Genomic DNA, 225,940 nt, shown 5'->3' on the forward strand with positions numbered 1-225,940 from the left:
AATGATATTCCACATTATTAAGCAGGCCACAGGTGCCCGACGAGCACCGTTTCGCAATAAATGCTTCTTCCAAAGGGGCCCCTTTTATTGCAAAACGGCACTTGTCGGGCACGGGGTGGGACAGCACCCCTTTTTGACCGCACCATCCGGCAGTAACTGCACACCCTCAGCAGGTAACATTTCAATATCTAAGCATTTAAAGTGACTGAGGGTTTTGTGTGTTCATGTTTGCTGCAAGGAGCTTTTACTTCAGGTGAATGTCTATTAGGCCACATATGGCAACTGGATTCTTATCAGTCTTTATACCCCCTTGGCTGTTAGTATAATTTGGTTTCACATATCCCACTAACAGGGAGATACCATTTTGGATGTATAGGGTTTTTGCTTCCATAGCTATTTGCCCATCATACTCATAGTATACTTATTACTCCATAGCCATTTGTTCGTCACATACATTTTTTGTGACACTCATTACCTTTCTCCCAATTTTTCTTCGCTTTGGTGCAGGCCTTGTTTTTTCCTTGCTGTCTCCCCCCTCGTTTTTTCTTGGAGGCAATTCCCCTGCCTTTTAATTACATGTTTTTATATTTGTAACAAATAAAAGATACAATTTTATTCATTTTTCTTGTTTTTGGTCACTTCTTGCTGCTATGGTCCATCACATATCAGCGTGTTATATGAATTCAGTGTATTGAAGTGCGTTTTGGCCTATTGTATTCAGGACTATGAGAATCATCTGAACCATGATAGCCTTTCAGTGCAATGGTGTGGGGCAGAGGCGTAGCAAGGGGTTCGGTTCAGGGGGGCGAAGCTTCTGAGTGAGCCCCTAACCAGGTAACCTTGATTACAACTCAGTGACGCACCCTAATAGCGGAGTACAACCTCAGTAGATGACCGCGCTATTACTGAAGATAATCTCCATATAATGACCAACATGGATATTACCGCCATATGGTCAGTGCTATAGAACATATAAGAGATCACAGCACAGTTACAGATGTCTTACTGCTGACGTTCTTTCTGATGGAATCATCACTTTTCCCGTCTTTTCCATCTGGCCCAGACCGACGCGACAGCTTCTTTCAGCCAGGACTTGTCTGCAGAGAATACAACAAAGACACATTTCATGCCTCATATTTTCAGCCATGCTGCCTGGGGACCTCAGTGATACAGCATGACATTGTCACTGAGCCTCGGGTAAGGGTACGGAAGAAACCGTGCTGAGTGCCAGAGGCCCGGCTGCAAGTCATTGCAGCTGAATTGAAGCAAATGCTCCAGTTAGAAGTCATCGAGGAATCCCAGAGTGAGTGGGCTAGCCCAATTGTGCTAATTCCAATGCCAGACGGGTCATTACGCTTTTGTAATGACTTCAGGAAATTGAATGAGGTATCAAAGTTTGACCTATCTAAGGCCCTGGGTGGACGAGCTAACAGACACTGGGAGAGGTCCAGTATTTCACCACGCTCGATCTCACCAAAGGTTACTGGCAGGTCCCGTTAATAGCATCGGCAAAAGAAAAGACCGCTTTCATAACGCCAGAGGGTCTCTATCAATATGTCGGCTTGCCTTTTGGGTTACATGGGGCTCGTATGGATGAGGAACTCAAAGGAAAGGAATGCTCGGGTCACCAGATAGTTCTTGTCCCTACAAAACTTCAGTTTTTCAGTTTTTTTAATGGTTTTGACATTAATGGTCTGTTTGCACGTTGTGCATCCTGTTCTACCACATTTAAAAAAACCTGTGCATGTAAGCCATGTTCTATTTTTAGTTTCTGATGTATAAAAACTAGGTGATACCATATTGCCAATGGTAGGTGCCCTTCTAGCAACTATATTACAACCAGACTGTAAAATTTTACCCAAAATATCATCCTCTCCAAGAATAGGTATTTAGTAATAATTTGTTTAATTTCACACAATTGAGGACTATACTGAAAGCACAAAAATGTTTTTTGTTTAAAAATAGTATTATTTCGTTTTCTACGAGAAAAATCAAGTAAATTAGTACAATTTTTCTTTAAAACTTATTATATGACCAGACCGGTTCAACGAGGCGGTGGTTATTGTTCTCCCAAAGCCAGGTAAAAACCACACTCAGGTGGAAGGATATAGACCTATCTCGTTATTAAATTCGGACTTTAAAATTTTTACAAAAATCCTGGCAGATAGACTACAGAAAATAATCCCAAATTTGATCTCGCCACAACAAACTGGATTTATCCACGGGAAATCCATCACATACAATATTAGGACAGCTTTGAGTGCCATATCTTATAGTAGAGTACACAAACGGATGAAAACTATCGTGGTTAGCCTTGACGCTGACAAGGCGTTCGATAGGGTAGCATGGGATTATCTATACGATCTGCTATCTTTCCGAGAGTTTGGTCCATGGTTTTGTGAAGCTGTCAAATCAATTTACAGACAGCCACTGTCCAGGATGTCCGTGAACAATGTTTTATCTAGACCCTTTGAGATTCAGCGGGGAACACGCCAGGGTTGCCCCTCTGTCCCCACTTTTATTTAACATAGCACTAGACCCCCTCTTAAGAACACTACAGAACGAGGCAGCTTTCGAAGGGGTGAGGGTGGGAGCTACATCCATAAAGATCTCAGCCTTTGCTGACGATGTTCTTTTATTTATTGCCAACCCAGAGAAAGCAATCCCGACTATTATGCAAATTCTAGAGAATTTCGGCAGATGTTCTGGATTTAGGGTCAACCATAGTAAATCTGAGGCCCTGGCGGTTTTTAGATCTGGGAGGCTGGGTGACCCCTCATTCCCGTTTCACTGGTGTCAGGATTCTATCAAATACTTGGGGATTCGGTTGCCTGCAGACCCATCTATTTTATATAGAGCTAATTACAAACCACTAATCTCCTCCATAGTTGACCTTCTCCATTCATGGAAACACTTCACATTGTCATTTTCTGGTAGATGCCATTTAATTAAAATGATAGTGTTTCCTAAATTGCTATACGCCTTTCAGACGTTGTCCCTTCTCCTGACTTGTTCGGATCTGGATTTATTGAACCTAAACTTTCGTAAATTCATTTGGGGGGTTGGAGGTAGATCACGCATTAGTCTTGCAAGACTACAGGCGACGAGATTGGAGGGTGGTGTTAATTTTCCTGATTTGGGAAGATATAACTTAGCGGCTAATCTCAGATATGCAATTGATTGGATTAGGGGTGTCTCACACTTTGCTAATGTTGAACTTGAGCAACAATTCTTCCCACATATCTTGTTACCGGCTCTGTTACACCTAAGTGGGGAGGATCTCCCAACGGGAATACATGAACACCCATCACTATGGCAGACGTTGCAGACTTGGAGACACTGCAGAAAGATTTGCAACTTAAAATATGGTCTGTCCCCCTTCCAGTCCTTTTTGGGAAATCCGGGGTTTTTGAGGGGTTCCGCACCATCTTTTTATAAGCTTTTGGCTTCCCAAGGTTGTGGGCAGGCAGTGGATCTCATGGATCTTAATTTCTCAATATTATCCTTTGAAATGGCGTCACAACGATTCCCACTATTTAGTAATAGACCATTCTTATTTCTCCAGGCGCGCAGCTTGGTACAGAAATGTCTGTCGGTGGGGGGTGGGGTGGAGGGGAGAATTAATCTAGATGGGTTTATTCGAAATGCAAAATCCAACCCGGCTTCTATAAGTAACATTTATTCATTATTACGTAGAAAGTGGGTGGGGGAAGGGAAAACTACGGGAGTGGCGAGGTGGCTGAAGGACATGCCATGCTTGGAGGTGAGGGACCTCTTTGAGGCTACTATGTCACAAAGAAAGATTTTGCCATATAGTAGCTACACAGACATGGCACTTTTAATACTACACAGAGCCTACATTACACACTGCTTGCAATCTAAGATGTCCCCCTCCACTGTCTATATGTGTTCTAAGTGCAAAGCTCGTAACACCGACCTATATCATCATTTATGGAGCTGCCCGCAAATTCTGGGACTATGGAACGAGGTACACAAAGAATTACAGGAAATTTGCAAAGTAAATTTCACGCTTACTCCACAATGGGCCATTTTTAATATCCTAGACGAGACGTCTCACAAATTGCCTAAACACATTAAGGCAACACTTATGATTTGGGCTTCGGCGACTAGGAAGAGCATTTTGCACCAGTGGTTAAGCCCTTTAATCCCTTCACTTCCTTTCATTCGCACTAAAATCCGGTTCATATTCAGAATGGAGTGGTTGGACGCACTGACTAATAGAGAGAAGCAGACGGGTAAATTCTTTTCCACATGGGCTACATTTATTCCATCGCTCCCTCTAGAGACTAGGGAGAAACTGAGAGCACATTTTGAAAATACCCAATGGTATTTACTACAGAGGATTGGTGGTAATTCACCAGTTTCATGAGATGCTTCATGGGTCATGCGTAAGCAGAGTATGGGGGTTACTATTTTGGATTGTGTAGGGGGGGGGGAGGGATTTGTGGTTACTTTATTAATTTACATTGTTATATTTTTGTATTATCATTGGATTGGTATAATTTGTACTGTCTTAGAAAATTTTAATAAACAGATTTTCAAAAAAAAAAAAAAAAAAAAAACTTATTATATGCTCTATTCAAAGTCCAATCCAGATAATTTTGTTTCTTTAATTTAGGAGAGCAGCAAGCAAATTCATCTTTTACATTTGTTGGCATCACTGCAATTGCGCTTGATGCGAACAAACTCGCCTGTGGGTATGGATCTATACTGTGTTCCAAATTATTATGCAAATGGTATTTTTCTCGGATTTTCCTAGATGGTCAGTGCAAATGAAAGTCAGTCTAATAAAATTCATCACCCGAGAGAGTATACATCGAATTTTATAGAAGTAACCTCTCAATGATAACAGTATAATCTCCAAAATGAATAAAAACTCAAAATGCACTGCTCCAAATTATTAGGCACAGTAGGATTTCTAAACATTTGATATGTTTTAAAGAACTGAAAATGCTCATTTGTGGAGTTTGCAGCATTAGGTCACATTCACTGAAGAAAAAAGCTATTTAACTCCAAAACATCCTAACAGGCCAACTTACATGTTAACATAGGACCCCTTCTTTGATTTCACCTTCACAATTCTTGCATCCATTGAACTTGTGAGTTATTGGAGAGTTTCTGCTTGTATTTCTTTGCATGAAGTCAGAATAGCCTCCCAGAGCTACTGTTTTTGATGTGAACTGCCTCCCACCCTCATAGATCTTTTGCTTGATGATACTCCAAAGGTTCTCTATAGGGTTGAGGTCAGGAGAAGATGGTGGCCACACCATGAGTTTCTCTCCTTTTATGCCCATAGCAGCAGCATGAGATGGTGCATTGTCATGCTTGAAGATGATTTTGCTCCTGAAGGCACGTTTCTGCTTTTTATACCATGGACGAAAGCTGTCAGTCAGAAACTCTATATACTTTGCAGAGGTCATTTTCACACCTTCAGGAACCTTAAAGGGCCCTACCGGCTGTTTCCCCATGATTCCGGCCCAAAACATGACGACTCCACCTCCTTGCTGACGCCGCAGCCTTGTTGGGACATGGTGGCCATCCACTACTCCATCCATCTGGACTATCCAGGGTTGCTTGACACTCATCAGTAAAAAAGACTCTTTGGAAATTATTCTTCATGTATATCTGGGCCCACTGCAACCATTTCTGCTTGTGAGCACTGTTTAGGGGTGGCCAAATAGTAGGTTTATGCACCAAAGCAAGCCTTTGAAGGATCCTACACCTTAAGGTTAGAGGCACTCCAGAGGCACCAGCAGCTTCAAATAACTCTTTGCTGCTTTGTGATTGTCTTTTGGCAGCTGCTCTCAATCTAATGAATTTGTCTGGCAGAAATCTTCCTCATTATGCCTTTATCTGCATTAACTCTGTTTGTGCTCTGTTTCAGTCACAAATCTCTTCACAGTATGATGATCACTCTTAAGTTTTCGTGAAATATCTAATGTTTTCATCCCTTGACCAAGGCAATGCTTTTCGGCAGCAGAGATCCTTTTTCTTTCCCATGTTACTTGAAAACTGTGGCCTGCTTAATAATGTGAAACATCATTTTTAAGTAGTTTTCCTTTAATTAGAATCACCTGGAAAACTAATTATCACATGTGTTTAAGATTGATTTCAGTGATCCATTGAGCCCTGAGACACAATACCATCCATGAGTTTATTTGAAAAACAAAACAATTAAATCTTTCGACACTTAAATCCAATTTGCACAATAATTTAGAACACGGTGTAACAGTGTGTCTTGGATGACTGCTGGACGCATGCAAAATAGTATTTCCAGCAAATGGTTTAGAAAAAGTTTTAGTTGAGATCAGTTCTCCAGATATACCCTGTAAACTAAGATCCAAAAAAGAAATACAAGTAGGATCATTAGCAAAAGTGAATTTTAGATTAAACTCATTAGTATTGCTGTAACGCACAAAGTCCGGTATGGTAGACACACTGCCATCCCAAATGATGAGTGTATCATCAATGTATCTACCATACCAGACGATCTGCGACATAAAAACATTTAAATCCGAGTACAAATAATTATATTCCCAAAATGACATTACACGATTTGCCAGAGATGACAAGAATTTGACACCCATGGCCACACCGGACCGCTGCGAAATATTTTTCTCAAAAGAAAAAAAAAAAATTAAGTCAATAAGAAAAATGTAAATAATACAAAACCCGGCACTCAACTTTGTAGTGTGAAGAAACGAAAGGTTTATTATCCCAAATCAGAAAACGTTTCAGTCCCAGTCGGATCTACAGCCTATAGAGGTGCTGTCATCGCGGCGTCCACCGCTGAATGACCTGCTATTCAGCGGTGGACGCCGCGATGACAGCACCTCTATAGGCTGTAGCTCCTCTTTCTGGGTATCCAATACTAGATTGGTAGCAACCTCCTGGCAGGCCATATAGCCACTTGAATCTATACATTGTCCCAGTAAACGTTACTGATGAAGGTCTGACTGTGGGACCGAAACGTTTTCGGATTTGGGATAATAAACCTTTCGTTTCTTCACACTACAAAGTTGAGTGCCGGGTTTTTTATTATTTGCGGATTACGGTTTGGGAACCTACCCGTGCACCTCATACGGTTGTGCACACGTGTATCTAACTAATAAGAAAAATGTGACCTGCAAAATATAATCCATCAAATCCTGAGAATAATCACTGAATTTCGTTAGATGAAATTTTAACGTCTTCATGGCCACAGAATGAGGAATACAAGTATATAACGAGACCACATCGCAACTGAGCCAAGAAAATTGGGGCAACCATTTTTGTTTGAAAGAGTCTCTAGTACATCTCTACAATCCTGTATATACCCAGGAATTCTGTGTACCAGAGATTTTAAGAGTGAATCGAGACACTCACACGTGCTCATTAATTGAACCAATACCTGACACAATTGGTCTCATTAGGGGAAAAACATCCTGCTTATGGATCTTGGGTAATCCATGCATGATGGGCAGGACAGGGTGCTTGACCTCCAAAAAAATCAGCTTGCTTTTCGGTTAATACAATTAACAAAAGACCATCTGTAATCATATTATTCATTTCTAGCTGAAAAACTCATGTAGGATTGACTGATAATTCCAAAATCTTGTTTTTGTAATCAACAGGATTCATGATTACAACTACCCCGCCTTTATCTGACATTTTGATAATTATATCAGACATATTTTTTTTATTTCTTGTAAGGCAGTAGGTTCTTTGCGTGAAAGATTAGATTTTGGGAGATAAGTCAAATCAGTGTCTTTCAAAATTTACAGATCTCTTACTATTATTTCCTAGAATTTGTCCATGCAATTGCATCTTGAATGTAAAGGGTACATGGAAGCGCGCAGAGAGCCCCCTCCCTGCGCAATGCTTCTCGATGCCGCTGTCACTACTGACAGCGGCATCAGAGGGGTTAAATGCCCACGATCGGTGCTAGCACCAATCGTGGGCATTGCTGCAGAGTGTCAGCTGTCACATACAGCTGACACGTGCACCTGATCGTGGCGGCACTCAACGTGAGGCCACAAGATTGGTGCGCCATACATATACTTCTCTGCGGGAGGTGCGTTCCCGCGATGAGCAGTATATGTACGGCGCATGTCGGGAAGGGGTTAAATGTTATTTATTTTTACATAACTCTCTGGGTTTAAGGGTATAAAAATTATAACTTTGGAAATTAATTTTTTTTTGCCAAATTTCCACAAAAAACACAAAAGTCATATTCAGTGGGATCCGTTGAAGAGTTTGTGAGTTATTACATCATAAAGAGACATTGGTCAGAATGGAAAAAATTGCCTTGTCAGGAAGGTGAAAATAGGCTTGGGGGGCGGGGTGTAAAGGTCTGACTCCTCAAGTCTTTCACAACAGAATTGTGGAGTTAAAGTTTAGAAATGTTTCAAAACTTAGGTGCAAATCAGAGTTGCAGAAAACTTTGCGACTTTTGGCATTTTCACACCAGTTTCTCCCAAATCCCAAAGATGGGTGTAGCTGGGGAAGGACACTACAGTTCAGATCTAATTCATGACGATCTGTGGCGTTCTATACGTCAGAAGTCTCACTTCAGACCCTGACTGAAGTAAAATTTCAGGCGTGGCACATTCCACTTATCAGATGCTTCACATTCATGAAGACGCATGAACCTCCCTATGAATGCTGGTCTTCATGAATGGGTCCTTAAGTGTGTAAATGAGAAGTTTCATTGTTTAGCTTTTCAAACCACACCGCAGTCATCTGTTGGATCAGTGAGTACCACTAAAGGGACAAAGGATTGAATACTGTTTAGATATATATATATATATACACACACACACACACACACCTCCAACTATGCAAACTGGAATGAACTGCTCAACAGAAAAGTGTGGTTAACACAAAAACTATGTATGAGACATTTTCCATCAGTTAACACGCAAAAAAGCAATGAACAGCAAGGTTAATGCAGTTGTCCACTACTTGGACAACTCCTTGTCATACCCCATGATTGGCCCCAATAAAATAAAACACCTATACCGTACTAGAGGTATCGGCACTAACGTTCCTTGGGCTTTCGAGCTGTTGTTGTGACACATGAACCAGGCATGCAATCAACGCTGGCATCACTGTCTCCACCTTCGTAAAAACTGAATATGAAGAAGTCAGATCAGCTGCAGCCGACCTACTCTTCATGTTCAATTCGACCTGTGGTACAGTTTTCAAATCCTGTACCTGTGCCAGCAGGTATGTGTAGATGAGACATCAGCGCCAACCACATCCTGATAGATCAGGGAGTGGCACTGGATAGCCCCCCCCACACACACTTTTTTTTGTTTATCTAATCATGTCAGTCTCGCCTCATTACATTACCACCTACAAAAATTAGGCCAAATGACGAGAATTGTAGCAAATATAATACCATAAAGGGCCATTAAGTTCCTCATGCTTTTAAACCTTGCGAAGTCCAGCATCTTTGGTTCAGGTCCACTTTGCTAATAATTATTTTAATGATTACACACATTAGTGAACATTATTAGTTAAGCAAAAAACAAGAAATAAATGAACATTACTTCGGCATAAGAACAATAAACTAGGTAAATGCTTTCCAGAAATGAAATTTTACTTTACCACCTTAGCTTATTTTCAATCAACCTTCGTCAGGAGCTGGTTACCCAACTGCATTATACCATTGTATGTATCAAGCAACTCTTTCTCTAGATTTTTAAGCTCTGTTAGACATTGAGGAACATTAACATTTATTTGGCTTCCTTCAAACATTTGTTTGGTCTGAATGGAATAGCACACAATTGATGTTCTAGAGAAGCAAAACATTTGTCTTAAGTGTGCAAATTCTGCTACTGCACTGATCAGAAACAGGCCTACTTTAGCTGAGCAAATTTTACATTTCAGACTGTTATAAACACAATGTTGCATTTCCTCACTTAAGTAATTATGTTCCTTGTCCACCCTTACAGCTGTAGTAGCTTGTAGGCATGCGATCACGTCCAACTGTTCATTGTATATAAATGCGCTACGTCCTTCAGCCAAGATGACATTACATTGTTTGCACATGAAAACGAAAGAAGTGTCAACCATATTCATTGACGGCCTCGCCCTGCCTAAAAGGTAAAAGAAAATGGTTAGAATAGCTTAAATTGCACTTTCCTACTATTCCCCTTCTCTAGGTAAAACCTATTTATAACCTACAAGTACAGAGCTTATTATGGTCTTAACCCCTTTCTACCATTGGACGTACTATTCCGTCCATGTGACCCGGGCCCTAATTCCCATGGACGGAATCCTGCAAAAAACGAGCCGCCATGCCGCGTCATCAGCGAAAAAATAAAAAAGTTATAGCCCTCAGAATAATATAATATATATAATAGTTTTTATTGTATAAAAGCGCCAAAACCTAAAAAAAAATTATATATATATATATATATATACACACACACACACATATATAAATGAGGTATCACTGTCATCGTACTGACCCGAAGACTAAAACTGCTTTATCAAATGCAGAACGGTATAAACGCCCCCCCAAAGAAATTCATGAATTGCTGGTTTTTGTTCATTCTGCCTCTCAAAAATCGGAATAAAAAAAAAAAAAATTAATGTGCCCGAAAATGGTACCAATAAAAAAGTCAACTCACCCCGCAAAAAACAAGACCTCACATGACTCTGTGGAACAAAATATAGAAAAATTATAGCTCTCAAGATGTGGTGATGCAAAAACTATTTTTTGCAATAAAAAGCATCTTTTAGCGTGTCACAGCTGCCAAACAAAAAACCCCACTATAAAGAGTAAATCAAACCCCTGTTTATCCCTCCCTTAGTAAGGGAAAAATAATAAAAATTAAAAAAAATTATTTATTTCCATTTTCCCGTTAGGGCTAAAGTTAGGATCAGAGTTGGGGATAAAGTTAGGGTTGGGGCTAAAGTTAGGGTTAGAATTGGGGTTAGGGTTTGGATGTTTACGGTTGGGATTAAGGGTGTGTTCGGGTTAGGGTTATGGTTGGGATTAGGGGTGTGTTGTGGTTAGGGTTGGGATTAGGGGTGTGTTGTGGTTAGGGTTGGGATTAGGGGTGTGTTGGAGTTAGAATTGGGGGGTTTCCACTGTTTAGGCATATCAGGGGCTCTCTAAACGCGACATGATGTCTGATTTCAATTCCAGCCAATTCTGCAATGAGAAAGTAAAATGGTGCTCCTTCCCTTCTGAGCTCTGCTGTGCGCCCAAAAAGTGGTTTACCCCCATATATGGGTGTCAGCGTACTCAGGACAAATTGGACAACAACTTTTGTTGTTCAATTTCTCCTGTTACCCTGGTGAAGATAAAAATTTGGGGGCTAAAAAAAAAAAATCATTTTTATGGGAAAAAAATGTTTTTTTATTTTCACGGCTCTGCGTTATAAACTTTAGTGAAACACTTTGGGGTTCAAAGTTCTCACAACACATCTAGATAAGGTCCTTGGGGGTCTAGATTCCAATATGGGGTCACTTGTGGGGGGTTTCTACTGTTTAGGCACATCAGGGGCTCAGCAAATGCAACGTGACGCCTGCAGACCATTCCATCAAAGTCTGCATTCCAAAACAGCGCTCCTTCCCTTCCGAGCTCTGCCATGCGCCCAAACGGTAGTTCCCCCACATATGGCATATCAGCGTACTCAGCACAAATTGCATGACAACTTTTGGGGTCCAGTTTCTCCAGATACCATTGGTAAAATTAAAAATTGTGGGCTAAAAGATAATTTTTGTGGAAAAAATAAGATTTTTTAATTTTCACGGCTCTATATTATAAACTTTAATGAAACAATTGGGGGTTCTAAGTGCACACCACACATCTAGATAAGTTCCTTCGGTGGTCGAGTTTCCAAAATGGGGTCACTTGTGGTTTTTTTTAACTGTTTAGGCACATCAGGGGCTCTCCAAATGCGACATGGCGTCTGATCTCAGTTCCAGCCAATTCTGCGTTGAAAAAGTCAAACGGTGCTTCTTCCCTTCTGAGTTCTGCCATGCGCCCAAACAGTGGTTTATCATCACTTATGGGGTATCAGCGTACTCAGGAGAAATTGCACAACAAGCTTTGGGGTCCAATTTCTCCTGTTACCCTTGGGAAAATAAGAAATTGGGGGCGAAAAGATCATTTTTGTGAAAAAAATATGATTTTTTATTTTTACGGCTCTGCATTATAAACTTCAGTGAAGCACTTGGGGGTTCAAAGTGCTCACCACACATCTAGATAAGTTCCTTAGGGGGTCTACTTTCCAAACTGATGTCACTTGTCAGGGGTTTCCACTGTTTAGGCACATCACGGGATCTGCAAACGTGACATGGCATCCTCTCAATTCCAGTCAATTTTGCACTGAAAAGTGAAACGTGGCTCTTTCCCTTCCGAGCTCTGCCATGCGCCCAAACAGTGGTTTACCCCCACATATGGGGTAACGGTGACTCAGGACAAATTGTACAACTTTTGGGGTCAAATTTCTCCTTTACCCTTGGTAAAATAATTAATTCAGATCCAATTTGTTTTTTTGGTGAAAAAAGTTAAATGTTCATTTTTTTTTTTTTTTTAAACATTCCAAAAATTCCTGTGAAGCACCTGAAGGGGTAATAAACTTCTTCAATGTGGTTTTTTGAGCACTGGGGGGGGGGGGTGTGTGTGTGTGCAGTTTTTAGAATGGTGTCACTTTCGGGTATTTTCTATCATATAGACCCCTCAAAGCGACTTCAAATGTGATGTGGTCCCTAAAATTAAATAAATAAAAAAAAATGGTGTTGTAAAAATGAGAAATCGCTGGTCAACTTTTAGGCCGGCGTCACACTCGGCGTAAGACAATACGGTCCGTATTTTACGGCCGTAATACGGAGAAATGTTCCCAAAATAGTGATCCGTAGGCAGGGTGTGTCAGCGTATTTTGCGCATGGCATCCTCCGTATGTAATCCGTATGGCATCCGTACTGCGATATTTTCTCGCAGGCTTGCAAAACCGACATCTAATGGATTTATGTGCTCAAATGTATAGTATACTTTTTCCCACGCTCCAGATCATATGAGGACATCCACCAGGGGGCGCATCACCGCGACTGAAGGAAATGTAGGTCAATGACCTATATTTCCTTCATTCGCCGGGGAATTACAAGCACGAGCACAGCTGCATTTGCAGGGCTCCTGCTTGTAAATTATTTTAACCCCTTCAGATGGATTACCTCGTGGGACGTGACGGGTCAGCAGAAGGTATGTATATTGTGGGTTTATTGTTTTGCCAAGCGAGGGTCTGCAAATGGATTGAGAGAGCAATAAAATATTAAAACCGCTGTGTTTATTTCATTAAAATACTTTTAAATCATGTGTGTGTTTTTTTTTAACCCTTTCAAACAATTGGATTAATAATGGATAGGTGTCATAATTGACGCCTCTCCATTATTAATCTGGCTTAATGTCACCTTACAATAGCAAGGTGGCATTAACCCTTCATTACCCCATATCCCACCGCTACACGGGAATGGGAAGAGAGTGGCCAAGTGCCAGAACAGGCGCATCTTCCAGATGTGCCTTTTCTGGGGTGGCTGGGGGCAGATGTTTTTAGCCACGGGGGGGCCAATAACCATGGACCCTCTCCTGGCTATTAATATCTGCCGTCAGTCACTGGCTTTACCACTCTGGCGGAGAAAATTGCGCGGGAGCCCACGCCAATTTTTTCCGCCATTTAACCCTTTATTTTAGCAGCTACAGCGCTGAAATTTTGCACACACACACTACTAACATTAGTAGTGTGGAATATGCAAAAAAATGGGGATATGAGATGGTTTACTGTATGTAAACCATGTCTCATATCCTGTCGGGTTTAGGCAGGAGAAATGAAAAGCCGGCAATTGAATTACCGACTTTTCACTAACACCGCTGCGTATTTCTCGCAAGTCACACTGCTGGTCCGTGTGGAATCCGTATTTTTCTCACCCCCATAGACTTTCATTGGCGTATTATTTGCGCAATACGCTGACAAACGCAGCATGCTGCGATTTTGTACGGCCGTAGAACGCCATATATTACGGATCCGTAATATACGGCTGATAGGACGAGACCCATTGAGAAGCATTGTGCCGTATGTTATGCGAGTTTTACGCACATAGTTTCTGCGCTCTTACGTCCGTAAAACTCGCATGTGTGACAGCGGCCTTAAAGGGAACCTGTCACCCCCAAAATCGAGGGTGAGATAAGCCTACCGGCATCAGGGGCTTAGCTACAGCATTCTGTAATGCTGTAGGTTATATTATACTCACCCAGGGACTCCTGCTGCTGGTCCAGTCTGATGGGAGTTGTGGTCCGGTCAGGGGCCTGCTATCTTCATCATATGACGTCCTCTTCTGGTCTTCACGCTGCGGCTCTGGCGCACTTTGTCTGCCCTGTTGAGGGCATAGCAAAGTACTGCAGTGCGCAGGAGTCGGGCCTCTCTGAACTTTCCCGACACCTGCACACTGCAGTACTTTGCTCTGCCCTCAACAGGGCAGACAAAGTACGCCTGCGCCGGAGCATGAAGACCAGAAGAGGACGTCATCGTAAGAAGACGGGAGGCCCCGGACCGGACCGCGATGCCCATTGGATCGGACCGCCTGCCCAGGTGAGTATAATCTAACCTCTTTATCTCATCTTTTAGGATACATCGGGGGCTTATCTACAGCATTACAGAATGCTGTAGATAAGCCCCTGATACCGGTGGGCTTATCTCACCCTCGATTTTGGGGTGACAGGTTCCCTTTAACCCTTATAACTTCCTAACAAAAAAATTTTGGTTCCAAACTTGTGCTGATGTAAAGTAGACAAGTGGGTAATGTAACTTATTAAGTATTTTGCGTGACATATCTCTGTGATTTAAGGGCATGAAAATTCAAAGTTGGAAAAATGCAACATTTTCAAAATTTACGCCAATTATCCGTTTTTTTCACAAATAAACGCAAGTAATATCAAAGAAATTTTACCACTATTAAGAAGTACAATATGTCACAAGAAAACAATGTCAGAATCACCGGGATCTATTGAAGCATTCCAGAGTTATAAACTCATATAAAGGGACAGTGGTCAGAATTGTAAAAATTGGCCCGGTCATTAACGTGCAAAGTTCCCTTGGGGGTAAAGGGGTTAATGACCAAACTTCTTGTTTTTTCATCATTGCATTCCAAAAGGCCTCATTTTTTTTTTGTCTACGTAGCTTTACGAAGCCTTGCTTTTTTGTAGGATTAGTTTAATTTTTTATCAGTGGCACTCATTTTGATGCAGATAAAGTTATAATAAATATTAAGAGATAGATTTTAGAGGGAAAAAAAATAGTCTGCATTTTTTTTCCCCGTCACATTTTGATTTTCTGCTGTTCACCAAGCTGCAAATACAGAAAGTGTTAAAGGGGTTATTCGGAGCTTTGTATTAAAAAAAAATAAAAAAAATAATAATATATGAAAGTGCCAAGCATTATCAGGCAGGTAGTTACTACCTACCTGCCTCTAGTGCCCGATGCCATTCTTCGCTGGCATAGGGAATTCAGACCGCTCCAGCTGGCGATTCAGCTGCTCCTGTTGATGTTACGTTTTCCACCCTGCTGTCAGCGAGGCATGACTGCCGACTGAAGGCCGCCTCCCAGTTAGGCCTCTTTCAGACGTGTGTCCAGGACGTGTAGTGACGGTTTTCACACGTACTGGAGACACTTGCACACGTAGACCCATTCAAGCGAATGGGTCTGTGCACGTCAGTGTCTTTCCACGGACCATGTGTCTGTGGGCAAAATACGTTGACATGTCCGTTTCTTACCAGCAACACTGGCTGTAAAACGTCCCGCACACGGATGACACATAGGGATGTCATCCGTCTGACACATACCGGCGCCTGAGAAGCAGAGAGACAGTTAGCGCTGTGCTGAAGACGCCTCTTATCATTCTCCCCTGCTCTGCTTGCGATCAGCATTCAGTCCCCTGAGGGTCTTGTGCGGTGTTTTGACATGTGACGCCGGCGCCAATCAGCGGTGGCGTCATTGTCCCTGACGATTTGAACAGGAAGAGGAAGTCCGAGATCAGCTGCAGCTCATACTTTCACTTTATGTTCAGTTTGTAAGAAGGCGAGGATGGTGATGCCAGCGCTGACTGGGCGCTGGCGTAACTACACCGCACAAGAGCAGCGGGGAGAGCAAGTGCTGACACCGCAGGAACGGCGCCGGCGTGGAAGGCGAGTATGCGCTTTATTCTTTTATCGAGCCCAAACATTTGGATCAAGAAGGGGTTGTCCAAGTAGTGTACAACCCCTTTAAGATTATGCTAAATCTAGTTTTTGTTTTTACAGTGATGAAGAAAGCAACACATGACGAGTTAATTTTTATATTTTGATACATCTGACTTTTCGGACACAGTAATTGCACATGTGAGATTTTTATAACTTTCTTTAATGAATGAAAAAAGGGGCGATTTATTTTTAAAATTATTTTCATTATTAAACTTCTTACTGTACCCATTAGGGGACCTGCACCTGATCTCGTGTTTTATACACCAATTTCCCAGTACTACTGCATATAGCAAATAACATGTCTTTCTGTGAAGGTTGGCCACAGACAGGTTTCCAAGAGAGCTCCTTAATGACAGGCATGGTGGTCTTAAACAGATCCCCAGCTGTCATAGCAACCCATTGACAGCCTTATGACAGCATAGAATGATGCACCCGTTAACCCCTTTACCACCTTAGATATATAGGTACGTCCACGGTGGTCTCTGTTTGCTGTGTGCTCCGGCAACTTTCCCCGCACATCTCAGCTGATTTGAACAACTAACAAGTGCTAACATCTGCGGTTGGCATAACCATCCACCAGTGGCTGTTATGTGTAGTACGCAGATGCGAGCTCTCGGTTCTCTATGTGAACGACGTGTCACATCAAAGCAGGAGGGCGAGATTAGGGGCAGAGAGGAGGGACGAGGACGCAGCGAGGACACCCATTGGAACGGACCACCCTCATTTACATGCATTTACGTGCGGGAGCATTTCAAGTGCTATTTTTTGGGGTATACAAGGGGAGTCAGGAGCTCTTAGACACATTTGTGGAATGCAGCACAGGAGCAGTCAAAGGTGGTGGCATTTGTTCATAGGCTCAAAATTAGTGACACGTTCCCTTTAAGTATTTAGTGAACATGGTTTAAAAAAAAAAAAAAAAACACAGTTGTGGAATTGCACTTTTTTTTTTGCAGTTTCACCAGACTTTAATCTTTTTCTGGTTTTCCAGTACACATGGAAAAACCAATGGTGGTGTTCAAAAGTACAACTCGTCCCACAAAAAAACAATCTCACGTGGCCATATTGACGTAAAGATAAAAAAGTTATGGCTCTGGGAAGGAGGGGAGCGAAAAACGAAAACACAAAAACCCAATGTCATGAAGGGGTTAAAGGGACGGTCAAGCACAGACTGACCGGCCAAGCTAAGTCCTGCTGCTCGGTGCATCATGGCAGGGCCAGCCACTTATATACTCCTGCCCATTGTCCCTCAGTCTCCTCCCCCTCTATTATGATGGACAGCTGAGGCGTCAGAGATAGATGGAAGGTGAGTATAACTGGTCGGCCCCGCCCTGATGCACCGAGCGCCTGCACTTGGGTTGAATGTCAGGGTCCCTCCAACAGTCGCAGGTGGAGCGACTACCTGCCATACACCTGCCCATACACCTGCTACAGACTTGGAGGGCACATGTCAGTAACGGGTTAAAAGTTCAAACTATCAAAAATGCTGGTCTTTCCATACTTTATACCATTTTATTATTAAAACAAACTTTTTAGACTTTTGAAATTGTCGGGTTTCCTTTGCAGCAAACAGGTCGGGCTCACAGGGGCTGTCCCCAGCTCCGCTCCTATACACAACCCCCCTCCGTGTGACCCTGCCAGCCACGCCTGACCTGCTGGGCCACGGGAGTCCCGGGAGCTCCGTCTTGCACGCTTCGGGGGGACGGTCCTCGGCGGCACCGCGCTCCGCCGCATCTTCTCGCCCTAGTCACAAAGAACGACACGTTCAGGAAGCTGCTCGGCTTCAGCACACTGTCACTGGCTTCCTACAGTCACACTACTAACGTCCACCGGCCACTCGCGCCCCGGTCATAGCTGCATGAAGGGCTATGAACCGTCTGCATTCGCCCGTCACATACGCACCGTTGTCTGTGTGCAGCGCTGCTACTACATGAGACGTTATCCGTTGCGTTCCATAGGCGGCAGTTGGCTAGAGGGGTGGAGCCTCTGATTATCCAATCAGTAGCGGATTATTTGGCAAATGGCTGCTCCACCAATGAGCACTGGGCTGGCGAGTGTGCGCGCAGGATGCACGTGACATTTCGAGGTACAGTCCATGTGTGCCGTGGTGTGTTGACCGGCCGTGAATGATGGGCTGGGTAGTGTGAGGACTCAGGAGTGACATGGGATGGCAGGGAAGCGTGGGCAGTGGTCTCTGTTGTATAGGACAAGCTGATGAAATTACGACGTTTAGAGGGACAGTCCACATAGTTGTTTGCTTTGTATGTGCCATTTCCTGTGTTATCAGCCATTTTGCACCAGGCAGTAAGTGGATGCAGCAACTGGGAGACATGCAGCCCCACTGTGACCAGAACACATAGCCCACCACATAGTTACCAAATAATACCTCATACAAGGGAGAAATACCTCCACACTGTGACCGGACCACATATTACCACCACATAGTGACCGAATAATACCACATACATGGAACAAATACCGCCACACTGTGACCAGACCACATATCACCACCACATAGTGAATGAATAATACCACATACATGGAACAAATACTGCCACACCATGGCCAGACCACATATTACCACCACATAGTGACTGAATGATACCACATACAAGGAACGAATTCCACCACACCATGACCTGACCACATATTACCACCACATCGTGACCGAATAATACCACATTCAAGGGAGAAATACCGCCATACTGTGACCAGATTACATATTACCACCACATAGTGACAATACTGATCATGAATAAAAATGACAATACTAATACCACCTATGGCATTATACAAGGGAGTGTATAGTATACAGTACAGTGTAAATGTACAGGTAATAGTGATCCCAGTGACATTATACACAGGAGCTCTGTATGTAGTGTACAGGTAAATACAGTGATCACCGGTGACATTATACACAGGAGCTTTGTATATAGTGCACAGGTAAGACAGTGATCACCAGTGACATTATACACAGGAGCGCTGTATATAGTGTACAGGTAATACAGTGATCACCAGTGACTTAACAGGAGCTTTATAGAGTGTATAGTGTACAGGTAATACAGTGATCACTGGTGACATACACAGGAGCTCTGTATTTAGTGTCAGTGTACAGGTAATACAGTGATCACCGATGACATTATACACAGGAGCTCTGTATATAGTGTCAGTGTACAGGTAATGCAGTGACCACCAGTGACACTATACACAGGAGCTCTGTATTTAGTGTCAGTGTACAGGTAATACAGTGATCACTGATGACATTATACACAGGAGCTCAGTATATAGTGTACAGGTAAGACAGTGATCATCAGTGACATACACAGGAGCTCTGCATATAGTGTCTGTGTACAGGTAATACAGTGATCACTGATGACATTATACACAGGAGCTCTGTATATAGTGTACAGGTAATAGTGATCACTGGTGACATTATACACAGGAGCTCTATATTGTATAGTATACAGGTAATACAGTGATCACTGGTGACATACACTGGAGCTCTCTATATAGTGTCAGTGTACAGCTAATACAGTGATCACCAGTGACAATATACCCAGGAGCTCTGTATATAGTGTATTGTGTACAGGTAATACAGTGATCACTGGTGACATTATACACAGGAGCTCTGTATATAGTGTCAGTGTATAGGTAATACAGGGATCACTGGTGACTAGTGTTGAGCGATACATTCCGATATTTGAAAGTATCGGTATCGGATTGGATCGGCCGATATCCAAAAAATATCGGATATCGCCGTACCGATACCCGATACCAATACAAGTCAATGGGACACAAATATCGAAAGTGATCCTGGATGGTTCCCAGGGTCTGAAGGAGAGGAAACTCTCCTTCAGGCCCTGGGATCCATATTCATGTAAAAAATAAAGAATAAAAAATATGGATATACTCACCCCTCCGACGGCCCCTGGACCTCACCGCTGCAAGTGTCTGCCTCCGTTCCTAAGAATGCAGAGTGAAGGACCTTCGATGACGTCGCGGCTTGTGATTGGTCGTGAGACCGCTCATGTGACCGCTCACGCGACCAATCACAAGCCGCGACCCCATCGCAGGTCCTACACTCACTGCATTCTTAGGAACGGAGGCTGCCGGTTGCACCGCTGAGGTCCAGGGTCCGTCCGAGGGGTGAGTATAACCATATTTTTAATTTTTATTCTTTATTTTTTACATGAATATGGATCCCAGGGCCTGAAGGAGAGTCTCCTCTCCTCCAGACCCTGGGAACCATACGCACCGCACACGCCTGGGAACTTATAGGAACTTCCGATTCCGATTTCCGATATCACAAAAATATCGGAACTCGGTATCGGAATTCCGATACTGCAAATATCGGCCGATACCCGATATTTGCAGTATCGGAATGCTAAACACTAGTGGTGACACAAAAAGAACCCCCCACAGGCCGCCCTGAAGAACGAGAATCTCAATAACTGAAAAATACAAATAAAGATTAAACAACGACAAGACGTATTTCATCAACCCCGGTATCATTTTAATCAGTATAACAGTGCCTACAGTTTACTTGGCAAAATCCTGGTGACAGGTTTGCTTTAAACCTAGTTTTACAAAAAAAGTTATACAGGGCTGATTAGGAAGGGAGTTTACTCGTAAATAAATGAATGTTGCTAGTTGGAGGGTATGGTGGACCTGACAGATTCCCTTTACTTAAAATTGTGCCCTATCCTGGCCCCTATGTCCTTTCAACCTCGCTGTGCCCCTTAAATCCCTTGGCCTTATGATAGGGGGCACAGCCAGGGCTAAGAGTCCTGGGGGCACGGCCAAGGTGCCTAGCTAGGGCCAGGGGGCCTAGTCAGGGCCAGTTCGCCCAGCCAGGCGGCCTAGCCATCGCCAAGGGAGCTAGGGGGCCCTTGCCCCTGGCTGTGACCCCTAGGTCTCTTGGCCTGGCCCCAGGATCATGCCGCATCCACAGTGACATTAGAAAGAGAGAGAAAAAAACATTCCTCTTACCTGCCGGCGCTCCCTGCGTCCTCTTCTTAGATCCGGCGAGGTCATGTTAAAATGGCCGCCAACCTAGTAGAAGCCGGCGGCTGACATGAATGCACCTGTCACTGTCATGCGCCGCCTGAAATGGGCACTCACAAGTTAGTCGTCTTCTTCTGCGAGGTCGCCGGCCTATTGCGACAGTGACGGCGGGGCAATACATTTCAACCGAATGTGTATCCTCGAAGGCACATTCAGCTGACACCAGCAGGTCCACTCTGCGTCCTGCTCAGGGAGGCGCCAATCCTGCACCTGGGTGTGTGGGACTGGGGTTTCCGGGAGGGCATGGTTGGGGCAGATATGTTGGCAGCTATATTCTTGTAATGTCCTCTAAAGGATTTTTTTGGGGGGAATCAAATCTGTTGTTATCTTGTACAGTATATTTTTGAGTACCTCCAGAAACTTGCCGTTTCTCATTTCTACAAGTCAAGTATATTAAAGGTATAGAGGTATATATACCAAAAGCGCTATCGCACCTTTGAAACCTGCAGCTGATAGTTGCACAGTACCACCGATCTGTGACAATATAAATAATGTAATTAAAAAAGACTAGAACTATCTGCGCTGGAATCAAAAAGTAAGGGAACCATGTGTAAGAAGCAAGCAATCAGATCAATTAAACTGCTGCGAGTAAGTATATAAAAACATGTATATAATAACCTGGTGATGAAAGCAGGAACCTGGAGCTACGACCGCTAGTGTAGTTGTCTTTATCCACTGTGTCCTTCTGTTAGTCAGTTCATTCATATAGTCCGGGATAAATGCAGTCCGGTACAGGCTTGGCAAAATCCTCAGAAGTACGAGCCTTTTTTAAGTATATTAAAGGGGCTGTCTCCACCTCAGTGGTTCCAGCCCTGGCAAACAGCTACTCTGTCAGATACATGAGACAACCAGGACACTGGTATGAACAGTGGGGAAATAAAGTATTTGATACACTGCCGATATTGCAAGTTTTCCCACCTACAAAGAATGGAGAGGTCTGTAATTTTTATAGTATGTACACTTCACCTGTGACAGACAGAATCTAAAAATAAAAAACAGAAAATCACATTGTATTATTTAGACATACCGTATATACTCGAGTATAAGCCGAGACCCCTAATTTTGCACAAAAAAAAACTTAATGACTCGAGTATAAGCCTATTGTGGAAAATGCAGCAGCTACCGATAAACGTCAAAAATAAAAATAGATACCAATAAAAGTAAAATTAATTGAAACATCAGTAGGTTAAGTGTTTTTGAATATCCATATTGAATCAGGAGCCCCATATAATGCTCCATACTGTTCATTATGGCCCCATATAATACTCCATATAATGCTCCATACAAAATACTCCCCATATAGTGCTCCATACAGTTTTGATGGGTGTCATAAGATGCTCCATAATAAAATATGCCCCATATAATGCTGCACAAATGCTGATTATGGCCCCATAAGATGCTCCATAGACACATTTGCCCCATATAATGCTGCACAAATTCTGATTATGGCCCCATAAGATGCTCCACAGAGATATTTGCCCCCATATAATGCTGCACAAATGCTGATTATGGCCCCATAAGATGCTCCATAGAGATATTTGCCCCATATAATGCTGCACATGGCCTCACAAGATGCTCCATAGAGATATTTGCCCAATATAATGCTGCACATGGCCCCATAAGATGCTCCATAGAATTATTTGCCTCATATAACGCTGCACATGGCCCCACAAGATGCTCCATAGAGATATTTGCCCCCATATAATGCTGCACATGGCCCCACAAGATGCTCCATAGAGATATTTGCCCCCATATAATGCTGCACATGGCCCCATAAGATGCTCCATAGAATTATTTGCCTCATATAACGCTGCACATGGCCCCACAAGATGCTCCATAGAGATATTTGCCCCCATATAATGCTGCACATGGCCCCTGTTGTGAACACTGTGTGAGTTCTCTGTTTTGTCTCCCTCTAGTGGCCTTTTTGTTTTACTGCGGCTCTTTGGCTGGAATCAGCTGTTTCGTCTCTTGCTATTCAGGTTTGCTATTTAGCTCACCTGGACCATTATTCCTTGCCTGCTGTCAATGTCTTCAGTGCTATTTTGGAGCTCTCCTGCAGTCCTTCGTTATCTGTCTCTTCAAGAGAAGCTAAGTTTTGCTTGGTTCATTTTTGACCATCAGTGGTCATATGTTTCTTGCTTTATTTTTGTTTCTTGTCCAGCTTGCTAATATGTGATTTCCTTGCTTGCTGGTAGCTCTAGGGGGCTGAGTTTCTCCCCTCACACCGTTAGTTGGTGTGGGGGTTCTTGTATTCTCAGCGTGGGTATTTTGCATAGGGTTTTTTACTGACCGCACAGTTCCCTATCTGTCTTCTGCTATCTAGTATTAGTGGGCCTCATTTGCTGAATCTGTTTTCATTCTACATTTGTGTTTTCCCCTTACCTCACCGTTATTTGTTGGGGGCTTTTCTATATCTTTGGGGTGATTTCTCTTGAGGCAAGTGAGGTCTTACTTTCCCTCCAGGAGTAGATAGTTTCTCAGGCTGCGTCGAGACGTCCAGGAATTTAGGTACGTTCACCGGCTACCTTTAGTGTGTTGGTTAGGATCAGGTTTGCGTTCAGTCCAGTTACCACCTCCCTAGAGCTCGTGTCTATGTTCATAAACTTAGCTAGTCCGTTTTGTGATCCTCAGCCACTAGGATCATAACAGTACAGCAGGCCCAAAAAGTGTTTAATACATCGCAGAAGTGGGATAAGAGAAGCCCTGAGTACAATTTTTTTTTCTCCTCTCTATCTTTGCTGCAGTCTGTCCAGCTTCTCTCATCCCCTTAATCTCTGGGTGGCTTTGAGTTCAGCTGCAGACATGGATATTCAGAGTCTGACTTCTAGTGTGGAACATTTTGCTGCAAGGGTGCAAAGCATTCAGGATTTTGTTGTTCATAGCCCTATGTCAGAGCCAAAAATACCTATTCCTGAGTTGTTTTCTGGAGATAGATCTAGGTTTCTGAATTTTAAGAATAATTATAAATTGTTTCTATCTTTGAGACCTCGTTCCTCTGGTGATTCCACTCAGCAAGTTAAAATTGTTATCTCCTTGTTACGTGGCGACCCTCAAGATTGGGCTTTCTCTCTGGTGCCAGGAGATCCTGCATTGCTGAATGTGGATGCGTTTTTCCTGGCGCTTGGACTGCTTTATGAGGAACCTAATCTTGAGAATCAGGCAGAAAAGGCCTTGCTGGCTCTTTCTCAGGGCCAGGATGAAGCTGAGGTGTATTGTCAAAAATTTCGGAAATGGTCGGTGCTTACTCAATGGAATGAGTGTGCTCTGGCTGCAAATTTCAGAGAAGGTCTTTCTGAAGCCATTAAGAATGTTATGGTGGGGTTCCCCATGCCTGCAAGTCTGAATGACTCAATGGCTTTGGCCATTCAGATTGATCGGCGTTTGCGGGAGTGCAAATCTGCGCACCATCTGGCGGTGTTTTCTGAACAGAGACCTGAGTCTATGCAATGTGACCGAGTTCTGACCAGAATTGAGCGGCAAAATCATAGACGTCAAAATGGGTTGTGCTTTTACTGTGGCGATTCAACTCATGTTATCTCAGCATGCTCTAAGCGCGTTAAAAAAATCGCTAAACCTGTCACCATTGGTACTATACAGCCTAAATTCATTTTGTCTGTTACTTTAATTTGTTCTTTGTCATCCTACTCGGTTATGGCTTTTGTGGATTCAGGTGCTGCCCTGAATCTGATGGATTTGTCGTTTGCCAGACGCTGTGGTTTTGTCCTGGAGCCTTTGGAATTCCCTATTCCACTGAGGGGAATTGATGCTACACCATTGGCTGAGAATAAGCCTCAATATTGGACTCAAGTGACCATGTGCATGACTCCTGTGCATCAGGAGGTGATTCGCTTTCTTGTGCTGCATAATTTGCATGATGTTGTCGTGTTGGGTCTGCCATGGCTGCAGGCCCATAATCCAGTTCTGGATTGGAAAGCTATGTCTGTGTCAAGTTGGGGTTGCCAGGGGATTCATGGCGATGCTCCTTTGGTATCAAATGCTTCTTCCACTCCTTCTGAGGTCCCTGAGTTTTTGTCGGACTACCAGGATGTATTTGATGAGCCCAGATCCGGTGCCCTGCCTCCTCACAGGGATTGTGATTGTGCTATAAATTTGATTCCTGGTAGTAAGTTCCCTAAGGGACGACTTTTTAATTTGTCTGTACCAGAACATGCCGCAATGCGGAGCTATATAAAGGAGTCTTTAGAGAAGGGACATATTCGCCCGTCCTCCTCCCCTCTTGGTGCAGGATTCTTTTTTGTGGCCAAGAAGGATGGTTCTCTGAGACCTTGTATAGATTATCGTCTTCTAAATAAAATCACGGTCAAATTTCAGTATCCTTTGCCATTGTTGTCTGATCTGTTTGCTCGGATTAAGGGGTCCAGTTGGTTCACCAAGATAGATCTTCGTGGTGCGTATAACCTTGTGCGCATTAAGCAGGGGGATGAATGGAAAACAGCATTTAATACGCCCGAAGGCCATTTTGAGTACTTGGTGATGCCTTTTGGACTCTCTAATGCTCCTTCTGTGTTCCAGTCCTTCATGCATGACACCTTCCGAGAATATCTGGATAAATTTATGATTGTGTATCTGGATGACATTTTGTTTTTTTCTGAGGACTGGGAGTCCCATGTGAAGCAGGTCAGGATGGTATTTCAGGTCCTGAGTGCTAATGCCTTATTTGTGAACGGCTCAAAATGTCTCTTCGGAGTACAGAAGGTTTCCTTTTTGGGTTTTATTTTTTCTCCTTCTACTATTGAGATGGACCCAGTCAAGGTCCAAGCTATTCATGACTGGACTCAGCCTACATCTGTTAAGAGTCTTCAGAAGTTCTTGGGTTTTGCTAATTTTTACCGTTTCTTCATTGCTAATTTTTCTGGCGTGGTTAAACCCTTGACGGATTTGACCAAGAAGGGTTCTGATGTGACTAATTGGTCTCCTGCGGCCGGGGAGGCCTTTCGGGAGCTGAAGCGCCGGTTTTCTTCGGCTCCAGTTTTGTGTCAGCCCGATGTCTCTCTTCCTTTTCAGGTCGAGGTTGATGCTTCTGAGATTGGAGCAGGGGATGTTTTGTCGCAGAGAAGCTCTGATTGCTCTGTGATGAAGCCTTGTGCTTTCTTTTCAAGAAAGTTTTCGCCTGCCGAGCGGAATTATGATGTTGGTAATCGGGAGTTGTTGGCTATGAAGTGGGCATTTGAGGAGTGGCGACATTGGCTCGAGGGAGCTAAGCATCGTGTAGTGGTCTTAACTGATCACAAAAATCTGATTTATCTCGAGTCTGCCAAGCGGCTGAACCCTAGACAGGCTCGTTGGTCGTTGTTTTTCTCCCGTTTCGATTTCGTGGTCTCGTACCTGCCTGGTTCGAAGAACGTGAAGGCTGATGCTCTTTCTAGGAGTTTTGTGCCTGACTCTCCGGGAGTTTCTGAGCCGGCTGGTATCCTCAGAGAGGGAGTGATTTTGTCTGCCATTTCCCCAGATTTGCGACGAGTGCTGCAGGAATTTCAGGCGGATAGACCTGACCGTTGCCCACCAGAGAGACTGTTTGTCCCAGATAGATGGACCAGCAGAGTTATTTCCGAGGTTCATTCTTCAGTGTTGGCAGGCCATCCTGGGATTTTTGGTACCAGAGATTTGGTGGCTAGGTCCTTCTGGTGGCCTTCCTTGTCGCGGGATGTGCGTTCCTTTGTGCAGTCCTGTGGGATTTGTGCTCGGGCTAAGCCTTGCTGTTCTCGTGCCAGCGGTTTGCTTTTGCCCTTGCCTGTCCCGAAGAGGCCTTGGACGCACATTTCCATGGATTTTATTTCGGATCTTCCAGTCTCTCAGAGAATGTCTGTCATCTGGGTGGTGTGTGATCGTTTTTCCAAGATGGTCCATTTGGTGCCCTTGCCTAAATTGCCTTCCTCCTCCGATTTGGTTCCTCTATTTTTTCAGAATGTAGTTCGCTTGCACGGCATCCCTGAAAATATTGTGTCTGACAGAGGTTCCCAGTTTGTGTCCAGATTTTGGCGGATCTTTTGTGCTAAGATGGGCATTGATTTGTCTTTTTCGTCGGCCTTCCATCCTCAGACGAATGGCCAAACCGAGCGAACTAATCAGACCTTGGAAACTTATTTAAGATGTTTTGTTTCTGCTGATAAGGATGATTGGGTGACTTTTTTGCCATTGGCCGAGTTTGCCCTTAATAATCGGGCTAGTTCTGCTACTTTGGTTTCGCCTTTTTTCTGCAATTCTGGTTTTCATCCTCATTTTTCCTCCGGTCAGGTTGAGCCTTCTGACTGTCCTGGGGTGGATTCTGTGGTGGATAGGTTGCAACAGATTTGGAACCATGTGGTGGACAATTTGAAGTTGTCACAGGAGAAGGCTCAGCGCTTTGCCAACCGCCGTCGCGGTGTGGGTCCCCGACTTCTTGTTGGGGATTTGGTATGGCTGTCTTCTCGGTATGTTCCTATGAAGGTTTCCTCTCCTAAATTCAAGCCTCACTTCATCGGTCCTTATAAGATTTTGGAAATCCTTAACCCGGTGTCATTTCGTTTGGACCTCCCAGCGTCATTTGCCATTCATAACGTGTTCCATAGGTCTTTGTTGCGGAGGTATGTGGTGCCTGTGGTTCCTTCTGTTGAACCCCCTGCTCCGGTGCTGGTTGAGGGCGAATTGGAGTACGTGGTGGAGAAGATCTTGGATTCTCGTATTTCTAGACGGAGGCTTCAGTATTTGGTTAAGTGGAAGGGCTATTGTTGTGGATTCTGTTTTTGGGCTCCCTCTGGTGGTTACAGCTGGTACTGGGTGACTTTGGTGGGTTGCGGTCTCTGGTTTCCACCTGTCCATCAGAGGCTGGGTGTTTCCTATTTAACCTGGCTTTCCTGTTATTCCCTTGCCGGCTATCAATGTATCAGTGTGTCTCTGTTACCTTTGCTACCTGCTCCTAGGCCTTCAAGACAAGCTAAGTCTGGATTTCCCTGTTTCATGTTTGCTTTCATGTTTTTAGTCCAGCTTGCAGATATGTAATTATCTGCTGCTGGTTGCTCTAGTGGGCTGAAATTACCACTCATGTACCATGAGTTGGCACATGAGTTCAAGTAATTTCAGGATGGTATTTTGAAGGGTTTTAAGCTGACCGCGCAGTTCACCTTTTGTATCCTCTGCTATCTAGCTTAAGCGGGCCTCATTTTGCAGAATCTGTTTTCATAACTACGTTTGTGCCTTCCTCTCATTTTACCGTCATTATATGTGGGGGGCTGCTATTTCTGTGGGAATATTTCTCTGGAGGCAAGATAGGTCTGTGATTCTTCTGATAGGGGTAGCTAGATCTCCGGCTGGCGCGAGACGTCTAGAGTCCCCCCAGGAACGTTCCCCGGCTGCTGTTAGTTGAGTGTTGAGGTTCAGGATCGCGGTCAGCTCAGGTTCCATCACCCTAGAGCTCGTCCTGTTTTTGCCCTTGTTATGTGTTTAATTCCCTGCCATTGGGAACATGACAGTATAGCCGGCCCACAAAGTGTTAATTGTTTGGGCTGAAGCAGGAGAAAAAGAAGTGTTGAAGGGAATTTTTTTTTTTTTTTTCCCTCAGAGTTTTGCTGCCTAGCCCTTAATTGCTGTCTAGCTGCTTCTTACCTCCTCTTAACCCTTGAATGGCTCTGACCTTAGCTGTTTAACATGGATGTCCAGAGTTTGGCTTCCAGCCTGAATAATCTTGCTGCAAAAGTTCAAAACATACAGGATTTTGTTGTTCACACTCCTATGTCTGAACCTAGAATTCCTATTCCAGAGTTTTTTTTCTTGAGATAGATCTACCTTCCTGAATTTCAGGAACAATTGCAAATTGTTTCTTTCTTTGAAATCTCGCTCCTCTGGAGACCCTGCTCAGCAGGTCAAGATTGTAATATCTTTCCTGCGGGGCGACCCTCAGAATTGGGCATTTGCATTGGCACCAGGGGATCCTGCATTGCTCAGTGTGGATGCGTTTTTTCTGGCACTGGGATTGCTCTATGAGGAACCTAACCTGGAGATTCAGGCTGAAAAGGCTTTATTAGCCCTCTCTCAGGGGCATGATGAAGCGGAAGTATATTGTCAAAAATTTTGGAAATGGTCGGTGCTTACTCAGTGGAATGAGTGCGCCCTGGCTGCAAACTTCAGAGATGGTCTTTCTGAGGCCATTAAGGATATTATGGTGGGGTTCCCTGCGCCTACAGGTCTGAATGAGTCTATGGCTATGGCCATTCAGATTGATCGGCGTTTACGGGAGCGCAAACCTGTGCACCAGTTGGCGGTGTCTTCTGAACAGGCACCTGAGACTATGCAATGTGATAGAATTCAGTCCAGAAGTGAACGGCAAAATTATAGGCGGAAAAATGGATTGTGTTTTTATTGTGGTGATTCAGCTCATGTTATATCAGCATGCTCTAAACACACAAAAAAGGTTGATAAATCTTTTGCCATTAGTACTCTGCAGTCTAAGTTCATTTTGTCTGTAACTCTGATTTGTTCACTGTCATCCATTTCCGTCGATGCCTATGTGGATTCGGGCGCTGCCCTGAGTCTTATGGATTGGTCATTTGCCAAACGCTGTGGTTTTAGTCTGGAGCCTCTGGAAGTTCCTATTCCTTTGAAGGGAATTGACTCTACACCATTGGCTATGAATAAACCGCAGTACTGGACACAAGTGACCATGCGCATGACTCCCGTTCATCAGGAGGTGATTCGCTTCCTTGTACTGTATAATTTACATGATGTACTAGTGCTTGGTCTGCCATGGTTACAAACTCATAATCCAGTCCTGGATTGGAAAACAATGTCTGTGTTAAGCTGGGGATGTCAGGGGGTTCATGATGATGCACCTTTGATTTCAATCGCTTCATCTACTCCTTCTGAGGTCCCTGCGTTTTTGTCTGACTATCGGGATGTTTTTGAGGAGCCTAAGCTCAATTCGCTCCCTCCTCATAGGGATTGTGACTGTGGTATAGAATTAATTCCTGGCAGTAAGTTCCCTAAGGGTCGTTTATTTAATCTGTCAGTGCCAGAGCATACTGCTATGCGGAATTATATTAAGGAGTCCTTGGAAAAGGGACATATTCGTCCATCTTCGTCCCCTCTGGGAGCAGGTTTTTTTTTCGTGGCAAAAAAAGATGGTTCCCTGAGGCCTTGTATAGATTATCGCCTTCTGAATAAGATTACAGTCAAATATCAGTATCCATTGCCATTATTGACTGATTTGTTTGCTCGCATTAAGGGGGCTAGGTGGTTCACTAAGATAGATCTTCGCGGTGCGTATAATCTTGTGCGGATAAAGCAGGGTCATGAGTGGAAAACCGCATTTAATACGCCTGAGGGCCATTTTGAGTATTTGGTAATGCCTTTTGGACTTTCTAATGCTCCTTCAGTCTTTCAGTCCTTTATGCACAATATTTTCCGTGAGTATCTGGATAAGTTTATGATTGTGTATTTGGATAATATTTTGGTGTTTTCTGATGACTGGGAGTCTCATGTTCTACAGGTCAGGAAGGTGTTTCAAGTCCTGCGGGCCAATTCTCTGTTTGTGAAGGGCTCAAAATGTCTCTTCGGAGTCCAGAAGATTTCTTTTTTGGGGTACATTTTTTCTCCTTCTACTATTGAGATGGATCCCGTCAAGGTTCAGGTGATTTGTGACTGGACACAACCTACATCTGTTAAGAGTCTTCAGAAGTTCTTGGGTTTTGCTAATTTTTATCGTCGGTTCATTACTAATTTTTCCAGTGTTGTTAAACCTTTGACTGATTTGACTAAAAAGTGCTGATGTTGCTAATTGGTCTCCTACGGCTGTGGAGGCCTTTCAGGAACTTAAGCGGCGGTTTTCTTCTGCTCCTGTGTTATGTCAACCAGATGTTTCACTTCCTTTTCAGGTTGAGGTTGATGCTTCCGAGATTGGAGCGGGGGCGGTTTTGTCACAGAGAAGTTCCGATGGCTCGGTGATGAAGCCATGTGCGTTCTTTTCTAGAAAATTCTCGCCCGCCGAGCGCAATTATGATGTGGGTAATCGGGAGCTTTTGGCCATGAAGTGGGCATTTGAGGAGTGGCGTCATTGGCTTGAGGGTGCTAGACATCGTGTGGTGGTCTTGACTGATCACAAAAATCTGATTTACCTTGAGTCTGCCAGGCGTCTGAAGCCTAGACAGGCTCGTTGGTCGCTGTTTTTTTCTCGTTTCAATTTTGTGGTTTCATACCTGCCAGGTTCAAAGAATGTGAAGGCAGATGCTCTTTCCAGGAGTTTTGTGCCTGACTCTCCTGGAGACTCTGGGCCTACTGGTATCCTTAGGGATGGGGTAATATTGTCCGCCGTCTCCCCAGACTTGCGACGTGCATTGCAGGAGTTTCAGGTGGATAAACCTGATCGTTGTCCACCAGAAAGACTGTTTGTTCCGGATGATTGGACCAGAAGAGTCATCTCCGAGGTCCATTCTTCTGTGTTGGCTGGTCATCCTGGAATATTTGGTACTAGAGACTTGGTGGCCAGGTCTTTTTGGTGGCCTTCCTTGTCAAGGGATGTGCGCACCTTTGTGCAGTCTTGTGAAGTGTGTGCTCGGGCTAAGCCTTGCTGTTCTCGGGCCAGTGGGTTGTTGTTATCCTTGCCTATCCCGAAGAGGCCTTGGACGCACATTTCCATGGATTTTATTTCAGATCTCCCTGTCTCACAGAAAATGTCCGTTATCTGGGTTGTGTGTGACCGCTTTTCTAAGATGGTTCATTTGGTACCCTTGCCTAAGTTGCCTTCCTCCTCTGAGTTGGTCCCTTTATTTTTTCAGAACAAGGTTCGTTTGCATGGGATTCCGGAGAATATCGTTTCTGACAGGGGATCCCAGTTTGTGTCTAGATTTTGGCGGACGTTTTGTGCTAAGATGGGCATTGATTTGTCTTTCTCGTCTGCATTCCATCCTCAGACGAATGGCCAGACGGAGCGAACTAATCAGACCTTGGAAACTTATTTAAGGTGTTTTGTTTCGGCTGATCAAGATGACTGGGTTGCCTTTTTGCCACTGGCCGAATTTGCTCTTAATAATCGGGCTAGTTCTGCTACTTTGGTTTCTCCTTTCTTTTGTAATTCGGGGTTTCATCCTCGTTTTTCCTCTGGTCAGGTGGAGCCTTCGGATTGTCCTGGAGTGGACGTGGTGGTGGACAGGCTACATCAGATTTGGAATCAGGTGGTGGACAATTTGAAGTTGTCTCAGGAGAAGACTCAGCAGTTTGCTAATCGCCGTCGCCGCGTGGGTCCCCGACTTCTTGTTGGGGACTTGGTGTGGTTGTCTTCTCGTTTTGTCCCTATGAAGGTGTCTTCTCCTAAGTTCAAGCCTCGGTTCATCGGTCCTTATAAGATCTTGGAGATTCTTAACCCTGTATCTTTTCGTTTTGGCTCTCCCAGCATCGTTTGCTATTCATAATGTGTTCCATCGGTCGTTATTGCGGAGGTATGAGGTGCCCGTTGTTCCTTCGGTTGAGCCTCCTGCTCCGGTGCTGGTGGAGGGAGAATTGGAGTATGTTGTTGAGAAGATCTTGGATTCTCGTGTTTCCAGACGTAAACTCCAGTATTTGGTTAAGTGGAAGGGTTATGGTCAGGAGGATAATTCCTGGGTGGTCGCCTCTGATGTTCATGCGACTGATTTGGTCCGCGCCTTCCATAGAGCTCATCCTGATCGCCCTGGGGGTTCTCGTGAGGGTTCGGTGACCCCTCCTCAAGGGGGGGTACTGTTGTGGATTCTGTTTTTGGGCTCCCTCTGGTGGTTACAGCTGGTACTGGGTGACTTTGGTGGGTTGCGGTCTCTGGTTTCCACCTGTCCATCAGAGGCTGGGTGTTTCCTATTTAACCTGGCTTTCCTGTCATTCCCTTGCCGGCTATCAATGTATCAGTGTGTCTCTGTTACCTTTGCTACCTGCTCCTAGGCCTTCAAGACAAGCTAAGTCTGGATTTCCCTGTTTCATGTTTGCTTTCATGTTTTTAGTCCAGCTTGCAGATATGTAATTCTCTGCTGCTGGTTGCTCTAGTGGGCTGAAATTACCACTCATGTACCATGAGTTGGCACATGAGTTCAAGTAATTTCAGGAGGGTATTTTGAAGGGTTTTAAGCTGACCGCGCAGTTCACCTTTTGTATCCTCTGCTATCTAGCTTAAGCGGGCCTCATTTTGCTGAATCTGTTTTCATAACTACATTTGTGCCTTCCTCTCATTTCACCGTCATTATATGTGGGGGGCTGCTATTTCTGTGGGAATATTTCTCTGGAGGCAAGATAGGTCTGTGATTCTTCTGATAGGGGTAGCTAGATCTCCGGCTGGCGCGAGACGTCTAGAGTCCCCCCAGGAACGTTCCCCGGCTGCTGTTAGTTGAGTGTTGAGGTTCAGGATCGCGGTCAGCTCAGGTTCCATCACCCTAGAGCTCGTCCTGTTTTTGCCCGTGTTATGTGTTTAATTCCCTGCCATTGGGAACATGACAGGCTATGGTCAGGAGGATAATTCCTGGGTTGTCGCCTCTGATGTTCATGCGGCCGATTTGGTTCGTGCCTTCCATTTGGCTCATCCTGATCGCCCTGGGGACTCTGGTGAGGGTTCGGTGACCCCTCCTCAAGGGGGGGTACTGTTGTGAACACTGTGTGAGTTCTCTCTTTTGTCTCCCTCTAGTGGCCTTTTTGTTTTACTGCGGCTCTTTGGCTGGAATCAGCTGTTTCGTCTCTTGCTATTCAGGTTTGCTATTTAGCTCACCTGGACCATTATTCCTTGCCTGCTGTCAATGTCTTCAGTGCTATTTTGGAGCTCTCCTGCAGTCCTTCGTTATCTGTCTCTTCAAGAGAAGCTAAGTTTTGCTTGGTTCATTTTTGACCATCAGTGGTCATATGTTTCTTGCTTTATTTGTGTTTCTTGTCCAGCTTGCTAATATGTGATTTCCTTGCTTGCTGGTAGCTCTAGGGGGCTGAGTTTCTCCCCTCACACCGTTAGTTGGTGTGGGGGTTCTTGTATTCTCAGCGTGGATATTTTGCATAGGGTTTTTTACTGACCGCACAGTTTCCTATCTGTCTTCTGCTATCTAGTATTAGTGGGCCTCATTTGCTGAATCTGTTTTCATTCTACGTTTGTGTTTTCCCCTTACCTCACCGTTATTATTTGTTGGGGGCTTTTCTATATCTTTGGGGTGATTTCTCTTGAGGCAAGTGAGGTCTTACTTTCCCTTCAGGAGTAGATAGTTTCTCAGGCTGCGTCGAGACGTCCAGGAATTTAGGTACGTTCACCGGCTACCTTTAGTGTGTTGGTTAGGATCAGGTTTGCGGTCAGTCCAGTTACCACCTCCCTAGAGCTCGTGTCTATGTTCATAAACTTAGCTAGTCCGTTTTGTGATCCTCAGCCACTAGGATCATAACAGGCCCCACAAGATGCTCCATAGAGATATTTGCCCCATATGCTGTTGCTGCGATAAAAAAAATAAAATCACATACTCACCTCTGGTCGTTCAGGCCCCCGGCACTTGCTATACTCACCTTTCCTGTTCCAACGTCGGCGCAGCTGTGTCTTCCGCGTTCTCTGCACTGACTGTTCAGGCAGAGGGCAGTACGCACACTAATCGCGTCATCGCGCCCTCTGACCTGAGCGTCACTGCAGAGGACGCGGAAGACACAGCGGCAATGGAACGTGGAACAGGTGAATGTAGCGCACTGCCCTGCCATACTCACCTGCTCCTGGTGCGGTCCCTGGACGTCCCTGGTTTTCCGAGTGCTGAAAGCTTCTTCCTGTATTGAGCGGTCACATGGTACCGCTCATTACATTAATGAATATGCGGCTCCACCCCTATGGGTGTGGAGTCGGGTCCATATGCATTATGAATTGTGGTATGTGTTAAAGGGGCACACCGGGACTCTTTCGCCCAGGGTCCATGAAAACCTGGAGCCGGCCCTGGGTTCAGGTATGGAGACTGGCTAGGCCACTCCAGGACCTTGAAATGCTTCTTACAGAGCCACTCCTTAGTTAAACTGACTGTGTGTTTCGGGTCATTGTCATGTTGGAAGACCCGGCCATGACCCATCTTTAATGCTCTCACTGAGGAAAGGAGGTTATTGGATAAAATCTCACGACGCATGACCCCATTCTTCCTCCCTTCAATACAGTGCAGTTACCCAGCCCTGTCCCCTTTGTAGAAAAGCACCCCCAAAGTATGATGTTTCCACCACCATGCTTCATAGTCAAGACTGTGTTCTTAGGGTTGTACTCATCCTTCTTCCTCCAAACACGGTGAGAGGAGTTGATATCAAAGAGGTCTATTTTTTTTCTCATGTGACCACATGACTTTCTCCAATGTCTCCTCTACATCATCCAGATGGTCATTGGTGAGCTTCAAACGGGCCTGGACATGCGTTGATGTGAGCAGGGGAATTTTGTGTTACCTACCGGATTCTAATCCATAACGGTGCAGTGTGTTACTAATGGTAATGTTTGAGACTGTGGTTCCATCTCTCTTCAGGTCATTGACCAGGTCCTCCTGTGTATTTCTGGGCTGATTCCTGACCTTTTTCAGAATCATCCTTACCCCACAAGGCGAGATCTCGCATGGTTCCCCAGACTGAGGAAAATTGACAGTCATCTTGTGTTTCTTCCGTTTCCTTCTAATAATTGTGCCAACAGTTGTTGCCTTCTCATCAGTCTGCTTGCTTATTGTCCAGTAGTCCTTCCCAGCCTTGTGCAGGTCTACAATTTTTTTCCTAGTGTCCTCAGACAGCTCTTTGGTCTTTACCATGGTGGAGAGGTTGGAGTGTGATTGATTGAGTGCGTGGTCAGTTGTCTTTTATACAGGTAACGAGTTCAAACAGGTGCAATTAATACATGTAATGAGGGCAGAGTAGGAGGAGGGCTTCTTAAAGAAACAACTAACAGGTCAGTGAGATACAGAATTCTTGCTGGTTGGTAGGTGATCAAATACTTCAATTGCATTTTATTGCATGAAATATGTAACAATCCTACAATGTGATTTTCTGGTTTTTAATTTTGTATTCTGTCTCTGAGTTGATGTGTACCTACGATAAAAATTATAGACCTCTTCATTCTTTGTAGGTGGGAAAACTTGCAAAATCGGCAGCGTATCACATACTTATTTTCCCCACTGTAGGTCATGAGACAACCACTTTTCAGATTTTTGCAAATTTTATGAGGCAGCGCCAATATTCTCATACTAAAAGTGACACCTCCTCAGAGTACAGCTCCCCGGTCCAAAAACTATTATGAGACCAGACCCTAACTGCAGACCCCAATAAAATTGTACTGAATTAGAAGCTAGCCCATGTGCACAGTGTTACTCAATGGTGACTGCTGGCAACATGTCCTGTTACATGTCCCTTTGAACTGGAGCACTATGCTGCAAGAGGGTAGCACTCCTGACTGGAGGACACAGACACCGAAAACTCCATGTAAAGAAATGGAACCCCGATAATGTACTGTACATGCACCCTACAAACAAATAAATTGAGGTTAACATATCTTTGAATAAAAATAGAACCAAGGTTGCCATTTTGATTTTTTTTATTTACTTCAACAAATTATAATCAAAAACAGACATATTTCTTTTTACCAAAAGTGCCCAAACTTTTACATGTCACTATATATGGCCTCCACACTGTCCACCTTAATGACCTACAATGGCATGTAAAAGTTTATTGCTGTTATTACATCCATCCCTCAGTATAATATTCCCCGCAGCAAGCCTCAAGTAGAATGTGCCCCATAGCCAACCCTTCTTGTTATGCCCCCATTCATTGGGAAACTAATATAAGAATCCAGGCTCCATGCACACTGTGGTCACTGTCTCTTCTATCCTGCTGCATTGGGTCCTAGACGGAGCGATGACGCTACTAAATTGTGACATTCTACATCTCCTGCGTTCTCCATCTCCAATAGGGTGCACGCCGGGCTGCATCGACATCAATTCTATTCATGTCTGATAGATGTGAATGCAATTGAGTGCAGAGAGGAGCAATCCGCGACGGGGTGAGCAGTGTCAGTGACTCGCTGACACTGCTCACCTCTGTTGGCCATCACTGTGCTGAATGACTGCGGCCAGAGGAAGGTGCTGGGCATCCGCAGGTATTCAGCAATGTCATTTTTTTCCCCCAAAGTACGCTCCGCTCAGGGAGGCTGAAGATGGTTCCTTAAACCAGTGCCTACCCTGCCTACCCCTCGTCACTGCCTTTCAGTTATATACCTCAACAATGAAATTGCAACACAAAGAAGGAAAATTGATGGAGTTCTGGATATCACAGGATGGATAGACGTTAATCATATGTAAATGATGAAAAATAGAAACAAAATTTTCGAAACATCTTGATTCATTCAGTATTAACATCACATGCAGAAACCACCACTCTTACAAATATTGGCTGCTATAAATTAGGTTAGTAATGGTTGTCAGAGGAATGTTCTGTCACGCTGAATGCACTTGGACACAAAAATCATCAAGATCCGCTGCTGGTAGCTCCTTGTACAATTGCCAACCAATGGCGCTCCAAATGTGCTTGATGGGAGACCAGTTTGGAGACCTTGCATGCCGTGGTAGCACATTTAGACAACGCAGGCTACTCACAGGAGCAGAAGCAACATGCGGCCTGGCATTGTCATCGTGTTTAAAAATGTTTTCTGGGACAATTTGGATAAATGGTTAAACCACTAGTTCCACAACTAAATCATTTAAACGTTGAGCTGTTCATGTATAGAATAAAAGTCTAGTGGAGTCAATTGTGACATACCCTTGTAAAGGACTCTTCATGGTATTGCTCACGTGGTACTCTGGCCAAACTCCAGCTGTCATTACATTCAAAACAAAAGCAAAGCTCATTGCTGAAAATGATAAACCTCCATTCCAAAATCCATTGCTTCATTTCAGCCTGTGGTCTCCATCTGGAGACCACATGGGCAACGCCATGAAGTGGCCTTCACGAGAGAGCATCTCATTAGTCCCACTGCTGGGATTATGGTGTGGGATGGCATAATGTGCAGTAACCAGACCCCTCTAGTCTTCATTCCAGATACTCTAACAGCTCAGCGTTACATTGTTTTGATTGTATAACCAGTGTTATGGACATTACTCTGAAGTGTTCCAGGTGCTGTTTTTCAACAGGACAACAGCAGACCACATGTTGCTTGTGCTGCTGTGACATGTGCATAGTGTAACAAAGGCGACAGGGGTGGTAGTCCTGACCGAGCTCGCCCACTAAACACAGTCTGCAGACACCCCAGCCCCTTGTACATGCAATACAAGGCTGACACAGCTTCTTCTCACAGGTTACCTTACTTTCCTTTGGGTCACAGCAATCTAGGCAGTAAACCTCCACGAACACAGCTATAGTTCAACAGGGAATAACTTTTTATTAAACGATGATGACGAAGAAAGAAAAAGACAAGTTCAACACTGACTTCCTGCTTTCTCTCTGACACGTGCTACAGCCGTACCCACAACGGCCGCAGTAGCCGAAGTTTGCAGCAGTTCACTCGCTGGGATCTGGATGCTTAAAACCCCTTCAGCGGGTGGTGCTTCCAAAGTCTTGGAGACCCATGTTGCAGTCCTTAAATCCTTGAGTCCTTTTTAGTCCTTTTGAGCCTTGGGCAATAGATCTCTCCCATCCGGGAGTCTGTCAGTGCCCCGTGTTTTCAGCACGTCTGCTCTGGACTAATGTACCTGAGCATCTGACTCAGACTGGTAACTGCTGGCCCAGCCCACATCTTTAACTATTTACTTTCCCTAATTCTACACAGACAGCAATTACACATGACAATACATTTAGGAACATTAGGACCAAGTAAGCACAGCACAATCAAGGCAGAAAACACTTATGTGACATTACAGTATAAAACACATATAACATACAGGTACATAACATGTACATAAGAGTTTACGGGGGGTCACGCGGAAAGAGGAGAGGGCGCAACGGAGCGGACCTGCCACCCCTTACAATAGCAATGAACAGGACTACCTGTACCGAATGCTGATGGTGTGCCATACTCAGTCACTCCTCCCACATTCAGTTCTTTGTGTAGTGAATCACTGTTCATATAGCTTTCTGCTCTGCAGTGTGCTGTGGGGATGCATGTGAAACTAGCATCACAAAAGGGGTGGTCCAGCACCTAAAGTGTATTTTCTAACGATCTATCATTACATCCTAACCACCTTTTTAATTTCCTTTATTACACAATTCCCTACACTTTTCCCATTCTAGCTTTTCCCTAAATGTGTTTCTTTATTTCCTGTGATGTTTTGTTTGAGAGGAATTTCAAACGTGACGTCACAGGAAGCTGGAGCTGCACTTACACTCTGCGTTTTTTTTATCGCCTATCCTGGAACAGGACATCACGGGCAGTGCTCTAGTTATTCACTAGTTTCTGACATTACCGTTCCCTCTGAACACGTCCTGGACCCTGGGTGATGGATGCTATGGGAGATGTGAGTGCAGCACCAGCATTCTACTTCTATCTCCACCGACGTCGTAGCTTCTAAATGAAAGAAAACCTCATCAGTGGGCAGAAAAAGAAACCGTGAGTGACACCAGTTCAGCCCCACAGCTTCTAGCACTGCCATCTATATGTACAAAGCTGGTAGAGACACACCCCAAAGATTTGCAATAGTAATTGCAGCGAAAGGTGGTCCTACAAAGTATTGACTCCTCTGGGCTGAATGCAAATGCACGTCAGAACATTCAGATTTATATTTTTAACCCCTTCATGACCCAGCCTATTTTGACCTTAATGACCTGCCCATTTTTTGCAATTCTGACCAGTGTCCCTTTATGAGGTAATAACTCAGGAACACTTCAACGGATCCTAGCGATTCTGAGATTTTTTTTCTGACATACTGGGCTTCATGTTAGTAGTAAATTTAGGTCGATAATTTTTGCGTATATTTGTGAAAAAATCGGAAATTTGGCGAAAATTTTGAAAATTTTGCAATTTTCAAATTTTGAATTTTTATTCTGTTAAACCAGAGAGTTATGTGACACAAAATAGTTAATAAATAACATTACCCACATAGCACAATTTTGGAAACAAAATTTTTTTTTGCTAGGAAGTTATAAGGGTTAAAATTTGACCAGCGATTTCTCATTTTTACAACAAAATGTACAAAACCATTTTTGTTAGGGACCATCTCACATTTGAAGTCAGTTTGAGGGGTCTATATGGCTGAAAATACCCAAAAGTGACACCATTCTAAAAACTGCGCCCCTCAAGGTGCTCAAAACCACATTCAAGAAGTTTATTAACCCTTCAGGTGCTTCACAGCAGCAACATGGAAGGAAAAAATGAACATTTAACTTTTTAGTCACAAAAATTATCTTTTAGGAACAATTTTTTCATTTTCCCAAGGGTAAAAGGAGAAACTGGACCCCGAAAGTTATTGTACAAATTGTCCTGAGTACGCCGATACCCCATATGTGGGGGGGAATGAAAAATTAGCTCCAATCGTTAACGGACACCATGTCGCGTTTGGAGAGACCCTGTGTACCTACACATTGGAGCTCCCCCACAAGTGACCCCATTTTGGAAACTAGACCCCACAAGGAACTTATCTAGATGCATAGTGAGCACTTTGAACCCCCAGGTGCTTTACAAATTGATCCGTAAAAATGAAAAAGTACTTTTTTTTTTCACAAAAAATTTATTTTAGCCTTAATTTTTTCATTTTTACATGGGCAACAGGATAGAATGGATCCTAAAATTTGTTGGGCAATTTCTCCTGAGTACACCGATACCTCATATGTGGTCAGAAACCACTGTTTGGGCGCATGGCAGGGCTCGGAAGGAAAGGAGCGCCATTTGACTTTTGAATGAAAAATTAGCTCCAATCGTTAGCGGACACCATGTCGTGTTTGGAGAGCGCCTCTGTGCCTAAACATTGGAGCTCCCGCACAAGTGACCCCATTTTGGAAACTAGACCCCCCAAGGAACTTATCTAGATGTGTGGTGAGCACTTTGAACCCCCAAGTGCTTCACAGAAGTTTACAACGCAGAGCCGTGAAAATAAAAAAATAACTTATTTTTGTGGGAAAAATTTTTTTTAGCCCCCATTTTTTTATTTTCCCAAGGGTAACAGGAGAAATTAGACCCCCAAAGTTGTTGTGCAATTTTTCCTGAGTACGCTTATGCCCCATATGTTTGGGTAAACCACTGTTTGTGCGCACGTCAGGGCTCGGAAGGGAGGGAGCACCATTTGACTTTTTGAACGCAAGTTGGCTGGAATCAATGGTGGCGCCATGACGCGTTTAGAGACCCCTGATGTGCCTAAACAGTGGAAAACTTTCAATTCTAACTCCAACACTAACCCCAACGCACCCCTACCCTAATCCCAACTCTAGCCATAACCCTAATCACAACCCTAACCCCAGCACACCCCTAACTACAACCCTAACGCCAACACACCCCTAACCCTAATCCCAACCCTAACCATAACCCTAACCACAAGCCTAACCCTAACCTCAACACACCCCTAACCCTAATCTTAACCTTATTTCCAACCCTAATCCTATTTCCAACCCTAACTCTAATTCCAACCCTATGGGGCTAGGTGCCCATGTTGCGGATTCGTGTGAGGAAAGGTCAGAGAGGCCCAGCACCTGCGCCCTGCAGTACTTTGCTCTGCCCTCAACAGGGCAGACAAAGTACGCCTACATCGGAGCCGCAGCGTGAAGATAAGAAGAGGACGTCATCCTATGAAGATAGGAGGCGCTGGACCGGACCGTGACGCCCATCGGACCAGACTCGCCCCTGGGTGAGTATAATATAACCTTTATTTCTCATCTTTCGGGATACATCGGGGGCTTATCTATTGCATTACAGAATGCTGTAGATAAACCCCTGATGCTGGTGGGCTTAGCTCATCTTCCATTTTGGGGGTGACAGGTTCCATTTAATATTTAAGTTTGTTTGGTGATCTGAAACATTTAAGTTTGACAAGCATGCAAAAGAATAAGAAATCAGGATGGGGGCAAACAGTTTTTCACACAACTGTAGATATTCTCTACAGACCATAATGCATTTTTGTTTTTCAGAATAATATTAAAGACCAGTAATGGAGCGAACATCGTAAGCACCACTCTACACAGACATGTGGCCTTTCAGAAGATGTGTGAATGCATTCTTTCAAAAGTAAGTGTGCATGGTCCAACAAGAGGGAATGATGAAATTAAAACCAGTAATCCAGCATTTTTTATTATACTGCTAAAATAAAGTTTTTTCAACCATATTACAATGTACAGTAAAAGTATTTTTTTGTCTTGAGCCTTTTTTGTTAATGTGTAAATACTTTTGCACCGTAAAAACATGTTTATGCAAAAGTCATTTTTTAGTTTCCGCATCCATTAAAGCCATAACTTTTTTGTAATGTATCAATATTATGGTTTGTTTTTAATAGGATTGGTTAGCGTTTTAATTGCTCGTTAGTGGTGTTTTTTTTTTAATACTTTGGGGCCATTTACAGTGTGCTAAAATGATTTTAGGAGTGCTTATCACTTCTGGGAAAAACATTCAAACTGGCAGGAGATAAACTTTAAAGAAACATTCCAGTTAAGCTTTTTACTAAATCTGTGAATGGTGTGTAGTGTGTGTGTTAATATACTCCCCTGTTGCCGCCTTCTCTGGGATCCAGCGCCGTTCTTCTCATTTTGACAGTGACTTCACCACAATTCAGACTATCTGGCATACTCTATTCTCTATGCGTGAGTTGGCAGTCTCTTTTTACAATGAAAGCCTCTGGATCCTCATCCATAGACTTGAATTGTAAAAGCCACTTCTGGGTCACACGGAGCCCAGTGTGGCCTGGAGAGTCTGCAGAGTCCTGATGTCTCAGAAGACGAGCAGAACGGCACTGGATCCCAGAGAAGGCGTCAGTAGGTGAGTATATTAATACACTCACATCACTTCTATACATAGATTTATTAAATAAAAAGCTTAATGGGAGAGCTTCTTTAAAAGACTTTTGTTATGCATATGACTTTTGACATGCATATGTTAGTAATGCAAATATCCTCCTTAGAGAGGAAGAGGACTTGAACTCTAGTGCCACCTGCTGGTGTCAGCAATCCTATAAGTCAATATCAACCCTTTAATGAGCCTTACTATATGACTTGGAATAAAAGCCAAACCAAACACTCCATTTGCAGACATATGTTGTACCCTCCTCAATGTAAAGCAGGAGGTCGGATTTGGCTAGGTGAGAGGCTTCTGCCATGGAATCTAAGCGGAACGTTTCTAATTTGGATAGTGCCAAGCTGTAAGGAAACTGAGGTCTAGTATGTCATATAATGATCTTTTGGGAATTTAAATATGCAAATATCCTCATTAAATATCAACCCATATCTGGTACTAGCGTTCCTGTCCTCTTCCTCTCTGAAGAGATTATTTGCATATTGAAATTCCCAAAGGTGTATTATATGGACTATAAGTCTTTTTACGCCGTCTTCGCACACTCTAGAAGGAGAAATATTCCCATGACAGTGGTCTGTCACCTAGTCAAATCAGACCTCCTGCGTTGCACTGATGAGGTGCAAAAACCCTGAAACATGTTTGCAAATGGAGTGTCTTGGTTGGCTTTTATCCAAAATCAGATGGTAAGGCTCATTAAAGGGTCAATATTTACTTTTAGGATTGGATTGCTAATTTCAATAGGTGGTACTAGATTTTTAGTCCTTTTCTCACCTGAAGAGGATATTTGCATATTTAAATTCCCAAAGGAATGTTGTATGGCCTATAAGTCTCCATACACTGGCTTGCCACTCTGTCCAAGAGATAACATCTTCCCTTAGACCCCAGGGAAATACTAAAGGTACCGTCACACTCAGCGACGCTTGAGCGATATAGACAACGAGCCGATCGCTGCAGCGTCCCTGTTTTGGTCGCTGTAGAGATGTCAAACACAGCAGCTCCAGAACGATGCAGGAGCGATCCTGTGACGTAACGGTGACTCACTTATCGTTCTCGCAGGTCGTTAACTCCATGTAAAACATTGCTGACATCGTTGCTTTTGATGTCAAACATGTCCATACACGCCGACCTGACGACCAAATAAAGTTCTGGACTTCTAGCTCCGACCAGCGATATCACAGCGGGATCCAGATCGCTGCTGCGTGTCAAACACAACGAGATCGCTATCCAGGACGCTGCAACGTCACGGATCGTTGTCGTTCTCGTTGCAAAGTTGCTGAGTGTGAAGGTACCTTAACTCTGCAAGGAGGAACTAATGTTACACATCACTTGACTGCTATATAGAGCTTTATGCTCAGATCTGCCAGGATTTATGGTGGACTTATCAATTCTCCTTTCTTGCCTTTTGGAGAGTTGCTAGTCCATAGAATAAAATTGAAAAACATATTCATCCATTATCCTCAAATATTTACCAAAGTTGAAGTACAAACATGGTGAATTTCTGAATTTATCACAGTAAGCAGTGAATTTAGAAATCACAAAGACCAAAACTTTCCTCCACTCAATAAACGATCCTATACTTTACTGATAACTAACAGTATTTTATATTTATTATTGTAATAGGATGTCCCTGTATAATATACAGTACCGGTTCTAAGTTTGGACACATCTGTTCATTCAATGATTTTCCTTGTTCTCATTGGAATGGGCACATTGTAGTTTCATATGGAAGGCAGCAAAACCTTTAATGAACACATATGGAAACAAGGAACAAAAAACTCTGCAACCAACCAGAACATGTGTTTAACCTTAGATTCCTGAAAGTAACCCTCTTTTACTCTGATGAACACTGTACAAACTCTTGGCATTCTTTCAAGTAGTCATCTGGAATAGTTTTACAACAGTATTAAAGGAGTTCCCAGAGGTGCTAAGCACTTGTTGGCTGTTTTGCTTTCACTCAGTTGTCCAACACATCCCAATGCATCTCAATTTGATTTAGGTCAGGTGATTGTGGAGGCCATGTCACGTGTTGCAGATTTCCATCCCTCCCTTTCTGGAGGTGCATTTTGGGTCATTGTCCTGCTGTAACACAAATTATAGTCTCTTTAACTGCAAACTAGATGGCATGGCAAGTAGTTGCAGAATGCTGTAGTAGCCATGCGGAGTAAGTATGCCTTCCACACCGCACTGTGGGCACCATACACGTAGAAACCATCCAATGACCTTTTCTTGTGGTTCTTATGAAAAATCTCAAATTTAGACTCCTCAGAGCACAGTCTGGTGTACAGTCCTTGTGTTGATTGGAGAAAACAAGTCTTTTCTGATGTACTGCTGCCTCAGTAGTGCCTTCTTTGCAGCAATTCAACCATAAAGACATGCTTATCACAGTCTCATCTGGAGAGATAATCTTGAGATATGTCTGCTACTTGATGTCTATACATCATTTGTTAGGGCTGTTATTTGAAATGCAGTCAGATTCTGGTTTCTTGGTTTTCCTTTTCTGGGGCGGGCCTCATGAGAGCTAGTTTCATCATAGTGATTGATGGTGTTCATGACTGCACCTGGACTTAAGGATACCTTCAAGATTCTAGCAAATTTAATGATTGGTTTAACCTTCATGTCTTACAGTAATGATGGAATGTCATTTTTCTTATTTGAGTATTTCTGCCATATTCTGGATTAGAATAGTTTTGGATGAGGACTCAGCACTGTATGGAACTGTGTACCAATACTGGCTCTGCAAAATGCACCCAAAGTTATCAAACATTTTCTGATCTTGTGATTCCACAAATGAACGATTTGGGAGCCATACCTACTTATTGGAAGCCAATACAGGTGACTCCATGATAAAGCTGCTAATGAGAGTGCAAAGGGGGTGAAAAGCTGTTAGGGTACTTTGTAGAATCTAAGGTTTTACACATATTCAGTTTGTTCATATGTTCTTCTTTACTCCTTCTTTGTACATTTATGGTCTCAGTGCCTTCAGTCTGAATCTGTAGTGTGCACATTTCAGTGATAAAGAGAAACCACTGCATGAACAGATGGATAGTTTTTGACTGGTACTGTATATAGCCTAGCAGGAGGAATATACAGCTGCTTCTTAAGCGTTTATCTACTTGAAGTCGAAATGTCTGCTAATAACGGCTTAAATTTACTAAAGGACATAGCTGTGATGCTGAGTCACTTCTCACAACCAAACCGTGAGACGGATAGTCAGAAGTCTGAGGTCAAAAGGCAGGAAGGTACGTCATGAACGGAAGGAAGAGAAAAAGGCATAGTCGGGTAATGTTCTAAGGTCAGAATACCAAGAGGATAGTGGATAAGAGCAGAAAGGGTTAAACAGACAGATGGTCACAACAAGATCCAATGTCAGGCAGCAAAAGAGCTACAAACAGAACGCAAAGCACAGACAGACAAACCACACAGTAGCTGAATGTACATGTGACAAGATCTTGGAGTAAAAGCCCAGTCAAATAGCCTGGCAATCACCTGGGATAATGAACACCTGGAGATAGCCAGCACTTCCCAGACTCAGACTGAATGGCCAGGCTGTCAATCAACACACTGAGGGGTGGAACCGTGACAATAGCTGCGTGTAAAGACATAAAGGCTATTCCCAAGATGTGAAGCTATTCCCTATCCAATAAGTTGGGGGATAACATATTGATGTTTGGGAGTCGGACGTCTTGATGCTTCATAACTGATACTATTAATACTATATTCTGCATGAAGACCACATCACCCTGTGTTTACACTGCATCCTCCCAGTCTTTTAATACACAGTGATAGCTTGCTGCTCAAAAGCAGAAAGTTCCACACAGATGTAAAAATATGGAGACAGAGGAGAGCTTCACCTTACTCTAGCCTCCTTCTCTTTAAAATGTATTAATAAGTTAGAGAAGAAAATATTTACATTTCCTGTTAATATACAGTGTGGAAAAAAAATTTAGTCAGCCACTAATTGTGCACGTTCTCCCACTTAAAAAGATGAGAGAGGCCTGTAATTGACATCATAGGTAGACCACAACTATGAAAGTCAAAATGAGAAAACAAATCCAGAAAATCAACTTGTCTGATTTGGCAAGATTTATTTTTCAAATTTTGCGGGAAATTAAGTATTTGGTCAATAACAAAAGTTAATCTCAATATTTTGTTATATATCCTTTGTTGGCAATGACAGAGGTCAAACGTTTTCTGTAGATCTTCACAAGGTGGGCACACACTGTTGGTGGTATGTTGGCCCATTCCTCCATGCAGATCTCCTCTAGAGCAGTGATGTTTTGGTCCTGTCGCTGGGCAACACAGACTTTCAACTCCCTCCAAAGGTTTTCTATGGGGTTGAGATCTGGAGACTGGCTAGGCAACTCCTCGACCTTCATATGCTTCTTATGAAGCCACTCCTTTGTTGTCCTGGTGGTGTGCTTGCGATCATTATCATGCTGAAAGACCTATCCACGTTTCATCTTCAATGCCCTTGCTGATCGAAGGAAATTTACACTCAAAATCTCACCATACATGGCCCCATTCATTCTTTCATGTACACGAATCAGTCGTCCTGGTCGCTTTTGCAGAGAAACAGCCACAAAGCATAATGTTGCCGCCCCCATGCTTCACAGTAGGTATGGTGTTCTTTGGGTGTAACTCAGCATTCTGTCTCCTACAAACACAACAAGTTTTGTTTCTACCAAACAGTTCTACTTTGGTTTCATCAGACCATATGACATTCCCCCAATACTCTTATAGATAATGCAAATGCTCACTAGCAGACTTCAAACGGGCCTGGACATGTACTGGCTTAAGCATGGGGACATGTCTGGCACTGCAGGATCTGAGTCCCTGGCGGCGTAGTGTGTTACTGATGGTAGCTTTTGTTACAGTGGTCACAGCTCTATGCAGGTCATTCATTAGGTTCTCCCATGAGGTTCTGCGATTTTGTTCTCACCGTTCTTGTGATCATTTTGACCCCTCGGGTGAGATCTTGCGTGGAGCCCCAGATCAAGGGAGATTATCAGTGGTCTTGTATGTTTTCCATTTTCTTATTATTGCTCCCAGAGTTGATTTCATCACACCAAGCTGCTTGCCTATTCCTGATTCGGTCTTCCCAGCCTGGTGCAGGGCTACAATTTTTGTTTCTGGTGTCCTTTGACAGCTCTTTGGTCTTCACCATAGTGAAGTTTGGAGTGACTGTTTTAGGTTGTGGACAGGTGTCTTTTATACTGATAACAATTCAAACAGGTTCCATTACTACAGGTAATGAGTGGAGGACAGAGGAGCCTCTTAAAGAAGAAGTTACAGGTCATACTTATTTTCCACCATAATTTGCAAAATAAATCTTGCCAAATCAGACAAGGTGATTTTCTGGATTTGTTTTCTCATTTTGACTCTCATAGTTGTGGTAAATTTGAATATACACACTTGTACTGTATATTTTAGTCAGTGTTTTGCATCCAAAAATCATGGCTAAAATCCTGAGTAGAATATATAAAGAAATATAATGTATAGTCAATTCCCTGGGCCATCCACCGTAGTGGCCAGCTCTTTCTTTTTTTGTATTTATGCCAAATCACATTGGAGCTGGAGTCTTATAACTCCCATGATGCTCCACAGAGAGGGGTGAAGTCATATGTCACTGTAACATAAGTCAGGGACTTAGGACATCACTGACCTCCAGTTTGCACAGTGACCAATCATTGACTACACTGAGATATAGCTACACAAACGTTTGGAGCCCACAAGCCACATAAGGATAATATATACATAGTAAATATGTTTATTATTATTTTATTTACTGTTTTAACAATGCCTTAAAGTGTAACACAATGTGTAAATCTCTCAGTCTAGATGGTTAAAACTGCAAACCTCTCTAAATCTGATGTTTCACCTTATAATCTATGTAAATGTTATTCTGTGCAATCAACCTCCATATTTTATTTCAGAGTTTTCTGCGTTACTGCAGATATCAGGCAGCAGAGGGAAATATAGGTTACTGGAATTAATCCCTTTAACGTTCTGTGCTAGTTTGAAGAGCTGCGATTATGGAAAAAATGATGCCTCAGTAGAAGGTTAAGGAAATGTCTCTTTCAAGGCTTAAGGACATACATAGCATTTGAATGTGTAAATTCCCCCAGCAGTAGATTAAACTATTTCCAGCTAAAGCTCCAAAGGGGAATGCAAGTGAATTAACCCATTTTCCTCCAGGCAGACTGATTTTTTTTTTTTTTTTTTTTTTAGCCGTGGTCCTCTTGTATATTCAATAAATTGAAGATAATCTCTCACCAGGTTTTTGCCACTTAATGTGCAAGCAGCATTATGTAGAGACAGCGACCCTGATTCTCGCAATGTGTCACTTACTGGGCTGCAGTGCAGTTTTGATAAAAATCACCGTTTTTTCAGCAGTAGAATTTCATCAGAGGACTAGTAAACCTACTTCCACTTAATTATGCGTCTTCATGAGCTCTGTATAACCCTGATTGGCAGCTTTTTGTATACATTATAAAGGGACAGAAAGCTACCAATCTGTGATGTAGATGGGGCTCTACAGAACTCTACATTCAGAGAACTGCTAGATCTACAGCAGAGTAAGCAGTGAGTTTTATAAAATGAAAGCAAGCAGGTCAGTAAGGGACACATTGCTGGAATCAGGATTTCTGTCCTTAAATTGTTCTCTGATAGTGTTTGTTCCTAGAGTATTTGCATAATCAGCTCTGATTCTCTCGCATGAGAGAATCAATGGCAATGTGACCCTGGCCTAAAACTAAAGCCTGTTTCTTAAAACCAAACCTCTCATGACACTTTGAAACATGGAGACTCCTTTTTTTGATAATCTGACAGGAATTCATGTTAAACAAGTTCACAATAGGTGGCCAATCTGCGCTGTTTTGTATATCATAGGAAGCCATTTTGGATCGTTAAAGCGTAGGTGTTGTTTTAGTTTTTATTTCATAAATCTTTAGTATGAGTGGAAATAAGCAAGTTTGTAATATATCTTATGAGAAAAATCTGCATTTTTTTTCTCTGCCAGGACTTATTCTTAAAGGGGTTGTCCACTACTTTCAATTAACCCCCCAATGTATCCCCCCGGGGCCCCTGATGAATTGTGCAAATACCTTTTGTTGCCGTTTTTGCCTGTGAGCGGCGCTGTAGCGGCGGCTGAGTCCGGGTCACGTGACCCCCAGGCTGCAGCCGCCGCTTATTTCCGCCGACGTCACGTCAATTTCCAGGCTCTGGAAATTGACGTGACGTCAGCAGCAGGTGTGTCCCAGCCGCACAGTCAGCAGTCACTCATCAAGAGTGACTGGGCTGTGGGCGGGGCTGGTGGCTGCCTGCGGGGCTGTGCTGGGGGCGGGCGGGGCTAGGCAGGGATGATGAAGGTGCGGGCGCTGGGGTCTGTATGTTCGTGCCGGCGCCGGTGCTCTGCGTGCCAGCGCCGGTATGTAGGTACGGCGCCGGGGCTCTGCGCCGGCATGTGGGGGTGGGGGCCGGCGCCGGTGCCCTGCGTGCCAGCGCCGGTATGTGGGTACAGCGCCGGGGCTCTGCGCCGGTATGTGGGGGCCGGGGCTCTGCTGCCGGTGCCGGTATGTGCTGGGTCTGCTGCGGGGGGTGGGGTGGTCTTTGGTGTGTGTGTGTGTGTGTGTGTGTGTCTCTCTGTGTGCAGGCATTGTCCGATGGGACTACAAGTCCCATCGGGCTCTGCCTGCTACAGTAACAGTCAGTGACACATTAGCCAATGATGGGACAGTAGTAGTCCCATCATCCGGCTAATGTGTTCAATGTAAAAAAAAAACAAAAAAAACACATATATACAGTACATACACACATACAGAACATGCGACAACATGCGCCATGCGACAACATGCGCCATGCGACAACATGCAGCATGCGACGACATGCAGCATGCTCCATGCGGCGACATGCTCCATGCGACGACATGCACCATGCGACGACATGCTCCATGCAACAACATGCAGCATGCGACGACATGCAGCATGCTCCATGCGACGACATGCTCCATGCGATGACATGCGCCATGCGACAACATGCGCCATGCGACGACATGCAGCATGCGCCGACATGCTGCATGCGACGACATGCTGCATGCGACGACATGCGCCATGCGACGACATGCTGCATACGACGACATGCGCCATGCGACGACATGCGCATACAGTACATACATACAGTACATACATACAGACATACAGTACATATAACATAGAGTACATACTCACCATCACTTGTCACTTTGATCCCCGAAGCCATTGTCATCTGTAAAAAATATTAAAATAATAAACAAACAATATACTCCCTGATCCGCAGAAATCCAATTAAAACGAGTGTCCCTCGACGATCTCCCGTGGAGAGCAGGAGCCTCTGCTGATGCAACCACTCTCCAGGGGCTCCAGGAACACAATGAGGGGAGGAAGGTATCCTTCCACAATGTATTCCCCACAATGTATTCCTACGCCCCTGTGAGAAAATAGTCCCTAGTCTCACTTTATGGCATGCTGTATGAGAAAGTTCCCACGCAGCTTTTTGCCATAAAGTGAGACCAGTGAACTTTAGTAACCTCAGTGATACACTGCAGGAGCCATTGCCTCCTGTCAGTGTCACTGAGGGTCCTATAGAGCGGTGACATCAACCCTAACCCTAAACGTGACTGACATACGTGGCACTGACATACGTGGCACTGACATACGTGGCACTGACATACGTGGCACGTGGCACTTACATACGTGGCACTGAAATACGTGGCACGTGGCACTTCCATACGTGGCACTTAAATCCGTGGCACTGAAATATGTGGCACGTGTGTCATGAATCCCAATGGCTAGGGATAGCACAGGACAAGCAAGATACAAATAAATAACGGACGAGCTCTAGGGTGATGGAACCTGGGCTGACCGCTGCCCTACGCCTGACAAACGCAACTAGAGATAGCCAGGGAGCGTGCCTACGTTGGTTCTAGACGCCACGCACCAGCCTAAGAGCTAACTAGTACTGCAGAGAAAATAAAGACCTCACTTGCCTCCAGAGGAATGAACCCCAAAAGGTATAGTTGCCCCCCACATGTATTGACGGTGAAATGAGAGGAAGGCACACACATAGAGATGATATATATAGGTTTAGCAAATTGAGGCCCGCTGTAAACTAGAAAGCAGAACGATACAAAAGGGGTCTGAGCGGTCAGCAAAAAACCCTAATCAAAAAACCATCCTGAGATTACAAGAACCCATGTGCCAACTCATGGCACATGGGGAGAACCTCAGTCCACTAGAGCTACCAGCTAGCATAGAGACATAATAAGCAAGCTGGACTAAAAAACCAAACAACTGAAAATCAGCACTTAGCTTATCCTGAAAGATCTGGGAGCAGGTATGCAGGAACTAAACAGAGCACATCTGAATACATTGATAGCCGGCAAGGGAATGACAGAAAGGCCAGGTAAAATAGGAAACACCCAGCCTCTGATGGACAGGTGGAAACCAAAGGCCGCAACCCACCAAAGTCACCCAGTACCAGCAGTAACCACCAGAGGGAGCCCACAAACAGAATCCACAACAGTACCCCCCCCCTTGAGGAGGGGTCACCGAACCCTCACGAGAACCCCCAGGGCGATCAGGGTGAGCTCTATGGAAGGCGCGGACCAAATCAGTCGCATGAACATCGGAGGCGACCACCCAAGAATTATCCTCCTGACCATAACCCTTCCACTTAACCAAATACTGGAGTTTGCGTCTGGAAACACGAGAATCCAAGATCTTCTCAACAACATACTCCAATTCTCCCTCCACCAGCACCGGAGCAGGAGGCTCAACCGAAGGAACAACGGGCACCTCATACCTCCGCAACAACGACCGATGGAACACATTATGAATAGCAAACGATGCTGGGAGATCCAAACGAAAAGATACAGGGTTAAGAATCTCCGAGATCCTATAAGGACCGATGAACCGAGGCTTGAACTTAGGAGAAGAGACCTTCATAGGGACAAAACGAGAAGACAACCACACCAAATCCCCAACAAGAAGTCGGGGACCCACGCGGCGACGGCGATTAGCAAACTGCTGAGTCTTCTCCTGAGATAACTTCAAATTGTCCACCACCTGATTCCAAATCTGATGTAGCCTGTCCACCACCACGTCCACTCCAGGACAATCCGAAGGCTCCACCTGACCAGAGGAAAAACGAGGATGAAACCCCGAATTACAAAAAAAAGGAGAGACCAACGTGGCAGAACTAGCCCGATTATTAAGAGCAAATTCGGCCAGTGGCAAAAAAGCAACCCAGTCATCTTGATCAGCAGAAACAAAACACCTCAAATAAGTTTCCAAGGTCTGATTAGTTCGCTCCGTCTGGCCATTCGTCTGAGGATGGAGTGCAGACGAGAAAGACAAATCAATGCCCATCTTGGCACAAAACGTCCGCCAAAATCTAGACACAAACTGGGATCCCCTGTCAGAAACGATATTCTCCGGAATCCCATGCAAAAGAACCACGTTCTGAAAAAATAAAGGGACCAACTCAGAGGAGGAAGGCAACTTAGGCAAGGGCACCAAATGAACCATCTTAGAAAAGCGGTCACACACAACCCAGATAACGGACATTTTCTGTGAAACCGGGAGATCAGAAATAAAATCCATGGAAATGTGCGTCCAAGGCCTCTTCGGGATGGGCAAGGATAACAACAACCCACTGGCCCGAGAACAGCAAGGCTTAGCTCGAGCACACACTTCACAAGACTGCACAAAGGTACGCACATCCCTAGACAAGGAAGGCCACCAAAAAGACCTGGCCACCAGGTCTCTAGTACCAAATATTCCAGGATGACCAGCCAACACAGAAGAATGGACCTCGGAGATGACTCTATTGGTCCAATCATCCGGAACAAACAGTCTTTCTGGTGGACAACGATCCGGTTTATCCACCTGAAACTCCTGCAATGCACGTCGCAAGTCTGGGGATACGGCGGACAATATTACCCCATCCCTAAGGATACCAGTAGGCCCAGAGTCTCCAGGAGAGTCAGGCACAAAACTCCTGGAAAGAGCATCTGCCTTCACATTCTTTGAACCTGGCAGGTATGAAACCACGAAATTGAAACGAGAAAAAAACAACGACCAACGAGCCTGTCTAGGATTCAAACGCCTGGCAGACTCAAGGTAAATGAGATTCTTGTGATCAGTCAAGACCACCACACGATGTTGAGCACCCTCAAGCCAATGACGCCACTCCTCAAATGCCCACTTCATGGCCAAAAGCTCCCGATTACCCACATCATAATTGCGCTCGGCGGGCGAGAATTTTCTAGAGAAGAATGCACATGGCTTCATCACCGAGCCATTAGAACTTCTCTGTGACAAAACCGCCCCCGCTCCAATCTCGGAAGCATCAACCTCAACCTGAAAAGGAAGTGAAACATCTGGTTGACACAACACAGGAGCAGAAGAAAACCGGCGCTTAAGTTCCTGAAAGGCCTCCACGGCAGCAGGAGACCAATTAGCAACATCAGCACCCTTTTTAGTCAAATCAGTCAAAGGTTTAACAATACTGGAAAAATTAGCAATGAACCGACGATAAAAATTAGCAAACCCCAAGAACTTCTGAAGGCTCTTAACAGATGTAGGTTGTGTCCAGTCACAAATCGCCTGAACCTTGACGGGATCCATCTCAATAGTAGAAGGAGAAAAAATGTACCCCAAAAAAGAAATCTTCTGGACTCCGAAGAGACACTTTGAGCCCTTCACAAACAGAGAATTGGCCCGCAGAACCTGAAACACCTTCCTGACCTGTAAAACATGAGACTCCCAGTCATCAGAAAACACCAAAATATCATCCAAATACACAATCATAAACTTATCCAGATATTCACGGAAAATATTGTGCATAAAGGACTGAAAGACTGACGGAGCATTGGAGAGCCCAAAAGGCATTACCAAATACTCAAAATGGCCCTCAGGCGTATTAAATGCGGTTTTCCACTCATCACCCTGTTTTATCCGCACCAGATTATACGCACCGCGAAGATCTATCTTAGTGAACCACCTAGCCCCCTTAATGCGAGCAAACAAATCAGTCAATAATGGCAATGGATACTGATATTTGACTGTAATCTTATTCAGAAGGCGATAATCTATACAAGGCCTCAGGGAACCATCTTTTTTTGCCACGAAAAAAAAACCTGCTCCCAGAGGGGACGAAGATGGACGAATATGTCCCTTTTCCAAGGACTCCTTAATATAATTCCGCATAGCAGTATGCTCTGGCAGTGACAGATTAAATAAACGACCCTTAGGGAACTTACTGCCAGGAATCAATTCTATAGCACAGTCACAATCTCTATGAGGAGGGAGCGAATTGAGCTTAGGCTCCTCAAAAACATCCCTATAGTCAGACAAAAACGCAGGGATCTCAGAAGGAGTAGATGAAGCGATTGAAATCGGAGGTGCATGATCATGAACCCCCTGACATCCCCAGCTTAACACAGACATTGTTTTCCAGTCCAGGACAGGATTATGAGTTTGTAACCATGGCAGACCAAGCACTACTACATCATGTAAATTATACAGTACAAGGAAGCGAATCACCTCCTGATGAACGGGAGTCATGCGCATGGTCACTTGTGTCCAATACTGCGGTTTATTCATAGCCAATGGTGTAGAGTCAATTCCCTTCAGAGGAATAGGAACTTCCAGAGGCTCCAGACTAAAACCGCAGCGTTTAGCAAATGACCAATCCATAAGACTCAGGGCAGCGCCCGAATCCACATAGGCATCGACGGAAATGTAAGACAGTGAAAAAATCAGAGTCACAGACAAAATGAACTTAGGCTGCAGAGTACCAATGGCAAAAGATTTATCAACCCTTTTTGTGCGTTTAGAGCATGCTGATATAACATGAGCTGAATCACCACAATAAAAACACAATCCATTTTTCCGCCTATAATTTTGCCGTTCACTTCTGGACTGAATTGTATCACATTGCATAGTCTCAGGTGCCTGTTCAGAAGACACCGCCAACTGGTGCACGGGTTTGCGCTCCCGTAAACGCCGATCAATCTGAATGGCCATAGCCATAGACTCATTCAGACCTGTAGGCGTAGGGAACCCCACCATAATATCCTTAATGGCCTCAGAAAGACCATTTCTGAAGTTTGCAGCCAGGGCGCACTCATTCCACTGAGTAAGCACCGACCATTTCCGAAATTTTTGACAATATATTTCCGCTTCATCATGCCCCTGAGAGAGGGCTAACAAAGCCTTTTCAGCCTGAATCTCCAGGTTAGGTTCCTCATAGAGCAATCCCAATGCCAGAAAAAACGCATCCACACTGAGCAATGCAGGATCCCCTGGTGCCAATGCAAATGCCCAATTCTGAGGGTCGCCCCGCAGGAAAGATATTACAATCCTGACCTGTTGAGCAGGGTCTCCAGAGGAGCGAGTTTTTAAAGAAAGAAACAATTTACAATTGTTCCTGAAATTCAGGAAGGTAGATCTATCTCCAGAAAAGAACTCTGGAATAGGAATTCTAGGTTCAGACATGGGAGTGTGAACAACAAAATCCTGTATATTTTGAACTTTTGCCGCGAGATTACTCAGGCTGGAAGCCAAACTCTGGACATCCATGTTAAACAGCTAAGATCAGAGCCATTCAAGGGTTAAGAGGAGGTAAGAAGCAGCTAGACAGCAATTAAGGGCTAGGCAGCAAAACTCTGAAGGGGAAAAAAAAAAAAAAAAAAAAATTTCCCTTAAACACTTCTTTTTCTCCTGCTTCAGCCCAAACAATTAACACTTTGTGGGCCGGCTATACTGTCATGAATCCCAATGGCTAGGGATAGCACAGGACAAGCAAGATTCAAATAAATAACGGACGAGCTCTAGGGTGATGGAACCTGGGCTGACCGCTGCCTTATGCCTGACAAACGCAACTAGAGATAGCCAGGGAGCGTGCCTACGTTGGTTCTAGACGCCACGCACCAGCCTAAGAGCTAACTAGTACTGCAGAGAAAATAAAGACCTCACTTGCCTCCAGAGGAATGAACCCCAAAAGGTATAGTTGCCCCCCACATGTATTGACGGTGAAATGAGAGGAAGGCACACACATAGAGATGATATATATAGGTTTAGCAAATTGAGGCCCGCTGTAAACTAGAAAGCAGAACGATACAAAAGGGGTCTGAGCGGTCAGCAAAAAACCCTAATCAAAAAACCATCCTGAGATTACAAGAACCCATGTGCCAACTCATGGCACATGGGGAGAACCTCAGTCCACTAGAGCTACCAGCTAGCATAGAGACATAATAAGCAAGCTGGACTAAAAAACCAAACAACTGAAAATCAGCACTTAGCTTATCCTGAAAGATCTGGGAGCAGGTATGCAGGAACTAAACAGAGCACAACTGAATACATTGATAGCCGGCAAGGGAATGACAGAAAGGCCAGGTAAAATAGGAAACACCCAGCCTCTGATGGACAGGTGGAAACCAAAGGCCGCAACCCACCAAAGTCACCCAGTACCAGCAGTAACCACCAGAGGGAGCCCACAAACAGAATCCACAACACACGTGGCACTTAAATACGTGGCACTTACATAGGTGGCACTTACATAGGTGGCACTTACATAGGTGGCACTTACATCCGTGGCACTGAAATCCGTGGCACTGAAATCCGTGGCACTGAAATACGTGGCACGTGGCACTTCCATACGTGGCACTTAAATCCGTGGCACTGAAATATGTGGCACGTGGCACTTAAATACGTGGCACTGAAATACGTGGCACTGAAATACGTGGCACTGAAATACGTGGCACTGAAATACGTGGCACTGAAATACGTGGCACTTAAATCCGTGGCACTGAAATATGTGGCACGTGGCACTGAAATACGTGGCACTTACATAGGTGGCACTTACATACGTGGCACTGAAATACGTGGCACTGAAATACGTGGCACTGAAATACGTGGCACTGAAATCCGTGGCACTGAAATACGTGTCGCGTGGCACTTAAATACGTGGCACTTAAATACGTGGCACTTAAATACGTGGCACTTACATACGTGGCACTTACATACGTGGCACTTACATACGTTGCACGTGGCACTTACATACGTGACACTTACATACGTGGCACTTACATACGTGGCACGTGGCACTTACATACGTGGCACTTACATACGTGGCACTTACATACGTGGCACTTACATACGTGGCACTTAAATACGTGGCACTTACATACGTGGCACTTACATACGTGGCACTTACATACGTTGCACGTGGCACTTACATACGTGACACTTACATACGTGGCACTTACATACGTGGCACGTGGCACTTACATACGTGGCACTTACATACGTGGCACTTATATACGTGGCACTGAAATATCGTGGCACTGTCATAAAATGTTCATTAAACGGTTAGGGGTGAGGTTAGGGGTAGGGTTAGGGTTTGGATCCCTTTATCACCCTGATGGGGGTGGGTGGTTTTTCAGTGTTTTTTCTGTTTTTTTTCTATAAAAACTCATGCATTTTTAACGCAAACAAACGCGCGCGTTCAAAAACGCATGCGTTGCCGAAAACGCGTCAAAACGCATGCGAAAAAACGCATGCGTTTTTAATGTTAAGTATAGGAAAAAAACGCATGCGTTTTTAATGTTAAGTATAGGAAAAAAACGCATGCGTTTTTTAGCGCTAAAACGCAGCGTCCAAAAACGCAAGTGTGAAACCAGCCTCAGTGCCGGAATTGGCGCATCTAAGGCTACGTTCACATTTGCGTTGTGCGCCGCAGCGTTGGAGACGCAACGCACAACGCAAACAAAAACGCAACAAACGCACGCTAAAACGCTGCGTTTTGCGACGCATGCGTCCTTTTTGGCCGAAAGTTGGACGCAAAAAAAATGCAACTTGCTGCGTCCTCTGCGCCCAACGCTTGCGGCCAAAAAAACCCATGTGTCGCAAAACGCAGCACAATGCATGTCCATGCGCCCCCATGTTAAATATAGGGGCGAATGACGCATGCGGCGACGCTGCGGCGCCGAACGCTAATGTGAACGTAGACTTACAGATGCGCCATTTCTGGGGTGGCTGCGGACTGGTATTTGTAGCCGGGGGGGGGGGGGGGGGGACCAATATCCATGGCCCCTCTCTAGGCTATTAATATCAGCCCGCAGCTGTCTGCGTAGCCTTTCTGGCTATAAAATATAGGGGGACCCCACGTCATTTTTTTGGGGGGGTCCCTCTATTTTAATAGCCAGTAAAGGCTACGCAGACAGCTGCGGGCTGATATTCATAGCAGGCTACAAATATTGGCCTCGGCCGTCGGCTTTCCCCCTCTGGCGCAGAAAATTGCGCGGGAGCCTACGTCGTTTTTTTTCAGTTTTTTATTAAATTAAACGCTCATTAAGCCCTGTTTCACACTTGCGTCGGCACGGGTCCATCGCTATGCATCGGGCCGACGTACCGACGCACGTTGTGAAATTTGTGCACGTCGTGGGCAGCGGATGCAGTTTTTCAACGCATCCGCTGCCCATTCTGAAGTCCGGGGAGGAGGGGGCGGAGTTTTGGCCGCGCATGCGCGGTAGAAAATGGCAGACGTGACGGATGTGCCAACGGTCCGCCAAAACACGACGCATCCGTTGCACGATGGACGCGACGTGTGGCCATCCGTCGCGATCCTTCACTAATACACGTCTATGGGTAAAAAACGCATCCTGCGAGCACATTTGCAGGATCCGTTTTTTTCCCAAAAAGATGGATTGCGAAAAACGCAAGTGTGAAAGTAGCCTTATAGAAACATCGGCCTTTCTATTATATATCTATGGATCTATCTATCTATAGATATATTTATCTATAGATATATCTATAGATACATAGATGTATCTATCCATATATTTGGCTGCTTTCACACATGAGGTTTTTGCCGTGAGGCACAATCCGGCGAGTTTTGAAAAAAACGGATCCATTTTTTTCCGACGGATCCGTCTTTTTCTCATAGAGTTTCATCCGTTTTTTGCCGGATCCGTCAAAAAAGCTGTTTCAGCCGGATGGAAAACACATACAGAGGAACGTTTTTTCTGTCTGGCGAAAAAACGCACAGCGACGGATCCGGCAAAAAAAGTATGAAACTGAGCTGTGAAATGATGAATCCGGCCTTGGAATCCGTTTTTTCATGCATGTTTCCATTCAAATCATGCACATTTTCCGTTTATTTACTTATTTCCAAAAACGGCATTAAAACTGTGCATAAACCGCACTAAAAAAAGCATCAAAACTGCACCAAAAACTGCATCAAAACTGCACCAAAAACTGCATCAAAACCTGGTGCAGTTTCGCAGTTTTGGTGCGGTTTTAATACAGTTTTTGGTGCGGTTTTGATGCAGTTCTTGGTGCGGTTTCGGTGCGGCTTTTTCCGCAGCATGTGCACAACAAGTCTGCGGCTCCCATAGACTTACATTGGTTGTGCACTACACTGCGGATTTGATGCAATTCAGTGCAGCAAAAAACGCTGCGGATCTGCAATCAGATCCACAACGTGTGCACACAGCCTTAGCATTTAGTGAACCTAGCAAAAAAGCCAAGCAAAAAACAAGCGTGGGATTGCACTTTTTTTGCCATTTCATTGCACTTTGAATTTTTTTCACATTTTCTGCTACACGACATGCTAAAACCAATGATGGCGTTCAAAAGTAGAACTTGTTCCGCAAAAGATAAGCCCTCACATGGCCATATTGACGGAAAAATTATGGCTCTGGAAAGAAGGGGAGCGATAAACGAAAACAAAAAAGCTCCAGGGGGTGAAGGGGTTTAGAAACATGGATATGGACATATCTGTGGAAATAGACACAGATAGATATATATCTGTATCTATCTATCTATCTATCTATCTATCTATCTATCTATCTATCTATCTATCTATCTATCTCATATCTCTATCTATCTATCTATCTATCTATCTATCTATCTATCTATCCCATATCTATCTATGTATCTATCTATCTATCTATCTATCTATCTATCTATCTATCTATCTATCTATCTATCTATCTATCTATCTCATATCTCTATCTATCTATCTATCCCATATCTATCTATGTATCTATCTATCTATCTATCTATCTATCTATCTATCTATCTATCTATCTGTGTGTAATGGAGTGTGGGTTGGACAGATGTAAAAGAGGAGGTTGGACAGAAATGACATCACAAATCTTTTTGAAGCTAGAGGAGGGAGAGGATGGAGGGGTTGGGGTGTGTTTTGGAGTGGGTGTGCTAGGTTCAGGCTTAGTAGCAGTGCAATGCATCATGGAACTTGTAGTATTAGAGCACAATGACTCAGGAGAAAGGAAGTTGTCGATTAACCCCATGAGAGCTGAAGCCAGCACTAAAATGTGCTGCTACAGCATGATAAAAGGTAATATTGCTAAAATAAACACAGTAGATGTTTTCAGTGGCCCATAATAGCAAGATTTATGAAAAAAAAAAAAAAAAGTTATAGTAGTGGACAACTTCTTTAAGTTTGCATTTTATGAACTTTCCACAGTACATAATTGTTCTAGTGACAGTGTGAGTATATCATGAGAGAGGCAACAAATATGTGAAATATGAAAGTATACCTGTATTCAAAGGACACTTGTGGGTGAACACGTTTTGTACAGAAGAATATATGGTTCTGCATGAAGGTACACAAAGAATAAAATAGTTTCTGACTTAACCAAAAGCTGTTTGTAATTTGTAGTTCATTGAAGAAGTGGATACATCATTATGTCAGAGATACAATTTTTGCCCTCTCATCTGGTCATGGGAAGTGTGGAGTGGCAGTGATCAGGACAAGTGGCCCTGCTAGTCAAGAAGCCTTACACCTCCTAAGCAAGTGGCAAGCATTGCCTCCTCCAAGACAACTAAAACTTGCATCCATTTTCTGTCCAAAGTCTGGAGAGCTATTGGACAGAGGACTGGTGGTTTGGTTTTCAGGTAAGCTTTCATCAAAATTACTGATACAAGTGTTCCTTTTTTACTATGTGGTGTATAGAATATAAGCCGGTGTTTCCGATTTTTCTCTTGTGGGAGTGTCTCTCCCAGAATATAAGCTGGATGTGAAGTCTGTTTTTTTCCAGGGTGCTGCTGTCTTCATTAGCTTACATATCAGTACAGCTTCTATCCTGCACTTATTTCCTCTTCAAGTCCTTTCTTCTAGTTTGTTTTCTCTGATTTGTGTGTGTGATTGAAACACTGCTATGTATATTGGTCTAGGGTTACATGATTACTTGGATGACTGAGTGACTGGGTCTAACTAGATGCAAACTAGATGCAGGAGAGCTCTGACTAATGTCACATCATCAGGTCTGATTCAACTATAGGGGAAATATGCTTTGTGAAAATAGATCATGTATGTAAGGGGTATATATACATAGTTTATGTTGTGATAAAGTCACTGGCAAGTTACTGAAGGGTAGGAATGTTTCACTAAGGGTGTTAGCTTCAGTGATAGGAACCTAGGAAAATCTCCAGCACTTAATGTGCTGAAAGGGGTTAATCAGCCATATTTAGTGCTAGGTTGATTAGTCAGCTGTAGAGTGTGAGGAATCCAGAGGATAAATAGGCAGCCTTCTAGAGCATTCAGAAGGGGTGGGCCTGGAGGTGCAAGCTCTGGAGCTGTGGTTTCATGGTATGGAAAACTGAACCTTTTGTTGTTTGTTCCTGAAGTGAGCGGTTTCCTGTAGCAACAAGGACTGTGACATACTTTTTGTTTTTGTGTTAGGCCAGGAAGACCGGGAGTATAAATGGATTAGTCAGGCAGCAGAGTTTAGAATAGATTGGGGGGGGGGGGGGGGTGCAAGAGTGTTAGAAGGGGGGCCACAAAGTAGGAGATTGCAGTGGTCAAGGTGGGAGATGATGAGTGGACTAGGGTTTTTACAGATTATTGGTTGAGGAATGCATCCCCATGCTATACAAGCGATCAGCCTGCAAAGAATGATAATCCCATAGTGGGACAAAGTAAAAAAAAGTTTTATAAAAATTTGTAAATATATAAAAAAATTAAAAAAAATAAAAATATATTGTAGCCATTGTGGAAAGTCGGCTCACTTAGATGCTTTGCAAGGTCGACACAGGAACACTTTTAGGTTCAAGTCTCTGGGTGGTTTATTACTTCATAAACCATAAAGCCCAAAATAGTAACAAAAACATCCTTTCTGGCACAAATGACAAAAAGTCCGTACAAAGTTCTTCCCAGTATGGCTCCCGTCTTCTGGGACAAACACGCACAGCTTCCTTTCTCCAAGACAACACTGGCTGGACATTTAACTCCCTCCAACCTCGCCCTTGAGGTGGATATATTGTGAGTAGGCATCCCGCCCATCTCTGACCTACTCACTATGAAAGCCAGACCCTGGTAATGACTGGTTTACTCTCCGCACATATCATGCTGGAGGAAAACTTATGGCTTTCACATCACGCAGGATAACAACCTTTGCGACACATATATTTTCCATCACACACGGTGCCAGTGACCCTGTCACACCATAAATATTTTTATTAAAAAAAAGTACACATATTTTGTATTGCCGAGTCCTCAATGACCCGACCTATGAAACTGTCCCACTAGTTAACACGTTTAGTGAACACCATAAAAAAATACATTGTTTCCTGCCTTGTTTATCAAACTGCTGAACAAAAAGGGGAATAAAATGTGACCAAAAAGACAAATATAAATAAAGATAGTACCACTGAAAATATCATCTTGTCTCACAAAAAAACAAGCCATCAAACAGCTCCATCAGTGGAAAAATAAAAAAGTTATAGCTCTCAGAATAAAGCAATGCAAAAATAATTATCAAAGCGCCAAAACATGAAAGAACAATATAACTGTGGTATCACTGTAATTGTACTGACCCGAAGAATAAAACTGCCTTATCAATTTTACCACACTCGGACCGACAACCCTGCCCCCTAACAAAATTACTGAATTGCTGTTTTTTGTTCATTTTGCCTGTCAAAAATCGGCATAGAAAAATTCTTACAAAAAATGTCATGTATCTGAAAATGCTACCAATAAAAACGTCAACTTGTCCCGCAAAAAATAAGCTCTCATATTACTCTGTCAGATGAAATCTGGAAAAATTATAACTCTCAAAATATGGTGATGCAAAAACTATTTTTTGCAATAAAATGCGTTTTTTAGTGTGTGACAGCAGCCAAATATAAAAACCCGCTATAAATCTGGTATCGCTGTAACCGCACCGACCTGAAGAATGAAGTCGCCTAATCACTTATACCGCACGAGGAACGGTGTAAAAAATAAATAAAACCAATTCTTCACCTGCTGTTTTGTTCATTCTGCCTCCCAGAGATTGCAGTAAGGCTTGGCACACATTTATCTCGTGCTCTGCTCTGAGCACTTACATCGGGGCTTCCGTGTAAATCTCAGAAATACGTGATTCAAACGGAACCTCTGGCGGAATATTCCCTATAATGGACGCCATATGACCTGACCTGTGATCCAGGGGTGTCCGTCTTTTTAGGATTGCATAAAAGTGAGGTCGACCACAGTTTTGTGCACTTTTGAAAAGGACAGCGCTGAACAGAGGCCAGACGGAGTCCAGAGTAACTCTGTTGCCTTATTATAGTGAATGGATCCCTCGGGGATTTCATCTGAATTACATCTCTCAGAGATTTAGATGTCCAAGAAGTATAATTTCTCCTTGCGGAGATTGACATGCTAAGCATGCCGAGATGAGTAGACTTAAAGCCGCAATGCTCCTCTGGGAAATATGTTAATTATGCAAATTGTCTCTTCAGAAAGGAAGAGAACTAGAACTCTAGTGCCACCTATTGGAAGGTAGCAATCCTACAAGTCAATGTCGACCCTTTAACGAGCCTTGTCACATTATTTAGAATGATAGCCAAACCAAAATCTCAATTTGCAGACACTGTGTTTTGGGGTACTGCCCCTCATCAGTGCAAAGTGGAAATCTGGTTTGGCTGTGTGAGAGGCGTCCGACCTATATTCAAGAAGTATAATTTCTCCTTGCGGAGACTGACATGCTAACCATGCCGAGATGAGGCTCGAGACAAGGCTCGTTAATTGTCGACATTGACTTGTAGGATTGCTACCTTCCAATAGGTGGCACTAGAGTTCTAGTCCTCTTCCTCTCTGAAGAGACAATTTGCATAATTAGAGATTTAGATTTCCCAGAGGCGCATTGTGGCTTTAAGTCTCCTCATCTCGGCATGCTTAGTATGTCAGTCTCTGCAAGGAGAAATTATACTTCTTGAATATAGGTCGGACGCCTCTCACACAGCCAAACCAGATTTCCACTTTTCACTGACGAGGGGCAGTACCCCAAAACACAATGTCTGCAAATTGAGATTCTGGTTTGGCTATTATCCTAAGTCATGTGGCAAGGCTCGTTAAAGGGTCGACATTGACTTGTAGGATTGCTACCTTTCAATAGGTGTTACTAGAGTTATAGTTCTCTTCCTCTCTGAAGAGAAAATTTGCATAATTAGAGATTTAGATGGAAACCCCAAAGTAAGTTATCAGTATAGAGCGACGAATAATTGTGATCCTAAATATTATGTAAAATGTTCCCAATAAAAGCTTCAATTCAATCCACAAAAAAAGCAAGTCCCCACTCAGGTCCATCATCAGTCAATAGATATATAGGGGGCTTCCACGTTACTGGTAGCACAAATGCTCTGGAAAAGCGAAATGGCTCCTTGCCCTTCAAAACAAATTCAGCATATTCTGCACTCCCAAATCCAAATGCCCCCTCCCATCTGAGCCCCAGTCTGCCTAAACATATGGCATCCACATGTTTGTCATTTCTGAAGCAATAAAAGCCCGCTTACTTACGGGTGCGTGTCTCCAGAAGCAGGAGCTGGGCATAACTTACTGGTCACTTCAACGATCGTGTTCAATTTTCACTCAGCAACATCCACTGCTGTCTGTTTCTGGAAAACACCCACGGAGTCAAAATTGTCACTACATCTGTAGATAAATTCCCAAAGGGTTATAATTTCCAATATGGGGTCACTTGAGGGGGGGGATTCTGCTCCTCTAGCAATTGGGGTCTCTATATATGGAGTCCGCAAACTATTCTGGGAAAATCTGTGCTCCAGGAGTCAAATAGTGCTACGTTCCTCCCGAGTCTCTCCGTATGGCTAAGTAGTACTGTACATCCACATATGGGGTATTGCCACGTTCAGTAGAAATTGTGGGACAAACTATAGTGCCATTTTTACCCACTTCTTGTGTGAAAATGTAAAATCTGCAGCTGTCACTGAACCCCTAATGAATTCATTGAGAGGTGTAGTTTGTAAAATGGGGTCACCTATGCGGGGTTCTGCTGTTTTGGCATCTTAGGGCCTCTCCCAGTGGGTCATGGCACCCACAAACCATAAGAGTAAAATGTGAACTATACTATGGCCCTTTTGGGAGGTTTCCATTGTTTAGGAACATCAGGGGCTCTCCAAACGAGACATGGTGTCTGCTAATGTTTCCAGGAAATTTTATATTCAAAAAGTCAAATGGTGCTCCTTCCGTCCAAGCCCTGCCATGTTCAAAAGCAGTAGTTTTTTCCAACATATGATGTATCGGTGTACTCAGGAGAAATTGCACTACAAATTGTATGGTGCAATTTCTCTTGTTACCCTTATGAAAATGCTACATTTGGGACTAAAAAAACATTTTTGTGGAGAAAATGATTTTTTTTATTTTCACAGCTCAACGTTAGAAACTTCACACAGTGGTTTTCCCCCACATATGGAGTATCGGCATGCTAAGTAGAAATTACACAACAAATTTTGGAAGCCATTTTTTCCTCTTACCTTTATTAAAATAAAAAAAATTGGATCTAAATAAATTTTTTGTGAAAAAAGTTAAATGTTCGTTTTTTTTCCCACATTCCAAAAATTCCTGCGAAGGGTTAATAATCTTCTGAATGTTGTTTTGAGCAGCTTGACGAGTGTAGTTTTTAGAATCGTGTCACTTTTGGGTATTTTCTATCATATAGACCCTTCAAAGTCACTTCAAATGAAAGGTGGTCTCTAGTGATGAGTGAGTTTACTCGTTGCTCGGGTTTTCCCAGGCACGCTCGGGAGGTCTCCAAGTATTTGTTAGTGCTCGGAGATTTAGTTTTTGTTGACGCAACTGCATGATTTACAGCTACTAGCCAGCCTGAGTACATGTGGGGGTTGCCTGTTTGCTAGGGAACTCCCACATGTAATCAAGCTGTCTAGTAGTCACAAATCATGTAGCTACGGCAAGGAAAACTAAAGCAGTCACAAATACTCGGAGACCACCTGAGCGTGCTCGGAAAAACCAGAGAAACAAGTACACTCGCTCATCACTAGTGGTCCCTAAAAAATAATGGTTTTGTAAATTTTGTTGGAAAAAAGAGAAATCGCTGGTCAACGTTTAACTCTTATAACTTCCTAACAAACAAAAAATATTTCAAAAATTGTACTTATGTAAATAAGACATGTGGGAAATGTTATTTATTAACCATTTTGTGTGGCACATCTCTCTGATTTAAGGGCACAAGAATTCAAAGTTTGAAATTTTCTAAATTTTAATTTTTTTTGCCAAATTTCAGTTCTTTATTCACAAATAAATGCAAGTTATATCAAAGAGATTTTACCCCTATCATGAAGGACAATATGTCCCGAAAAAACAATCTCAGATCCGTTGAAGCATTCAAGAGTTATGACTTCATAAACTTACAGTGGTCAAAATTGTAAAAATTGGCCTGGTCATTATTGTGCAAACCACCTTGGGGGGGTTATGGGGTTAAGTTTGGTTACCTCTCCAGATCCCAATATGATATGACCATTTCTATGTTTTAGTCATAGCATTTTTCATCCATGGTTCTACTTTTACTTGTATATACAGGGCAACACTGACATCTTCAGGTTTCTTTATGGTACTACACTGAGCATATTCATGGACTTGGAATAAGAAGGGTTATTATTATTTTTACTTGGACATTACAGACAGACGAGTTTTTCACAACTGAAATTTCTAATATGATGTTTGTTTTCAGTTAAAGTGTACAGACCCTGATTCATCATCAAAGCAATTACACCAAAATTCTGGCATAAATCGCTTTGAAAAGTCGTAACATTTTGGCGCAAAATGGAGTTGTATACACATTTTACAACTTTTGGAATTTTCACTTTGGTTTCCCCCAACTCTGCCAAAATGAGTGGAGCGAGGGTGTGAGTCAATATCTTGACTAACTCATAGCTACGTTGTATCACTCAGTATGAGCTGTGTTATTCATTATGCAAGAAAAACTTATTCCAGTGTCTGCCTGGAGCAGGATTTGTGGCTAAGTACACGCCACAAATCGTGCACCTTTTGACTTAAGCACGCCCCCTCAAGACCAACATGGACACAACACTGGTCCTGATGAAAAAAATTGTTATACAGAGTGATTCACTTTCCACTTTACCCGGAAAATTTGCAGTAACTTTTAAAACAGACGGTTCACCGTACAGAAATTTGGACTGTACATGCTTTGGCTCATGAGAAGTGAGAGATCAATGAGCTTCAGCGACAGCAACAAGAAGCATCCTCGTGCTGACTGGTCTCTCCATCTTGCAAGCTTGGATGCAAACTGTGGTCATTTTCAACACCTACCTTAAAACATAAACTTCTCATGAACCAAGGTATGTACAGTCCAAATTTCAGCACAATAGATGATGTTTTATACGTTACAGCAAATTTTCAGGGTAAAGTAGTGAGTGAATCACTCTATTCATGACTGCTGGATATGGAATAGACCCTCATTTATTAACACATGACCCAAACTACATAGCTCAATAAAATACACAACACATTATTTTGGTGTCAGAAACGCCACAACTGTAATTAAAAATTACATGAGTATAGTAAGAGTCAGCTGAAATTCTAGGCAAGTATATTCTGAGCTTCACAGACATTATGAGGTCACTGAGCTGCCTGCCGTAAAGCAATCAACGGGTAGCAATCCAGGGGCAGCATGCTCTGACTTGCCACAGTAGCAAAGTCAGTCCACTTCAAGTTCTCCAGTAACCCAACCAAAGATCCTCATTCCTGTGCTTAACAGCTAAGCCAACCCTGGATGACAGTACCATTATCACATCCTTCAGGCTGGCTACCAGAACTCAGTTTTTTTTTACCACTATGTGTAACAGCTTTAATTAGTTTAAAGTTAAGGTACCGTTACACTAAACGATTTACCAACGATCACGACCAGCGATACGACCTGGCCGTGATCGTTGGTAAGTCATTGTGTGGTCGCTGGGGAGCTGTCACACAGACAGCTCTCCAGCGACCTACGATGCCGAAGTCCCCGGGTAACCAAGGTAAACATCGTGTTACTAAGCGCAGGGCCGCTATGTTTACCCTGGTTACCATTGTAAATGTAAAAAAAAAAAAACACTACATACTCACCTTCTGATGTCTGTCACATCCCCCGCCGTCAGCTTCCCGCACTGACTGTGTCAGTGCCGGCCGTAAAGCACAGCACAGCGGTGACGTCACCGCTGTGCTATGCTTTTACTTTACGGCCGGCGCTCACAGTCAGTGCGGGAAGCAGACGGCGGGGGACGTGACAGACATCAGAAGGTGAGTATGTAGTGTTTTTGGTTTTTTTTTACATTTACAATGGTAACCAGGGTAAACATCGGGTTCCTAAGCGCGGCCCTGCGCTTAGTAACCCGATGTTTACCCTGGTTACAAGTGAACACATCGCTGGATCGGTGTCACACACACCGATCCAGCGATGACAGCGGGTGATCAGCGACGAAATAAAGTTCTGGACTTCTAGCTCCGACCAACGATATCACAGCAGGATCCAGATCGCTGCTGCGTGTCAAACACAACGAGATCGCTATCCAGGACGCTGCAACGTCACGGATCGCTGTCGTTCTCGTTGGAAAGTTGCTCAGTGTGACGGTACCTTTAGACCTCTATAACCTGCAGCAAACTTCCACCTGACTTCCCAACCACCACAGGAGAGGCAATTTGACACCTTAGATGGCTCGACCAACCAATCTTAATTTCCAATTATAATTACGTTATCTGTAGTACTAGATTAACTGCAATAAAACAGCCCCAGACCTGATTATTGCTAAAGTTTAAACTAAGTGACATAAATAATGAAATAATATAATCCTGGCCTTGCCCTGGCTGTTCATAAAGTATTGAGTCAGTATTTATAAAACTCAAGACTTCCAAAGCAGTGAGGTAATTGTAAACTGTAATCTATGTATAGGGATCCCAACTTACCTCTGACACATTAAGAATAACTCAATAGTGGAAAAAACGTAAAGTGTAACAACCTAAGACTATTGAAATAAAATGCTTGCCCAAACGTGTTTCTATATTGGAAAAACATTCTGAACCCTTTTTTATAATATGTAGCCAGACTCTTGATAACTAAGTTGTCTGAAACCACTACAATCCAGTAACCGCAGACCAAGCCTATCTACAGTAGTGCCATCTGGGTATTGCCGGTAGGAAAAAAGTGCGTTAATATAGCATTCAGCTTAACAAAACTGTAGACAGGTTGAAGAGAGACATCCTCTCTTTTTCACCAGTCCACATATCCCATAAACCACTAGCCGCAAAACCAAACCAACTATTGTGGCATCACCTGTTTAATGTAATCGGGAAAACTGTGTGATAAAAACAGATTTAAATAGCCAAAATTGATTGGGAGACACACCATAATAGTGAATGTAGGAGAACGAGTCTCCCCCTTGTACAGCTCCCCTAGACACGGTATGATGCTCTCTTATACCCTGTATAATGCCCCCTCTCTGTATAGTACCAACCACACAGTATACTGACCACTTAGTAGCCCCCAAACTATTTGATGGCTCCAACATTGTATGATTCCCCCTAGATAACCTCCATAATAGTAAAATGCACCAGATAGTCCTCAATATAGTATAATGCACCCTCTATACATAGGCATACTTTATGTAGTATAATGCTTTCCCTATAGGCATACTCTATGTCGTATAATGCGCTCCCCATAGGTAGACTGTATATAGAATAATGGTCCCCATAGGCAGACCCTATATTGTATAATGCAGTCTCCATAGGCAGACTCTATAGTAAAATTCACTCCAATAGGCAGACTCTATAGTATAATGCACTCCCCCATAGGCAGACATTGTAGTATAATGCATTCCTCATAGGCAGACTCAAGTGATTTTCACTAAATTAGAATATAATCAAAAATTTAATTTATTTCAGTTTTTCAATACAAAAAGTGAAACTGTTATATAGAGTCATTACAAACAGAGTGATCTATCTCAAGTGTTTATTTCTGTTAATGTTGATTATGGCTTACAGCCAATGAAAACACAAAAGTCATTATTTCATTGAATTAGAATAATTAACAAAAACACCTGCAAAGGCTTCCTAACCATTAATAAAAAGTCTGATTATCGAAGCATTATCCCTTACAATAATATATCAACATAAAAGATAGAAAATGGGTAGAAATAAAAACAGACCAAAAATAAAAATTCATTTCAGAAATAATTGAGCTTAATGATTGGAAATTAGGAAAAATCCCTAACTTTTTAGATTAAATGATGGCTCACTTACAACTTTTATTGTTACCTTTTTTATTTGGGGAGGTGGGGGTTAAATTAATTGTCACATGACAGTGTGTAGCCACCTTAATGCTAATACTATATATTCCCTGGGGTTTAATAAAAATGGAAGTCATTAAAATAACAACCACACTGTGAACACAGAGGGGTCCTACGAATAATAATAGATGATGGACTATATTCATTGTTTGCCGGAGTTGACAGGTTCCGGTTACGGTGCGGTTCACTGTTCTGTTAACTTCAATAGTCTGCCACGTATTGCTGGAATTTTGTACAATAAAAGTGAAATGTAGGTAATCTGCTCAGAATGCTGGATAGGTTGCAAACTATTGGACAAAACCATTTACAAAATGATTTGCTACACAAACTTTTTCTAAATATCTTACATGAACAACTAAGGGTCCTGAACAATGGTTTACCTCCATTCCCAAACATAAAGGAAAATAATCTCCAGTCAATCAGTTGTAATAACCAATTCACAATACAACATTATAGTAATACAACTATAAGTTATACTATGCCACATATAATATGACACAGTTAATATTATATATGCAGTGTATATATATATATATATATATATATATATATATATATATATATATAATATAAATAAATCGGTCTGATTGTCATCCGGAGAAGAGGAAAGATCTCTTTCTCACTTGTCATTATCTCAGTAAATTATAATAATTAACAAAAACACCTGCAAAGGCTTCCTAAGCGTTTAAAAAGGTCCCTTAGTCTGTTTCAGTAGGCTCCACAATCATGGGAAAGACTGCTGACTTGACATATGTCCAGAAGGCAGTCACTGTCGCACTCCATAAGAAGGGTAAGCCATAAAAGGTCATTGCTAAAGAAGCTGGCTGTTCAGAGTGCTGTAACCAAGCATATTAATGGAAAGTTGAGTGGAAGGAAAAAGTGTGGTCGTGAACTATCTCACGGCAGCTCAGTGATACACTGCGCGGAGCAATTACCTCCTGTCAGTGTATCGCCGGCTGTCTTTGAGAGCAGTCACATCACTGATGTGACTGCTTTCAAAGTGATCAGGATCGTCGTGGGACATTATGGATTATCTTCTCAGTAGACAGATGAGGAATATTGTTGTTTATTATTTTATTTTGCTGCAGGAGATGTTGGCGTCAGTGGATAAGGCGTTCGGTGAGTATGGTTTAATTAAGCTTATTTAAGGAGTTTGTGTCATTGTTTCAAATAAAGGACTTTATTCTGTGTGTGTTTTTATACACTATCACTATGGAGTTAGTAATGGGGGCCCACTTACCAGTGGGCTTGATCTCACCTGACAATACAAAGGTGACATCAACCCCACAAATATGAACCCCACTTGCCACTGCTACAGGGCAAGTGGGAAGAGCGAGGCTAAGTGCCAGATTTAGCGCATCTTATAGATGCTCCTTTTCTGGGGTGGCTGAGAGCTGATGTTTTTAGTCTGGGAGGGACCAATATCCGTGGCCCCTTCCTAGGCTATTAATATTAGCCCGCAGCTGTATTCCTAGCCTTTGCTGGTTAGATTTTATAGGGGGACCCTATGTCAATTTTTTTCTGGGGTCCCCCTTTAAGCTAGCCTGTAAAGTCTAAGCAAACAGCTGTGAGCTGATACTAATAGCCTGGGAACCTTTATGGCTATTGGTTCCTTTCCAGGATATTAACATCTGCCCTCAGCCATCGGCTTTCCCTCTGCTGGTTATTAAAATTACACGGTAGCCCACGCAATTTTGTTTTTCATTAAAATTAACAGTTGCCGTCTGGTTACAGCCTATGTACATTCATTCTGTTAAATCTCCTACATAGGCTGGTGACAATGTGTGTGTTTGTGTGTTTTGTGTCTACTCATCGGCTTAGAAATGAGGATGTGGGGCTGACACCTTTTCATTACTAAGCCTGGAGCTAGGTGTCAATGATAGCTGCTGATGCAGCGCCCCAGAGTCCTGGTCGTTGCAGTAATGTCGTTCTTCCACCAGGGGGAGTGATATTACGTCTGAAGGCAATAAAGGAGATCTCTTCACCAGGTATCACAAACCACACAACACACTTCACACTCCAGACCGCCAGGGGGAGCTACGCTTCTATCTATTAGGGCACTCCTTACAGTTAGGTAAAACTGGTGGTTTGGTTGGAAAGAGAGTCAGAAGTTGACTGGGCTTCACCCAGTCACAACCCGATGGATTTTGGCATAAGCTGGCTGGAGTGAGCTCCAGCCAGATCCAGACTACGGTCTGAGGAGGACGAGGGTCCACGGAGCTGCGCCTGCCCCACGTGCGGCAGCATCCTAAAAAAGAGACATTGAAGAGAAGTGTATTGCAGTGAGTGAGAAATGAAGTCATAGCAAAAGGAGAGGAAACCAGAAGGAGTTCTGCCCTGTGAAAGGCTGCCTCCTTCTGAGGCGCAGGAATCCCGGTGGCCAGAATACAGAGGGAGTAAGGATCTCTACGCTTTACTTCAGAGACTGGCAGGACAGTTAATTCCACGGTAGCTGCCTGACCTTATACCCAGGAGGCACGGTGGCAACTTGTGGGGGCCGAGGTGTCGTAGGGTCCCTTTAAAAAGCCTCAGGCCACCAGTCATACGGGTTTTGTCCTATCCTATCCATCAGGGGGACAGAGAGAAAGAGACTTAACATCTCCAATAGTTGTGAGGACTCTGGATTTGCCTTCAGACTGGCCGGACTCTGCCTGCCCTGTGGTCCGTACGCTGGACTGTGGACACTGAAGCCTCCAGTAAAGGTAAAGAGACTGCAACCTGGTGTCTTCGTTATTCCCTGCGCCTCACACCATTCACATCTACACTCTGGGAAGCCCTGGGGACACACTTCACCTGTGGGAAGGTATACCATCTAGCTGCCATTACATCACCCCAGCGGACCCCTAAGCAGCGTCGGTCACCCTGACCGAATACCACAGGTGGCATCACTAACATTATCCCTTTAAAGACCTTTCCCCCAATTATCAACGGACGTCCCTAGGGCCATGGACCGGGTCAGCCACCGTGACATCCCCGCCAAGAACCGAAGAACCCGGTAGCGAGTACCCCTTGCCCTAGGGGGCGCTCCATTCTTTTGGCGTCACGAACAGGATCTACTTAAGCATGAAAATCGGGTCATGTGTGCCTAAGAACTGTGCCAGAATTGTATTTGAACTGTTTTTGTTGAAAGACTGTGTATTGCCATTTACCGCCAAAATTCCCGCCAAAACTGCCACCATTATAGCGCCACGAGGAGCGCAGGAGAAGAAGGGCGTGCTAATATGGGAGGAGACTACTAAAGTGGCGCCAAGAGTGACGACCGCCCCCTCCGACTGTGGCTGCAAGATGACGATGTGCCCAGGACCCAAGGAGCTCCGCCCCCAGAAGATGGCGACCAGCGGGTACCTGAACGACGACAAAGTGACCCAGGACCATCTCAAGCGACCGGAGGCGAACCTGAATTTGCCGCTGCTGGAGGGTCCGGACTTCTTGGATCCGTAGGTGGAGGGGCTGAGCCCTCGACTCCCAGACGCAGAGCCGACAGCAGTGAAGAAATGGAAGTCGGAGCTGTGCAAGAAAATCGCACTGGAAGAATCGCAGTCCGGGCGGCAGGACACTCCAGCGTCCTTATCAGCGGAGCAGATCAACATCGGTGGAACCACATCAGACCCTAACGACTCCCCGCGCTACCGACGGGACATCACCTCTGCACCTAGCGACCGAGGGTATACCGGTGGATGTGAGCCCGGAGGGGGTGATCTTCTGCTGGGATGTCCCGAGGAATGGAGTGAGCAGGTCCTATATTGCAGTCCTCACCTGGGAAGAATATAAACAATGTCTTGTGTTGCAATGGAGGGAGAGGAATAAACAGAAAGCCCAATGTGACACACCGGTCACTAAAACCCAGCGAGGCGACAGTCTCCCAGTGATATATGGCATAGTGGTGACCTTTCATCTCCAAAGAGGGAGGGGTTTCATTCAGGAATCCGGGCTAGTGCGAAAGGTTCGGGTCGACAGAGATGAAGTGGAGTCTCACCTTGTAAAGGGACATCCGGGGCGAAGCTTACACCCCGGAGATCCAGTGACTTACACCCATCACTGGGGAGATAGAGGTTGGTACGCTGGAAATGTTAAGAGGTGCGCACCGTTTACAGCGCCACCTAGTGTCAAAGAAACGATCCCAGCCACTACAGCAGTTGAACCACCGACAACCCCTCAGACTAACACTACCACTGTTGGACTCGCTACTGTGACCAATGCTAAAGCTAACATTTGTACTCAGGCTACTCAAACTTTAATAGCAGCTAATGACTTGACGATACATGAACAACAAACCCATGACGTCTACTTGGGACCAGATGAAGATCTGGATACCCACCTTCCCAAGCCAGGAAGTGTGCGATATCGGCTGGTGCCTTGTAAAATACGGCTACCTCCGAAACCGCCTGAATAAACCTCGAAAATCTGACAAGACTGTAAATAGTTTAAAAACATTTCCTTTCTTTGCTGCTTAACCCCTTCATGACTCAGCCTATTTTGGCCTTAATGACCTTGCCGTTTTTTGCAATTCTGACCAGTGTCCCTTTATGAGGTAATAACTCAGGAACGCTTCAACGGATCCTAGCGATTCTAAGATTGTTTTTTCGTGACATATTGGGCTTCATGTTAGTGGTAAATTTAGGTCGATAATTTCTGAGTTTATTTGTGAAAAAAACGGAAATGTGGCAAAAATTTTGAAAATTTCGCAATTTTCACATTTTGAATTTTTATTCTGTTAAACCAGAGAGTTATGTGACACAAAATAGTTAATAAATAACATTTCCCACATGTCTACTTTACATCAGCACAATTTTGGAAACAAATTTTTTTTTTGCTAGGAAGTTATAAGGGTTAAAATTTGACCAGTGATTTCTCATTTTTACAACAAAATTTACAAAACCATTTTTTTTAGGGACCACCTCACATTTGAAGTCAGTTTGAGGGTTCTATATGGCTGAAAATACCCAAAAGTGACACCATTCTAAAAACTGCACCCCTCAAGGTGCTCAAAACCACATTCAAGAAGTTTATTAACCCTTCAGGTGTTTCACAGCAGCAGAAGCAACATGGAAGTAAAAAATGAACATTTAACTTTTTAGTCACAAAAATGATTTTTAGTGAAAATGTTTTTATTTTCCAAAGGGTAAAAGGAGAAACTGGACCACGAACGTTGTTGTCCAATTTGTCCTGAGTACGCTGATACCTCATATGTGGGGGTAAACCACTGTTTGGGCGCACGGCAGGGCTCGGAAGGGAAGGAGCGCCATTTGACTTTTTCAATGAAAAATTGGCTCCAATCTTTAGCGGACACCATGTCGCGTTTGGAGAGCCCCCGTGTGCCTAAACATTGGAGCTCCCCCACAAGTGACCCCATTTTGGAAACTAGACCCCCCAAGGAACTTATCTAGAAGCATAGTGAGCACTTTAAACCCTCAGGTGCTTCACAAATTGATCCGTAAAAATGAAAAAGTACTTTTTTTTCACACAAAATTTCTTTTAGCCTCAATTTTTTAATTTTCACATGGGCAACAGGATAAAATGGATCCTAAAATTTGTTGGGCAATTTCTCCTGAGTACGCCGATACCTCATATGTGGGGGTAAACCACTGTTTGGGTGCACGGCAAGGCTCGGAAGGGGAGGCGTGCCATTTGACTTTTTGAATGGAAAATTAGCTCCAATCGTTAGCGGACACCATGTCGCGTTTGGAGAGCCCCTGTGTGCCTAAACATTGGAGCTCCCCTACAAGTGACCCCATTTTGGAAACTAGACCCCCCAAGGAACTTATCTAGATGCATAGTGAGCACTTATAACCCCCAGGTGCTTCACAGAAGTTTATAACGCAGAGCCGTGAAAATAAAAAATAATTTTTCTTTCCTCAAAAATGAATTTAGCCCAGAATTTTTTATTTTCCCAAGGGTAATAGGAGAAATTGGACCCCAAATGTTGTTGTCCAGTTTGTCCTGAGTACGATGATACCCCATATTTGGGGGTAAACCACTGTTTGGGCGCACGGCAGGGCTCGGAAAGGAAGGCACGCCATTTGGCTTTTTGAATGGAAAATTAGCTCCAATTATTAGCGGACACCATGTCGCGTTTGGAGAGCACCTGTGTGCCTAAACATTGGAGCTCCCGCACAAGTGACCCCATTTTGGAAACTAGATCCCCAAGGAACTTATCTAGATGTGTGGTGAGCACTTTGAACCCCCAAGTGCTTCACAGAAGTTTATAACGCAGAGCCGTGAAAATAATAAATGTTTCCTTTCCTCAAAAATATTTTTTTAGCCCAGAATTTTTTAATTTTCCCAAGGGTAACAGGAGAAATTTGACCCCAAAAGTTGTTGTCCAGTTTCTCCTGAGTACGCTGATACCCCATATATGGGGGTAAACCACTGTTTGGGCACATGCCGGGGCTCGGAAGGGAAGTAGTGACGTTTTGGAATGCAGACTTTGATGGAATGGTCTGCGGGCATCATGTTACGTTTGCAGAGCCCCTGATGTGCCTAAACAGTAGAAACCCCCCACAAGTGACCCCATTTTGGAGACTAGACCCCAGAAGGAACTAATCTAGATGTGTGGTGAGCACGTTCAACCCCCAAGTGCTTCACAGAAGTTTACAACACAGAGCCGTGAAAATAAAAAATCATTTTTCTTTCCTCAAAAAAGATGTTTTAGCAAGCAATTTTTTATTTTCACAAGGGTAACAGGAGAAATTGGACCCCAATATTTGTTGCCCAGTTTGTTGTGAGTACGTTGATACCCCATATGTGGGGGTAAACCACTGTTTGGGCGCACGTCAGGGCTCGGAAGGGAAGTAGTGACATTTGAAATGCAGACTTTGATGGAATGGTCTGCGGGCGTCACGTTGCATTTTCAGAGCCCCTGATGTGCCTAAACAGTAGAAACACCCCACAAGTGACCCCATTTTGGAAACTAGACCCACAAGGAACTTATCTAGATGTGTGGTGAGCACTTTCAACCCCCAAGTGCTTCACAGAAGTTTATAACGCAGAGCCGTGAAAATAAAAAATAATTGTTCCTTCCTCAAAAATTATGTTTTAGCAAGTAATTTTTTATTTTTGCAAGGGTAACAGGAGAAATTGGACCCCCAACAGTTGTTGCCCAGTTTGTCCTGAGTACGCTGGTACCCCATATGTGGGGGTAAACCACTGTTTGGGCGCACGTCGGGGCTTGGAAGGGAGGGAGCATCATTTGACTTTTTGAACGCCAGATTGGCTGGAATCAATGGTGGCGCCATGTTGCGTTTGGAGACCCCTGATGTGCCTAAACCCCTCAATTCTAACTTCAACACTAACCCCAACACACCCCTAACCCTAATCCCAACTGTAGCCATAACCCTAATCACAACCCTAACCCTAACACACCCCTAACCACAACCCTAACCCCAACACACCCGTAACCCTAATCCCAACCCTAACCCTAATCCTAACCCTAATCCCAACCCTAACCCTAATCCCAACCCTAACCACAACTGTAACCCCAACACACCCCTAACCCTATCCGTAACCCTAACCACAAGCCTAATCTTAACCCCTAACCATAAGGCTATGTGCCCACGTTGCGGATTTGTGTGAGATTTTTCAGCACCATTTTTGAAAAATACGCAGGTAAAAGGCACTGCATTTTACCTGCGGATTTACAGCGGATTTCCAGTGTTTTTTGTGCGGATTTCATCTGTGGATTCCTATTGAGGAACAGGTGTAAAACACTGCGGAATCCGCACAAAGAATTGACATGCTGCGGAAAATACAACACAGCGTTTCCGCGCGGTATTTTCCGCACCATGGGTACAGCGAATTTGGTTTTCCATAGGTTTACATGGTACTGTAAACCTGATGGAACACTGCTATGAATTTGCAGCGGCCAATCCGCTGTGGATCCGCAGCCAAATCCACTGCAGATCCGCAGCCAAATCCGCTGCGGATCCGCAGCCAAATCCGCTGCGGATCCGCAGCCAAATCCGCTGCGGATCCGCAGTCAAATCCGCTGCAGATCCGCAGCCAAATCCGCACCATGTGCACATAGCCTAATTCTAACCCTAACCCTAGTTCTAACCCTAATTCTAGGCGAAACCCTAACCCTAAGGCCAGGTTCACACTGCGCTAGCAGCAGCCCGTTCAGCACATACGTTAACGGGCTGCTGCTAGCGCAAGTGGCGACGTTTGCATCGCGCTAGCGCAGATAGAGCATCTGCTAGCTCTATCTGCACTGGCAGTGATGGACCCGGAAACGCTGCAGTCCGCCTCTCCGGGTCCATCACTCAATGACGGCACATCCCTAGCGCACAGCCATTTTGGGCGTGCGCTTGTGATGCGTCCGACATTGCTGTCAATGGCGGCTGTAACGGACTACGTTATACCGCGTTTATGCCGCGGTGTAACGTAGTCCATCAAACGGACTGCTTAGGCGCAGTGTGAACTAACCCTAACCCAACCCTAACCCTAACCCTAACCCTAGTGGGGCAAAGAAAAAAAAAAAAAAAATTGTTATTTTATTTTTGTCCCTACCTATGGGAGTGATAAAGGGGGGGGGTTATTTATTTTTTTTTATTTTGATCGCTGTGATAGAACCTATTACAGCGATCAAAATGTATCTGTAACGAATCTGCCGGCCGGCAGATTCGGCGGGCGCACTGCGCATGCGCCTGCCATTTTGGAAGATGGCGGCGCCCATCGAACAGACGGACCGACACCGGGAGGGACACAGGTCGGTAAGTATGAAGGAGGGGGGGGTGATCGGAAAGCGGGGGGGAAGCGGACAGCGTGGGGAGCGCACAGGAGGACGGAGGGGAGCGGGGGGCGCTATATGACAGGACGGAGGATCGGAGGAGAGGAGATCGGTGGCGGTGGGGGGGGCTGATCACGATCTCCAGCCATGGCTGATGCTATTGCAGCATCAGCCATGGCTGGATTGTAATATTTCACCAATTTTCATTGGTGAAATATTACTATCGCTCTGATTGAAAGTGAAACGTCACTTTCAACAGCCAATCAGAGCGATCGTAGCCACGGGGGGCGAAGCCACCCCCCCTGGGCTAAAGTACCACTCCCCCTGTCCCTGCAGGCCGGGTGAAATTACAGTTAACCCTTTCACCCGGCCTGCAGGAGCGCGATCCGGCCATGACGCATATGCTGCGTCACAGGTCGGATTGGCACAGGTTTTCATGACGCATACGCTGCGTCAAAGGTCGGGAAGGGGTTAAACCCGTCCAGGGTTATGCCTTAAAGGGGTCCTCGGTTCCAGGAGGATTCCAAGTTGGCACCTGTTTTGCACAAGTTATTATTGCTTTAAAGAACTGTGGAATCATGGACTGTGCATGGTCACAAACTGCTTGTAAATAGTTTGCACCTTCTTAAAGGTGCTCTCTACTGGTTTTACAAAGGAGACTTTTACAGAGACTGCCTCCTTAACAGAAACTGCTGTTGATTGTGCTGTAAAAAATAACTGCTTTGCCCTACAGACCTGAAGAAAAACCCGTTGGTGTGACAGAATTCCGGGTCAGGATTACGCGTCTTGTAGCCCACCCAAGACCAACGTTCGGGGGTTCGTAACGGGTCCCTCATATCACGTCACGTCACCTTTAAGTAAACTTGAATGTTGCTGATGTGATTACTTTGCACTACCTCATTGAAAGACTTGAATGTTATTTCGCCCTTAAAGGGATGGTTTACCAAAGAGTTAATGTATTACATGGTTAATATTATGTAGCTGGAAAGTTAGTTGATAATGCACTGTTGAGTAAAATGAAGGAGAGCTTGTCATGGAACATCAGCTAGGCGGAGCTGGTACGTAGGAGAATAGCTGAATAGATGTGAGAGTCTGTAGCTCCTGGTAGCACGTTTGAAGTATTTTGAGAATAGAATGTTAAATGATGTACTTTGAATAAAATTGAGATTTTATGTGAGTAAATTAAAGGAAAATGCAGTGAGCCCGTGGGGGTTGATAGATAGTCCTGCATGTGTAGAAGAATAAAGAAAATGTTGATGCACTTTTGATAGTACACCCTTAAAGGGTAATTGCACTTAGTAGATAGTATACCTGTGCGGGCAATTGTGTTTCATAGCTAGTTAATAATTGTTATGTACTTAATTTAAAGGCGTACGCACAATGTAAATATGTGTTGTTTGTAACGTTTAAGTGTTCTCACCTCCCATAAAGGGAAGCACAGTTATATTAATTTGTTTTATAGCATTTCAAAAATTTTGCATGTTTTTGCTAATGTATTGTTGTTTTCTTTTCCCAGTCCGGGAGTACTGGATTTAACAGGGGGGGGGGGGGGAGTGCAGGGCCCCAGAGTCTTGGTTGTTGCAGTAATGTCGTTCTTCCACCAGGGGGAGTGATATTACGTCTGAAGGCAATAAAGGAGATCTCTTTACCAGGTATCACAAACCACACAACACACTTCACACTCCAGACCGCCAGGGGGAGTTACGCTTCTATCTATTAGGGCACTCCTCACAGTTAGGTAAAACTGGTGGTTTCATTAGAAAGAGAGTTTAGAAGTTGACTGGGCTTCACCCAGTCAGAACCCGATGGAGTTTGGCATAAGCTGGCTGGAGTGAGCTCCAGCCAGATCCAGACTACGGTGTGAGGAGGACGAGGGTCCACGGAGCTGCGCCTGCCCCATGTGCGGCAGCATCCTAAGAAAGAGATATTGAAGAGAAGTGTATTGCAGTGAGTGTCATAGCAAAAGGAGAGGAAACCAGAATGAGTTCTGCCCTGTGAAAGGCTGCCTCCTTCTGAGGCGCAGGAATCCCGGTGGCCAGAATACAGAGGGAGTAAGGATCTCTACGCTTTACTTCAGAGACTGGCAGGACAGTTAATTCCACGTTAGCTGCCCGACCTTATACCCAGGAGGCACGGTGGCAACTTGTGGGGGCCAGGGTGTCGTAGGTTCCCTGTAAAAAGCCTCAGGCCACCAGTCATACGGGTTTTGTCCTATCCTATCTATCAGGGGGACAGAGAGAAAGAGACTTAACCTCTCCAATAGTTGTGAGGACATTACCGAGAAGCTCAGCAGGGAGGTACTACAACACCCAGGCGCTAGAGGAAGGCTACTGATTTCCACCTGGATAAGGGGACTCTGGATTTGCCTTCAGACCGGCCGGACTTGCCCTGTGGTCCGTACCCTGGACTGTGGACACTGAAGCCTCCAGTAAAGGTAAAGAGACTGCAACCTGGTGTCTTCGTTATTCCCTGCGCCTGACACCATTCACATCTACACTCTGGGAAGCCCTGGGGATACACTTCACCTGTGGGAAGGTATACCATCTAGCTGCCATTACATCACCCCAGCGAACCCCTAAGCAGCGTCGGTCACCCAGACCGAATACCACAGGTGGCGTCACGAACATTATCCCTTTAAAGACCTTTCCCCCAATTATCAACGGACGTCCCTAGGGCCACGGACCGGGTCAGCCACCGTGACATCCCCGCCGAGAACCGAAGGACCCGGTACCGAGTACCCCTTGCCCTAGGGAGCGCTCCACTGACACCCAGCCCTAATCCGCCTACCCTGATGCCACACTGCATCAGCATGAAAAATGTGGCGTTGAACCAAGAAATTACATCACAGAACTTTTTTTAGGCAAAGTGCACACGTCAGGATTTTCTGCAGAATTTTCCTGAACAAAACCGGACTTTTTCTGCATTTTTGACGCGTTTTTTTTCCGGAGCTTCCCAATGCATTAAATAGCAGGAAAAACGTGAAAAATCTGCAAAATTAATGAACATGCTGCGTTTTTTACTGCTATGCGCTTTATGGGATGCTTATGTATTAGTTTTTTAAGCGTTTCTTCCTGCGGAAAACGGCCGGAAAAACGCGAAAAAAACGTGAAAAATCCTGAATGTGTGCACATAGCCTTAAAATATATTTAGCTCAGAAAAGCATTCATTGCTGTACAAAAACGTGGCAAAAACGCACTGTTATGGGAGGTAGATAATTAAGAAGCGCAATATCTAAGGTAAAACTTCCACACTACACTAGTATAGAAGTGAATGTCTGAGGTAAAACTTTCCTCTGTGTGTGATGTATATGACGCTACACTACATGAGGTAGAAAATGGAGAAACACACAATGTCTGAGGTAAAATTTCCACACTACACCAGTACAGAATTGAAATGTGGAGAAGCACACAATGTCTGAGGTAAAATTTTCCTCTACATGTGAGTTAGGTGACACTACAGTAGCACATGATGTGTGAAGTGAAATTGCCCAGTTCTGTGAGGTACTAAACCCTGTGTTATACTATCTGAGCCTGTACACATGCTTCTGCCATATCTTCTGGTAGTAGAAAAAGACAGTGAGACAGTTATATTTTTCCAGAACGCCTCCTGTTATGATCTGGTGACCTTGGAGCCGCATGAAACTTTCTCTGGAGTCGGTGGAACCTGTACTGACCGCAAATCCTGAACTAACACCGCAACTAGAAGTAGCCGTGGGGTGTGCCTAAAATACCCTAGACACCTCGACACAGCCGGAGGACTAAATACCCCTATAGATGGAAATAGGAATGCTACCTTGCTTCAGAGCAGATAGGCAAGGATAGGCAGCCCCCCACGAATAATGACTGTGAGTAGGAGAAGAATAGACACACGCAGGTAGAAAACAGGATTTAGCAAAAGAGGCCACTCTAGCTAAATAGGAAAGGATAGGACAGATTACTAGGCGGTCAGTATTAAAACCCTTCCAAAAATATCCACGGCAGATAATACAAAAAGTTCCACAATCTAACTAAAGACATGGAATGTATATCTGCCACTCCAGAGAATCCAACAAGACTGAGAAAATACTGACACAATCTAAGCTGGACAAGAAAACACAAAGAATAGCACTGAATTGTGCAGCACACAACATGTGTGCCACAGGAAAAAAAAAACCAGACACTTATTTTTGCAGATTTGGCAGAAAGGCAGGAGGAACCAGGCAGAGGTCCTACACCTCCCAACAACAATTGACAACTGGCAAGGACTAATGAATCCTGCACGCCTAAATACCCCAGTCAGAACTGCAATCAGCAGATACACCTGACCAGGACTGCAACTCAGGGGCAACTGCATTACCACCTACAACCACCGGAGGGAGCCCAAAAGCAGAATTCACAACAGCCTCCCTCCCAATAGTAATACACAACCAGTCACACAACTGCACTGTTTGTACAAGGGAAAACACCCAGCCAGATAAAATCAATATAAATCTAGATAATAAAAACTGTGGGATTTGAGGGTCACCCACTTTCTACAGTCATGCATCCCCTTTGCCTAGTACTACCAGGAGTTCATTATATTTGATAATTACTTATGTAAGCAATGCTAACACATTCTGATTATTTTCATATATTTTTTTAAATTTTCTAATTTTTGCAGGACAATAAAATGGTAAGAAAGTCTCTGAGTAATCAACTTACTGATTTCTTTGTTTCAGGCCCTCATAGCTTCACAGGAGAAGACTGCTGTGAATACCATGTTCATGGGGGCCCAGCGGTGGTCAGTGGTGTACTTCAGGCTTTAGGTATGTTTTACAAATGTTACCTTTAGTACAAAAATGGTGGAAGGCTGATTATACTAAGGCTCTAAGGCATTCTCATCAAACCTGGTATTAAGCACTAGGGCTCATATGCACAACCATGTTTTCAGTCCAAGTGTTATCCCTTAAAAAACGGACAGCACTCAGATCAATGTCATTCAATGAGGCAGCACTGGGTCCTGCATACAAATCCCACCAAGGACAACATCTACAAGGAGTGTGTATGTGCAGCGCCCCAGAGTCCTGGTCGTTGCAGTATTGTCGCTCTTCCACAAGGGGGAGTGATGGTACGTCTGATGGCACTAAAGGAGTTCACCTGACCAAGTATCACAGTCACACACTACACTTCACACTCCGGCCACCGGGGAAGCAAAAGGTTTTATGTATTAGGCCGCTCCTCACACTCTGGTAAAACTGGGAATCGGATAGGAAGTTAGAGAGAAGCTGACTGGGTTTTGCCCAGGTAACATCTAGTGAGAGAGAGAGTTGCTTGGGAAGACTCAGGGAGGTCCCTGTCGGGTGGGATCCTGACAGAGGCCTAGCACAAGACAGATTGTTACGGAGCCGTGCCTGCACCTCATTGCGGCGGTATCCTAATAAAGGACACGAAGCAAAGTATATTGTGGAGAAGTGAGAAATGAGATCACAGCACAAAGGAGATAGAACCAGGAGGAGTCGTGCCCCAAGATTGGCAACATCCTTCTGAGGCGCGTAGCCGGCGGCCGGAACGCCGAGGGAGTAATAGGCTCTACGCATTACTTTGAACTACGGCAGGGCAGTTAACTTTAGGTTGGCTGTCTCACCTTTACACCTAATGAAGACAACGGAGGCAATTGTGGGAGAGGGGCATCTCTAGGGTCCCTATAAAATAACTCCAGGCCTACCCCGTCATACGGGTTTGTCCTATCCATACCATCTGGGGGACAGAGAGAGAGAACAGAAACATACACGACAGTTGTGGGGACTATCCCGTGGTGCTCAGCAGGGAGGTACTACAACACACAGGCGCTTGTTGTGAATTCTGCTTTTGGGCTCCCTCCGGTGGTTGTAGGTGGTAATGCAGTTGCCCCTGAGTTGCAGTCCTGGTCAGGTGTATCTGCTGATTGCAGTTCTGACTGGGGTATTTAGGCGTGCAGGATTCATTAGTCCTTGCCAGTTGTCAATTGTTGTTGGGAGGTGTAGGACCTCTGCCTGGTTCCTCCTGCCTTTCTGCCAAATCAGCAAAGATAAGTGTCTGGTTTTTTTTTCCTGTGGCACACATGTTGTGTGCTTCACAATTCAGTGCTATTCTTTGTGTTTTCTTGTCCAGCTTAGATTGTGTTAGTATTTTCTCAGTCTTGTTGGATTCTCTGGAGTGGCAGATATACATTCCATGTCTTTAGTTAGATTGTGGAACTTTTTGTATTATCTGCTGTGGATATTTTTGGAAGGGTTTTAATACTGACCGCCTAGTAATCTGTCCTATCCTTTCCTATTTAGCTAGAGTGGCCTCTTTTGCTAAATCCTGTTTTCTACCTGCGTGTGTCTATTCTTCTCCTACTCACAGTCATTATTCGTGGGGGGCTGCCTATCCTTTGGGGGTCTGCTCTGAGGCAAGGTAGCATTCCTATTTCCATCTATAGGGGTATTTAGTCCTCCGGCTGTGTCGAGGTGTCTAGGGTTTTGTTAGGCACACCACACGGCTACTTCTAGTTGCGGTGTTAGTTCAGGATTTGCGGTCAGTACAGGTTCCACCGACTCCAGAGAAAGTTTCATGCGGCTCCAAGGTCACCAGATCATAACAGTACAACTGGCCATAATGAGTTAAATGCATCTCAGAAGAAGGGAAGAAAGGTGTTGAGTAATGTTGAGCGATACTTTCCGATATCGGAAAGTATCGGTATCGGAAAGTATCGGCCGATACCGTCAAAATATCGGATCTAATCCGATACCGATACCCGATCCCAATGCAAGTCAATGGGACGAAAATATCGGAATTAAAATAAACCCTTTATAAACTTGTAGGTTCATTCTACATGAAGGAAAACAACTAAGAATAATGTAGGATGTATTGGGGGACGTGGCGGAGACATTAAAGGCACAGAGGTGTAGCCCAATGTAATAGAATAGCAGGATTTTGTTTTTTTTATGACGTTCGGCGGTAGAAAGATTTTGACTATGTTAATTTTTTTTTTATTTTGTCAGATATTGATGTTTCACTACTTCCACGCCCTTCACCTTCTTTTTTACTTCTCCCACACTTTCTTCTTCATTATCCTCATCATCAGCTTCTTTGACATCAACTTCTTCACCTTATTCATCTTCTTCTTCATCTTCTACCTATTATTTTTTTGGTTACATTGTTCATATTCTTTTTATTTTACTATTATCTTCATCATATTCTACTTCTTCATCATATTCTTATTTGTGACAGGCATTCCCGTAGTTGTTATCTATAAAAGTTTGAAGATTACACCTTCCGTTCTGCCTGTCACAAAACAGTTACATTTGTCCGCGTTCAGTTTGGCCTGCAGCATCAGGCTTTATCCAGGGGCACCACGAGGAGGAACGGACTCACCCCCATACACTGCTTAGTCTTCTTCTGCTTATAATTTAGATCATATTTTTTGCTCTGATATTTAGTGTTATGCTTAATGTTCTTCTGCTCTTTGTTCTGCAGCCTCTTGTTCTTCTGCTTCTCGGTCTTCCAGGTCGTCGTCGTCTCCGGGGTCGTCGTCATCGGGGTGGTCTTCAGGGTCGTCGTCTCCGGGGTCGTCGTCATCGGGGTGGTCTTCAGGGTCATCGTCTCCAGGGTCGTCGTCATCACGGTGGTTGTCGTCTCTGGTGTCGTCGTCATCTTAGGGGTGGTCTTCCGGGTCATCGTGTTTAGTCTCTTGAACTTGGAAATGTAGCAGAAGGTACAAGAAGGCTGAGAAAATGCCGAGAACCAGCTGATGGAACTGGAACTCGGATGGCTACCCGAAGGTCCAAGAGCCAATGGAACTACCGAGGACCAGCTGACGTTACTGGAACCCGGTTACTAAGCAGGAGGTACCCGTGCCTGAAAGCACTACCAAGGACCACCTGACGTTGGTGGAACTCGGATACCCAGAGGGAGGCACCTAAGCCAAAGGCTCTGCCCGGAACCAGCTGACGGTACTGGAACCAGGATGGGGAGCAGAAGGTACAAGAGCAAAAGACAGTGCCGAGAACCAGCTGACGGTGCTGGAACCTGGATGGGTAGCCGAAGGTCCAAGAGCCAATGGAACTACCGAGGACCAGCTGACGTTACTGGAACCCGGTTACTAAGCAGGAGGTACCCGTGCCTGAAAGCACTACCAAGGACCACCTGACGTTGGTGGAACTCGGATACCCAGAGGGAGGCACCTAAGCCAAAGGCTCTGCCCGGAACCAGCTGACGGTACTGGAACCAGGATGGGGAGCAGAAGGTACAAGAGCAAGTGTCTGCGTGGCTTTTGCAGGACACGATGCCGGCTGCACAGCAGGGGAACAGCTGGCGGTGCTGAACCCCACTGACACATTGGCTGGTGTTTTTCTCTGTGCAGCTAGCAGTACCGGGCCCCAACTGGCGGTGTTAGAGCCCGGGGTCAGCAGGAGGAGGAGATGGAGCAGAGTGTAGGCCGAAGCCTGCACTGGCGGCAGCTTTGGGTCTGTTGTGCCTGCGTGGCTGTTGCAGGACACGTTGCCGGCTGCACAGCAGGGGAACAGCTGGCGGTGCTGAACCCCACTGACACATTGGCTGGTGTTTGGCTCTGTGCAGCTAGCTGTACCGGGCCCCAACTGGCGGTGTTGGAGCCCGTGCTCTGCAGGGGGAGCAGAGTGTAGGCCGAAGCCTACTTGAACCAATTTCAAAGGTAACCTTTAACCCCCCCTCAGGGGTTACAAAGTAGAAGAGCCACAGCTTATGCAGCAGTAGTGCTGCACAAGTCAAAGGTTGCTCTTTTAATTTTGCTCCTTGCACACGCTGAATGAAACACGTATAACATTTAGCCCTTTATACAGTCAAACTGTGTTGGAGGCGCGAGTTCCCTTTGTAATGAGACGCAGCACAGATGTCAAGAATCCCACCTTGGTGCTGGGTGCAGCCTCCTGAGCGTTGTTATTTGCTGTACAGGAGTCTGCGCTGTCGTGTTATCCCCTGGCCTAGCGCTGTTAGCGCTGCCCATCTTCTGACCTCATTTAATGTCGGCTGCTGCGGTTCGCGATGACCATGAATCCCAGCCCCGCGGTGTCTTAACATTGTTAAAACACTGCGGGGCTGTGATTCATGGCCTGGCGCAGCACATATGTTCGCCTCTCGCACTCGGGTCCTTACACCCGCTGCAGACTGTGCGGCGTCAGCTGATCCCTTATCGCATGCCACGGCCATGAAGCCGCACAGTCTGAAGAAGGCGGAAGGAGATGAGGACAGGCGAACTGATGCACTGCTCATGCCCATCAATCACACCCTCGCAGTCCCAAGAAATAAGACACCGAGGGGCGTTGTGTGGGTCAGGGCGGCCGCAGAGGCGCAGGCAGCCAAACAATGATGCCAGAAGACGGACAGCGCTACCAAGGGGGTTGCAGCCTGTCATTACAAAGGAAAGTCACACCCCCGGGACGGTTAAATGGTCACACAGAGGACACATTTCAGACGTGTTTTCAGTTCCACATGTGCGAGGAGAATACGTTTATGAGCCACCTTGCACACATGAAGCATTACCGCTGTACAAGGTGGCCTTAAAAACGTACAAACGCCTGGGGGAGGGGGGACAGGTTCCCTTCAATTTCAGTTCTTGTGTCTGCGTGGCTTTTGCAGGACACGATGCCGGCTGCACAGCAGGGGAACAGCTGGCGGTGCTGAACCCCACTGACACATTGGCTGGTGTTTTTCTCTGTGCAGCTAGCAGTACCGGGCCCCAACTGGCGGTGTTAGAGCCCGGGGTCAGCAGGAGGAGGAGATGGAGCAGAGTGTAGGCTGAAGCCTGCACTGGCGGCAGCTTTGGGTCTGTTGTGCCTGCGTGGCAGTTGCAGGACACGTTGCCGGCTGCACAGCAGGGGAACAGCTGGCGGTGCTGAACCCCACTGACACATTGGCTGGTGTTTGGCTCTGTGCAGCTAGCAGTACCGGGCCCCAACTGGCGGTGTTGGAGCCCGGGCTCTGCAGGGGGAGCAGAGTGTAGGCCGAAGCCTACTTGAACCAATTTCAAAGGTAACCTTTAACCCCCCCTCAGGGGTTACAAAGTAGAAGAGCCACAGCTTATGCAGCAGTAGTGCTGCACAAGTCAAAGGTTGCTCTTTTAATTTTGCTCCTTGCACACGCTGAATGAAACACGTATAACATTTAGCCCTTTATACAGTCAAACTGTGTTGGAGGCGCGAGTTCCCTTTGTAATGAGACGCAGCACAGATGTCAAGAATCCCACCTTGGTGCTGGGTGCAGCCTCCTGAGCGTTGTTATTTGCTGTACAGGAGTCTGCGCTGTCGTGTTATCCCCTGGCCTAGCGCTGTTAGCGCTGCCCATCTTCTGACCTCATTTAATGTCGGCTGCTGCGGTTCGCGATGACCATGAATCCCAGCCCCGCGGTGTCTTAACATTGTTAAAACACTGCGGGGCTGTGATTCATGGCCTGGCGCAGCACATATGTTCGCCTCTCGCACTCGGGTCCTTACACCCGCTGCAGACTGTGCGGCGTCAGCTGATCCCTTATCGCATGCCACGGCCATGAAGCCGCACAGTCTGAAGAAGGCGGAAGGAGATGAGGGACAGGCGAACTGATGCACTGCTCATGCCCATCAATCACACCCTCGCAGTCCCAAGAAATAAGACACCGAGGGGCGTTGTGTGGGTCAGGGCGGCCGCAGAGGCGCAGGCAGCCAAACAATGATGCCAGAAGACGGACAGCGCTACCAAGGGGGTTGCAGCCTGTCATTACAAAGGAAAGTCACACCCCCGGGACGGTTAAATGGTCACACAGAGGACACATTTCAGACGTGTTTTCAGTTCCACATGTGCGAGGAGAATACGTTTATGAGCCACCTTGCACACATGCAGCATTACCGCTGTACAAGGTGGCCTTAAAAACGTACAAACGCCTGGGGGAGGGGGGACAGGTTCCCTTCAATTTCAGTTCTTGTGTCTGCGTGGCTTTTGCAGGACACGATGCCGGCTGCACAGCAGGGGAACAGCTGGCGGTGCTGAACCCCACTGACACATTGGCTGGTGTTTTTCTCTGTGCAGCTAGCAGTACCGGGCCCCAACTGGCGGTGTTAGAGCCCGGGGTCAGCAGGAGGAGGAGATGGAGCAGAGTGTAGGCCGAAGCCTGCACTGGCGGCAGCTTTGGGTCTGTTGTGCCTGCGTGGCAGTTGCAGGACACGTTGCCGGCTGCACAGCAGGGGAACAGCTGGCGGTGCTGAACCCCACTGACACATTGGCTGGTGTTTGGCTCTGTGCAGCTAGCAGTACCGGGCCCCAACTGGCGGTGTTGGAGCCCGGGCTCTGCAGGGGGAGCAGAGTGTAGGCCGAAGCCTACTTGAACCAATTTCAAAGGTAACCTTTAACCCCCCCTCAGGGGTTACAAAGTAGAAGAGCCACAGCTTATGCAGCAGTAGTGCTGCACAAGTCAAAGGTTGCTCTTTTAATTTTGCTCCTTGCACACGCTGAATGAAACACGTATAACATTTAGCCCTTTATACAGTCAAACTGTGTTGGAGGCGCGAGTTCCCTTTGTAATGAGACGCAGCACAGATGTCAAGAATCCCACCTTGGTGCTGGGTGCAGCCTCCTGAGCATTGTTATTTGCTGTACAGGAGTCTGCGCTGTCGTGTTATCCCCTGGCCTAGCGCTGTTAGCGCTGCCCATCTTCTGACCTCATTTAATGTCGGCCGCTGCGGTTCGCGATGACCATGAATCCCAGCCCCGCGGTGTCTTAACATTGTTAAAACACTGCGGGGCTGTGATTCATGGCCTGGCGCAGCACATATGTTCGCCTCTCGCACTCGGGTCCTTACACCCGCTGCAGACTGTGCGGCGTCAGCTGATCCCTTATCGCATGCCACGGCCATGAAGCCGCACAGTCTGAAGAAGGCGGAAGGAGATGAGGGACAGGCGAAGTGATGCACTGCTCATGCCCATCAATCACACCCTCGCAGTCCCAAGAAATAAGACACCGAGGGGCGTTGTGTGGGTCAGGGCGGCCGCAGAGGCGCAGGCAGCCAAACAATGATGCCAGAAGACGGGCAGCGCTACCAAGGGCGTTGCAGCGTGTCATTACAAAGGAAAGTCACACCCCCGGGACGGTTAAATGTCACACAGAGGACACATTTCAGACGTGTTTTCAGTTCCACATGTGCGAGGAGAATACGTTTATGAGCCACCTTGCACACATGCAGCATTACCGCTGTACAAGGTGGCCTTAAAAACGTACAAACGCCTGGGGGAGGGGGGACAGGTTCCCTTCAATTTCAGTTCTTGTGTCTGCGTGGCTTTTGCAGGACACGATGCCGGCTGCACAGCAGGGGAACAGCTGGCGGTGCTGAACTCCACTGACACATTGGCTGGTGTTTTTCTCTGTGCAGCTAGCAGTACCGGGCCCCAACTGGCGGTGTTAGAGCCCGGGGTCAGCAGGAGGAGGAGATGGAGCAGAGTGTAGGCCGAAGCCTGCACTGGCGGCAGCTTTGGGTCTGTTGTGCCTGCGTGGCTGTTGCAGGACACGTTGCCGGCTGCACAGCAGGGGAACAGCTGGCGGTGCTGAACCCCACTGACACATTGGCTGGTGTTTGGCTCTGTGCAGCTAGCAGTACCGGGCCCCAACTGGCGGTGTTGGAGCCCGGGCTCTGCAGGGGGAGCAGAGTGTAGGCCGAAGCCTACTTGAACCAATTTCAAAGGTAACCTTTAACCCCCCCTCAGGGGTTACAAAGTAGAAGAGCCACAGCTTATGCAGCAGTAGTGCTGCACAAGTCAAAGGTTGCTCTTTTAATTTTGCTCCTTGCACACGCTGAATGAAACACGTATAACATTTAGCCCTTTATACAGTCAAACTGTGTTGGAGGCGCGAGTTCCCTTTGTAATGAGACGCAGCACAGATGTCAAGAATCCCACCTTGGTGCTGGGTGCAGCCTCCTGAGCATTGTTATTTGCTGTACAGGAGTCTGCGCTGTCGTGTTATCCCCTGGCCTAGCGCTGTTAGCGCTGCCCATCTTCTGACCTCATTTAATGTCGGCCGCTGCGGTTCGCGATGACCATGAATCCCAGCCCCGCGGTGTCTTAACATTGTTAAAACACTGCGGGGCTGTGATTCATGGCCTGGCGCAGCACATATGTTCGCCTCTCGCACTCGGGTCCTTACACCCGCTGCAGACTGTGCGGCGTCAGCTGATCCCTTATCGCATGCCACGGCCATGAAGCCGCACAGTCTGAAGAAGGCGGAAGGAGATGAGGGACAGGCGAACTGATGCACTGCTCATGCCCATCAATCACACCCTCGCAGTCCCAAGAAATAAGACACCGAGGGGCGTTGTGTGGGTCAGGGCGGCCGCAGAGGCGCAGGCAGCCAAACAATGATGCCAGAAGACGGGCAGCGCTACCAAGGGGGTTGCAGCGTGTCATTACAAAGGAAAGTCACACCCCCGGGACGGTTAAATGGTCACACAGAGGACACATTTCAGACGTGTTTTCAGTTCCACATGTGCGAGGAGAATACGTTTATGAGCCACCTTGCACACATGCAGCATTACCGCTGTACAAGGTGGCCTTAAAAACGTACAAACGCCTGGGGGAGGGGGGACAGGTTCCCTTCAATTTCAGTTCTTGTGTCTGCGTGGCTTTTGCAGGACACGATGCCGGCTGCACAGCAGGGGAACAGCTGGCGGTGCTGAACCCCACTGACACATTGGCTGGTGTTTTTCTCTGTGTAGCTAGCAGTACCGGGCCCCAACTGGCGGTGTTAGAGCCCGGGGTCAGCAGGAGGAGGAGATGGAGCAGAGTGTAGGCCGAAGCCTGCACTGGCGGCAGCTTTGGGTCTGTTGTGCCTGCGTGGCTGTTGCAGGACATGTTGCCGGCTGCACAGCAGGGGAACAGCTGGCGGTGCTGAACCCCACTGACACATTGGCTGGTGTTTGGCTCTGTGCAGCTAGCAGTACCGGGCCCCAACTGGCGGTGTTGGAGCCCGGGCTCTGCAGGGGGAGCAGAGTGTAGGCCGAAGCCTACTTGAACCAATTTCAAAGGTAACCTTTAACCCCCCCTCAGGGGTTACAAAGTAGAAGAGCCACAGCTTATGCAGCAGTAGTGCTGCACAAGTCAAAGGTTGCTCTTTTAATTTTGCTCCTTGCACACGCTGAATGAAACACGTATAACATTTAGCCCTTTATACAGTCAAACTGTGTTGGAGGCGCGAGTTCCCTTTGTAATGAGACGCAGCACAGATGTCAAGAATCCCACCTTGGTGCTGGGTGCAGCCTCCTGAGCGTTGTTATTTGCTGTACAGGAGTCTGCGCTGTCGTGTTATCCCCTGGCCTAGCGCTGTTAGCGCTGCCCATCTTCTGACCTCATTTAATGTCGACCGCTGCGGTTCGCGATCACCATGAATCCCAGCCCCGCGGTGTCTTAACATTGTTAAAACACTGCGGGGCTGGGATTCATGGCCTGGCGCAGTACATATGTTCGCCTCTCACACTCGGGTCCTTACACCCGCTTCAGACTGTGCGGCGTCAGCTGATCCCTTATCGCATGCCGCGGCCATGAAGCCGCACAGTCTGAGGAAGGCGGAAGGAGATGAGGGACAGGCGAAGAAATGCACCGTTCATGCCCATCAATCACACCCTCGCAGTCCAAATAAATAAGACAACGAGGGGCGTTGTGTGGGGCAAGGCGGCCGCAGAGGCGCAGGCAGCCAAACAATGATGCCAGAAGACGGGCAGCGCTACCAAGGAGCTTGTTGCGTGTCAATACAAATGAAAATCACACCTGAGGGACGTTTTAATGGTCGCAGAGGACTCATTTTTAGACGTGTTCACTTCAACATGGGCAAGGAGATTAAGTTTCTGAGCCACCTTGCACACATGCAGCATTACTGTCGTACAAGGTGGCTGTAAAACGTAAAAACGTCTGGGGGAGGGGGGACAGGTTTCCTTCAATTTCAGTTCTTGTGTCTGCGTGGCTGTTGCAGGACACGTTGCCGGCTACACAGCAGGGGAACAGCTGGCGGTGCTGAACCCCACTGACACATTGGCTGGTGTTTGGTTCTGTGCAGCTAGCACATCTGGGCCCCAACTGGCGGTGTTAGAGCCCAGGGTCAGCAGGAGGAGGAGAGGGAGCAGAGTGTAGGCCGAAGCCTGCACTGGAGCAAGTTGAAAGGGAAACTTTAACCCCCCCCCCAGGCGTTTGTAGCTGAAAGAGCCATCGTGTAGAGCACTAATGCTGGAAAAGGTAAACTTAGCTCTTTTAATTATGGTCCTTGCACATGCTGAACCTAACACTTATAAAAAGTGTCCCCTCCTACCGTGATACCGTCCGGTAGGTGGAACTTTCCTTTGTGATGTGACGCAGCACAGCTGTCATTCTTACCCCCTTGGCGCCGTGCGCCGCCTCCTCAGCGTTGTTTGAATCAGTCCCGGAGCCTGCGCTGTTAGGTTAGCCCTTGGCCATGCACACATTTTGCGCTGCCCGTCTTCTGACATCATTTGGTGTCAGGCTGGCTGCGCCTGTGCGGCCGCGCTGGCCGAGAGCCCGTCTCGTACTGTCTTCTGATTTAATCCCACTGGGGGCCTGAGATCCATGGACATGCGCAGTGCATATCTGAACCTCCACCTCTCACTCATCTCCCTACGGCTTCTTCTGACTGTGCGGTGTCACGGCCGTGGCATGCTATTAGGGACCAGCTGACACCGCACAGTTTGAAGAAGCCGTAGGGAGATGAGTGAGAGGTGGAGGTTCAGATATGCACTGCGCATGTCCATGGATCTCTGGCCCCCAGTGGGATTAAATCAGAAGACAGTACGAGGCGGGCTCTCGGCCAGCGCGGCCGCACAGGCGCAGCCAGCCTGACACCAAATGATGTCAGAAGACGGGCAGCGCAAAATGTGTGCATGGCCAAGGGCTAACCTAACAGCGCAGGCTCCGGGACTGATTCAAACAACGCTGAGGAGGCGGCGCACGGTGCCAAGGGGGTAAGAATGACGGCTGTGCTGCGTCACATCACAAAGGAAAGTTCCACCAACCGGACGGTATCACGGTAGGAGGGGACACTTTTCATAAGTGTTAGGATCAGCATGTGCAAGGAGCACCACGAAAAGAGGCACTTTTTACCTTTGCATCATTACTGCTGCACAAGGTGGCTCCTTCAGTAACAAACGCCTGGGGGGGGGAACAGGTTCCCTTAAATTTAACTTGTTGTGCCTGCGTGGCGGTCGCAGTACACGTTGCCGGCTGCACAGCAGGGGAACAGCTGGCGGTGCTGAACCCCACTAACACATTGGCGAGGTGTTTGGCTCTGTTCGGACAGCACTTCTGGACGGCAACTGGCGGTGTTGGAGCCCAGGGACAGGTGGAGGAGGAGGAGGTAGGAGGAGGTAGGAGGGATTGCCACACACACAGCAGGGGAACAGCTGACGTTACTGAACCCCAATAACAGAGGAGGGACTGTTGACTGTGCGTACAGCACTTCTGGACGGCAACTGGCGGTGTTGGAGCCCAGGGACAGGTGGAGGAGGAGGAGGTAGGAGGAGGTAGGAGGGATTGCCACACACACAGCAGGGGAACAGCTGACGTTACTGAACCCCAATAACAGAGGAGGGACTGTTGACTGTGCATACAGCACTTCTGGACGGCAACTGGCGGTGTTGGAGCCCAGGGACAGGTGGAGGAGGAGGAGGTGGAGGAGGTAGGAGGGATTGCCACACACACAGCAGGGGAACAGCTGACGTTACTGAACCCCAATAACAGAGGAGGGACTGTTGACTGTGCGTACAGCACTTCTGGACGGCAACTGGCGGTGTTGGAGCCCAGGGACAGGTGGAGGAGGAGGAGGTGGAGGAGGTAGGAGGGATTGCCACACACGCAGCAGGGGAACAGCTGACGTTACTGAACCCCAATAACAGAGGAGGGACTGTTGACTGTGCGTACAGCACTTCTGGACGGCAACTGGCGGTGTTGGAGCCCAGGGACAGGTGGAGGAGGAGGAGGTGGAGGAGGTAGGAGGGATTGCCACACACACAGCAGGGGAACAGCTGAGGTTACTGAACCCCAATAACAGAGGAGGGACTGTTGACTGTGCGTACAGCACTTCTGGATGGCAACTGGCGGTGTTGGAGCCCAGGGACAGGTGGAGGAGGAGGAGGTAGGAGGAGGTAGGAGGGATTGCCACACACACAGCAGGGGAACAGCTGACGTTACTGAACCCCAATAAAAGAGGAGGGACTGTTGACTGTGCGTACAGCACTTCTGGACGGCAACTGGCGGTGTTGGAGCCCAGGGACAGGTGGAGGAGGAGGAGGTGGAGGAGGTAGGAGGGATTGCCACACACACAGCAGGGGAACAGCTGACGTTACTGAACCCCAATAACAGAGGAGGGACTGTTGACTGTGCGTACAGCACTTCTGGACGGCAACTGGCGGTGTTGGAGCCCAGGGACAGGTGGAGGAGGAGGAGGTAGGAGGAGGTAGGAGGAATTGCCACACACACAGCAGGGGAACAGCTGACGTTACTGAACCCCAATAACAGAGGAGGGACTGTTGACTGTGCGTACAGCACTTCTGGACGGCAACTGGCGGTGTTGGAGCCCAGGGACAGGTGGAGGAGGAGGAGGTAGGAGGAGGTAGGAGGGATTGCCACACACACAGCAGGGGAACAGCTGACGTTACTGAACCCCAATAACAGAGGAGGGACTGTTGACTGTGCGTACAGCACTTCTGGACGGCAACTGGCGGTGTTGGAGCCCAGGGACAGGTGGAGGAGGAGGAGGTAGGAGGAGGTAGGAGGGATTGCCACACACACAGCAGGGGAACAGCTGACGTTACTGAACCCCAATAACAGAGGAGGGACTGTTGACTGTGCATACAGCACTTCTGGACGGCAACTGGCGGTGTTGGAGCCCAGGGACAGGTGGAGGAGGAGGAGGTAGGAGGAGGTAGGAGGGATTGCCACACACACAGCAGGGGAACAGCTGACGTTACTGAACCCCAATAACAGAGGAGGGACTGTTGGCTGTGCGTACAGCACTTCTGGACGGCAACTGGCGGTGTTGGAGCCCAGGGACAGGTGGAGGAGGAGGAGGTAGGAGGAGGTAGGAGGGATTGCCACACACACAGCAGGGGAACAGCTGACGTTACTGAACCCCAATAACAGAGGAGGGACTGTTGACTGTGCGTACAGCACTTCTGGACGGCAACTGGCGGTGTTGGAGCCCAGGGACAGGTTACATAGTTACATAGTTATTAAGGTTGAAGGAAGACTTTAAGTCCATCTAGTTCAACCCATAGCCTAGCATGCCCTAACATGTTGATCCAGGGGAAGGCAAAAAAAACCCATGTGGTAAGAGTAAGCTCCATCATGGGGAAAAAAAATCCTTCCCGACCCCACATACGGCAATCAGACTAGTTCCCTGGATCAACGCCTTATCAAGGAATCTAATATATATATACCCTGTAATATTATACTTTTCCAGAAAGGTATCCAGTCCCCTCTTAAATTGAAGCAATGAGTCACTCATTACAACATCATACGGCAGAGAGTTCCATAGTCTCACTGCTCTTACAGTAAAGAATCCGCGTCTGTTATTATGCTTAAACCTTTTTTCTTCCAGACGTAGAGGATGCCCCCTTGTCCCTGTCAGCGGTCTATGATTAAAAAGATCAGCAGAAAGGTCTTTGTACTGTCCCCTCATATATTTATACATTAACATAAGATCACCCCTTAGTCTTCGTTTTTCCAAACTAAATAGCCCCAAGTGTAATAACCTATCTTGGTATTGCAGACCCCCCAGTCCTCTAATAACCTTGGTTGCTCTTCTCTGCACCCGCTCCAGTTCAGCTATGTCTTTCTTATACACCGGAGACCAGAACTGTGCACAGTATTCTAAGTGTGGTCGCACTAGTGACTTGTATAGAGGTAAAATTATGTTCTCCTCATGAGCATCTATGCCTCTTTTAATGCATCCCATTATTTTATTTGCCTTTGTAGCAGCTGCCTGACACTGGCCACTGAATATGAGTTTGTCATCCACCCATACACCCAGGTCTTTTTCATTGACGGTTTTGCCCAGAGTTTTAGAATTAAGCACATAGTTATACATCTTATTACTTCTACCCAAGTGCATGACCTTACATTTATCCCCATTAAAGCTCATTTGCCATTTATCAGCCCAAGCTTCTAGTTTACATAAATCAGCCTGTAATATAAAATTGTCCTCCCCTGTATTGATTACCCTGCAGAGTTTAGTGTCATCTGCAAATATTGAAATTCTACTCTGAATGCCCCCTACAAGGTCATTAATAAATATGTTAAAAAGAAGAGGGCCCAATACTGACCCCTGTGGTACCCCACTACTAACCGTGACCCAGTCCGAGTGTGCTCCATTAATAACCACCCTTTGTTTCCTATCCCTGAGCCAACTCTCAACCCACTTGCACATATTTCCCCCTATCCCCATTATTCTCATTTTATGTATCAACCTTTTGTGTGGCACTGTATCAAAAGCTTTTGAAAAGTCCATATACACTACATCTACTGGGTTCCCTTGGTCCAGACCGGAACTTACCTCTTCATAGAAGCTGATCAAATTAGTCTGACATGATCGGTCCCTAGTAAACCCGTGCTGATACTGGGTCATGAGGTTATTCCTCTTCAGATACTCCAGTATAGCATCCCTTAGAATGCCCTCCAGGATTTTACCCACAGTAGAGGTTAAACTTACTGGCCTATAATTTCCGAGTTCAGTTTTTGTCCCCTTTTTGAATATTGGCACCACATTTGCTATACGCCAGTCCTGTGGTACAGACCCTGTTATTATGGACTCTTTAAAGATTAAAAATAATGGCCTATCAATGACTGTACTTAATTCCTGCAGTACTCGGGGGTGTATCCCATCCGGGCCCGGAGATTTGTCAATTTTTGTGATTTTTAGACGCCGCCGTACTTCCTGCTGGGTTAAGCAGGTAACATTAAATTGGGGATTATTATCACTAGTGGTGGAGGAGGAGGAGGTAGGAGGAGGTAGGAGGGATTGCCACACACACACAGCAGGGGAACAGCTGACGTTACTGAACCCCAATAACAGAGGAGGGACTGTTGACTGTGCGTACAGCACTTCTGGACGGCAACTGGCGGTGTTGGAGCCCAGGGACAGGTGGAGGAGGAGGAGGTAGGAGGAGGTAGGAGGGATTGCCACACACACAGCAGGGGAACAGCTGACGTTACTGAACCCCAATAACAGAGGAGGGACTGTTGACTGTGCGTACAGCACTTCTGGACGGCAACTGGCGGTGTTGGAGCCCAGGGACAGGTGGAGGAGGAGGAGGTAGGAGGGATTGCCACACACACAGCAGGGGAACAGCTGACGTTACTGAACCCCAATAACAGAGGAGCGACTGTTGGGACTGTGCGGACAGCACTTCTGGACGGCAACTGGCGGTGTTGGAGCCCAGGGACAGGTGGAGGAGGAGGAGGTAGGAGGAGGTAGGAGGGATTGCCACACACACAGCAGGGGAACAGCTGACGTTACTGAACCCCAATAACAGAGCAGGGACTGTTGACTGTGCGTACAGCACTTCTGGACGGCAACTGGCGGTGTTGGAGCCCAGGGACAGGTGGAGGAGGAGGAGGTAGGAGGAGGTAGGAGGGATTGCCACACACACAGCAGGGGAACAGCTGACGTTACTGAACCCCAATAATAGAGGAGGGACTGTTGACTGTGCGTACAGCACTTCTGGACGGCAACTGGCGGTGTTGGAGCCCAGGGACAGGTGGAGGAGGAGGAGGTAGGAGGAGGTAGGAGGGATTGCCACACACACAGCAGGGGAACAGCTGACGTTACTGAACCCCAATAACAGAGGAGCGACTGTTGGGACTGTGCGGACAGCACTTCTGGACGGCAACTAGCGGTGTTGGAGCCCAGGGACAGGTGGAAAAGCAGAGGAACACAATGTAGGCCGAAGCCTGAGAAAGTCGAAAGGGAACCTTTAACCCCCCCCCCAAGGCGTTTGTAGCTGAAAGAGCCAGCTTGTGCAGCACAAAAGATGCAAAAGGAAAAGGTGGCTCTTTTCATCACGCTCCTTGCAAACACAGAACTAAACACTTATAAAATGTGTCCCCTGAAACCGTGAAACCGTCCCGGAGGTGGGACTTTCCTTCGTAATATGACGCAGCACAGCCGTCATTCCTACCCCCCCGGCGCCGCGCCCCGGCTCCTCAGCGTTGTTTGATTCCATCCCGGAGCCTGCGCTGTTATGTTATCCCTTGGCCAGGCACACTTAGCGCTGCCCATCTTCTGACATCATTTGGTGTCAGGCTGGCTGCGCCTGTGCGGCCGCGCTGGCCGAGAGCCCGCCTCGCAGTGTCTTCTGATTTTATCCCACTGGGGGCCTGGGATCCATGGCCATGCGCAGTGCATATCCTCGCCTCTCACTCCCCTCCCTACGGCTTCTTGAGACTGTGCGGTGTCACGGCCGTGGCATGCTATTAGGGACCAGCTGACACCGAACAGTCTGAAGAAGCCATAGGGAGATGAGTGAGAGGTGGAGGTTCAGATATGCACTGCGCATGTCCATGGATCCCAGGCCCCAAGTGGGATTAAATCAGAAGACACTGCGAGGCGGGCTCTCGGCCAGCGCGGCCGCACAGGCGCAGCCATCCTGACACAAAATGATGCCAGAAGACGGGCAGCGCTAAGTGTGCCTGGCCACGGGATAACATAACAGCGCAGGCTCCGGGACGGAATCAAACAACGCTGAGGAGCCGGGGCGCGGCGCCGGGGGGGTAGGAATGACGGCTGTGCTGCGTCATATTACGAAGGAAAGTCCCACCTCCGGGACGGTTTTACGGTATCAGTGGACACATTTTATAAGTGTTAAGTTCTGCGTGTGCAAGGAGCTAAAACAAAATAGCTACCTTTTCCTTGTGCAGCATTACTGCTGCACAAGGTGGCTCTTTCAGTAACAAACGCCTTGGGGGGGGGGGACAGATTCCCTTACATTTCAGTTGTTGTGTCAGCGTGGCGGTCGCATGACACATTGCCGGCTACACAGCTGGGGATCAGCTGACGTTACTGAAACCCAATAACTCTGGGTCGTATATTTTGACTGTGCAGACGGCACTTCTGAGCCTCAACTGGCGGTGTTGGAGCCCAGGAATTTAAGTTCAGGTGGTAGAAAGATGAACACAACAGGAGACCTGGATAACGTATACAGTGACCTAATTATTTAATCAGGAGGAGGAGTGGCAAATTCCTGCGAGATCCAGGCCTTGTTCATTTTCAGGAAAGTAAGCCGGTCAACGTTATCGGAGGATAGTCGCATGCGACGGTCAGTTAGTACACCACCTGCAGCACTAAAGACACGTTCCGATAATACACTGGCCGCAGGGCAAGACAGCACCTCCAATGCATACTGGCTTAGCTCTGGCCATGTATCCAGCTTTGAGACCCAAAACTTGAAAGGGGAAGAGCCGTCTGGGAGTACAGCAAGAGGGCAAGACATGTAGTCTGTCACCATCTGACGGAACCGTTGCCTCCTGCTGACTGGAGCCGTCTGTGATGGTGTAGACTTTTGTGGGGGGCACAGAAAACTGTGCCACAGTTGGGCCATACTGGTCTTGCCTTGGGCAGAGGCACTGCTTCTGCTCCCTCTTTGTGCAGAGCCTCCACCACTGCCTGGACGCACTGAGCTGCTTTGGAATGCACTAGCAGCACTTCTCTCAGTTGGAATGGAGAAGATGATGGAATTGACCAGTGTGTCTTGGTACTCCCGCATTTTTCGCTCCAGGTTCAACGGTGTGATGAGGCTTTCTACGTTGGCCCCGGTAGCGAGGATCGAGGAGGGTGAACACCCAATAATCAGACATGTTGAGAATGTGGGCGATGCGGCGGTCGTTTCTCAGGCACTGCAGCATGTAATCCACCATGTGCTGCAGACTGCCAACTGCCCAAGAAACGCTGTCCCCTGCTGGAGGCGTGATCTCTGCCTGCTCGTCATCACCCCACCCTCGCTGTACACACTGAGTACTGGACAATTCGGTAACTCCCTCCTCTGGACGGATGTCTTCCTCCTCCATTGACTCCTCCTCATCCTCCTCACAAACTGTCCCCTGCCTACGCGTTTGTGAGGAACCACGTGGCGCTGACTGTCCAGAAGATGATGGAAATGGTGAATCCTCATCCTCCACCTCTTCCACAACATCATCCCTTAGCGCTTGCAGTGATTTTTCAAGCAGGCAGATAAGGGGGACAGTCATGCTGACTAGTGCATCATCTGCACTCGCCATCCGCGTGGAATAATCAAAGGGACGCAAAACCTGGCAGACGTCATTCATAGTGGCCCACTCTGTGGTTGTGAAGTCTGTACGGCGCTGACTGCGACTTCTTTGCGCCTGAAGCAGCTGGTACTCCATTACAGCTTGCTGCTGCTCACACAACCGCTCCAACATATGTAACGTGGAATTCCACCTGGTAGGTAGGTCACATATGATGCGATGTTCCGGCAGGCGGTGTCGGCGCTGCAGAGCCGCAATGCGCGCTTTTGCCGTGCTGGAACGCCGCAAGTGAGCACACTCTACGCGGACCTTGTGCAGCAGTGCATCAAGATCCGGATAGTCCCTCAAAAAGCTCTGCAAGACCAAATTGAGCACATGTGCCAGACATGGGATGTGAGTGAGGTTGCCGAGGCCCAGAGCTGCCACCAGATTTCGGCCATTATCACACACTACCATGCCTGGCTGGAGATTCGCTGGCACAAACCACACATCGCTCTCCTGCTTGATGGCATTCCAGAGCTCCTGCGCTGTGTGGCTACGATTCCCCAAAAAAATTAATTTCAAGACGGCCTGTTGACGTTTGGCCACGGCTGTGCTCATGTCGGTCGTAACAGGTACACGTTCATCACGGGTCCATGTGGAGGTGGACTGTGACGGCTCCTGCAGCGATGATTCTGAGGAACTGGTGTAAGAGGAGGAGTCAATGCGTACAGAATGGATTCCTGCAATCCTTGGAGTGGGCAGGACACGTCCTGCGCCACTCGCACGGTCTGTACCCGGCTCAACGACATTAACCCAATGGGCAGTGAGGGAAAGGTATCGCCCCTGTCCATGTTGACTGGTCCACGCATCGGTGGTGAGGTGGACCTTGCTACTGACGGCGTTCAGTAGCGCGTGTTTTATGTGTCCCTCCACATGCTTGTGCAGGGCAGGGACGGCTTGCCTGCTGAAGTAAAAGCGGCTGGGCACATTGTACTGTGGGACTGCCAATGACATCAAGTCACGGAAGCTGTCAGTCTCCACCAGCCTGAATGACAGCATTTCCAGTGAAAGAAGTTTGGCAATGCCTGCAGTCAGAGCCTGTGCTCGTGGGTGGTTTGACGAGAAAGGCCGCCTTTTCTCCCATGCCTGTACTACCGATGGCTGTAGACTGGGCTGGGAGTGTGTGGATGACTGGGAAAGTGGTGCTGCGGGTGGAATTACAGCGGGTCTCTGGACAACAGGGCCAGAGGTTCTTCCACGGCGATCCTGGGAGGAAGCCGAACCAGCTGCGTGTGAGCTAGAGGAAGAGGCAACACGAGCTGAAGAGGTGGTAGCTGCCGCTGTTGGTTGGCCTAGCTCTTCAGTGTGTTTTTCTAACTCCGCCGGGTGCCTGTTGCGCACATGTTTCCACATGTTGGAGGTATTGAGGTTGCTGACATTTTTCCCTCTTTTGACTCTTTGATGACACACCTTGCATCTGACATAGCAAATGTCATCTGCAACTGTGTCAAAAAAGGACCAGGCACTGCAAGTCTTGGGAGCGCCCTTTTTGGCTTTTGGAAGAGACATGCTCCTAACGGGTGCCAAAGCGGAGGCTGCAGGATCCGCAGTCTTCCCCCTCCCTCTCCCTCTTTGGGCCGTACGGGGAATCTTTTCCTCAGAGCTGCTCCCACCACCTTCCTGTCCCTCACGCCAAGATGGGTCAAGGACCTCATCATCTACACTACCCTCTGCCCCCAACTGCTCCTCCTGGGTAGTCTCAGCAGCAGAGCACGCACCAGTAAGTGGCACCTGAGTGTCATCATCAGCTGATGCGGCCTGCGATGTGGTGACCGGAGCCACTGGCCCACCCGCCTCTTCAGAGGAAGAGAGAAAAAGCTGTTGGGCATCACTGCACCCTGCCTCTTCTTCCATTTCTCCAATGCTGCTTGGCTGGCCCCCTGTTTCCAAGCCAAGAGATTCAGAGAACAGAAGTAGAGACGGCTCCTGTCCTGGGCTCTCTGTCTGCCTGGGCAATTTGGCAGGTGGTGAAGAGACAGATGGCTGCTCTCCAGTGCTCTGTGTCTGAGAGGATGTGGCACTAATTGAAGTTGATGCATTAGCTGCCATCCATCCGACAACGGCTTCAATTTGTTCTTCACGCAGCAGCGGTGTACGGCGCTCTGACACAAAGCTGCGCATGAACGACTGTTGCCTGGTGAAAGTGGGTGCTGATGAGTCACCGGTGCCCGCAGCAGGCACAGAATCCCCACGTCCCCTCCCTGCTCCGCGCCCACGCCCACGTGCCTTACTCACTGCCTTCTTCATCTTGGTTGACTGATAAAGATAAGCAGAAAAGTACTAACGGCTTTGTGTGCTTATTCCTGAGCAACTCCTCCTAACAGGTATAAGAAACACTAATTTTCTAAAGTGTGGACTAGACTTTAATATGAGCTAATGTGGCCTACACAAATGTAAAGTGGTGTAACTGGTGTGTTTGGTGAACTTTATTATTTATTTATTTTTTGGGGGCTGAACTGACAACGGATAGAGCTGCAGTCACACGGAGACCGTGCAGACAGACGTAAACGGCGCTGCAAGGCCCAAAAACCCTCCTCTACGTTATCCTATGTAGTGTTTTTCCACAAGTTAGCTGGAGACGGGTGGAAAGACACTAATAGGATTTTTTTGAAAAAATGTGCAGCAGCCTGCACTACTTAAAACAAAATGAAAATTGATTTGGCGGTATGACGCAGTGAAGAACCCTGAGCTGGAGACAACCAGGCTATGGCTGCTCACAGACTACAGGGCGAGCTGCAGTCACACGGAGACCGTGCAGACAGCCGTAAACGGCGCTGCAAGGCCCAAAAACCCTCCTCTACGTTATCCTATGTAGTGTTTTTCCACAAATTAGCTGGAGACGGGTGGAAAGACACTAATAGGAATTTTTTGAAAAAATGTGCAGCAGCCTGCACTACTTAAAACAAAATGAAAATTGATTTGGCGGTATGACGCAGTGAAGAACCCTGAGCTGGAGACAACCAGGCTATGGCTGCTCACAGACTACAGGGCGAGCTGCAGTCACACGGAGACCGTGCAGACAGCCGTAAACGGCGCTGCAAGGCCCAAAAACCCTCCTCTACGTTATCCTATGTAGTGTTTTTCCACAAATTAGCTGGAGACGGGTGGAAAGACACTAATAGGATTTTTTTTAATAAATTAGCAGCAGACTACACTACTTGAAAAAAAAAAAAAAAAAAAAAGAACAGTATGAGGCAATGAACCACCCTCCCTGAACTGAATACAACCAGCTATGGATGGCCTATGTGGCTGCACTCAGACTAGAGAGTGGGCTGCACTCACACACACACACAGACCTTGCAGATCGCTGTGAAAACAGCGCTACAAGGCAAAAGCAAGGTGAATAGTAGGTGAACACAGCGGTTGCTAAATTAGCCTTTGGAAAGCACAAAGAAGCAAATCGCTATCTCTAAACTGTCCCTCAGTCAGCAAACAGCGTCCTGTCACTAACTGAATTCACAGCAGAGTGATCGCAAAATGGCGCCAGCGACTTTTAAACTGCATCATGACATCATTTCAGCAGCCAATCACAGCCTTGCCAGTAGTTTCATGCCCTCCATGCTAAACAGGATGTGCCCACACTTGGAATCATTCTCATTGGCTGAATTTCTGCATTTTGAATCTTGGAACTTCCGATTCCGGTATCCGATACGCGGCAAGTATCGGAATCCCGGTATCGGAATTCCGATACCGCAAGTATCGGCCGATACCCGATACTTGCGGTATCGGAATGCTCAACACTAGTGTTGAGCCATTTTTTTTTCTGCAGTCTGTTTTGTATTTTTTTCCCTCTTTATTTATGGGTGGCTGAGGAGTCTTGTGCCAGCATGGATGTTCAGGAATTAGCTTCTCGTGTAGACCAGCTTGCTGCTAGGGTACAGGGTATTTCTGATTATATTGTTCAGACTCCTGCTTTAGAGCCGAAGATTCCTACTCCTGATTTGTTTTTTGGTGATAGGTCCAAATTTTTGGGTTTTAAAAACAATTGTAAACTGTTTTTTGCTCTGAGACCGCGATCCTCCGGTGATTCCATTCAGCAGGTTAAAATTGTCATCTCCCTGCTGCGTGGCGATCCACAGGATTGGGCATTTTCCCTGGAATCTGGGAATCCGGCCTTGCTTAATGTAGATTCCTTTTTTCAGGCTTTAGGATTATTATATGATGAATCGAATTCTGTGGATAAAGCGGAGAAAACCTTGTTGGCCCTGTCTCAGGGTCAAGAGGCGGCAGAATTGTTTTGTCAGAAATTTAGAAAATGGTCTGTGTTGACTAAATGGAATGATGATGCTTTGGCGGCAATTTTCAGAAAGGGTCTTTCTGAATCCGTTAAAGATGTTATGGTGGGGTTTCCCACGCCTTCTGGTCTGAGTGATTCTATGTCTCTGGCCATTCAGATTGATCGGCGCTTGCGGGAGCGTCAAACTGTGCGCGCTGTGGCGTCGTCCTTAGAGCAAAATCATTGTGGCGACGCTTCTCATGTCATTTCAGTCTGCCCTAAGCGGACAAAAAGGATCGCTAGTTCATTTACTATCAGTACTGTACAACCTAAATTTCTGTTATTGGTGTCCTTGATCTGCTCATTGTCATCATTTTCTGTCATGGCGTTTGTGGATTCAGGCGCCGCCTTGAACTTAATGGATTTTGAGTTTGCCAGGCGTTGTGGTTTTCCCTTGCAGCCTTTGCAGAACCCTATTCCTTTAAGGGGGATTGATGCTACACCTTTGGCTAAAAATAAGCCCCAGTTTTGGACACAGGTGACCATGCACATGGCGCCAGCCCATCAGGAAGATTGTCGATTTCTGGTGTTGCATAATTTGCATGATGTTATCGTGCTGGGTTTCCCGTGGTTGCAGGTACATAATCCTGTGTTGGATTGGAAATCTGTGTCTGTGACTAGTTGGGGTTGTCAGGGGGTTCATAATGATGTTCCTTTGATGTCAATCTCCTCTTCTTCCTCTTCTGAAATTCCAGAGTTTTTGTCTGATTTTCAGGATGTATTCGATGAGCCCAAGTCCAGTTTCCTTCCACCGCACAGGGACTGTGATTGTGCGATTGACTTGATTCCAGGCAGTAAGTTTCCTAAGGGCCGACTTTTCAACCTGTCTGTGCCTGAACATACCGCCATGCGGAGTTATGTTAAGGAGTCTTTGGAGAAAGGGCATATTCGGCCATCTTCTTCACCGTTGGGAGCAGGTTTTTTTTTTTTTGCTGAGAAGGATGGCTCCTTGAGACCTTGTATTGATTATCGCCTCTTGAATAAGATCACGGTCAAGTTTCAATACCCTTTACCTTTGCTTTCCGATTTGTTTGCTAGGATTAAGGGGGCTAGTTGGTTCCGTTGTTTTTTCAGCATGTGGTTCGTTTGCGTGGTATTCCGGAGAATATTGTGTCCGACAGAGGTTCCCAGTTTGTGTCTAGGTTTTGGCGGGCATTTTGTGCTAGGCTGGGCATTGATTTGTCTTTTTCTTCTGCATTTCATCCTCGGACAAATGGCCAGACCGAGCGAACTAATCAGACTTTGGAGACTTATTTGAGATGCTTTGTGTCTGCCGATCAGGATGATTGGGTGGCCTTTTTGCCATTGGCCGAGTTTGCCCTTAATAATCGGGCTAGTTCGGCTACTTTGGTTTCGCCTTTTTTTGTAATTTTGGTTTTCATCCTTGTTTTCTTCTGGGCAGGTTGAGCCTTCTGACTGTCCTGGTGTGGATTCTGTGGTTGACAGGTTGCAGCAGATTTGGGCTCATGTGGTGGACAATTTGGTGTTGTCTCAGGAGGAGGCTCAACGTTTTGCTAACCGTCGTCGGTGTGTTGGTTCCCGGCTTCGGGTTGGGGATTTGGTTTGGTTGTCTTCCCGTCATGTTCCTATGAAGGTCTCTTCCCCTAAGTTTAAGCCTCGGTTTATTGGTCCTTATAGGATTTCTGAGATTATTAATCCGGTGTCTTTTCGATTGGCGCTTCCGGCCTCTTTTGCTATCCATAATGTCTTCCATAGATCTTTATTGCGGAAATATGTGGTGCCCGTTGTTCCCTCTGTTGATCCTCCGGCCCCTGTTTTGGTTGATGGGGAGTTGGTGTATGTGGTTGAGAAGATTTTGGATTCTCGTTTTTCGAGGCGGAGGCTTCAGTACCTTGTCAAATGGAAGGGTTATGGCCAGGAGGATAATTCTTGGGTTTTTGCTTCTGATGTCCATGCTGCTGATTTGGTTCATGCTTTTCATCTGGCTCGTCCTGATCGGCCTGGGGGCTCTGGTGAGGGTTCGGTGACCCCTCCTCAAGGGGGGGGGGGGTACTGTTGTGAATTCTGCTTTTGGGCTCCCTCCGGTGGTTGTAGGTGGTAATGCAGTTGCCCCTGAGTTGCAGTCCTGGTCAGGTGTATCTGCTGATTGCAGTTCTGACTGGGGTATTTAGGCGTGCAGGATTCATTAGTCCTTGCCAGTTGTCAATTGTTGTTGGGAGGTGTAGGACCTCTGCCTGGTTCCTCCTGCCTTTCTGCCAAATCAGCAAAGATAAGTGTCTGTTTTTTTTTTCCTGTGGCACACATGTTGTGTGCTTCACAATTCAGTGCTATTCTTTGTGTTTTCTTGTCCAGCTTAGATTGTGTTAGTATTTTCTCAGTCTTGTTGGATTCTCTGGAGTGGCAGATATACATTCCATGTCTTTAGTTAGATTGTGGAACTTTTTGTATTATCTGCTGTGGATATTTTTGGAAGGGTTTTAATACTGACCGCCTAGTAATCTGTCCTATCCTTTCCTATTTAGCTAGAGTGGCCTCTTTTGCTAAATCCGGTTTTCTACCTGCGTGTGTCTATTCTTCTCCTACTCACAGTCATTATTCGTGGGGGGCTGCCTATCCTTTGGGGGTCTGCTCTGAGGCAAGGTAGCATTCCTATTTCCATCTATAGGGGTATTTAGTCCTCCGGCTGTGTCGAGGTGTCTAGGGTTTTGTTAGGCACACCCCACGGCTACTTCTAGTTGCGGTGTTAGTTCAGGATTTGCGGTCAGTACAGGTTCCACCGACTCCAGAGAACGTTTCATGCGGCTCCAAGGTCACCAGATCATAACAGGCGCTAGTAGGAAGGCCACTGATTTCCACTTGCAAAGGGAACTCTGGATGTGCCTTCGGACCGGCCGGTCTCAGCCAGCCCTGATAGCAGTGCTCTGGATTGTGGATGCCGAAGCCTTCAGTAAAAAGGTAAAGAGACTGCAACCCTGTGTCCTCGTCATTTACTGCGACCTACACCATCACCATCTACTCATCAAGGGAAGCCCTGGGGACATACTTCACCTGTGGGAAGCTACACCATCTAGCTGCCATTCCATCACCCCAGCGGACCCCTAGCAGCGTCGGTCACCCTGACCGAATACCACAGGTGGCGTCATGAACACTTGACAAACTCTCACCTACACCTTTATTTGGGCGCCCCTTAGCAGGGCCACGGACCGGGTCGGGCCACCGTGACACCCCTAGAACCGAGACCGAGGGACCCGGTACCGAATACCCCACTGCCCTGCGTTTGGGGGCCGCTCCATATGTTCTTTTGTTGGTTTGGATTTCCTCCAGGTTCCCCAGTTTCCTCCCACACTCCAAAAACATACTGATAGGGAATCTAGATTGTGAGCCCCAATGGGGACAGTGATAATAATGTCTGTGGGATTAATGGCGCTATGTAAGTGAGTAAAATAAATAACTAGGTGTGAGAAAAAAAAACAGGTGTCATACTGAACCACAGTATAGCTTCTAATTTCTTTAGATACATTGCAATTCTGCAAAATGGGAAACTGTAAATGGATTGTATAAAAGACTGCACATACCACACTTTTTCCTTCCACTCAACTTTCCATTAATATGCTTGGATACAGCACTCTGTGAACAGCCAGCTTCTTTAGCAATGACCATTTGTGGCTTACCCTCCTTGTGGAGTGTGTCAATGACTGCCTTCTGGACATCTGTCAAGTCAGCAGTCTTTTCCATGATTGTGGAGCCTACTGAAACTAAGGGACCTTTTTAAATGCTTAGGAAGCCTTTGTAGGTGTTTTTGTTAATTATTATAATTTACTGAGATAATGACAAGTGAGAAAGAGAAATCTTTTCTCTTCTCTGGATGACAATCGGACCGATTTATTTATTTATTTACCGTATGTGTATATATAATATATATATATACATATATATATATGTGTATATATATATATATATACTGTATATATAATATCTATATCCTAACTGTGTCTTATTATATGTGACATGGTATAACTTTTAATTGTATTACTATAATGTTGTATTGTGAATTGGTTATTACAACTGATTGATTGGAGAATATTTTCCTGTATGTTTGAGAATGGAGGTAAACCATTGTTCAGGCCCCTTAGTTGTTCAGGTAAGATATTTAGAAAGAGTTTGTGCAGAAAATCATTTTGTAAATGGTTTTGTCCAATAGTTTGCAACCTATCCAGCATTCTGAGCAGATTACCTACATTTCACTTTTATTGTACAAAATTCCAGCAATACGTGGCAGACTATTGAAGTTAACAGAACAGTGAACCGCACCGTAACCGGAACCTGTCAACTCCGGCAAACAATGAATATAGTCCATCATCTATTATTCTTCGTAGGAGCCCTCTGTGTTCACAATGTGGTTGTTATTTTAATGACTTCCATTTTTATTAACCCCAGGGAATATATAATATTAGCATTTAGGTGGCTACACACTGTCATGTGACAATTAATTTAACCCCCACCTCCCCAAATAAAAAAGGTAACAATAAAAGTTGTAAGTGAGCCATCATTTAATCTAAAAAGTTAGGGATTTTTCCTAATTTCCAATCATTAAGCCCAATTAATTTTGTTATGTCATATGTATATCATTAATGTAGGTCTATGGTATAATGAATTTTTATTTTTGGTCTGTTTTTATTTCTACCCATTTTCTATCTTTTATGTTGATATATTATTGTAAGTGATAATGCATCAATAATCAAATTATTATTACGTTAACTTCTACTTGGTTGTTAACAAAATAACATTTTTAACAACCAACAACCAACAATAACATGGGAGTAACATCTCACACTCCCTTATTCTATTTATAGGATCGTTGCAAATGTTCCGTCCAGCAGAACCAGGTGAATTCACTAAAAGGGCTTTCCAGAATGGAAAACTGGATCTGACAGAAGTTGAAGGACTTGGGGATCTTATCCATGCAGAGACTGAGGTTCAGAGAAGGCAAGCTTTGCGTCAGATGTCCGGTGAGCTTGGACAACTATACCAGAGATGGAGCCAACAGCTAATCAGGGTTAGATGAATGCATAACCTATGATAAAATGTGTCATCATAATATTTAAGGCATTATCATTTCATAATATGAACATCATTATGAACATCTCGGGTGTTTTAACTTCTATTTTTAGATTTGTTGTACATTGCTTTCTTTGATTTTTTTCTAGTTTTGCTCTAAATGACGACATTAGCGGTCTTTTGGTTGCATGCTAGAGCTGTCACTCAGAGCAGAATGGAAGTGTTGGGGAGTGTTCCATGTAGAGAGCCCAGGAACTCCACATAAAGGGACATCTTTTAGGGTACTTGATAGCACAGTTCAAGGAAGGTTAAAATTCTTCTGAGATTCCATTGTTATCAAGTTAAGACTGTTGGGCATATTTATCATTACAGACTACAGTAATTCTTAGACAGTGCAAGGTTAGACTATACAATAGAGATGGTGAGAATCAATGTGCAAGACCTGGTCCAGTGGCCATGTCCATAATTTCAGGCCTTTAGATGGGAGCATTGAGAACTGCCTTCAACATCCCAGCATCCCCAGCTTCTCTTTTGATTAGCCAGCCTGGTTCAACATCATTGTTGCGGCATAACACATGTGACGTTTCCCCAGGCCATCTAATCAAAGTAAGGACCACAGATGCTGATTTGAAGCCATTTTTGGAGCTCCTGTCCAATGGTACACAATGCTGGGTCCTGTTAATCGACTTACACCTTCACTACTAGGTAGTGTTAGAGTGAGCCCAATTTAACCATGAAGTTCGAAGGTGAGAAAAAACACACAAATCCGCACTGCCAGCTGAATGTAATCCGTAAATAAGTTAACCACTTCACACTATAATGGTTACGGAAGCCACATATATCCTGTATAAAACTGGGGGTGCGATTTCCAGAGAAGTGTGCAAATAGTCCAAAAAATGAAAGAAAAAAAAAAAAGGGAAAAAAAAGGGGGAAAACCATGAAGTTCTTTCTGTTAAATCCTGTAAATCTGCCGTATTTTAAGAGTGTCTAGACTAAATTTACACTATTTACCTATTAGTTTTCGCACATTAAATCATGCCCTTTTCAACAAGTCAGACAAGTCTTAAAAAGTATCACAAAACACCTCACTGAGTGTAAGGGACAGAAGAGCTCAAAAGAGTATTCCGAATAACCATATAAAGTTTATTAATTTAATCACATGAAAAACAATATTAATTAAGAGTAGCACTACCAAAGCAGGAAAATTAGGGAGTATTAAACCAGAGTCCAGCAAGGGTATTATATCCAGTCATTAGAGCAACTATGCATCAGAAAGGCTATTGGAAGATAATTTTTCTGTATTACAACTTGCATTCATATTGCTTTAAAGAAATAATAATAAAAAATGAAAATTCAATTTTTCATCACCAATCCAATAGCCCTAAATATAATAATTTGAACAAACTGATGAAAAGATAGAAAAAAACTAATTAAGCAATACCATTTCAATGTCCCTATATGGGTGTCATATTTGAATGAGGTAAAGTTTAAATTATAATGCTTCTGTAAGCAAGAAAGTGAAGTAGTGCATAGTGTGCTAATTAAGCAATAAGGCTGGTTTCACACTTGCGTTTTTGTCTGCAGCGTTTTTTGCACAAAAAACGCATGCGTTTTTTTTCCTATATTTAACATTGAAAACACATGCTTTTTTTGCACATGCGTTTGGTCGCGTTTTCAAACGCATGCGTTTTTTGTCTGCATGCGTTCATTTTCAAAAATGCTACCTGCAGTATTTTCTTGCGCGTTTTTTTGCCGCGAAAAAACGCATGCGTTTTTTCGCGGCAAAAAAATGCATTGCTGTCTATGTAAACGCATGCGTTTTTAAGCACATGCGTTTGTTTGCGCTAAAAACGCATGCGTTTTTATAGAAAAAAAACATAAAACACACTGAAAAGGCACCCACCACCATCAAGGTGATAAAGGGATCCAAACCCTAACCCTAACTCTACCCCTAACCTCACCCCTAACCGTTTAATGAACATTTTCTGACAGTCACATTGCCACGTATTTAAGTGCCACGTATCACGTATTTCAGTGCCACGTATGCCACGTGCCACGTATTTAAGTGCCACGTGCCACGTATTTAAGTGCCACGTGCCACGTATTTAAGTGCCACGTTCCACGTATTTAAGTGCCACGTATTTAAGTGCCACGTATTTAAGTGCCACGTATTTAAGTTCCACGTGCCACGTATTTAAGTGCCACGTGCCACGTATTTAAGTGCCACGTATTTAAGTACCACGTATTTCAGTTGCACGTATTTCAGTGCCACATATTTCAGTGCCACGTATTTCAGTGCCACGTATTTCAGTCACGTTTAGGGTTAGGGTAGGGGTAGGGTTAGGGTTAGGGTTTTCTTGTGTTTTCTTGTGTTTTCTTGTGTTTTTCTATAAAAACGCATGCGTCTAAAAAACGCATGCGTTTTACCGCGTTTACATGCGTTTTTCACACATGCGGTTTTTTTTTGTTTTTTTTAAAAACGCATGCAGATAAAAACGCAAGTGTGAAACCAGCCTCAGCAAAAAGCCTATATCCAGCTGTAACTCAGATGGTAATAGTAGTGTAGATTCCAGCCTGCTGCCCCTATGCGCATTTTGCCATATCTTCGTCGCCTCCTTATGCTTTTTTTATTGCATGTGTTTTTTTGTCACTTGAAATAAAGCAAATTGAAAGCTTCTGGGAAGGAAAAAAAAGTGATTTCCTGTTTGCAGATATATTGGGATATGTTACCACAGTCAGTAAATGCTGTGGGTTGGACGCTGAGTACATCTGCAGTGTCCAGCTGTTACAGCATAGTGGATGGGATTTCAAGAAATCCCATGCCAACTATGTGTGCTCCAATGCCTGCAGCTCACCCGCAGAGACGGACATGCAGCGCATCTTTCCAGACCGCAGCATGTCAATTTATGTAGTGGAGATGCTCCGTAAATTACCCATACACTTTCATTAGATGCAGTAAAACCACATTATCTTCCTAGTCACATGCGTGTTAAGTGTGGGAACGCAGCTTACTACGCATGTGTACTAATTTACATAACAGTGAATCTTGTGACACAGCCGGGCATGCATGACACAGAAAGTGGAGGATAGCATGGACAGAGGTCCCCTCCTTTTACTTAAATAATAATTTTAAAAAAAATAGCGTGGAGTCCCCCTATATATGTTAACCAGCCAGAGTAAAGCAGACTACTGGGGCTGGTATTTCAGGCTGGTAAGGATCCAATATCCATGAATCTTACCAGCCTGATAATACCAGGCCACAGCAGTCCGCTTACCTTGGATGGTTAGCAAAAATAGTGGGATGCCCTCCAAAAAAAACGTTGTGGGGCCCACTATTTTTGTTAGCCAGCCAAGGAAACTGCAGAGAGGATTTTGGTCCTCACCAGCCTATGCCACACCACAATTGGCGCATCCAAAGATGCGCTAATTGTGGCACTTTACCCGGCTCTTCCCACTTGCCCTGTAGTGCTGGCAAGTGGGCTAATATTTGTGAGGTTGATGTCACCTGTGTATTGTTCGGTGACATCAAGCCCACGGCTTAGTAATGGAGAAGCGTCTATAAGACACCTATCCATTATTAATCCTATAGTTATATGGTAAATAAAGACACGGCCAGGATAAAGTCCTTTAATATTCCTAATTAACCATACTTACTGCATCGCCTAATCCCCGAATCCCTCGATCTCCTGCCAAAAAAGTAAAATAATAAACCAACACAAATACTCCCTTGTCCGACGTAGTCCAATTACCAAATGTCCCATGACGAGTCCAGCTCTGCTACATCTGAATGCCTTTGGCTGAATGGTGGCATGATGCCACCATCCAGCCTGACATTCAAACACAGCAGAGCTTGTAGATGACCGCCAGAGATAACTTGGTCTCCGGCGGTCACCTGCACTGCAGTTCTCACAATCAGCTGATCTCATCGCGATAACTGCAGTGGACGCGAACTTCTGGCTGAAACAAGGTAAGACTTTATTTAAATTAGTACACATGCATAGTAAGCTGCGTTTCCGCACTTACTACGCATGTGACTATAAAGTGATGCGGTTTTACAACATCCATAGTCTATGGGAAATTTATGTTGCGGAGACGGAGCGTCTCCGCAACATAAATAGACATGATGCGATCTAGAAAGACGCGCCGCATGTCCATTTTCTTGAAATCCCCTCCTTTATGCTGTAACATCTGGACCCTGCGGGTTTGACGCTGCGGCTGTACGCAGCGTCAAACCCGCAGCGTTTACTGACCGTGGAAACATACTCTAATTGCACCCTGTTTCTTTTGGTGATGCTACCAAATTTTCTTTAATTATTATAGTACCTGTATCTAGCTACGGCTACGATCACTGTGTGTAACATCCTTTTCCTTGATCTTCACTCTTCACTGTGGCCTCGGATCCCGAGTAGGTTTCTGATGTCGCAACACAATTTTGGCAGATTCACTCATCAGTAGTCATTACTACTTGTAATATGCAATATAGATACGTTAAATTTGCTGATCTAATACCTGTGAACTTTGTTACTTACCAGGCACTTGCTCACATTGAGGCCTTCATAGATTTTAGTGAGGATGATAATGTGGAGGAAGGTGTTTTAGTAGCAGGTAAGATTTTTCCAATAACCACCTTTATACAATAAAATGAAAACATATGTTCAAATAACCTAATACAGATGTTGCATTTGCTCTATTCTATAAATGTCATGCATGACTATATAAAAAGTGGATATATGTAAAAATTTCACAATGATCAGAAATGCAGCCACTTCAGAATTCTCAACCTTAATTTGTTTTTACAGATGTCTGAATCTGTAATTAATATGCTTCAATCTAGATCTTTCTTTCTGTTAGCACTTTGCCTTAGGGCAGTGGTTCCCAACTTTTCTTACATTGAGAAAACTATCAGCCAAACGGTCGTGAGACACAATCTGTGTGAAGAAATTATTAAAACCATATTGCGATAAAATAACAAGATAACTAGTTTTTAAATAGTTGTCACTAGTTGCCAGAGGGTTATTCTAGTTATTTTGGGTCAGAGGGCTAGTGTATCTACTATTTTTTATGCTATATTCATATTTCATATACAGTAGTGGAAATAAGTTTGATCCCTTGCTGATTTTGTAAGTTTGCCCATTGACAAAGACATGAACAGTCTGTAGGGTAAGTTAATTTTAACATTGAAAGATAGAATTTCAAAAATAAAATCCAGTAATTCACATTGTATAAATTATATAAATTTATTTGCATTTTGCAGTGAGAAATAAGTATTTGATCCCCTACCAACCATTAAGAGTTCTGGCTCCTACAGACCTGTTAGATGCTCCTAATCAACTCGTTACCTGCATTAAAGACAGCTGTCTTACATAGTCATCTTTATAAAAGACTCCTGTCTACAGACTCAATTAATCAGTCAGACTCTAACCTCTACAACATGGGAAAGACCAAAGAGCTTTATAAGGATGTCAGGGACAAGATCATAGACCTGCACAAAGCTGGAATGGGCTACAAAACCATAAGTAAGATGCTGGGTGAGAAAGAGACAACCGTTGGTGCAATAGTAAGAAAATGGTAGAAATACAAAATGACTGTCAATCGACATCGATCTGGGGCACCATGCAAAATCTCACCTCGTGGGGTATCCTTGAGCATGAGGAAGGTGAGAGATCAGCCTAAAACTACACGGGGGAACTTGTTAATGATCTCAAAGCAGCTGGGACCACCGTCACCAAGAAAACCATTGGTAGCACATTACGCCTTAAAGGTTTAAAATCCTGCAGTGCCCGCAAGGTCCCCCTGCTCAAGAAGGCACACATGCAGGCCCGTCTGAAGTTTGCCAATGAACACCTAGATGATTCTGTGAGTGATTGGGAGAAGGTGCTGGGGTCAGATGAGACAAAAATGGAGGTCTTTGACATTAACTCAACTCGCCGTGTTTGGAGGAAGAGGAATGCTGCCTATGACCCAAATAACACCATCCCCACTGTCAAGCATGGAGGTGGAAACATTATGTTTTGGGGTTGTTTCTCTGCGAAGGGTACAGGACTACTTCACTGCATCAATGGGAGAATGGATGGAGCCATGTACCGTAAAATCCTAAGTGATAACCTCCTTCCCTCCACCAGAACTTTAATCGACATCGGGCATAATAGTTAGCCGATGTCGGTCTCCTTCCCTTTGATGTGGGCTCCGTCGGTGAGCCCACATCTTTCCGGGGACATGTCAGCTGTTTTGAACAGTGACATGTGCCCGCAATAGCCGCGGGTGGAATCGCGATCCAGCCACTGCTATTAACCAGTTAAATGCCACTGTCAAACTCTGACAGTGGCATTTAAATCTCGCTTCTGGCCATCAAGCCAGAAATACGCACACTGGTGACCCCCCCTTCCCCGTCATGTGATCACGGGTCACTGGTCTGGTGTGTTAGCATGACAACCTGAGGTCTCCTGGAGACCTCTATGGTTGTCAGTGCCGGCTTGCTGTGAGCGCCAACCAGTGGTTGGCGCTCATAGCAAGTGAGTAAATCTGCTTTATAGAGGCGATCTGAACATCGCCTCTATGTAGCAGAGCCGATTGGGCTATGACAGCTTCTAGTCTCCTATGGAAACTATTGAAGCATGCCAAAAGTTAAAAAAAATGTTTTCTCCTTCGGCTCATTGGGGGACATAGGACCATGGGCGTATGCTGCTGCCACTAGGAGGCTTCTTCAAAGGGCCTCTGGGTCAAGATGGGTAAGTGCCCGGGTCGGGCTCGGCAAGGGGGGCTCCTGTAGTGCTCGCACGTTTTCCCAAGTTTCCGCCCGGCTGTGGTCTGGCCGGCGCCCGAAGTTTATTCCCTGGCTTTGGCTTGTGATGGGCTGCAACCCAGAAGCTCCGCCCACTCTCGCGTCACTCCGGTGGCTCTGCCCACTCTCTTGGTGCTTCTCTCTCAGAGCGAGACTGCCCTTCCTGCTCCCGGAGGCCATTTTTTCTTACCGGCCGCCTCTCAGTCTCACAGGGCCACATCTTGGCGGACATCCTATACCTGGGTAAGAGCTGTGCTATGACACCCATTGGCCATTCTCTGCAGTATTTCGCTGGTGATTAGCCACCCCTCTCTCTACTGGGGCATTTAGCAGACTCGGGGACATACTGGGACACATCATGTCATTCTCTAAGACATCTAAGAGGGCCACCAAAACATGTACAGTGTTTTTTACCTCATGTACCACCTGCCAGACTTCGTTGCCAAGGGGACAGGGAGTACTCCACTCTGCCTGGCCTGTGATCCTGAATTCGCTCAGGAGCCCTCCGCTGCTACTGAACCCAGTGTCCCTTGTCCCACTGAGTGGGATTCGTCACTGCCAAAAGTCCATGGCTTCACTAGCTAAAGCGATTGATTCCCTCCAAGACCCCTCCTCGGGTCGGGGCATTCGTCTGCCTGTCTTAGAGAGTTCCTCCACCACACGGGAACCGTCGGCCTGCAGGGGACATTCTCAGTCAAAAGATACACAGGCATCTAGAAAACGGACCCATAGCATGTCTCTCAGGCCATCTCACGTCTCAGCATCCGTGAGCTCCGTTTCTCACTCCCCCTCACCAGGGGTTCGCAGCGACCAGGACTCTGAATAGGAGTCTGACAGGCCCCTTGACCTCGACTCGCCGAATTATCAGTCGACAGTGGATAGTCTCATAGAGGCCGTCAACCAAACTTTGAAGGTTGACAAGGACTCTACCTCCACCCCCAGATTACGTGGTGTCCTTCAAAAGGACCAAACGTCCTCATAGGGTGTTTGCCAATCACCCCGAGTTTCAGGACATAGTTCGGCGGCATAGAGAAAGGCCAGACAAACGCTTCTCAGGTCAGAAGCCTCTTGAGGCGAGATACCCTTTCTCACCGGATCTGCATAAGCAGTGGGCAGAATGCCCTTTGGTTCATCCACCTGTATCTCGTCTGGCCTCCAAAACCCTTCTATCCTTACCAGATGGATCCTCGATTAAGGATCCCACAGACCATTTGATAGAGAACCTTGCCCATTTGGTTTTGAAGCCTTGGGCTTAGCACTCTCTCCCTCTTTCGCCGCGACGTGGGTAGCCAAAGCAATGGTCTCCTGGGCAGATACTCTGAGCAGAACTATACAGGGTAGTGAACTTCCCCCGGAGGCAGTAGATCTGGCCAATCCGATCTCTTTGGCCTGGGACTATTTGGTACACGCTTCTCTGGACGCGGCTAACTTCGCTGCACTTGCGGCCTCAAAAGCTGTCTCTATTAGGCGGGCACTGTGGCTCAGGGAATGGCAGGCGGACTCTGCGTTCAAAAAGTCCCTAACCTCTCTGCCTTACCAGAGTGGTCGTTTGTTCGGAGAGAAGCTGGATCAGCTTATCTTTGAAGCCACAGGAGGGAAGAGTAAATTCCTCCCCCAGCAGAAAGTTAAGAGACCCTTTCCATGCCTGCAACAGTCTTGTTTCCAGTCCTTTCGCAGCAATCCCGGTTGGTCCACTACAGCCAACTCTTCTGGATTGGGCCACTCCCCTCATAGGGATAGAGGTCCCCAGGTTTCATATAAGACCAACCAGTCATGGAGGGGCCGTCCTAGGCAGTCCAGACCTAAGGGATCCAGGTCCCATAGATTCTCACATAAATGACTCATCGCATTATCCGTTCGACACCAGCAGAGTAGGTGGTCGTCTACTCCAGTTTCATCATGAAAACACAAAAAAAACACAGTAAAACCAAAAACACTCTGTTGCAAAAAAATCACAGTGGACAGCAAGTGCTAGTAAAAAGATGGAAAAACAGGGTATTTGGTTGATACGTTTTTTGCAAAAAATGTATATTAAGCCGCTCTACCAATCGCCAAGGTATACCCATATCAGAGCAGTCCTAACTAATGTATGTAATCCCTATCTGATGTATTTAAAACCTGGTCATATGTACAATACCTGTATGAGCAGGATTCAGAAAAGGAATGTCCATGTGGACACGCTGGACAGAACGGCTCCTGTGCGCACAGCTCAAAAAAAGAGGGGTGTAGGCCTCCCCAGTTTTGTGGAAACAAGAAAACAATTATGTAAAACCAGAACACATGAGCTGCGCGCACAGTGAACAAGCCAGTAGAGACATGTTCACACCACCAAGAGACTTGAAAACACAAAAAAGCACAGTAAAACCAAAAACACTCTGTTGCAAAAAAATCACAGTGGACAGCAAGTGCTAGTAAAAAGATGGAAAAAACAGGGTATTTGGTTGATACGTTTTTTGCAAAAAATGTATATTAAGCCACTCTACCAATCGCCAAGGTATACCCATATCAGAGCAGTCCTAACTAATGTATGTTTTTCCCATCTTTTTCCTAGCACTTGCTGTCCGCTGTGATTTTTTTGCAACAGAGTGTTTTTGGTTTTACTGTGCTTTTTTGTGTTTTCAAGTCTCTTGGTGGTGTGAACATGTCTCTACTGGCTTGTTCACTGTGCGCGCAGCTCATGTGTTCTGGTTTTACATAATTGTTTTCTTGTTTCCACAAGACTGGGGAGGCCTCCACCCCTCTTTTTTTGAGCTGTGCGCACAGGAGCCGTTCTGTCCAGCGTGTCCACATGGACATTCCTTTTCTGAATCCTGCTCATACAGGTATTGTACATATGACCAGGTTTTAAATACATCAGATAGGGATTACATACATTAGTTAGGACTGCTCTGATATGGGTATACCTTGGCGATTGGTAGAGCGGCTTAATATACATTTTTTGCAAAAAACGTATCAACCAAATACCCTGTTTTTTCCATCTTTTTACTAGCACTTGCTGTCCACTGTGATTTTTTTTGCAACAGAGTGTTTGTGGTTTTACTGTGCTTTTTTGTGTTTTCAAGTCTCTTGGTGGTGTGAACATGTCTCTACTGGCTTGTTCACTGTGCGCGCAGCTCATGTGTTCCAGTTTCATCATGCGTGGCTCTCCATCGTTCACTACGAATGGGACCTGTCCTCTGGATGCAAAATAGAATTTTCTTCCCGCCCTCCTGCAACGTTCTTCCCCTCTCGTCCTCCCAAAGCGAAGGCGCGGACACGGTCCTTTTTCCGGGCCATCCTGTTGTGAATTCTGCTTTTGGGTTCCCTCCGGTGGTAGTAGGTGGTAATGCAGTTGTCCCTGGGTTGCAGTCCTGGTCAGGTGTGTCTGCTGATTGCAGTTCTGACTGGGGTATTTAGGTGTGCAGGATTCATTAGTCCTTGCCAGTTGTCAATTGTTGTTGGGAGGTGTGGACCTCTGCCTGGTTCCTCCTGTCTTTCTGCCAAATCAGCAAAGATAAGTGTCTGGTTTTTTTTCCTGTGGCACACATGCTGTGTGCTTCACAATTCAGTGCTATTCTTTGTGTTTTCTTGTCCAGCTTAGATTGTGTCAGTATTTTCTCAGTCTTGCTGGATTCTCTGGAGTGGCAGATATACATTCCATGTCTTTAGTTAGATTGTGGAACTTTTTGTATTATCTGCTGTGGATATTTTTGGAAGGGTTTTAATACTGACCGCCTAGTAATCTGTCCTATCCTTTCCTATTTAGCTAGAGTGGCCTCTTTTGCTAAATCCTGTTTTCTACCTCCGTGTGTCTATTCTTCTCCTACTCACAGTCATTATTCGTGGGGGGCTGCCTATCCTTTGGGGGTCTGCTCTGAGGCAAGATAGCATTCCTATTTCCATCTATAGGGGTATTTAGTCCTCCGGCTGTGTTGAGGTGTCTAGGGTTTGTTAGGCACACCCCACGGCTACTTCTAGTTGCGGTGTTAGTTCAGGATTTGCGGTCAGTACAGGTTCCACCGACTCCAGAAAAAGTTTTCATGCGGCTCCAAGGTCACCAGATCATAACACCATCCATTCGCTCTGTCAAGACGGGGTCATTATTCTGATCCCAGAAAAGGAGAGGTTTGAGGGCATGACCCTGGACACTTCCTGAGGGTTGGAGATTCTCCCTCAAGGCAAGGTCTTAGCCCTTCAACAGGGAGCCCGGGCACTTTGTCATCCTTATCCTCACTCCATCCGCTTAGGCATGGGGGTCCTGGGCAAGATGGTGGCACCAATGGAAGCTGTTCCCTTTGCCCAGCTACACCTCCGTCCTCTGCAGCATGGGCTTCTGGCAGCCTAGGACAGGAACCTGTTCTTCCTCGACCGACTGTGCCGTTTGTCCCCGCGGGTCAAGCAGGCGCTCAGGTGGCGGATGTTGCGGTCCTCTCTCATCCAGGGGAAATCCTTTCTCCCGGTTCATCGGCTGGTAGTCACTACCGACACCAGCCTCCTCGGCTGGGGAGCTGTCTTCTTTCATCACACTACTCAGGGGCGTTGGTCACCTTAGGAATCGCGCCTTCTGATCAACATCCTGGAGATTCGGGCAATCGTGTTGTCCCTGCGGCGATTCCATTATCTTCTGTTGGGTCGTCCCATCCGAGTTCAATCGGACAATGACACGGCTGTGGCATATATCAACCATTAAGGGGGCACCTGCAGCAGGGTGGCAATGCGTGAGGTGGAACACATCCTCTGCTGGGCCAAGAGAAACCACTCAGTCATCTCAGCAGTTCACATCCCGGGTGTGGAAAACTGGGCGGCAGACTTCCTCAGCTTCAGGGTGTCGCCTCAGGACAGTGGTCACTTCATCCGGAGGTCTTCCACCAGGCTTGTAATCGCTGGGGGACTCCGGATGTGGATCTCATGGCCTCAAAATTAAACGCCAAGGTGCCAGAGTTCATAGCTCGGTCCCGGATCCAGAAGCCAGCGGGGCGGACGCACTGGTTGTTCTGTGGCATCAGTTTCATCTTCCATACGTGTTTCCCCCCACTTCCGTTACTCCCAAAGGTCTCAGGAAGATCAAGGTGGTGGGGGTCCCAGTGATCTTGGTTGCTCCAGACTGGCCACGCAACTAGGTGCAACTCGTTGTCGACGTCCCCAGGACATGACGCATTGTCCTGCTGGAAAAACCAGTCCTCAGAGTTGGGGAACATTGGCTGAGCAGAATAAATCAACTGTTTTTCCAGGATAACCTTGTATGCGGATTGATTCATATGTCCTTTGCAAATATTAAATTGCCCAATTCCAGCCTTGATGAAGCATCCCCAGATCAACACCTGGTCGTCTAATGGTTAGACGGAGACCTGGAGAGGCGTAAAAGCCACTGTGTCTTGCACACACTGTGAAACGTGTCACATGTTGAAAATTTACAGCACACTCAGAGTCAGTATGATGCCAAAATATTTCACAAGTTTATTGTGTTTACAGTCTATGTTGCCAAAAAGGAAAGAAAACGTGCTGGTAGAAACCCAGAAACCCAACGTTTCGACCCTCCCAGGTCTTATTCATGGGGTTACTTGTTTAATGATTAGGCACATATAAGAGTGGCAGACGTAGGGTAGGAGTAAGGATGATTTGGTGTACAGATTGTCACTTGTCCTGGAGAGAGACGGAGACAAATAAATTGCCAGTAAGGGGTGATTGACCCCAGGAGAGGTTGTCCCATCCGTGGTGGGTCTTGTCCTGGAGACAGAGACAAATGAATTGCCAGTAAGGGGTGATGGACCCTTACTGGCAAAGCATCAAGCAAAGCGCGGGAGCGCCGCTCGTACGGGACAACCAGGCACTACAGGCCCACCACGGACGGGACATACTCTCTTAGGGTCCATCACCCCTTACTGGCAATTCATTTGTCTCTTGTCTCTCTCCAGGACAAGACCCACCACGGACGGTGACAACCTCTCCTGGGGTCAATCACCCGTTACTGGCAATGTATTTGTCTCCGTCTCTCTCCAGGACAAGTGACAATCTGTACACCAAAGGATCCTTGCTCCTACCCTATGTCTGCCACTCTTATATGTGCCTAATCATTAAACAAGTAACCCCATGAATAAGACCCGGGAGGGTCGAAACGTTGGGTTTCTGGCTTTCTACCAGCACGTTTTCTTTCCTTTGTGGCAACATAGACTGTAAACACAATAAACTTGTGAAATATTTTGGCATCATACTGACTGAGAGTGCGGTAAATTTTCAACACGTGACTATTTGGACCACTTGGTCTGATTTACTAGCACCTACCTGCCTAATTGACCAGAGTGCACACCATTACTCCCCTCACAAATTTTGGTGGAGGATCGGTGATGATCTGGGGATGCTTCAGCAAGGCTGGAATTGGGCAGAGAAATAGCCCCATACAAACTGCATCTATCTCCATGACTAAGGAATTACCAACCATGTATTGAGTAAGACCTGGGACAGGTCGAAACGTCACTCAAATATAGTTGCTTTAGAATTTTTTCCTGCGCTTTACCTATTTCTATTTTTTCTGTTCCCACAAATTGCAGATAAATATTATTTTTTGGCATCACCACAAAAATACAGAGTTATACCGTTAATAACGGCGATTGCAACACCAGGGTCGGTAAAATCCTACCCGAATCATGTTCTCTGAGGTCTCAGCTACTCCTGGCAGCTGAGACCTCAGAGAAATTCCGACTCTCTAGGGCGCTATACACTTAAACCTCATCGCCGTTAAAAAAGCGATGCTGTGGTTTAAGTACAGTTAACTGCCACCGTTAAAAGGTGTATCGGCGGTCGTTAAGGGGTTAATGTGCTTCTGTTTGAGCCACTCCTTTGTTAACTTGGCTGCATGTTTTGGGTCATTGTCTTGCTGGAAGACTCAGACAGGACCCAGTTTTAACCCCTTAACCCCAGAGATTTTTTTCGGTTTTTGTTTTTCGCTCCCCTTCTTCCCTGCGCCATAACTTTTCTATTTTTCCATCAATATGGCCATGTGAGGGCTTGTTTTTTGCTGGACGAGTTGTACTTTTGATCAACATGATTGGTTTTACCATGTCGTGTACTACAAAACGGGATAAAAATTCCAAGTGCGGTGAAATTCCAAAAAAAGTGCAATCCCACCCTTGTTTTTTGTTTGGCTTTTTTACTAGGTTCACTAAATGCTAAAACTGACCTGCCAGTATGATTCTCTAGGTCATTATGAGTTCAAATGCATGTAGAAAAGCCGCGGAGACACCATCACGTGTTTCTCAACGCAAGCAATCAATAGCCAGGTCTTTCACTGGGAACGAACAACCACGGGAAGGGCAGCATCCCTAACGTGCCGAGAGCCATGTGTGGCTTGCGAGCTACAGGTTGCCTTAGGACATGACGCTCTGAGACAGACTAGATGCTAGGCGTATGCTGCATTTAAGGGGGATTCCAAACTTAAAACGTAACCGTAGTTTTAATTTTTAGTTCACAAATCAATGTTACACGTGAAAATAAGCAACTTTGTAATATATCTTATCAGAGAAATCTGCGTCTTTCTCTGACAGAATTGATTGGTTATTATTAAAACTCTCAATTCTGAGTTAAAATCTGTATAGAATGAAGACAGACTTTCCCATTACTGAGATTGGGTTGTACATTGATTATTGGTTGTGCATAATATTTCATTACAATGTTTTGGTTTTTTGACTAATTTTGTTGAAATAAAAATCTATCAAGGCATCTACAGTTTTTCTTATTTTATTGAATATTAGTTGATGAAGTGGTTGAAAAGCTACAAAAAGAACTGGAGGAGCATCTTGGGGACAACCGGCGAGGAGAAAGATTGAGAGATGGAGTCCAAGTTGTCCTCACTGGAGCTACCAATGCAGGAAAAAGCAGCCTCCTTAATGAGATTAGTAAGTACTGATCAGTTGGAAAATGAATTGTAAAGAAGAAATCCATGGCAATCATGTATTCATCATTAAACGTAGTCTGAAACTTTTCATTTTTACAGTTCTTTGTTATGTAGTATGACGTTCTTCGTTTGTATTCCTCATGACCTAACCATGATAAAACATTTTTCTTAGAAGTAAGATTTTCTGTCTTAGTATTGGGTGGATTTTCTTGATTTTGGCCATATGGCCATTCAGAAATCTGCCATATTTTTACATTGTCTTGTCTAAATGTACACAACTTTTTAGTTTGTTTATTTTGTGCCACAAATGTGTTACACAATTTTGGTGCATTTTCGGCTCACAGTTTTGCACAATAGACTACACTCCTCTGTGAGGCTTTCCCCGACAAGACACATAAGTTATATAAAATAAATTTAGTGAAGATATTGAAACACTTTTTTTTTTTGCACAAGGTGTGCCAAAATTGTGTCTCATTTAGCTCCATACATCTTTTCCTATGTCTTGTACGGTTCACCTAGCATTCCTCCTGAAGTGGCATGTATAAATTGACAATTTTATATGTTCATCCCTTTTCCAAAAACAATGGTATTAGCAACTCTAACACTGTCCAGATGTTAAAGGAAGTTTATCGAGCTTTAAAACCAGATGATGCCATCATAGATGAGAAGCATTTACTCTATTTTTCATTTTCCCAGTTGTGCGCTTTACCTTTTGATTTTATGCTACTGGGACTTACATGCATCATAATAATCTTTATTTTTTATATAGCGCTAACATATTCCACAGTGCTTTACAGTTTTACATGCAATATCATCACTGTCCCCAATGGGGCTCACAATCTAAATTCCCTATCAGTATGTATTTGGAATGTGGGAGGAAACCGGAGTGCCTGGAGGAAACCCACACAAACACGGGGAGAACATACAAACTCCTTGCAGATGTTGTCCTTGGTGGGATTTGAACCCAGGACTCCAGCACTGCAGTGCTAACCACAGAGCCAACGTGCCTGTCCCTACACAGGAATCTTGGCTTCAAATGGTACATCAGTAATTGATACATCTTACTACATGTAAATAATTTGGGCATGATTGTAAAGATTGAGAACTCCTTTAGGCCGGTTTCACACGTCCGCTTATTTCCGGTACCGGTTTTCTGGTATCCGTGTCCATGTGTCCGTGTGTTTAATACTTGCGGCACAGGTGTGGCAACCGTGTGCCGCATCAGTACCACACGGCCGGCAGGGAAGAAACGCTATAGTAAGCAATGTTCCCCGGTGTCGGGTGCTGAAGACGGCTCTCATCGTTCTCACCTGCTCTGCCGGCGATCAGCGCAAGCAGAGAAGAATGATGAGAGTTATGTTCAAGTCAGAACAATGAGAGTAGGTGTGGGCTTTTGGGACTATTATTCCCATCAACCTATACCTGCTGCCGCTAATAACAGTGACCGCAGGAGCGGATGATGGGGGTATTATTCACCCGCCGCCTGCGCTATAACTAAATGAATGAAAAAACCGCTGTGGGTTCCTCCCTATTTTCTATAACAAGCTAGGCAAAACTCACAGCTGGGGGCTGCAACCCTCAGCTGTCTGCTTCAGTAAGGCTAGTTATCAAGAGTAGAGGGGTTCCCATGCTGATTTTTAAAATTATTTAAATAAATAATTTAAAAAAAACGGTGTGGGGTCCCACCAGCCTTGCTAAAGCCCACAGCTGGGGGGAATTCTGGCACTTTGCCCTGCTCTTCCCACTTGCCCTGTAGTGGTGGCAAGTGGGGTTCATATTTGTGGGGTTGATGTCACCTTTGTATTGTCAGGTGACATCAAGCCCACGGCTTAGTAATGGAGGGGTGTCTATAAGACACCTATCCATTACTAATCCTGTAGTTATATGGTAAATAAAGACAGACCCAGAATAAAGTTTTTTTTTATTATAAATAAAACAAGACATACTTTTCCTTTTTTATTTAAAAATAACAAACACAGTTATACTCACCTAACACCTAATTCCACCGAAGCCCTCGTTCTCCTGTAATGAAACAAAACGAAAATTAAAAACAACAATATCCCTCACCTGTGCGTTGTTTTGTCCCACTCCATAATCCATGTCTAGGGGAGAAATAGTTTAAAACCTGGATGGTGCCAAGATGCGACCGTTCAGGCTGAGAACCACTGGGGAATGAGCTGCTGCGAGCTCAGCATCATTGACATCATCGAGGTTACCTCCAGTCAGTGGCGCTGTGTTACCAGTGGGGCTGAACTGCGGTGACCTCATCACTGGCATTTTCCCATGGTCCTGAGGTCACCGCAGTGTGTCATTAGCGGTGGCAATGTGGGTTGCTTCAAGGTCTCATTAAGGTGAAAAGGACACCGCTACAGTACCATGCACTGCCCCTACTAAGTAAGCTGAAAAAGTGATGTAATCATTGAAGTCACTACCGGACTTGCAATTCTACTGCCCCTTTTAAATAACTGATCAATGAGGTTTGCAGCATACAGACAACAGCTGGTATTGGTGGTTTATCCTATCAATAGGTAATCAATATTCTGTATTTCTTTAATGAGACACCCCCTTAAAAGCCTACATAAACTGTTAACCCTAAAATATGTGCATGAAAATATTTGTTGACTACACTAAACTCTCTTCGATGGAAATCTTAATGTTCCTTTAAGTACTGTCGCAGCACTATAAATTTCTTTTGAATAGATTATTGGTACACTGTCCATTTCATTGTACAATGTTCCTATAAGGACATCCCAAGGCTAAAGCTACACATACAAATGTAATATATACGATCCCACATTTATATGTACAGACATTTGATTAATTGACTATCGTAGTCAATTGCTGTTGCACAGGCTTTTCCTTTTAGGCTATTTTACCAGGGACTCATCATGTGCAATCTTTCATGTGTCCACCAGATGGCAATGCTGTGTATGGAAATGTACATTCTGACGCCAGACTGTAAAGCGTTTATTCACTTCTTGACACAACATATTAATAATGTTATATGATTGCATGTAACAAATATTGCATTTATTTATTTTATTCTACATTCAGCTTTCAGATAACTTTTTTCTAGTTTTAATTGAGATTTATATCTATATCTATATTTATATCTATTTATATCTAAGTATTTAAAATAGGCATCAGGTGCTTAGATTATATTTGATTCTATGTAAGCTGTTCTACACAAAAAAAGTCATATGTGAGTTTACCATGTCTGTATTTTCACACATGTATTTTCCATAACTGTGGGTGCCACTCTTGTTCTGGACTTCCAAATTTGTAATTTGTTGTCACGGGGTTACCATGACAGAGAGGAGCCAGAAGACCACAGCGTCTGATTTTCCTACTCTTCCACGGAATAGAAGCACTTCACTTGCATATTAGATGGTGTAAATTTCTTTGGGCAGTGCAGGGGTTAATCTGCTCTGTTGAGAGCTCCTGGAGCTAAGGCTCTCAGCTGAGCACTGTTAGCTACTCCCATCTCCTATATAATATGATAATGTGTGCAAAAACTGTGAAGCGCTGCGGAATATGTTGGCGCTATATAAATAAAGTGATTATTATATTATTATATAATCTGGGTCCTGACTAACACACATCGTCAGAGCTAGCTTTTGCTGCATGGCTTGGAGGTTGTTGTTGTTGGTTATTAAAAAAGGCATTTGGTGGATTAGTCTGAGACTGTTGCTTGGTTTTGGGTGTGATAATTCCCTTTCTTCTCCTACCTTGGTTTAACCCCATCCTCCACTCCCCGGAGCATTCCTCTGTTATATGTGTGTGTATATTTGTATGTTTGGTGTTTTTCATTACCCCTGTTCGTATTACCTTGTTAGTCTGGTTGGTGTATTGTGGTACACTACTACTCCCTTCTTTCCTGGGTGGGGAAAAGGTACAGACGGAGGGCGGATTCAGGAATTAAGGCAAGGTACGTTAACCCGGGAAACAGGGTGAGCTAGTGTGACCCCTTGCGTTAGGGACAGTGAAGGAGCCCCTGGTCACGGGACAGCCGACTAAAGTCATGACATTTGTTTTTAGGATTGAATGGGAACGGCAAATCCTCAAATATCATTAAAAAAATGTTACTTCTTTACTGATTGTTCATAAGAAATAGAAAAAAGGTTAAAATCCACATGGCATGGTATGAAAATTCACGGATATGTTTCTGGCATCTCAGCGTACTTATTAGTAGTGGATAAGGGTGCTGGGACTCTTAAGAATGAGTCAGTTAATTTTTAGACCATGCCATGTGAATTTTACTATTTTTTCTATTTCTATTTTATTCTTTTTTCTATTGCTGAGATGTCCATCTGCGCATGCGCCGCACTCCCAGAGTCCACCGCACAGGAAACCACGGAACCGTGGGGGCTCTGGCCTTTCACAAAATGTCGGCAGAGCCCCCCGCAGCACCGCCGGACAAAGCGCAGCAGCAGCCCCGGACACAGCACAGCAGCAGGAGCCTCGGACACCCGCAGCGGCGTGCCAATAAGGTATATCCGCATTATAAGACACCCCCCCATTTTCCCCCCCAATTTGGGGAAAAAAAGTGCGCCTTATAATCCGAAAAATACGGTAGTGCCTGAACAGTGGTAAAAATTGCATAATTTCCAATACAATCGTAACCATCACGTTGTATTCCACGTAAAATGGTGTTCGTCACATAGTGATAAAAAAATCAATAATCACGGAAAAGTCTCTAAACAACCTCATTATTGCTGCAGAAGTTCCTAAATGCTATAGACACAGTATACCTGTAATACAGCTGTCTCTTCTCTGCCTCTAAACTTCACACATCAGGAATATACATTCAGATGTATACAGTGGGTACAGAAAGTATTCAGACCCCTCTAAATTTTTCACTCTGTTTCATTGCAGCCATTTGGTAAATTCAAAAAAGTTAATATTTTTTTCTCATTAATGTACACTCTGCACCTCATCTTAACTGGAAAAAACAGAAATGTAGAAATTTTTACAATTTTATTAAAAAAGAAAAACTGAAATATCACATGGTCATAAGTATTCAGACCCTTTGCTCAGACACTCATATTTAAGTCACATGCTGTCCATTTCCTTGTGATCCTTCTTGAGATGGTTCTACTCCTTCATTGGAGTCCAGCTGTGTTTTTAATTAAACTGATAGGACTTAATTTGGAAAGGCACACACCTGTATATATAAGACCTCACAGCTCACAGTGCATGTCAGACCAAATGAGAATCTTGAGGTCAAAGGAACTGGCCAATGAGCTCAGAGACAGAATTGTGGCAAAGCACAGATCTGGCCAAGGTTATAAAGAATTTCTGCAGTACTTAAGGTTCCACAGAGCACAGTGGCCTCCATAATCCTTAAATGGAAGAAGTTTGAGACCACCAGAAGTCTTCCTAGACCTGGCCATTCAGCCAAACTGAGCAATCGTGGGAGAAGAGCCTTGGTGAGAGAGGTAAAGAAGAACCCCAAGATCACTGTGGCTGAGCTCCAGAGATGCAGTAGGGAGATGGGAGAAAGTTCCACAAAGTCAATTATCACTGCAGCCCTCCACCAGTTGGGCCTTTATGGCAGAGTGGCTTGACGGATGCCTCTCATCAGTGCAAGAAAAATGAAAGCCCACAGAGTTTGTAAAAAAAAACAAAAAACCACACATGAAGGACCCCAAGACTATGAGAAATAAGATTCTCCGGTGTATGTGTGGAGAAAACCAGGCACTGCTCATCACCTGCCAAATACAATCCGAACAGTGAAATATGGTGGTGGCAGCATCATGCTATGGGGATGTTTTTCAGCTGCAGGGACAGGATGACTGGTTGCCATTGAAGGAAACATGAATTCAGCCAAGTACAGAGATATCCTGGATGAAAATCTCTTCTAGAGTGCTCTGGACCTCAGGCTTGGCTCAAGGTTCACCTTCAAACAAGACAATGACCCTAAGCACACAGCTAAAATAACAAAGGGGTGGCTTCAGAACAACTCTGTGACCATTCTTGACTGGCCCAGCCAGAGCCCTGACCTAAACCCAATTGAACATCTTTGGAGAGACCTGTATATGGCTGTCCACCATCGTTCACCATCCACCCTGACGGAACTGGAGAGAATCTGCAAGGAAGAATGGCAGAGGATCCCCAAATCCAGGTGTGAAAAACTTGTTGCATCATTCCCAAGAAGACTCATGGCTGTACCAGCTCAAAAGGGTTCTTCTACTCAATACTGAGCAAAGGGTCTGAATACTTATACCATGTAATAGTTCAGTTTTTCTTTTTTTAATAAATTTGCAAAAATGACTACATTTCTGTTTTTATCAGTCAAGATAAGGTGCAGAGTGTACATTAATGAAAAAAAATGAACTTTTTTGAATTTACCAAATGACTGCAATGAAACAAAGAGTGAAAAATTTAAAGGGGTCTGAATATTTTCCGTACCCATTGTACTCCTGGAAAAGCCTCTGGCCATACAGTCATGCTCAAAAGTTTACATACCGCAGCAGAATTTTTGCTTTCTTTGCCTTTTGTTCAGAGAATATGAATGATAACACCAAAACTTTTCCTCCACTCATGGTTAGTGGTTGGGTGAAGCCATTTATACTACTTTAAACTACTGTGTTTTCTCTTTTTCAATCATAATGACAACCCAAAACATCCAAATGACCCTGATCAAAAGTTTACATGTCCAATTTCTTAATACTGTGTATTGCCCCCTCTAACATCAATGACAGCTTGAAGTCTTTTGTGGTAGTTGTGAATGAGGTTCTTTATTTTCTCAGAAGGTAAAGCAGCCCACTCTTCTTGGCAAAAAGCCTCCAGTTCCTGGAAATTCCTGGGCTGTCTAGCATGAAGTGCGCATCTGAATCTCCCCAGAGTGGCTCAATGATATTAAGATCAGGAGGCTGAGATGGCCACTCCAGAACCTTCACTTTGTTCTGCTGTAGCCAATGACAGGTCAACTTGGCCTTGTATTTTGGATCATGTTGGAACAAAGTACGTTTCATGCGCAGCTTCCGGGCTGATGATTACAAATTTCCCTCCAGTATTTGGTGATAACATTCTGCATTCATCTTTCCTTCATCTTTGACCAAGTTTCCTGTGCCTTTGTAGCACACACATCCTCAAAACATCAGCGATCCCTCTACGTGCTTTACAGTAGGAATGGTGTTCCTTTCATCATAGGCCTTGTTGACCTCTCTCCAAATATAACGTTTATGGTTGCAGCCAAAAAGTTCAATATTGGTCTCATCACTCCAAATTACTTTGTTACATAAGTTCTGAGGCTTGTCTCTGTGCTGTTTTGCGTATTGTAGGAGAGATACTTTGTGGCATTTGCGCAGTAATGGCTTTCTTCTGGCGACTGGACCATGCAGCCCATTTTTCTTCAAGTGCCTCCTTATTGTGCATTTTGAAACAGCCACGCCGCTAGTTTTCAGAGAGTCCTGTATTTCAGCTGATGTTATTTGTGGGTTTTTCTTTGCATCACGAACAATTTTCCTGGCAGTTGTGGACTATCCTACAGAGGTCAAAATTGTTTACTCTTGGCCTGCTTAGGGCTATTATTCCTCAATACATCTTTCTTTTTGTAGTATGAAATAGTAGAATTTCATACAAAGGTACGTAGTAAAAAAAGTGTACTGTGTGGTTTACCTTTTTATTTGCAGTACAATGCTATGGGTGACATATTTCACACTAGGCCTATACACAGAACTACTTTTCAACCTTCCATCAGGGACATACTTCTTGATTAAGTCCCAGAGTTTATTTGTGATGGAAACCTGCATTGTAGGCACTAATTGTGAAGAGCCTAACAAAAATTATTTGAACAGCCATATAAATTCAGTAATGTCTTCCTGCAGATCCCCATTGGACAGGAGTGATGTATTATACATCTCTTATGTAAGAAGACCTGAGGCTTGGAATTCTGGCACCACACTGTGCACTAAATGTATAATGTGCTAATTTTCTTAGTACAGGACAACAATACCAACCAATGTATATTATGCCTTTAAATGTTTCTCTGTATTCAGAGAGGTTTGCAAGCAATGTCTGAACTGCAACCTGCCTAAATTTTCTTATGAGAGGTTAAACAGTCACTGGCAGCGTCAGTTACAGTCTCAGTTCTGTTTCCTTCCCTTAAATTGTGTCCCATTGTGTAAGTATGTACTTTAAATTTAAGGATGTGACCCTTTTTTAGAGCCACTGAGAATAACTAATATTTTCAGCCTCCCCTCCTATTTCTAATAGTTGAAAAGGTCAAGTGTCAGAGAGTTGATGAGAAATAAGAGTACAAGATCGTTGTAGTTCATCATTTTTCTTTTACTATTTGGAATTTTGTTGGTGGTAGTGTTGGCAGTTCATAACATAGGGATATGGCAAATTACATTTATGGGGAATATGATGGTTTAGAGACCACAGTCATTTCTGTCTAGAATTTTCAATGATAGTTTCCATACCATTTACAATGTGGACTTTTTGTGTTTCCGAGATGAAAATTAGTCCCTATCACAGTGATCAAAATAAAAAAATAGTAAAGCAAACCCCTCTTTATCACCCCTTTAGTTAGGTAAAAATAATAAAATAAAAAAAAATTAGTTTTTTTCCACTAGGGTTAGGGTTATGGTTGGGGTTATAGCTAGGGTTAGGGTTGGGCTAGGGTTAAGGTTGGAGTTAGGGTTGTGTTGGGGTTAGGGTTGTGGTGTTGGGTTTAGAGTGAAGTTGGGGTTAAGGTTGTGGTTAAGGTAATAGTTAGGGTTGGGATTAGGGTTAAGATGTGTTGGGGTTAGGGCTGTGTTATGGTTGCAATTAGAATTGGGGGATTTCTACTGTTTAGACACATCAGGGGGTCTCCAAACGCGACATGGCGCCACCATTGATTCCAGCCAATTTTGCCTTCAAAATGTCAAACGGTGCTCCCTCCTTTCTGAACCTTGCCATGTGCCCAAACTGGCTTTCCCGCACATCCTGGGTATTGGCTTACTCAGGAGAATTTGCACAACAAATTTTGTGGTCCATTCTCTCCTAATACCCTTGTGAAAATAAAAAGGTTTGGTTCCAAAGTAAATTTTTTGTAAAAAGTAAAAATTTTTCCTTCCACATTGCTTTAGTTCTCATGAAGCACCTGAAGGGTTAATAAACTTCTTGAATATGGTATTGCGCACCTTGAGGGGTGCAGTTTTTAGAATGGTGTCACTTTTGGGTATTTTCTGTCATATTGACCCCCCAAACTCACTTAAAAAAATGGTTTTGTAAATTTTGTTGGAAAAATGAGAAATTGCTGTTCAACTTTTAACCGTTATAACGTCCAAACAAAAAAAAAAAAAGATGTTTCTAAAATTGTGCTGATGTAAAGTAGATGTGTGGGAAATGACTATGAAAATTGTAAATTCATACTGAAGGCATCAAAACTGTGAATTAACATATGTGGAATTATATACTTAAAAAAAAAGTGTGAAACAAATGAAATTATGTCTTATATTCTAGGTTCTTCAAAGTAGCCACCTTCTGCTTTGATGACTGCTTTGCACACTCTTGGCATTCTCTTGATGAGTTTCAAGAGGTAGTCACCACAAATGGTCTTCCAACAATCTTGAAGGAGTTCCCAGAGATGCTTAGCACTTGTTGGCCCTTTTTCCTTCACTTTGCGGTCCAGCTCACCCCTGGTGACTGTGGAGGCCAGGTCATCTGGAGTAGCACCCAATCACTCTCCTTCTTGGTCAAATAACCCTTACACAGCCTGGAGGTGTGTTTGGGGTCATTGTCCTGTTGAAAAATAAATGTTGGTCCAACTAAACGCAAACCGGATGGAATAGCATGCCGCTGCAAGATGCTATGATAGCCATGCTGGTTCAGTATGCCTTCAATTTTGAATAAATCCCCAACAGTGTCACCAGCAAAGCACCATCACACCTCCTCCATGCTTCACGGTGGGAACCAGGCATGTAGAGTCCATCAGTTCACCTTTTCTGCGTCAAACAAAGACATGGTGGTTGGAACCAAAGATCTCAAATTTGGACTCATCAGATAAAAGCACAAATTTCCACTGGTCTAATGTCCATTCCTTGTGTTCTTTAGCCCAAACAAGTCTCTTCTGCTTGTTGCCGGTCCTTAGCAGTGGTTTCCTAGCAGCTATTTTACCATGAAGCAAACAACAACCTATATAGAAAGAAACACCAGAGATAATATTTTTTATAAACTGAGGAAAAACACTATAGAAATGAACCCTTAAAAAATTCCATCAGACCAGATTATATTAAATAAAATATATTTTTTTATTAAAAATAAATTGCAATCACAAAAAACATCACCAAAACGCAGATATTTATTTATTAGGAATATAAAACATACAACTATAGATAATATGTATCTCGGATAAACTTATCCTCAGAAGCAGAAGTGACTCTTGGTCTTTCCTTTCCTGGGGCGGTCCTCATGTGAGCCAGTTTCTTTGTAGCGCTTTATGGTTTTTGCAACTGCACTTGGGGACACTTTCAAAGTTTTCCCAATTTTTCGGACTGACTGACCTTCATTTCTTAAAGTTATGATGGCCACTCGTTTTTCTTTACTTAGCTGCTTTTTTCTTGCTATAATACAAATTCTAACAATCTATTCAGTAGGACTATCAGCCGTGTATCCACCAGACTTCTGCTCAACACAACTGATGGTCCCAACCCCATTTATAAGGCAAGAAATCCCACTTATTAAACCTGACAGGGCACACCTGTGAAGTGAAATCCATTGCTGGTGACTACCTCTTGAAGCTCAAGAGAATGCCAAGAGTGTGCAAAGCAGTCATCAAAGCAAAAGGTGGCTACTTTGAAGAACCTACAATATAAGACATATTTTCAGTTGTTCCACACTTTTTTGTTAAGTATATAATTCCACATGTGTTAATTCATAGTTTTGATGCCTTCAGTGTGAATGCACAATTTTCATAGTCATGAAAAGACAGAAAAATCTTTAAATCAGAAGGTGTGTCCAAACTTTTGGTCTGTACTGTATCTCTCTGATTTAAGGGCACACAAATTGCAAAATTTTCAAAATTTTTGCCAAATTTACGTTTTTTTTCATAAACACAAGTCATATTGAAGACATTTTACCACTAACATGAAGTACAATGTCACGAAAAAAAACATTGGTCAGAATCAGCGGGATCTGTTGAAGCATTTCAGAGCTATAACCTCGTAAAGTGACAGTGGTCAGAATTGTAAAAATTGGCCTGGTCATTAAGTACCAAATTGGCTCCGTCACAAAGGGGTTAAATACTCTGCAGTAAATAATTAAATAGCTTAGTGCATGAAAATAATGTACAATATTTAGTTAACATGTTTTTTATCAAAAAATTGTGAAAGCCATCCCGCCTCGTCACGGCAGCCGTAATTGGGACGGTCCAAACTCTAGAAAAGGAGTGCACACCGCTAACAGGCTTTTTGCTCTAGATCCTGCTCACATTGCTCTGAAGCTGGTTGGAACATCTCATTATAATGATTGCTGGACCCTAAATTACGAGCACGTTTTACCTATTGTGTCTGTCCTGTTCCATTATAGATTGCAAGCTTATGAGCAGGGCCCTCACTAATAAAGTGTTACTTTGTAATGACTTTATTGTCTGTACATATCCCCACTCAATTATAAAGTGCTATGGAGTATTTTGGCGCTACATAAATAAAATAATTATTATTATCCTACATTTTACCTCATACTCTCGTTAATAAGCAAGTAATTTGGCAACATTTAGATCTACTTTGTGCACCCCAATTCTAGTAAATATAGTGGAGATCTACCACCTAATATTCCGTCATAGGGGCTCACTCAGTCTCTCCACCCTTTATGTTGTTGAATCAGCTCAGCTGTGAAATATAACCATAGGTTGTGTATTTCCAAACCACAATTGTCCTTGGCTCTCTGAATGGTCTCTAGCCATATTCTGGCATATCATAGTAACTTCTTCTAATTGAGGAAGGCTCTATAGATTCTTATTTCATATAGACTTTGTGTGCTTACCCTGGAGAGCCTTATTCTCCAACCAGATATCAGCCCACAGATTCCTTGTATTTAGAAGGGATAATTCATTGCTTGTGTTTTTAAATAACTACCGTATTTTCCGGCGTATAAGACGACTTTTTAACCCCTAAAAATTGTCCCAAAAGTCGGGGGTCGTCTTATACGCCGGGTACGGCGTGTGCAGGGAGCGATCCTGGATGTTCCCAGGGTCTGAAGGAGAGGAAACTCTCCTTCAGGCCCTGGGATCCATATTCATGTAAAAAATAAAGAATAAAAATAAAAAATATGGATATACTCACCCCTCCGAGAAGCCTGGCTGTCACCGCTGCAAGCGTCTGCCTCCGTTCCTAAGAATTGCAGAGCGTGAAGGACCTTCGATGACGTCACGGTCAGGTGACCGGTCACATGAGCGGTCACGGACCAATCACAGGACTGCGACGTCATCGAGGGTCCTTCATGCTCTGCAATTCTTAGGAACGGAGGCAGACACTTGCAGCAGTGACAGCCAGGCTTCTCGGAGGGGTGAGTATATCCATATTTTTTATTTTTATTCTTTATTTTTTACATGAATATGGATCCCAGGGCCTGAAGGAGAGTCTCCTCTCCTTCAGACCCTGGGAACCACACGCCGTATAAGATGACTGGGCGTATAAGATGACCCCCGTCTTATACAGCGGGCATATCCCAAATTCCATATCTTATATGGAAAAGTTGGGGGTCGTCTTGTACGCCCAGTCGTCTTATACACCAGAAAATATGGTATTTCTATCCTTAAAAAATAAAGCTAAAGCAACATGTCTAAGCTTAGTTGGCAAAAATAAAAGAATATCAGTCTTTGAATAGGAGTCAGTAAATATCAACTTGTCAATTCTCATCTCATGTCTGTTTTAATTGATACTTTGTATTTCCCATGAAATAACAATATATTCCTTCTAAAATTGTATTAATGAATCAGTAACTAAGTGGTATGGCTCTATTTATTCCGGCACTGTCCTGTCATGGCTTACAATGTTAGAATAGGGACATACGCTGTTCACTTAGGAGAAAGGTAACTCCAAATTGTCAATTTAGTCATATGTGTCTGGAATAAATAACAAGAATGAACCTAGACCCAAGAGAATATGCTTCAGAACCATTTTTCCATGGGGAATACAGTTAACTTAAAAAGACTTGTCTGGAGTGTTGACCGTTTCTATTTGTCACTGTTATACAAGTAAGCATTCATACCTCTATTGTGTATTTTTACCTTTTTATTATAGGTCAGAAACCAACTGCCATAGTTTCTTCGATCCCTGGCACAACTCGAGATGTTGTTGAGGCAACCCTGAATATTGGAGGGTATCCTATTATCCTGAGTGACACTGCAGGCCTGCGGGATTCTGAGGATCCTATAGAGAAGGAAGGCGTGAGACGTGCCAGAGCAAGGTGATTAGATCATCCAAGATCCAGTTTTATTTATACTAACAATATAGTATTGTAGCCTTTTATATTTAGAGAAGTACTATCTTTGTACAAGTTCAACTAACTTGTATGCTTGTGCAGAGATAATTAGGTATACAACCCCTGTGTTTCTTAAAGCTAGAAAGTTGCCATTTGAAATGACTTCAGTTTTGTGCCATGTCAGTGATCTGCTTTTTTTCTATAAAATTGAACAACTGAATGAACATCCTCCAAGGCCGGTGATTACATAATTGTTGCCAGGGGTTGTATAATATACACTACATGCAAAAAAGTAGAGGAAAACCCCTTCTAATCACTAAATTAAATGTTTCATTTCATCCCATCCCCACAAGTGCATAAAATCCAGCAGGCAGCTATGCAATCTGCTTTTACTAACATTTGTGTCTTGTTCAAAGGAGCTACTGTAACTAAATTCAAGCCTGGTACTGTAAGAGAATGCCTTCGTTACACCTACAGTTAGAGTCGCATTACCAAGTACTGAAGCGCATAGTGTATAAACACTTTGCTGACTTACTGACTGCATAGTTCCAAACATTAACATTAGCTGAGTAGCTGCATGCTAGCCTTACATCACCAAGCACCATGCTATGTGTTGGATAGAGTGATGTAAAGCATGTCCCCACTGGACTGTGGAGCAGTGAAGATGTGTTTTGTGAAGTGACAAATTCTGCTTCTCTTTTTTGCCAAACCTTGCCTCATCTATCAGACTGCCAATGTCAGGAGAATGTTACTCACCTGACTGCACTGTGTCAATTGTAAAGTTTGGTGGAGGAGAGATAATGCTATGGGGTTGTTTTTCAAGCAATAATTTCGGCCCCTTAATGCTAGTGAAGGGAAAAATTCATTCTCCTGCATACCCAGACAATTGTATGCTTCCAACTTTGTGGGAACAGTTTGGAAAAGGCTCTTTTCAGTTTCAGCACGACTGTGCCCCAGTGCACAAAGCAAGGTCTGTTTGGGTGAGTTTGATATGAAAGAACTTAACTAGCCTGCGTGCTATTATAGGGAAACTCCATATTAAGGTGTATGGATATGGAGTCCTTACCTCATCAGCCCCATTGAGCACCTTTGATGAAAGACGGATTCATACATTTGTGTGATGCACAACCCGACTGGAGGTCTCCTGACCCACACTCAGCAGCCTGAAATGTGGCTATAAGGCTGGCAAGTTCATGTCAGGGATGCGAGGTCAGCCCGTGAATTGCAGTCCAAGTACAGAACACGAAAAACAGATGTGTGAATCTGGCTGAGCTAGGATGGAAATCGCATGCCTGGTCTTCAGCCAACATCCATGTCTGACGTCACAAATGCTATTCTGGTTGAGTGAACAAAGATTCCCACAGAAAAATTAAAAAATGCTGTAGAAAGTCTTCCCAAAGAGAGGAAGCTGTTATAACTGCAAATGGGGGAGCGCCTCCATATTAGTGCCTAACAATTTAGTATAGGTTATCAAAACAGAGCTCCTGTAGGTGTCTGAATGCATTGTCCATAGAGTGTATAAGTATAGGTACAATTCTGCTTCTAAAGTATGGCCATGCACATCAAATGTTTTTAAACCCCCTTTGCACTTTTTAGGTTGTGATATCATGTATCACATGTAACTTACAGTCACTCTGGCTCTTTACTATTCAGACAGCAATTAAAAACTTCCTGCTAAGAGTAGAGGATGAACGTCATCAAGGCAAACAACTTAATCAAACTATGCTTCACCCTTTGCCTTCTGCCAAAAAGTCATTTACTGTGATGAGCTAGGTTCCTGCTAAGTGCCAGGCAGAGACAATAATCCTGTGCAGAGACACAGATGCATCCTTTGTACACAGTGTTATTGTGTGAGATTGAAGATGAAGACTTCTTGCTGGCATGGCATTTATGTGTTCCCATAGAAAAACAATTTGTCTTAACCATCTGTTACTCCTAGTAGAATAAGGTACAGTAGCAATATGTCATTGGGTATTACTGAGACTAATGGCAAGGGTTGCCAACCATCCAGAAATTCATGGACAGTCCGAAAAATTGGTTACTTTTTTGCCCTCTTCATAAAAAAATTGATTTTTTTTTTTTGAGGCTGAAGAAACGTATGCAGATTATTTTGACTATAATTATCACTATTTGACTGTTCACAGTGAATGTAGATAATGTCTACATATCAGAATCATCAGCTATAAACATGTATCACTTAGAATCATAATGATTTCTTATGGTTTTCCAATGTGTCTGTAAAAAATGTTGTGATAAGCTGTCGAGAAACAATAAATACCGTAGTTAAGTTGGCAACCCTGCTGATTCTGCTAACCTAAAATGATCTAGTTAAAGTCACATTAATAACAAAACTGTCATGATTTACAATTAAGTGTAAATTATAATTATGTAGAACAGTTGCAGACACAATGATGCCTAGTATATAAAGTGACCTTCCCCCTATTTTAAATATTGCATATCATATTGTATGGTTGCAAAAAAAAATTAAAAAATTAACAGGCGGCCCTGAATCATGAGCATATCATTAACTGAAAACTACAGTAAAGATTAAACAACAACCAAAAGACGAATGTCCTCACCCCAGGTATCATATTAACCTTCCTCTAGTGTTAGCTTTCTGTTACTCTTTCTTATGTTAACGGGTCGGTTTTGACCCGTGTCTTAAATCACCCCTAGGATACCCTAAAAACATTTATGATCCAATTTGTTTCTTACCTCTTAGTTACCTTGTTAGGGTTTCTCATCCATGGAAGGATTGATTTTAATATTTTTGTTGTGGCCCCCTGGGCCTTTCATTTGAGAGCATACCCTTCATTTTCAATATAAAAATATTGTCAAATGAACCTCAAGAGAATAATATAAACTTTAAAAAGTTTGTTATATTACCTGACTATTGCTGAAGGGTTTTAGAACACATTTCTTAAATGTAAAAAAAAATTATACATATATATATTTTATATTATTAACTCTAGTAACATCTATGGTGTTACGGGTCAATTTTGACCCATATCTAACTACTTTATGAAAAAGGCAAAACACAGATTTTTTTTTATAGAACTTTAATACAAATAAAAGATGAAAATTATATTAACATTAATAGCAATAATAATAATAAAAAGTAGCTTTTCTAGGTCAAACAAACAAACAACAATCAATCAAGCAAATCAAATCAACAGAAATCAAGTACTAGTTTTTTGATGCATTAGTATTTAGATGCATGTGTGGCAAAAAGTGACACTTTTTGTGTGTTCTTTGCAGAGGTATTTTTTGCAGGCGAAGCACGATGTGTTTGTCTTTCTGTCCTTATTGCTAGGGCAGACCTGACACCTCTTTCTTTTAGAATCAGGTGGTCTCACTGTGGTTGTGGCTGTTGTCATTGATGTTGAGGCAGGCCTGGTTGAGGAGGATGCTGGTGATGATGCTCTTTGTGTTGGTGTGGACGAAGCACTTGTTGAGCTCTGGCGTTGTCGGACCAAGGCTGCAGCGGCTGGGTCTCGGGGCACTCGTTCCCTTTGGTTAATGTGCGCCTTGACAAGGGATCTTCCTAGTTCCTCAAGAAACATCCTCCGCTTGTTTTTTTTCTTTGAATTCCATCCTTGGTGAATGTGGGTCCACAACACAAATGAATTGCATGCTGACACATCAAGGATGTTGAAAATACAACCATTGGCCATCTCCTAGTCATTCGTTGGCAAGTGTAGGTGGCAGTCAGCTTGTCCAGGTTCAAACTGAAGAAAAGGACAGCGCCACACCAGATAGTGAAAAGCAGCTCACATATTTATTCTGCCTCCTGCGGCAACGTTTCGGTCCGAAGACCTTTGTCAAGGTCTTCGGACCGAAACGTTGCCGCAGGAGGCAGAATAAATATGTGAGCTGCTTTTCACTATCTGGTGTGGCGCTGTCCTTTTCTACAGTTTGGATTTGGATGTTCTATCTGGGATGGACCCCCTGGTGAGGACGTGCGCCCTGATGTCCATAGAGACTATATAATTATGGGGTGCGGCTTTACTGCTTTTTTTGTAGCTTGTCCAGGTTGTCCACTCCTCCTTTGTTTTTGTTATAGTCCAGGATGATTCTGGGCTTTTTGTCACTTCCTGATGACACAGCTGCATCTTTGTGAAGTGTGGACATCAGTACCACAGCAGTGGTGGTGTTTGTAAAAACAAACTTTGAGGAAAGTGGAGCCCTGTCCTTCATCTGCAACAATTGAGCGGGCAGCTCAGGTTAGTTTTTTTCACTGTGCCCACCATGGTGATTTTCCTCCTGAGAAGTTCTTGTTCAAGGTCATAGCTGGTGAACAAAATTGTCACAAGTAATGTTGTGACCCTGCAGTCCAGTAGTCATATCGAGGACTACACATTTTCCTTGGTTTTTTTTCAGGGATACCGTTTGCAGACTTGCCTGTGTAAATCTGTAGATTCCATGCATAGCTAGTTTTTGCATCACAGGCTGACCATATTTTTATGCCATCTTTGCCTGGCTTACTTGGCATGTATTGCCGGAAGGGGCATTTTCCGCGGAAAGGGAGAAAACGTTCGTCTACTGTCACCTCTGGCCCTGGGTTGAACATCAGTGGAAGGAGCTGTACCCATTTCTCCCAAACATCCCTGATGGGAGCAAGTTTGTCAGATTTTGTTCTGGTGTCTCTGTTGTGAAATCTGAGGACTCTTGATATCATTTGAAACTTTTGAAGTGACATTGTTGCCCGGAAAATATTCCTGCCTGTCGATGCGTCCCAGAGACTATCAGTGGCCTCATTGTAGGATTTGTACACTCCAGCAAGGAGAAGAACACCAATGTAGGCATCCAGGACATCATCATGAAGGTCATTCCACATGTTGCCGTGGACTTTTTTTCCTTCAAGGTTTGTCATAGCAATAATGACTTTTTTTTATTGACAATGGCATAAACAGATCAAAACATGTCTTGATTAGTGTTGAGCATTCCGATACCGCAAGTATCGGGTATCGGCCGATATTTGCTGTATCGGAATTCCGATACCGAGATCCAATACTTTTGTGATATCGGGAATCGGTATCGGGATCCATATTAATGTGTAAAATAAAGAATAAAAATAAAAAATAGTGATATACTCACCTCTCCGACGCAGCCTGGACCTTACCGATGTAACCGGCATCTTCCGTTCCTTTCAAGCGCTCATTCTTAGGAACGGAAGCTGCCGGTTACATCGGTAAGGTCCAGGCTGCGTCGGAGAGGTGAGTATATCAATATTTTTTATTTTTATTCTTTATTTTACACATTAATATGGATCCCAGGGCCTGAAGGAGAGTTTCCTCTCCTTCAGACCCTGGGAACCATACAGGATACCTTCCGATACTTGGTGTCCCATTGACTTGTATTGGTATCGGTATCAGCGATATCCGATACTTTTCGGGTATCGGCCGATACTATCCGATACCGATACTTTCAAGTATCGGACGGTATCGCTCAACACTAGTCTTGATGTCACTTACTCTTGTCACAGCAAACCTTGTGATCCCAGGGGTCATTTTTATGACATTTGCAGCATCTGCCCTGCCATGTACATCTGGAGGTACTGAGCTCCAACTGATCTTGCCACTTTTGGATTTGAATCTTTCAGCGGGAGCAGCTTCAGCACCAGTGACCTCCTCATCAGACTGATCAGAACTGTTTGTGTCTTCCGGTTGATACTCCACATCATCTTCCTCCTCAGAAACCTGTTCATCTGTATCAGTTTGCTGCTGTGTGTCCTCTAATTCATTATCATCTAAGATATAATCCAGAATTTGGCTTACATCAAATCTTCTCCTCATTGTTGCATGTGTAAACTGGAGAGGTATACTCTGCAAAGTACCAACTCTAAGTTGATTTGGCCATACATGCCTGGACATGTCCCTAACTCAAGTTGTTGGAGGTAGAGCTGGCTGTGGGCTGTTGGTTTATATTGTGTTTATGAGTTCAGTTTTGGGACTTATTATTGGTTTTTTACTCTTATATTAGACCTGGGTCGAAATTGACCCCAGCAACACAAATGTTATAATTTTAAAAAGAGCATTTTACAATTTAGTAAAATAGTTTTATTTTATTGTATTTTGTTTTAATATAAGTTCCTGAAAAAGTCAAAAAGTCTTGATGCAATAAACAAATGTATGTAGAATTTGTATGCATTTAAAACCTAAAAAGGGGTCGGTCACGAAACTAACACTAGAGTGTAACCTGACAGTGTCTGTAGCTTACTGAGCACAATCCTGCTTACAGGTTCCCTTTAAATAAAAACCATTATTATCAGTTTTGTCACTACTTCATTTATCTAATGCCTTCTTTTTTTTGTTTAGGGTGGGGGAGGCAGATATTCTTGTAGCAGTGATAGATGTCAGCACTGGTTTACTATCTCTGGAAGAACTGCTTGCCCACCTGCAGAACCTCTGCTCCGGCTTGCAAGGAGATGGACCCAGGAATGTTATTGTGGCACTGAACAAAGTAGACCTGCTAAGCCAAGAAAGTATCTTTAACATGGAGCAGATATGTCAGGAAACTGGACTACCGCCAGTATGTCTTCTGTCTTGCCACACAAGAGAAGGAATCTGCAAGTTCCTGAGAATCCTCAGAGACCGATTGGAAGCAATGTGAGATGCTTATTTTTTAAGTACTTTTCAATGGTGCATTTCATTTTACCTTCAAGCACAAATAGATAAAATGGATCCATTAGTTAAAAATCAAGACATTACGTCAGTATGGTATTACCATGAGGAGGCAGAAAGTAGCATATGTATTATGCACCTGAGTAGAATGATGATTGAATATTTCACCAGAAAATTGCTTATTGGTGAAATCAGGATTTTGTGTTTTAAATGTATTTTTGAAACATTTTTGGCCATTTTTTTTTTTTTATTTAAAAATTGGTAATCTTGCAATTTTCACACTGGCCACTGGGAATTTTTAGACTTCCCTTTGTTTAAGGAAATCCACATGTATATTAGCAACAATGAATGAGTCAGATCCTATCTTTTGTGTTGAATCCTCTAATGAGCGTGTACAAAAGTCAATGTGAAGGAAAGGTAGTAGGGTCTATTACAGGGGTCTCAAACACTTGGGTTGTGGACGTCATGCGGCCCCCGAGGCTCCATTGTGCAGCCCTCAGACACCTAAGATGATCGTGGCCCGATCCAGAGGCCGCCGTTATCAGCTTTCCTTTTCAAGTGAATATGTGAAATGTGTTGTGGCGCAGAGACCTACTCTTTGCACCACAAAACCAGTACCAGCCACCGGACAATTAGAGGCCAGTGACTGACTTTGGCATATATGTCACGTTCACGCTTAACGTCACTGCCATGCGCCACTCTGGGTATGTTGCAGGAAGAGGACACTGTTCATCAAGAGAGCGAGGTCAGGTGAGAAGAATTTTTTTTGTGTGTGTAAAGAGTGACAGAATGTTGGACATTGTTAAAAGTACAAGATGGGGCCATTACTATATGATGGAAATCAGAATGGGGACATTATTACAAGGTATGGATCATTATAACAGGATGAGTGACATTATTAAAGGACGGGAATATTACTACAGGTTTAAGTACATTATTACAAGACTGGGACCATTACTACTGGACGAGGGATATTATTACAGGATGGGGACATTATTACAGGATTGGGGACATTATGACAGGATTGGGGACATTACGACAAGACAGAGGACATTGTTACAGGACAGGGGACATTATAACAGGATTGGGGAAATTATTCCTGGATGGGGGCCAGAATTACTGTATGGAGCTAATTGTAAAACAATAATACTGTATGGGGCCAACTGGGAGACAAAAAAAGGAAACATTTGTTAAACAGTTTTCAAAATAAAGTATGAAAACATAGCAGAAAAATATTTTGGACACTAAAAATGCTGTAAAAGAGAAGGACCTGTAACATAACCCGTAGGATAAATGCAATTGAAAACAATTTAAAAAAGATGAAAAATAAAAAAAATTATATAGGAAAATAATGGAATCACTGAAAACTTGCTCTTCTCCCGCAAAGAAAGCGGCCCTTCATATTCAAGATTTTTATAAGTACGGCACATTTATCTGTTGCATAGTTTGGTCGCAGAAGAAACTTGAGAGTAGATTATATGGGGTAATTCAACTTTTATCTAAACAGAACATGAGGAACATGCATCAGCTTCTTAATACAGCATAACAGGAAGTCTGAAGGACCTTTTACCAGAGAGAAAGTGAAACCAAGGTACAACAAGTATATGCATTACATTCAACTAAGCATATAACAGTAACAACATCGCCATCTACTGTCATAAACGTGTAAATAAACTCTTCCTGCACACAAAGAAGTCTGTATCTGTTGCATATCTGCCAACATTACCCAGCTGAATTTGAGATCTCTATGGACAGAGGTTTTACCTGAAATTGTAATCCTGCCTTTGATGATAACGTGCCTTCAAAAAACTTTTCCTGAAAGAACTAACATGGCTCCAGTGGTCAGTGTGAAAATTGCAAGATTACTTATGTGTTTTTTTTCTTTTACTACCGTTTGTGAAATGAAAAAAAGACAAACCACAAAACTTTTTTTTTTTTTTTTTAAATACGTGAAACACAATAGGTCGTTTTTAATAACACTCCCTAGTATAATTAAGTCTCTTGTCTACTCAACTCTGCAAGGTTGATACAATATTATATTGCATAAATGTCATAGTACATGACTACACTTACCGCATAGAGACAAACTGTATTTCCATAGGGTAGATGACAGATATTCTTTCCAGCAAATAGTGCAGTTTTCATGCATGTGGTGTAATGTTTTACACAAAAGGTGCTATGAAATCTCCAGCATCAAGAAAAATATTACATATATCACCTAGATAATGCTACTGTGTAAATATACAGGTGCTTCTCACAAAATTAGAATATCATCAAAAAGTTAATTTATGTCAGTTCTTCAATACAAAAAGTGAAATACATATAGAGTCATTATAAACAGTGATCTGTTTCAAGTGTTTATTTACTGTTAATGTTGATGATTATGGCTTACAGCCAATGAAAACCCAAAGTCACTATCTCAGTAAATTAGAATAATTAGGAAAAAACATCTGCAGAGGCTTCCTAAGCATTTAAAAAGGTCCCTTAGGCTGTTTCAGTGGGCTCCACAATCATGCAGAAGACTGCTGACTTGAGAAATGTTCAGAAGGCAGTCATTGACAAACTCCACAAGGAGGGTAAGCCACAAAAGGTCATTGCTAAAGAAGCTGGCTGTTCACAGAATGCTGTATCCAAGCATATTAATGGAAAGATGAGTGGAAGGGAAAAGTGTGGTAGAAAAAGGTGCACAAGCAACCGGGAGGCCGCAGCCTTGAAAGGATTGTTAAGAAAAAGCCATGAGCATCTCATTAACTGAAAACTTCTAATACTGATTATACAAGAACCACAAGACAGATTTCTTCACCCCACATATCATTTTAATCTGTAACAGCGCTAACATGACAATGGCTGTAGTTTACTTAGCAAAAACCTGTGCTGACTGATTTGCTTTAACATATTAGTTACAATTTAAAATTAATATAAAATAATGTTATCACTTAGTATTGAGCAGAATTACGTATACTGACATTCCCCTATATACCATATGAGCCCACACGCCCCCTATATACCGTAAGAGCCCCACAAAGCCTCCCATATACAGTATAAGCCCCACATAGCGTCCTGTATACAGCTTGAGCCCCACATAGCCTCCTATATACATACTGTACAAATATCCCATACACATGAAAAAAACATACCACACATACTCACCATGCACCTGTTTTCCCGTCGCTCTGGCTCTGCTCCTGTCTTTGGTGCACTGAGACAATGCACAGCTGACAGGATGAAATTACATTGTGTCTCACACACTGAATGGTGGAAGAAAGGACCGGCGGTCCCTCCACCAATGTATGCACAGGATGCAGATAGCCGTGACTGCAGGCAGTGGCGCATGGATGGCGAGGGAGGGTTCTATGCAGCCCGTGGGCCACTGTTTCAGCCCTTTGGCTGTCTCGGTGCGTGGGCCGGACTGCAACAGCTAGAGGGCCGGATGTGTCCCGCGGGACACACCTTGCCCTGGTCTGCTGTAATGGCATAATTCACCACTATTTATAGCGTACATATCCCCACTCACATGATGTCTCTTCCATGCTTTGTCTGGGTAGTCTTCAGGTGGTGAAAGTCTACTTCTCGAGTACAGCCACTCCAATGTTCTTGCAGTCTGCAGACCTGAAAAAGCTTGCAACAAAATAAACAAAAAAAATAAAATGAGTCACAGCATATGTTTGGTATGGGTGTAATGCATAGGTGTGCATTCACAGGGTGCCATTTAACAGACAGAACCTAAGATAAAGACAAAATGAGCAAATACCCAGTAATAAGTAAGTGAATAGTAATAGTAAATGTAAATAACATAGGGGACTTAATTAACACTATTTTGATTTAAAAAAAAAAGGGGAAAAGCCACCCCACCTCGACAAGGTGTACCCAACCGGGACAGTACATTGGTTTTATATGTAGTGGGGGGATATTACTTGTGCTAAGTTGTCTAGAGCACCAAATGAGAGCAACTGTAGGTCTGGAGCTACTCTGGCAATTACATGTGTAGAGATGTATTTTGTGAGGTAAAGTGTACATATATATGCTGTTATGCTTCATTAGGAAGTTGAGTAACATCCTCGTTGCTTGCAGTAGTGGCTGCCATTTTTAAAAGTCCAATATAACTCGGGCACAGCCGTGTGTGGAATGCTACACACATGATCTATCTATATATATAATTGTCTAAGGGTTTTTCTGTCTGTCTGGCTGTCTGTCCTGGAAATCCCGCGTCTCTGATTGGTCGAGGCCGCCAGGCCTCGACCAATCAGAGATGCGGGATTTCCTCCTGCTCTCCCTAAATCGAATGATCACATGACCGCTGGATCTGGAGTGTGAAACAGGCCTCGACCAATCAGCGACGGGCACAGTATCGACGTAGATGTCATAATGGTTGCCATGGCGACGATGATGTCATAAAGGTTGCCTCGACCAATCAGCGACGGGCACAGTCTGCCGCGAATTCTGGAATCATCATTGTCCGCCTGGGCCTCGACCAATCAGCGACGGGCACAGTATCGACATAGAAATCCCGCGTCTCTGATTGGTCGAGGCTGCCAGGCCTCGACCAATCAGCGACGGGCACAGCATGGAGACGATTATGTCATAAAGGTTGCTTCGACCAATCAGCGACGGGCACAGTCTGCCGCGAATTCTGGAATCATCATTGTCCATATACTACGGGGACATGCATATTCTAGAATACCCGATGCATTAGAATCGGGCCACAGTCTAGTCCATATATATAATTGTCTAAGGGTTTTTCTGTCTGTCTGTCTGTCGGTCCTGGAAATCCCGCGTCTCTGATTGGTCAAGGCCGCCAGGCCTCGGCCAATCAGCGACGGGCACAGCATGGCGACGATGAGGTCATAAAGGTTGCCTCGACCAATCAGCGACGGGCACAGTCTGCCGCGAATTCGCCTCGACCAATCAGCAATGGGCACAGTATCGACGTAGATGTCATAATGGTTGCCATGGCGATGATGATGTCATAAAGGTTGCCTCGACCAATCAGCGATGGGCACAGTCTGCCACGAATTCTGGAATCATCATTGTCCATATACTACGGGGACATGCATATTCTAGAATACCCGATGCGTTAGAATCGGGCCACAATCTAGTATATATATAATCGTCTAAGGGGCACTTCCGTCTGTCTGTCTGTCACAGAAATCCGCATCAGCGACGTGCACAGTCTGGCCGCGAATTCGCCCCTTTCTACTCTCTGTCACTGCCCCCTCCAGTCAGCACTCACACAGGGTTAATGGCTGCGTTACACCACGTTATGCCACAGTGTAACGCAGTCCGTTAACGCTGCTATTAACCCTGTGTGACCAACTTTTTACTATTGATGCTGCCTATGCAGCATCAATAGTAAAAAGATCTTATGTTAAAAATAATAAACAAACAAAAAAATCATTATATACTCACCTTCCTTCGCCTTTTCCGCTGCTCCTCGCGACGCTCCGGGCCATGCATTGCGGTCTCGCGAGATGATGACGTAGTGGTCTCATGAGACCGCTACGTCATCATCTCGCGAGACCGCAATGCATTCTTGGGACCCGAGCGTCGCGAGGAGCATCGGTAAACGCCTGGGCTGGATCCGGGGGCCGACCGAAGGTGAGTTTATAACTATTTTTTATTTTAATTCTTTTTTTTTAACAGGGATATGATGCACACATTGTTATATACTACGTGGGCTGTGTTATATACTACGTGGGCTGTGTTATATACTACGTTGCTGTGTTAGATACTGCATGGGCTGTGTTCTATACTACGTCTCTGTGCTATATACTACGTGGCTGTGGTATATATTACGTGACTGGGCAATATACTACATCGCTGTGCTCTATACTACGTGGCCTGTGTTATATACTGCATGAGCTGTGTTATATACTATGTGGCTGTGCTATATACTACGTGGCGGTGCAATATATTACGTGGCTGTGCAATATATTACGTGGCTGGGCAATATACTACGTGTCTGTGCTATATACTATGGGGGCTGTGCTATATACTACGTGGCTGGGCAATATACTACGTGGGCTGTGCTACATACTACGTGGGCTGTGTTATATACTACGTGGGCTGTATGCTACTTGGCTGTGCTATATTTTTCTGCTGTATCTGTGCATCATGAATCGTGGTATGTGTTAAAGAGGGGGGCCCACTGAGACTCTTTCGCCCGGGGCCCTCAAAAACCTGGAGCAGGCCCTGGCTTCACTGATTGGTCACGCCCGGCCGCGAACAATCAGCGACAGGCGCAGTCCGGCCACGAATTGGCTCGGAATTTGAACCACGCTTCGCTAATTGGTCGCGCCCGGCAGGCCGAATCCTGTGTATAAATTGCATTATTCTGAAAACTTCATAAATAAACGACATACATATTCTAGAATACCCGATGCATTAGAATCGGGCCACCATCTAGTGATAGCATAATTGACAGTAATAAATAGGTTCTCTTTTTAAGGGGAAATATTCTTTTAATTTTTGCCAATATATGTTCTTGTTTTTTTTTTTTCAGTTGTGGTGATCCTCTTCAGGGAGCCCCTACAATTACTCAGACTCGCCATAGACATCATCTTACAGCATGTTTAGATGCACTAGGGCGCTACAGTGTGCACAGACAGGAGGACTTGGTTCTTTCTGCAGAGGAGCTGCGTATTGCTCACAGACAACTTGGTGCTATCACAGGTAGGGTGAGCGCAGAGGACATTCTGGATATTATATTCAGTGATTTCTGCATAGGAAAGTGAGTCCATCCATGCCTATATCTTAATCTTACTATATTGTGCTGTTTTGGATACACTGTATTTTACTGTTTAAAACATATAAATAAATAAATAAATAAATGAATGAATGAAGTTTGTCCTTTTTGTGATTTCTATTCCTTGTTGTATATGTTCTGAATACGCAAGGGAAAATGTATGACTGGACAGATTTGCAACACTTCCAAAAAAAAGAGAAATCAACATGGAGTCGAAAACCTTAATCTGCTATAACCTGGAGGTTTGGCTTAAAGGGAACCTGTCAGCAGGATTGTGCACAGTAACCTACAGACAGTGTCAGGTTGGCGCTCTTGTACTGATTATAATGATACCTTTGTTGATGAAATCCATCTTGTGGTTGTTTAATCTTTATTTTCAGTTAATGATATGCTCCTGCTTTGTGGCGTCCTGTGGGGGGGTCTTCATGTGGTGCTTTGCTTATGTATTCACCAGTATGGCTTCTGACAGGTCACTGATCCCTCACTGACCTGCCCCCTATTTTACATGCTGAATATTATATGTATTGGAAAAAAAATCACCTTCAACAGGCAGGCGCCGACGCCTGTACTGCCGCATGATTGCATGTATAATGTGCATTTAATTATTTTATTTGCTGGTATAAATAATTTTATGTTTGAAGTCGGTCGTTTTCCTGTTGTAGAATAAATTTGGAGGCAATCGGATGCCTTCCTGATGTTGTTTCTTGATGCGTGTGTATTTTTCAGCATTGATGACACCACTAGTCCTGTAAATCCTGACCAAATTCCCAACTCAATTTGCTGAAATGCAGCCCCAAACTTGCAAGGAACCTCTATTGTACTTCACTGTTGCCTGAAGACAATCACTATCGTACTACTCTCCAATCCTTCTTCAAACAATTTGCCTACTGTTGCAACCAAATATTTTACATTTTGACTCATCAGTCCAGAGCACCTGCTGCCATTTTTCTTCAACCTAGATCTTGTCTTCATGCATTAATGAGTTGCTTAGCCTTATTTGCATGCCAAAAGTATGGCTTTTTGGGTGCAATTTTTCCAATAAAGACTACATCTGGTCAAACTTCGCACTACATGGTGTCACGATTGTTGCCAGCTCTAAGCTGATGGCATTGCTGGTGTGGTAGTTCAACTCACGTGGCGGTATATGGAGGAAGAAAATAGGAACACCGTCTCTTTAAATCCTGTGTTGGTTTATTATTACTCCGCATAAACGAACAAGTGGGGAAAAAAACTCAGCTACTCCAGCTCAAACAGGAAAACAACAAAGAAAAAACAAAAACGCTGCAACACAGTCCATACGTATGCGGGTGGCACCCTGCTCTGGAGCAATACAGGTTCAGTCTTTCCTCAACAAGACAAAAAAACACTGGAGACTGCCTCTAGAGCTCATATTTAAACTCAGGACCATGTGACTTTCCATCATGTGACTGACCACATGATCATGACATCACACAAGTTCTGGCAGCTCTACATGTGGAGATAATGTGGACCGCCTCCCTCCTGCTCTATGAAGGTCCACATGAAACCAGCCCTTTTGCAACTTTAACTTAACCCTCGCAACAGGTAGTGTACTGGAGGAAAATACTCTGGTTTCATATTACAGACGGCATTAAGCGCAGTGACACATATCTCCCCTCTACTACATTACCGGTGACTTTGTCACACTGGATATATTACAATTTCGAAGGTAAGTAAGCATGGCGTGTCTTTCATCCACTGCATTAAGATGCCTTGGTGGATAATGTCGTCTGCAGTCCTCAACATTGCCCATTTCTTGCTACTTCCTCAAAAAAGCTTCAAAGTACATCCTGAAACCCCAGACTGTTGGGAAATCTTTCCCTGTGAAAGATCTTGCTGATGAAGTATAACTACCTTGTGTCTGGTTGCTGTTCTCAGCCTTGCCATGGTGTATGACCTTGACATGAAGCTGTCTTCCATATTGTTAACTTTGTAGCATATTTTGGCTGTTCCTCATCCAGTTTAAGCCTCCAGCACAGCTGTCTCTGTTATTGACTGTTTCCACCTAAGTATGAAAATGACGATCATTATGTATTTTGAAGGCAAAGGGTGATCACACCAAGTACTGAATTCTCTTTTGTTCATTCACTTGATTTTTATCAACTAAAAAATGCAAACTATTAACACTTCTAATTTTTAAAGCAGTTTTATTTTGCAGCATTTTCCCACACCGAACTAAAACTTTTGCACATAAAAATAGTTATAGTTGCTATTTAAATTTTATTAGGACACATAAGACTGTTCATTTAATAGAATTTGTAAAAATACAGACTCTTAGGCTAGTTTCACATTTGCTTTAGAATCCGCAGCGTTTAATCCGCAACCGCAAATGAAGGAAAAACCGCATGGAAACGCGTACAAACGCAGCTTTTTTAGACGCATACGGTAACGCATGCGGTTTAAAAAACGTGGCGTTTTCATGCTTTTGCATGCATTTTGCATGCGTTTGCATTTTTTGTGCGCATGGTGGAAAATTGTACAGGAGAAAAATCTAGATAACCAGACACCGCCAACGGGACTACAGAGGACGTGTATTATGGGATATCTATATATAGACTCTAGGACTGCTGAAATCTTAACAGTGTGCTACTGTATCCTGTGTCATGATGGATCTTCGCATGGAGAGCTTTTATTTCAACCTGGATTTAAGCATCAAGCTGTTTCTTGCCTGTGTGTTTGCTTGGGAGCAACAAAGAAATCGAGCAAGACAGAGAAGGACACGGCGATGGCGTTTTTGGCGACACCCCATTAGCGAACTCCGGGAGAGCCGTGGAGCCTATCACACGCTATATGGCGAGCTTAATGCCAACCCAGACAAATTCCCAGAATATACCCAGATGTCGCAAGACTCTTTTTGGAATTTGCTTGGTCGTGTCCAAGGAGCCATCCAGAGACAGGACACCCAGCTCCGTAGAGCGATTCCTGCAGAGGAACGTCTGCTGGATACATTAAGGTACTTAATAATTCTAAACAAATGCCAGTCATAATTATTGTTGGTCTGACATGTAGTCTTTGTATTTTCCTTTATGTCTTTAGCAGAACAACCCCATAAATAGAATTGATTGTAATTTATTTTTTATTTATTTTATTACAGATTTCTGGCAACCGGAGAGAGCTTATCAACCCTCCACTTCCAGTACCGGCTTGGAATTTCCACCCTGTCTGGAATAGTTGCGGACACCTCCGGGCCTTGTGGAATGTTCTCCGGGATGAATTTATACCCCTACCCACCGAGGACATGTGGATGGGAATTGCAGAGAAATTCTGGAGTGTGTGTGATTTCCCCAACTGTTTGGGTGCGGTGGATGGAAAGCACATACGCATTATCAAACCCACCAGAACTGGATCGGAGTACTTCAACTACAAAAAATATTTTTCTGTTGTGCTCATGGCAATAGCAGATGCGGACTGTCGATTCATCGCTGTGGACATTGGAGCTTTTGGCCGTGGCAACGATTCCCAGACTTTCAAGAACTCTGATATGGGCCGACGTGTGTATGGCAAAAATTTTAATTTTCCACGGCCTCTCCCCAACACTCAAGGCCCACCGATGCCATTTGTTATGGTTGAAGATGAGGCCTTTCAGATGTGTGAAAACCTACTGAAGCCTTATTCCAGTCGGGACTTGAACCACACTAAACAGATCTTTAACTACAGACTGACCAGGGCCCGAAGAACAGTAGAGTGTACCTTTAGGATTCTAGTCTCAAAATGGCACATTCTTGCAATAGCCATTAATCTAAAAATGGAGACTTTCGATGAGGTGGTCAAAGCCTGTGTGGTTCTCCACAATTGCATTATGGCTAAGGAGCGATCCAACATTGAACTGAATGAACCAGTTGCAAACCAATTGCCAGATTACCAGCACCACCCGCTGCGGTCAACTGTTGAAGTTGGCCACATGCGGAACCAATTTGCTGCCTTTTTTGATTCTGATATTGGACGTGTGGCATGGCAGGACAATATTGTGTAAAATGTCCTGTTGAGTTTGGGTCTGTACCAGTTATGTTTTAAATGTTACTAATATTTGTTGTTAATAAACTACGTGTTTTGTTATCTTGACCGTGTCTCCTATGTATTTCCTCTACAAACCACTTAGCTTGTTAGTGGTAGGGTTGTTGACGTCATTGCGTCCTGATTCTGTCCTGCAGTATCTATTGGATGCAGACTGAAGAGATGATGGCTGTTTACAAAACAGATCTATACTCATCAAGTCAGGTGTCAGAAATAATTAATTCATGATGCACAAATAACAGTCTCATGAATTCACTATTTCTGACACATGTCCAGGTGAGTATATATACGCCTTGTATGCCCTCCATTGTCCCTTCACTTTGTGTGAAATAGATTACGTACACAGAAGAGAAAATGGAGGTTATACAAGGCAGTTCTTTAGTGACTAGGTCAGGTGTCATAACTAATGAGTTTTTGGACACATGACCTGTTGAGTATAGTTCTGATTTGTATTACCGCCATTTTCTCTTCAGTCTGCAACACAAAGTCACAGAGTAAGCAGAAGGAAGAGATTATGGAGAAAATACAAGTATTATTTTTTGGGGCCACCTCATATCTCTATACCAAACACACACAAAGCTGCAGTGTTGTACTCCTGAGAGTTTCTCTCATCACACAGAGTTGTGTGATCACGGCCAAGGTCACTGCTGCATCACACTGCATTGCAATACTTACAAAATGCATTTCGGACCTGAGTCGGGGTGTTGTCCCAGCCATCCCACATCTCTTTGGCCACCTCATTCCATATCCGCCGGATCGTCACGTTGTCCGAGTGCTGTAGAACTCGGGTGTCCCACAACGGGACTCGCTCATGGACCAGGGAGATAAGGAGGTAATTTTCAATGAGGTCCTCATCCCGTTCTGGAACCTAAAAAATAAATAGACATTAATGTTGGATACATTAACATAAGGAAAAGAAAGAAAACAGAGATAGAAAACTGGCATGAATATTGAAAGTCAAGAAACAAAAGGAGTCAAGAAGAAAAAGGTAAAGAAAGAGGAAAGTAAAGAAATGAACATCCAATAGTAAAGTGAGGATACAATAAACAGTCAGCCATGTATACGTACACGCTGCCGCCTTGCCACCCGACCTTGACCCCGCTGCTTTGCTCAGCCTCTGCCGCAGTGGAAGAAGTGCTCTAAAAAAAGGAAAAAAAAATTGTCATGTGTAGATGTGACAGTGAATACTTACCAATCTGAGGAGGTGAGTACTCACTTCACTGACATGTTCGGCTTGTGCAGGCCCAGACCGTTGCTCCTCCTCAGAAGAAAATACATTCTGATACATGCAGAAAGAAAGAAATGGCAGAAATTAGGACATATAGAGACAGAAAATAGAAAATAAAGACATTGGCTAGGATATACTCACATTGTTCAGAGTGTAGATTCCTTCCTGTGTCTGGTCTGCTGCGTCTGCTCTTGTTCCCAGTCTGCTGAGTAGTGACCTGCAAATGTCCACTCCCTCCCTTTATCACCTTGTATGTGGGGGGTGGCTAATCAGTGTCTAGACATATTTTCCTGTGGTGCAACACATGCTTTCACAAACGCAAGCAAACGCATGTGCTTGCGAACGCATGCATTCACATATACAGCAATGCATTTTTTTGCCGCATTCCTTCCACTAACAACTGCATATGTTTCTAGGCGGCAAATTGACGTCTCTAAAATTACTACATGTAGCGTTTACCGCGCCAAACCGCAGGCGACAAAAGACGCATGCGTCGTCAAACGCGTCAAAACGCAAGCGGTCGCAGACTCATGCGTCCCTTATGTTAAATATAGCAAAAAGTGAGAGCAGCACAGAAAAAACTAATTCTGGGTGGCTTGAGAAAGGCTCTCCATGAGCTGAAACGTCGCCATGATGGGCTATTAAACTTGAACACTTTTTGAACTCATTTGCAATGGTGTGCTGCCTCTGACTTTTTGGACTCTTATGTTAAATATAGAAATACATGGCGCATGCGGATAATTGCGGAAGAAACGCTGCGTACACAACCGCAAATGTGAAACCAGCCTTAGAAAACAGGACAAAATGGTTAAAATTCACATTTTGTTTATTTTGTCCAGTGCTAGCTTTTGACCGAATTCTGTTAATGTAATCAATCCCCAAATTTCACAATACATTACAAACTGCTTATTTTATTAAAAATAAACCAGCTGGACTCTGATAATATTGATCTTAATATCTATGGTACTGACAGATGTAAAGTAACAATATCACGCTACCTGTATACTACAGTAAACATATGAAAAAAACAGAGCTTTTAAATTCCAAAACATAACAAAAATGCTACAAAAAATATAAATGAACTAGTATAAGGCAAGAAAGGGGTGTATAAAAATGTATAAGCTTTGTGGAAAAAGAAAAAAAAAAAAAGAGCATGAACCGCACATCCCAAAATCATACGTTGATCTAAAGCCGTTAAATACTGAACATGAGGTTTTCAGTTTAACATTCTGATCAGACTGTATGAAGCCCACTGCCCCTTCACGGCAAACCTCGTAGTGGGTCCTAACGCCCTAACGGAGCGGAGCCGTGCGGCGACCACCGCCACAGCGGCCATGCACCAGCAGGGCGGACGGCCTGTTGCCCCACAGCACCCATGCTGCGAGACTGAGCCCCCAAGACTCCAGACCGCGCCGCCCCACCAGCACAAAGCCACAGCAACAATGGCCGCCACACAGCACCAGCACCAAAATGAAGGGAGCATTTCAACTCACCTTCCTCCAGCTCTTCAGTGAGAGATCAGAATGTTAAACTGAAAACCTCATGTTCAGTATTTAAATTTTTGCCTAGCGGCTTTAGATCAACGTATGATTTTGGGATGTGCGGTTCATGCTCTTTTTTTTTTTTTTTTTCTTTTTCCACAAAGCATGCACTTGTCTCTTTTTTTGGACCAGCACTCCTCCCATTTGGCTCAGGTGATTTTAATTAGCAGGAGACTGCAAAGTAAGGGGTCTAGCCCATTTTGGCTCTCACTGAAGAGCTGGAGGAAGGTGAGTTTAGACTGCTACGACCCATAACCATTTACTCCCATTAAGTGACACCAACAAATTATCAAAATTGAAGACTTTATTGGGAAATATAGGCATAAAATTTCCATCTTTTAACTTTGGGTAAATATTTGGTCGCAGCTTATAAACTCAGGCAATATCTGCCAACAAATTTGGGTGTAGGGAGATTAACTGCCTTCCGGACTCCCGGGCAGGTATCTTCACCACCAACAAAACTCCACCCTTACGCAGCTGCAACTGAAACAAAACCATAACAAAAGGGGAGGGAGGGCGGGAAACAGGTCCGGGTCCAGGGATCGGATGAGCTATCAGCACTTCCTGGTGCCAGAAGCAGAGGATAAGCCCCGCCCCCTCTGTGGGGAGTTAACCCCATATCCCATTTTGGACTCACTAAATGGGAGATCTGCTTTTTAACACAGGGGGAAGGCGCAGCAGTCAGGGGACAGCGGCGTAAGCCGCAGTGTCCCAAAGACTGCTACGACCCATAACCGTTTACTCCCATTAAGTGACACCAACAAATTATCAAAATTGAAGACTTTATTGGGAAATATAGGCATAAAATTTCCATCTTTTAACTTTGGGTAAATATTTGGTCGCAGCTTATAAACTCAGGCAATATCTGCCAACAAATTTGGGTGTAGGGAGATTAACTGCCTTCCGGACTCCCGGGCAGGTATCTTCACCACCAACAAAACTCCACCCTTACGCCAAGGAGGAGCGAATACAGAGAGCTGCGACCCCCCAAACGAAAGCATAGCCTGTACGACACCTTCACGAAGCCCATTGAGGAAGATATCCAAACCCGCCTCGTACGAATGAACTCCGTCTGAAATAAGAAAACCGGAATTATCTCCCTCCAGACGATGGTGCCTTACCACTACACCATTCTTAAATCTCACGAAGCGCGATATCCTCTGATTCAAAGTGCGTCTGGATCTCTCCATAGCATCCAATTCCCTGGCACCCCGCCACACCAGTTTTGGGATAACTTCGGACCAGACTAGTCGCATCAGCAGGAAAAACTCGGGAATTTGTCCATATCAGATCTGATAAGCGTAAGCAGCTCGGCAAGTGGAAACAAAGCCAGGTCATTTCCTCCAGCATGGATAACCACAATGGCGGGAGATGAAGACCCCCTTGTAATGTGAGCGACCTCCGGCAGCACTTGGGACCACGTCAGACCTCTCATACCACGCCATATCACATCGACATCAACAAAAACCAAGGATCGCCCTCCTGGGTACAATTCAGCACGACGAGCTGCCCAATAGATGTATGAGTGACCCACTATCCAGACACTGGGTCGCACTCCATCTAGGAAGTAAAGTATACAATTAGCCAACATATAATAACCAAAACACTAACGATAACTTCTCCGATTTGTATCTGGAGCTGCTTCTATATTATTATTAGACAAAACAAAACCAAAACCAAAAATAAAATTATTTTTTAATTATAACACTACGTCAGGCTTGATATATCTGGCAAAACAGCGGGATTTCCATCTGCCCACCCTTTGAATCTCTGATTCAAATAAACCCGCCCTGGAAGCTTCAGTCGCTGCACCTATACGAAAAGAATGAGTCCCAAATTCTGCTGCAGGCATACCCAAAAAGAAGACAACGCACGTCTCAATATGGCTAAGAATTGGCCCGACACTAGAGGGAGACCACTCGCATGCATAAATAATTGATCACCATCCTTTCTCACCTGCAAGTAATTCTTGATTAACGTTCACGGACGAACGTCCTTATTGATGGCAAATATCGGGAACCACGTCCCCAGACCTCCTGATCAGTTTTAGATTTACATATCCTGATCCTGAGATTGTAACAAATCAATACGTCATCACGCCTCAGTCCACCCGGTTTATTTAGGGCCGTGGGAAAGATCTCACTGACCCGCATGGCCCCAAAAAACGCCAGTTCGAAAGCCGCTGATGTAAGTGCAGCTTCATAGTTATAATCGCAAACTGATACCGCGGATTTAACCAAGCTAATTAGCAAATCAAAGGAGATAGGACGCCTATTGTCGCAGTGCATTATCCACTCGGCGCCAACCTTTCAATAGCTGGCTGACTAAAAAAAAGAAAAATGTTTTGTGAAATCCGACCATCCTCGCAATTTAAAATGGAAGGCTAACGCAGACACACGGTTGCGCGCTACCGCACCCGATACTCCCTTGGCATGCAATTTGGATAGAAATGCCATGGTCACCTGCATCCGAACATCATCAGAAGACCCCACCGGCTTTCCGTCTGCTAAAAACCACCACTCCTCCCGCGCCTTACCATATGCTCTCCAGGTCGACGGAGCTACCGATGAGCGTATTAGCGGCATCAGGTCCCCAGGACATCCCAGATCGAATGTGGGCAATCCACCTCCTCCAAACGCTCCTGAAGAAGCAAATCCCGTAGGTCCTGTGAATAAATCGCAGTTACTAACTCTGGAACAGTCTCATTGTTATCACGAAATGTATTAGATTTAAACCAAACATTAAACATTAAACATTTTAATACTATGGATCTGATCAGGTACAAAAACCAAAATGAAGGAGATGCTAGGTAGCTGATGGCATGCGCCCCTCCAACGGTTTCAAGGTGTAAGCGGATTCGCATGTTGGCCAATAGTGGGCCCCATAGTTCCATGACAAGCGCAACGGGAAAAGGTCAATCAAGGTTGGGTCACCGTTACACTCCTTGGAATCCAGGAAGCAGGCCATTGGCCGGAGCATATTTGGCTGCCGAAACGAACACTGAAACCCGTGTGGCCTGACCCTGCAAACAACAAACCCATATCAACGGTTGAACACTCTGTCTCCTGAAAGCAAGTCCTACCATTGTAATTGCTGAGAAACATCTTCCATGTGTTTAAATCAGAACGTAACTGAGCTGTGATCCTGAATCTGTGATGACGTTGTTTCACTCCTCTCGTGGCAAAGGTCAATCTGCGAGAAAAATATCCTGCCCGCTGGCATGAACCTGCATGCAAAATTTAGTGAGCCAAGAAGTGACTGCATTTGTGTCAATGTGACTTTGCCAACCGAAATGCATCCATTAATGAGGTCCAGCGATTTGTTGATTTATTTTTTTTTTTTTGGCAATCTAAATTCCATGGCGACCGTGTCGATTACAAACCCAAGGAATGTGATCATTGATACTGGCCCTATCGTCTTCTCGGGGAAAAATGGGACCCCAAAATATGTCATGGCATCTTTGAATTGTGCCAGTGCTGTGGAACAGACGTCTGAGTCGGCTGGGCCAACTATCAAAAAATCATCAAGATAATGAGTAATGGCGGTTAGCCGAGTGATCTCGCGGGCAACCCATTCTAAAAAATTTGCTGAATAATTCAACATAAAAAACAGGAAATTGAGCACCCCATGGGAAGACATGCGTTGTAATAGTAAAAATCCTCAAATTTGGCTCCCAGTAATTGGCAGCAATCCGGGTGAACCGGAAGTAGACGGAAAGCGGATTCTATGTCTGACTTGGCCATAAGGGCCCCCGAACCAGCATTTCTGACTAAATCCACCGCTTTATCGAAGGATATATAAGTAATGGCTGAGTCCTCACTGAGTATGCCGTCGTTGACCGACGTCCCCTTGGGGTAGGACAGGTGGTGAATCAACCGGTACTTGCCTGATTCCTTTTTGGGAACCATACCTAGGGGTGAAACACGCAAATTAGGGAAAGGGGGTGTCTTAAAAGGACCGCGGAAGCGACCCAACCCGATTTCCGTACCCAATTTCTCCGCTAACACGTTGGGTAACTCCCTAGCTGATTGTAAATTTGGGGCTGACTGCGACTCGAGGGACCAGTTAAACGGGATGAAAAAACCATAGGAAAAAACCGAAACGCAGTTGCGCCGCAGCCGACTTATTGGGGTATTTGTCCAGCCACGACCTCATTCTTCCTACGCTCACTGGCGTCGGTAACCTCACCTGTAGAGGGGTTTTTCGGGGTTAGCTTTTTGGGGCTGAACACTCGTGCTTATATTTGCAGAGCCCGTAGAACTTACAGTGTCCTTCATTAAATAACCAGCACGAACCTGGCTTACGAGTAGATGCTGCTGCCGTGTTGCTACTGGACCCGGCAGCGGGCACCTGAAAGAATTGAGTCGTTTTTTTCTTCTTTTTTTTTTTTGGGGCCATCATCAGGCGAAGCCACGAATCCGTGGCTTTCACACCCAGCCTAATTGGGGATTGACGGACAGACGACGGTGGAAATCTTCATCATATTTCCACCATGCTGAGCCCCCGTGGGCCTTGTAGGAATTATAGATGCTGTCTAAGTATATAAAAAACTCAGAGCACCTCTCCGGGTGCTTCTCCGCCATAACACATCCTAGGAGGACAGATTTGTTCCTTGATGGCGCTGTCCTAGTGAGCCCCTAACGGAGGGACACCACAAAACAGCCTATCCTTATAAACATTCGGGCGAGGAGGGAGGGGCTGCCTACACGATCCTGACAGTTGTAGTATTTTTGGGGTTAACATAAATCCTATTCCCCGTGGCCGCATTGGCTACTGTGTCTGCAAAGATGGTGTTGGTTCTCTCCCCCCCCCCCAAGCCCCAACAAAGGATACTCACCAAGTGATGCACCAACCTCCGAACGGCTTGTGTCCCGTGCCACGGGAGTCATCGAACCTTGACGCTCCATGCGATGTTTTGGACCTAGGACGAGAAGACTCCTGCCTGCGCGACCTGCTTGAAGAAATGCCTGATGACGAAGGCGAGCGCCAACGCGACGCTCTAGAATGCTTACTGCGCCGGCTGGACCTGGATCGTTACGAACGCCGCTTGCTGTCAGAACGACCACGCTTCCTATGTCTATTCCTGCGGTGCCCTCTGGGGGATGACGATGATGATCTGCGCGCGGAGCGGATGCCCGCACACTGTCTGTTATCCAGAGCCAGGGTGCCAGCCCCTGAATTGGGGGACGAACACCGGTTGCCATCAGCGATAGCGACGCTGGGGGGTTCCGATGTTCGGCTACCACCGCCTGAGAGGGAGCTAATTGTCCACCCGGTATTTGCGAGTACGGGGTACTAAAAATGAGCGGGTAGGATGGAAACTGTGACTCTCCCCCTATACTATACTGGGAATAACTGTCCGGGCGTTGATAATATGTGAGGTGAACCCACGTTCTGCTGCACTGGGGCTGCCGTCTCCCTGCCCCTGTCAGTATTGGCCATAACTTCCCCCATGTTCCTAGAAAGTGGTGGGATGCCCCCCTGCAGAGCCTCAATCTCCCTTTCTGCAGAACCTGCATCCTGTGAGGAAACAGACGTTCCCTGGGCTCCCCCCATGCTGTTACCAAGTAAGATTGCAGTGCCAGGTAATAACGCTGGCACTTGCAGGCCTGCACCCCTTCCTACTGTAACTGGGGCAGCAGGGGCTAAACTAATGTGAGTGTCACGCAGCGCCGATCCCTGCACCTCCCCCACCTGATGTACGACGCTGCTTCCCGCCGTGCTAATGCGCCTGGCGCCCGAGTCAGAAGAAGAGCGCGCACGCGAATTGCGCGCGCTCTTCTTTGAATGTAATGGCGGGTTCAGCCGTGCCGGAGGCCGGGTGGCTCTGCGAGAGCGCCGACCCTCCGGCGGCATCGCCTGCACCATAACAGGGAAGGAGTCGCTCCCGGTCAGCAATGCTGCTAACCAAGCGCTACCTTCCCTGCTAATTCCGTCCCTCACCGCTTCTCCCAGCGGGTCCATGATGCCGGCTGCCCTAACAGGTCCGGGTCCAGGGATCGGATGAGCTATCAGCACTTCCTGGTGCCAGAAGCAGAGGATAAGCCCCGCCCCCTCTGCGGGGAGTTAACCCCATATCCCATTTTGGACTCACTAAATGGGAGATCTGCTTTTTAACACAGGGGGAAGGCGCAGCAGTCGGGACAGCGGCGTAAGCCGCAGTGTCCCAAAAATGCTCCCTTCATTTTGGTGCTGGTGCTGTGTGGCGGCCATTGTTGCTGTGGCTTTGTGCTGGTGGGGCGGCGCGGTCTGGAGTCTTGGGGACTCAGTCTCGCAGCATGGGTGCTGTGAGGCAACAGGCCGTCCGCCCTGCTGGTGCATGGCCGCTGCGGCGGTGGTCGCCGCACGGCTCCGCTCCGTTAGGGCATTAGGACCCACTACGAGGTTTGCCGTGAAGGGGCAGTGGGCTTCATACAGTCTGATCAGAATGTTAAACTGAAAACCTCATGTTCAGTATTTACATTTTTGCCTAGCGGCTTTAGATCAACGTATGATTTTGGGATGTGCGGTCCATGCTCTTTTTTTTTTTTTTTTTTTCTTTTTCCACAAAGCATGTACTTGTCTCTTTTTTTGGACCAGCACTCCTCCCATTTGGCTCAGGTGATTTTAATTAGCAGGAGACTGCAAAGTAAGGGGTCTAGCCCATTTTGGCTCTCACTGAAGAGCTGGAGGAAGGTGAGTTTAAATGCTCCCTTCATTTTGGTGCTAGTGCTGTGTGGCGGCCATTGTTGCTGTGGCTTTGTGCTGGTGGGGCGGCGCGGTCTGGAGTCTTGGGGGCTCAGTCTCGCAGCATGGGTGCTGTGGGGCAACAGGCCGTCCGCCCTGCTGGTGCATGGCCGCTGCGGCGGTGGTCGCCGCACGGCTCCGCTCCGTTAGGGCGTTAGGATCCACTACGAGGTTTGCCGTGAAGGGGCAGTGGGCTTCATACAGTCTGATCAGAATGTTAAACTGAAAACCTCATGTTCAGTATTTAAATTTTTGCCTAGCGGCTTTAGATCAACGTATGATTTTGGGATGTGCGGTTCATGCTCTTTTTTTTTTTTTTCTTTTTCCACAAAGCATGTACTTGTCTCTTTTTTTGGACCAGCACTCCTCCCATTTGGCTCAGGTGATTTTAATTAGCAGGAGACTGCAAAGTAAGGGGTCTAGCCCATTTTGGCTCTCACTGAAGAGCTGGAGGAAGGTGAGTTTAAATGCTCCCTTCATTTTGGTGCTGGTGCTGTGTGGCGGCCATTGTTGCTGTGGCTTTGTGCTGGTGGGGCGGCGCGGTCTGGAGTCTTGGGGGCTCAGTCTCGCAGCATGGGTGCTGTGAGGCAACAGGCCGTCCGCCCTGCTGGTGCATGGCCGCTGCGGCGGTGGTCGCCGCACGGCTCCGCTCCGTTAGGGCGTTAGGACCCACTACGAGGTTTGCCGTGAAGGGGCAGTGGGCTTCATACAGTCTGATCAGAATGTTAAACTGAAAACCTCATGTTCAGTATTTAAATTTTTGCCTAGCGGCTTTAGATCAACGTATGATTTTGGGATGTGCGGTTCATGCTCTTTTTTTTTTTTTTTTTTTTTTCTTTTTCTATAAAAATGTATAACTTTATTATAGTACAAATATTAAAGCCAAACACACAAGTACAAAACATAAAAACAAAGAAAATGGACAAAACTGGACAGGTCTACAGAATGATGATACAAACTGGCAGGGGACGGCAATCCAATAGAACAGAGGCGCTCACAAATATATGATAAGTCTACATACCAAAAAATGCACAATAAATATAAAGGCAGAATGTCATATCACATGGCATGTATGGAGGACAGAGCAACCTAATGGAAATCCACTAAGATAAATGGGAATAGAGTACGCCACATATCACAGGCAAACACAGACCAGGATGTGAGTGGGAAGAAACATGTAATAACCCGGCCACATTATAATAAAGCGGACAGTGCAGCGCCAAAAATACATAGGGATGAAGTGATAGGCATATCTTACCCGTGGACGCCGTGACCCACCGCACAGATACCCCAATGCGCGTTTCGCTGCTGCTTTTTCAAGGGGCAGTGTGATAATGTGCCAAACCAGAGCCTTATATAGTCCCATGTGCAATCCCAAACCAAGCACCTGTGTGGAGCCTGGAGAAAAAAAAAAAAAAAGGAAGAAAAAGGAAAGAGAAAAAGCCCCCCCCCCCCGGCCGCGTCTGACGAGTGCATGTGGGCGGAGCCTACATCACCCAATCATACAGGCCGGCGTCATGAAGCGAGGAGTCCTGGGAAGGTTCCCATAGAAACTGTAAACACACCGCAACATACAGACGCCGCCGTGGATGAGAGGGGGAGGAAGCACCAGCGCACATGCGCTACCCGCGCCGGATCACAGGTACCCATGGAAACAGGGGACTCACCACATAATGAAGACGCTGCCGTAGGTGAAAGGGGGAGGACGCACAAACACGCATACATTGCCCGCTCCGGATCACAGGCACAAGGGCGGTGACAAAGAGTTTGCTTGTAACATCATAACAATATAAGCCGCAGGGCGCGGCAAAGGAAGGAAAAAAAAAAAACAGACAGAGGTAAATGGGGACCAGAGGCTATGAAAACGCAGACACTGTGCAATGTAGCCGATACATGAATATGAATACATGAAAAGAAAACTCCAAAATGCCAAATATATATAGTAAGTAATAAATCTATATCAAAAATACATGGCACAGGAAAAAAAAAAAAAATCAATACAGCATAATAATACAGTGTCAATGATCCAAAGTTCAGGATGCAATGTCGACTCCGATGATATATCACCGATGAAAGATATCCAAGCCATCGGGTCCATCAGTCATCTATAGGGCAGCACATGGTATACAGGCTTATGGTATCCAGTATTAGAAACACTATAAGAAGAAATAGAAACACAAAAACACACTAAATTAAAAACAAATTAAAACACGAACTCCAAGGGTTAATGAACAACACCGTCGCAAAGGGAACTCCCAAAAAGACGCACCAACTATAAAAATGGTGAGAAACTAATGTTCTCATTTAGCCCAGAGGGGGCTATGGTGTCCAAAGTAATGATCCCCCGTCACTCAAACTGTGCCAGCCTGCGCTTAAGGTCACCACCCCTGACTCCACAATGTATGCGGTCAATACCTCGAATCCTAAGAAGGTCGGGGTCGCAAGCATGGCACAGCCTGAAATGACAGGGAATCGTCTTAAGGGACGCTATGTCAATAACAGAAGGGGCAGCCTTGATATCCCTCACATGCTCCCTAGTTCTTATTCGTAACTCTCTGGACGTAAGACCAATATATATTAGGCCACATGGGCACGTGGCGTAATATAGAACGTATATACTGTATACTGTACAGGTCCTTCTCAAAAAATTAGCATATAGTGTTAAATTTCATTATTTACCATAATGTAATGATTACAATTAAACTTTCATATATTATAGATTCATTATCCACCAACTGAAATTTGTCAGGTCTTTTATTGTTTTAATACTGATGATTTTGGCATACAACTCCTGATAACCCAAAAAACCTGTCTCAATAAATTAGCATATCAAGAAAAGGTTCTCTAAACGACCTATTACCCTAATCTTCTGAATCAACTAATTAACTCTAAACACATGCAAAAGATACCTGAGGCTTTTAAAAACTCCCTGCCTGGTTCATTACTCAAAACCCCCATCATGGGTAAGACTAGCGACCTGACAGATGTCAAGAAGGCCATCATTGACACCCTCAAGCAAGAGGGTAAGACCCAGAAAGAAATTTCTCAACAAATAGGCTGTTCCCAGAGTGCTGTATCAAGGCACCTCAATGGTAAGTCTGTTGGAAGGCAAAAATGTGGCAGAAAACGCTGTACAACGAGAAAAGGGGACCGGACCCTGAGGAAGATTGTGGAGAAGGACCGATTCCAGACCTTGGGGAACCTGAGGAAGCAGTGGACTGAGTCTGGTGTGGAAACATCCAGAGCCACCGTGCACAGGCGTGTGCAGGAAATGGGCTACAGGTGCCGCATTCCCCAGGTAAAGCCACTTTTGAACCATAAACAGCGGCAGAAGCGCCTGACCTGGGCTACAGAGAAGCAGCACTGGACTGTTGCTAAGTGGTGCCAAGTACTTTTTTCTGATGAAAGCAAATTTTGCATGTCATTCGGAAATCAAGGTGCCAGAGTCTGGAGGAAGACTGGGGAGAAGGAAATGCCAAAATGCCTGAAGTCCAGTGTCAAGTACCCACAGTCAGTGATGGTGTGGGGTGCCATGTCAACTGCTGGTGTTGGTCCACTGTGTTTCATCAAGGGCAGGGTCAATGCAGCTAGCTATCAGGAGATTTTGGAGCACTTCATGCTTCCATCGGCTGAAATGCTTTATGGAGATGAAGATTTCATTTTTCAGCACGACCTGGCACCTGCTCACAGTGCCAAAACCACTGGTAAATGGTTTACTGACCATGGTATTACTGTGCTCAATTGGCCTGCCAACTCTCCTGACCTGAACCCCATAGAGAATCTGTGGGATATTGTGAAGAGAAAGTTGAGAGACGCAAGACCCAACACTCTGGATGAGCTTAAGGCCGCTATTGAAGCATCCTGGGCCTCCATAACATCTCAGCAGTGTCACAGGCTGATTGCCTCCATGCCACGCCGCATTGAAGCAGTCATTTCTGCCAAAGGATTCCCGACCAAGTATTGAGTGCATAACTGAACATTATTATTTGATGGTTTTTTTGTTTGTTATTAAAAAACACTTTTATTTGATTGGACGGGTGAAATATGCTAATTTATTGAGACAGGTTTTTTGGGTTATCAGGAGTTGTATGCCAAAATCATCAGTATTAAAACAATAAAAGACCTGACAAATTTCAGTTGGTGGATAATGAATCTATAATATATGAAAGTTTAATTGTAATCATTACATTATGGTAAATAATGAAATTTAACACTATATGCTAATTTTTTGAGAAGGACCTGTATACTACAGTGCTTAATCTTAATAAAGTGGTGGGATCAAAAGTCGTCTTTCTCATGGTCATTTCCTCCTTGTATGTGCCTGTATAAAAAGTCATATTATGGGCTACGTCAATGTATTTATTTGCCTCCCTTATAATGATATTGGCCCGAACAGAAACATGTCATCTGTCCAGCTGATGCGTGCTTTCATTGGAACGTTCCTTTTTATAGCAAACAATAGGAGAATAAATATTTTTATTATGCATGCAAGAGGTTGTCCAAATTCAGCAGGCTCCAGGGAAAAGAAAGGAAGTACTACTTTACACAATGGGTGGTGGATTTAAAAAATAGACTTCCTGGAAAGATGATACATTGGAAAATGCACGAAAAGGGTGTCTGGGGTTAGCAAAATTAAACTTTGCATACTTTTATTTGTTTTAATTTTTTTTTTTAATTGTGAGATTGATTACAAGTCAGGACTACTGTTATATAAATTCCTAACATTTTCTAACCCTAAGGCCGGAGACACACTGGTGCGAGATACGGCCGAGTCTCGCTGGTTAAAAGCAAGCTGTGGCACCGGCACTCCGGAGCGGAGTGTGCGGCTCCATGTATTGCTATGCAGCTGCACGCTCCGCTCCGGAGTGCCGGTGCCACAGCTTGCTTTTAACCAGCGAGACTCGGCCTTATCTCGCACCAGTGTGTCTCCGGCCTAATAGTAGAAATTCTTTGTTTTCTTGCTTATAATACAAATTAATTGGCATTTAAATTTTTGTATTTGACTTGTTTTAATTTTTGTCACATTCTGATATAAAAATTAAATGATGATACAAGTATGTTAAATAAAGCTTCATAGCCTTGGGATTATACCGAACCATTGCAGATATGTCCTATTCCAATCACAGCTCTGGCAGTGCATATTAAAATCTACCGCCCAGATGCTAAAAGCCTATTTTGAAGTGCAGTTCCACCTCAATGACTGTACCTTCCCCAGGAGACGTTAGAGAAGCAAAGGTATATAGCTTTCAATTTGCAGCTACTGCAGAACTTCATACCTAAATGTTTGGTAATTCCATGAACACTTAGTTGTTGTTTCATGGCAAAGTACAGTATGTCTCGGGGGTACGAAATGATGTGATATTATAATGCACATTTTGGAGGTACAACATGCCATGTGTTCTTCAAAGGCCACTTTATTAAATTAAATAGTGGATTTGACTTTTCTTTGCCCTATGTGTCATTGATTGCGCATGGGTTTCAAAGCTATTTTTTCAGATCTTACAGTATGTTAGGCCTCATTCACACTTCAGTATTTTTGATTAGTATTTCATCAGTATTTATATGCCAAAACCAGAAGTGTCTCCAAAACCCATAACAGGTGTCAGTCTTTCAATTTTACCTTTTTCTCTGTAAGTTCCTCTCCCAATTTTGGCATGCAAACCCTAATGCAAAACACTGACCCAATGCTTGCATATTTGGTTCAGATTTTATTGCTGCATGTTCTCCTGTTGCACCACATTGAGTCTTTACTAGAACGTAGACTGTTAACTCCACAGACTGTTGGATTAGCCTTCAAAAATTTTGTAGGCCACAGGCACAATAAGATGCACTTGGTCAACAGCAAAGTTCTGTGTCATGTAAATTCTACTTCGTTTTTATTTTTTTTAAAAGCCAATATATGGCAAGAAGACCTTCTCCTGATTGTCCATTGTCACAAGGCTGGGTACAACCACGACTTTACCCATTTAGCCACAGATTGTGACCCTTTATCTACTGATTGTGGGAGAATTCAGTACTTATAAGACCACTTTTTTCGTACTTTAGTTTTGGTGAACCGCTGCACTGTAACAATGGTGGACTGTGTGTCACGTTCCTACCCTTACAGTCACCGATCCCTTTGATGTATTGTAATGTGTATTATGTCATGCATCTTTGTATATATCGTGTCATGTGAATTGTGTTGTAATGGCAAACCCTCTCCTAATGTATCCTCACCCATCCCCTGCAGACTGTGAGATCTCGCGGGCAGGGTCCTCCATCCTTCTGTACTTGTTAGTGCCTTGTTTTTTGCTCATGTTTATATTGTATTTGTCTATATTTGCCCCTTTTTGCATGTAAAGCGCCATGGAATAAATGGCGCTATAAAAATGTATAATAATAATAATGTACAGTGTGTAGTAGTACTGTAAGTAATGAATAGTGTAGGATGTGATAATGTAAGGCATAGTGTATAAGATAGGTAGCATAGAGATAGTTGACTGTAGCTTAGGTAGTGACATTAGGGTAAGATAGTTAATGTTTGGGACTAGCCCATCATGGGATGTGCCAATGTTAGACCAAGTGACTGATTCCTGTAATTTGGGAGTTTGAATTTGGATTCCTAAGTGAAGAGTGCTGTCAAAGCGGTGATCCATAGGAAAAGAAGACTTAAGGCCAGGGATAGCTAGATCCTGAGGAAAAGTGACTAACTTGTCATAGTGGCTTTCTGTAAAAGGATCTGTCCATGTAGAGGACACTGAGTCATGACCCCCCCAAGCTTGCAATACTGAGTTTAATGGGCCTAAACAGAACTGAGTTTGTGGGACTAGTGTGGGGGGGGGGGTCCCAAGCGGTAGATCCAAGACATCAGTAGTGGAAGAAATAGGAGATAGAACTGTTGAGTAGAGAGACTTGCTGATCAGGACTGTGGTGTTCAGGCTCAGTTGTTGCGACATAGGATGAAAGAGTGTGCCCTGGAGTAGAACTACAGAGGAAGGATACGGTGTGAGAGAAAATGCTTTATGCCATAGATGAAACAACCATATGACTTTGTGCCCACTATCTCTTGTATATAGCCTTTGACAAGTTATCGTTTTTTTTTTAATGACTGTCTCCTTTTACCCCTTAGACCTCAATCCAGAGCCTCTCACCTAGCAAAATCAGTTCTCATGCTTTGCACTGACGAGGGCCAATAGCCCAAAACACCAAGTCTGAAAATTGAGATACTGATTTGGCTTTTATCCTAAGTCATATTACAAGACTCGTTAAAGAGTTGATTGTGACTTGTAGGATTGCTACTTCCAACAGGTGGCGCTATAGAGTTCAAGTCCTCTTTTTCTCAGAAGAGGCAATTTGAATATTTAATTTCCCAGAGGAGCATTGCACGGCGAATAAGCCTCCTTACCTTGACAAGCCAGAGCCGGTATGTCACTCACAACAAGGAGAAACCTTACCCCTTCGACCTCAGTCCAGAGCCTCTCACCTAGCCAAATCAGTTCTCATGCTTCGCACTGACGAGGGCCAACTGCCCGAAACACCGTGTCTGCGAATTAAGATACAGATTTGGCTTTTATCCTAAGTCATATTGCACGACTCGTTAAAGGGTTGATTGTGACTTGCAGGATCTCTACTTCCAGCAGGTGGCACTATAGAGTTCAAGTCCTCTTTTTCTCTGAAGAGGCAATTTGCATATCTCCTTTATTAAACTGTGGAATCTATGGTGCTGGCTAGCACACACCACTGGCTATCTGCAGCCTGCACGGCATAAGGCCCTCACAGTACACGTCCACACACCCAGACAAGACCCACACTTTCATTAAGCACGCCGGGGTGTAAAGGAGATTAGTGCTTTGCCTGCAGCTACCGCCCCGTGCCGCACTACAGCACTTTTTCCTGCTGTGTTCTATGTTTTTTGGCTTGCATATTGTGTGGCCCATACACCTTTTGTGATGCAAATGTTTAATGTCTGGTTTCTATTGGGAAACATCCAGATTTGAACCCACTTTTATGTCTGGATATAAGTCAGTTGAGCCATCCAAATGTTTAGCATACCTAATTTTATGAGTCAAGCTACAGAAAATAGAATGTATCTTGGAAGCAAGTTTATATTTCTGTTGTGGAATATCTATCAGTCTCCTCTTCATGAAACATTACTTAGTATTGGAATGCAGACACTGGACGTGCCACATACATTCTGAGCCATTTTGCTACATATTGATACCTAAGCCCAATAGACTCCTTTCTGTAAATTTGCTTTGTGGCTTCTTTATAAGTAATACCAGGTAACGGTTTTGCATTTGTTATGTAAACATCTTCGGCAAGAATAACTGCATTAAAATATAAATCATAATGCTGTGTCTAACCTAATCCGGGTCTTTGGTATGTATTTCAAATGTTGTTACCACATGTTAACTTCAAAGTCTTCTGCTGTTATAACAGGAAATATTTTTTTTTTCTGGAATATTCTAGCAGATTCCCTACACCTAGTAAATATTTTCTTATGTCAAATTCTTTAGGTTGAATGTCAGCTTTTCATATTTTTCCATGTTTTTTGCACACAATTATTCTATAAAGTTTTAAGTCTTTAAAAAAGTCTAAACATTAAAACAAAGTAAGATAAAGAAAAACCTATAAAACATGCAAAAAGATAATATTTGTGTTTTATTTATAGCATTGTTGAAAATGTGAATGTATGGTTATAAAGGTTCTTGTTGTTAATAAATACCATTTATGCGATCAGTTATTTTAAGCAGCGGTGACTGAAACCAAATTTTTAGTACTCATAGGTCAATACCAAAAATTAATTTTGACAATTTTCGAGGTTTTTTTGTATTCCTCCTTTTTAGCCATGTTCTTTTCTTACATTAACCCCTTAACAACCGCCGATACACCTTTTAACGGCAGTAGTTAAGGGTACTTGAACGCGCCGTTAATTAACGACGCTGTGGAGAAAGTGTAAAGCGATCGCCCCTCGATACTAAGCAGTGTCTCCCGGTGTCCCTGGATACTCCTGCTTCCCTCCACGGCCGCTGGCATTTTCTTCCGGTAAGAAAATGGCGGGCGCATGCGCAGTGCGCCCGCTGAGATCTGCCGGCCGGCACCCAGCAACAACAAGAAGATTTTTCCTATTGGTTCATTTTGGTCACTGTGATAGATCCTATCACAGTGATCAAATTAAAAAAAAATAGTAAATAACCCCCCCTTATCACCCCCTTAGGGAAAAATAATGAAATAAAGAAAATGTATTTATTTCTATTTTCCCATTAGGGTTAGAGTTGGGCTAAAGTCAGGGTTAGGGTTGAGGCTAAAATTAGGGTTAGTGTTGGGGTTAGGGGTAGGGTTGGGATTAGGGGTAGGGTTGGGATTAGGGTTAGGTTTGTGGTTAGGGTTGGGATTAGGGTTAGGGGTGTTTTGGGATTAGGGTTGGGATTAGGTTTAGGGGTGTGTTGGGGTTAGGGTTGTGATTAGGGTTATGGCTAGGGTTGGAATTAGGGCTAGGGGTGTGTTGGGGTTAGCTTTGGAATTAGAATTGGGAGCTTTCTACTGTTTAGGTACATCAGGGGGTCCCCAAACGTGACATGGCACCACCATTGATTCCAGCCAATTTTGCGTTCAAAAAGTCAAATGGTGCTCCCTCCCTTCTGAGCTCTGCCGTGCGCCCAAACAGTGGTCTCCCCACATATGGGGCATCAGCGTACTCAGGACAAATTGCACAACAACTGTTATGGTCCAATTTCTCCTGTTACCCTTGTGAAAGTAAAAATTTTGGGGTGAAAAGATCATTTTTGTGGAAAAAGTATGATTTTTTATTTTCACGGCTCTGCGTTATAAACTTCTGTGAAGCACTTGGGGGTTCAAAGTGCTCACCAGCACCACACATCTAGATAAGTTCCTTAAGGGGTCTAGTTTCCGAAATGATGTCACTTGTGGGGGCTTTCCACTGTTTAGGCACATCAGGGGCTCTCCAAATGCGACATGGCGTCCAATCTCAATTCCAGCCAATTCAGCATTGAAAAAGTCAAACGGCGCTCCTTCCCTTCCAAGCTCTACCGTATGCACAAACAGTGGTTTACACCCACATATGGGGTATCGGCGTATTCAGGAGAAATTGCAGAACAAATTTTGTGGTTCATTTTCACTTTTTACACGTTTGAAAATAAAAAAAATGGTTCTGAAGTAAAATGTTTGTTAAAAAAAAGTTAAATGTTAATTTTTTCCTTTCACATTGCTTCAGTTAATGTGAAGCACTTAAAGGGTTAATAAAATTATTGAATGTGGTTTTGAGCACCTTGATGGGTGCAGTTTTTAGAATACCGTCAGTTTGGGTATTTTCTGTCATGTACAGCCCTCAAAGTGACTTTAAATGTGAGATGGTCCCTAAAAAAAAAATTGTTTTATAAATTTTGTTGTAAAAATGAGAAATCGCTGGTCAAATTTTAACCCTTATAACTTCCTAACAAAAAAAGTATTGTTTCCAAAATTGTGCTGATGTAAAGTAGACATGTTACTTATTATGTATTTTGTATGACATATCTCTCTGATTTAAGGCATAAAAATTCAAAGTTTGAAAAATGTAAAATTTTAAAAATTTTCGCCATATTTTCATTTTTTTTCATAAATAAACGCAAGTGATATGGAATAAGTTTACCATTAATATGAAGTATAATATGTCACGAAAAAAACATTCTCAGAATCAGCGGGATCTGTTAAAGCGTTCCAGAGTTATAACCTCATAAAGTGACAGTGTTCAGAATTGTAAAAATTGGCCTGGTCATTAAGCTGCAAATTGGCTCCGTCACTGAGGGGTTAACACTCCACTTTAGCAACAACTTTTCCATTGAACTTTGATTGTACTGATAAAGAGAATCTGTTATTTGCTCCAAAGAAATGAGCTAAGGACCTAGTAAAAGTCCCTCAGTTCTTCTGATTCTGCCTCTCTTTTCCATTTGTGCTGCTTTGCAGAGATATTCGCATTTGTTGCTCTTGTAGCGCAATGTGTAAAATCTCTGCTCGGAGTGTAACTGGCCATTTCTTCAGAGATTTCTCTGAGGGCATACGCTTTCACCACTAACTTCCAGATGCTGTCAAGGACAGCTCGGCAATGTTTGAGACTGCTAGATCAGCTGCCCAGTTGTGATTGGCAACATCTAAAAGGGAGGAGCGAAAATGCACATACCCAGAGAAGACACTAAATAAATGCCTAGTTGCACTGCAAGCAGTGATTTCGCAAATTGTGCTCCAAAAGAAATAAATGTGAATATCTCTGCAATGGAGCGACACAGCATAAAATGGGAAATAGTGGCATAATCAAGGGAACTCAGGGATTTTTACAAGGTTTTTTCACTCCTTTTTTTTAGCAAGTTACCAATTCACATTAGATCAAAATAGACCAGCAAACTTTTATTCGTTACTTGAACCAATGATCCTCCATTGATTAGCCCCAAATGCATCACAGACTTCATTTGCCAATATTTGATTTTTTTCATCCTATAATGCAGCAATTGCTGATCATTGGCTGAAAAAATCCAAGACGTCTCACCAGTGTTTTGAACCATTACGAACGATTGTTTCCCCAAACCAGTCAGTGATGGTTTTTGTTGTGTTTGAAATTGGCAGCATTATATATCAGTGTTATTTAACTTGTATGTACTCTAACTTGAATTCTTCATGATCCCTAGATACATCGTATGCCTTGCTCTTCAAGTGATTTTTGTAGGATGACAACGCCTTGGGAAACTAGCAAAGTTGGCAATTTTTTATTGAGAGATTTGGCATGCCTAAAAACTTTTCCAGCCTTGTGTCAAATGAAAGTTCCAGTGTTCACAAACATGCCTTGAAGACCAGACTTTGGTGATTGTTACACCCGGTCCGGTTCCTGTACCTTCGCGGGGTCCCAGCCGGGACTCCCACTCTGTGCCGGCTCCACGCTGTCCGGACGGGACCTCTGCTTCTCCTCCCTCCTCTGCTCCCTGGCGTGCAGCCAGCAGGTCCTTGCGCTGTGTGCTTAGGTCACATGCGCTCGCTCCCGGTCTCTTAAAGAGACGGCGCACATTTTCCAAAAGGTGCTTCTGACCAATGGCGTGTGAATGATTGCTATTTCTAGTCCCTCCACCATTGGGACGGTGCCGGAACAACAAGTATCCACAGTTGCTAACTTCCTGTTCCTGCTAGCATGTGCTTCTGTTCTGAAGTCTCTGTCAGTGCTTCGCTTACACTGTTTGTCTCCACAGACTATCTGCTATCCGTTACCTGGCTTTTCTGGACGATCTCCAACCTGCTTACTCCAGTTCCGTCTTGTCCCGCCATCCAGTCACCTGAACCTCAGGACAATGTTGGTACCACTGGAACCAGCATCTACACGTACTCATGGTATCCACTGGTTAGCTCTACGTCACCTGCTAACCCTGTTTATCCATCGTCCCACTGGGTCAGCTACCACGAGTCCGAGGTCTAACTGGAGGTAGCACCCGTGTCCCCCAGGTATCCCATTCCGACCTTTGTTCGAGGGGTCTTACTAAGGGTGTCTGGGGCTCATTTAGTCACGCCCCCTTCGGAGCCCCCCGGACCGTAGTCCAGAGGTTCCACGTTCTATTACAATAAAAGCTAATGTGAACTTTACCACCTGTGCCTCCGTTTCCATTCGTTACAGTGATAAAGACTTATCTTAGTCTAAATAGGGCAAAGCAAATGAAATTCATGTCTTATCTGCTCCATTGTGGGAAAACGTAAAGCTACTTTACCATATGTGTAGCAAGGAAGAGATAGAGGAAGGTGCCTGGGAGATAAGGCAAGTAAAATAGGAAGCTGATAAAATTAAGGGCTTTTCTGTGATTTTGATGGTCCATTAATGACTCAAGGCATTTCCTCTCTAGATTTCAAACCCAATGTCCTGTCACATGCTATTGCCAGAAGGATTTCCGTATTCTCAGTTAATGGAATAAAAAGGGTGTTATTTTCTGAAATCTACTGTACATAAGCTCAGCTGTGCAAGAATTGATGTAAACTGTGAATGATTGTATAACATATTAAGACTACTTTCACATGATTTGATCAGTATTTTGCATCAGTATTTGTAAGCCAAGATCAGGACTGGAAGTGAAACACTGAAAAGATGCAGATTTTTTAATTGTTACATACTTTTTTGTCATGGCTCAGTTTGAGGATTTGTTACAGTGACCCGTTGCTTTGTGGTCGGTTCTTCTGTCTGTTGAGTTATTGCTCCTTTCCTTCCCTATCCAAATGCTGTTGGTCCTATTGTCATTATTCTTCCTTTATTTATTATCCCTTCACTATACTTCCTTGCTGGCTTTAAGGTGGATTTGTGCTAAGAAGTTCCAGTCCTGTAGCAAAAGGTTTTACCCTGCTAGACTTACACCGCTTATATTCTTGCTGTGTGTCTGTCTACTTTTCCAGCACCTTTTCCTTTTACCTCTTTAAATTTTTGAGAGGTTATTCTAGTTTCATTTATTTTTGGTTCTCCTTACTATTCCCTCTTTCCCTTTTTATGAAAGTGCTTTAAGTGTCTCACCCTTGGACTCCATGTCCACTTGCACACTTTCCTTTCCCCTTGTTGGCAGTGTGTTGTGGCCTCCCCTCTGATTCCTCAGGAAACTCCCCAATGGCATTTTAGGGAGTCAGGTTCGAGGTGGTGTTTTTCAGTTGTGCTGCTAGGGATTGACTAGTCTGTACAGGGACCAGTTGGATGTAGGTACAGCTTCTCCCTATAGTAAGTTTTCCTTACTCCCCTTACCTATGTTTGAGTGTGGTACATGCCTAACAGTAGGTTCTGGCCTACAAATACTGACACAAAATACTGACCAAAGTACTACCATGTGAAGTTCAAACAACATTAATACATTATAACTCCTAGATCTCTGTCGGCAGGCACATAAGTAGTATTAGCTTTTAGGAAAATAAAAAGTCCATTCATATACTTTCAAATGGGTAGCTCCTATGAACAGGGACAGACTAGGACTAAAATTCAACCCTGGCTTTTAAAGACAAACAGGCCTATGCCTATTTCCCCCTCATCAGATTCATGCTTTATTACTTAAAGTACCCTGTCTGCAGGAATTCAAGATTTACTGCTACCTATATTTCCAAAAACACAGCTCTATAAGATTTTATAATAATGGCATATACAGTAGTGATAAAACCGCCATGCTGATTATTAAAGAAGCACCCCCATCTATATTTTTAAAAATGTGAGTATATATGCCTGCAGTGTAGTGTGAGTGTATAAATATACTCACCTACAGCTACCTTTTCTGGGATCCAGCGTCGTTCTGCTCCACTTCTCAGTGATATTACACTGTAATCTTCTCACCACTGAAATAGAGGATACCACTCTCTGTCGCAGTATCCCTGTGAAGATTACTTTGTGGAGACAATCATGCTGTGGGGGGATCAGCGTACTTTGGTGGATCCATAACCCATAACCCGGAAGTAACTTTTAAAATGTAAGACTAAGGAGCGTCAGAACGAGGCTCATTGACTTACATTGTAAAAGCCACTTCCAAAAACCCGTCTAATCAGAATTGTGGTAATGCCACCGAGAAGCGGAGCTGGATCCTAGAAAAAGTGGCAGTAGGCGAGTATATTAACACATTCACACTACACACCATATAATTAAAAAAAATAAATAAATATATATATATTTAGAAGAGAGTGCTTCTTGAACTGGAATTACCACCATACGGTGACCATATAATGGTAAGATCAGTCCTAAACCAGTGCTCTGCTGACCATATATGTGTGTACTGTACAGGTTCTCACTAGTGACATTCTTGCTGACTGTTGTCATTCATTTTCCATTTTCCTTTTCATTGTTCAAAGACCGTCATAAACTCTTCTTCCATCCATAAATTGTCCCCGCAAAATGTAACACAGAGACATCTTTGGCCTACTGCTTTTCCAGTCCTATCCTCACTAACCATCACCTAGGCAGTAATAATCCCACCTCTATAACAGTACACTCCTTTTTTGTTCCCTCTGTACTTCCTCCTAGTAATAATGGTCCCATGTGTGTAACAATCTCCTTCTAAAATCCCCCCCACTGTACAGTACCTCCTTATAATAATGCCCATGAGCAGGGTTTACATGCAGGACCCCTTTTCAAAAGTCCTATGATGGCACATAGGCACAATCACAGAACGTTATACTTCCAAATTTTTAAGCCATGGATAGGGATATGTGTTGCCTGACTTGATAATTTTGCCCTTACTGGATCCTGTTAGTGTTTTCCCCCACTATGATACCTGTTCCATGACCCGCATAGAGCATGATACCCCCCAAATTTCCCCATACAGAATGATGTTCCCATATTCTTCCACCTACACAGCATGATGGCCCCACAAACCTCACACTCTAAGATGGTCACTCCAGCCCCCCCACATGATTGCCACCACTGACTCTCACACATTATAACATTCACCAAAGCTCCCAACACAGTATGATGGTTCCTTCACAGTCCCCATGCAGTATAATTCTCACACTGTCCTCCACACAGTGTAATGGTGGTACCACAGCCCACTGACAGTATGATGCCCCCCCATAATGCCAATACAGTATGATGGAGCCCCTCATATAGTATTATGATCCCACAACAACCCTCTTCATAGTAAGATGGTCCCCCACAGCCCCTATACAGTATGATGGTCTCCACAACCCTCCACGCAGTATGATAGCTCCCCCACAAAGCATGATGGTCCCACTACAGTCCCCCACACAATAGTATTGGGGAACACACAATCAGGAATGAAATGGACACACCTGTGGGAAAACATTTCTCTGGAACTGGACATTGTATGACAGACTTAAAAGTCTTAATGCTAAAAGGTCATTTTAAGGATTACAGAGAACGAAAAATTTGGGAATTCAAACTGATAAATATGTTCAATTCTTTGACACTAGGACTCAGGGTATGTGCACACGTCAGGATTTCTTGCAGAAATTTCCTGAAGAAAACCAGAAATTTTCTGCAAGAAATCCGCATTTTTTTTTGCGTTTTTTTTCCCGTTTTTTCACGGTTTTTTTTTTCGCGAAATTAGCTTGCAGAATGCTAAAGTTTTCCAAGCAATCTGTAGCATCGCTTGGAAAACTGACAGGTTGGTCACACTTGTCAAACATAGTGTTTGACAAGTGTGACCAACTTTTTACTATAGATGCTGCCTATGCAGCATCTATAGTAAAAGATAGAATGTTTAAAAATAATAAAAAAAATTAAAAAAATGCTTATACTCACCTGCAGACAGCGGATCTCCTCAGCGGCTTCCGTTCCTATAGATGCTGTGTGTGCAGGACCTTCCATGACGTCGTGGTCACGTGAGCGGTCACATGCCCGGTCTCGCGACCAATCACAAGACCGCGACGTCATCGCAGGTCCTTCACCGCACACCAGCTATAGGAACCGAAGCGGCAGCATGCACCGGAGAGGCGGGAAGACTCCGGAGGCCATCGAAGGTGAGTATATCACTATTTTTTATTTTAATTCTTTTTTTTTGACCAATTATATGGTGCCCAGTCTGTGGTGTGCACAGCCCCATGCGGGAAGTAAGCAGATCAATGCACTCCTAGGTGTGCGGAATCCCCGCAATTCCGCATTTTTAACCCCTTCACCCCCAAGGGTGGTTTGCACGTTAATGACCGGGCCAATTTTTACAATTCTGACCACTGTCCCTTTATGAGGTTATAACTCTGGAACGCTTCAACGGATCTTGGCAATTCTGACATTGTTTTCTCGTGACATATTGTACTTCATGATAGTCGTAAAATTTCTTTGATATTACCTGCGTTTATTTGCAAAAAAAATGGAAATTTGGCGAAAATTTTGAAAATTTTGCAATTTTCCAACTTTGAATTTTTATGCCCTTAAATCACAGAGATATGTCACACAAAATACTTAATAAGTAACATTTCCCACATGTCTACTTTACATCAGAACAATTTTGGAACCAAAATTTTTTTTTGTTAGGGAGTTATAAGGGTTAAAAGTTGACCAGCAATTTCTCATTTTTACAACACCATTTTTTTTTAGGGACCACATCTCATTTGAAGTCATTTTGAGGGGTCTATATGATAGAAAATACCCAAGTGTGACACCATTCTAAAAACTGCACCCCTCAAGGTGCTCAAAACCATATTCAAGAAGTTTATTAACCCTTCTGGTGCTTCACAGGAATTTTTGGAATGTTTAAATAAAAATGAACATTTAACTTTTTTTCACAAAAAATTTACTTCAGCTCCAATTTGTTTTATTTTACCAAGGGTAACAGGAGAAAATGGACCCCAAAAGTTGTTGTACAATTTGTCCTGAGTACACCGATACCCCATATGTGGGGGTAAACCACTGTTTGGGCGCATGACAGAGCTCGGAAGCGAAGGAGCGCCATTTGACTTTTCAATGCAAAATTGACTGGAATTGAGATGGGACGCCATGTTGCGTTTGGGGAGCCCCTGATGTGCCTAATCATTGAAACCCCCCACAAGTGACACCATTTTGGAAAGTAGACCCCCTAAGGAACTTATCTAGAGGTGTGGTGAGCACTTTGACCCACCAAGTGCTTCACAGAAGTTTATAATGCAGAACCGTAAAAATAAAAAATCATATTTTTTCACAAAAATTATTTTTCGCCCCCAATTTTTTATTTTTCCAAGGGTAAGAGAAGAAATTGGACCCCAAAAGTTGTTGTACAATTTGTCCTAAGTACGCTGATACCCCATATGTGGGGATAAACCACTGTTTGGGCGCATGGGAGACCTCGGAAGGGAAGGAGCGCCGTTTGACTCTTCAATGCAAAATTGACAGGAATTGAGATGGGACATCATGTTGCGTTTGGAGAGCCCCTGATGTGCGTAAACATTGAAACCCCCCACAAGTGACACCATTTTCGAAAGTAGACCCCCTATGGAACTTATCTAGAGGTGTGGTGAGCACTTTGACCCACCAAGTGCTTCACAGAATTTTATAATGCAGAACCGTAAAAATAAAAAATCATATTTTTTCACAAAAATTATCTTTTCACCCCCAATTTTATATTTTCCCAAGGGTAAGAGAAGAAATTGGACCCCAAAAGTTGTTGTACAATTTGTCCTGAGTACGCTGATACCCCATATGTGGGGGTAAACCACTGTTTGGCGCATGGGAGAGCTCGGAAGGGAAGTAGCACCGTTTGACTTTTCAATGCAAAATTGACAGGAATTGAGATGGGACGCCATGTTGCGTTTGGGGAGCCCCTGATGTGCCTAATCATTGAAACCCCCCACAAGTGACACCATTTTGGAAAGTAGACCCCCTAAGGAACTTATCTAGAGGTGTGGTGAGCACTTTGACCCACCAAGTGCTTCACAGAAGTTTATAATGCAGAACCGTAAAAATAAAAAATCATATTTTTTCACAAAAATTATTTTTCGCCCCCAATTTTTTATTTTTCCAAGGGTAAGAGAAGAAATTGGACCCCAAAAGTTGTTGTACAATTTGTCCTAAGTACGCTGATACCCCATATGTGGGGATAAACCACTGTTTGGGCGCATGGGAGACCTCGGAAGGGAAGGAGCGCCGTTTGACTCTTCAATGCAAAATTGACAGGAATTGAGATGGGACATCATGTTGCGTTTGGAGAGCCCCTGATGTGCGTAAACATTGAAACCCCCCACAAGTGACACCATTTTCGAAAGTAGACCCCCTATGGAACTTATCTAGAGGTGTGGTGAGCACTTTGACCCACCAAGTGCTTCACAGAATTTTATAATGCAGAACCGTAAAAATAAAAAATCATATTTTTTCACAAAAATTATCTTTTCACCCCCAATTTTATATTTTCCCAAGGGTAAGAGAAGAAATTGGACCCCAAAAGTTGTTGTACAATTTGTCCTGAGTACGCTGATACCCCATATGTGGGGGTAAACCACTGTTTGGCGCATGGGAGAGCTCGGAAGGGAAGTAGCACCGTTTGACTTTTCAATGCAAAATTGACAGGAATTGAGATGGGACGCCATGTTGCGTTTGGAGAGCCACTGATGTGCCTAAACATTGAAACCCCCCACAAGTGACACCATTTTGGAAAGTAGACCCCCTAAGGAACTTATCTAGATGTGTTTTGAGCGCTTTGACCCACCAAGGGCTTCACAGAAGTCAATAATGCAGAGCCGTAAAAATAAAACAAAAATTTTTTCCCACAAAAATTATTTTTCAGCCCCCAGTTTTGTATTTTCCCGAGGGTAACAGGAGAAATTGGACCCCAAAAGTTGTTGTCCAATTTGTCCTGAGTGTGCTTATACCCCATATGTGGGGGGAACCACCGTTTGGACGCATGGAAGGGCTCGGAAGTGAAGGAGCGCCATTTGGAATGCAGACTTAGATGGAATGGTCTGCAGGCGTCACATTGCGTTTGCAGAGCCCCTAATGTACCTAAACAGTAGAAACCCCCCACAAGTGACACCATGTTGGAAAGTAGACCCCCTAAGGAACTTATCTAGATGTGTGGTGAGTGCTTTGACCCACCAAGGGCTTCACAGAAGTTTATAATGCAGAGCCGTAAAAATAAAACAAAAATTTTTTCCCACAAAAATTATTTTTAAGCCCCAAGTTTTGTATTTTCCTGAGGGTAACAGGAGAAATTGGACCCCAAAAGTTGTTGTACAATTTGTCCTGAGTGCGCTGATACCCCATATGTGGGGGGAACCACCGTTTGGATGCATGGGAGGGCTCGGAAGGGAAGGAGCGCCATTTGGAATGCAGACTTAGATGGAATGGTCTGCAGGCGTCACATTGCGTTTGCAGAGCCCCTAATGTACCTAAACAGTAGAAGCCCCGCACAAGTGACCCCATTTTGGAAACTAGACCCCCCAAGGAACTTATCTAGATGTGTTGTAAGAACTTTGAACCCCCAAGTGTTTCACTACAGTTTATAACGCAGAGCCGTGAAAATAAAAAAATCCTTTTTTTCCCACAAAAATTATTTTTTAGCCACCAGTTTTGTATTTTCCCAGGAGTAACAGGAGAAATTGGACCCGAAAGGTTGTTGTCCTATTTGTCCTGAGTACGCTGATACCCCATATGTTGGGGTAAACTCCTGTTTGGGCACACGGGAGAGCTCGGAAGGGAAGGAGCACTGTTTTACTTTTGCAACGCAGAATTGGCTGGAATTGAGATCGGACGCCATGTCGCGTTTGGAGAGCCCCTGATGTGCCGAAACAGTGGAAACCCCCCAATTATAACTGAAACCCTAATCCAAACACACCCCTAACCCTAATCCCAACAGTAACCCTAACCACGCCTCTAACCCTGACACACCCCTAACTCTAATCCCAACCCTATTCCCAACCGTAAATGTAATCTAAACCCTAACCGTAACTTTAGCCCCAACCCTAACCCTAACTTTAGCCCCAACCCTAACTGTAGCCTTAACCCTATCCCCAACCCTAGCCCTAACCCTAACCCTAATGGGAAAATGGAAATAAATACATTTTTTTTATTTTTCCCTAACTAAGGGGGTGATGAAGGGGGGTTTGATTTACTTTTATAGCGAGTTTTTTAGCGGATTTTTATGATTGGCAGCCGTCACACACTGAAAGACGCTTTTTATTGCAAAAAAAATTTTTTGCGTTACCACATTTTGAGAGCTATAAATTTTCCATATTTTGGTCCACAGAGTCATGTGAGGTCTTGTTTTTTGCGGGACGAGTTGACGTTTTTATTGGTAACTTTTTGGGCACGTCACATTTTTTGATCGCTTTTTATTCCGATTTTTGTGAGGCAGAATGACCAAAAACCAGCTATTCATGAATTTCTTTTGGGAGAGGCGTTTATACTGTTCCGCGTTTGGTAAAATTGATAAAGCAGTTTTATTCTTCGGGTCAGTACGATTACAGCGATACCTCATTTATATTATTTTTTTATGTTTTGGCGCTTTTATACGATAAAAACTATTTTATGGAAAAAATAATTATTTTTGCATCGCTTTATTCTCAGGACTATAACTTTTTTATTTTTTTGCTGATCATGCTGTATGGCGGCTCGTTATTTGCGGGACAAGATGACGCTTTCAGCGGTACCATGGATATTTATATCTGTCTTTTTGATCGCGTGTTATTCCACTTTTTGTTCGGCGGTATGATAATAAAGCGTTGTTTTTTGCCTCGTTTTTTTTTTTTCTTACGGTGTTTACTGAAGGGGTTAACTAGTGGGCCAGTTTTATAGGTCGGGTCGTTACGGACGCGGCGATACTAAATATGTGTACTTTTATTGTTTGTTTTTTTTTATTTAGATAAAGAAATGTATTTATGGGAATAATATATTTTTTTTTTTTCATTATTTTGGAATATTTTTTTTATTTTTTTTTACACATTTGGAAATTTTTTTTTTTACTTTTTTACTTTGCCCCAGGGGGGGACAATACAGATCGGTGATCTGCCAGTTTGCATAGCACTCTGACAGATCACCGATCTGAGAGAAGTGCAGGCTGCTTCACAGTGCCTGCTCTGAGCAGGCTTCTGTGAAGCCACCTCCCTCCCTGCAGGACCCGGATCCGCGGCCATCTTGGATCCGGGTCTGGAGCAGGCAGGGAGGGAGGTAAGACCCTCGCAGCAACGCGATCACATCGCGTTGCTGCGGGGGGCTCAGGGAAGCCCGCAGGGAGCCCCCTCCCTGCGCGATGCTTCCCTGCACCGCCGGCACATCGCGATCATGTTTGATCGCGGTGTGCCGGGGGTTAATGTGCCGGGAGCGGTCCGTGACCGCTCCTGGCACATAGTGCCGGATGTCAGCTGCGATAGGCAGCTGACACCCGGCCGCGATCGGCCGCGCTCCCCCCGTGAGCGCGTCCGATCGCGTATGACGTACTATCCCGTCGGTGGTCATACGGGCCCACCCCACCTCGACGGGATAGTACGTCCGATGTCAGAAAGGGGTTAATGAACATGTTGCTTTTTTTTCCGCGATGCGATTTTTTTCGCGGAAAAAAATGCAACATTTGCACAAAAAATGCGGAATACACTGTAAATAATAGGAGGCATATGTTAGCGTTTATTTCGCGTTTTTATCACGTTTTTATAGCAAAAAAACGCCAAAAAAACGCGAAAAATACTGAACGTGTGCACATGGCCTCAATTTAACACCTGGATTTTTGACTCACTACATGGATACAATTCGCACCTCCACCAGATTGTACTCCAGATAACTAAGAACATTCCCACCGCCTCTCCATTTGTAACAAAATGCCTAATTTGATTTCCTTGGCTTATCTTTAGGAGGCATCACACCTCCCACCTCATGAACAAATGTCCTACTGTTTCATCCCTTAAATGTTGAGCTTTTTTCTTATTAATCTATTTCTAATCTTGCCTGAAGAAGGAGCATATGTGCTCTGAAAGCTTGCAAACATATTATTTTCTGGTTAGCCAATAAAGGTATCACTCCGAGAATACTTTTGTCATCATTGGGCAGAAAAGTATTCACATCGATTTTTCTGGCTAACACGATACCACAATTTAATTTGTTATTCTACATCATAACATGTACAGATAAAACCTAAATTATTAAATAATTGATATTACCCTTCAATATTTGTAACATTGTCAAAATACCACTTAGCACTTTATTCAAGCAGGGATTGTCATGTTATTTTCATCAAAGTGAATTTATTTCTGTGAAAATGCCTAAAAATCGATTAGTAGCTAATAGTGTGAAAATTAGATACACAACACCTCTTAAAAATAAACATTTAATTTGTGCAGATTCCATACATACCACCTAGCTCTATTTCCAGAGTTTGTAGCGCCGGCATCCCTACACGCTTCCTCCCTCCCCCGGCAGGGACACCAACTTACTGCTGTGGCCTCCATCCCACACTTCATCCTCTCATCTTGCTGATGCTGCCAGGGGTCTGCTTACAGCTTGCAGATCCTCGAGCACTGTGCTTAGGGCACGCAAGCTCCTGTTCACTTAAAGGGACAATGTGCACCATCCTAAAGTGTCTCCAGCCTATGGCTGGGACACACTTATTATTTAAGGCCCCTCCACATGTTAGGCAGTGCCTGGGCAACGTGTCTAATCAGCCTACATGATTGCTAGTTCTCAGGTCCCCTGTCTGTGTGTACCTGCCAGTACTCGCCTGCTCTTGATTGTTCCTGGTTGTGCCTTCCAGCTTACCTGCCTTCACCTGCCATGCCTGTATGCATACAAGCTGTACCTGCCTGCACTTGCTGTACCAATCTGTATTCCAGCCATACCTGCCTGCACTTGCCGTGCCTGTCTGCATACCAGCTGTACCTGCCGTGCCAGTCTGTATACCAGCCATACCTGCCTTCACATGCCTTGTCTTCCCGCATTCATGCCATGCCTGTCTGTACATGTCAAGTCTGTCCATACTTGGCCGTTCTATCCTCCTGTCCCCTTGGGGGTAAGGTGCTGTGTGTCCAAGGTCTGCCCTGGAGTAGCACCTGGTGTCCATTGGATGCCAAGTCTAACCCCCACCATCCAAGGCCCTAGCAAAAAGTCAGGAGTTTACCTACACTGTGTTCCAAATTATTATGCAAATTGGATTTAAGTGTCATAAAGATTTAATTGTTTTGTTTTTTAAATAAACTCGTGGATGGTATTGTGTCTCAGGGCTCAATGGATCACTGAAATCAATCTTAAACACATGTGATAATTGGTTTTCCAGGTGATTCTAATTAAAGGAAAACTACTTAAAAATGATGTTCCACATTATTAAGCAGGTCACAGTTTTCAAGTAACATGGGAAAGAAAAAGGATCTCTCTGCTGCTGAAAAGCATCAAATAGTGCAATGCCTTGCTGAAGGGATGAAAACATTAGAAATTTTCCAAAAACATAAGTGTGATCATCGTACTGTTAAGAGATTTGTGGCTGTATCTGAGCACAAATGTGTTTGTGCTGATAAAGGCATAATGAGGAAGATTTCTGCCAGGCAAGTTCATCGGATTAAGAGAGCAGCTGCTAAAAAGCCATTACAAAGCAGCAAATAGATATTTGAAGCTGCTGGTGCCTCTGGAGTCCCTCGAACCTCAAGTTGTAGGCTCCTTCAAAGGCTTGCTGTGGTGCATAAACCTACTATTTGGCCACCCTTAAACAGTGTTCACAAGCAGAAATGGTTGTATTGGGCCCACACATACATGAAGACTAATTTCCAAACAGTCTTGTTTACTGATAAGTGTTGAGCAACCCTGGATGTTCCAGATGGATGGAGTAGTGGATCATTGGTGGATGGCCACCATGTCCCAACAAGGCTGCAACGTCAACGAGGAGGTGGAGGAGTCATGTTTTGGGCCAGAATCATGGGAAACAGCTGATAAGGCCCTTTAAGGTTCCCGAAGGTGTGAAAATGACCTCTGCAAAGTATATAGAGTTTCTGAGCCAGGGGTCTGCTTACAGCTTGCAGATCCTCGAGCACTGTGCTTAGGGCACACAAGCTCCTGTTCTCTTAAAGGGACAATGTGCGCCATCCTAAAGTGTCTCCAGCCTATGGCTGGGACACACTTATTATTTAAGGCCCCTCCACATGTTAGGCAGTGCCTGGGCAACGTGTCTAATCAGCCTACATGATTGCTAGTTCTCAGGTCCCCTGTCTGTGTGTACCTGCCAGTACTCGCTTGCTCTTGATTGTTCCTGGTTGTGCCTTCCAGCTTACCTGCCTTCACCTGCCATGCCTGTATGCATACAAGCTGTACCTGCCTGCACTTGCTGTACCAATCTGTATTCCAGCCATACCTGCCTGCACTTGCCGTGCCTGTCTGCATACCAGCTGTCCCTGCCGTGCCAGTCTGTATACCAGCCATACCTGCCTTCACATGCCTTGTCTTCCCGCATTCATGCCGTGCCTGTCTGTACATGTCAAGTCTGTCCATACTTGGCCGTTCTATCCTCCTGTCCCCTTGGGGTAAGGTGCTGTGTGTCCAAGGTCTGCCCTGGAGTAGCACCTGGTGTCCATTGGATGCCAAGTCTAACCCCACCATCCAAGGCCCTAGCAAAAAGTCAGGAGTTTACCTACACTGTGTTCCAAATTATTATGCAAATTGGATTTAAGTGTCATAAAGATTTAATTGTTTTGTTTTTGAAATAAACTCGTGGATGGTATTGTGTCTCAGGGCTCAATGGATCACTGAAATCAATCTTAAACACGTGATAATTGGTTTTCCAGGTGATTCTAATTAAAGGAAAACTACTTAAAAATGATGTTCCACATTATTAAGCAGGTCACAGTTTTCAAGTAACATGGGAAAGAAAAAGGATCTCTCTGCTGCTGAAAAGCATCAAATAGTGCAATGCCTTGGTGAAGGGATGAAAACATTAGAAATTTTCCAAAAACATAAGCGTGATCATCGTACTGTTAAGAGATTTGTGGCTGTATCTGAGCACAAATGTGTTTGTGCTGATAAAGGCATAATGAGGAAGATTTCTGCCAGGCAAGTTCATCGGATTAAGAGAGCAGCTGCTAAAAAGCCATTACAAAGCAGCAAATAGATATTTGAAGCGGCTGGTGCCTCTGGAGTCCCTCGAACCTCAAGGTGTAGGCTCCTTCAAAGGCTTGCTGTGGTGCATAAACCTACTATTTGGCCACCCTTAAACAGTGTTCACAAGCAGAAATGGTTGTATTGGGCCCACACATACATGAAGACTAATTTCCAAACAGTCTTGTTTACTGATAAGTGTTGAGCAACCCTGGATGTTCCAGATGGATGGAGTAGTGGATCATTGGTGGATGGCCACCATGTCCCAACAAGGCTGCAACGTCAACGAGGAGGTGGAGGAGTCATGTTTTGGGCCAGAATCATGGGAAACAGCTGGTAAGGCCCTTTAAGGTTCCCGAAGGTGTGAAAATGACCTCTGCAAAGTATATAGAGTTTCTGACTGACAACTTTCTTCTATGGTCTAAAAAGCAGAAATGTGCCTTCAGGAGCAAAATCATCTTCATGCTGACAATGCCCCATCTCATGCTGCAAAGAATACCTCTGAGTCATTGGCTGCTATGGGCATAAAAGGAGATAAACTCATGGTGTGGCCACCATCTTCCCCTGACCTCAACCCTATAGAGAACCTTTAGAGGATCATCAAGCAAAAGATCTATGAGGGTGGGAGGCAGTTCACATCCAAACAGCAGCTCTGGGAGGCTATTCCAACTTCATGCAAAGAAACACAAGCAGAAACTCTCCAAAAACTCACAAGTTCAATGGATGCAAGAATTGTGAAGGTGACATCAAAGAAGGGGTCCTATGTTAACATGTAACTTGGCCTGTTAGGATGTTTTGGAGTTAAATAGCTTTTTTGTTCAGTGAATATGACCTCCTAATGCTGCAAGTTCCACAAATGAGCATTTTCAGTTCTTTAAAACATATCAAATGTTTAGAAATTCTACTGTGCCTAATAATTTGGAACAGTGCATTTTGAGTTTTTATTCATTTTGGAGATTATACTGTTATCATTGGGAGGTTTCTTCAATAAAATTCGATGTATAATCTAACGGGTGATGACTTTTATTAGACTGACTGTCATTTGCACCGACCATTTAGGAAAATCTGATAAAAATGTAATTTGCATAATAATTTGGAACATAGTGTAGTCACGCCGCTCCAGAATCTCCTCGGGTCACGGCACAGTGGTTCCACTAACATGGACATTACACGTTTTATATAGCTTTAGAAAACTATTAGAATGTAAGCCCCCCCGCTCAGACAGCGGAAATATAGCGGGGGTCCCATGTCCACATAGGCCTGGCAAGTTGTTTCTATACTAGGGGTCAAAGTAAGGTCAAGGTTTTTTCCTACATGTAAAAGCAGCCAGATTTGGGTTCTGACTGGCTTTCTTGCCCGTGATTGATTGGTTGTCAATCAGTTGCCGGGCAGATTTGGTTAGGTATTCATGTTAAAGCAGCCAGATCTGGTTCTGACTGGCTTGTTTGCCCGCCTAAAATTTTGATGATTGATTGGTTGTCAATCAGTTGCTGGGCAGATTTAGTTGTTATATATACTGGGGCACCGGCGTCGGATACTCAGTTCGCCGGTGCTTGAAGAAAAGAAGATACCTCAGCAAGAGATGGAGAAGCTCCTGCAGGAACTCCTATCAAGAGCTGGCGAGGAAGACGGGGAGGATTGGCTGAGGAGCTGCTTAGCTATAAAACCCCCTTTAGCAGCTTCCGAAGCCATCGCTCCTCCTCCGGTTCCAGTACCTGAGACGCCAGAGGCAAGACATGAAGCTGGAGCCCCGGCACCTGAGAGATCTCCAGCGAGGACCAGGAGGCAGAGTGCAGCTTTCTCACCTGCTCCGTCTCCTGCGGTATCCGGGCTCGGTACGTCATCGATGAGCAGGAAGTCACGCCGCAGCTGCGCGGCGAAGTCTCGCAGCCCTCCGCGGGATTTCGGAAATCATCAGCTGGGAGCGCCGTCCACGTCATCAGGAGCGGCCGGAAGAGCCAGAAAGGGCACCGGCCGTAAAAGCGCTGCGGTGCCCCTCTCCACTGGCACCCGGTCGGCTCTTGCATCTGCTGCACGGGGCTCAAGGTCCGCTCCGCCCCCCTTGTCGTCAGATGAAGAGGAGGTTCGTGTCCCAGGATCTGCCAGGCAGCCGCGCTCGCCCCATTCTGCGGGCTGGAGCGCAGGCTGTGAAGGAGGAGGAAGACCGGACAACCAAGCTGCGAGGGGTGAGACTTCTATTATCCCAATGTCTGTCCCTCAGAATCAGTTAAGAGACTTAATTAAATCTGTAGTAGCCGAGGCATTGTGCGAGGCTAGTAATTTATCTCGGGCGACAGCTTCTCCTGCTCCTTTTTGCTCAGAAGCTCCTGCCCTTAGTATTCCTCCTTTGAATCCTTTCAAGGAGGCTTTAACATGTGAGCTTTCCCCACTGGGATTCCATTTGAGCCCCTCAGTTAAGGAGCTCATCTGGAATAATCAATTTGTGGATCTATTTTCATTATTGCCAAGTAGGGATCACCCTCCTAAGTTAGATAAGAAAGATGACAAATCTGATCATGATGACCCTAAACGTAATATTAGGTCTTTTAATAACTGGGTCCAAGCGTTTGCCATATATGCTTCTGTGTTGGGAGAGAAATCGCCTAATCTTTGTAGCCGTCTCTTCCAACACGTTGACATCATATTAGAAGCTTATAAGAACTTTGGTGGCTCTGCTTGGCTCAGTTATGATGAGGCCTTTAGACATAAACTATCAGTTCACCCTGAACTAAAATGGGGCTCTAAAGACATTGGGTTATGGATCAATCTCATGCTTCCTATGAGGAATGCTGTTGCTAGGCAGCCTTCTTCTTCTGTCACCAAAAAAGGCGTTTGTTTTGCTTATAATGATTCTTCCTGTAAGTGGAACAATAATTGCCGTTTTCGACATGAATGCTCGTTTTGTGGGAATTCCCACCCCATGTCCAAATGCTTCAAGAAGCAGGCTGCCCAGCAATCCTCTAAAGAATCAATTTCAAAGGGCCCCATCGCCAGTGAGGCTGGAAAACATGGTTCACTGGCTAAGCAAATACCCAGACAGGGAGATCAGTAGCTTACTGTTTAACGGGTTTTCTTTAGGTTTTCATGTTCCACAATTCAAAGGTTCAGGTTGTTTTTTAGTTAAAAATCTTCCATCCGTTAATGACTTCCCTGATGTTGCTAGGGAAAATTTTTTTTCTGAATTAGAACTAGGCAGAGTTGCCGGCCCCTTTTTATCCCCTCCGTATTCAAATTTTCGATTATCCCCTTTGGGTATTGTTCCCAAAAAGGATCCAGGTTCTTTCCGAATGATTCATCATTTATCTTATCCAGTGGGCCAATCCCTGAATGATGAGGTAGACAAAACAATGTGTTCTGTTACCTATTCCTCATTTGATGGCGCATTGGATATGCTTAGGAAATTCGGTCCTAATGCCCTCTTGTCCAAATCAGACATTAAATCTGCCTTCAGACTTCTCCCTGTTCATCCGGATGGGTTTAATTCACTGGGTTTCCATTTTGATAACTGTTTCTTTTTTGACAAATGCCTTCCCATGGGTTTTTCATTATCCTGTTTTTATTTTGAAAATTTTTCACGTTTTTTGCATTGGGTTTTGGAGTCTAGTGGTTGTAATGCGGGTATTTTGCATTATTTAGATGATTTCCTTTTTGTTGGCCCAGCCCATTCTTCGGCTTGTGAAAATACTCTTTCTAGGTTTCTTGAATTGTGTTCATTTTTTGGGATCCCAATTGCCCACGAGAAAACTGTAGCCCCTTCTTGTCTCATTGAGTTTTTGGGCATCATGATAGATTCAGTCAAAATGGAAACCGTCCTGCCTCAAGAGAAAATTGACAAACTTCGTAGTTCTCTTGAAAACTTACTGGCAAGGGACAAATTCACTCTTAAGGAACTTCAGTCCCTGCTTGGGCTATTGAATTTTTCCTTAAGGGTCATTCCAATTGGAAGGGTTTTTTCCAGGTCGCTTTATGAAGCTATTAAAGGGCATTCTTCTCCCAATTCTCATATCAGATTGTGTTCTGATATGAAAGAGGACGCAAGAATCTGGCTAGCATTTCTAGCAGGTTTTAATGGGAGATCTATTATTCAATCTCCTTTTGTATCTTCAGATTCTATTCCCCTTGCCTTTTCTGCAGACGCCACTCTAGGAGTGGCTTGCTTGTTTCAATCTCACTGGATTTCCCGGAATTGGCCTGACAATTGGGTTTTTAAGGAATTAAACAAAAATCCTCTTATTATTGAACTGGTTTCAATCCTTCTGTGTATTTGCTTATGGGGTCGTGGTTTACAAAATTCCAGGGTTCTATTACATTCCATGAATCAAGCAGTAGTTTTTTCAATCAATACACTGTCATCCAGGAATGTTGTTGCATCAAAGATTCTGAGAAAATTGGTATTGGAGTGTTTAAACTGCAATATTTGGTTAAAAGCAGTTTCAGGCATTGGTAAAGCTAGTCAGTTAACTGATTTTATTTTGCAGCGTCAGTGGTTTGATTTTTATTTACAGGTTCCATTGGCAGACAAAGAGGCGTACGATTGCCCTCTTTCAATTCAGGACATGATTCCGATATGATTCCCTATTTTATTCAGAATTCCTTATCTAACAGATCATGGGCTGATTATTCAGCCGCATGGAAGAAATGGGTTAATTTTTCTGCTCTTTTTGGCTTTGATGCCTCTGCTCCCGACCCGAATTCGGCTTTAAAATTTGCTGAGTCCATGGTCCAGCAGGGATTATCTTACTCCGCAGTAGCCAAATGCTTTGCGGGAGTCTCTTTCTTTTTAAAATTGCATGGCGGGACTGCGTTGACGGATTTTTTCTCAGTAAAGCAATTTTTGAAAGGGCTGAAAAGAGAAAAGTTTTTTCCGGATTCAAGGTGTCCTATTTCTATTTCTTTATTGACTGACATTTGTTCTGCCCTTTTACATGTTTGTAAGAACTTTGAAGAAGCGCTTTTGTTTAATTCCATATTTTCTATCTCCTTTTTTGGGGCCCTAAGGGTTGGTGAGGTAGTATCAGCCAAAAAATCGGTTTCATCCCCGCTCTTGCTTTCGGACGTCAAAATTTTCGATTCGTTTCTTCTCCTGTTTATCAGGAAGTCTAAGACGGATCAACTCGGGAGAGGAGCGGAGCTAAGATTGAATTCCTTTCCTGATTCTAGAATTTGTCCCGTAGCCATTCTGTCCAAATGGATCATGTTTAGGCCCCCGGCTGAAGGGTCTCTGTTTATTCATAAGGATTCTTCCCCGGTGACGGTTTTCCAATTTAGTTTTATTTTAAAGCAGTGTTTGGCATTTTTAGGTAAAAGTCATCTCAAAATTACTTCCCATTCCTTCAGAATTGGTGCGGCTACAGAAGCATCAAGGGCTGGCCTATCTGACGATAAAATCAAGAGAATGGGTAGATGGGAATCAAAAAGATTCAGAATTTATGTTCGGCCTGATTTATATCCCGATTAATTTTATTTCTCTTGTATTCTACAGTTATTTGGATCGTTGGGCATTCATTTGTCTTCTGGGCCCAGAAGAGGGCCAGCCTGCGATCATATTCTGAGAATTTGTCGTTCCATTCATCTAAAGTTCAAGTTTTTTGGCACGGCATTCGCGGCCTGAATTGGCTTTCTTTAGTTTCTGAGGTAAAGAGTTGTCGGGAGCGGCTCCCTCATCCGGATCTAATTATAGTTCATCTCGCTGGGAATGATTTAGGAAGAATCAACACTTTGAACCTTCTGGCTGCTATTCGGTCAGATCTTACTTATTTAAGACAGATTTTTCCAATCTCGGGTATTGTTTTTTCGGAAATCATTCCCAGACGTGCTTGGCAATGTACTCAGCTTTCATTCTTGGATAAGATCCGGAAGAGGGTTAATTTCTCCATGAAGAAGTTCCTACCTCTTATTTCTGGTTTTTCTTTTAGACATACAGACTTTGAAGGTTTTTTGCCAGGGATGTTCAGAAATGATTTGGTTCATTTGTCGGATATCGGACTTGATATATTTAATCTTAACATGGGCAATATAATCGAAAAATGGCTGTGTGGTTTGGGGGGGGCCTCGGCTCTTTGATCCTTGGCCTCTTGGGGTAAAAAATCACCCAACCTTGGGTGGATTTGGTTTATGGAAGTTGATGGAATTTTGGAATTATAAACTTATGGATATTATTCATTGGTTATTTAGTTAAATTTTATGGAATTTGTAACTCAAAATAAAACCTCACGGCCATTTATTCCAAACTTTATAAAAGTGTCTTGTGTTTTATTTTATTATAATTATAGGCCTTATGGGGACATGTAAGCCCCCCCGCTCAGACAGCGGAAATATAGCGGGGGTCCCATGTCCACATAGGCCTGGCAAGTTGTTTCTATACTAGGGGTCAAAGTAAGGTCAAGGTTTTTTCCTACATGTAAAAGCAGCCAGATTTGGGTTCTGACTGGCTTTCTTGCCCGTGATTGATTGGTTGTCAATCAGTTGCCGGGCAGATTTGGTTAGGTATTCATGTTAAAGCAGCCAGATCTGGTTCTGACTGGCTTGTTTGCTCGCCTAAAATTTTGATGATTGATTGGTTGACGGTTGTCAATCAGTTGCTGGGCAGATTTAGTTGTTATATATACTGGGGCACCGGCGTCGGATACTCAGTTCGCCGGTGCTTGAAGAAAAGAAGATCCCGCCCTCCCTCCCTTTATATTGTAATTTTCTCCTGTCGTTTGGTTTTATTTGTGGGTAAAAAATCACCCAACCTTGGGTGGATTTGGTTTATGGAAGTTGATGGAATTTTGGAATTATAAACTTATGGATATTATTCATTGGTTATTTAGTTAAATTTTATGGAATTTGTAACTCAAAATAAAACCTCACGGCCATTTATTCCAAACTTTATAAAAGTGTCTTGTGTTTTATTTTATTATAATTATAGGCCTTATGGGGACATGGGAACGACCAAAAATGTGGTTTTATGCTGGAAAATTGAAATTTAGCATTTCATTTATGTTGCAACAACTTTGGAGTGCCTTCACATATTCCCTTGGTTGTGATATAGTTTTTTTTTCATAACACATTAAACTTTATTTTAATAGTAAATTTAGGTTGATATGTTTATTTGAAAAATTAAATTTTTCTTGAAAATTCCACTTTTCATTCACATTTTTAATGTCTGCGCTTAATACAGATAGTGATATCACACAAAATTTTAATATATACTTACCTTGTAATGTCTTCACATCCTGTTCCAGATGTGTCCAGATCCCAGAATTCCAAGCGGCTGACGTTCACAGACCTCCATATTGGGACACCCAAGTGATGGGTGTCTCAATACTGTATGAAAACTGCTGGTGGTACCAGTCTCTTGCACGGTACCACCAGCGGAACACCGTTGCACCACACACACACAAACACACCTACACACACACTATATATGCCATACGCACCACACACACAAACACACACTGTATATGCTGTACGCGCCACACACACAAACTGTATATGCCATACACACACACACACACACTGTATACGCCGTACGCAGCCTGTTGCACTGTACCACCAGCGGAACACCATCGCGAACACGCCACTGCCGGTATCAGCCGAATGATTCACTGAACTCTGCCGAGAACACATGAGGGAAGAAGACCGCACAGTGGTGGAGAGAGAGAGAGCAGACAAGGGGTAAACAGGTCATAGAAGAGAGCACAGACGGGAGAAGTCAGCACATGGGGAAAGAGAAGAGTGGATAGGTGGGTGAGCACATGGGGGGAAAGATTCTCAACGCTGCAAAGCCTGCCCCCATTGTGACATTACCGCCCTCCCGATGCGATAGCATTGGGCCTCCATCTAGTAGTTAATAATCGACTCTTACCATATGTTTACTTTGTGCTGGCGTCCTTTTTTATATGCCCATTTCATTTTTTGGAGACATTGGCTTATAAATTTAGCTGAATTATCGAATACTATTTCGCTAGACAGTTATGGAAGGGGATATAAGGAGAGCATAGACTTATGACCTACATAAAATGAAATAGAATATAATAGGAATGTATGATAAAATATTAGCATAAAGGAATAAATGAATAAATATTTTGCTTTAGACCTTGTGATATGAACTAGAAGGCAATTGTGTCAAATATAATGAGATAGATGATTGGATTAATGTATACTGTTAACAATAAACACCTGTACAGATAGGGCAATAAAACGTGTATTAGGTAAGTAATGCTATTAATAGTCCCCCCAAAAATAGTCAATGATTCCTGGATACTGGAGAGGGGCAGACTTAGTCGTCCAAAATGGAAACCCCACTTTAATTTAATAGGAAAAAATAATAAAAAAGTCATACTGTCTGCAGAGGTTGAATTATCCGAGGGAGGATAGGAGTGGATCGGCGATTCCAGCGCTCCTGGGCGTGTTAGAGTCCAGGCAGTGCAGTGTGACACTGAAAGACTTGCTTAAGAGTGATGGAACTATGGCGCTCAGGCAGGTAGTGTCCCTGGTAACCACGCGGCTGAAGGAGTCTGCGGCGTATGACATCACATCTACCCAGAAATTCAGACTTCAGCCTTAGTGAGGTATTCACACTAAAAATGTAGGTTGCCAGCAGTTCTGAAACCGCCTTGTCGTTGGCTGCTGGGCATGCATGAATTGGACAAATTATGTCCTAAGCGTCTCAGTTTTTTCCTATTATTCAGAGGCAGTATTGCTATTCATATTTCATATATTTCATATTGACATGCTTTAGCACTACAGAGTGCAACTTTTTTGTTTATGATCAGTTAGGTAGAGTATGGAGTCCTGCTGTGTCCTTCATCTCCGTGGTTACTGGGAAACTGCCTTGTTCATATTTCAAGATCTTAAGCAAACCTTTTAAGCATTTATTTATTTATGCTAATATCTTATTATATATTCCATCATTAATTTCTATTTTATTCTATTTCATTTTATGTAGGTCATAAGTCTATGCCCTCGTTTTTAATAGATGCCTTTTAACATCTGTCAAGTCAGCAGTCTTCTACATGATTGTGGAGCCTACTGAAACATAATTAGGGACCTTTTTTAAATACTTAGGAAGCATTTGCAGGTTTTTTTTGTTAATTATTCTAATTTACTGAGATAATGACTTTTGGGTTTTCATTGGCTGTAAGCCATAATCATTAACAGAAATAAATACTTGAAATAGATCACTCTGTTTGTAATGACTATATGAATTTCACTTTTTGTATCGAAGAATTTGAATAAATTAACTTTCTGATGATATTCTAATTTTGTGAGAAGCACCTGTATTTATTATCATACGGGTTGTCATACAGAAGCCGTTTTAACTATCAGCAGCATCCAGCCAATTGTATTCCTATTTTGAGCGCTAGTGTTTTATATCTTTCTCAGACTTTATCAGAGAAATTTAACAGCAAATTTTTAAGGAACTTTCAGAAACCTATTCTTAGGGGACAATTATGTTGAGGATGAAATATGGCTATTAGAATTTAGGATGTATCGCATACGTCCTTGGCTACTGAATTGCCACCTGCAAGGATGTTTAAAATACATCACTGGCAGGAAAATGGTTAACAAAATAATTGACCCCCCAAATAGACACATATATGATATCACTACATGCATAATTTTATCAGTATAATAATGCAATATTCTAACTAATCCCAACATGAACATGGCAAGAAAAGAATAATTAAAAAACCTGAAAAACTATTTAGACGTGAGAGTCCTCAGTGGTTGTTACCTTTTAATGACTGAAAAGATGGTAACAAATTGCAAGCTTTCGAGACTACGCAGGTCCCTTCATCAGGCAAAGACTAAAGCAAGTTCTGAAGAATCACATACTTATATACTACACAGCACAGAGAAAAAGAAGGCAATAGATAAGACAAGTGATGTGAAGCAGAATTATCATTATGCGAGAGGGATAGCCATAAATATTGGAATAGTTCATAGATAAGGAAGTCTTAATGTTTTATGGTCCTCTGAATGGGTCTGGTTCTATGTTGTGATGTCTGGAGAGCAAATTCCATGCGAAATATTCATTCCTGCACTGAGTGTGTCAAAGGTCCTCATAAGTTTATACTCAAAGACTCTGAGATTTGAAATTGCCTTTTAAAACAAGTAATTTCATGTCCATGATGCTATGACCGGGGATACAAAAATGTTTTGCTACCGGTAGGTCCATTCTTTCCATTCCATCACTAAGAAAAAATAAAAAATGAAAGAATGAGAACAAAATACAAATTTGTGAATTCCCCTGGAGGATATCACCTGGAGGATATCACCTCTCCTACTTTGGGGGCAAAAGAAAATGGGCACGAATCCTTGACATACCTAGCTATTAATTAAATTGATCTATTTGTTGAATAAAATGGCAACCACTATTATTTGAGGAATCAGATTGAAACAAGGTATCCTTTAGTTTAGAGCTTCAGCCGTTATCTTTATTATTGTGGACCCCCTGAAGGGAAGAAATAAAGCGCATTCCTTCTTCAGGGGTGTATAATGGGGTAGTTTTGCCCCTGTGTCAAACCAGGATTTTTGTGAGGAATCCCCATCTATATAATCCTTCTATAGATCTCAATTTTGTGGTAACCTCTCTAAAATCCCTTTTAGCCTCCATCGTCGCTTTGGAAAGGTCAGCAAAGATTTTTATGTTTACGTACGAGAAAGTACCCCTATCTCTAATATAATTCAGTATTTTTTGTTTGGTTTCAAAGAAATGCATATGCAATATTATGTACCTTGATTTGTCTGGAGCAATATTCTTTGGTCGTGGGAGCCTATGGATCCTGTCTATGGTGAGGTCTAGATCCGATGATCTTGGGATAGCTTTTTTAAATGGATTTTTAAAGTAACTAAAGAGATCGTTCTGCATTATGCTTTCAGAATCCCCTTATTTTTTGCATTATTGCATCTGTTCCTGTCTTCTAAGTCTGTAAGTTTGACCTTCAGAGCAAGAATTTCTTGTTTAAAGACAGTGTTTTCATCTAAGAGGGAATTAGTTTTTGTCTCAACCTCTGAGATTCTTTTTTAATTGTCTTTTAATCTTTGAGAGAAAGAACCCTGCATTTCCTGGAGCGTTTTGTTTTGAGCTTCGAAACCCAATTTAATGGAGTCATTGAAGATTTGCATAGTCTGGCCATAAAGCCTTCTGTTACTTGTCTATCTGAGGAGAGAAAATCCTCATAACTTATAACAGGAAATGGAGTGTCTGGTGGACTAGTAAGCGCTGAGCGTATTTTTTGGGGACATTGTTTATTTGGACTTATGTTGGGGGAGAAATCGTCCAATAAGCTGTCTGAATCAGCATTAAAGAAGTTCTTATCTGGGGCTCTGGAGTCTGAACCCTTCCTTTTAGTAGTGTTTGAGAGATCCATACTTTCTGATGTGTTGCTCTCCAAAGTAGCATCATTTTGTCCATTAGTGGTACTTTGAGGACAGGATTTTGACACTATGTGATTAATATAGTTTCCAATTTTTGAGGTTTTATTAAAAATGGGTATTGAGGAAAATTTGGCTGGCTTAATAAACGATTCCTCTCTCTTGGGACGTGGTTTAGACCTTGGATAGCTAAGCAGATTTTGTGCATCTTCAGTAGGGTTCAGTGTTAGTTACCATGGGGTTTCTTTCCCTTTTGAGTTTTTTGCTCTATTAGTGGAGTGTTCTCCTGTTTTATTAGAAGATTTAGGTCTAGCTCCATCTGATTCCATAATGAAGCTTAGTATTATAACCACTCAAAAATGTTGTATCTTAAGGGCAGGTCTATGAGCTGTTAAACTATATAGTAGGTTAAATCTCCTGTCTATTTTAAGACCACTTATTGTTAGCAAACTCACACAATCTTATACACCTTTCCGTCGGTGCGCATATGAGTACCAAATGATCTGAAATATTCTTGTCCACTTAGGTATTACCTCATTCAGCAAAAGGAACTAGAAATTATTCACCAGAACAACAATAGGGTGAACTCAAAGTCTTCTACCAGCACTTGGTAAGATAGCACCTTATATTACCTTACCCACTCTATGTCAATATGAGAGTAGCGTATTCCAGTACCTTCTTAATATTCTGTTATCAAGGAGCTCTATCCACAAGCTTGATCTATATTTTAAACTGCAATATTGTCCTGTAATTCTTCTAATATAAAAGTTCCTGTATCTCAACTCACCCAGCTGCCACCTCCCAGATGCTGACAGACATTGACAGGTAATCGCTGGTGCCGGGATTCAAGCAGAAAGGCAGGAAGAGACAACAGAAAAGGCCCGATTCACAGGCACAGCTGTACTGACAGAGACAGGATAAATACCCGGTGTATTCTTCTGTGAAGTCTACCATCACTCTAGTTTTCACGCCTCAGCAGCATACATTTTGGACACAGGCTGTAAAATCGCCTCAGGCTCTGGCTCCGCTCCCCTCAGAGGGACACAGTTCAAATATTACTAAACCAAAATTCACGTTCTTGGTGTCAAAATGATCCCATTTAATAAGGGAAAATTTTTAATAAGAAATGTGGGGAAAAAAAACCCTCTGTGTTAAGTTATAAGTCACTTCATTGGGTAGTATCACAGGAGCTGAGCGCTCACACGACTGCCATCTGCAGCGCCCGAAGCCACCGTTATAATGTTTTGATTGTTTCCTGTTGCATTTTTTTTTCCAGGTATTGCAGTGGCTGAAAAAACTACATTTGGATGTTTTTGATTTTGTTTTTCTCATTACACCATTTAATAATTGTCTTAATTAATATTACATTTTGATTTGAGAGATGTAAATATACTACATGTGTGTATTTTTTTAAATTTATTATATTTATTTTTAATGAGGGAAAAGGAGGTTGCTCAAACTTGTTATATATTTTTATTTTTTTCATATTTGTTAAACCCTTTTTCGCCAGTATCCTCAGGGGCTTTGAATCTGTGATCATTTGATCACTTGTACTATACACAACAGTATTACAGTTGTGCTATGTATAACAAAATCTAAAAATGCCAGGCACGGGGTGTTGGCTTTCATAGGAGTAATGTGATGACAGGCATGGATGTCTTCAGCAATCTGCTGGCTGTCATGGTGTGCCGTAAATACCACTGTCACAGGTTGACAGTGGAATTTAACAGGTTAACACCTTTGGGCGTAGCTTCGTATCACTAGCGGCTGTTTGATTTAATTTAATCTTTGCATACTTGCTATTTGTCCACTTTCTTTCTATAGGCTTGCATGTCACCTTAAAGGTGACTGTTATGTCTGATAATGCTATTACCTAAAGATATAGGGTTAATTTGAAGGTAAATAGTGTCATGAAGATGCCTGGTTGCAGTATTGAAAGTGCAGCAGCCAGGAGAAAATGAACTTTATTTCTCCCGTTAGGCTGCTTTCACACTAGCGTCGGTACGGGGCCGTCGCGCTGCGTCGGCCCGACGTACCGACGCATACTGTGACAAAAATGCCCGACGTGGGCAGCGGAAGCAGTCTTAAGACGCTTCCGCTGCCCCATTGCAAGGTACGGGGAGGAGGAGGCGGAGTTTCGGCCGCGCATGCGTGGTCGAAAATGGGGGTCCCGACGCACAAAAAAAGTTACGTGTAACTTTTTTTGTGGCGGTGGTGCGCCAAAACACGACGCAACCGTCGCACGACGGTTGCGACGTGTGGCACTGCGTCGCAATGCGTCGGTAATGTTAGTCTATGGGGAAAAAACGCATCCTGCAGACAACTTTGCAGGATGCGTTTTTTCTCCTAAACGACGCATTGCGACGTGCTGCCAAAAACGCTAGTGTGAAAGTAGCCTTAGCTGACTGCTTTCAGTCATTCAGGCATGATCGGAGCAATTACAGTCACTGCTAACAACGCTGATAGCAGCGATTGTAAGCATGCCCCTGCACTGACTGACAGCTGGCTCTGTACTGATGCACCTGCTGTCAGTCAGTGTCGGGTGCATGGTTACAGCTGCTGCTCTCGGTGCTGTAAGCGGTAACTGTAATTGATCAAGGTGCGCCTGCATGACTGAAGCTGGCAGCTCACGGGAGAAACAAAAGTTAATTTTGTCCTGAGTCCCACACTTTCAGTATTTTGGCTGGGCACTTTCATAATGCTGTTAATGTGCAGATTAATCCGTTATATCAATGTTAATAGTGCTGTCAGACCTGACAGGTTCTCTTTAAAGTAATCAAGAATCAAAATTTCATAATGGATTAGCTATGGTTTGTTTAGTCTCAATATAAATTGCATAATGTTGGATGTACAGTAATAATAGTTACAAAATAGGTGAATGAAGCAATTGAGCAGTATGTACCTAGCTTGCCAGTGTATTCATACTCTAACAATTGTGATAAATGGAAAAAGAGGATATTTCCGTAAAAATGTTAACAATAAATGCCTTCCCCAGTCTGCAACTGTATTAGCTTCTATAAAATACTGTTGTGTTTGTGAAGCGGAATGCATTCTGTGCTTTTGCCATCAAATTGTGACAGACTTTGTTGTTCTTATGGATTCAGGCTGACACAGATGGCTACATTAACTTTAATAAGGTCTGTCAAGGGTTACTATTTCTTTTTCTGGCAATAATAGTGCTGCAGACTGCTCTATTGCTATCATAAAAATTACCAAAAAGGCTAATAGACCCCGTAACAAAGAAAGGCTGGAAAACAATTATGCAAATAAAAGAAGACTTCAGACATATGGCGCAAACTGAAAAATGAAGGGGATTACGGTGTGCTCAATTTACAATATGACATCCATTATTGTGAATAGCAGGTGGTTGTGATGACTTTGCTACGATTTGAATAACTGTGCATAACATATATTACACAACATTTTACAACAAAGATTCCTTCCCCTTTAAAGCAAAGCAGCAATATTTTTTTTTTCATTAGTGATAATTTCCTGTAACCAATAAATCCCAGAAACAGGTAATACAGGAATCTTCTATTTTTTATTACAAATATTTTGATAAATGTACCATTGTATCCTTATATAAACAATAATAGGATGCTGGCTCCAAATTTATCAAGTTATTGAAAGATAAAATTTTATGTAAACAGTAAGGACTGTTTAGTCTCCTGTTTGCTGGACAAAATGTTCCCATACTTGGAAAGTTTAACTTGTGGAATATAAAACACTAGATGGAGGCCCGATGCTATCACATCGGGAGGGCGGTAATGTCACGATGGGGGCAGGCATGCGGTGCTGTTGTTGCCTAATGGCATCCTGTGATAATTTAATGACTTTTGCATCAGGGGACTCATGTGCTTGACGCCTACCCTTATATGCATTGTTTTTGTCCCATCAATGCTGTTGCTCTTCAAGAGTCTAATTTGCCCTTTGTTGTCTTCAACATTGTGCCTTTGCAGCTTTCCTTTAATTGTCATTGGCATACTTTTTAGGGAGAGCCATGTTGGTGTTGATATTTGCTTTTTAAAGGGGTTTTCCCACGAACAAAAGTTCATATTAAATATTGTCTGGGTCTGACTGTGTTCCGAACATACCACAGCTCCTGGGCAGGGGAGGAAGCAAAAGACAGTACTGACATTACAGTAGGAGATTGCAGAGGATACATTTTGTGAGGCAAAATATTTTTTCAAAACAGTCAGTTAAATATTTTACCTCAAAAAATGAATCCACTATGTGTAATAATTATAGGGGATAACTCAGGAGACTCTTTGCGTGGAACAAGACAACTACAGGACACAGTTTTATAAGTGGTATAGTCTATATTATCACACAGAGATTCAACAGGTTCAGAGAGAAACTCAAGTCCACAACACTTGGTGCAAATATCAAATGCAGCTCAGCAGTCTATAGGAAACTTCAGAGGAAAATGCAATCACGCAGAAAGTCTATGAAGCACAATTATTCTTGAGGATACTTGACACGAATAAGTCCTTGCTTAGTCCACAACACAGATAGATATGCTTATATGGCAGTTCAAATAATATCTTAGCTCAACCAGGGAGGTCTGTTGTGATTCGGTTCGTGGGCTCCCCCGGTGGTCTCTTGTGGTACTGGTGTCCTGCAAGCTTTGCCTTCAGTTCACCTGTTCCTATCAGGATGTGGGAGTATCCTATTTAACCTTGCTCCTCAGTCATTCTAATGCTGGCCATCAATGTATCCAGAGTGATTCTGTTGCATGTTCCTGCTCCCAGTTTTCTGCTCAGCTAAGTTGGACACTTTAGTCCTTAAGTCTATTTTTGTATGTTTGTCCAGTTTGCACTTGTGTGAATCTCTGCAGCTGGGAGCTCTTGTTGGGCTGAAATTACCACTCCAGTGGCATGAGTTGTCACATGAGTTAAGGTAATTTCAGGATGGTGTTTTGAAGGGTTTTGCAGCTGACCGCGAAGTCCTCTGTTGTATCTTTCTGCTATTTAGTTAGCGGGCCTCTCTGTGCTAAATCTGCTTTCATACTACGTGTGTCTTTTCATCTGCTCTCACCGTTATTATATGTGGGGGGCTGCTATCTCCTGTGGGGACATTCTCTGGAGGCAAGCCAGGACTGTGTTTTCTTCTACCAGGGGTAGTTAGTTCTCCGGCTGGCGCGCGGCATCTAGAGACAACGCAGGAATGCCCCCTGGCTACTTCTAGTGTGGTGTGTAGGTTTAGCATCGCGGTCAGCTCTAGTTTCCATCACCCGAGAGCTTGTCCGTTTATTCTATGCTTCTGATGTTTCCTTGCCATTGGAAACCATAACAGTATGGCCAGCCTAAATGTTTAATCTATAGGCTGAAGCAGGAGAGAAAAGGAACTGTGTGAAACCTTTTTTTTTTTTTTTTTTCCTTCCTCTGAAGTTGCACTCCAGCTCTAATTGCAGTCTCCTGTTTTCCTCTCCTCTTAACCCCTGAATGGCTCAGACTTTATCTGTTGAAATATGGATCCCCAGAGTCTGGCTACCAATTTGAATAATCTTGCCTCTAAAGTTCAGAATATACAAGATTTTTTGTTACATGCTCCTCGGTCTGAACCTAAAATTCCTATACCGGAGTTTTTTTCTGGAGATCGATCTTGTTTTCTAAATTTTAAATACAATTGTAAATTGTTTCTTTCGCTGAGATCTCATTCTGCTGGAGATCCTGCCCAGCAAGTAAAAATTGTTATTTCTTTACTGCGGGGTGACCCCCAAAATTGGGCATTTTCATTGGCACCAGGGGATCCTGCGTTGCTCAATGTGGATGCGTTTTTTCTGGCTTTGGGGTTGCTTTATGAGGAACCAAATTTGGAGATTCAGGCTGAGAAAGCCCTAATAGCCCTCTCTCAGGGGCAAGATGAAGCCGAAATATATTGCCAAAAATTTCGAAAATGGTCTGTGCTTACTCAGTGGAATGAGTGCGCTCTGGCGGCAATTTTCAGAGAAGGTCTCTCTGATGCTGTAAAAGACGTCATGGTGGGGTTTCCTGCGCCTACTGGTCTGAATGAGTCCATGACAATGGCAATTCAGATTGATCGGCGTTTACGGGAACGCACACCTGTGCACCAGTTGGCGGTGTCTTCTGAAGAGGCACCACAGAGTATGCAATGTGATAGCTTTCTGTCCAGAAGCGAACGACAGATTTACAGGCGCAAAAATCATTTGTGCTTCTATTGTGGAAATTCTACTCATGTTATATCAGCATGCTCTAAACGAACAAAGAAAGTTGATAAATCCTCTGCTATTGGCACTTTGCAGTCCAAGTTTATTTTGTCTGTAACTCTAATTTGTTCGTTATCTTCTATTGTTGCGGATGCGTATGTGGATTCTGGCGCCGCTTTGAGTCTTATGGATTGGTCCTTTGCCAGGCGCTGTGGGTTTGATCTAGAGCCTCTGGAAGTTCCTATACCTTTAAAGGGTATTGATTCTACACCATTGGCTAGTAATAAACCACAATACTGGACACAAGTGACTATGCGTATGACTCCAGACCATCAAAAGGTGATTCGCTTCCTTATACTGTATAATCTACATGATGTGTTGGTGCTGGGATTGCCATGGTTGCAAACTCATAACCCAGTCCTTGACTGGAAAACAATGTCTGTACTAAGCTGGGGATGTCAGGGAAATCATGGGGACACACCTTTGGTCTCCATTGCTTCATCTATTCCCTCTGAAATTCCTGAGTTTTTGTCTGATTATCGTGAGGTTTTTGAGGAATCTACTCTTAATTCTCTTCCTCCTCACAGAGATTGCGATTGCGCCATAGATTTGATCCCTGGCAGTAAATTTCCTAAGGGTCGTCTATTCAATCTGTCTGTACCTGAACATGCTGCCATGCGAGAGTATATTAGGGAGTCCTTGGAGAAGGGACATATTCGTCCTTCTTCGTCTCCTCTTGGAGCGGGGTTCTTTTTCGTAGCTAAAAGTGATGGTTCTTTGAGACCTTGTATTGATTATAGACTCTTGAATAAGATCACAGTCAAGTATCAATATCCTTTGCCATTGCTGACAGATTTATTTGCTCGCATTGAGGGGGCGAAGTGGTTCTCTAAGATTGATCTTCGCGGTGCGTATAATTTGGTGCGAATTAAGCAGGGGGATGAGTGGAAAACCGCATTTAATACGCCCGAGGGCCATTTTGAGTATTTGGTGATGCCTTTTGGTCTGTCAAATGCCCCTTCGGTCTTTCAGTCTTTTATGCACAATATTTTCCGTGAATATCTGGATAAATTTATGATTGTGTATTTGGACGATATCTTGATTTTTTCGGATGACTGGGAATCTCATGTTCAACAAGTTAGGAGGGTTTTTCAGGTTTTGCGGACCAATTCTCTGTTTGTTAAAGGTTCAAAGTGTGTTTTTGGGGTTCAGAAGATTTCTTTTTTGGGGTACATTTTTTCCCCCTCTTCTATTGAGATGGATCCTGTGAAGGTTCGGGCTATTTGTGACTGGACGCAACCGACTTCTCTTAAGGGCCTTCAGAAATTTTGGGGCTTTGCTAACTTTTATCGTCGATTCATAACTGGTTTTTCTAGCGTTGTCAGGCCTTTGACTGATTTGACTAAAAAGGGTGCTGATGTTGCAGATTGGTCTCCTGCTGCTGTGGAGGCCTTTCGGGAGCTTAAGCGCCGTTTTTCTTCTGCTCCGGTGTTGTGCCAGCCTGATGTTTCTCTTCCTTTTCAGGTGGAAGTTGATGCTTCCGAGATCGGAGCGGGGGCGGTTTTGTCGCAGAAAAGTTCAGATTGTTCAGTGATGAGACCTTGTGCGTTCTTTTCTCGAAAATTTTCGCCCGCCGAGCGAAATTATGACGTCGGTAATCGGGAGCTTTTGGCGATGAAGTGGGCAATCGAGGAGTGGCGTCATTGGCTTGAGGGTGCTAAACATCAGGTGGTGGTCTTAACTGATCACAAAAATTTGATTTATCTTGAGTCGGCCAGACGTCTGAATCCTAGACAGGCGCGCTGGTCGTTGTTTTTCTCCCGGTTTAATTTTGTGGTTTCGTATCTGCCAGGTACTAAGAATGTGAAGGCGGATGCCCTTTCTAGGAGTTTTGAACCTGATTCCCCTGGTGATTCCAAACCTACGGGTATACTTAAGGATGGGGTGATATTGTCTGCTGTCTTCCCAGACCTGCGACGTGCTTTACAAGAGTTTCAGGCGGATCGGCCTGATCGTTTTCCGCCTGGTAGATTGTTTGTGCCGGATGAGTGGACCAATAGAGTCATCTCGGAGGTTCATTCTTCTGCGTTGGCAGGTCATCCGGGAATTTTTGGTACCAGAGATTTGGTGGCTAGGTCCTTCTGGTGGCCTTCCCTGTCTCGGGACGTGCGTACTTTTGTGCAGTCTTGCGATGTTTGTGCTCGGGCCAAGCCTTGTTGTTCTCGGGCTAGTGGGTTGTTGTTGCCCTTGCCTGTTCCTAAGAGGCCTTGGACACACATCTCTATGGATTTTATTTCTGATCTCCCTGTTTCTCAGAATATGTCCGTCATTTGGGTGGTGTGTGACCGCTTTTCTAAGATGGTTCATTTGGTGCCCTTGCCCAAGCTGCCTTCCTCATCTGAGTTGGTGCCCCTGTTTTTTCAGAATGTGGTTCGGCTGCATGGTATTCCGGAGAATATCGTTTCCGACAGGGGATCCCAGTTTGTGTCCAGATTTTGGCGGGCGTTTTGTGCCAGGATGGGCATTGATTTGTCTTTTTCGTCTGCATTTCATCCCCAGACAAATGGCCAGACGGAACATACTAATCAGACCTTGGAGACTTATTTGAGGTGTTTCGTGTCTGCTGATCAGGATGACTGGGTCTCCTTTTTGCCGTTGGCTGAGTTTGCCCTTAATAATCGGGCCAGTTCTGCCACTTTGGTCTCCCCTTTCTTTTGCAATTCAGGGTTCCATCCTCGTTTTTCATCTGGTCAGGTGGAGTCTTCGGATTGTCCTGGAGTGGATACCATGGTGGATAGGTTGCATCGTATTTGGGGGCAGGTGGTGGACAATTTGGAGTTGTCCCAGGAGAAGACTCAACGTTTTGCTAATCGCCATCGTCGTGTTGGTCCTCGTCTTCGTGTTGGGGACTTGGTGTGGTTGTCCTCCCGTTTTGTCCCTATGAGGGTCTCTTCTCCTAAGTTTAAGCCTCGGTTCATCGGTCCTTATAAGATTTTGGAAATTCTTAACCCTGTGTCTTTTCGCTTGGACCTCCCAGCATCCTTTGCTATCCATAATGTCTTCCATCGGTCATTATTGCGGAGGTATGAGGTACCACTTGTGCCTTCTGTTGAGCCTCCTGCTCCTGTGCTGGTTGAGGGTGAATTGGAGTATGTGGTGGAGAAAATCTTGGACTCCCGTGTTTCCAGACGGAGACTTCAATATCTGGTGAAATGGAAGGGCTACGGTCAAGAGGATAATTCTTGGGTTACAGCTTCTGATGTTCATGCTTCTGATTTGGTCCGTGCCTTTCATAGGGCTCATCCAGATCGCCCTGGCGGTTCTTGTGAGGGTTCGGTGCCCCCTCCTTAAGGGGGGGGTACTGTTGTGATTCGGTTCGTGGGCTCCCCCGGTGGTCTCTTGTGGTACTGGTGTCCTGCAAGCTTTGCCTTCAGTTCACCTGTTCCTATCAGGATGTGGGAGTATCCTATTTAACCTTGCTCCTCAGTCATTCCAATGCTGGCCATCAATGTATCCAGAGTGATTCTGTTGCATGTTCCTGCTCCCAGTTTTCTGCTCAGCTAAGTTGGACACTTTAGTCCTTAAGTCTATTTTTGTATGTTTGTCCAGTTTGCACTTGTGTGAATCTCTGCAGCTGGGAGCTCTTGTTGGGCTGAAATTACCACTCCAGTGGCATGAGTTGTCACATGAGTTAAGGTAATTTCAGGATGGTGTTTTGAAGGGTTTTGCAGCTGACCGCGAAGTCCTCTGTTGTATCTTTCTGCTATTTAGTTAGCGGGCCTCTCTGTGCTAAATCTGCTTTCATACTACGTGTGTCTTTTCATCTGCTCTCACCGTTATTATATGTGGGGGGCTGCTATCTCCTGTGGGGACATTCTCTGGAGGCAAGCCAGGACTGTGTTTTCTTCTACCAGGGGTAGTTAGTTCTCCGGCTGGCGCGCGGCATCTAGAGACAACGCAGGAATGCCCCCTGGCTACTTCTAGTGTGGTGTGTAGGTTTAGCATCGCGGTCAGCTCTAGTTTCCATCACCCGAGAGCTTGTCCGTTTATTCTATGCTTCTGACGTTTCCTTGCCATTGGAAACCATAACAGAGGTCTGGATAATAGTCTCAGGTTCTTGCAGAGCAGAAACAGCTTACATGTCCAGCAAATGCAGATGGAAGCAAACACGAGCAGCAGATGAAGGAGGATTACTGGAACTGGTGTATGCAGCAGGAACTCAGAGCAGAGTAGCAGGATAACCCCACAGGTTCACAGGAGCAGGTATATAGCCAGGGAGTCACCAGAGGTCAGGAGCTGGATGCAAGGCAGAATACTCTAGCACAGACTGAAGGCTGGGGTGGAGTTTTATAGCAGGAAGATAGAGTGCACATGAGACCAAAGACGCCATCTTGGAAAAGGGCAGTAATGCACAAAAAGGTAATAAAAAATGTTCAGAGTCCTGACACTATGATCCCCTGCTGTAATGTCAGTATTATCTTTTGCTTCCTCCCCTGGCCAGGAGCTGTGGTATGCTCCGTACATGGTCAGACACAGACAATTTTTAAAATGAACATTCGTTCATGGGAAAACCCCTTTAATGTGACCAGCTTCCTCTGCCTATAGACACATCATGCATCTGCCGCCGGGATCAGCCGAATGATTCACTGCATTCGCGCAGGCGCAGTAAATCAGACTGCTGCCATCTTTGTGCAGACAGTGGCTGTCACATTAAAACTGCGCATGTGCTCCTTCTGTACAAAGATAGCGGCAGTCAGTGAATCATTCCTCTGATCCCAGTGGCGGCGTGTTCACGTCGGTGTTCCGCTGGCTTTACCCCACAAGAGGCTACGTGAGTGTGTGAGTGTGAGTGAGTGAGTGTGCGAGTGTGTGTGTGAGAGTGCGTGTGAGTGTGTGTGTGTGGTGCGTACGGCATATAGAGTGTGTGTGTGGTGCAACAGTGTTCTGCTGATGGTACCGTGCAATAAGTAGGTAATAGCAGCAGTTTCCATATTGAGACACCCATCACTTGGGTGTCCCAATATGGCGGTCTGCTAACTTCCTTCCCTTGGAATTCTGGGATACGGTGACATCTGGACAGAACAGGAAATGAAAACATTACAAGGCATTTATATAAATAGATGGCAACATTGGGTGACATGTGATCCCTTACGGAATGGTTAGAATTGCTCAACTTCTGTTGTGTGAAGCTGGTATAATCTCTCAGTATGAATGGTAGGTGCCACAAGTATCATTTCATTAGCTTCAAAGGTCCAGGGAGTGGGCAAAATAATTATGAAAAATATGGAAAAACACAAAATATTAGCATAAAAGTTTTGTTTTTAACATAAAGTACACAAATTGGTACAAGTGATTTAAGATTGCCCCAGCTGTTGACTGCCTACAATATTCAAGGTTCTAAAACCGAATCACCAGTCAATTTATTTTTAATGAGTAACTAATGGAAATTTACCATTATCATTGTCAGAAAGACAGAGGAATGTGGTGGTATACATACAGTTTCAAATGCCAGTGCCAGGGCGACAGAAACAATACTTGCATATATTAATTTTCTTAGGATCAGATAACATTCTTAACACACCCAAATCCTTCCTTCCTCTGGCAGATAAGTGCTTCCAGAGGTGTCTTAGGAGCAGTTTATCTCATCTCTATATGGCAGCACAGGCTTATGCATTTTTACAGTTACAGGGGCAGATTTAATACTCTGAAATTTTAGAAACACAATTCACAGTGGATCACAATACAACATACAGTGGGTACGGAAAGTATTCAGACCCTTTTTAAATTTTTCACTCTTTGTTTCATTGCAGCCATTTGGTAAATTCAAAAAAGGTCATTTTTTTTCTCATTAATGTACACTCTGCACCCCATCTTGACTGAAAAAAAACCAGAAATGTAGAAATGTTTGCAAATTTATTAAAAAAGAAAAACTGAAATATCACATGGTCATAAGTATTCAGACTAGTGATGAGCAAGTGTACTCGTTGCTCGGGTTTTCCCGAGCATGCTTGGGTGGTCTCCGAGTATTTGTAACTAGTGTTGAGCATTCCGATACCGCAAGTATCGGGTATCGGCCGATACTTGCGGTATCGGAATTCTGATACCGAGATCCGATACTTGCCGCATATCGGATACCGGAATCGGAAGTTCCCAGGATTCAAACTGCACGAATTCAGCCAATGAGGAATGATTCTGAGTGTGGGCACATCCTGTTCAGCATGGTGGGCATGAAACTACTGGCAAGGCTGTGATTGGCTGCTGAAATGATGTCATGCTGTAGTTTAAAAGTCGCTGGCGCCATTTTGCGCTCACTCTGCTGTGAATTCAGTTAGTGACAGGACGCTGTGTGCTGACTGAGGGCCAGTTGAGATAGCGATTTGCTTCATTGTTCTTTTCCAAGGCTAATTTAGCAACCGCTGTGTTCACCTACTAATCACCTTGCTTTTGCCTTGCAGCGCTGTTTTCACAGCGATCTGCAAGGTCTGTGTGTGTGTGTGAGTGCAGCCCACTCTCTAGTCTGTGTGCAGCCATAGGCCATAGCTGGTTGTATTCAGTTCAGGGAGGGTGGTTCATTGCCTCATACTGTTCTATTTTTTTTTTTCTTTTTCAAGTAGTGCAGGCTGCTGCACATTTTTTCTAATAATTCCTATTAGTGACTTTCCACCCGTATCCAGCTAAATTGTGGAAAAACACTAGATAGGAAAACATAGAGGAGTGTTTTTGGGCCTTGCAGCACCGTTTACGGCTGTCTGCACGGTCTCCGTGTGACTGCAGCTCGCCCTGTAGTCTGTGTGCAGCCATAGCCGGTTGTATCCAGCTCAGGGTAAATCACTGCGTCATACCGTAAAATCCAATTTCCTTTTTTCTAAGTAGTGCAGGCTGCTGCACATTTTTTCAAAAAATTCCTATTAGTGTCTTTCCACCCGTATCCAGCTAAATTGTGGAAAAACACTACATAGGATAATGTAGAGGAGGTTTTTGGGGCCTTGCAGCGCCGTTTACGGCTGTCTGCACGGTCTCCGTGTGACTGCAGCTCTCCCTGTTGTCAGTTCAGCCCCCAAAAAATAAATAAATAATAAAGTTCACCAAACACACCACTTTACAGTTGTGTAGGCCACATTAGCTGATATTAAAGTCTAGTCCACATTTTAGAAAATTATTGTTTCTTATACCTGTTAGGAGCTGTTCAGGAATAAGCACACAAAGCCGTTAGTACTTTTCTGCTTATCTTTATCAGTCAACCAAGATGAAGAAGTCAGGCAGTAAGGCACGTGGGCATGGGCGCGGAGCAGGGAGAGGACGTGGGGATTCTGTGCCTGCTGCGGGCACCGGTGACTTATCAGCACCCAGTTTCACCAGGGAACAGTCCTTCATGCGCAGCTTTGTCGAAGAGCGCCGTACACCGCTGCTGCGTGAAGAACAAATTGAAGCCGTTGTCGGATGGATGGCAGCTAACGCATCGACTTCAATTAGTGCCACATCCTCTCAGACACAGAGCACTGGAGAGCACCCACCTGTCTCTTCACCACCTGCCAAATTGCCCAGGCAGACAGAGAGCCCAGGACAGGAGCCGTCTCTACTTCTGTTCTCTGAATCTCTTGGCTTGGAAACAGGGGGCCAGCCAAGCAGCATTGGAGAAATGGAAGAAGAGGCAGTGTGCAGTGATGCCCAACAGCTTTTTCTCTCTGTGTCTGAAGAGGCGGGTGGGACAGTGTGTCCGGTCACCACACTGCAGAACGCATCCGCTGATGACACTCAGGTGCCACTTTCTGGTGCGTGCTCTGCTGCTGAGACTACCCAGGAGGAGCAGTTGGTGGCAGAGGGTAGTGTAGAAGATGAGGTCCTTGACCCATCGTGGCGTGAGGGACAGGAAGGTGGTGGGAGCAGCTCTGAGGAAGAGATTCCCCGAACGGGCCAAAGAGGGAGAAGGAGGGGGAAGACTGCGGATCCTGTAGCCTCCACTTTGGCACCGTTAGGAGCATGTCTCTTCCAACAGCCAAAAAGGGCGCTCCCAAGACTTGCAGTGCCTGGTCCTTTTTTGACACAGTTGCAGATGACATTTGCTATGTCAAATGCAAGGTGTGTCATCACAAAGTCAAAAGAGGGAGAAATGTCAGCAACCTCAATACCTCCAACATGTGGAAACATGTGCGGACCAGGCACGCGGCGGAGTTACAGAAAAACACTGAAGAGCTAGGCCAACCAACAGCGGCAGCTACCACCTCTTCAGCTTGTGTTGCCTCTTCCTCCAGCTCACACGGAGCTGGTTCGGCTTCCTCCCAGGATCGCCGTGGAAGAACCTCTGGCACTGTTGTCCAGAGACCCACTGTAATTCCACCCGCAGCACCACGTTCCCAGTTATCCTCACACTCCCAGGCCAGTCTACAGCCATCGGTAGTACAGGCGTGGGAGAAAAGGCGGCCTTTCTTGGCAAACCACCCACGAGCACAGGCTCTGACTGCAGGCATTGCCAAACTTCTGTCCACTGGAAATGCTGTCATTCAGGCTGGTGGAGACTGACAGCTTCCGTGACTTGATGTCATTGGCAGTCCCACAGTACAATGTGCCCAGCCGCTTTTATTTCAGCAGGCAAGCCGTCCCTGCCCTGCACAAGCATGTGGAGGGACACATAAAACACACGCTACTGAACGCCGTCAGTAGCAAGGTCCACCTCACCACCGATGCGTGGACCAGTCAACATGGACAGGGGCGATACCTTTCCCTCACTGCCCATTGGGTTAATGTTGTTGAGCCGGGTACAGATCGTGCGAGTGGCGCAGGACGTGTCCTGCCCACTCCAAGGATTGCAGGAATCCAGTCTGTACGCATTGACTCCTCCTCTTACACAAGTTCCTCAGAATCATCGCTGCAGGAGCCGTCACAGTCCACCTCCACATGGACCCGTGAACGTTTACCTGTTACGACCGACATGAGCACAGCCGTGGCCAAACGTCAACAGGCCGTCTTGAAATTAATTTCTTTGGGGAATCGAAGCCACACAGCGCAGGAGCTCTGGAATGCCATCAAGCAGGAGAGCGATGTGTGGTTTGTGGCAGCGAATCTCCAGCCAGGCATGGTAGTGTGTGATAATGGCCGAAATCTGGTGGCAGCTCTGGGCCTCGGCAACCTCACTCACATCCCATGTCTGGCACATGTGCTCAATTTGGTCGTGCAGAGTTTTTTGAGGGACTATCCGGATCTTGATGCACTGCTGCACAAGGTCCTCCTAGAGTGTGCTCACTTGCGGCGTTCCAGCACGGCAAAATGGCGCATTGCGGCTCTGCAGCGCCGATTCCGCCTTCCGGAACATCGCATCATATGTGACCTACCTACCAGGTGGAATTCCACGTTACATATGTTGGAGCGGTTGTGTGAGCAGCAGCAAGCAGTAATGGAGTACCAGCTGCATCAGGCGCAAAGAAGTCGCACTCCGCGCCGTTCAGACTTCACAACCATAGAGTGGGCCACTATGAAGGACGTCTGCCAGGTTTTGCGTCCCTTCGATTATTCCACGCGGATGGCGAGTGCAGATGATGCACTAGTCAGCATGACTGTCCCCCTTATCTGCTTGCTTGAAAAATCACTGCAAGCGCTAAGGGATGATGTTGTGGAAGAGGTGGAGGATGAGGATTCACCATTTCCATCATCTTCTGGACAGTCAGCGCCACGTGGTTCCTCACAAACGCGTAGGCAGGGGACACTTTGTGAGGAGGATGAGGAGGAGTCAATGGAGGAGGAAGACAACCGTCCAGAGGAGGGTGTTACACAATTGTCCAGTAGTCAGTGTGTACAGCGAGGGTGGGGTGATGACGAGCGGGCAGAGATCACGCCTCAAGCAGGGGACAGCGTTTCTTGGCCAGTTGGCAGTCTGCAGCACATGGTGGATTACATGCTGCAGTGCCTGAGAAACGACCGCCGCATCGCCCACATTCTCAACATGTCTGATTATTGGGTGTTCACCCTCCTCGATCCTCGCTACCGGGACAACGTAGAAAGCCTCATCACACCGTTGAACCGGGAGCGAAAAATGCGGGAGTACTAAGACACACTGGTGAATTCCATCATCTTCTCCAGTCCAACTGAGAGAAGTGCTGCTAGTGCATTACAAAGCAGCTCAGTGCGTCCAGGCAGTGGAGGAGGCTCTGCACAAAGAGGGAGCAGAAGCAGTGCCTCTGCCCAAGGCAAGACCAGTATGGCCCAACTGTGGCACAGTTTTGTGTGCCCGCCACAAAAGTCTACACCATCACAGACGGCTCCAGTCAGCAGGAGGCAACGGTTCCGTCAGATGGTGACAGACTACATGTCTTGCCCTCTTGCTGTACTCCCAGACAGCTCTTCCCCTTTCAAGTTTTGGGTCTCAAAGCTGGATACATGGCCAGAGCTAAGCCAGTATGCATTGGAGGTGCTGGCTTGCCCTGCGGCTAGTGTATTATCGAAACGCGTCTTTAGTGCTGCAGGTGGTGTACTAACTGACCATCGCATGCGACTATCCTTCTCTTCCTGATTAAATAATTAGGTGACTGTCTACAGTATCCAGGTCTCCTGTTGTGTTCATCTTTCTACCACCTGAACTTTCATTCCTGGGCTCCAACACCGCCAGTTGAAGCTCAGAAGTGCCGTCTGCACAGTCAAAACATACGACCCAGTGTTATTGGGTGTCAGTAACGTCAGCTGATCCCCAGCTGTGTAGCCGGCAATGTGTCCTGCGACCGCCACGCTGACACAACAACTGAAATGTAAGGGAACCTGTCCCCCCCCAGGCATTTGTTACTGAAAGAGCCACCTTGTGCAGCAGTGATGCTGCACAGGGAAAAGGTAGCTATTTTTGTTTAGCTCCTTGCACACGCAGAACTTAACACTTATAAAATGTGTCCACTGATACCGTAAAACCGTCCCGTAGGTGGGACTTTCCTTTGTAATGTGACGCAGCACAGCCGTCATTCCTACACCTTGGCGCCGTGCGCCGGCTCCTCAGCGTTGTTTGATTCTGTCCTGAAGCCTGCGCTGTTATGTTATCCCTTGGCCAGGCACACTTAGCGCTGCCCCTCTTCTGACATCATTTGGTGTCAACCTGACTGCGCCTGTGTGTCCGTGCTGGCCGAGATCCCGCCTCGCAGTGTCTTCTGATTTAATCACACTGCGGGCCTGGGATCCATGGGCATGCGCAGTGCATATCTTCACCTCCGCCTCTCACTCATCTCCCTTCGCCTTCTTCAGACTGTGCGCCGTCAGCTGATCCCTAATAGCATGCCACGGCCGTGACACCGCACAGTCTGAAGAAGCCGGAGGGAGGGGAGTGAGAGGCGAGGATATGCACTGCGCATGGCCACGGATCCCAGGCCCGCGGTGGGATTACATTAGACGACACTGCGAGGCGGGATCTCGGCCAGCGCGGACGCACAGGCGCAGCCAGACTGACACCAAATGATGTCAGAAGATGGGCAGCACTAAGTGTGCCTGGCCAAGGGATAACATAACAGCGCAGGCTCCGGGATGGAATTAAACAACGCTGAGGAGCCGGGGCACGGCGCCAAGGGGGTAGGAATGACAGCTGTGCTGCGTCATATTACGAAGGAAAGTCCCACCTCCGGGACGGTCTCACGGTATCAGTGGACACATTTTATAAGTGTTTAGTTCTGTGTTTGCAAGGAGCATAATGAAAAGAGCCACCTTTTCCTTTTGCATCCTTTGTGCTGCACAAGCTGGCTCTTTCAGCTACAAACGCCTTGGGGGGGGGTTAAAGGTTCCCTTTCGACTTTCTCCAATCAGGCTTCGGCCTACACTGTGTTCCTCTGCTCCTCCTGCTGTCCCTGAGCTCCAACACCGCTAGTTGTTGCCTGGAAGTGCTGTCCGCACAGTCAACACTTGCTGCCGTGTTATTGGGGTTCAGTAACGTCAGCTGCTCCCCTGCTGTGTGTGCTGCAATACCTCCTATCTGCTTCTCCTTCTGTCCCTGGGCTCCAACACCGCTAGTTGTTGCCTGGAAGTGCTGTCCGCACAGTCAACAGTCGCTCCTCTGTGATTGGGGTTCAGTAACGTCAGCTGTTCCCCAGCTGTGTGTGTGGCAATCCCTCCTCTCTCCTCCACCTCCTCCTCCTTCTGTCCCTGGGCTCCCACACCGCTAGTTGTTGCCTGGAAGTGCTGTCCGCACAGTCAACAGTCGCTCCTCTGTTATTGGGGTTCAGTAACGTCAGCTGTTCCCCAGCTGTGTGTGGCAATCCCTCCTCTCTCCTCCACCTCCTCCTCCTTCTGTCCCTGGGCTCCAACACCACTAGTTGTTGTCCGGAAGTGCTGTCCGCACAGAGCCAAACACCTCGCCAATGTGTTAGTGGGGTTCAGTAATGCCTGCTGCTCCCCTGCTGTGTATACGGCAACGTGTCATGCGACCGCCACGCAGGCACAACAACTTAAATTTAAGGGAACCTGTACCCCCCCACAGGCGTTTGTTACTGAAAGAGCCACCTTGTGCAGCAGTAATGATGCAAAAGGAAAAAGTGCCTCTTTTCATGGTGCTCCTTGCACATGCTGAACCTAACACTTATGAAATGTGTCCCCTCACACCGTTAAACCGTCCGGTAGGTGGAACTTTCATTTGTCATGTGACGCAGCACAGCCGTCGTTCTCACCCCCTTGGCGCCGTGCGCCGCCTCCTCAGCGTTGTTTGAATCTGTCCCGGAGCCTGCGCTGTTATGTTAGCCCTTTTCCATGCACACTTAGCGCTGCCCATCTTCTGACATTATTTGGTGTCAGGCTGGCTGCGCCTGTGCGGCCGCGCTGGACGAGATCCCGCCTCGTAGTGTCTTCTGATTTAATCCCACTGCGGGCCTGTGATCCATGGACATGCGCAGTGCATATCTTAACCTCCGCCTCTCACTCATCTCCCTACGCCTTATTCAGACCGTGCGCCGTCAGCTGATCCCTAATAGCATGCCACGGCCGTGACGCCGCACAGTCTGAAGAAGCCGTAGGGAGGGGAGTGAGAGGCGAGGATATGCACTGCTCATGCCCATGGATCACAGGTCCGCAGAGTGATTACATTAGATGACACAGCGAGGCGGGATCTTGGCCAGCGCGGCCACACAGGCGCAGCCAGCCTGACACCAAATGATGTCAGAAGACGGGCAGCGCAAAATGTGTGCATGGCCAAGGGCTAACATAACAGCGCAGGCTCCGGGACAGATTCAAACAACGCTGAGGAGGCGGCGCACGGCGCCAAGGGGGTAAGAATGACGGCTGTGCTGCGTCACATGACAAATGAAAGTTCCACCTACCGGACGGTTTAACGGTGTGAGGGGACACATATCATAAGTGTCAAGTTCAGCGTTTGCAAGGACCATAATTAAAAAAGCTAAGTTTAGCTTTTTCAGCATTAGTGCTGTACAAGATGGCTCCTTCAGCTACAAACGCCTTGGGGGGGGGGTTAAGGGTTCCCTTTCAACTTGCTCCAGTGCAGGCTTCGGCCTACAGTCTGCTCTTCCTGCTGACCCTGGGGTCTAACACCGCCAGTTTGCGCCCGAAAGTGCTAGCTGCACAGAGAAAAACACCCGCCAATGTGTCAGTGGGGTTCAGCACCGCCAGCTGTTCCCCTGCTGTGTAGCTGGCAACGTGTCCTGCAAACGCCACGCAGACACAAAGCTGCCTCCAGTGCAGGCTTCGGCCTACACTCTGCTCCCTCTACTCCTCCTGCTGACCCTGGGCTCTAACACCGCCAGTTGGGGCCCAGAAGTGCTGGCTGCACAGAGCCAAACACCTCGCCAATGTGTCAGTGGGGTTCAGCAACGCCAGCTGTTCCCCTGCTGTGTAGCCGGCATCGTGTCCTGCAAAAGCCACGCAGACACAAGAACTGAAATTGAAGGGAACCTGTCCCCCCCCCCAGGCGTTTGTATGTATAGCAGCCACCTTGTACAGCAGTAATGCTGCACTTGTAGATTGTGAGCCTTCACGGGCAGGGTCCTCTCTCCTACTGTACCAGTTATGACTTGTATTGTTCAAGATTATTGTACTTGTTTTTATTATGTATACCCCTCCTCACTTGTAAAGCGCCATGGAATAAATGGCGCTATAACAATAAATAATAATAATAATAATAATAATAATTTGTACAAGGTGGCTCACTAAGTTATTCTCCTTGCACACGTCGAACTCAACACGTATAAAATGTGTCCCCCGAGACCATTAAAACGTCCCTGAGGTGTAACTTTCCTTTGTAATGACACGCAGCGACCCCCTTGGTAGCGCAGCCCTTCTTCTGACATCACTGTTTGGCTGGCTGCGCCTCTGCGGCCGCCCTGCCCCACACAACGCCCCTCGGTGTCTTATTTATTTTGACTGCGAGGGTGTGATTGACGGGCATGAGCAGTGCATATCTTCGCCAGGCTGTCACACATCTCCTTCCGCCTTCTTCAGACTGTGCGGCTTCATGGCCATGGCATGCGATAAGGGATCAGCTGACGCCGCACAGTCTGAAGCAGGTGTAAGGACCCGAGTGTGAGAGGCGAACATATGTACTGCGCAAGGCCATGAATCCCAGCCCCGCAGTGTGAATAAATGAGAAGACACTTCGTGGCTGAGATTCATGGGCATCGTGAACCGCACTGGCCGACATTAAATGATGTCAGAAGACGGGCAGCGCTAACAGCGCAAGGCTAAGGGATAACACGACAGCGCAGACTCCTGTACAGCAAATAACGACGCTCAGGAGGCTGCGCCCAGCACCAAGGTGGGATTTTTGACAGCTGGGCTGCGTCTCATTAAGAAGGAAACTCCCGCCTCCAAGACAGTTTGACTGTATAAGGGGCTAAATGTTATACGTGTTTCTTTCAGTGTGTGCAAGGAACAAAATTTAAAA

General features: G+C 44.5%; 1 protein-coding gene across 2 annotated transcripts; it reads left to right on the forward strand.

The window, feature by feature from the left end:
* Positions 1–18,218: 18,218 nt before the first annotated feature.
* Positions 18,219–154,680, forward strand: GTPBP3 (GTP binding protein 3, mitochondrial). 2 transcript variants are annotated; one of them, XM_077252272.1, is made up of 10 exons: positions 18,220–18,335; positions 42,338–42,434; positions 61,938–62,173; positions 85,276–85,362; positions 112,949–113,151; positions 117,686–117,758; positions 127,662–127,805; positions 141,040–141,205; positions 147,538–147,828; positions 154,343–154,680. In XM_077252272.1, exons 2-10 carry the CDS (start codon positions 42,394–42,396, stop codon positions 154,572–154,574), a joined length of 1,473 nt encoding a protein of 490 aa, XP_077108387.1. In that variant the 5' UTR covers positions 18,220–18,335; positions 42,338–42,393; the 3' UTR covers positions 154,575–154,680. The 2 variants fall into 2 exon arrangements, with proteins under 2 accessions (XP_077108395.1, XP_077108387.1); XM_077252280.1 differs by lacking the exon at positions 85,276–85,362 and having other exon boundaries at positions 18,219–18,335; positions 154,343–154,676.
* The last annotated feature ends 71,260 nt before the right edge of the window (positions 154,681–225,940 follow it).

This window comes from Ranitomeya variabilis, chromosome 1 (genome assembly GCF_051348905.1).
Source record: "Ranitomeya variabilis isolate aRanVar5 chromosome 1, aRanVar5.hap1, whole genome shotgun sequence".
Lineage (NCBI taxonomy): Eukaryota > Metazoa > Chordata > Amphibia > Anura > Dendrobatidae > Ranitomeya > Ranitomeya variabilis.

Coding starts and splice junctions, on each gene's coding strand:
- GTPBP3 (XM_077252272.1), top strand. CDS start 42,394: ATGTGGCCTTTCAGAAGATGTGTGAATGCATTCTTTCAAAA. Junction 85,363..112,948: donor TGGTGTACTTCAGGCTTTAG/GTATGTTTTACA, acceptor TTCTATTTATAG/GATCGTTGCAAATGTTCCGT. Junction 117,759..127,661: donor GGAAGGTGTTTTAGTAGCAG/GTAAGATTTTTC, acceptor ATTGAATATTAG/TTGATGAAGTGGTTGAAAAG.